Source organism: Homo sapiens, chromosome 3 (assembly GCF_000001405.40).
Source record: "Homo sapiens chromosome 3, GRCh38.p14 Primary Assembly".
Taxonomy (NCBI): domain Eukaryota; kingdom Metazoa; phylum Chordata; class Mammalia; order Primates; family Hominidae; genus Homo; species Homo sapiens.
In genome coordinates this window covers 193920527-194172852 of record NC_000003.12, presented here as the reverse complement: position 1 = coordinate 194172852, position 252326 = coordinate 193920527, and the positions used below count along the sequence as shown (strand labels likewise).

The following is a 252326-nucleotide window of genomic DNA, read 5'->3' as shown; positions in this document are numbered from 1 at the left end:
TCTAGGAACGCTTGACTGGTAAGGGAAAAACACCTTAAGTGAGCACACACACAACTTCAATAAACCCACTGCACATGCCACCCCTGCCAAGTGCTGGCAGACACTGTGCATGTGGACAGCCCACCCCAAGGGAAGAATCAGGGGAGAAGAGATGTAGCCCCCAGAACCATGCCAACGTATAAAACCCCAAGTCAAGGGCCAAGCACTGTGCTTGGAACTTTCAAGTCACTGACGTGACTCTCTTCCAAGTGTACTCTACTTCCTTTCATTCCTGCTTTAAAACTTTTTAATAAATTTTCACTCCTGGTCTAAAACTTGTCATGGTCTCTCCCTCTCCCTTGTGCCCCTTAGATGAATTCTTTCCTCCGGGGAGGCGAGAATCAAGTTTGCTGTAAGCCTGTTGGATTTGCCACTGCTGACAGGGTTGGTACAGTTGTTCAGAAGGGCCCTTTGGCCCTGTTATGGGCTGGATGTTTGTGCCCCTCCCAAATTTGTATGTTGACACTTAATTGCCACTGTGATATGATGGCATTAGGAGGTGGGGTCTTTGGAAGGGATTTGTGCTGTTATAAAAGGCTGAAGAGATCAGAGTTCTCTTTTTCCACTATTTCTTGGGAATTTTTCTGATGGACGGGGCAGACACAGTGAGAAGGTACCATCTATGAACTAGAAAGCAGGCCCTTCCCAGACACTGAATCTGATGGTGCCTTGATCTTGGACTTCCCAGCCTCAAGAATTGTGAGAAATCAGTTTGTGTTATTGACATGTCACCTGCTCTGGGGCATTTGGTTATAGCAGCCCAAATAGACTTAGGCCCTGATGTGCAGGCGTGCTGACCAGTAATCCGAGCAGTCAGTAGGGCTGCTGTGCATAAGAAGATGATTCTTCAAAGCGCTTCCAAAGACTGTCCTCCCTCAGTGTTTGTAGGTGTATATTTGACTCAACTCATAACACTGTTTGGCTTTAGAAGGTGGATAATGGTTCTTCAAACCCAAGAAAATTATCATAAGGGAGAGAAGTGGGGAGTCAACAAAGGGCTCAGTGAGCATGAACTGAGATGTTCATTGTATTGGCCTCCATCTCCCTTTTCCCCTTCCTACCCAACAAAGCTTCAGCTCAAAAACACTCATTCAATGCTTCACAACGAGGACACGTTCTGTGAAATGCGTGCTTAGGCAATTCCATTGTTGTGTGAACGTCACAGAGTGTACTTACACAAACCTAGATGGTACAACTTACCACACTTGTAGGCTATGTGATCTAGCCTATTGCTCCTAGGCTACAAATCTGTATAGTATGTTACCGTATTGAGTACTGTAGGCTGTTGTAACACAGTGGTAAGTATTTGTGTATCTAAACATATTTAAACACAAAAATAGTACAGTAAAAGTGCAGTCTAAAGGATTAAGATGGGCCTGTATAGGGCAGCTCTATCATAATCCTGTGAGACCACTGTCACTTACATGGCACAAGACTGTATCTCCTGGGTCAAACTGCATTGAAATGCATTTTCCTATACCATGCTACGAGGGTGAGGACACATCTGTAGGTAGGTAGGTTTCAGGGTGCTGGGGAACAGGTGAAAAGGCTCAACCTCTCTTTAATAATCTAGAGAGGGGCTTTTGAACTTTCAGACACAGAAGTCTTTTGGAAAAATGAAGTTTAATGTGGAACTCTATAAATATATATATATATAAGTGATATTTAGCTGGCATAACTTTATTTTGTATGTTCAAATTTATAACATTTATTAACATTTCAACAGGAGGTTGTTTGTTTTGACTAACGACATTTTGAAATTGTAGAAGTGGGAGATAGTTGCTATCTTATCAGCCTCTGCATCTGATAAACATCTGCATTTGTTTTGTTGCTTCCTTTCCAGGTTGCAAATAGAAAGTTATCTGAGGGTAGCATTGCAGTCCAGGGCGCTTCTCAAGTATATGGAGAGAATAAACTTTTTGCTCTGAAGTCAGCCCTAAAATGAGTTATAGATTTCTAGGGTATTGGTTTCTCATGTCTTAATAATGCAATATAATTCAATTAGCATGCATATTATTTCTTGTTTCCTTTTAAAAAACATTTCTAACTGTATTATAAAAATATAGGCTTACTGTCATGTTTGTAGAATTTCTGAATCACTTGTGAGGGGTGTCTTTGGCCAGCGGGCATGAAGAACTGTAGGGGTCTAAGGTAGCCCTGCTGGGGGATATGGGTGAGATATGTCCTCTTCCACACAGAGGCAGTGAAAGGGCCCATGGTGCCCCACAGCGGATCATCTGTAAGCCCCATTTTAAAGCCAGCTTCTCAAGGTTCATGGTGCCCCACGGTGGATGACAAGTAAGCCCCATTTTAAAGCCAGCTTCTCAAGGTTCATGGTGCCCCATGGTGGATGACAAGTAAGCCCCATTTTAAAGCCAGCTTGTCAACATTCACTGGGTCTCTCAGTCGCCTCCCTCTGTGGCTTCTTATTTCCTTGCTGGAATCTTTTTTTTTTTTAAATATGCTTGCCTCCCCTCAGCAGGCTCCAGACCGCACCTGGAAGGTCACTGGAGCCAGCCTGTAAGAGGAAGTATCACCCTTCCCTGAGACCACCATGAAGGTGGGAGTGGTGGGCTTCAGAAGACTCCCAGGAGAAGGGGATCCTAGATACAGAAAGAGGGTTCTCCCAGTGTCCTCCCCAAACCCCCATCCCTCCGCCTTGCCAACCCTGGAGTTTCTGGGCTTTATTTTTAGTAATAAAGCCAGTATTTCCTTAATACTGCAGTCTGCCAAGTTGTACATTAGGCACCGTGGGGGCACAGAGACAAATAGGCTCCGGGCAGCCCCCAGCCTTTCACAGTCAACAGAAATTTGAGCTCCTGGGCCCTTTCAGCCAAGAGAGAAGCTGGGTTCACGGTGCTTCTCAAATGTTATTTTCAAAATGGACTTATCTCAAAGCCGATTGAGTACTAATTTATGTTTTCGATCCCAGTAAGATCTGTTGAAATGCACCCCTTCTTCCAGGCCACCCCCACCTCTGCAGTGTGAGGGAGCACGCGTCAGGGTGTCTGCTGATGACGGATGACCCAGCTTGCTCTTTGTATTGCTTGGCCGGCAGATTTTGTTCCCAGATTGTTTTGGAGTGGCCAGAAGCGGTCAGCATGTGGGATCTCCAAAATCTTGGAGACGTCAGGTCACATACTGGTAACATCATTCAACCGAAGACATTTTTAAAAAAACATAATTCTCTGATATTTGTTAGTTGAGGCTGAAGCCTTTACTTCTCAGGCAGTGAGGAATAGAATTCCAGGGAAAGTAATTTCGCATTGGAGAAAAGTAAAGAATAGAGCAATGTCTTCCCTAAGCCCAGCTACGATTTCTCCTTTCCCAAGGGTCTCTAACGGTGGAGGAGGGCTGGGAGCCCTGTTCTCTGTGTCCTTGTCTTGTAAGTGAGAGACTGGGCTATAGCGAGCAATTATCTATCTCTGAACCCACAGAAAGAGAATGGGTCTATGAGCAATTTTCAATATTTCAAAAAGCTTCATGGCAATCCTTCATTTGCCTGGATATGGGTGGCACAGTCTGATGAAGATGCCTCCTTGCTTTGCTTTTGGCTGTGTGGTAACCCTGGGGACTACCTCATGCAAACAAGAAGGTCTGCCTGGCCAAATAGAACTGTGATTCATTGCCTGGGTTTTGACAGCAGACAGATCTGGGGTCAAGCCTGTGCTCATCTGCTTCCTAGCAGAGTGGCTTTGATGGAACTACTTGATCTCTGTGAACTTCGATGCTTTCACCTGTAAAGTAAGGACAAGAATCTGAACCTCAGGGTGCTGTTGGGGTAGGTCTACGGTGAGCCTTCGATAAAAGGTAGCTGCTGTTGGGACTAGTTGTGATTAATGAAAAATGAGAAATGGAATTATTATTTAATAAAAGTAACCTATTGGTGGGCAAAGATCTTTTAAAACTTGTAGCCCAGAAGGGTTCTAGGCAGTGAAGGTTGGGACCCTCTACACCAGGCGACCCTAAATTTTTCCTTTGCAGTGGGGCTGTGGAGAGGACGTACGTGCATGATTGAAGTTTAACAGGGAAACTTTCATTTCATTTCCTTTTGCTGATTATGCATATCCTGTGGTGTCCTAAAACTCAAGCCTAGGACCATAGTTCAGGCCACATGCCCTGTGGTGACCTCCGTCTAAGCCACCTCTGTGTGCCCTAGATTGAAAACTGTTGATTGAAAAGGTCAGAACAATACCTTCTGTCATGATGGCTGCAGATCACATTCAATCGGGACAGCATTCTAGTGATTCAAAAGACACACACACACTCACACTCACACACACACACACACACACACACACACACACACACACACCCCAAACAGGGACATCAGTGACCTGCGGAGAATGGGGGAGATTTGAGGATTTACCTGGGAATGAAGGTTTCAGTCATGCTACCACCCAGTGGTGGGTGGAAGTAACCTGGTCAGTTAAGCCTGCTCCAGGATTTTGTTTGATATTCAATAATTATCTTACTGCTGCTCTTTGTTCTGGAAGCTCTTTCTTGGCAATGTGTTGAGACACATGTTTTTTCTTCTTTAAAAAAAACACACACAATACAGTGAGACTAAAACTGCTCTAAAAATTGTTTATTAAAACAAAAAAAAAATGTGTGTGTTTGTTCTGCTGACAACAGTGCCATGAAATATAAAACTTGGTGCCCAGGATTTCTTCATGCTAATATATTACATAACTTGAAGGCTTCCCTATGTATTGAACCCCTGTAGAAATTTCCGGCTGAACGTCAACCTCTTCCCCTTCCTCCCAACACACAGCTCTACCTCCCACTCACTTTGCAGTGGACTTTCTTTAGAAGGTCTCTTTTAGATTTTTCTTTTTCATCACACAGAGACGCTGCCATGAATGAAGAGTCTTTCTTCTTACAATTGAAGACTTCAGCTTCAAAAAAATGAGATAAATTCATTTTCTCCTCTCTAAGGTACTTGAAATGTAAGAGTTCATTGAAAGGGGAGGGGGAAACTCATTGTTGAAATTCATTAAGTTTTAGTCTTGACTAAAATGAAAGAAATGGAGATTAACAATTCAAAAATGGAGCTTGTTCATTAAAATTAACTACAGTTACACAGCTTGTCATGCAGTTCACGGGGAATCATTTCTCTCCTGCTTAATTATGATGATGAAAACTCAGCTTTTACTAGGATAAAATGATGTCATCCTTATCAGAAAAAAAAATTGTTTCCCAAGTCTGGCTGCAGCAGTATTTTTCTGGGATGTTTAAAAAAAAAAAGCTTCTAAAGTGATTTGTTAAGTAAAGTTGTTCTCCAGAGCTAGCTCTGTATTGATGTATGTTTGAATACGGGGGGGAAATGTCTCACATAATGAATCCAAGCTTAATAAACCAAATACCAAATGCATTTAAATTTATTACAATTAGGACTTTCGGAGTTGTAAACACCTTAACAGACACACAACTTCAAAATCATTCTGATATTACCGAACTTATATTCAAAATGCCCTGTGCTTTCGTCACATGATTTATTAGATGTGGTGATTGGCATGTTCTAGAATTTCCCCCTCCCCAAAGAAAACACATTTTTTCTTACATGGTTATTGCAGCAGTTATGTATTATAGCTACGAGTGTTATGAAGCACAGCATTACGTTTTAAGAAGCTCCTTCCCTTCCCCATGAGAGAAAGGGACTCTACAGGAAGCAGAGGAGTGGGGCAGCGTGGAGCTACAGGCTCTCATCTCTGGGATGGTTCCAGCTGTAATAAGTGAGCCCAAGACTCTAACGTAACAGGAAAACTCCACTGGCTCCAGTGATTAGGAGGGACCCCGCCCACAAGGACGCTGTTGGCCCCTGTTGCCATCTGCCTTTGGACGTGTTAGGAGGTAAAGAAAGGTCCTTTTTATGTTAAAATCTCACTACCTCTGAAACTGCCCTACAGAAATCCCATCATTCCCCTTCTCTCTCTTTTCTTGGCAACACTAAAAGTCCTTTGTAAACATCCTCCCTGAAAAGCCTCTGTAGATCTGTCCGATAAACTTCCAAAGCGGGGGGCGGGCGAGCGGGCGGGTAGTTTAAGCTCCTGCCTGGGAACAGATTGAATGTAGACAGTTTAAAAGATTATTACATTTGGAGAAGTAGCTGAAATCACCAAGCTTGAAAAGGTGTGAAGGAGCAGCAGAAAGGATACAGTCCTGGTCTGGCTATGCAGGGCTTTTTTTATTTTCTTTCCCTAGACCCCTAAAGCTGTGAGGAATCTTGTTGCTAATCAGAAGGAAGAAACCCAGGCTCTTGGTCCTAAATGCACACAATTATGAAAGCAAAGGCAATGAAACATTAAAAGATGTTCCCAAAGTATGTCAGAGCTAACATACACACCACTCCAACCAAACTGAATTAGCCCAACCAGTCAGAAGTGCTTTTTTTTTTTCTTTTTTTTTTTAAAAAAGAATCTGTTGGCAAATGTGTCTCATTTATCAAATCCTTTCATTTCCCCTTCTCCCCAGCCCTCCTTCACAGGTCAAAGGAAATGCACTGGTCTATTGAAAGATATTGATTTCCTCCCACTGTGAGATTCCTAAGGAACCTCATTGAAAGGAGGGATAAAGATCCTGGTGGGTTTCAGGGACAGCTCTCTTACTTCCTCTTCTCCTACCCTGGCTTCTTCCCATTGGAATGCAGCTAGTTTCTTGACTTTTGGTGAATACTAGGAGTTTCCCAGGAGACATTGTCAGAGACTAGATGGAGGTTACTCCAAGGTACAGTGGATTAAATGCTGCACTGGATGGAGGTGGGACCAGAAGACCCCTAGGACTCCTCTAGCTCTAAGGTCCTGTGGACCAGTCTTTCAATTCTACCCCAAAGGGCCACTTACAGTTCAGAAGCAACTGATACAAGCCTCAGGAAATTAGACTTAGATAGATATTGACCCCCTCCTCTCACCCAGATGATCAAATGGCAGGTGTGGACACTTGTAAGGACAGCAGTGCCTTGTAAGTTAGTCGGGCCGGATGTTGAGTGACGATTGTGGGCAATGCTGGGCTAGATGATGTTGAAACAAAACAAACATGCAGACAAAAACCCTTCTCTTTCTCTTTGAGTAGCGTCTCTTTAGCGAGACCATGACTCTGAGCTCCTAGATGACATACTACATCTATTTTTTAATATTAAATTTTATTGAGGTGTGATTGGCATGAAATAAACTGCACATAAAGTATGCAAGTGATAAGTTTGGCCTATGTGTACAACTGTAAAACCCTCACCACAATCAAAACAGTGGATATATCCCTTCCCTCAAAAGTTTCCTCACATCCCTTTAGGATCCTTTCTGCCTCTCTGGCACCCTATCTTCCCTCCCCCAGTCTCTAGGCAACAGCTAATTTGCCTTATGTCATTGTAGATTAGTTTGCATTTTGGAGAATTGTAAAAGAACGGAGTCATAGAGGACATATTCTTCTTTTTCTGGCCTTTTTTACTGAGCATAATTATTTTGAGATCCATCCATGTTGTTGCATTTATCTGTAGTTTATTTCATTGTATTCCTACATAGTAATCCATCGGATGGATAATATCACACTTTGTTTATCCATTCACTTATTGATAGACATTTGCATTGTTCCAGTTTTTGACTGTTACAAATAAAGCTGCCTTGAATATTTTATGTACAAGTCTTTTGTATCGACATATGCTTTCAGTTCTCTTGGGTAAATACCTATGAATGAAACGGCTGGATCACATGTTAGGCATATGTTTAACTTCTTCAGAAATCATTTCTTGAAATAGTTTGTACCATTTTATATTCCAACCGGCGGTATGTGAGAATTCTAGTTACTTCACATCTTTGCCAATGCTTGGCATGGTTAGTCTTTTCAGTTTTAAACAGTCTGGTGTGTGTGTGTGGTGGGTTCGTATCTCATTATGATTTCAATTGCATTTTCCAAATGACCAATGGTATACATCTTTTCATGTGCTTATTTGCCATCATATTATTTTGGGATGAAGGGTCTGTTGAAATCTTTTGTCCATTTTTTAATTGGTTTGCTTTTTTTATTATTGAGTTTGCAAGTTCTTCATATAATCCGGATACAATTCCCTTATCAGATTTGTGATTTGCTAATATTTTCTCCATTTATTTTCTTTTTCTCCAAAGTTTTTTATTCTCAAGGCAGTGTCTTTTGAAGAGAAGGTCTTAATTTTTTTTAAGGGATGGGGTTTGCTATGTTGCCCAGGCTGGAGTGCAGTGGCTATTCACAGGAACAATCTCGCTACTGATCAGCATGAACGTTTTGATCTCTCCATTTCCAATCTGGGCAGATTCACCTCTCCTAGGGCGACCTGGTGGTCCCCCTCTCCCAGAAGTTCACTATATTGATGCTGAACTTAATGCAGACGCCCTTTACAAGGCTGTATTTTAAACCACACCAGTGTTCAGTTCCTTAGCAAGACGATTCAGAGACAAATACCAGCACTATTAATTATACCTTTATTTAGAAGTGCAGTATCTTGAAAGACAAGTGTTTGAGTAACTTGGAAGAAAAGAAGACTGAAAGGAGGAAAGCCACATTTTATGGAAGAGATGAAATTTATTGGTACAATTTAGATAAGTCAGGAGTAGATAGAACCTGAGTAAGCACCTAGAGAGAATATGTAAAGTTTGTTTAGCAAGAATTCCAATTAAGTTGTAAGAAAGGGTGCATAAGGAATAAAATGGAGATAAAGCAAAAGATCTTGAAATAGAGGTTGAAGAGTTTGTGCTTAATTCTCAAGGCACTAGACAGCCATGAGGTTTTTACTTAAGAGGGAGGGGGTTGCTGCAGGAGTTGAAATGATGGCACTAACTAAACTACTGAATGCTCACATGCGTTTACCGACCCAATCTCCTACCTGCTTGCTCTTGGAGTCAGGAGGAGGAAAGGGAGGAGGGAGGAAGAGATGAAGGGAGGGCTAGGACTTGTGGGAGAGGCTGACTGGCAGCAGGGCTTTAATTTCAATGGAATGTTTTCACGGGCATCGCCTTTCCCTTCCTGGTTGGGTGGATGAGCAGAGGTTCCTTGGGAATGTTTTTCTTGGGCACTTTTATAGGGTTTCAGCTAAAAACACAGGATATTGGTATGCATCTTCACGGTTTAGGTTAAATTGCAGTTTGCCCCCAAAACTTCCTTGAGGTTACATTTTATTCAACCCTTTTCGCCGTTCAAATGCCTACCAAACAGAGATTTATAGAAGAGGCTGAAGCTGGGAAGAGCCTCAAGAGACCATCCAAACCATCCTGTCCTCTTACACTCACTGTTCTATGAAGAAGTTAGGGTGAGAGGGGGTAGCTCAATTCCAATAATGTGAATCTGATGACACCACTTACCTCTATACAATCCTTTCATGGAAACCCCAAATCTTTTCATTTTATTTTATTTTTTTGAGATAGGGTCTTTCTCTGTTGCCCAGGCTAGAATGCAGTGGCATGATCATGGCTCACTGCGGCCTTAACCTCCTGGGGTCAAGCAATTCTCCTGCCTCAGCTTCTCCAGTAGCTGGGACTATAGGCGCACACCACTACACTCGGCTAATCTTTGTATTTTTTTGTGGAGATGGGGTTTTACCATGTTGCCCAGGCTGTTCTTGAACACCTGGGCTCAAGTGATCCTCCTGCCTCAGCCTCCGAAAGTGCTGGGATTACAGGCATGAGCCAACTGTGCCCGGCCTCAACCCAATATCTTTACCTAGAGTGATCATATATCCTGGTTTGCCCAGAATAGTCCTGGTTCTTGTTTTTTTCCCCAGGGTTTAATTATTGGTAATAACCCCTTTCACTCCCTAAAGTGAACCAGTTACATAATAAATTTTATGGTCACCTAAGTAATGCTTTCCAACTGATGCACCCCAGTGTGAAGACTGACGTCAGAAGTGGGTTGTCTCTGAGTTGCTGGGAGAGGGCTGTAAGCTCTTCTATGCATATATAGTTTCTCAATCAGCAGAGAGAAAAGTAAAACTATGACAGGTTGAGTATCCTGAATCCAAAAATTTCAAATCTGAAATGCTCCAAAATCTAAAACATTCTGAGCACCAACATAACTCTCAAAGGAAATATCATTGGAACATTTTGGATTTCTGATTTTTGAATTAGGAATAATCAACTGTAAGCATAATGCAGATATTCCAAATTCTGAAAAAATGTGAAATCCACAACACTTCTGGTCCCAAGCATTTAGGATAAAAGATACTCAAGCTGCACATTTTAAGAGTCTAAGAGGAATGCTGGAGGGAAGGATAGCGATTGTTGAAAGTAGGCACGCACCGTCTGCAGACTCAGCACTCCTCACCCAGCCTGCGGCCCCACAACTCACCGCCTAGCCCTTCCCACTATTTTTAGAGGCAAAGTCTTGCTCTGTCACCCAGGCTGGCGTGCAGGGGGACGATCCTAGCTCACTGCAGCCTTGAACTCCTGGGCTCAAATGATCTTCCCGCCTCAGCCTCCTGGATAGCTGGGACTAGTGGGAAGCATGTGCCACTATGCCTGGCTATTTTTATTTGATTATAGAGATGGGGTCTCACTATGCTGCCTCCTTCTTTACGGTCCAGCCACCAGAAGCAGTTCCTGGTCTCCTGACTCTACTGTGTCACTTCAGGGCTTTGGAACATGCTTTCCCTCTGCTGGAAGACATCTGCAGCCACCTCATCTCCCTCTTCCTTCAGTGCTCTGAGGTATTTCCCCTTGACATCCTCCCCAGGTGTCCCCCAAACCCCCAAACCATGGGACAGAGCCGGGATCTCCCCACTCTGAGCTGCTCTGACCTCCCCTTTCTTTTCTGTCCTGGTGCCCATTAATACTCTACATTGGCTGTGTGAGTGTACGTGCAAGTCTCCCTCCTGGACTGTGAGCAACTAGCGGGCAGGGCTGTCCCCCAACCCCGAGCACAGTGACTGGCATAAGGAGAGGATGCCCACACATACTGTCAAGTACACTCATTCGGTGGATATTTATTGAGCATTAGCTTTGCTCCAAGCACCACACAGCAGGGGACACTGCAGTGCACCAATGTCCCTATACCTGGAGAGCTGCAGCTGAACCCATGAATGGGGCAGTGTGAGTGTGTGGACAGGTCAATACATCATGAATGTGTGTCCATATGTATCCGTGTCTGTTCAAGGAGTTTGCTAGAACCTGCGTTCCTCTCAGGAAGACAGAATGCTTCAAAACAAATCAGTTTTTTTCTTTGTAGTTTCTTTGTGAATTAAGCAGCATAAACCTCTGATCTATGTAAAAACAGGGAAAGGGAAGTCTAGGGAGGCTAAAATAACTTTATCAACGTCGCTGAGTTGAGTGGCTAGTCCCCTGAGGGAGAAGCCTTGTGCCTTGGATCCCAGCTCAGCCGGGGGCAGCCGTGGCCCCGGCACAGCCTGATCTTACCGTGCGTGCCTGGGCGCAGCTCCTTCACCTGGGGGCTTGGGGTTCCTCCCTACTGCTTCTCACCACTGAATGTTTGTGAAAGGCAGGGCTGTGTTTGCGCCTGTAGCCAGGCAGGGGCTCTTTCCCAGAAGCTGGTCCAAGGCCACAGAGGCTGAGCAGAAACCCATGTGCTGTTTGTTGTGAGGCAGGCTCTGTTCTCAGGGATTTATTTGTGAAATTCCTGGAGTGGGGAGGAAGACCTACAGCTTGGCAGAAGTAAATGCCAGGTCCTGAGAAGCTTGGCAAATGGAGAAGGAGAGAAAGGAGTATGGGGTGGGGGGTGGAGAGGGAGGTGGAGAGAGAGAGAGAGAGATACTCAGGCTGAGCCCTGGGATCAGGCTTTGAAGACAGAAAAGATTCTAACTTTTTGCCCTCAAAAGACTGTAAATCAGTCTCATTCTCTCCACACCCACTGCTACACACTCACCTTAATTCATCTCTGCCTTTAACCTTTGACCAATTCTCCTCACCCTAGCTCAGAGATAACTTTCTTCTTCTTTTGTTCAGAGGTTGTAACAGCTTTGGGACGCTCTGGGATCCCTGTTCCACTTTGCCTTTCCCTGCCTTCATCACCCCCTTAATTATGGACATGAACAGTCTTCAGGTCAAAGAAAAATGTGGGTAAGATGTGGCCTCCCCAAGGACTGAAGGCAAAGGCCAGCACCCCAGAGGGAGGCATCACTCTCCAGGACAGGCCGGGGATGGCGGGAGCGCCTCACTCCAGCAGAAGTGAGGGCCTGGCTTGCTCTGTCAGTGGCCCGGAGAGCTCGCCTTACCTCCCTGGAGCATGGGTTAGATTCCAGAACTGCCTCTCCCAGTTCATAGCAAGTACAGAGAGCCATAGTGAGGGGCAGGAGGTGCTTGGAGGTGCAGAGAACAGGTTACCTGTCGCTGTCAGGTAAACCTGAATCCTGAAGCCCAGATCACTCAGCTACTGTCTGAGTCTGCCAGGGGCCTCCCTCCAACACACCCCAAACCTTCTCCCCGTCCCAGTGCAGCTTTCTGCTGTGGTTTCAGTCCTCAGCGGGTCAGCCAGTGCCGCCTCCACTTGTCCTGATCACACTGGCCCTTCCACTCCAGAGGTCATTTGCCTCCTCAGAGGGCCCCATGCACCCAAATGTACTTGAGTATAAGGTGGCCAGAGTGGCTGAAGATGTTTTACCTGGACAGGGAAGGGAGGGCACTCCTGTGAGCCAGGCCAGGGGGAGATGTAAGGGGTGAGGAATCACAAATTTAATTTCAAAAGACTGAAGCTGAGACGTGACAGGGCACTCCTGCACAGAAACTCCCCTCCTTCCTCACTCTAGGAAATCTGGAGAAAATCCAGAAAGTGGGTGGCAGCTGCAGAGGGATCCACACATAGTGGAATAGGGCCTTCCTATCTCCAGAGCTGGAGAGCTGTCTCTTTTGTGTTTTGAGACAGGGCCTCGCTCTGTCACCCAGGCTAGAGTGCAGTGGCGCGATCTTGGCTCACTGCAGCCTGGGCTCAAGCAATCTGCCCACCTCAGCCTCCCGAGTAGCTGGGAATACAGGTGCGTGCCACCAGGCCCAGCTAATTGCTCATTTTTTTGTATTTTTGTAGAGATGGAGTTTCCCCATGTTGCCCAGGTTCGTCTAGAACTCCTGGACTCAAGTGATTTGCCTGCTTCGGCCTCCCAAAGTACTGGGATTACAGGTGTGAGCCACTGCACCCGGCCTGGAGAGCTGTCTTTAGGGTGGTAGCTGAATGTCATATTCCTGGACAGACCTGACCGCATGGAATGGCACAGTCTCTGGGACCCCTGCCTGCCTTTTCTTTCTCCCTCTCCACTTAGAAACTTCACCCCAGACTGGGTTCAGGAATAGGGCTTGGTACCCAATATAGGGCCTAGTATACAGTAGGTGCTAAAGGTGTTCACTGAATGAATGATTAAAACATGAACCAGTCAGGGAGGAGACAAAAGAGGTAGGACTCAGGACTGGGCAGAGACTGGGGACACGGGTGGATAAATGGTAGAGGCTTAAAGGGGTTCTGTGTCTTGGGACAGAACATATATGCCTGTGACTCATGAACATAAGCCTCAGCTTCTAACTGCAGTATCTGGCATAAATGGTTCCATAGTTCACAATGTATGCACAGCCTGACCCCCATTCAAGGGGCAGGCATCCAGGGACAGCAGTTCAGAGGACTCTGGTCTCAAGCTGGAGGAACCATATGATCCCACGCTCCCATTTTTAAATGAGGGCGAGTGACATTGCCAAGGTCACAGTGGGTTGGAGCAGGGCCCATCTCCAGGTCAGGTTCTCCTGGCTCCACCTGGTCCCCTCCAGGGGATTTAAAGAGGCAGCTTTTCCTGGATGAAGACTGATTGGTGACTGTGACTCATTAGCACATGAAACCAGTCAGACCTGGCATGGCTCTGCCCACCCTCTTTCAATCACACCCAGCCCTGGAGCCTCTTCTAACCTATCCTCTAGTTCTCCAACTACACTGCCTACTAGCCACCTGGAATCCTCAGCCTTTTAAAGAAGAAGCACTTGTTTTGCTTGAATCACCTCAGAAGGCCCCTATTTTATTTTAATTATTTACACTCAAATTCCGGAGACACTTGTGACAGCCCAGTGTCTCATTCGTCTTTCCACAGACACAACACACAGTAGGTGCTCAGTAAGTTTGGTGTTGGGAGGAGGTAGGAAAAAGATGAACAGAACTCTAGGCAGTCTGGGGAGCCCTGAGCTTTACTGAGCTTTGTTTGTGAGTTTTCTCAGCAAAGCCCCAAACTGGATAGTCTGGCAAGGAGAACTGCCTTTATGTGCCTATTAGCCAAGCAAAAAGTGTTTGCTATTAGATCTTCATTTATATCAAATATGTGCAAAGGACTAAAGTAGACTCCCAAGTGAAATGAAAATTAAGTTGTTAGACAAACTTAGGGAATGGGAACTCCAGCTGGAACAAACTTATGAGACACTTGTCTTTAAATACTAATTTTTAGAGATGCAAGTGCAAACTTCCTTCAATAATAATCTATGACTCAATTTACTTCCATTCTAATTCAGGAGTTAAATCACACATCCATAAACAGTCAAGAGCAGCTTGTAACATCACTGGCATGTGGACATCCCGTGAATTGTTTATTGATGGCTCTTTTGGAGTAGAGTCTACAAAATTACGTCTTCAGTTACTTAAATTTTTCAAATGAGGGGAAAAAGAAAAACACCAACCTTTCAACCATACTTCAAAGATGGCAGCCAAGGTGCTTTTATGTCATAACTAAAGCCAAAGAGGATCTTAAAGATTCCTAGCCTACATTTTCAATATCCCATAGTGTTTCTTATAATTTGAAGTGATGTCAAAGTTTGCTCAAACACAATTAAGTATGCTTTAGCTTCAATTTTATCTTTCTTCCTTCCCTCCCTTCCTCCCTTCCTTCCTTCTTTTTTTCTCACTCTTGTTGCCCAAGCTGGAGTGCAATGGCTCGTTCTCGGCTCATTGCAACATCTGCCTCCCGAGTTCCAGTGATCCTCCTGCCTCCCGAGTAGCTAGGATTACAGGTGCCTGCCACCAGCCTGGCAAATTTTTGTATTTTTAGTAGAAACAGGGTTTTACCATGTTGGCCAGGCTGATCTTGAACTCCTGACCTCAAGCGATTCACCCGCCTCAGCCTCCCAAAGTGCTGGGATTACAGGTGTGAGCCATCGCGCCCAGCCTAGCTTCAATTTTCATACACACACACGCACCTGTGTGATGACTGATTACTGACATTTTTTGCATCACTTTTGCTAGAAGTTTTCTTGTGGGATGAAAACTACTGAGAAATTAAACAAGTAGGCATCTCATATCCAAATGTTGTGGACCACTGGAATTGCCCTTAAAATAAAAAAAAGAATTACAAAATAAAAATGATCAAATAAGACAAATATGAAACACTTTTTTATAGAGAGGAAAATTGTTATTAGTGGAAATAGAAACAGAAACAGGTCCTAAAAGCTTTCAATGTTTGGCTACAATTGTTCCATGGTGTTTAAGGATATTTTGGGAAATAAGATAACATTACTTCATAAGTCACTGGGGGAAGTGTGATGAAGTGGACCAAGCTGAGACCTGGGTTTTAACTGTGTCACATAAAGGGGGCAGGGGAAAGAAGGTTAAAAGCAGGGTGGAACTGTTTGATGGGGTCTTGGGGGCCTCAGTGTTTGAACTTCAGCAGGGAGTGGGAGCCACAGAAGATTTTGAAGAGGAAATGGGAGAAGGTGGGGTCTCCGCTTTGGCAGAACACACCAGTAACCTGGTGGAGAGAGACTGGAGGAGGTAGACAAAAGGCAAAAAGCCCAATTCAGAGGATTTAGCAATAGCTGATGTACAAAATACTGAAGACACGTGAGCTGAGGTAAAGAGGATGAGATAGATGGGGAAGTACTTATATGGAATTCTCTAAGTTCTTGATGAATGATAATGGCAGATAGGTAGGAGATAAAAGAGGAAATGAAAAACAGCTTTAACCTACCTGGGAGGATAATGATCCTTAAACCCTCCAGTGCTGAGCTGGCCTGTATGGTAGCCACTGACCACAGGTCTCTATTGAGCACCTGAAATGTGGCTAGGGCAACTTTCTGAATTGAGATGTGCTGTAATGATACCATCAAAACCTATGTCAAAGACTTGGTACCAAAAAAAAAGAATGTGAAATATCCTGTTGATAATGTTGTATATGGGTTACATGTCAAAATCATACTATCTGGATATATTGGGTGAAATATAATATATAATTAAAATTAATTCTACCTTTTACTCTCTTTTTTAAAAAATTTAGCTACTAGAATATTTAAAATTGCATCCATGGCTTCATGGCTCACATCTTATTTCTTTCTTTTTTTCTTTCTGAGACGGAGTCTCACTCTGTTGCCCAGGCTGGAAAGCACAGGCACAGTCTCGGCTCACTGCAACCTCCGCCACCCAGGTACATCTTATTTCTTTTAGGCAACGCTGCTCCAGGGGCTTCCCATCGTGCTTAGACTCAAGTCCAAATTCCTTGTGATACCTTCAAGGCCCTGTGTGAACTGACCTTGGCAGCCTTCAAGGCCCTGTGTGAACTGACGTTTGCCAGCCTTTCTGGCCTCAACTTGGAACACATTGTCTGGTCGCTGTGTTTCAGGCACATGCCCTTTCAGTCCCTCTGGCACTCTGAGTTCCTGCCTGCCTCAGGGATTTGCCTGTGCCGTGCCCTCTGCCTGTAATATTCTCACCCTAGATCTTTACCTGGTTGGCTTTTTCCACCATTCGCATATCATCCAACTCAGATGTCGTTTGTTCAAGAGGACTACCTTGACCAACTTTCTTTCTTCCTTCCCTTCCCTTCCTTTTTCTTTTTCCTTTCTTTCTTTCTCCTTCCTTCCTTCTTTTCTTCCTTCCTTCCTCTGCTTCCCTACCCCCCTCCCCTCTCCCCTCCCCTCCCGTCCCCTCCCATCCCCTCACCTCCTCGTCCCTCACCTTTTCTGTTCTTTTCTTTCCTTTGGTCTCGCTCTATTACCCAGGCTGGAGTAGAGCTCACTGCAGCCTCAAACTCCTGAGCCCAAGAGGATCGCTGCTACTGTTATATCCAAAATGTTTACGTTTTTAAAAATGAGTCTTTGACAACAGCTTGGAGAACATATTTCCAAGGTGTGGTGGCTCACACCTGTAATCCCAGCACTTTGGGAGGCTGAGGCTGGTGCATCACTTGAGGTCAGGAGTTTAAGACCAGCCTGGTCAACATGGTGAAACCCCTGTCTCTACTAAAAATACAAAAATTAGCCAGGCATGGTGGCGGGCGCCTGTAATCCCACCTACGTGGGAGGCTGAGGCAGGAGAATCACTGGAACCCAGGCGATCCTCCTGTCTCAGCCTCCCTAGTAGCTGGGACTACAGGCATGAACCACCATGATCAGCGTTGACTATTGTTTCTAACCAGCTCTATCTTCTTGTCCCTGCCCTCCACTGCCCCCCAAACTCTATTCCATTGCTTTATTTTATTTTCCTCAGAACACTTTATCTGTATAAAAATTATCCTGTTAACTTTTTGGTTTAATGGTTTATTGTCTATCTCCTCCTGATGACAATTTAAGCTCCAAGAAAGTGAGGACCTGGTCTATCTTACTCTCTTTTGTATCACCAGCCTAGCACAGTGCCTGGCACATAGTAGGTATACAGCAAGTATTTGAAGAATGAACGGATTGAGAAATACAGAAATATTGAGAAGTGAAGGGTTAGAGAAATGTCTTGATTATTAATTGCTGTGTGACAAAGCATTCCAAAACTTAGTGGCTTGAGAACAAAAACCAGCTAGCTCCATGCTCTGCCTGGACCCGGGAAACCTAAACCATATCCTACAGCCTATAGTAACATGACTTTGTGCTGTTTCTCTGTCTTCATTAGTATGACTTGATTTTTCCAGATGTCTCCTGGCCAGGTAAGTGGTTTGATTGTTCATTAAAGAAACTTTCCATCAACCATTCCATGGAAAACATCCACAGACAATTTGTGCCCTAAGATTCTGTGACTCCTTCATCTTGAAATCCTTACTTTGCTGTTTCCACCAATTTTGGAGTGTTGCATAGTGATTCTTGCCCGGTCCTGATCAAGTCCCCATAATGAAGGACTGCCTTAAACCAAGCTCCCAATTATCAGTGCATTCTGACCTTCCTTTCCCCATTGGAAGCACTGCCAAAGCTTTGCCAGGTGGCGTTCTCCCTTACCGCAATAAGCAATGAGATCAGCTTTGTCTCACCGATAGGTTGTGTTGGTGATAGTCGGGAGCCAGCTTTGGTAGGCTTAAAACAACAACATTGTATTATCTTTCATCATGCTGAGGGCTGAGTGGGCTCAGCTGGGCGACTCTTCTGCTCCACATGGCATTGGCTGTGCTGTAGTCATCCTGGGACTCCACCAGCTGCAACACCAAAGATGGCTTCCTCATGTCTGGTGCCTTGGCAGTGATGGCCGGCAGGCTGGGCTCAGCCATGATGCTGGGATCAGCCATGATGCTGGGATGGCCAGGCCTCTCTCTCTCCATGTGGCTGCTCCACATGGTCTATCCAGAAGTGTAGCTGACTTCTTAGATGGTGGCTCAGGGCTCTCCAATGTGCAAAAGCAAAATCTCCCAGGTCTTCCTAAAGCTTATACCTGGAACTGGCCCAGTATGACTTCTGCACCTTCTATTCATTAAAGCAGTCACAGGGCCAGGCCAGAATCGAGGGGAGGAGAAAAACTCCACCTCTTGACTGGGAGTGTGACAACAAATTTGCCTCCCACCTTAATCCACCAGAGAGCTGAGTTCAGAGACTGAAATAGTTGTCAGTCATCAAGTTCAGGGAAGAGAATGGAACCAGAGCTCAGGCAGGGCGGAGAAGGAGGAGAGCCTTTTCCTCAGCCCTCAACTGGAAGCCCTGGGCTGTCTCAAAACCTGAGGCCTGAGCAAAAAAGCCAAACAATAAGTTATGAGCAGCCACAACAAGCCAGGCAGACCCTGGGATGATCCTAGTAGAGAAACCCAGAGTAAAGCGGCGCGAATTGTCTCCGTGTGACAGTCTAGCCATGAGAGACCCAACAACAATACTCAGGACTTAGGAAGAGGGTAATTACGTGCTGGGCTGAACCGCACCGACTAGCAGTATGACTGGCATTCAGAAGAGGAAAGCATGTTCTCCAAGCTGTTGTCAAAGACTCATTTTAAAAAATGTAAACATTTTGGATATAAAAGTAGCATAAGTACTTCACGGAGTTGTTTGGAAAATGAAGAAAAGGGAAAAAAATCACCCATATTCTCTTTCCCTAACACAGCCAGGTATTCCCTCCCAGTCTTATCTGTGAGTGGGTCCTGTGAGGGGACTTGGGAAGCCGCTAAGAAGCCATGGCTTTGTGGGGCTGATCTGTGCTGAGGGTAGGAGAGATGGCTTCCCAGTCCTCTGCAAAGGGATCCAGTTAGAGAGAAACAGTCTGGGTCAGGGCATTTCTTGGGTGTCCTGTTGCTCTTCAGCCCGGACGCCTGGCACTCGGAGGTAGATAAGTGCAGTGTGAATGGTCTCCCAGTAGTTCCTCGGAGGGAGGTCTGGGTGGAGCCCTGGTGAGGCAAGTAGGTACACGGGGATCTGAGGAGGTGCCAGGATGTGGGAAAAGGAGGCAGGGAGGTGAGAAAGAAGAAAAGAAGAGGCAGGGTGCAGTGGCTCACACCTGTAATCCCAGCACTTTGGAAGGCCGAGGCGGGCAGATCATGAGGTCAGGAGTTCGAGACCAGCCTGACCAACATGGTGAAACCCTGTCTCTACTAAAATTACAAAAATTAGCTGGGTGTGGTGGCACGCACCTGTAATCCCAGCTACTCAGGAGGCTGAGGCAGGAGAATTGCTTGAACCCCGGAAGCGGAGGCTGCAGTGAGCTGAGCCCAGAGGCAGAGGTTGCAGTGAGCTGAGATCATGTCACTGCACTCCAGCCTGGTGACAGAGTGAGACTCCATCTCAAAAAAAAAAAAAAAAGAAAAGAAAAGAAAAGAAAAGATTGCATTGCGGTGAGAGTGGCGGCAGCGTGCTCAGTACAGTTGTCTATCTGCCTACTTGGTTAACAGAACTTTATTGAGCCCTTACTGTGCGGCAGGCCTTGTGGCAGGTCCTGAGGTTGCAGTGTGACCCTGAAGGACAGCTCATAGGCCCATGTGATGAGGGGTCTTATTGGGCAATGTTGACTGCAGCACAGCACATAGTGAGGGCACAGCAGAAGGAAATTCACGGAGAGGAGGCTCACGCAAGGTTTCAGAGGCAGCCATCTAATTTGAGACCTGAAAGCTAAGTATTAGCCAAATGGACTGGTGAGGATGGCCTGGGGACATAGGGAGATTTTCTAGGTGGAAGTAACAGAAAATACAAAGCTGAGAGATTTGAAAAAAAGAAAGAAAGGAAGGAAGGAAGGAGGGAGGGAGGGAGGGAAAGAAAGAAAGAAAAGAAAGAAAGAAAGAAGAAAGAAAAAGAAAGAAAGAAAGAAAAGAAAGAAAGAAAGAAAAGAAAGAAAGAAAAGAAAGAAAGAAGAAAGAGAGAGAGAGAAAGAAAGAAAAGAAAGAAAGAAGAAAAGAAAGAAAGAAAGAAAGAAAAAGAAAGAAAGAAAGAAAGAAAGAAAGAAAGAAAGAAAGAAAGAAAGAAAGAATCCCAGATGAGAAGTCTGGAGTCCAGGGTTCTAGTTCTGGCTTGCCCCTTGCTAGTTCTGGGTGGGGTCTGGGGATGACTGCTTTCAGCACTTTTTTCCTCCTATGTGGCTTAGATAATGTGTTCCCTGCTAGACTGTGATGTCCTTGAAGGCCTTTCGAATTTTGTTTATTTCTGTATCCCCTGTGGTTCCCTGCCCACCATGTGCACAAGGCAAGAACTCAGAGGATGTCTATGGAATGAACACGTGGATGCAAAGCCAACCAGGGCCATAACCATTTCTTCATGTGGCAAACAAAGAGATTAAGTTCGCTGTCTCTGAATTCGCTTTCACTTCAAATATTTAAAGTGCTTTGCGGATTGCAGAGAGGTGTTTTTTTTTTTTTTTTTTTGGACAGAGTCTTGCTCTGTCACCCAGGCTGGAGTGCAGTGGCACGATCTCCGCTCACTGCAAGCTCTGCCTCCCAGATTCACACCATTCTCCTGCCTCAGCCTCCCGAGTAACTGGGACTACAGGCTCCTGCCACAACGCCTGGCTGATTTTTTGTATTTTTTTTAGCAGAGACTGGGTTTCACCATGTTAGCCAGGATGGTCTCGATCTCCTGACCTCGTGATCCGCCCGCCTCGGCCTCCCAAAGTGCTGGGATTATGGGTGTGAGCCACCGTGCCCGGCCTGCAGACTGTAGACAGGTTTTTAGTAGTTGTGTGATCATAAAAACAGCAGCAAATGACCTTGCTCCAAGTTGTGGTCCTGAGCACTAGCCATTTATGAACATTGCCCAGGCTGGCCGGAGGTGACATTTTCCACCATCATCAACTAGTTCTTCAAAATCAGGTTGGGCATTTTGTTAGACTCGCTGTGTTTTACTGGCTTTCCTGGCTTCAGGAGTTACCTCCTCAGTAAGCCTTTCCTTCTCTGTCCATTCTCAATTAGACCCCACCCCTGACCCCTTCCACCACAACATCCTATTTTGTTTCTTCACAGTATTTCCCATGAATTTACATTCCCTCCTTTTGTGTGTGTGTGTGTGTGTGTGTGTGTGTGTGTTTTGTTTTTTTTTTTTTTTTGAGACCGGGTCTCACTCTGTTGCCTAGGCTGGAGTGCAGTGGCGCAATCATAGCTCACTGCAGCCTCATTCCTGGGCTCAAGTGACCCTCCTACCTCAGCCTTCTGAGTGGCTGGGACTACAGGTGTGTGCTACTGTGACCAGCTAATTTTTTTTTTTTTAAGAGATAGTGTCTCACTCTGTTGCCCAGGCTGATCTTGAACTCCTAGCCTTAAGCAATCCTCCTGCCTCAGCCTCCCAAAGTGCTGGGATTATAGGCATGAACCACTGCACCTGGCCCATCCTCTCCTTTATTTATTTGTTTTCTTCCCAATGGTGGAATGTGAACTTCTTGAGAGCCAGCGCTTTGCCTGTCTTGTTTGTTGTTGAAACTCTGGCACCTGGAATGGTGCCTGGAACAGAGCAGAAGCTGCATTAATCCCCTGCATGAATGACTAGTCAGCCCCACTGGGAAGTGTTTTGTGGGCCAGTGGCCCACAGCAGCACAGGGCACACTTCTCGTCAGGCACCGCATCCTGGCTGCAGGTGACCTGAAGAAGGTGTAAACCCCTCAGGTAATATGTATTTTGCTGTATCGCAAAACTGGAATGCAAAACACCAGGAGTCACAGATAGGCAGAAAAAGCCAAAAAAATTTTATCTGGAAAGTCAGCAACTGCTTTGTGGGTGGAGAACACTTTGCTTACAGAGATTGTATTGATCTTGTGACAAACAGCCACACTGTGTTTTGGCTTTCCTGGTGTGCCTTCAGTCCCAGCCGGTGATTTGGACTTCGCTTGTTACACCCTTATATGCTTTTAGTTACGGGTTTCTCTGGGTCACATTATGACTCATTCACCTATAACAGACAAGTCTTTTTCAAACCAGGCTCACAATACGATCTTCAAAATTGGATACTTTTCTTCCTCCTGAAAGTTTAGGATTTATTTTCCCATTCTCTGCACAGAATTTTTGATTCTGAAAAATACCTGGCAATTCATTTTTGCTGAGGAGTATTAATCTTTATGTTTAAAAAGAATTTGATTGGCAGGGCGTGGTGGCTCACGCTTGTAATCCTAGCACTGTGGGAGGCCCAGGCAGGCAGACCACCTGAGGTCGGGAGTTGGAGACCAGCCTGACCAACACGGCGAAACCCTGTCTCTACTAAAAATACAAAATTAGCCAGGCATGGTGGTGCATGCCTGTTATCCCAGCTACTCAGGAGGCTGAGGCAGGAGAATCGCTGGAACCCGGGAGGTGGAGGTTGCAGGTGGCCGAGATTGCACCATTGCACTCCGGCCTGGGTGACAAGAGCAAAACTCCGTCTCAAAAAAAAAAAAGAAAAGAAAAAAAAATTTGATTACATTAATTCTGTACCATTTGAGAGACAGGAGAATGTTACCTGCAGCCCCCACTCCTTAAGAGACTTTAGTTATACATGTTTTACACCAGCAAAGCAGGGAAGAGTACAGATTTCCAGCAAATTGGTTCTGGTTACATGTGTAGCAAAAATGCATGAATCACAGAGATCAAAACTAGGTTTATTTCCTCTGGCAGGTGGCAGGAAAGGGATGCTCGTGCAGCCATAGAGACTAGCTTAAGTATGGCGCTCATGGCCAGAAGATGCGCGTTCCAGAGACTCCACCTCTGTCACCTCCTAGCTGTCACCTTGGCCAGTTCACCTGCACTTTGCGAGCCTAAATATCCACATTTGATATAAGGATAACAACACCAGCCGTACTTACCTGTCTGGATTGCTTTCAGGATCAAACGAAATGGTGTTTGTGGAAGCATTTTGTGAACCTCCAAGTATCAACCGTTCTTACTACACTGGTAGTATACAGCTTCCTGAATGATTTCTGTATGCCAGCCACTGTGCCAGGTGCCGGGGGTACAGAAAAATACATCATTTTTGCCTCTAAAACATGCATAGCCTAAGCTGCGGAGACAGATAAACCAACACTACAGTCCAATGTCAGCAGCGCTGTGTTAAATGTCCCAGGGAGGCCGGGCACGGTGGCTCACGCCTGTAATCCCAGCACTTTGGGAGGCCGAGGACGGCAGATCACCTAAGGCCAGGAATTTGAGAATTTGAGACCAGGCTGGCCAGCATGTTGAAATCCTGTCTCTACTCAAAATAATAATAATAATAATAATAATAATAATAATAATAATAATACAAAAATTAGCCAGGCATGGTGGTGCATGTCTGTAATCTCAGCTATTCAGGAGGCTGAGGCAGGAGAGTCTGGGTGACAGAGCAAGACTCCATCTCAAAAAACAAACAAACAAACAAACATGTCCCAGGGAGAGGGCGGGAGGGGTGGGGAAGGGTCAGAGCAGGGGACTGGGCAGGGTGGGCTTCCCAAAGCAGACCCAGCCAAGTCTCGAAGGACTTGTGAAGTAGGAGGTGTCTGGGTAGAGATGCGGGGGAGGGAAACTTCCAGCATAGGCACAAAGACTGCAAAGCGACAGAAACCAGAGAGCGTGGCAGGCTTGGGCACTGAGGCAGCTTTGTGCATGGGTAGAAGGAGGTGGGGGATGAGGCCTGCTTGCAGGGAATGAGGCAGCTGAGTAGGCCGGGAGCAAAGCATGCCAGTTTCTGCAGTCGTGAAGGCAGCAGGAAGCCCTGGGTCATCTTCTAACAGAGACAGGGTTGTTTGGACTGGATCATGGCCAGCGGATTGCAGGGAGGCAGGACCAGAGTTGAGGAGATCAGTCTCGGGAAGATGAAAGTAAAAAGCTTGAAATTTCTGTACCAAGGCAATGAAATGGGGTTGAGATTCATAAGACAGATGCAGGGATGAGATACAGGGTGAGTGTGAACAAGACGCACTGAGCCTAGGAAAATAAGGGTAGGGGCATTCTGTAGGGATGACAGCCGGGCTCATGGAATCGAGTTTGAGACATGCTGACTTCCATGTATGTGGAGATGTCCTGTGCGCAGCTGAGTCCATGGCTTGAGAGCTCAGGAAAGAATTACGGGTTGAAAATGCCAGATTGGGTAGTCTCCTCTGGGCATGTAGATGCTCATCACTACTATGGGTGGCCGAGTGACAAGAGAACAAAGTTACTGGTAGAAGGTAAAAGGAGACAATCCCATAGGGGTACTGAGAAATTACCAGAAAGGTTGGAAGAACTCAGAAGAAAGAGATGCTTCAGGGGGTTAGGAAGGAGGGAATTTCAAGGATGGAGTTTGAACATGGTCAACACTTTACAAATGTTGTAATGCTGACAGAGGAAAGGACAGAAAAATGACCATTTGGTTTGTTCCCTGAGTCGTCCAGGCTAGAGCCTGTCGGCAGAGTGCAGGGCCCCGAGCGAGGCTGGCTGCAAGCGTGGGGAGGAGAGGGTCGTCAGGCAGTGTGGGCCATGAGCAAAATCCAGGCATTCTCTGTGAGATGGGAAGAGAGAGGCCGCAGGGTGGTTCTTAAGGATTGTAAAGAAATAAATGTGCTCATATGCTGAGGGGGAAAAGTCAAAAAAGTAAGGGAGGTTGGAGATTTAGGCATAGCACATGCTTTGTGGGCCACATCCTTGATGAAGAGAACGAGGATAGCATCTGGAGCACAGACCCTGAGAAAGGAGGAAGGGTTGGAGCCGGGGGGAGGCAAGCTTAAGCGGAGAAGTCAGGAGAGGACCAGGAATCGAAAGAGTGAGAGTGCTGGATGGCACCAAGGACAGATTTTATCTCAGGAAGCAGGAGCAATGGCTTGGCAAGGGTATAGGGAAGCAGAGAATGCCCAGCAGAAGCACACTCGCTACCCCATGGTACACATGCTCCCTGGCCACCCGCACTCAGCGTCATCATCCACCCGCCAGGCTCAAAAGAAAAGCAAACCGGGAAATGAGGGGTTCACAGAGGGGCTGCATGTAGAGGGGTGTTTATTTAAAATGGAACAAGTATCCAGAGAGAGCAGGGACATGCTGATGGGCTCCCCTCAGAGGAGAGCAAGTACTGAGCTGAGACCTGGACCCTGCCTAGAGGTTGTATGCCAAGCATGGAAACTGGGCTTTATAAAAATTAAGTTGAATTCAGCCCGTCTTCTGGCTAGAAACTGATGGCTATATATTAAGACAATTGATTGCTTGAAATCAAACTTCTAATTTTAGGAGTTTACACTTCTAAACCAGTACAGATGTGTAAATGTGATGACAGCTTCGGTCTTTGATACAGGAACCGTGCGAATAGTTGAGGCAAGAACAACATTTGACGTTATCCTTTTTGAACTGCTCCTGGCCTTAAACTGTCCCAAAATGTCTCTTCTTTGGATGGAATCTCCTTGTTCTGCACTCAAAATGAAACCTGAAAGAGACTACGAAACACACTCAAGCAACTCCAGAGCTCTTGAGACAATTACGTGATTGTGCTCTGCCTTCAACCTGGGCCTCCCCGGCTGCAAAACAAGGAAACAAAACCAAAAATCACACAAAAAAGTCTTTATTTTCATCATTTTTTTTGAAGGCTTCTTCTCACCTGAACGGTATGAATGGCCAATTCCACAGTTACTTAATAAAGTCATAATCATAATTATTAATAATGTAAGGCCGGGCACGGTGCCTCACATCTATAATCCCAGCAGTTTGGGAGGCTGAGGCGGGCAGATCACCTGAGGTTGAAAGTTCAAGACCAGCCTGACCAACATGGCAGAACTCCATCTCTACTAAAAATACAAAATTAGCCGGGCAGGGTGGCGCATGCCTGTAATCCCAGCTACTCAGGAGGCTGAGGCAGGAGAATTGCTTGAACCCAGGAGGTGGAGGTTACAGTGAGCTGAGATCGCGCCATTGCACGCCAGCCTGGGTAACAAGAGCGAAACTCCATCTCAAGATAATAATAATAATAATGTAGAGTCTTAGGATAAATATCTATCTGATCCTTCAAGATTCTATTTGTATGAATATAATCAAACGGTCTTAATTATGAAACAGAACATGGGAAAGAATAACTTGTGCCTCGAAAGCGTTTGTTCTTTACAAATCTGGGGTGTCAGAAGCCTCATTCAAGTTTTCTATCCCATCCCCACCCCAGATGTGTATTGGGGATTCACTAAAATGAAAAAGTGCACTTTTACACTTACCTGTGAGAATGGGGAAAGAATTAAGTGAAAAACTTACACCAGATGTTTCCTTGTATTATCCCAGGAAACAATTCTGGTGGCTGTTAATGCATCTTAAATGTCACTTATGGCAGTTGCTCTGAAACAGATTTGACACACTGCAGTTTTTTTTTTTTTAAGAGAAAGGGTCTTGCTATGTTGCCCAGGCTAGAGTGCAGTGGCTGTTCACAGGTGCCATCCCACCACTAATCAGCACAGGAGTTTTGACCTGTTCTGCTTCCAATCTGGGCCAGTTTGCCCCTCCTTAGGCAACTTGGTGGTCCCGTGCTCCCAGAAAGTCACTATATTGATGTTGAACTTAGTGTGAACATGTATTGGGCATAGCATCTCATAGCCCAGAACTCCTGGGCTCAAGTCATGCTCCCCCTCGGTCTCTTCAGTGGCTGGGACAAGTGTGTGCCACCTCACCTGGTGACACATTGCATTTGCTCTCTCCTGGTCCTGTTAAGCAATCATATTCTTGTTTTAAATTTTGATGTTTTAGGGACAAATTTTATTTTCATTTATTTATTTATTGAGATGGAGTCTCGCTGTTGCCCAGGCTGGAGTGCAGTGGCGTGATCTCACTGCAACTTCTGCCTCCCGGGTTCAAGCGATTCTCTTGCCTCGGCCTCCCGAGTAGCTGGGCTTACAAGTGCACACCACCATGCCCGGCTAATTTTTTGTATTTTTAGTACAGACGGGGTTTCACCATATTGGCCAAGCTGATCTCCACCTGCTGACCTCGAGTGATCCGCCCACCTCGGCTTCCCAAAGCCCTGGGATTCCAGGTGTGAGCCACTGCGCCTGACCAGAGACAAATTTTATAACCATAAAGCTAGGAGGAAAAGATGATGGTGCAGAAAACATGAAGTATGGGGTAGTGTTTGTCAATTGCAATAGTTTTTCTTTAGGCTGGAGTTTTTTGTAAACTAATTATACATTTCATGTCTCACATTGATGACAAAACTCATAAAGTTAGTTGAACATGAAAACTATCACATTTGTGAAAAACAAAATAAGAAACAAATAGTGTTCCTTAAATAACATGGCTATCATTAAGTTATACTTGGACTTCTAAGAAAAAAATGTATTGATCTCTGCTTGACTAAAGACAAATTAGGATTGGGAACATATCTGAACATAGAAAGAATAGCTGCAGTAAAGGCTTCTTATTAATTTAGATTGCAATTATTTACTTGGGCTGCACTCTGGCCCCTCTGATTATTTTAAGGAAGATTTATAGTACAAATAATATTGCCAGAGCCACATTTAACCTGCTTAATAAGAGAACACATTCTTTAAATGACTTTAATGCATTAGTTTTATGAAAGCTATGAATTCAGACTCACTACAAGTATTTGCAAAGTTACTACTTTTCCTAACAGATATTTAAAACTCAGATTTTCCACTAATTCAGATTGACATTCTTCTTTAGCCAGACTAGTCCAGTTAGCCTATTTAATTCAGTAAATGTACTAGTGGAAAAACTCTAGCTAGTTGGGGAAATATATATATTTTTTTTCTTTATTTTTTCCCCCATAGAGATGTCGGTCTCACTATGTTGCCCAGACTGGTCTTGAACCCCTGGTGCAAGCAATCTTCTGTCTTTGCCTCTGAAAGTGCTGGGATTACAGGTGTGAGCCACTGCACCTGGCCCAGTTGGGGAAGTATATTTCTTAAATAGAGAGAGTCCCGAGAACCAACAGATCACATTCTCTTTTCAGAAAAGAAGTGAGCAAGTGAAAAGGATTGGGGGAAATTTTTTTAGGATGAAGAGAGAAAGTGGTATTTTTAACTCTTGCTGCTCGATATCATAGCAAAGGATAAGGTCTTGGTAGCACATATGTGAGCAAATCCTGGCAGATGCAGTCTGCCTTCGATGTACTTTGCAGTAGCTATGATTCTCACTAACATGGCAGCTCTCCAGGAAACTGATACGTAGGCTATTTTCTGGTGAACTACGATGCCTGTCCTTCAGGTCTCAGTCCCCATATCTTTAACTGCAGATGAAAATACTTGTCTGTCGCCGGGCGCGGTGGCTCACGCCTGTAATCCCAGCACTTTGGGAGGCCAATGTGGGTGGATCATGAGGTCAGGAGATTGAGACCATCCTGGCTAACACGGTGAAACCCTGTCATTACTAAAAATACAAAAAAAAAAAAAAATTAGCCGGGTGCCTGTAGTCCCAGCTCCTCAGGAGGCTGAGGCAGGAGAATGGTGTGAACCCGGAAGGCAGAGCTTGCAGTGAGCCAAGATAGTGCCACTGCACTCCAGCCTGGGCGACAGAGTGAGACTCCGTCTCAAAAAAAAACAAAAAAACAAAAAACTTGTCTGTAACAATCCTGCCAGGGCCTTGGCTGTAAGGTCTGAAATACGCCTGATATACATTGCTAGAGCCACAGAGCATGTGTCAAACTGTAAAGGCACACAGAAGCACACTGAGGACAGGGAATCACAGACTGGAGTTGAAAGCACTTCAGAGGCTTCCTGGCCTAACGTTCTCATTGTGCTGGCACAGAGATCGAAGCCCAGAGACGTAAGGGGACTTGGCCAGCATCTCACAGGTAGCAGTCCAACTGGATCAGGCCTCAGATTTCCTGACTCGCAGTCCAGTTTCTTGACCACATCTAGGTAATTATGCTCATGCAGAAGATGTTAGTATTGTAAAATAATTACCCTTGAAATTAACCATTTGAGAATCACCTTTCTTAGGTGGAATTTGACTAATTATTTACTATGCCAGTAATTTCTATGAATGATCACAAGGATTAATCATATTTGGAGAACCAAAAAAGTTACCTGTTGTGACGTGCAATCTTTTTTTGTACCATCACTGTGCATGACTCTTTCCTTATGGCACTTAACACAGCAATTTGTTGTTGTTCTTGGTTTTTTTTTTTTTTTTTTTTTTTTTTTGAGATGGAGTCTCGCTCTGTCACCCAGGCTGGAGTGCAGTGGCACAATCTTGGCTCACTGCAAGCTCCGCCTCCCAGGTTCACGCCATTCTCCTGCCTTAGCCTCCCCAGCAGCTGGGACTGCAGGCGCATGCCGCCAAGCCCGGCTAATTTTTGTATTTTTAGTAGAAACGGGGTTTCACCATGTTAGCCAAGATGGTCTCGATCTCCTGACCTTGTGATCCACCCGCCTTGGCCTCCCAAAGTGCTGGGATTACAGGCGTGAGCCACCGCGCCCAGCAGTGCTGTTCTTGTGTGGAAGCTGTCTTGTCTACCAGATAGCTTTATAGTTACAGAGACCATGCCTTTCTTCTCCCTTTATTCCCATAGTGCCTGGTTCAATAATTATCAAATGAATGCATGAAATTCAGAAACTAAGGAAGAAGCAGTGGTCCTTTCACCTAGGGCCTGGTGCAATTACAAGCAGATCCTGCCATCGCTGGGCAAAGGCCGGGACTGGCTTTCTTGTCTGGTGAACGTCCCTCACTGTGGTTAAGAATCCGAAGAGCTGACAGCACTATTCTAAATGCTTTAAGTGCATGTACTCATTTCATCTTCTCAACCCTGTGAAGCACTACCCTGACGAGCCCTAAGTTACAAATGAGATACAGAGTTACAAAATTGAGGCAGGGAGTTCAGTAATTTCCCTCGGGCTCAAAACCTAAGCCAAGCCGCCAGGAGCCAGACCACGTGCTTCTAACCCCTGGGCTGTATTGCATTTAAGCCAACCACTGCGGCAGGGCTTATCCCTCTTTTTCTTTTTTTGACCTCTAAGCCAATTTGTATATTTGAAAACTTAGATACCACACCATGGTAAACATACTGACATCTCCCCAGACTGGACGTATATATGTTCATCTCCGCGTTTTCCCTCACCCTTCTGCTTCTAACCCTTCCTGTTGAACTCATCTTTCACCTCTCGGCTTCAAGTGCCAACTCTGAAAAACCTCCCCGGCCTGGTTTCCTCTCATCAGAATTAATCTCTCTGTTCTAGGTGCCCTTTGTTTAAACTTCAGTTTTGGCACTTAGCACATCAAACCTGGGATGAGTCACGAGGGTGTTTGTGGATCTCCCCGGCTACACAGGGAGCTCGGTGCGGCGGAGGCTGGTGGGAATTGGGCCTGCTGAGCACTCAGTAGGCGCTCAGGGTTTTCAGAAATGAGGATTTTTTTTTTAGGCGTCCAGGGTTGCTGTCTGGTGGCAAGGTCTTTTTTGGGACGGCTCTGTGGGCTGGGATGGCCTCACCCCGCCGCTCTGCCCACTCCTGCCCCGGCGTGGCCTGCCGCCTGGCAGGGCTCTGCGGGCCGCGAGGGCCTCTAGTGCCCCGGCCCTGGCCTCGGCCCAGTTTCCCCAGCTACTAAATGCGGCCCGGAGCTACCGGGGGAACTGGAAAAACACTGGCAGGCGGCCCCACCCCCAGGCCCGGCGGGGCCGCGCGGCCGCCTTCCTGCGGCCTAGGCCTGCTGCTTGGGAGGCGCTGGGGCCCGGGGCGGGGGAAGCGGGGGCGGCGGCCTGCCTGTCAGCGGGAGCGGGCGCGGGCTCGTGTGTCAGCGCCGCCCGCCCGCCCGCCCGCCGGGCCTCCCGGCCTCCCGCCGCCGCCGCCGCCGCCGCCCGCTCCCCCCGCGGCCTGGCAGGCTGCCGGCTGCACAGGCGGGGGTTCGCGCCGTTCTCACGACCTCTCAGGTTGCCTGAGCTCATCTGGGAGCTATTCATTTCCTGCCAGAAAGCAGCCGGGCCTGCTAAGCGAACCACCTTGGCCGCAGGGCCGCCAGGGCTGGCCCGGCGTGGCCGCCCTGGCCGGCTCCCGCCCGGGCGGAGGGCCCCGGGCGGCCTCCCTGGAACCCCCGGGCCGCCCCGGCGGGCGCGCGGCGGGGGCAGCCCGTCCGCCCATCTGGTTGCACTTAGGAGCCGGGGAGGAAGCTAGGAGCGGGTTGTTACCGGCCAACGGGTGTGGGAAAAGTTAATTGACTTTAATGACAGGTTTCCCGGGACGGTGGTGACGACGAGGGGGTCCAACGAAACCCCAGGGTCCCCATTCCAGAAACGCGTGGGGTGGGACGGGGCGCGAGGAGGGGCGAGCCTCCGGAGTCGCGCTTCTGCGCTTGGAGAGGGCTCTCGTGTTGACCGAAGAGCACCCCCACCCCCTTCCAGTTCGGCGCCTTTCCCGCTCCGGATGCTGCTGGAGACGGCGGGGGGCCGGGGCCCCGGAAGGGCTCCATTGAGAGGCTAATGCGCGCGGCAGCCGGGGCCCGCGGCCCGCATCCGGACGCAGTTTGGAGTCGTGCCTTATCTCCCCGAGCGATCAGCACTGCTGGGGGCCGGCGAGAGGGGCTGCTGGTGTGCCCGAGGCCGTATAATTAGGCCAGGCCTGAGGGACCCCCAGGGAGGCAACATCATTGAAGTCGTTTTTGAAGTTTCGCCTCTCCCTCAGCTACTTACTCCAGAAACAGCCAAAGTGCAGGAGGGTACAGCGTCTTAGAAATAAGTCCATTCATTTTCCAGACTTGGAAATGACCCAGAGAAGGGAAATGACTTATCCAAGGTGACACAGTGAATTTGGTGGCATAGCTGGGCAGGAACTGGAAAGTGCCCTTTCCGGTTTGGAGCCTAGTGGGGTCTCCACCTTCTCCCCTTACTGTAACAAAGAAAAAATCCTCGTGGAATAGTCTAAACCTAGCTTTCAGGGGGAAAAAAAGTGCTCTTTTCAAATCACCAATTAAAAAAAAGAAAAAAACGTATTTGTGTTTTTCCTTTGATTTAGTCCCCTCCCTAGGAAGATATCTATGTACTTTCGGTGATATTAATACAAATGCACTTTTAAAATTGTTCCCCTTCAACATAGGGACATTGAATTTTCAACTGGTGTTGAGATTTTTTTTTCCTGTGAATTTTAAAGACATCGATGTAAAAGGAATTCCTTGTGTAAAAATAAGACATTGAGGTCTGATTTTTTCTACCAGGACTGTTAAGGGGCTCCTAGTGGACCCAGAGGACAGGCTTACCAAATGAAACACTGGTGCTTGAGTTGGGTGTCTTAATGGACGATTGTTATTTTGTTTGTGTTTCAACAGGAGGGAAAACGTGGAAAAATGATAAGGGTGTGTGTGTGTTTCTTTGGCGGAAGGTGTGTTGGACACCTTTCATGTACACAAAGTAAGGCAGGTAGGAGACAAATTCAAAAAGGTCTCTTTTAAATCTCTCCCTCTGGGGTGGAAGCTGGGTCCGAAGGTATCTTGAGTGGAAAACTGCTGTCTCCCCGATCATTCCTATGATAGAGCCGCTCTCCACACTGGCCTGTGGGAAAGGCCAGAGCAGGGCGGGGGAGAGGTAAAGCTTTTGAAACAAGACAGAAAATCGTTGGCTTTATCTTTGTTAGGAAAGCTTCAAAGATTGATCTCTCCCGCCTCATCCTTCTCCTCCCAGAAGCCGGTCTAAGAAAAGGGGGGTTAGAGGAGGCTGGCGGGAGGGGCCGGGGGGGAGGAGGACTGGCCGGCGGTGGGGGAGGAGGGCGCGCCCGCCAGACCCACAGCGCGGCTGATGTGTCTGGTCTCGCAGGGCTCGTGGTTTTCATTTCCCCAACACCTGGATGCAGTCAAACACCTGGCCAAATCTGACAAAATCTGACAAGCCTTTGTGATGGGATTTGGAAGAAATTCCCTGCAGATCCTGGCACAGTTTAAAGCTGTCCGCTTTGAGTTAGGACTTGTTAAGGAGGGTTATGTGAGCTGAAACCCGAGACAACCCTTTTGCTTCTATCTGGAGCCCACATCTTGCCTGGAAATGGGGCATGACCAAGCGAAGGGGTCGCTTGCTGTTTGTATTAAAAGGGGAAGATGGCCTGTGTGCCTGCCAGCACAGCCCCCACATGCTTTCTCTATTAGAGCCAAGCACAGAAACTTATCAAAAACACATGTCTGGTGTTAATCATCTGGGCTCGGCCTCCACTTGGGAGTCTAACTAACTGTCCCTTGGCAGAAGGAATCTGTTGACCTTTTCAGCTTGCTTTAAGAGGGTGCGGAGAGGAAACTTTTGGGTGCTAGGGAACGTCTTATTTGAACCAAAGGATTGGCTAATTAATGAAGACCCCAAGTCTTGAAGGAGGCGCAGCAGTTGGAAGTGTTTTTGCTTTGGATGCTGGTGAGCTACCCTGAGAGGAGAGCTGCAGGAACCACCCTTAACGTGCAATGGGCAATAGGATTGGATCCATTAGCTTCGTGAATTTAGTCCTGTTCAATCTTCCTCAGGAGGAGCTAGAAGAACAAGGGCTGCAGACTTACCCGACTGCAACTTAAAAACATTTTTTTTGGAAATCCTTTAAGAGACTGACCACAAGTTTATCAGGGAAGCCTTACCAGATGGCTGCTTGTAAAGTAAATGGAATTTAGTCTTTTTAGTTCATGGAGGATTGGTGAAAAGTTTGATGGATTTTTACAAATGTTCTTTTAATAACAAAAGAGTCAATTCCTGAATTACCAATTACATGTAATTCAAATTCCACCAAAAGCCTTTTTACATATTCTGGAAGAATCAGTTCGAAGACATAAAAGCCTTTACTTTTTTCTTTTATTATATTTTCTCAAATAAACTTCCCCAAAGGAAGATATTTTAAGAGCATTTTCAAACATCTTTGGCATCACATAAAAAAGAAATCTCGTGTAAAAAACGAAATGTCATCTGAGCTTTTATAATACAAAGGCGCAATCCAATATGAACATATAAAATATATACAAATATAGTGCATGGTCAGTCACTTAATACAGCTCTCTCTACAAAAAGTAACTTCTTAGAAATTAAAAAAACACAAAGTAACCACTTAATCAAAAAAGTCCTCTTCTCTCCCAGTATTCAAGTTCCTGTTTAGAGTCCGGAGGGAAGAGAGGTGGGTTGGGGAGTTTAGGAGGAGGGGTGGCCTGAGCCCCCTCAGTTCCGCCACGGCCTCCACATGGAGTCCGCCGTAAGCGAGGGGCCGCTGGAAGGTGACACTGCGTTGGGGCCCACGGAGGTGCCGCTGTTGCTGGTGTAGACGGGGATGACAGGGCCGCTGTGCGCGAAGGCCCCGTTGGGAATGAGGAAAGCAAACTGGCCATCGGGAGCCGGTACCACCTGGAAGCCTCCAAACACCTTAGCCGCCTCTCCAGCCTGGCTGCCCAGCTTGCAGGGGGCGCCGCCGGGAGGGGGCGCCGCGCCCCCGGGGATGGGCACGAGTGGCGGCGGCGGCGCGAACGGCGCGTGCTGGGGGCCGCCGGGTCCCGGTGGGGGCGGTGGCGGCGCCTGCAAGGCGGGGTGCGGCTGCCCGGGGTAGGTCATGGCATTGATCTGGGTCATGCAGTTGGCCAGGTGGCCGAGCAGCCGAGTGCGCACCTCGGTATTAACGCCCTCGCACGTGGACAGGAAGCGGGTCACCTCGTTCATGCACTCGCTGAAGCCGGCTCGGTACTTCCCCAGCACACTTGGGTCTGTGCTCAGCGCAGCTGCGGGCCAGAAAGAGACAGACGGGTCACCGAACGGCCCTGGCCCCGTGGCCACTGCCTCCGCCCTGGGAGGTCCCTGTGGCGCGCCTCCCTGACCATGCGCCCGTGAAACTGCCTCCGGCAGGGAGGGTGAGATGGGTTTAGAAAAAACCAGCCACCTCTCCACACTAGCGTTGCTGCCAAAAGCCGAGCCACTCCTTCCCGATTCCCTGTAGCTGCATTTAAACCTATCTCAGCCCCAGATCTGTCACCCCCACCCCCGCGCGCGATGTGACCTTGGACAATGCCTCCCAATCCATCATCCAAGCCTCATTTCCCCTTCTGCAACGGGAAGGAGTGCTAAACCAGTGACCCCCAGGCTCCACGCAGTTCCAAACCGCCACAGTCCTAAGTCCTTTCGCCCCTACCCGGCGCCCGCCACCCTCGCGGCTGCAACCTCTTTCCCTCCCTTTCCGGAACAGTAACAACTTGGAGTTGTGGCTATAAATAAGCCCCAGACCGTGGGAACGCAAGAGTGAGCCAAGGCAGTAAAATGTAGCTGAATGCCTCTCACAACCACGGGCGGAAGTCTGGAAGAAATCACCGCGAGGCGAGCGGGACGCCCGCACAGGGGGACGCGGCGAGCCGCCCTCACCCGTCATCTGCGCCCGCTGCAGGTTCCGGAGGTGCTTCACTGTCATTTCCAGAATGTCCGCCTTCTCCAGCTTGGAATGCCGCGAGCTCTGCATAGAGTAGGCAAGAAAGGAAAGTGAGCCCCGTGTCAGCTGCTTCAGAGTGCTGGGGGTCCCTCCTCCCGGCCACGGAGCGCAAGCATTATCTCTGGACCCCAGCGAATAAGGCCGGGCCCTCCCGCCTGGGAGAACGCAGTACCAGCGAGTGCCAGACCCCGCAGGGCGGGGGGTTTCACTCTTAGTAGCTGAGAAAGTGTTTGTTTTTTAATTAAAAGAGCGAGCAGCATTTCCCCACTTACATCTTTCTTCAGAGCATCCAAAATCAGTGTTTTCAGCTGGCTCAGACTTTCATTTATTCTTGCTCTTCGTCTTTTCTCCATAATAGGCTTTGATGACTGCAAATAAAAAAAAGAGTTCTGTGTTCCCATGGAATCTGCCATCCCGGGGTTTCAAGACAGAAAGAAGCCCCCCAACCCCTACTTAATTTTGAGGGGCTGCAAAGAGATACAGGTACCGCCCTTACCTTTCTGTGCTCAGATGCTGTCTTTGGTTTATCCGGTGTCGTGTTGACACTGGCTGGGGTAGCAGCCACCGGGGACGAGGAATTTTTCTCCATTATATCAGCTGGCATTTTCCTTTTTTTTTTTTTTTTATCTCTAGAGAATTTTATTTTTGGAGTTCTTCACGAAAAAGAATTTTTTGTTTGTGTCTCTTTTACTTGAGACTTTCACAAAACTACTGAGCAAGTGCTGAGGGTTTATTATATTTTGTGGCTACTTGGTGATCAGTAGCGCTGTTCCAGGACCAAGGAGAGAGGTAGACGGGGGATTCCGCTGTTATCAGCACCAGCTCCGGATCCTGTGTGATCCCTAGGCCCTGGCGGCCTCTATATATATCTGGGACTGCACGCGAACGGCTCGTGTGAAACTTCCCAAACTTTCTTTCCCACAGTAACTTTCAGCCAATGGGAGGAGGAGACACGCGGCACCGCTCGTGGACCGCGCCCCCCCATTGGCCGCCAGGCACAAGGTCTGGCGGCCAATGGCGCGCGCCTGAGCCCAGGGCACCGGAGGCTACAACGTCAATCAAAAGGATTTTAACCCTTTGCTACTCTCCCTCTGGGCTTTGGTTTAGAGATTTTTTTTTTCTTTCCGCTTTGGTCTTGATCTTGTCTATTTCTTTTGGAGCCAGGGTCTTTGCTCTTTATGCCCTCTCTCATATGTAACAGAGCTGCTTTGACTGTAGTAAGTTCATTTGAAACATATTTTTTTTAAAGGTATAAACAATAAAGAAAAAAACAGCAGTGGTTAAAAGGGGGCGGGGGGAGGGGGGGACGGGTGTAAGAATGTGAGTTACCGACACATCTAAAGTTCCCGCTCAGACTTTACATTCAGGAGGGTGAAAGTAGATGGTAAAGGAAAAGGGCCAAAAAAATTTTCCTGTTTCCATGCAGAAAAAGGAAAAATTGCCTTCTACCTCACAAATGCAGGTTTTTCGGAGCAAGGTAGTTCTTGAATCCCACCCCCACCCCGTCTTTCAGAAATTCCTCGTTTGGATTTGGGGCCTTAGACCCCGGGCTTCCCCAGGAAACAATCAGAATAATTTCCAACTGGGTGGAAGGAAACGGTATTTCAAATGAAAAAATGAACAAGGGGGGCTCCGAGGGCAATGACTCAGGGACTCGCGCCCTCCTTCACCACCCTTTCCCTTTTCATCCGTAGGCTTTAGGTTCTGCGGCGCGTTGAGGTGGCGGGCAAGGAAGCAGCCTCTCCCTCCTCGCCCCGCGGGCGGCCTCGGCCCCCGGCGCCCGCGGGCCCTTTAAGAGCTACACCAGCCGAGCTGCAGTTTGACATCAGCCGGCCGGCGTGGGCGCGCCTGGAGCCGGAGCACGTGCCAGGATGTTTTATTGCCGCCGCGGCTGCGGCCGGGCCGGGAGGATGTGTGTGTGCGTGCGTGTGTGAGTGAGTGTGTGTGCGCGCGCCCCGGGGGCAGGGAGGCGGGGGGCGGCGACGGGCGGCGGAGAGCGGGGGCCGGTTCCTGGTCCCCGGGAGAAGCCAAGAAGGTAAATAGCAGCTGCTGTGCTCGAGCCTGGGAAAACCCCGCCCCCTGCGCCTGGCCCGGGCTCATTGGCGCGCGCTGCGTGTGGGGGGTGTGTGTGTGTGTGTGTCCGGGGCCCCCTCCTCCGGCCCCGCCGGGCCAGGAATCCGAGGGGGCGGCGGGCTGGGAGCCGAGCCCCGGCGCTTACCCTCTCTCCCCACCCCCGCCTCCCCAGGCCAAGGTCAGCTCTTCCCGGCGGGGAGCGCACACCCGGGGTGGAGAGTGGGGAATTCTTCCAACCCCCGCCTCCCCACCCTCACTTTCGGGCTTGGGGTTTTCACTCGGCCGAAAGCCGCATTCGCAACAGCCCGGGGGCGAGGTGGGGGCCTCCAAGTTTGCTCCTCGCCCCCGCCCTCTCCCCGCGGGGCCCTGGGCGCCCGCCGCGGTCACGGGATGCCTGACCGCACTTAGGAAGCGGCCGGGTCAGCCTCCTGCCTCCGCTCGGCGACTGCGGTTAAAGCGGCTTCGCGCCGCCCGCCCCTTCCCCGGGTCCCGGGCGGCCGGGCCGCTCCCCCTCACTACGCCCGGGAGGCCGCCGGCGGGCGCCCGGGAGGAGGCGGGCGGCGCGGGCGGCTGCGTGCTGCCTGCTGGCCGGGCCGCGCGCCGGGAGGAGTCGCCGCCGCCGCCGCCGGGTGCCACGTGGCGGGCGCCGGGCCGGGAGCGCCAGGGCTCTGGCGGCGGCCTCCCTGGGGGATTTGCCGAGCCGGGCGGGCGGCGCGCACTGCCTGGGCCGGCCGGCCGCCTCCTCCGCCTCCCTCCCGCCTGCCCGGGTCGCCGGCCCCCGTGCCCCCACCCCCCCTCCGCCCTTCCCGCCGCCTGGGAGCTCGGCTCGCGGCTCCGGGCAGCCCGGGAGCCCAGCGTCTTGTTTGATGTGGCCTCCCGCCCCCTCAGCCCTTCCCGCGTCCCGGAGGCCTGGCGCACGGTTCTCAGACACTTCATTCCTTCCGGCCTCCCAGCTCCCCACTGAGATAACGTTGTCAATGATTTCGCCAGATCTCGTCCCGGATGAGATTCAGTGGTTCCTGACTCTGGGTGACCTTGGGCAAGCCCCCCTCTCTCTTTCATTGTGGAACACACGCGCAGTGTCAGACACTGTGTTAAACCCTGGGATTTCCACGGTGAGAGATACAGTGGCGGCCTGCTAGAAGTTGACAGTAAACTGCGGGGGCAGACAGACGCTGATTTTCTGATTGATGACTGGACATTCCTTTATTTTTCCTTTCTTTTCTGAGTTAGGTGGTGGCTTGAGAGATCAGGAGGACAGAAACAAAATATGAAACCATACTTGTATGGATAACAGTATTGCTGGTCTACCTGGGTTTACAGCAGTGAGTAAGACCGTTATTGCTCTCTGGAAGCTAACAGTCTAGAGATACATATAAACGTGTACAGCTGACATCTACGGATGGCCCAGTAAATTCCTCTGGGAAGTCGTAGGTTCAAGAGAGACGTATGTCTGGATAGAGGTAAAATGCTATGGAGTTTCAGGAGAATTAAGTTACTTTTAAGTTGGGGTACCTTGGAAAACTTCCTGGAGGGATTGGCCTGTGTACCTTGAAAAATAGGTAGGATTGGGGCATTGGGAATGTGCTTAGTCGTGGGCTGGAGAGGATGCAGGTACCCATGGTATTAAAGGCCAAGATCCTGGAACTTGAAGACTTTATTCAGGGAACATGGTCTGGAGCCTAGGGAATGTGAGGGACTGGAAGAGGCAGCTTGAGGCCATGTCACAAGCTCCTTAAACATCTTGCTGAAGGACTTTGGACCTTATCTTTAGACAGTGGAGAGCCATGAAACATTCTTGAGCAAAGAAGAGGCATCAGGGTTTCCCTTTAGAAAGATGGCTCTGGCAAAAGTGGGAGAGTGGATTGCAGGGCTTGGAGGCAGAAAGGGCAGTTAGGCAGTTCAAGCCAGTGAAGAAGGTTCCTAGGAGGCAGGTGCAGACTGACTCCCAGAGGCATCTGTCTACATCCAGCTCCTCTGGACATTGACCGCACGCTCTTGGGAACTGAGTTCAACTCAAACCTGCCTACCCTTTAATGCAGTGTTCCCAACCCCCAACCAGGAACTCAGGAACTCAGATTTAATTCCTGAGTCTAACTAAGGAATCATGGCTCTGACCGTATTAACCTAAGCCTCATTTCCACCTTCCAGGATAGTCCTCCAGTCTGCAACCAAACATTTCCCTCATCGAAGGCTTTGGTTTACTCACTGTTGCCCCTAAGGCTACTCTGAGATTTTTTTTAAAAAATGTTTTCTTACACTGCAGAGTGAGCTGTGCCCTGTCATGTTCTGAAGAAATGATGAACAATGCCTCCTTTGTTGACCTGCAACCTGGGCCAAAGGGGAAGGAATTTTCTTTCTTATTTTAAACAGATGGAAAAGTGGTGATGACAGAAAATTGTCTGTTGCTTTTGGAAAACGTAGGGTTTTCCTGTGTGGTGAAAATCCTCTTGGTGAAAGGTGATGAGCCTATGAAGTTACCCTCCTTTCTGCCATGGCCCCAATAAGCTTTGCAAGCTTCTTAAAATGCTTCTACTGAGCGTCTGACTTTTTAAAAACTTCCCAAATACACTGACCCAGATTCTTCTGAGGAACTAAACCCTTCCCGGGGAAGCATGTTAACCCTTTCCAGGTTCCCCCCAAATCTTTCAGAACCAGTGCCTGCTCTGCTAGGCTCTGCCAGGCTCTGCCATGACATTGACTGCTGTCTGCTGGTCGGCCCTCATTAACTACTGGGTTATGCCACTCCCTGCCCATTCTAAGAGACTTTTTCATCTGATTCTGTTCCCCACTCTTATTTGGTGCCCTGAAGGTGCATGGGGAATGGAATATGGTCAAGTTAGGGTCTCACTGAAGGGGCTAAAGCAGCCTCGTGGGTCAAATAGTTAATCAGCAACTCGTTTATTGCCACTTTGGGAGTGCTTGGACTGGTGGAATGGGCAAGTAACTTTCACACACACGTTTTTAGATAGGGGGACAGAGGCTCAAGTAACAAAAAAAATTATGAATTTGTGTCTGGACCAAAAATAAATAAATAATAAATAAAAATAAATTCCAGGAACTCTCTGGCTTTCCACTCTAACCATTCAAGAAGAGTTTCTTGCAGATGGGCTCACAGATGACTTTTCAGTTTCCTTATGCTAGGCAGTGAAAATAGGACCAACGTTGTCCTCTCCCCACCCCTTCTCAAATGGGACAGTAAGCTCCTAAACTCAGGAAGAAGCATCTGCATCTGGAAGAATGCTCTTAGATAGATAGAAACAGCCTTTATTTTTCAGTCATCCTTTTCCCCCGACTCCCAAAGCAAAGAGAAAATGGAGCCCAGTTCATCAGTGGAGGTCACTTCTTTGATCCCCCTGTGACACCAGCATCGTTCTGAATCGTTCTCACCGTGTCATGCCCAATACATACAACCAGGGGCTCCCGCACTTGTCTCCACCCACAGCGTCCCCCCACCCCCGCCCCGGAAGGGCGACTTCTCTGTCTTACCGCATCACCTGTTTGCTTTCAAACCATAAAACAAATAACTGCATCTCTAGTGAAACTCCCCTTTGTCCCCTAGGTATCAGAGTGGTTTGTGGGTTTGGTTTAAAGCTACAGAAAGGAGAGAGCAAGAGAAGAAGAAAAAAGGTATTTTGCCTGAGGACTTGAAGCTTTTTTTTTTCCCTTTTCCTCCGCATGACTGACTTTCTCACACTCAGATTCCCTCCAGCCTGCCAGAGACGTGGTAGCTGCCCTGCCAAGAGCTATCCTGGGAGGGCTATTGAACGAGCTTTGAGTAAGTACACACACGGTGGATTTTCTCCTCCCCTCGGTACCTGCTCTGCACCTGTACAGGGAGCAGTCCCACACATATCACCTGATCACAGCCCTTTCAGGGACCGTGAGAAAAATAAAGCCCAGGATAGAAAAGACATGTTTGTCATCTCTCCAGGGCTGCAGCCAGCTTCCAGCAGTCCCAGTGCCCAGAAACAGCACATTCCAGGCCGGCTGTGCATGCATGTTTGCTGGGGCGCGTGCCAGGTGGGGGTGCTGGGAAGGGGGGGGCAACTAGAGGTCACCTTTGTAATGACCACCTTGCTGCCCCCGTTCTCTGGCATGTGCTGACTGGTAGCTTGAGAACCCTCTACTAGAATCAGTATCATAGTCTTTCTAGATAGCAGTCTGTATGTGCTGATCGCAGAATTCATAACCAGGATTTTTTTTTTTTTACCTATAAAGCCCCTGAAATGGAATTTCAACGTGTGTCTGTATGTGCATATTTAACAGGAGCTTAATAAATATTTTCCAAATGCATAAATGGATGCATCACGTTTTCTTTCTCCTGAGAAGAGGGTCCACAGCTTTCAGCAGAATCGCAAAGCTCTTTGCAATCAAAAAAGGTTAAGGAAAGCTGATCTGGAGTCTCTGCTTACTAGTGGGTACTCTAAGCCCCAGGGAGGGAAGGGACTTGCTCAGCTGCCCACAGCAGCATAAGGCTGGGGGTGTGTGGGGGGTGTAGGGTGGGCAGAAGCCAGCTGGGAGCTGTTTTCACCACACCAACTGCTGTGGTCCTTGGGTAATTTTCGGTTGGGTTTATAGAGTTGTGATCACCAAAGCCTGCATTTAAAATAGACACAATAAAGCTACTTTGAATTGCTACAACTTTTGACTCCTGAATTCTGAGGCACTTGAGCAGCTCTGCATCCAATTTTTGGATGTAGAAAGGGATAGGTGAGAAAGCAAAGTGTCTGCGGGGAAAAGAGGAGTCGGGAGTGCTTGGAGCAAGAGCCCTGGTTGTCATGCAGAGGCATTAGAAACAACTGCAACTGCATTCCATCTTTGATAAAAATGAGTTGCTACTTCTGAACAAAATGCCTGGTTGATTCCTGGCCAAGCTAGGACCTTGCACTGCAAACTGGAGGTGGGGGTGGAAAACAGAAGCTTTCAACATTGGCTAACGGCAGCCTGTAATACTCCCCCCACCCCCCAACACTCGCTTGGAGCCAGTGAAACCAAGGGAATGTGCACTTTTCTAATGGCTCTGAAAGAGGATGGTTGCCAAGAAAGCCTTTCCCAGTAGGGTGGGGGCGGGGCATCCTGGAATGGCTTAAATCACACGTTTGGCCCAGCCACAGCAGCGGCGGTGGGCAGGCTCTAAATGTGCTCCCAGCTAACCTCCTAACCTCTGAGCAGAGCTTCAGTGAGGCGAGCCTGCAAGGCCAGGGATGAAGGAGGGTATCCCTGAGGGATCACAGGGATGCTAACTTGTACCCTTGTGCATGAAAGGGTCAGAGCCATGCTGGGGCTGGGGCATATGGGGGCAGGCCCAGGGACCTCAGGAAGCCTCTGGAATGTGGGGTGAAGCCCATCCCCTTTAAACTCAGGGCATGCATGTGTTTGCCTTGCTGATAAGCTGCCCAAATGGTAACGTCAGACCAAATTTCTCCAAAAATCAAAAACAGAAAAACTGAGCTATCCAGAAAAACCATTTGGTAAAACTTAGGACCTGAAAGTGATTTGGGATGAATCAACATATTTTCTTTTTTCTTTTTTTGAAACAGAGTCTCACTGTGTCATCCAGGCTGGAGTGCAATGGCATAATCTAGGCTCACTGCAGCCTCTGCTTCCCGGGTTCAAGCGATTATCTCATCTCTGCCTCCCAAGTAGCTGGGACTACAGGCATGCACCACCACACCTGGCTAATTTTTGTGATTTTAGTAGAAATGGGATTTCACCATGTTGGCCAGGCTGGTCTCAAACTCCTGACCTGAAGTGATCTGTCCACCTCGGCCTCCCAAAGCGCTGGAATTACAGGCATGAGTCACTGCACCCGGCCTAAGCCACCACACCCGGCCATACAACATATACATATATATATACTTTGATATGGAGTTTCACTCTTGTTGCCCAGGCTGGAGTGCAATGGTGCAGTCTCGGCTCACCGCAACCTCTGCTTCCTGGGTTCAAGCGATTCTCCTGCCTCAGCCTCCTGAGTAGGTGGGATTACAGGCATGCGCCACCATGCCCAGCTAATTTTGTATTTTTAGTAGAGACGGGGTTTCCCATGTTGGTCAGGCTGGTCTCGAACTCCCAACCTCAGGTGACCCACCCCCCTTGGCCTCCCAAAGTGCTGGAATTACAGGCATGAGCCACTGCACCCGGCCACAACATATTTTTCGTTACGATCATCATCATCAGCATTCTTGCATTATCTCACAGATTATAGAAAGATGGAAGCTGGAAGAGAAGGGAGAAGGTACCTAAGAGGTCACCGAGTCAGCCCACTCCTTTCATGGACAGGGAAACTGAACCCAGGAAGAAGCGACTTGCACAGGGTCAAGCAGCCTCCCAGCGGGGGAGTAGCAAAACCAGAACTGCCCGCCAGTCTAGAAACTCTCTTTACTGTATCTCTCTATAGGAGAAAAACATTTTTAAATATTGTCTACAGCAAGTGACCAACATTACCACCAAACATGAATTTTATAGCTAAGACACTGAGCCATCTGCTGGTGAGTGATTTTGGTAGTGTCACAGAGCACAGTCCCAGGTTTGCCGTGCTGTGATTCTCCTTTCTCAGATTTGCTCATCACGCTATATTCTCTGAAAAAGAAGGGATCTTAATTTCTCAGCTCCAGGACATAGGAAGTCTCTTTCAGGATCTGTCCAGGATAGGCAGGCTGCCTCTCAGTCCACCAAACCAAGCCAAACCACATGTCCTCTCTTCTTATAATTGCCAATGTGTTTCCCTGATTTGTGCTCTGAAAGGAAGATTGGAAGAGGGAATAGTTCTAGCTCCAGAACTGATGCTCCGGTGGTGCTACGCTTTTATCTCAGGACCAGAGAAGACATGATGGTAGGAATACAGAGAAGGGGCTGGAGCACTAAGACACTGTGCTGCTGGCCGGCTTCACGCTTAGGAGAGGGAGAAGTGAGAAAAATAATGGATCTTCCAAGTGGTTGAGAGATGATGTTTGCAAATGAAATATATATTTTACTTTTAGATGTCAGGCATAGAGAACAGGAGAAGATGGTCCAGGCAGCTGCCGCAGCTGCAGCTCAAGATGATATGACTGGGTATGGTTGCTCATGCCTGTAATCCCGGCACTTTGGGAGGCTGAGGCCGGTGGATCACTTAAGGCCAGGAGTTTGAGACCATCCTGGCCAACATGGTGAAACCCCATCTCTACCAAAAATACAAAAAATAGCTGGGCATGGTGACACGTGCCTGTAGTCCCAGCTACTCAGAGGCTGAGGCATGAGAATCACTTGAACCCAGGAGGCAGAGGTTGCAGTGAGCCGAGATATTGCACCACTGCACTCCAGCCTGGACAACATAGTGAGACTCTGTCTCAAAAAAAAAAAAAAAAGACTGATGGGCTCTAGCATGACTGGGCCCTTCTGGTCTCTTCTACAGAGTGGGAGGTTCCTAAGGTACCTGTCACCCACATGGTATTACTTGACAGTTGACGAGGCACTTTCGCGTCCACCATAGCATTTGGTCCTCATACACAGCCATTTGTTCTAGATTGTCTAGGCTGGAAGGGCTCTGATGGGCATCCCAGGAAGGGAGAGATTGGATTTATGTGGTCAATGCAGGAGACATTTGGCTGGGCTGTGGGCTGTTGGGGACTCCGGATATGGGATAGACAGGAATTCTGGAAAATAGTACCTCTAGAGAGAAAGGGTGGAGAAAGGAACTTACAGGCCAGGAGAGAACTGACTTTTCTTTCTTAAGGAGAGCCATGGACAAGAATCAGATTTCCAGAAATTGGAACAGAGAGGACAAAAGAGATGTCTGTCAATCTGGTAAAGAATGTCAGTAATCCGGAGGACAGGTGCATCTTTGCGGGAAGAGGAAATGAGGGAAGTTCCTTTTCTTGTGGAGGAAAATCAGAAGGGAGAGACATGAGGGAAAGGAGTCCCACTTAGCAAAAGGATGACTGAGCAGATTCCGGAAATGACACAGAGAAGTAGGATCCCAGGCGTCCCTGCACGGAGGGTCGAGCTGCCTAGTTCAGCATTTAGTGCAGAAAGGCTTTCTGGGAAGATCTCAGAAAAGAAGACCAGGTTTGAGAATGAGGGCCCGTGTGGAATTCTGGAAGCTGCATCGCTTTTTACTAGTTAGTTGTTCGTGCCATGCTGTTTGTATTGCCATAGGTGTAACATACAATCCCGTAGGCTACCATGGTGTGTATGTGCCACATTCTCTTTATCCAGTCTATCGTTGATGGGCCGTGGGTTGGTTCCAAGTCTTTGCTGTTGTGAATAGTGCTGCAATAAACCTACGTGTGCTGAGATCATGTCCTTTGCATGGACATGGATGAAGCTGGAAACCATCATTCTCTGCAAACTAACACAGAAACAGAAAACCGAACACTGAATGTTCTCACTCATAAATGAGAGTTGAACAATGAGAACACATGGATGCAGGGAGGGGAACCACACACACTGGGGCCTGTCAGGGGGTGGGGGGCAAGGGGAGGGAGAGCAATAGGACAAATACCTACTACATGCAAGGCTCAAAACCTAGATAATGGGTTGATAGGTGCAGCAAACCACCATGGCACGTGTCTACCTGTGTAACGAACCTGCATGTTCTGCACATGTATCCCGGAAATTAAAGTAAAAAAAATTTTTTTATATATATGTATGTATGTATATATACACATACATTATATATGTATATATACACACACATTATATATGTATATATACACACACACACTTTTTATATGTGTGTATATATACACATTTTATATATATACACACATATATATACACATTATGTGTGTGTGTGTGTGTGTGTGTGTGTATATATGTATATGTAATCCCATAGGCTGGAAAAGTTGTGGGTTGTTTGGAGATGATGACCAGGACTGCGGACTTAGGGGGACCATACCCTGCTACTCAGTCTAGGGGTGATGGTCCAGGGCAGGAGGTCGGGGGACAGTGGCTCAGAACAAAGGGTGAGGCAGTACACTGAATCCTCAGAGCTTCAGAGAAAGGACCGAGCATGAATCTCCATAGTTCCTTAACTACTGTGGGCAACTGTCTACATGACAGAGCTCATTTTTGGATTCCCTCAGCCTCACTCGGTGTATTGACATTATGTTTAGTAGGGAAAAGGAGTCTGTCCTTTTGCGGACTTGGACTTCCACAGACCAGCTTTGGTTGAAATCTGAGAGGACTCAGGGAGAGCGGGTTCTCTTGCAGCGTGCTGGTGTGTGCCAGGCTCACCTTACCTGATGGGAGGTCTCCTAATAAAGTCCCAGCATGTTGCTGGCTCCTGGAGGAGGTTGCCACGCTGTGCATATATCATACATGTATCCAGCTGTGACCTTTATTTCAATAGGCTCTCACAGTCATGGAAGCACCCCAGTACTCAAGTTCAAGTATTTGATCTCCTTGTTATGGGTGGCTATTCATCTCCTTCCCTGCCCTCAAAGCCCTGGCACCTGGGGCAGACCTAGACTCGGCATCTAGCACCACCTGTCACCTGGATGGAGGGGTAGAATCCCAGCTCATTTTCTTTGTATTGAGTGAACCTGCACTGATGACAGACAGTATAGTCAGTGGCTAAGACCATCCAATTTCTAATTGTCTGTTTAACTTAATTCCACTCGATAAATATTCTTGAGCACCTACTACATGCAAGGCAAAATTACCTACCTATTTTGACAATTACTTCCATCCCTGCCTGCTATTCAAATGCTATTAATCTGTGCAGAGTGTGACACCCCAGGCTTATATTATAAAAATTTCCCAGCTGGGTGCGGTGGCTCACGCCTGTAATCCCAGCACTTTGGGAGGCCTAGGTGGGTGGATCACTTGCGCCCAGGATTTCAAGGCCAGCCCAGGCAACATGGCAAAATCCCATCTCTCCACAAAAAAAATACGAAAATTAGCTGGGCATGATGGTATGTGCCTGTAGTCCCAGCTACTTGAGAAGCTGAGGTGGGAGGATCACTTGAACCTGGGAGGTGAAGGCTGCAGTGAGCCAAGATCGTGCCACTGCACTCCAGCCTAGATGACAGAGCTAGACCCTGTCTCAAAAAAAAAATTCCCCTTCCTTCCCACATCCTTGATCTCTATTGCTTTTCTGATAAAGAAGCTATGAAACACCTCGTGGTATTAGGCGAATACTTTTCACAGAACCGTCACTCTCAAATATTTGGAGAATAAATCCATAAATGAACTCAGACTTAAGAACAGGTTTTATTGGATTCAAGGAACCCTCAGAGGGTGAGCCTATTCTTCTAAATTCTCTCTGGCTGCTGAATCAAAGGGGGTGGGTTTACTTTGACCACTCCTGGTGACCACCTCTGGGTAGCCGGGATACCTCTCCAGACAGCTCTGTTCTGTGCAGTCAGGTGAATTTAGAGGAGTCTGTGGCTGTCTGTGTTTTCCCAGGCCTATCTTTATTGATGGTTATTAAAGACACACCACCACATGGCAATATGCAAGTACAAAGCAATTCCCAGGGTAAGGTACGTGGGAAGAGGCAAGATACTGAGCTCCCAAACAATTCTACTGTAATCGCAGTCTGCCATATCTATGTATAGTTAATAAGTAAGATTTAAGCAGGCAGGTTCCACTGCTGGGAAGCAGATGGAAGGGGAAAAAAGGCCAGTAGGCAGATCACTGGTCCTTCTGGAAGACTGGAAAAGAAAGTGTGGAGGATGCCTGGGACAGGTGAGTCCAGTGAGCAGTCGCCGGGGTAGTGTACAAGCCCAGCCAAAGGTCCTGAGGTAGGGCCGCTGCTCACCTCTTTTCCCACCTCACACCTCTTTTCATACGAGCTCCCTGTGGAAGATTCCGTATAACTAAGAAATAAATAGCAATTGTGCCCAGACACCCTGGGTTAAATAAGTGTAAACACAGCACACAGAAACACCTGTTTTGACAGAGCACCTCAACACACCTGTTGTTTTACAATGCTGAGTGATATCGGTAAAGGGGTCTATAAAGCGGAGGTGAAATGCCCTCCTAGATGTAAATAGTGACTTGCTCTGTGAACTTCAAGTGTTTTACAGCTGAGATTTGACTGGCCTGCTGATTATTTCGGTTAGGAATGCTGAACATATATTTACATAGATATTTGGAGAAACTGGATAGCAGGGTGGTGAAAAGGCCAACTCCGGAGCCAGACTGCCTGAGTTCATGTTCCACTTGCTTGCATTCTAGCTGCGTGACATAACAATTCTGTACCTTGATTTACCTACCTGTTCAATGGGGAGGTATTCATTGTACCTACCTTATAGGATTGTTATAAGGACCAATATATGTAATGTGCTTAGTACAGTGCCTGGCATTTTGTAAATACAATGTAAGTTCTTAGCTACCTTTATTATTACTATATAATAAACATCTCTGATATGTAAGATAGGTACTCTCATTCATCTAATGAAAATTCACAAGGTGCTAATTTTTTCAAAGAAATGGATGGCAACCACTCTGGTAAATTGGTTCATGAGTATATTGACAAACCAAAAGCTTCAGCCAGTTTCTTATGAATCACAGGTTCTAAGGCTGGGAGAGACCTTAAGAAATGATCTGACTTCTTCTTTTTCAGGGAAAAGGGTCCCCACCACCCAAGCACTGTGATTTCGGCTTTGTGTGCAGGCAGATGCAGAGCTTGTTGTGGTCCTGCCTTGAAAAATTGAAATGAGCCTCAGGTTCACAGAAAGACGAGATCTGAATGGAGGCAAAAGCATCAGGCGTCAATATGGGCCTGGCGTGCAGGATGCGCGGGTGGTCCTCCCTCCCTCACGGAGACAGGAGGGCATGGGAAGGGCTGCAGAGGGAGGGGGAAATCAAAAGCATAAACCTGGGCAGATCCTCCCTGGACACCCATCTCACTTGTAGGAGATAAGATTGGTGGGAAAGATGAACACCCAAGACCCTCCCTGCTCCAGTTCTGTGGAGGTGACCATATCATTTAGGGTTCAAACTGGAACACTTTTGAGAGTGGAAGATAATGCTAGTAACACTGATGCTGGGACAACTGGCATAGGCTGGGATACATGACCATCCCGGTTCTGCGGGCCTCCGACTGTATGTGCTAGATTCACGTGTCCATTCAGTCGTGGTGTGAGCAGAGATGCTTCCTGAGGGACAGGGAGAAGAAATATTATTGAAAAATCATTCATGTTTTAGCACCTCCATATCTGTGAGGGGTGATACCATTGATCTACCATCCTTAGAGGGAGGAACCCCCATTTTTGAGGCTAGAGGACCTCCCTTAGTGTGTATAGGGGCAGGGAGAAGGAGAGGGAGGTCCCGTGACGCCTGTGCTTACAGTGTATTTGACATGACTTGGTTTCTTCTTCTTCCGTAGAGCAGATGTGCTCTGGGCTTGCCCACCTGTCAGTTTGCACCCAGGTGTGGCCGCGGCATAGAAATTCTACAATGGACTCTTGCTTCTACCAGCCATGGTTGAGAATGTTCATTTTTTGATGGTGTGTGCTTATGGAAAAAGTAACTACTACAGTTTGAAGTCCAGACCATAGTTTAATGGCTGAAGGAAGTCTCCTGAACGAAGGAGCACTTTCCCACGTGAAATATTTGCCCTTTTAGCCTTGAATTTAACTAAGTTTTTAATGGTTAAAAAAATGCTTTTTTTCTGAATAGGTCAAAATCAAGGTTTGTACTTTGTTAATTTCCTTCAAACAAACAAACAAGAGAAGAAAAATGGCTCCCTTGCCTGAGTGCTCATATATATGCCTATTTAATGATTAATAATACCTTGTAGGTTATTGTTTGATGTGGCCTCTATTGGTTTGAACAGGAGAATACTGATTCACTCTTAAGGCATTTATGAATCACAAGTGTTTACCCTGAGACAATAAACGAAAGGGAGAGATAAAAATAATACCCAAATATGCAGAGTTCTTTGAGTAAAACCTGGAGATAACGTGGGACCTCAGTCTTTGATATCCTGAGTGGGGGCCACTGCTTTCTCTCACAGAATAAAGATTGTGTAGAATGACCAAGACGGGCTTTTGAGTTTTGTAGATTTTTCCTTTCACTTGTTGGTAGGTTTGAGGCAGTTTTTTTACCCTGGTTTCCATGTCACGTACATTGGTTTTCCCTCTCCCTGGTTTTGAGGTAACTCCATGCCGTTCATTTGCAAGGAAGAACCTTTCCAGGTCTGCAAAGAGCGCCCTTCTCTAGAGTTTCACTATTTTCCCCTTATTCCAGAGGAGGCTCCAGAAGTAACCCAGATGAGAAGAGAAAGGCCGGCCTCCGAGGTGCTGGTGGGGCTGGAGAGCAGGAGAGCAGGAGGGATTCAAGAGATTAAGAGAACCGACAAGTCTTGGTGACTGGATTGGACCATGATGGAGAAAGAGGGGTCCAGAGACGACACTGAGTGGGTTGTGGTGGCTCGTGCCTGTGGTCCCAGCACTTTGGGAGGCCACGGCGGGAGGATGGCTTGAGCCCAGGAGTTTGAGAGCAGCCTGGACAACATAGGGAAACTCCATCTCTACAAAAAAAATGAAGAATTAGCAGGGTGTGGTGGTGCCCAGCTGTGGTCCCAGCTGGTGGTGCTCAGCTGTGGTCCCGAGAGGCTGAGGTGGGAGGATCACTTGTTCTTAGGAGGTCAAGGCTGCAGTGAGCTGTGATTGTGCCACTGCACTCCAGCCTGGGCGACAGAGTGAGACCTTTTTTTTTTAAAAAAAAAAAAAAAAAAAGGAAAGGACACCAGGTTTGTTACTTGAGCAACTAACTGGCAGACCCTTCTTCCAAATTCCAAGTTTAATAATGATATCTCCTAGACTGATTTTCCCTCCTCTCTGCTGAGAAGTATAAAGTTCTGTGAAAGAAGATTGACAAATTTGCAGTTACCTCTGATGATTTTTTTTCAAAATGTTTTGCTTTGAGGTAATTTTAGATCTACAGAGAAGTTGCAAAAATAGTAGAGTGAACTCTCTTATACCCTCTAACCCGCTTCCCCTTATGTCAGTCTTACACAACCGTGGAATAGTCATCAAAATTAAGAGAATCATCTTGGTACAATACTATAAATGGCAGACTTGATTTGGATTTTACCATTTTTTCCTAGTCAAGTCTTTTTTTCTGTTGTAGGATTCCATCTGGGATTCCACAGTGCATTTAGAAGTCACGTGTCCTTACTCTCCTGCACTTGCTGACGGTTTAGGGGACTAGTTAGTTATTTTGTAGCCTGCTCCTCCATTTGTGTTTGTTTGGTGTCTTCTCAGGATTGTGTCGAGGAGCTGCATTATTGGAAGGACATCACAGAGAGAATGTGCCCTTTCCAGGCGTCATGTCAGGGGTTCCATGATGCCACTTTATCTCATGGCTGATGTTAACCGTGATCACTTTGTTGAAGTGGTTTCTGCAAGGATGGTTCACTGTAAAGTTACAATTTTCCCTTTGTATTTCCTAAATATTTTTGTAGGGGGTGGAGGAGAGTACTTCAAGACTATGCAAATGGTCTATTTCTGCTTATACTTCTGTCTACTAAATTTAGAATCCATCAAAGGATCTTGCCTGTAGCAACTATTATTGTGGTGATCTAATGGGAATTTTTTCAAATTTCCCTCATTTCTTCAACACTTATTAATGGGAACTCTTCCAGAGGAAGAGTTTGCCTGACATTACATTCTGAGAAAGCAGAAAAAAAAAATCCGTATGCTTTTGGAGCCTACATTTTAGATGAGACAGATAAGCAAAATAAATAAATCGGTTGAATGCTATTTTAAAAGGTAATTGGTACTCTAGAGGGAGATTAAGTGGGGAAAGGGGAAGGGGAGTGCCGGGAGGGTGCAGGTTTAAATTGCATGCTCAGGAAAGGCCTTAGAGAGATGACTTTGACTTTGAGCTTGCTGGGGGAAGCTTTCTAGAGTGAGGGAACAGCAGGTGCAGAGGCTCTGAGGCAGGACCACCTGCTCTAGGAACAGCCAGGAGGCCAGAGTGACTGGGGCAAAGTGAGCAAGGGGAAGAGGAGGGAGATGGAGCTGAGAGTGAGAGTGATGGGGCCCGATGATGCAGGCTGGTGAGAAGGAGGGCATTCTAAGGATCTAGCTGTTGCTCTCGGGGAGGCGGGAGCCATTGCAAAGTTTTGAGCAAAGCAGTTACATGACATGCTCCATTGTTTTATTTATATTTATTTATTCATTCATTTATTTTTGAGATGGAGTCTTGCTCTGTTGCCCAGGTTGGAGTGCAGTGGCACAATCTCGGCTCACTGCAACCTCTGCTTCCCCGGTTCAAGCGATTCTCCTGCCTCAGCCTCCCGAGTAGCTGGGACTACAGGCATGTGCCACCACGCCTGGTTAATTTTTTGTATTTTAGTAGAGACGGGGCTTCATCATGTTAGCCAGGATGGTCTCAATTTCCTGACCTCATAATCTGCCCATCCCAGTCTCCCAAAGTGCTGGGATTACAGGTGTGAGCCACCGTGCCTGGCTGACATGCTTCATCTTTGTAAAGGATCAGTTTGGCTGCTCTGTGTAGGCAAGGATAGAGGTAAACTGTAACCTTAATCCAGGTAGGAAGTGAAGCTGGCTTGGAACAGAATGGTAGGAAAGAGGTAGTTGGATTTTGGACGTATTGTGGGGGTAGAACTAACACAGCAAGTTTGGGCAGCACTCGCTGGCCACATGGATGTAAACCGTGTGACTCCCCCATGGGAGCCTTCTGTAATCTGGATCCACTTTTGTTGTCTCTATGCTGCACCTCATACTTGTCTCTGTCCCAGGACCAACCCTCTACCAAGGCCAAGCCACTACCAACATTTGCTCGTACAGTCTCCCAGCCCTCAGTGTCCTCAGCCAATCAAGATCCTTCCCGCCCTTCCAGGCAACCACCACCCCAACACCCACTAGCCCTCTGAACACCTGCTGTCTAGGTCATGGACAGCAACTAGGCTCTGCTTCACGTGTGCAGCCCCTGGAGGAAGGTACAACCTCAAATGCCGCTGCAGCCTCAGAGGCCCTTAAACACAAGAACCAGCACTGAGTACATCACGGGCTCAGTGGTTGGCTTGTTGGTATACGGCATATGCTAAGAATGAGACACTGTATTATGTTTCCTCTTACTCATGCAAGTACATGTTGCATTGTACTCCACATGGATTCATGTTGTTTTTTTTTTTTTTTTGAGACAGGGTCTCACTCTGTCATCCAGGCTGGAGTGCAGTGGTGCCTTCTTGGCTCACTGCAACCTCCACCTCCCAGATTCAAGTGATTCTCCTGCCTTAGCCTCCTGAGCAGCTGGGACTACAGGTGCGTGCCACCACGCTGGCTAATTTTTGTATTTTTAGTACAGATGGGGTTTCACCATGTTGGCCAGGCTGGTCTTGAACTCCTGACCTCAAGTGATCTGCCCACCTCCACCTCCCAAAGTGCTGGGATTATAGGCGTGAGCTATCGCACCCGTATTTCTTTTTATATAAAAATTATGTCTCCGCCAGGCACGGTGGCTCACGTCTGTAATCCCAGCACTTTGGGAGGCTGAGGTGGGCAGATCACAAGGTCAGAGGTACGAGACCAGCCTGACCAACATGGTGAAACCCCATCTCTACTAAAAATACAAAAATTAGCTGGGCGTGGTGGCGGGCACCTGCAATCCCAGCTACTCAGGAGGCTGAGGCAGGAGAATCATTTGAACCCCAGGAGAAGGTTGCAGTGAGCCGAGATCAGGCCATTGCACTCCAGCCTGGGCGACAGAGTGAGATTCCATCTCAAAAAAAAAAAAAAAAAAAAAAAGATGTCTTTGCCTCTCCCTCCGCCCTTCAAGTAAAAGTGAAATTTCAGATTTCTCCCTGTTGGGCCAGTCTGTATCCCTGAAGGGGCCTGTGTCCCCCAGTCTGAGAAGGGAGATGAGGGATGCAGGAGAGGCAGGCATCATCTGAAGGCTCATTTGCTGCTGATGGATTTGTCTCCTTATCTATTGAATGATTGAACTTCAAAATATGTTTAAAAATGTCAACCCGTACAAAAGGGTAAATCCTGAAAAGTAACTCTTCCATCTGTGGCCCCTGTCCCTCAAACCCTGCAGTGGCCATTCTTGCCTATCCCTTATATACCCATCCATGCTAATGGATTACTGGCTAGTAGTAGATAGGAACTACCCATGGAAGGTAAGCTGCAACGCTGTGAAAACCAGCTCCCAGCACTGCACTTCCCAGGGCTAAAGCAGCCCCCGTTGCAGAATGGCCAGCTACAGCGTGGTCAACCTGCCATTTGATTGTTGTCCTTGGCTCACACCACACAGGGGTGAATTTGCAAGGACTCCACACTTGAGTGCAATTGGAGCATTTAGTGCCACCCTCCTTGGCTCTAGATCTGTGCCCTCACCAGGAGATTTGTCCTCATTGAGACTTCCCAGGTTAGCTCTTGTCTCATCTCTCCCTTAAAGTCAGCCAACCAGAGGGAGGAGCACAGCCAAAAGCTCCATCAGGAAGAAAGGCAGGTGGGAGAGGAGGGTGGAGGAGCCTGCCTCTGAGTCTGTTACAGCAGTGCCGGAGATTACAGGGAGACTTCAGCATGGCGGGGGGACCTTATTCCTCCCCACTCCGCCTCGCACCTGACAGGCCTAGAAGCTCACCTGAGAGGCAGTACTCTTCGTCTACCTTTCCCGTGGGAAATCACCACAGCCAACATAACCCCTGAACTCTGCTGGGCCACTGCCAGCAACTTCCAAGCCTTTCCTCTGCCGATTACAGTGACATGATGTCGTTTTTATTGAGGCAAGATTAGATTTTTTTAAAGGGTTTTCAAAAGTGTCGTTCACATGATCTCTAGTACTTTTCCTGTTGCTTGAAGACCACAGAGCTGCCAATTTCAATTTGCTCCAGCTTTTATCACTGGAAGAAGCTTAAAAGAAGAAAGAAAGGGGGAGAAAGACTGGATGAAAATATTCCTCTTGGCCCTAGCAGTTAGTGCGAGGGTGGTGGGGGACACGCACGTCGCCCACTTCCTTCGTATGACTGCTGTAACAAGATGTCGGGAGCCTGAGCTCCTGGAGTCGCACCTGGCCTCCTGACAGTGCATGAAGATCACTAGACAGAGGGATCATAGCTGGAGAGGGAACACACAACCTTGAGTCATTCACAGGAGCTGGAGAGGGTTAGAGAGGATGCTGGTATCCTGGGAGATGGGTAAAATAAACTCATGGAAAAGTTTTCCTTCCTTCTGATTCCATTTTACTAATTCTCCTTCTTGGAGGCAAGGTTTGCCTTTATGCATTCATTCACTCATTTATTCATTCAATGTATTTATTGAGCACCTATTGTGTGCATTACCCTGCAGGATGAATAAGGCAAAGTCCGTACCATTCACCATTTTATTATTTATTTATTTGTTTATTTTTTTTGAGATGGAGTCTCGATCTGTCACCCAGGCTGGAGTGCAGGGGTGTGATCTCAACTCACTGCAACCTCCGCCTCCCGCGTTCACTCCATTCTCCTGCCTCAGCTTCCTGAGTAGCTAGGACTATGGGCGCCCACCACAATGCCCAGCTAATTTTTTTTATTTTTGGTAGAGATGGGGTTTCACCATGTTGGCCAGGATGGTCTCGATCTCCTGACCTCGTGATCCGCCCGCCTTGGCCTCCCAAAGTGCTGGGATTACAGGCGTGAGCCATCACACCCGGCCCACCATTTTAAAAGATAAACTGGAGAATGCCTATTTGCATGAATCATACTTTTTCAGGTGTCACTTTAGCCCTCGAAATGGGTCTTATGAAGGAAAATCATGAAAAACCTCAGAGCTAATCACATTGCTTTGATATGAAATCAGAGCAGGAGCATCCGAGGGTAGGGGACTCGCTGAGGACGCATCTCCCACTCCATGGGAGTCCTGCAGTAGAAACAATATTTACACATCACGAGCGTTTAGCAGCCACTTCCAGACTCCGAACAGCCTGATAGTCACAGCAGCCTGTGAAGTAGAGAGGGGCAAAATATGCCATCCCCCTGCACTGCACCTGGCACGTTGTAGGTGCCCAATGAGTGTTGAATGAATGCTGCTTCAATTTACAGCTCTGAGACAGGCTCAAGAGTACTTAAGAGATTGGTCCCAAGTTATCTGCTAGTAAGTAGCAGAGGCCAGGCTGGAATGCAGATGTCCTGAATCCACACATCGAGGCCAATCGTGACTCCTAGAGGCACTACTCTCTGGCAATTTCTCCAAACTACTGCCGTTCCATTGATTGGCAGGAGAGTGACTCCGGAGTCAACCGCGTTGAAGGTTGCAATGAGTCTCTGGAGAGTAGTTTTAGTGGACGGAAGTCAGACTGACCTCTGATGCGAACAGAGCATTTCATGACGGCACCCCTGCCTCCTTGGAAGGTCCTCCCAGGGTTTAGTTGGTTGGACTAAAAAACCTGGGCTTCAGGGTTGGTTCTTTGCATATGGATTTCTAAACTGTCCCAGACTGAGTTGGAAATGTCCTTGGGGGCTTGTTTGCTTTTTGAAGTCTATGCACCACCCCCCAACCCCAACTCATTCTGTCTCTGTCAATTACGTGGATCAGGAAAAGACGGGTTCAGAGCAAACTTGTGAAAAAACAACTCCCCATCTGTGTCTTGTGAACCTTGATGTTTCTCCTCCAGAGAGGGATGGAAGGGCCATTGTGGCAGTGGGGTAACTCCCAGGGAGTTCGGGCCTCACCAGAGTTACAGAGCAAGGAAGTGGCAGACTAGAACCAAAATCTGGAAGCCTAATTGTGGTTGCAGTATCCCTGGACTGGAAAAGACCCAGAAAGTCATTGAGTCCCTTCCGCTGACCCTGGGGATGAGAATCACAGCACATACCCGGGACCTAGGGCTGGATGTGAATGATGTTCCTTGCCAGGAAATGCAGTGTGGGGACACACAGGAGGCTGCAGGAACAGAGCCAGTCTGGTTGAAAAGGAAGACCAGAGAGCATGAAACTCCATCTTCTTGTTCGCTTTACCCCAAGAACATGAGCGTGTACAGAAGGCTTTGAACTAGAAATCAGGGAAGGACCCAGCTTCCAGTCCTGCCTCCCATAGACTTATTGTGTGTGTCCCTGGAGAAGGTTTTCACTGCTGCCCCTCTGGGCCTCAGTTTCTCCATAGGTAGTCTAATGGCTTTTAAACCATGCCTCAAGGCCTTTCATCCCCAGAGAATGAGGGATTAGGGCCTGGGGTGATGCTGAGCAGGAGGGGCTCTTGTAAGCCTTCTCAGCCTTCTACCACAACAATTTGGCTCTTACCTGCTCATATATTGCATGTCCTCAATTATTTTTGCTAGTAGTAGTACTATTAGTATTAGTATTATTAGTTCTACTGCTATTAATACAAATAATTGATGAATGAATGGTTTGTTCCCCTCTTTGGAAAGAATCACTGATGTATCAGTAGCTTTGCTGATGTAAAAGGGCCTTCCCAGTGCTGACAGGAACTAGGTGGAGGCCGTGAGCTCTGTGTTTTTCTTTTACGAGTTGGTCTGATTATAACTGTTGGGGGTTGCATCCTGTCCCCTAAAAAGATATTCAGTCTTCACCTCCAGATTCTCAGCATTGACGTTATTTGGAAATAGGGCCATAGCAGATGTAATTAATAAAGATGAGGTCATAATGGAATAGGGTGGGTCCTTAATCCAGTATGAGTGGTGTCATAAAAATAGATGAGACACAGAGACAGAAACACTCAAGGTGAGAACTCCACGTGACGATGGAGGCAGAAGTTGGAGTGATATAGCTGCTGGCCGAAGAATGCCGTGAATTGCTGGCAACCACCAGAGACTAGGAAGAGGCAAGGAAGGAGTTTCCCTTACAGGGTTCGGAGGAAGCATGGTCCTGCTGACTCCTTGATTTTAGACTGCTGGCCTCCAGAACTGTGACACAATACATTAATACATTTTTGGTCTTTTTTTTTTTTTTTTTTTAGACCGAGTCTCGCTCTGTCGCCCAGGCTGGAGTGCAATGCCTCGATCTCAGCTCACTGCAACCTCCGCCTGCCGGCTTCAAGCAATTCTCCTGCCTTAGCCCCCTAAGTGGCTGGGATTACTGGCACCCACCACTACACCCGGCTAATTTTTGTATTTTTAGTAAAGACGAGTTTTCTCTATGCTGGCCAGGTTGTTCTCGAACTCTCGACCTGAGATGATCCACCCACCTCGGCCTCCCAAAGTGCTGGGATTACAGGCCTGAGCCACCGTGCCTGGCCCATTCTTGGTCTTTTAAGCCACCAAATTTACGGTACTTTGTTATGGCAGCCCCCCCGGGAAACTAATAGATCACTCCACCTCCAATATTATGCTTAAAAACAAAATCTAAAGGTTGGGTGCAGTGCCTCACACCTGTAATCCCAGCACTTTGGGAGGCCGAGGTGAGCGGATTGCTTGAGCTCAGGAGTTGGAGATCAGCATGAGCAACACGGCGAAACCCTGTCTCTATGAAAAATACAAAAAATTAGCCAGGTGTACCGGTGCACACTTACAGTCCCGGCTACTTGGGGGGCTGAGGCAGGAGGATCGCTTGAGCCTGGGAGGTCGAGGCTGCAGTGAGCTGAGATGGCACCACTGCACTCCAGCCTGGATGACAAGGTGAGACTCTGTTTCTAAATAAATAAATACGTAAAAAAAAAAAAAAAAAAACCTACAACCCCCGTTTCCTTTAACTTCTATGAAATGTTCAAAGGAAAGTAGGCTTGGCTTGAACTTACATTTTTGAAATGTTAACTACAGTCTTTCATTAAAATATTTCATGTTCTTAAAGCTGTGAAATCTTTGCACATGGGGTCCTATGTGTGGTATATATTGGGTAGTAAAATAAACAAGTTAATAAATAATCTCCCTCCTCAACAAACAGAAAAAAAGTTCCCCCAATTCCCTTCTTTCCCAGTCTTTTGAAAAGTAAATTTGCTGTGAACTGGCTGCTTCATTCATCTGAGTTTGACCACGTGTTCAGTCTGAGGGTGTTTCACTTTCCTCTCTAGGAGCAGGGCATGATTGGATTAAATGGGATGCAGAATCATTTTTCACCTCTGCAGAAATGATCCCACTTGCCCCTGAATATCTTTCTTGCATTTTCTTTCATCTACCCATCTTCCTAGAGACAGGTTTCCAGTTCTGGCTTCTCCTCCGGTGCCCTTAATCAAACCCACAGTTTGGCAGACGAAGCACAGCCCCTCCTTCTCCATCCCCATGGAGATCCAGGAATTTGTAGGAGTCGCCTCATTTCTGGTTATTCAATAACCGGCAGGGCATCGAATGTCAGGGCTAAGAAAACAAACCTGCCTACCTGTTGGACTGAATGACCTCATAGCCTGAGCTGTTCTCATGGTGTTGGCTTGCACTGTCTGTCAGCGACTCTTTCATCACAAGCCCGACTGACATCATACTGTTCTAAACACCTAACCTGATCATTGTCACTGTGCTTACAACACAGCCAAAGACAGCAGTTAAGGCTCTGATTAAGCCTGGGGGCAGTCTTGCATGAGGAAGTAAGGGGTCTTTTTTTTTTTTTTTTTTCCCAGCCTTAAGAATGGAGGATGTGAATGGGGAAGGAATGAAGGGGCTTATTGTGTTTTAATTCCAAATTTGTCCTTAACCTCCCTACCTGGATTTCCAGCCCAAGGCTTCACTCAGTACTCGGTGGAGAAGAGCAAACCATCTGCCCACATCTGACCTGGCTGACCAGGGCTTTCCTGCAGGGGAGGGAAGATTCTAGCACCATTCCACTTGTGGATGTCTCTGATTGGAAAATGATCTTCTCTGAGCTTTAGTGAATAACCTGAGGGCCTCCATTAGATTGTATTTGTGGGCCACTTTTCATCACTGGATTCCCAGGCAATGACTGTGAAAGATTCCCACAAAACAATAGAATGGATGCAAAATAATCCTATTATTTATTTATTTATTCATTTTTCAGACAGAGTTTTGCTCTTGTTGCCCAGGCTGGAGTGCAGTGGTGTGATCTCAGCTCACTGCAACCTCCGCCTTGTGGGTCCAAGCAATTCTCCTGCCTCAGCCTCCCAAGTAGCTGGGATTACAGGCGCCGGCCACCAAGCCTGCCAAATTTTTGTATTTTAAGTAGAGACAGGGTTTCACCATGTTGGCAAGGCTGGTCTTGAACTCCTGACTTCAGGTGATCCACCTGCCTCAGCCTCCCAAAGTGCTGGGATTACAGGCGTGAGCCACCGCGCCAGGCCTGGAAAATGATCTTGAAAGCAAGTCATAGCTTCCTCAAGTTAGAGTTGGAAGGATTAGGGAGATACTAAAAGGGAAGTTAATTATTCTATGTGATATAAATTCATTCATTTGCTCACTCATTCATTCACCTATTCATTCATGAAATCAATATTTTCTGAATGCCTGCCGTAGGCCATGTACTGTGTGATGCACTCAGGAAACAAAGACAAAGTCACAGGTCAGTGACATTCATGTGACTTGTATCCAGGAAGAAGCCTGTCCAGATGGCCGAGAGGGCCATGAGGAAGAAGAAAGCTCAAGGAGTGGCTGGGGAAGCAGGGAGGAGAGTTTTGGCCTAAGACTAGAATATTGATTTTCAAAGCATAGGCCCTCGGCACTGGACATCACAGTGATCGGGGAAGTATCTCAGTCAGCTTTGGCTGCCTTAATAAAATACCTTCACAGCAGGAATTGATCGTCTCCCAATTCTGGAGGCTGAATGCCCAAGAGCAAGGTGCTAGCAGGGTCCGTGTCTGTTTGGTGAGGGCGCTTCCTGGCTTGCAGATAGCTGTCTTCTGGCTGTGTCTTGTTATGGCCTTTCCTGGGTACTTGAGAGTAGAGAGAGCTCTCTGGCATGTCTTCTTATGAGGGCACTAATCCCATCCATCATGGGGCTCCCTTCCTCACGACCTCATCTAAACATAATGACCTCCCAAAGGCCCCATCTTCAAATGCCATCACATTAGGGGTGAGGGCTTCAATATATGAATTTTGGGGTGAAACAATTCAGTCCATAGCAGGGAGTTGGTTAAAAGGCAGATTCCAAACTTCCACCCTAAACCTACTGAATCCGTGTTTCTGGAACAGGTCCTGGAAATCTCCGTGTTGATTGTTAGGTATGCTAATGTTGGAGAATGTCCTCTTTAGGATGATTTAGGCTGTTACATAGAAAAGGATGTTTCCAGGGAGAGCTGGAGCTGGTGAATGCACACATGAACGAGGAACGTTGGCCTTGGGGCGAGGCCCAGCGTTCCGTATATTTGTGAATTTATTTATAACTGAGGCTTTGGCTGACGTAGAGCTGAGCAAAGGATAGGCTCGGATGTAGTTTTGCAAAATGTCAAGATAGAGCCATAATCCTACCACTGCAATTTGTCTCAAGAATTTAAGGACTCTCTCTTTTCCCTTCCCTTCCCTTCCGTACCCTTCCCTCCCCTTCCCTTCCCTCCCCTTCCCTTCCCTTCCGTTCCCTTCCCTTCCCTTCCCTTCCCTTCCCCTTCCCTTCCCTTCCTTCCTTGCTTTCTTGCTTTCTGATTTTACCTGCTTTTTCTAAGGAAGTCAGCTTGTATAAGGAGATTTAAAGACAGGCATGCAATTCTGAGGGATCACTGGGGTGAATTATTTGTTACCTGTTGTTGCTCATTTACCTGATCGGGGAGATTAACATTCTCCTTTGAGGTTTCTTTTCCTTTTAGGAACTGCTGTGGCTCTTGCCAAAGTCTCCAGGTAACCTTCTGCTGGGGAGAGAAAACCTCCACCAGTCTCCAACTATACTTGGCTCTCAATAAGAAAGCAAGAGGGCCAGGCACAGTGGCTCACACCTAGCTCTTTGGGAGGCCGAGGTAGGAGGATTGCTTGAAGCTAGGAGTTTGAGACCAATCTGAGCAACAAAATGAGATCTCTGTCTCTCTCAATAAATAAATAAATAAATAAATAAATAAATAAATAAATAAATATAAATTAACTAGTCGTGGTGGTACACACCTGTAGTTGCAGCTATTCCAGAGGTTGTGATGAGAGGATCACTTAAGTCCAGGATGTCGAGGCTGCAGTGAGCCATAATCCTACCACTGCACTCCAGCCTGGGCTGTTTTGCTCAGTGACTAATTACAGTTGGAGGAAATCAATCCTGAAAATTGGGGTGCCTTTGCCATCCACTTATCGCTTCAACATAAAATTTTTGAGTGCCTTCCATGGCATGGTGTGAGTTGCTGTGGTTAGTTAGGTGAATAAGACAGACACAGCCCCTGTCTTCATGACATTTATAATCTACAGGTGAAAAGAAACAAGTAAACGATGGATTGCAATGAAGCGTGGTGAGAGTTATGTTAATTCTCCTGTGGTTCCTTCTTCATGCCTTCAGAGACTGAACCTAGCTCAGGGCTGGATGGCTCATTGGTACTCAAAATATCCTTGTCCTGCATTCCTTTTTTGTTTGTTTGCAAACATTTGCTGAACCCCTATGAAATGTCATGTTGAATAGATATGTCCTGGGCTCTGCTTATAACCTTAGAGGCAGATTTTTTAAATTGAACAACATGCAAAACCTTGTTGCAGAGAGCTCAGAGTCAAGTGAGGAAGTCAGACAAATAAACAAATGGCATCAGGGCTATGCTAATGACTCAGATAATACAGCAGTGGTCTGTACCAGGCCATAAGGGAATGTGGGAGTGGAGAAAGGGGTACAGGGGGGATGATTTCTGCTGGAGAAAGGAGCAAGGGCCAAGTGGCCCAGCAGGGATCCCTGAAGGTAGAGAGTGCAGGCTGGACTTGAAGCATATTAAGAGGGTTTGAATTCTTTCAGCACTTCCCAGCCAATAGGTTAAATGATAACTAATTCAATCATTCATTGAATTGTTCAGTAGCTATATATTGAGTACCTATGATTTCCTTAGTGAGCCAGCTATACAAATCATTGGATTAACCACTCAACCCAGCAACTAGCTAGCTGGCCCCCCTGACAGGTGACAAGCTATGTAATCAAGCATTTGGGGAGTAAATACAAGAAGTGAAAAAGTCTGTCTATTGCCCCCAGAGAGGCTACCTGTGGACTGCAATGGCCAAAAGTGTCCAGTCGCTTCCAAAGCTTCTCATTTAGAAAAAGGCAGGTTCTGCGTACTTCTCTTAATTTTTTAACAGAATGACAGCTCCGTTGTCTTCCAGGCTGGTATCTAAAGTATGAAGAGATATATATATATCATATATATGATATATAAGATATATGATATATATAATTATAGTTTATTTTATTTTCAATTCTAAATAATGTATGCTTACTGGAAAAAAATAGACAAATACAGATAAGGTGAAAGAAGATAACTACTCTCATTATTTGCCCTTTTTCTAACTTTTCTTTATGATTTTACATGATTATGATCACTGTATGTACAATATATACATTGTATATAACTTATTACATGCTTTTGTCATATAACATTACAGCAACATAAATTCCTCATAAGTTTCATTTCAAATGACCGCATAATTTTTCATCATTTATGTACCATGATTTTCCTAATGTATTTAACAATCTAAACTTTTAACATTTTATTTTTCTTAGGATAAATTTACAGAATTGGAATTTCTAGTTAAGGAGAAGGGCATAATTAAGACTCTCAATAAATATTGTAAAATTACTTTCCAAAGAGTCACAAGAGTTTTTATTCTCATGGTTATGGTCGTGTACAAGGTTAATTTTAAATTGTCTGATATTTCTTTCCTGCCCCGAACATGATTGAGACAATGAATTAAGCCTTTTCCTTATATCTGATTGGGTCAGCAGAAAGCAAGAGGTTTGAATGGTATTAATCCAGATCTCTCACACTGAATAACAAATACCTTGCCCTTAGTTTTTATTACACACTATTACAAAAGCTGGCCATCTTGATGTCTTCTGCTAAGCCATCCTTGAGGACCCCATTCACTATGTTACTCAACATCCCTTCTATCAGGCCATAGTCTTCTTTCTCTTTCATGTTAGCCATATTTCCACTTTTTGTCAGTGATATTTGGCTATCAAGAAGCTCATAGTTCACACTGGTGCTTGCTGGATTGTCTAAAGCCATCTCTCCTTCCCTTTAGGGGTGACTGAGAATAGGCTCAAGACCATTGGCCAAAGGCACTTCAGAGCATCAGCTGGATTGATGGTGTATTAGTCTGTTCTCACACTGCTATGAAGAGATGTCTGAGACTGGGTCATTTATAAAGAAAAGAGGGGCCGGGCATGGTGGCTCATGCCTGTAATCCCAGCACTTTGGGAGGTCAAGTCGGGTCGATCACCTGAGGTCAGGAGTTCGAGACCAGCCTGGCCAACATGGCGAAACCCTGTCTCTACTAAAAATACAAAAATTAGCCGGGCATGGTGGTGGGCACCTGGAATCCCAGCTACTCGGGAGGCTGAGGCAGGAGAATCACTTGAACCTTGGAGGCGGAGGTTGCAGTGAGCTGAGATTTTGCCACTGCACTGCAGCCTGGGCGACAGAGCGAGACTCCGTCTCAAAAAAAAAAAAAAAAAAAAAAAAAAATTAAAAATAGAAATAAAGAAAAGAGGTTTAATTTATTCACAGTTCTGCATGGCTGAGAGACCTCAGGAAACTCAAAATCATGGTGGAAGGCATCTTTCCACAGGGCGGCAGGAGGGAGAATGAGTGCCAGGTGAAGGGGGAAGCCCCTTATAAAATCATAAGCTCTCATGAGGACTCAGTCACTGTCATGAGAACAGCATGGTGGAAACTGCCCCCATGACTCAATTACCTCCCACCAGGTCCTCCCATGACATGTGGGGATTATGGAAACTACAATTCAAGATGAGATTTTGGTGGGGACACAGCCAAACCATATCAGATGGCAAGTAAGCTTCCAAAATGTCAGGGCTCTCTTCTAACCACTGTATTGGGAGAGGGGGTGGGATCTCATACTTCCTCCCTGAGCTAGGCTTTGGGATCGGCATGTTCTGCCATGCAGACTGTGAGTCCACTTTTTCAAGCTACTACAAGGGAAAGATTATGGGCCTGTTTCTAGAAAACCAGTGGAGTAGAAGCAGCAGGAGAATAGTGACCATCCTGTTTGGTAGTGGTGGTGGGTGGCAGAGAGGGGCAATTCCCCGAGCAGGCGGCTTATCACAGAAGTCAAGAGAGGCTGGAAAGCAGGTGTCTGCTCTGCTCTGAGGAGCCCAAAGGAGCAAAAGGCAGTGACTGTCTCCTGGTGCCCCTTACTCCGTGAACACCTACGGGTCACCCATTAGTTATTCCTTCTCCCCAAAGGGAGAGAGAGGGGAAAGGCTCACTCCAACCCTCCTACTTCATATTCTGGGGAGAGCAAGTCTCCCCTGTATAGAAATGTGAAGAAGAGGAAATGAAGATTATCCTCCAAGGATACTTAGCTGCAGTAGCCACTTAACCAGTCCCTTAAAAGGGGACATAATTGTCCTTTTTTTCCCTGCAACAGACTGAATTGTGCCCCTCCCTAAATTCATATGTTGAAACCCGAACCCTGAATGTGACAGTATTTAGAGATGAGGCCTTTGGGAGGTAATTAGGTTTAGATGAATTCCTAAGGGTGGTGCCTTCATGATGGGATTAGCACCTTTATAAGAAGAAAGAAGAGAAATTAGACATCTTGCCCACACACACACTCTCTCTCTCTGCCATGTGAGGCCATAACTAGAAGTCAAGTCGGCTGTCTACAAGCCAGGGAGAAAGCCCTTACCAGAAGCCCACCATGCTGGCACCCTGATCTTGGCCTTCCAGCCTCCAGAACTGTGAGAAAATCCATTTCTGTTGTTTAAGCCACCTAGTCTATGGTGTTTTGGAATGGCAGCTCTAGCAAGCTAATACACCTTAGCAAAAAAAATGACATTTCTGATTTTTCACTTTTTTATCTTGACCTTTGCTATTATAGATGTACTTACTTTTTCATTGTAAGCAACCTGAATGTTTATATCATCTGTAGGTAAATAATCATAAACTTGGAGTTCTAAGGCGGACATGCGTAAGATACAGTGAGCAAATCAAGATGCTTTATGGGCATGACTTTAAAAGCCAGGATCAGTGAGAACTGGAGGGATCAGGTACGGCTTTCTACGGGTGGCAGGGCTGGAGTTGGGTTTGAGTGGGTGTAAGATATGGAGAAGGGCAAGGGAAAGTGAGTCGTGAGATCAAAGACAATGCTGGAGTTGGGAATAATCCATGGCTAGAGATGAACAACTGTCCTTCGGCCCTTTACAGTTTGTAAAGTCCTTTAACATCCATTACATCACAAAATCCTCATGCCGACTCTACAAAGTGAACATAATTATCATCTCCATTTTACCCTTGAGGAACTAGACTCAGAGAGATCCGATGGTGAATCTGAGACTCACACCTGACTTTTTTGGCTACAAATTTTATCGTTACTCCCACTCCCTATTGTATGCTGTCTGAGTTGGGTAAGGAAACCAGTTTGACCAAAGCGGAGGGAAGCAGTTGCTCTGGAGAGAAGTGGAAAACTGCGGTGTTGAGCTGAGGCCAAACCAGACCCACAAGGTCCCTGAGAGCCGGGTGGTGCAGATTTTATGCAGGGGAAACCACTGAAGGCTTTTGAGCAAGGGTGTGACATAATACAAGTAGAGAGATCCACCGTGCTGAGCGCTAGTGTGCAGAGAGGATTGGGAAGTCCAAAGAGGGAAGATGGTAGCAGAGATGCCAGTGACGGAGCTTCTGGAAGGAGTCTGCATATCCAGATTAGATCGTTAGTATCCAGGATATGTTGGCTTCTTTTTTGGGATTCATCACTGTGCCATTGGAATTAGAACTGGAATTGGACATAACTGAAATATTCCATTCCTTTCATTCACCATCTTTATTAATGGGCCAGTATTGCAGAGATTTGGTCCACGTTATTTTCAGCATTTTTGCTACACCTGCATCTCAGGAGGCTTCTCTGGCCCCGCCTATAAACAAAATTATGATTAACACAATGAACTAACATGTCTTAGAGCTGGAGCTAACATCAATTGACTTTTATTATATTTACTAAATATTTACTGAGTACTCACCATGTGCCCAGCACTGTGCAAAGTTCCTCCGTTGGGAAAACAGAAGAGAATCGGCACAGAGCAGCTAGTTAAGCTGCTCATGGGAAGCGGACAGGAGAGGGGGCTGGGACTGAGGACTGTGGGGACAGGACACTGGTAGGAGGTTAGACAGGGACACAAAGCATGCACGAGAAGGAAACCAAGACTAGCTCCTTTTGGATGTCAGAAGGATTAGATGTGGATCCACCAGCAGCAGTTGAGTGTTCCCCTCTGAGGTTTGCTTTGTCTTGTACCAAAGGGTGTCCTGGAGACAGAAGCCCCTGGAGGAATCTGTTCTCAGAGCTCCTTTCTGCTCTGCTGTGGCTGGCCCTCTGCAACTGGCTGCTCCAGAGTAGTCAAGACTGCCTCCTCCTCAGCCCCAACACTCATATGTGCTCCCCTGGGGCTGCAGTGGAGGGTCCCACCCTCCACAGGGGAAGTCTGTGCTGTGAGGTGCAACAGGACACCTGGGTCCCAGTGACAGTGACTCACTGTGTGCCCTTGGGCAGTTTATTTCTTCTCTTTGGTTCCTTCCTCTTTCAGAATTGGAGCAGCTCCTTGTAGCTTTAAAGATTTGATGGTGGTTACTGCAGGCCTGCAATGTGTGCCTGTGTGTGTGTGTGTGTGTGAGTGTGTGTGTGTGTTAGACTTGCTGTTTAATAGGGTGCTAAGACAGCAGGTGGGCCGTCTTTCCCACCCCCCACCCCCACACGTGTGGCTCTCATTACTGTCAGAAGGCGTTAAGTCGGCCCCATGGAGATGAGAACAGACCCCTTAATTAGGCACCGTTCCCAGATCGCAGGAGGGACTGGCCTGGGCCTGGCTGCCCTGGCGTTGCGGGGAGCCCAGGCTGCAGGGCTGGAGGGGGCTGTGGGGGGCGGTTGCGGCCAGGGCATCTGAAGGACTCAGCAGGTTTACACTTCGCTGACCCGATGGATGAATGGGGCCCTGTCCACTCACATGGGAGCCTGGAATCTTCAATTATGGCAATTACATCAACAGGTCGGAAGGGCAGCACTTTCCACTGAAGAGGTTCAGTGCTTAAAAGAAAAATCCTAAAGCTACTATTTTTTATCTTTCTTTTTTTTTTTTTTTAAAGGGATTGGGTTGATAGAAGAAGACCCCCATCTCCAGTCTAATTGAGCCATGGGTAGGGAACAAAAGATGTGGCACGGATTTACGTAAGATCTGGCTGGCACGTGCTCACCCGCTTCTGGACTTTTGGCTTTTCTCTCGCTCAACTTTGTATTATAGTCCCTGCAGGTGCAGGTGTGTCACCCTCATCACCTTGCTGAGGACAGGATGTGGTACCTTCATCTGGGAATCCCCCTGACATGCAGAGCAGTAGATGGCAGTCTAGACAGTACTGAACCGGTATCAGAGGGTGCATTAGATCTTGGAGGAGTCGCTTTGTCTCTCAGGCCCTCAGTTTTCACCTCTGTGAAGTGGATATAAAGCTGTCTATCCATCCTCTTTCCTATGGTTTCAGAGACACCAGTTCCTGCTACGTACTCACTATACTAATTGGATCTTTTCTTCCTCTCGGCCACCCTGTTAGGTAGGTGAGACTGGCAATGTGGCCCCAGCACCAGCAGTATAATGTCACCTGGGGGTATGTTTGAAATGCAGAATCTCAGGCCCCATACCAGAGCTGCTGAATCAGTCTGAATCTTTCCAAGCTCCCCAGGAAATTCGTGTGCACATCGAGAAACACTTTGCTACACTGGAAATTTGCACACATTTAACCTAAGTTGAGTGAATGAGCGTCAGCCTGTCATATGCATGTCATCTGTTAAATGGGGATAGTAACAGTTGTCCTTTTCTATTGGAGGGATGCTTTGAGGATCAAGTAGTTTATAATTATAAAGGTATTTTATCCAGACACTGGCTAATTTATTCAACAAACTTTGCCGAATGGCTACAAGACAGGTTTGGGGTTTGCAAAATATATTCTCTCCTTAGAAATAATTTGAACTATTCTAGAAATCTGATGTTTAAAAGAGCTAAGTATAGTAAAACATGGCAAGTGCTGTCCAATAGCCACGCTTAAATTAGGGGATGATTAGAGAAAAAAACAAGTAACTGTGATTGTGAAGTTCAGGGCTGTGTAGGTTAAGGGAGGCTTCACTGAGGTGGTGGCACTGAGCTTATGTAGGAATGAATGAGGTAGAGAAGGTCCTTCTAGACAGAGAACAACATAAACAAAGGCTCTGAGGTATGGGGTGGAGGGATTGGGGTGGCTACTATTTCCAGGTGGCCTCATAACGTGACTAGTAAGTACAGACCTGAGAGGTCTTTGCTGCCTGCTTCGTTTATTTGGGGCTGATTGCCTGGGTCATTTTAGGTTTCAGTCCTGTGGTTGGAGCCGTCCGTCCAAAAGTCACTGCTGTGCTTACACTGCCAACCACCTAAGACTTTTGTTTGTTTGTTTGTTTTTATTCTTCATGTGCTCTGGTGGGGGAGGTTTACTGCCAGCAGCAATGTCCTACTTCCTAAGATTTTAACATCACTTCGAGTTAAGGAGGGGAAGTTGATTTCCAGGTAGGTCATTTTTTTTTTCAACCAGTTGGGAAGGCGAGTTGGCCCCTATAGGGACTGAGAAAATAAGAGATGGCCAGAGCCCTCGTCCAGCACCATCTGAGATCTGTCACTGCCTGCTCCCCTCTGGCTGCCTGAGCGTGTCCACAGCAGTGGTGGACACAGGCTTGGAGCATGTGGTGCTCAGCCAATGGGCAGACAACAGCAGTGGAGATGCCACTGAGGGCCCAGAGAAAAGGCACTTTGGTACATCTGGGAGAGGCCACTCCCTTCCTGAGCCAGCCAGGAGAGTGGGAGCTGTACCTCTTGAAAGCCATCATGATGTGGAGTCTCTGCCGGGTCACAGTGGGTGAGACCAAAAGTGAGGGTGGGTGGCACCCATAGGAGTACATGCAGAAGCAAAATCACTTCCTGGAATGGCTGTCTGAGCAGGCAGAGGGTGCAAACACAGCCCTGCACCTTAGGGAACCTTTAGTTGGATGTGAGGACTGTGCTCTCCCTTGCTTCTCCAGGCTGCGGAGGCATTGTGCTGCCTTCTTGCAATGCTGTAATGGTGAGGGAAGGGGACCCTGCACCTGGGGGTGTGGGAGGACAGCCTGAGGGTGGATGCTTAGTTCTGAGCTCCCAAACTAAAGCCAAGGACTTTGTCTTGCTTGTATTGGACAGCGCCCTTGGGTGCTGAGTTAATATTTTACCCAGCTTGCAAATAAGGGTTATCTGTTTGTCTCTGTAAAGGACACGGGGGCAAATGGCTTTCTGCACTACTGCTGTTGGTATGAGTGCTCATTCTCTTTGGGCAAAGGAAAGGAAAGAGATGGAGCCTTATCACTGCTCCTTTTTAGTTCATTGATGTAGGTGGCCAACTTTCTGAAAAATGGCCCCAGGGGACTGTGACCCTGGGTGGATCTTTACTCTGAACTTAGGAAGCAGCTTCATGCAGTAGAAATAACCTGAAGTTTGCAGTCAGCTAGGAGTGCATTCAAATTTCTCCACTTCCTAGTTGTGGTACTTAGGGAAGTACCTTCGCCTCTTAAAGCCTCAGTTTCCCCATCGGTACGGCAGGCATGAACTGCTCTCCTGGTTGGGTCGTGAGGTATGAAGGGGAGAGCGCAGTGGTATCTCCTGTGCTTGCTGGTTAGCTCTGAGTCTGGATGTGACACAGCTCTCAGTGGTCTAGAGATTGAGAATCGAAAAGCTTTCGGTTCATGAAAAACCATCTCAACGTCAGAGCTGGGGGCAAGCAGAGAAACCCAGGGTCAACCACTTCATCGGCCAGAAGAGGAAACTACACCTCGCCCTGCAGGTCCCCTGTGGCCACCACACCTGTCCTCAAACCTGCAAAAACACCACAGAATGGGGACTCCGGCACCCCCAGGCTTTCCGGACCTGTCCTCAGCATCCTCCTCCCCACCACCTGACCTGGCGCTTACTCTCCCAGCTCCATTTCGCCTTTGCTTTTGGACTTGGCCCTTGCTAGTTCCCAGCTCTGGCCTCAGGTCCACTCAGCAGTGACTCTGATCACATGCCCGGTGCCTTGCTGCTGGCTACCTCTGATGCACACACCCCGCATTGCAGTGGGGCCAGGACCTTAGTCCTTCAGAAGAAGGCTTTTCTCTCTCCCTTCTTCCCCTGGGTGATGTGTTGGTTTCTCTCCTTCCTCCCTCTCTCTCCTTTTTATTGCTTTTATAGTTATGGGGAGCAGTCTTTAAAGATTGTTGGTGAACACACCATACGCCTGCTTCATCAAGCAGTAGGTATCTGCCAGAAGAAAAAGGATGTCCTTGATGTGAAAAAATAAAAAAAGGGCTGTCAGCCCCTCCTTCGGTGGGCAGAGGGAAGACTCAGGCCAGCTCCTGATAGCAATGACTGAGTCCAGCTCCTCTAGACACTACGGAGTGTCTTGAAGAATTCATCTCCCTATCCCAGCCTTAGTTTCTTTTTTTTGTAAAATGGGGCAATCATGATTCCAATCCAGGCAACTTCATCGAGTTGCTGTTGGGACCACAGCAGGCACTGGATATGAAAACAATACATGGTAAAGCTACAAACCCCTGTGCACTCTACAGGGGTTGCTCATGGCCGTTTTCAGCTCCCTTCTGGGCTGAGGCCTGTCTATTTTCAACTGGATGGGTCTGAGTTGTGTGAAGTAGCTTCCTGTGAAGGCCCCTCAGTTTCCAGGACTGGAGAAGAACAGCAACTAGTTGCCTCTGATTCCCGCTCCCCAGCCCCTTCTCTCTGGACCGTGCCTTGTGGGCGGTGGGTGGTGGGGAGGCTCAAGGGATCCTCCAGCATCACTTTGCTGGGAGTGTGACTCTCCTGATGGCAAACACACCAGAACCGAGAGCCCCAACTCCCGGAATCCTCAGTTACAGGTGGCAGGGAGAGGTGGAGTCCAGGGAGAAGTGTGGGGCTTGCATGGGTGACATTGCATTCCTGGATAAGCAGGGAGAAAAGTCATAAAGGACAGCCATCCCTACTGTTCAGGTGTAACATGGCCACCAGTGGCACATGAATAAGGCATTTACATTCACCTCGAAGGTGCCAGGAGACTTGTCCAGACCTTCCTGAGGGAGCACAGCTCCAGTTTGGACATATTTACTAGTCTATTCATTTGTTCACAGATTTGTTTGACTATTTCTTCAGTCATGGCATATTTATCAAGTACTTACTATGTATCGGAGCCATGCTAAGGGTCCCGCATACATCTTGTCTTGTATTAGAATAGGTTAGGTAATGCTGTGGTAACAAACAACCTCAGAATCTCAGTGGCTGGAGGCAACAGGCATTTGTCTCTCACTGATGTTACATCCTCTGGACAGCTCTTCGGCAGAGGGATGTGCTGATGGCTGCCAATCCGAAGGGTGCTGTACCATCTGACGATGCCACCTTCTCAACACGGGAGCTGTTCTCTTTCCTGGCTGTTGCTGCGGCCAGGGAAGAGAGCACAGGAAATGTGCACCAACTCTGAAACGCTTCTGCCCGGAGGGGACACTCGTGACTTCTGCTCACATGTCATTGGCCAGAGGATGTCACATGGACATACCTAACTTCAAGCGGGACAGAGAAGTGTAATTCTTCCCTGGGATGGGAAAGGAAATATGGGAATGATGTGAACCCCACTAATCTCTATCCCATTGTAATCCCTACAACAAACTTGCCATGTGGTTATTATCCTGATTTGATACACGAAGAAACTGAGGATAAGCAACTCCTCCACACTCACACAGCTGGCAAGAGGGAGAGGTGGGATTTAACCTTGGGAAAGTCTGACTGCCAAGCTTTTGCTATTTCCTTGGTGTCGCCCTTTTCATGTTCACAAAATGGCTGTATCATAAGGCAGAAAAACTGCAGCTTATCAGTCAAAGAAGGATGGATAGCGTGTTGTGTAGTTTTAGAGGAGGAGAGATCACCTCCTGTTAGAGAAATCCGGGAAGACTTCACTGAGGTGGTAGCTCTTGCCTCTGGATCTTGAAGAATAGGACAGATTTGGACATTCAGAGATGCCAGTTCTTTCAATCTGTCAGTTATTCCTTCTGTGTGCAAGGTGGGTGGCTTCTGACGTCTGGAAAACCATTTGTAAAGTCCATTTAGTTCACGCTTTTAGTTTAGTCACACTCTTCCCTCACAAGAGAAGTCCTAGCGTGATGGTGAGAGGGAGGGGAAGTAGTTATGAACCGGGTTTCACCAAAGGAGCTTTCCTGGAAGAGGCCCTGGGGAGAAATCTGATGCAGTGGGTCGAATAAGAACGGGGTTTTCCTGCAGCTGTATTGCAGCCTTCATTCCTTTCTCCCTCCCTTCCTCTCCTCTTTCTTCTCCTTTCCCTTCCATTCCTGCGTCCCTCTCTCCGTCATTTCCTTAGTGCCTGCTGTCTGCCTGGGACAATGCTGAGTGCTGGGGCAGGGGAGGAGGCACACCCAGATTTTGGCTCCCTGGAACTCTCACACAGTTTAACGATGGGAGGGATAAGGTTGCAGGGCCCCAGAGCCCCAGTGTTTGCCTAGAAACTCAAGAAGAAACCTCCAGTGAGAGGCAGAGTGACCCATTGAGGGGTGTGGGTCACTTGAGGAAAAAAAAAAAAAGAAAAGAAGCCAGCCACACAGAGAACAGAGTCCCCACTGCCCTGTGGTCAGTGAGCACTGCTCCCTAGCTTGGGCCGGACAGCTGGCCCCTCTGGGCTCACTCAGGCCGACTGCACCTGGCCTTGCTCACAGCTGTGCTCCTCTGAGCTGGCCCACACCAGCCAGCAACCAGTTCTTGTCAATGCAGCTAGAGCAGACTGTGGCTGCCTCCCTGATTCTCCTCCACCTCTTCTCCCCAACCCAGGGAGAACTTGCAGTCTGGGGACAGAATCTGTACATCAGGGATGGTTTTGACAAACTAAGGAGGGAGAGGAGCTGGAAGACATCCTTGCACCCATGCTGAGGCTTGGCTGTACACGTTTCCCTTCCAGGATTCACAGGCTGCCAGCAAAGGGCTTAAGATTTCAGCTCTGCGGAAACTATGATCAAGTGCCTTTTTGGGGTCCAGGGATGAATGCACCCCTATTTAACTGTGTCTGTGTATCTTCTACCTTTAGATCCATTTTCCTATTCACAGGACCAGAGTATTTCAGCGCTAGGAGTGATCTCACAGGGTTTTTAGGCCAGTGGTTGCTAAACCTGATTGTCCTCCAGGAAGCCTTTAAAAATACACATTCCTAGGCTCTGAGCCCAGAAGTTCTGACTCCGTAGGTCTGGCCCTTGTCCCTTCCAGTTATTGATTCTGCAGGTCCCACGCTCAGAGGGGGTAGTCCCCCGGGGCCAAGGAAGCCGGGGGAGTGTGTCAGTCGCTTTTGCTTGGCGACCACCTTTCCTCGTGTGAATTTATTGTTCTCATTAAGGAGATGGGTCCCAAAACGTGCTGAGAGGACCAACACTTGTTTATTGTGCTCTGTGAGTATTTGTGGGCTCCCTGAATGCAGGTCTGGGTTTCCGTGCTGGCTCGGTTCCATTTCATCAAGGAGAAGGAGCCCTTCCCAGGGGCGGATGAGCATTGTTTTCAAGCCACGGTTGCCCTCCCAAGGCTTCCCTGGAGCCAGGGGAGCTCATCAGCCAGAAAGGTGCTCACCAGAGCTCAAGTCTGCCCTGGCTGCCTGATGGAGAGGAGGGGCTGCAGGGGAACGCTGCTGACCTACACACACACACCACACACACACACACACACACACACCAGGCCTGGCTGAAGAACATGCTGTCTCCTGGAGGAACTGAGAACCTGGGCATTTCTCTGGGAAATCACCTTTCATTTCCAAATTCCAAGAAGTGCTTCCAAAAAAGATAATAGTTTTGCTGTGTGTCCAAGAGTTTGCTTGTGCAGGATCTCATGTGCTCTTTGCAGCTGCCCTGGTAGGTGGAGAGGACAGGGCTTATCCTTTTTGTGCTCTAACTGAGCAAACTGAGCTTGGAAAGGGCATCTGATTCTGAGTATTTAGCACTAAAGGGCTATGCTGTGTGAAATGTACCCTCAAATTCTTCAGAAAAGAATTCTGTATGTGTGTGGAGTGGGAGAGTGCATGCAGGCACACACGATGGATAAAGCAAATGGGGTAAAATGGGAGCAACAGTGAATCATCTGGGTAAAAAATATACAGGTGTTCTTTGTACTATTTTTATTTTTGTAATTTTTTGAAATGTAAAATGTATTTCCAAATAAAACAATGTTAAGGGGGTGTGGTTTATTCAAGGACATGGAGCAGGTTCCTTGTCTGTGGAAGGCCCACTTGTCACTTCTTACCATCTCTAGATTGATATATTTCTTTTTTTTTTTTTGAGATGGAGGTTTGCTCTTGTTGCTCAGGCCGGAGTGCAGTGGCGTGATCTCGGTTCACTGCAACCTCCGCCTCCTGGGCTCAAGTGATTCTTCTGCCTCAGCCTCCTGAGTAGCTGGGATTACAGGCGCATGCCACCACGCCTGGCTAATTTTCATATTTTTAGTAGGGACAGGGTTTCACCATGCTGGCCAGGCTGGCCTCGAACTCCTGACCTCAGGTGATCCACCGGCCTGGGCCTCCCAAAGTGCTGGGATTACAGGTGTGAGCCACTGCACTCGGCCGATTGATACATTTCTTAGTCTCAAACGCCAGTTCCTTTGCTCCACCTTCCCTGGCCTCTTACACTAGATCGTGTGCCCCAATTGCATGTACTTTTCCTTCCACTTATCCCTACGGGTGGGACTGAATTATTTAAAATTTAATGTCAATTTATCCTGCTGGACTATAAGCTCTATGAGGGCAGGACCTCTACCGTCTTGCTCCTGGCTGTATCCCAAGGGCGTAGCACAGTGACTGGAATATAGTAGGTGCTCAGTGAACGTCTTCCGAAGGAGTTAATGAATGGAGTGAATGCATGCCAGTGCACGGGCCGCAGATGCTCACAGGGGGACACACACATGCACACGTGCTCGTGCTCTATTTTCTTAGTGAGATTGCTCTGCCACAGGCAGGCTGGGGATGCCAAAATTTGGAGGACAGCTGGCAGGGTGGCATCATGCCTCTGGAAATGACATTCTGGGAACAACTGACATCCTTTGGGAAGCTAGAATGATGCCCCTTCCCAGCCAGTGCTCCCCTCTCCTCCCCACCTCAGGCCCAGAGGCTCTTCCGGGGGAGAAATGATGCTCTTGCAGCAGGTGGCAAAGGGATCCCAGGGCCAGTGGGCTGTCAGTGGGGGCAGGGATGCTGTGTGGAAACTGCTGCCTTTCCGGAAACAAAAGGGCCCTTTAGAGTCACTTGATATCATGTCTTCCTGTCTGGGCCTCTGCCAAGCCTCCCTCTTCCTACTGTGGAACAGCAGGCACAACAGCGACCTGACCTGTGCCTGCTCCTCCTGGGGCACTGCTGGGGAGCCAGGGCAAGCACCGAGCAGGAACAGAGGTGCCTGGGCAGGCTACACATGCCAAGGTGTGCCCATTAACTGAAGTTCTGATTTTAATTTTTGAGTGATACATCCACATATTCACAATTCAAAAAGTGTAAACTACATGCTATGAAAAGTCTTCCTCCCAACCTGCCCTCCATCCATCCAGTTTCCCCTGCCAATGTTCTCAGTTTCTTAAGAATCCTACAGATAGTCGGTGCATGTACCGCCAAATATGCGTATTTCCTGCAGTGGTAGAATTCCATATACCCTGTTTGTATCTTGCCTTTTTCACTTTATGATATGTCTTGGCGCTCTTTCTATGGGTCCATAAAAGAGTGTCCTTGGTTTTTTGGTGTTTGGCTACATAGTATTCCATGGTGTCAATGTTTCATATGTCTAAGGAACATTTTATGGGAACCTTTTGTTCCTGTACGAAGTGAAGAGTATTGAGGAGTGATAGTTAGAGATGCCAAAAACCCGAGGCCTGCACTATCCAGTACAGTAACACCTGTCTCCATAAGGCTACTGAGCACTTAAAATGTGGCTAACCAGGCTGGGTGTGGTGGCTCACACCTGTATTCCCAGTACTTTGGGAGATAAAAGGGGGTGGATCACCTGAGGCCAGGAGTTAAAGACCAGCCTGGGCAACATGGTGAAACCCTGTCTCTACTAAAAATACAAAAATTAGCTGGGTGTGGTGGCGTGCACCTGTAGTCCCAGCTACTCGGGAGGCTGAGGCAGGAATTGCTTGAACCTAGGAGACGGAGGTTGCAGTGAGCCAATATCACACCATTGCACTCCAGCCTGGGGGACAGAGCAAAACTCTGTCTCAAAAAAAAAAAAAAGGCTAACTGAATGGAGTCATGCCCTAAAGGCAAAATAGGCACTGGGTTTTGAAGATTTAGTTCAAAAATATAAAATATCTTATTAATTAATAATTGTTATATTATTACAAGTTGGAATGATAATATTTGGAATATATTGGTTAAATAAAATATATCATTGAAATGAATTTCACATGTTCCTATTTCATTTGTTTTAAATGTGGCCAGTAGGAAATGCAAAACGCCCATGTGGCTTGCATTTCTGGCCAGCATATTTCTTTTCTGAGACGGAGTCTCACTCTGTCACCCAGGCTGGAGTGCAGTGGCTGCGATTTCAGCTCACTGCAACATTTGCCTCCCCAGTTCAAGCAATTTTCCTGCCTCAGCCTCTCGAGTAGCTGAGATTACAGGCACATGCCATCATGCCTGGCTAATTTTTGTATTTTTAGTAGAGACGGGGTTTCACCATCTTGGCCAGGCTGGTCTTGAACTCCTGACCTTGTGATCCACCTGCCTCAGCCTCCCAAAGTGCTGAGATTACAGGCATGAGCCACTGCGCCCGGCCTGTGGCCAGCATATTTCTATTGGACCATATTTCCCTAGAGACTTGGAGCCCAGGGATGAGCTGACTGTGGGAGGGGTTAAACAGAGCAGGAAGGGAGAAGACAGAAAACCAGGAAGGAGGCGGCAGCGGTGGCCTGGCCATGCTCAGCAGGCCGGCTGTTGGGAGGACTAGGTCCCCGCCTGCCTCACACTGCCACGCAGGGGGATCCCAGGACCAGCCCCCTTCCTTCTCAGCCTCATTTCCTCTTGTGTGCAAGACAATCAATAGGAGTAGAGGCTGTGGCCTTCAGGGCTTCTGCTGTGTCCACGCCTCTGTCCCTACGACATGGTGCACAGAGTCGGTGCTCGCCGGGTGAATGAAGGAAAGTAGAAAAAGAAATGGAAAATTCGAGGTTTTCTTTCCGGGAAAGCATTAGACTCCATCTAAGTACCAGGACTTAGAGGCTCCTAAAGCTCCTAGGCTGCCTCTCACTACGAAGCCAAGCTTCCCAATGCAGGAATGACTTGCCCAAGGTCACTTTGGGTGTGGATGGCAGAACCAGGGCCACCTATAGTTTTTTCACTCCTGTGATCAAAGAACCACCCAGAAAAAAATGCTGTTACAGATTGGCATCCACTCTTGGAAATGCCCACTCGAAGGGCCACATCAACCCTCCTCCCCTCCCACCCCCTTTAAGGGTACATTATGACATTTCTGTGCAGCCCGTCCTGCTCCCATGGGGCAGAAAGCCTGAGGAAGGATGGGCCCAACAGCAACCCAGCAACCCAGGGGTTCAGCATTTTCCAAGGCCCTTGCTCCACCCGAGAGCCCTAGGCAGAGGCCTGGTCATCTCCCTCCGCCTCCAGGCTCAAGGGCCCCTCTTTCACCCCAGGACAAGGACTAGCCGGCAGGCTGGACTCAGTGGTGGGCAGTCTCTAAATCACTCATGCAGAGGTGGGAGAGGCCGCGGCGGTGGGGGGGATTTTCATAGATTATACTGAAAGAATGACAATGGTGAGGGAAAGGGGCCGGTTCCCACAGTGTCCAGTCACTCCTGTGAGGGGCTGCGGGAGCCAGGCCTGGCCGCCTCTTTCTCTCTGGGCAGCAGCACACACAGTTTTTAATAATTAAGTAACTTTAATTGTCCTGGGAAAGCCGAGCTCGCCTTGGGGCACAGTGCACAAACTCATAATTAATGTTACCAAGAGAGGTTAGCAAAGGAGAACTGAGAAATGATTCACTTTTTAAAAAGCGCCTCACTGTTAAGCCTTATTATCTGAAGTTTGGAACCTCATTTATCTGCTTTGAGGAAGAAGAAAAAAAAAAAAAACGACCCAAGACCCAGAAACAAATGCATGTGAAATTAAAACTCCATGCCTTTTAATGCAGTTAAAAAACATCAGAGAGGAAAATGTTGCCATTTATCGATTCCACCCTGGTGACTGAGGGAAGATTTCAGACAGAGGAATATAATTAATAAATAATAATAATACATTAATAAAAACTCAAGCTTTTTACTGCTATCTTGTTGCTTAGAAGTTATTTCATTTTAGGATTCTATAGAGTAACTTTTCCTCTTTAGTTCTTACGAGACATATACCAAACTCTGTGTAATTTTCAATGATTATTCATACGCAGTGACGCTAGGAAAGGGTCTTGCATGCAGGTGTTCAGTAAACATCTGATTAATTAATAAGCACATCAATAAGAGGGAAGAACCTCAAAAAGGAAAGAGTGTCCCAGCATAAACATGCGTGGTCAATATGAAGGCAAGCCCAGTCCGTCCTGGGAGACGTTTGCGATGGTGACAAAGGGAGGGTGGACAGAAAAATGGGGAATAAGGGCCTGGCACAGTGACTGTAATCCCAGCACTTTGGGAGGCCGAGGTGGGCAGATCACCTGAGGTCAGGCGTTCAAGACCAGCCTGGCCAACATGCTGAATGAAACCCTGCCTCTACAAAAAAAAAAAAAAAAAAAAAAAAAAAACCAGAAAAAAAAAAATAGCCAGGCATGGTGGTGCGTGCCGGTAATCCCTGCTACTCAGGAGGCTGAGGCAGGAAAATCACTTGAATCCAGGAGGCGGAGGTTGCAGTGAGCCAAGATCGTGCCATTGCACTCCAGCCTGGGTGACAGAGGAAGACTCTGTCTCAAAAAAAAAAAAAAAAAAAGAAAGAAAAAAAGAAAAATGGGGAATTAAAATATGGTGGTGGTGATATGGCTGGGAGGGGTGGTGGGAGGGAAAAGCCTTGAAACTTAGGAGAGGGTGTCAGAGCAAGAGAGTGAAACAAAGCAAAGAACTTGGGCCGAGTGTGATCCTCATGTATCATTAATAGCCCATAAATAGTATTACCTGATTGATTACCCTAAATTAGTGAGTGTGTTTCCTTAGGACGTCCTAGTGTCCCCACAGCACTGCCCTGTTCTTTCTTCCATTCAGACAGACGACAAATCTTTATATCCTAAATCATGAGAGTCCCAGTTTTTCCAAGCACCATAGTAGATTTTCCTCCATTTAGTCAACTCACATTGAGTGGATGCTGCTACGAGTAGTTCCAGATGCCAGTTGACATGGACATGGATGGAAACAGCTGGAATGCAGGCAGGACACTTTGGCTCTAAACCGAGGTACATAATTCCCTTCTTCTCTCTGAGCCTGTTTCCTGGTCTGTAAGATGGAAACGTGTGCATAGATGTGAACTCCTTGGGAGGTGAAAAATGATATTAGGAGTTCCTGAAGCAACTTTTCTAGGTGACTCATGGGATGGTGGAAGGACTCAGTCCTACCCAGAGGCTCTGTTCTCACCACAGGTCGACCAGATACAGCTCAGATGGCCCCTCCTCCCTGGGGTTGGAGTAGGAGCTGGGGAGCAGTTTGTGCCCTGAAGCCATCTGGAGGGTGGGTGAGCAATCAGGCCCTCTCCTGAGATCTTTGCTGTTCCCTGGGTGTGAGTTAATACCCAAGGAGAGGCTGGTGGGTAAATAATGAGGTGGTGGCTGATTGAGCTCAAGGTGTGATTCCTCTCAGGGGTCTTTATGTGTGAACAGACAACTCACAAAGAATGAAAGCTTTAAGACACGGAGGCATGAAGCATTTTCTTTCTGGGGCTGTCCGTTTGTGACCTCAGGCAAGCTTCGAAGCTGGGCCTCCATTGTCTGACACTAGGGGAAGGGGGAGTAGGGGGTACCAAGGGGCCTCTCCCAGAGCTTTGCCTGCGCAGAGGTTCCTGAGCACCTGGACACTCAGGCATGGAGATGCACTGGGGTGGAGGAGGGGTACAGGGAAACGGGGCTGGCCAGGCTCAGTGGCCACAAGTTAGAGGCACTCATGGAAGCTCGACTCAGGGCACGGGTTGGAAAATGCACTCTGATAATAACTCGCATGGCTAGTGCCAGCCCTTGCACTCCTTTGGAACACTAGGTGTTATGGAGTGTGTGTGTGTCCCTCCTTCACACAGTAGTGCACCATACGTACTGTCTCCATAAGTTGCTTTCTTGCTCTTAAAAACCATTTAAGAGCATTTTGGGAGGCTGAGGCAGGTGGATCACCTGAGGTCAGGAGTTCGAGACCAGCCTGGCCAACATGGCGAAACCCCATCTCTACTAAAAATACAAAAATTAGCTGGGCGTGGTGGAGCACGCCTGTAATCACAGCTACTCGGGAGGCTGAGGCAGAGAATAGCTTGAACCCGGGAAGCGGAGGTTGCAGTGAGCCAAGATCACGCCATTGCACTCCAGCCTGGGTGACAAGAGCAAAACTCCATCTCAAAAGAAAAAAAAAAAAGAAAGAAAACAAACAACAACAACAACAGCAATAAAAAGCGTATCCTGGAGACAGCTCCATATCAGAATGTAAAGTGGTAACAATCTTTTTTAGATGGATGGTTAGCATTTCATTTTATTTGACCACAATTTTCTAAAGTACTTGCTGCTGCTGGACGTCGGGTAGTTTTTACTACGTTGCCATTCACAGTCTAGCCTTTAACATTACCTGCATTACCTATTGATGTAATTTGGTGCAGTGAAAATTGCTGGGGACAAAAAAACTGAGATGAAATTCTATCCTAAATCTGTTTGAATTAGGTTTGACTCTAGGCAAGTGTCACTGCCTTTGTGGGCCTCAGTTTTAGCACCTGTCATATAGGGACATAAGACTCCATCTAGTACCGGGTGTCCCTCCCAGGATGTCTGTCTCTGACCCCTTGAGCCTCCCCGAACCCCAGAAGCAGCGGAGCAGCCCACAGAGGGTCAGCCCCAGCTGGGGCTGTGGGTGAGGTCAGTGGAGCTCGGTGGCTGGGTAAGCCTCTCCGTCGCAGATCTCGGTGATGCAATGTTGCACTCCAGCAAGTTTGGCCTTGCCCTCCCCTGGATCCAGCGTGACTCAGGGCCTGTAGCGTGGCTTCCCCCGCAGCAAATGAGCTGCAAGACACCTTTCTTGGCAATGGGCTTAACGAGGGCTCCCGGAATGTCTGATTACTCATCTGTTTTGCAACGGCAGCAAACTCCCAGTGAGAAGAGGCAGCTAGCGTGGCTTCCTTCCTGAATTAATGACTTAAGCATTATGAATGACTAATCAGTTCAGCCCCGAGCAGAACCGGGTGGTTAAGTTGGGGTTGGGGGTGGCAGTGAGGCAGATGCTGCTGGTGTGGGGTGTGCTTTCACCTCTGCTTGAATGCTTCTGGGCCTTGATGCTCTCCTTTTGGGGGTCAGAATTGGGGCCGGACGTCCCAAGACACTGACCTCCCCCTTCTCCTAAGGCCTGTCTACCTGCCACTCCTCACTGTCAGCTGATGGCAAGCTTCCCTTCCAGTCTTAGCTTGGGTCATGCAGAAGGAAATCTAAATGCTTATAGGGAAATCGCAGAATGAAACCCAGGGTGAGAGGGCCAAATGCATTTTGTATGCTATACTCTGCTGTGTACCTAAGAGGGATTTTTGAAATTAGTCTTATTTTATTTTAATTAATTAATTTATTCATTTTGGGACGGAGTTTCACTCTGTCTCCCAGGCTGGAGTGAAGTGACGCAATCTCGGCTCACTGCAACCTCCGCCTCCCAGGTTGAAGTGATTCTCCTGCCTCAGCCTCCTGAGTAGCTGGGACTGCAGGTGTGCGCCACCATGCCCTAATTTTTGTATTTTTAGTAGAGACGGGGTTTCACCATGTTAGCCAGGCTGGTTTCGATCTCCTGACCTCAGGCAATCCGCCCACCTCAGCTTCCCAAAGTGCTGGGATTACAGGCTTGAGCCACCCTGCCCAGCTGAAATTAGTCTTTTACTGGGAGAAAGGCATAAAGGTGGTGGGTAGCTTTCTTTTTTTGCCACACGTTTGGGATAAGAACTACAGATCAAGAACTTTAAGGAATTTTGCATCTCTTCTCTGGCTGGTTTCTTCGCCCCTCTTATCTCAGACAGCTTATTGCAGACTCTAGGATTAGTGGGGAGCAGGAGGGAATGTGTCCCCTTTAAGGCAAAGTCTCTGGTTTCACTTCCCAAACATCTGCCTCGCTCTTGGGGAGGTCCTCTCTGACTGGCTCTGAGCATATAAAGTTAATTTGTGTGGGGATTCCTGGAGAAAGGCCAACTAGAGTGAATTTTTGATGATTCTGTCTTAAGAGATGATTTCCACAAAGGCCAGGTCTATCCCCATCTCTTAGGTTGGGAAGCTGATGACCTTGTAAGCAACAAGGCCCTTCCGATGAGATGAACTTTGCTACCATTGTTGCAAAGAAAGTTTTCCTGCCTCCCTCCATTTCTTTTCTCAAGGTTCCCCTTTCGGGTCTGCCCCAGCCCGGCCCTCTGCTTTCCAGCAATCAGGCGACAATTCTTTGTGGTGCTTGAGAGCATGTCCAGATGATCACTGTGCAGTGCAAGTCTCACCTGGGCCTCACGCCGCTGGCCTCCCCTGGTCCCTATCCCAGAGGCCCTGACACAAGCTCCTTTGTTCTGGGCACTGGGTCCTGCCAGGCGTTCCCTCCTCTTGGCCCAGGCTCAGGTGGAGAGCTCTCCCCATGTCCCTAGCTCCTCAGAGAAGAGGGTCCTTTCCTGTTGGCTCCTTCCCCATGGCTCCACTTGGAAACTGCTCTCCTGATGGACACGCAGGATGTGCTGCCTCAGCCTGTGCCATTTTGGGCTTGGCCCACAGGAAGTTCTCTGAGCATCCAGGCTGTCCTGGACCACCTGTCTTCACCACCACGCACTGGGCCTTGCCTCTGGGGTTGGTATTGAGATGCTTTCATGGCTCCACCGTGGTCAGTCCACTCACACTCACCGTGGGCTCTCTGAATTTCCTGCGCTTCCCATCGTATCTCCTTTCCAGGACTTTGTGGGCTTACGTGCCCTCTCGAGGTTGAAGGGAATCGCCATTTAATACAGGGCTCTGGCCAACACAAACATTCAGTTGTTGAATGGATGCATGGGTGCATGGCTGTGATCTTGGGCATGCCCACATTGTCTTAAGAACTTTAAAATTGCCTTTTGCTACATCTGCCTGGACCAGCCCCTCCATCCTCAATCGCCTTCCTGGGCACAGGTTCGCTTTCTTTGGAACAATGGGAGCAAAGTTCATCTCATCAGAGGGCCCTTACTGCTTACAAGTTCATCAGCTTCCCAACCTGAGAGACGAGAATAGAGTCGGCCTTTGTGGAAATCATCTTTTAAGACAGAAACTTTAATGATTCAGAACAAGTCGCCCTAGTTGGCTTTTCTCCAGGAATTCTTTCATAAATTTACTTTTAATGCTCAGAGCAGATCAGAGAGGACCTCCCCAAGAGTGAGGCAGACCTTTGGGAAGCAGGCCTTCCCAAATATGAGGTAAAATGTATTTTTTCTCTTCCAAATTCAGAGTCTCTTAGCATCTGGATAAGCCTAAGTCCTAGTGTAAAATGCTCCAAGAGATAAACCCTGTGTTTCTCTCCTCTGCCGAGTGCCTCTCTGGGCCTTGGGCTTTTGCCCCTTTCCCCATTTACTATCCTCCAATCCACAGCCTAGGGGAGCACAGGCTCGGCTCTTAGTGCAGAAATCATGCCTTTTTAAGTAGAGCACCAACATGTCTATTTCTGGAGACTAGAGACAAAGCTAATGCACCGTCCACTTTAAGATCAACAATCTATTTGACTAAAGAGGATATTTTCTTTTCTGTTCTTTACCCTATCACCTTCCTCTGGGTGCTTTTCACACTAAGTGCCTGAAATCACAGGGCATGGGCAGTATTTTTCTCTTTAGAAATCCTTTTCAGGCAACTATGTCAAGAATGTTTTCCTACTTTGGGCTGGATGGGAGGGGGGCAGAAGAAAGAGGATTAATCCCCCAACATGGGTATTTCTCTGAAAACAGACATGCAAATGTTGGGCTTGTCAGACTCTAAAATGTTTTCTTTATTCTTGAGAATTACGGCATCCTGCCTGCTGAGCCTGGGAGGCCTGACAAACTGAGCACCGGCACCACGGTAGCAAAGCAGCAGAGTGTGGGAAAGGGAGGCAGAGGCACGCGGTGGGTAATCGGGACAGTGAGGGACAACCGCCTTCCACATCAAGCCACCCCTCCTTGGCACCGTTAGGTTGTAGCTTCCCTTCCAGGAACTGGAGATGGGGAACAGCGAACTGTCAGATACCAGTTCACAGACATGCTCATGATCACTCTGTAGGTTGGGGACCAGCTGGTATCACTTGGATCCTCGGGCCAGCTGGCTGAAGCTTATTCCTGCCAACTTGAGTATAACAATGGAGCCCTCGAGAGACTGTCTTGCATGGGATAGCCATCTGAGACTTCTGGCCGGGACTCTGTAGGGGTCTCCTCCACCAAGCGACTGGGATGGGTGAGGGGGTTGGATTTAGCAAGTGCTTCCCAAGAGCTGCTAAATAATTGCAAAGTTCCTCCCTGGGTCTTGCTATGGGGGCCTCCTAAGACCCGCTGTCCCTAGGCGATGAGTTCACAGCTTTGTGGGAGAGAGAGACAAGAGAACATGCAGCTAACAACCTGGGCTAACTGCAAAAAGAGAAGCGCAAACATTCTCCTCACCCTCCACCACCCCCGAATATGGTCAAAACATTTATACCAGGTGAGAGCATAGTATAAATATGTTACTGCATCTGCAGTGCTAGAGAAGAGCCATTTAATTTTTTTTTTTTTTTTTTTAGTTTTTGGTTTCTTACCCTTAACCCGAAAGGATGGAAACGGAACAGGAGGTGACCTGCCCTGCATGACTGAGGGTGCTTGCATTAGGCACAGGGTTTCACTGTGGGTGCAAGAGGAACCATGGAAGGGCTGCTCTCTGCCCCATCCCTGGATTATTGTTGTGAGGATCAAGTCGAATAGGGGTTATGCTTAGTTTTGTATGTTATAAATCAATAAGTAACTAAAACATAATATTATTTTCTTGATAATTGCAGGCTTGAGAGCTCAAAAGATGTTTTCAATTTATTGCGTACCTGTGTTCCCAGGCTATCTAAGGACTTCCCACATGTTAGACCCAACTAAAATCCAAGCTTGATGAGAGCAGGGAGTTAGCCTTCTGCCAGGAGTTAGCCTTGTGCCAGTCACATAGTGAGACTTCAATAATTTTTTTTTAATGGTAGAAAAAATGATTTCTAATCCTGACTGCCCCCTAGGGCATTAGCCTTGCTGTACAGATGGGAGTATGGAGGCTCAGAAAGGTTGAGTGACCTGCTCTAGGTCTCACCACTAGCTAGTCGGTGAGTTGGGGTAGGAGCTCAGTCCCTCTGTCTGTGAAGCTCAGGCTCTTCCCATGATGCCCAAGCTGACCTGGAGCTTTACTGAGCTTAGTTGTCCTTGACAGAGCAGGCTGCTGTGCCAGGATCATGTGGGATCCTAGGGACAGTTTCAGGGACAAGCAGGTTCTCCCTTCCTGGCTCCAAGGACAGTGTAAAAAGTCAGCCCTGATTAACCTTGTAAATCATGAGCTCTTCTTTTCAAAGAAAGGCAGGACAGTATCTGTGGCAGGCAGAATAATGGTAACTCAAAGACATCCACATCCTAATCCCTACAACCAATGAATATGTTATGTTATGTTATTGGCAAAAAGGAATTAAGGTTGCAGGAAGAATTAAGTTGGCTAATCAGCTGACCTCGAGATGGGGAAACTATCCTGGATTATTAAGGTGGCCCAGTGTAATCACAAGGGTCCTTATAATAAAAGAGGGAGGCAGAAGAGGCAGAGTGATGTAATGTGAGAAAGACTCAAGTGGTCATTGCTGGCTTTGAAGATAGAGAAAGGGGCCACAAACCAAGAAATGCAGGCAGCTTCTAGACGCTGGAAAAGGCAATAAAACAGATTCTCTCCTGGATCCTCCAGAAAGGAAATACCGCCTGGCCAATACCTTGATTTTAGCGCAGTGAGACCTGTATTGGACTTCTGACCCCAGTACTGTAGAATAATAATATACTAATATTGTTTGAAGCCACTGATTTTCTGGTAATTTCTTAGAGCAGCAATCAGAAACTAATACAGATTTTGGCAAGCAGCAGGCCTCAAGCAGGCTTAGCCTGTGCCCTGGACTCCAGGGAGAGACATGGTAGAAGCAGACACAACACTCCAAAGCTTTCTGGAAAGCTCCTCTTCAGACTGCCTCTTACTCCAGCCAGAATACAGAACCCAGGGGGTCACATGCTTTGAGCAGCTTCACAGATGTGCAGTGGCAGCACCTTAACCTGGGCCCACACCGCATACCTCTCACTTCCTGTCCTGGACCACAGCCTTGTGATACTGACACTTATCACTCTGCATCCTAGAACTGTGCAGGGTTATCCCCCACGGAGCTACCCTTGACCAACAGAGGACAGGAACCTATGGCTAAATGCTTCCCTCTTTCCACTGTCGGGTGGGCAGTTCTCAGATGCGTTCCACACGTTCTTTAGAAGTTCCCAAGGAATTGAGCACTAGTTTCTCCTGTGGAAGCTGCATTAGGAATGCATCTTTTTATTGGTTCTCCCCTCTTTCTGGTTTCACTCTTAAACTGTAACTCACTCCTGCTCCTTGGGGTCACCACCTGAATCAACACCACCTGTATGTGAACCTTTGCCTCCAGCCCTACTTTAGGCGGAAGCTGTGCTTGAATACAACAGCTGCTCTTCTAGTATTTGCCTGAAACTATATCCCCCCCACCGCCCCCCATCCATTCTCACATTGCTGTGGGGAGCTCACAAGGGGTTCTGGTGGCAGTGAGCCCTGGGGCTTGTGAAGAGCTGCACGTCCCTGAACGAGCTTCCGTCCTGAGGTCTTGGCTGAGGGCTCAGAGGAGACTTGCTGGTCTAGTTCAAGATGGTTGGATAAGATCCCAAGGGGTAGTTTTGAGGCTCATGGGAACATCAAGAGTCCTGGTTGCTTAGTCACCCAAGTCCCCCGACTCTGATGTGCCTCTCTCAGAGCACACCCATACTTCTCTCAGAGCAGTGTGCCTATCATTCAGAACAGATGCTTTCTGATGAACTTGATTGCATCATTAGCAGCCAGGCTACAAAATGGGTGATTTGAGAGCTGCTGGGCAGCAGGGAGCCTCCTGGCCCTTGGCTGGGCAGCAGGGAGCCTCCTGGCCCTTGGCTGGGCAGCAGGGAGCCTCCTGGCCCTTGGCTGGGAAGCAGGGAGCCTCCTGGCCCTTGGCTGGGCAGCTGTTCCCAGGACTGGCTGAACATGCCTGTGTGGTGGGCTCTTACCCTGCCCGCTCCCTGGGCCGGCCTCTTGAATCCTGAGGCTTTCTCACCAGCCGTGCCCAGAACAGATGGGAACAGAGCTCTTGGGCATCTCCAGCTGATGTGGATTTCACAGCGGGCGGAAGAGAGTGAGGGGAGCAGACAGCCTAGCCCTTCCCACAGCCACTTGGGAGGCCACACTGGTTGTCCAGCTGTCCACCCTCACTCCTTGTGAAAGGGGTAGGACTGGGGGATCTATTGCAGGTGGCAGGGAAAAGGACTAGAAATACAAAATGTTCCAGTTCTTACAGTTTTTAAACCTGAGCTCCACGGAGCTTGGGGGTGGTGGGGTGGGCGCAGGACGAGGTAGCGGGGACCGTTAGCATTAGCGCTTTGGCCAGAGCAGAGCTTCTTCCCAGCTTCATTGTACAGCAATGCTGCTGTGTAAAAGGCTGGACTCGTCACTATCCCCAGACACCTCCTCTCCTTCCCCCCACTTCCTGCCCGCCGGCCTCTGCTCTTTGCTCTCATCCCAGTCTCCTTACTGCACAGGCACATCCGCCCGATCCCTCTAGGCCTGGCTCAGATGCTCCACTTTCTCCAGGAAGCTGTCCCCTCCTGCTTCCTCCCCTACTAATTTTAGCAGTGACCCATCCCTTTTCTCCGCAGTTTCCAAGGGCTCCATCTGCATTGCTCAAGTGGAACAGATCACTTTATGTCTGGAGTTATAATTACTTCTGTACTTGGTCATTTCTCACACTGTGTTGGTTCCTCCTTAGAGCAGAGACGGACTCTTTCTTGGTCCCATAGTTCCCATGGGAAGTACTTGGTAAAATATCTTTTTTGGTTTTTTAAAAAATCTTTAATGAGTGCATGTGAAAAAGCTGATGTCAAAAGCTGCTGCTTTCAAAGATCCTAGTTTAGTTAGCTCAGGCTGTTGTAACAAAATATCCTAGCTTAAACAGCAAACATTTATTTCTGAAGGTTCTGGAGGCAAGAAAGTCCCAGATCAAGGTGCTAATTTGGTGTTTGAGGAGGGGTCTCTTTCTGGTTTGCAGAAAGCTGCCTTCTCACTGTATCCTCACATAGCAGAGAGATATGGTCTCTTCCTCGTCTTATAGGAACACTCATCCTATCACGGGAGCTCTAGCCTCACGAACTCATTTAAACCTAGCTACCTCCCAAAGGCCCCGCCTGCAAATGCCATCACACTGGGGATTAGGCTTCAACATATGAGGGGGACATAAACATTCAGTCCATAGGAGACCCCATCTTATGATCATAACAACCTCTGAATTAAATGTTGGGGATTTGGTTCAAAACAACCCTCTTTTGAGCACCTGCTCTGTGACTGGCATTCAGCTGGGAATTGCAGGGAGGGAGGTATTCAGTGATAGGTAAAGCCAGTCTCTGTCCCCTGGGAGCTCACAGTCTAGCAAAGCTGCTGTGCACAAGCCTTGTCATCAGTGCTAGGGTGGGGGCTACTCAGGGGCTTGCATGCCAGCGTGCACTGGAGGGGGAGACGCATCCCTGTGGGGGCATGAGCGGCTACGTCGGGGTAGGCTCTGCCACCAACTCTGGGCAGGTGCTAATAGACTTTGAAAATACAGTCCTGGGTGGTCTCCAAGTGACAGTTAAGAGGCCTCTTCCTCCTTTTAGTTGGTTTATCTATTATCTTATTTAGATTTTTCAAGGCTTTATCAAGTCACCAAATACTTTAGGTTTTACACATTTTTTTAGGTGAAGAATTTAGAGCTATGCTGTTTAACACGGTGGCAACCAGACACATGCAGCCGTTTAAATTTGTTTAAATTAATTAGAGTGTAATAAAATGAATTCAATTCTTCAGCGGCAGTAACCATAGCCATATTCCAAGTGCCCTGTAGCCACCTAGCAACCCTAGGGCTGGTAATACTTGCCCTTTTGTCCCTCAAGCCACTGTGAGAACAAATGAACGGGTTTTAAGCTAGCCAGAAGAAAAAGTGGCCAAGAGGCCAAGGTAATAATGATCTTTTTGTACCTAGGGAAAGCCTATCCTTACCCAGGATGGGTCACACTAACTGGTGCCTCTTCCTCATGTAGAGGTTGCAAAGGAAGCCCAGGTTTTTGGGAGCCAGCTTCCTGGGTCCAGCCCGATGCTATAAAACACAGCACCTATCCAATGAGCGAGAGAGAACACCAAGATAAGCTTTGCCTTAGTTATAAACATATATTGTGATAGTAAATTTATATTGTACTTTTCCTCTAGATAAGTGGAATTCCCCTTTCCCATTTACTAGTATCTTTATCCTTCTGATATTCCAAGAGTGAGTGACAGGGGCCTCTTTGCTGTGACAGCCAATGCAACGTACAGGGTGTTCTGCACATGTGCCACGTGCATATAACACCCCTGCTGTACCATGTGGAGAATGTCACTCATCTCAGGGTATTGGAGTGCCACACTGACAGTCACTATATACACCAGCCCCCATGCTGAGGGCCAGGTGGCAGACCCAGGAGGAAGACCTCAGTGTGTGACATCATCCATTCCTTCCCTCAAACTTTATTGGTGTGTACACCCTGTCACTGTCCTAGTAGTAAGCATAGAGAGATGATAGAACTGTGTTCTTGCCCTCCAGGAGTAAAATTTGTTACCAAGGACTCAGGAAAGGGACTGGTTTGCTGAAATAAAACTCTCAGGTTTATGCGAAAGTGATTCACTGAGGCACCCCGTGAGAACAAGCTTCCTTCTCCCTGCTGTATCATTAAAGTCAGATGTTGGCTTAATAAACATTCACCGAGCACCTCTTGTGTGGGGCCCAGGCTTGCTGCTGGCCCTGGGAGGGATGTCGGGATAATCAGTGAGGGCTGTGGGCCAGGGAGTTCCCAGTCCATGGCGGACATGTGGCTTGCATTCATTTGCAAAGCAGACTGCGCTCAACTCTCTGAGTTGAGCCCCACAGACAAGTGCCACAGGGAAAGGATGCAGACTCGCCAAAGAACCATCAGGGTCAGAGCTGGCAAAGTGCCTTTAGAGGTTCCCTCTCTCCAGTGGGTTGGTCCGACCTTCTCTGAGTGGCCTTGGTTGCTGGTATTTCATAGGCATGGGTGGGGAGGCCACTTCTGCTCACCTGGAACTCTATGTTCCTCTGTTTTCTGGGTAGGGTCAGAAGAAAAAACTGTTTCTGATGGTCTCAGTGAATGCCAGCCCTGGAAAAGTCTCCAGAGCGGGTTTAGTCCAATTTCCCTCATTTAGGGAAACTGAGGCCCTTGGAAGGAAGGCGGCCCCCTTTAAAGCCCCATGCAGCCAAGCATTGACTCAGCCTGTCATGTAGACCCCAGGCTTTGCATTCATGTCCTTAAGGTATCCGAAGAAGAACAGAGAGGGCGGGGTGCCCTGCTGCCTACACCACATTCACAGAGATAATCTGTCAAGGGAAGGAAGAAAAAAACTCAACGGCGAACAAGCCGTCTATTCTTGTCTGCGCCATTTTCCCATGTCAGGGGCAGACTGTACTGAAAAATTTAGGTTTCTCCTTTCATGTTTCCTTTCACTGCACTCTGGACAAAATGCCTTTCTTCTCCCGCTTTTCTTTGGCAGGATCCTGACCACCGCTGTAGAAAAAGAATCTTTTAAGAACATATATATCTATCTATCGATATACATTCAGCCCCTGACAGTGACACGGAACTGTAGTGCCTCTTAATTACCCAGGAAGTGACAGGGTCAAGAGGTGTCTGAAAGCTGCCTTGTGGTTCTGGGCATTGATTTCTCACCATTGTCGCCGCTTCGCAGGCTGGAGTGGGAGCCACGGTCGCCTTGTTTTTGTCCACTGTTTGGATTTCTTCCTTTCTTCCTCCCTCACGCTCTCTCTCTCTCTCTTTTTAATTTGAAAAGAAACTTCTGGCGTTTTGGCTATTGATTGGAAATTCATAAAAGCCGGACACATTTTGGGTTGGCTGACCAGTCTTAATTGCTGCTTGGGTACTGGGGGAAGAGGCCCAGTTCTTGCAGAGACGCCCTCCCACGTGCCCCCATTCTCTGGCTACTTTTCTGCTTTCTTCCTACAATCTGTGAATTTCTGAGGGGAGAGTAACAATCTAAAAATTGTTTTAGTGCCCCTGAGTAGTCACTGGCTGCATTTATGATGATAGATAAGTTGTGCCCTTTGTTATTCAGAGTTTTGAGACAGATACTAGGTTTTTTTTTGCTTTTTCTTTTTCTTTTTTTGAGACGGAGTTTTACTCTTGTTGCCCAGGCTGGAGTGCAATGGCACGATCTCGGCTCACTACAACCTCCGCCTCCCAGGTTCAAGTGATTCTCCTGCCTCAGCCTCCCGAGTAGCTGGGATTTCAGGTGCCCACCAGCATGTCTGGCTAATTTTTGTATTTTTGGTAGAGACGGGGTTTCACCATGTTGGCCAGCCTGGTCTCAAACTCCTGACTTCAGGTGATCCACCCGCCTTGGCCTCCCAAAGTGCTGGGATTACAGGTGTGAGCCACTGTGCCTGGGCCGATAATGGTATTTTTTAAAGGAGTAAGCTAAGGTTTTGAACCATGGTCATCAAAAAATTATAATAGACAAACAGAACTGTAGGTATTTCTGGAAACCTTGGATCAAAGAAATTTTAGAAATTTCTGGAAAGTGTTGTTGAGTTGAATTTTGGGATAGAGAAGTCAGAGCCAGGGTGTCAGATAAATTAGTCGTGCACAGAGGTTTCGTGGGCATTTTGTTCTTCCATAAAAACTGTGGAAAGTAGTTATATCAGCAGAGCAGAGAAAGGGTTAATTATCTGTCTGGTCCTAGAGGAGTTTTTCAAGCTGTTGCCACGTCCACTAGGACATTAGAAGTTTTGCTAAGAAGGGAAGTCAGAGCCAACACTACAAAAATCTTCAATTCTTCTTTTCCCAAATCAGAGCAGCGCTAACTGTGGAAATACAATTCTAGAATGTTCCAGAGGCCCTTGGACGGAGTCAGGGGCATAGCAGTTTTCTCTTCATTGTACAAATGAGACCTTGGAAAGCGAAGGTCTCATATGTAATGATGTAAAACAAAGAAAGAATCTATAATGCAGAAATCTTACCTCTCTCCAGAGAAGTCTTGGATTTTCTTCCCAAACTTCCCTGCTTTTCATCAAAGTTTGAAACATATCTGTAATGGATAAGGCAGCTCTTTGACTTTAAGTTTTAAGGTGTCAAGGACCGAACAAGGAATTGAGAGTCAAAACCCAGAGTTTTAATCTCCCTCTACCTCTGACCTTGGGCAAGCCACGTTCCCTCTCCAGACCTTGCTTTCCTCTTCTGAAACATGAGAAGTTGGACTGGTTGACCTTCCACTCAGCTGGGAACCAAAACACAGAAAGAAGAAATATATTGACGCCCACTTTTGAATGCTAGTAAAAACTCATCAGGCTTCACCTTGGGAACAATATTAAAATGTATTTAGCTCTTCGTTATCCATAAACATAGACTGCACATGATTTAGGATCCAGCCTGAATTAAATATTCCCAAGTGCCTGTCTCCTGCATCAGACATAGATTGGGGATGGATAGAAAAGAAACAAAAACCGTTGAATAAACATTGAACAAGTAAATATATTAACACGATGCTGAAACTCCAAGTATGAGTATGTCTTATATAATAGCTCTAGAAAATGTTGCCTGCCTGTTATCTATCTATTCACTCAACAATTCATATACATTTCATACATATGTGGCTGAGTCTATCCATCCATTCATCCCTCCATCCCTCCACCCATTCATCCATCCCTCCATCCCTCCATTCCTCCAACCATTCACCCATCCCTCCCTCCATCCATCTACCCATCAACTCAACAACTTCCCAGACTGTTTATGTACAAGGGAGGGAGACAGGGATGGTGCCACAACAAAGAGGCTTAGAAAAGTGGCATAGGGCTCAGAGGAGACATGGTGAAGGCTTCATGGAGGAGCTGGCCGGCCTTTGAGCTGAGTTCTGAAGGGGGGATACTGTGTGAAGGTTAAGGGGATATAGGGGAGACAACAGGAGCAATGCACAGAGACAAGAAAGTACTGTTTCCAGTTCCCCAGTACTGTTGCCTGGGGAACACCAGAGAGTCAAACAAGAAGTTCAGATCGGGTGTGGTGGCTCATGCCTGTAATTCTGGCACTTTGGAAGGCTGAGGCAGGAGTTTGAGACCAGCCTGGGCAAAATAATACAACCCTGTCTCTACAAAAAAATAAAAATAAAAAATTAGCCAGGTGTGGTGGCATGCTCCTGTAGTCCTAGCTACCCATGAGCTCTGAGGTGGGAGAATCATGTGAGCCCAGGAGGTCCGGGCTACAGTGAGCTATGATGGCACCACTGCACTCCAGCCTGGGCAGCAGTGTGAGACCCTGCCTCAAATAAGAAGACTGAAGGCACATGAACTCTGAGGAGCAAGGCAATTAAGGAGAGTAGCTCGAAATATTTTGGAGGGCCTTGGAAGCAGCAATTTTTCCAGCAGAAAGTGTGAAGGAGAATGAAGTTACGGGGTGGGAGGGGTGGGGAGCAGCTGGAGAATGACTGGCACATGTTGTTACGGGAAAGTGTGTGTGAATAAAATACGGAAAAGCTAAAGGAAACTCTGTGTATTATGTGAAGTTTTATAAGTGCCTCACACTTGGTCTCCAAGAGTTCCACAAGTAATTCTTTATAAAACTTTGAAAAGTCAAGGAGACTTTATGTTCATAAGAGACTAATTAAAGGGTGGGAGGTAGAAGGGTGTGAAAGGAATTTTACTGTTTTTGTGTGAGATAACAGCCTTTCGACCTTCCTGCACCTGGCCCTCTGTGCTATTTTTCTAGAATTGCAGAGATGGAAACGTGAGTAGGTGGAGTCCGCTGCAGTGCCCTGGGCCAGCTGGCCTTCCACCTGGGAAAGCACCGAGCTGACCGAAGAGCAGAGACCCAGGCTGGGATCCTGGCTTTGCTCCTCATTCCGTGCAGGACTTGGGAGAACTGCACCCCCTCTTTAGAATGGCCTGAAAATGCTTATAGTAACGATTAATTACAATAAAATATAAAAAGAGAAAACTAGCCATAAACTTGAAATCCCTCAAACTGGCTGATATTTTCACAGATTCTCATTTTATCCCTAAAATTGACTGCTGAGAATTATTTCCCTTATTTTGCAAATTTAAAAAAAGTGAGGCTCAGAGAGTGAGTAAGTGAAAGTCAACGCACGGGGTAACCTTTGACAAGTTACTAACCAATTTTTGTGCTTGAGTGACTAGCAGAACTCTTGGAATCAGGGGTTCCTGACTGCCCTGGGCTATTAAATCTTTAGCACATGGCTCTCTAAGAGTATTTAGGTAGAAGAGGGATGGAAGGTTGTGGATGAGGGGAGAAGGAGTGGAGGAAAACAGGAGAAACTGAAGATAACTGGGGATGGAGTAACTTTGCAAGTTTCTCAAAAATGGCTTCCTCAACAATGAAGGAGGGGATGGAGGAATGACGAGTGGGCTGTGGGCAGGACCAGGCCAGGCTGACCTCAGTGCCCTCTGCCGGCTCAGCCCATACTCTGTCCTGTGGCTGGAGACCTGGTAACCACAGTGGCCAACAAAGCAAATAATGCTTTGTTGATTTTGCTAAAAGAAAGCAAGAGGAACACAGCTTACTCCCTGAACCCATGTGCTGAGGCAGTTGTTTTGCAGCCCCCAAGCTGATCTGCGATCCTCTGCTTCTAAGCTGTCTTGAATATCGAAGTAAAGGGAAATCCAGGCTTTTTAGGTGTGATGCCTTTTTCTTTTACACGCATAATTTATATACAGTGAAATGCTCCGATTGTAAAGATTCCATTTTGATCAAGGCATATTAGGGTCCAGAACATTTCTATCACCCCAGAAAGTCCTTCCTTCCCAGTCAATGCCCACCATCACCCAGCAACCGTGATCTGGTTTCTATCACTATTGGTTAGTTTCAGCTATTCCAGATTTCATATAAAGGCAAACAGGATGCACTTCTCATGTTTGCCTTCCTTCACACAGCTTGGTATTTTTGAGATTCATCTGAGTTGCTGCATGTCTCAGTAGATCATTCATTCCTGTTGCTAAGTAGTATCCCATTGTGCAAATATAGTGCAAATATATCTGTTCTCTTGTGATGGTCACCTAGGTTGTTTCCAGTTTGGAGCTACAAGTAAAGTTGCTACAAGCATTCTTGCAGGAGACGTTTTGTGGACTTGTGCTTCCATTTATCTTAGGTAAATGCCTATGACTCAGTAGGTTGCTAGGTCGTGGAGTAGATATAGTGGTGTGCTGGAGTGGACCGGGACAAGTGAGCAAGAGCCACTCGTGGTCATCTCTTCCCAATGCTGCCTTCAGTGTCGTCATGTGGGTAGCTTGAAATCGGCCATGGTAGAAGATTTATACCAGGGAAATCAGAAAATGCTACAAATCAGGCTTTGTAGCATTTGTTTTTCTTCTGGAGAGCCCATTAGTTTTTGATTGTATTTTATTTTTTAGTCAGGGTTTCCCTCTGTCACCTGGGCTAGAGTACAGTGGCACAATCACAGCTCATGGCAGCCTCAACTTCCCTGTGGAGAGGTCATTGTTAAAAATTTACCAGTATCCCACTGGGTCAGTATATATTCACCTTTTAAAGAAACTCTCAGTTTTCTAAAGTGGCTGTACCATTTAACATTCTTATTAGTGAGGTACGAGAGTTCCAGTTCTCTCCAACACCTGGCGTTGTCAGTTTTTAATTCTAGCCATTCTAGCAGGTATGTAGGGGTAGCTCATAATTTTAATTTGCATTCTCTGGTGACTGATGATGTTGAGTGCTTTCACACGTGCTTATTGTGGTTATTTGTGTATCTTCTTTTGTAAAGTGTCTTTTCAGTCTTTGGTCCTTAAAAAAACTAGATTGTCTTCTATTGTTGAGTGACAGAAGTTCTTTATATGTTCTATATGTATGTCCTTTGTCAGATATATGTTTTGTGAATATTTTCTCCTGGTTTGTGGTTTATCTGTTTGTTTTCTTGATGGTGTATGTTTTGCAAGCAGACATTTTACATTTTGATAACATAAAATTCTCAATTTTTAATTTATGGTTTATATTTTCTGTGTCCTTTCTAAGTTATCATATTGTGTCTCCTCTACCTGCAGTGGCCTTCCCCATTACCTTCATCTGGAGAACTAGTCATTCTCCAAGGGTGCCATAGTTTCAATGTGTTCCCCAGAAAGCACGTGTTGGAAACTAAATCCCAAAGCCAACAGTGTTGGGAAGTGGGGCCTAATGAGAGGTAATTAGGCCATGAAGGTGGAGTGAATGGATTAATGCTATTATCACTGGAGTAGGTTTGTTGTAAACGGTGAAGTTCAGCCCCCTTTTATCCTCTCTCTCTCTCTCTCTCTCCTCCTCTCTTTGCCCTTCTGCCATGGGATGATGCAGCAAGAGGGCCCTCAGCAGATGTCAGCTCCTGGATCTTGGACTTCCCAGCCTCTAGAACTATGAGCCAATAAATTCCTACTTATTAAATTATCCAAAGCAGGCTGGGTGTAGTGGCTCACTCCTGTAATCCCAGCACTTTGGGAGGCCAAGGTGGGTGCATCACCTGAGGTCAGGAGTTCCAGACCAGCCTGGCCAACATGGTGAAACCCCCTCTCTACTAAAAATACAAATATTAGCTAGGTGTGGTGGTGTGTGCCTGTAATCCCAGCTACTTGGGAGGCTGAGGCAGGAGAATCGCTTGAACCCAGGAAGTGGATATTGCAGTGAGCCAAGATCGCACCATTGCACTCCACTCCAGCCTGGGCAACAGAGTGACTCCATCTCAAAAAAAAAAAATTATCTAAAGCAGGGCATGGTGTTGCATGCCTGTGGTTCCAGGCTCAGGAGTTTGAGGCTGTGGTGAGCTATGACTGTGCTTGTGAATGGCCACTGCACTCCAGCCTGGGCAGCACAATTAGAATCTGTCATTAAAAATAAGTAAATATTTTTTCTGAAAGATTTTATGTATAAATAAATAAATAAAATAGATAAATAGATAGATGCCAAGTCTGGGGTGTTCTGTTATAAGAGCACAACATGAATTAAGATAAAGACTCAACATAAATGTCACCTGTTTAGACAACCCTTCCTCCAGGTGCATTCTCACCTGTATACTGCCACTTAGTTTATACATCTCTTAGCAGCCTACGATCTAATTGTGTCTTTATGAATCTTTCCAATCTGAGTGATTGGGAGCCCCAAGTGGGGCGTATGGGTCTTCTGGATTGTTTTCTCCTTTTTACCTCCTCTGGGTCCTTCTGTTTTCCTAGTCCCCTCTCTCATCTCCATCAGCACGCACGTTAGGTGCCTGGCAATAGTAGGTTCACAGTGAATGCTAATCAACTGAGTTACCTTGAATGTGGCCAGCTGGTCATGAATCTCCAGGGCTGACATCTTTGTCTTTTGATTATGTTGTAATGATTGGAGAACATATTGATTATGGAGTCAGAGGGTGGAGGTAGTTTACTTCACAGACCAAAAGTGAGTTTGAAAAGTTCTACCAGGTTCTACCAAAGTCAGAGCCATTGAGGATCAAGTGAGATTCTCTTAATACTTGGAGAAGGTAAAGGTCGGGCAGGTCTGCATGTGTGCATGTGCTATGAGGAGGTGAGAGGAGAGGGTGTGTATGCGGAATGTAATCTGAATTACATCTAAACTTTGAGACCTGGTTGACAAAGCACTGGTTGGTGGTTAGGCAAACATGGGGTCAAGTACATTTATAGCTCTGTGACCTTAGGCAAGTGATTTCACCTCTTTAAATGTCAGTACTTTTAGCTATAAGCCAGGGCAATAATACCACCCCTCTCATTAGGGTGTTGTGAGAATGAAAGGCAATGTATGTAAGGCAGTTCTGGAAACATCACAGTGTTTCCAGAGCCCTTCCTGCGCCCTGGGGTCTGGGCAGCTTCTTTGTGGGATGATTTGCCGGTTCCTCGGTTTGTGGGATTTGGAGTGAAGGGTCCCTGTTTCAGTGTAGTCTCTACCCTGGGCAGTTAGATGCAGTAAGGGAGCTGGAGGTCCAGAGGAGTCACACAGAGGCCCAAGGGAAGCAGAATACAGGAATGGTGCCATCTCATAGGAACAGATCTCCACCCCAGAATCGGAAGTTCTATTTTTTTTTAAAGCAGTTTTCAAATTGTTTTTGTTTCTGTCAAATGGTTGCCAGAATAGTCTTTGATCAAGGTTTCCACTGCTCATCAGTAAACAGAGAGTTGTGGGAAGGAGTCCCGCCAGAGATTGGCAAACGCCCTCATCACCGACTCAGAGGCAAATGGCTGATCTCTGACCACAGGTGATGCTCACTCACACCAGGCTCTGGGCTGGAGTCGAGGCATAAGCACTGCCTTGACTCCCGCCCGGCCTACCATGTCCAATGGTGGGAGGGGAGATGACGGGGATGTCCCCGCTTCCCCATTCCCCATCTCTTTGGCGGTTCCTATCTGAATCTAGAAGTGCAAAGCCACCCCTAGCAAGCTACTTCTCCTAGTCGCTTTCCTCCTTGTAAACTGGGGGTGCCAACATCCCCCCCTTACTTCAGGGGCCTTTCAAGAATGTACAGAGTGGCTGGGCGCGGTGACTCATGCCTGTAATCCCAGCACTTTGGGAGGCTGAGGTAGGCGAATCACCTGACAGGGTCAGGAGTTCTAGCCCAGCTTGGCCAACATGGCGAAACCCCGTCTCTACTAAAAATACAAAAATTAGCCGGGCGTGGTGGTGGGAGCCTGGCACGAGAATCGCTTGAACCTGGGAGGCAGAGGTTGCAGTGATCACGCCACTGCACTCCAGCCTGGGCGACAGAGAGACTCTGTCTCAAAGAAACACCACCAAAGAATGTACGGAGTGGGAGTCAGGAGCTTTGGAAAGCGTATTGGCCAGTTGTTGCATAGGTGCGTTACGTGAGCGAGCCAAGAAGGGCTCCCTACAGCATGTGTGCGCGCGTCCATTCATTTGTTCGTTCATTCGTTCATTCATTCAGTAATTCATTCATGCATTCGACATTTATTCAGCACCTGGGTGAGACACACACTGAGATTCAATAAACTGCTGATCAAAGTTGTGTCTAGACGTCCAAGGGTTAAGCCGCCGGCGCGGGCCCCTCTGCGTCCCCCTCCGCCCCCGCCGGGCGTGGGGAAGGCGGGAAGGCGGCGCGGCGGGTGCCAAAGTCGGAACCTGCTCGTCGGCAGCTCCCGGCGCTGCCTTGACTCGCAGCCAGGCCTGGCGCGGCCGCCGGCTGTGGAATGTGTGAGCGCCATGTGTCACCGCCCCAGACTGTGGGAAAACGCTGCTCCGCTCACCTCCCAGCAGCTGCCCCGCGCCCGCCCGGGCGGGAGCCGGGAAACAGGAGCCGCCTGCCGCGGAGGCCGCCCGGGGGCACTTCCGAGCGCGCGCCGCCTGCCCGGCCGCCCCCGCGCCCGCCGCGTCTCCCCGCCCACACCCCGCTGCCACCCGGCCCCGGGCGCCACCCGCGGAGCAGGCGGCGGGAGGGACAGCCCGGCACGGCCCCTTTCCTGCCCTTCACACCCCTTCTGCTTCTCAGGGGACGCTGGTCCACAGACCGAGGCCCCGTTGCGCGCGGCCGCCTTCGGAGCGCCGCCCTCCTCCCGAAACCGGCCGGGGCGAGTGGCTGCAAGAAGCTGCGGTTTGGCCCGCGGGAGAGGGGGGCTTCCCCGCTGGGGTTGTCTGACGCGAACGCCTTCCTGGCCCCAGCCAGGCGCCCTGAGGTCAGGCCCAGTGGTGAGAGAGCTCTGAACGGGAGGCCCCACGCTGCCTGCTCCCCCAAATCAGAAACAGCCTCCCCCACCGGGGCGAGGCAAGGGATCTGCACCACCCCACGCGCTCCCGCCTGCACGGTAGCCTAGAGCCTGGTGTGAGCGGGAATCACATGTGCTCACACATCACCCAGGCAAGGTCTTTGAAGCCCAGCCATGCGGGCAGACGTATTCAAGGTCACCCTGCTGGGTGGCGGCAGAGCTCCTGTTGGAATCCACGCTCAGAGGACCTTCTGCCGAGCCCCAGCCCCAAAGGCATGGCGCCCTTTCTCTGCAGCATGGTGCCCCTCGTCGAGTTCCTGCCCCATAGAGAAGTTGGGAATGGGGCAGACGGGGGTGGGGGGAAATCATGGGTCCTGGGACCCCGACAGCTTTGCCTAAACTCAGCCTCATGCTGCGAGACGTCCCAGTCCGTCACCTCAGCCTGATTTTCTGGGGGTGCCCCACCTGACAGGCCTGGTAGTGAAGCCCCCATTGTATCCAGCCCTCTACGAGCACCTGGCATTTGTGTGCCTTGTTCCGGCTTGCCACCTCCTCTGTGGAAGTCTTCCCAGATTTGCCCAATCATTGCTTCCCGGTTCTCCGGCGGCCTTTGACAAACGCCTGTTTATGACGTTTGTGGCCCCCTGTAACTCATGGCCTACCTGTCCTCTCCTCCCTTCCGGAGTTTCCTGAGGGCAGAGACTGTGTTGCCCTCCTTTTTGATTTCCACACAAATGATTATTTGAGAACTCTGCTTATGGCAGCTGCTCTGTTTGTTGGCTGAATGTTATGCAATTTACCACTGGCTAGGAATCTCACCAGATGTGTGACCTTGGGCAAGTTGCTTAATCTAAGCTTCGGTTTTCTCATCTGTAAAATGGAGATCAACTGATACTGCGTCTAAAGTGACTTGTATAGTGGCTGGCACAAAGCAGATGCTGTGTGTGTGTATGAATGATTGCTAAAATACCATAGACTGGTGGCTTAAACAATAGTCATTTATTTTCTCCTGGCTCTGGAGGCTGGGAGATCCAAGATCAAGATGATGGCGAATTAGGTTGTTAGTGAGGGTGCTCTTCCTGGCTTGCAGAAGGCTGTCTGCTCACTGTGTCGTCATGTGACCACAGAGAGAGAGCAAGTCTGTTCTTATGAAGACACCAATCCTATCAGATTAGGGCCCCACCCTTATGATCTCAGTTAACCTTAATTACTTCTATAAAGGCCAGGTCTCCAAATACAGTCACACGGGGAGCTAGGGCTTCAACCTATGGCTTTTGGGGGATACAGTTCAGTCCATAGCAGTGGGGAAAGGATGTGACTCAGTCTAGAGAGACTCAAGGAGGGAATGCTTAGATAGGAGCATGGAGGGCGTGCCTGGTGAAGGGAACAGTATGGCACAGCTTCAGAGGCAAGGGTGAGCCAGCAGCAAGGGGCTGGCTATGGCCGGTACAAAAAGCATGTGCTCGTGGGAAATAGGTAAGAGAAGCTTGGGGGTATGGCCAGAGTATGGAGGACTCTGAATGCTGGGTGTGTTCGAAGGGTTTTGAATGCTGAGTTTTTACTTGATGTGCCTGGAAGTAGTTGCTGAAGGCGGTTTGGGAGTGGAGGAATACATCCTTTAAAAAAAATTTTAAATTTATTTTAATTTTTAATTTTTGGGGGTACATAGTAGGTGGTACATATTTATGGGGTACATAAGGTATTTTGATACAGGCATGCAATGCATAATGACCACATCAGGGTGAATGGAGTATCCGTCACATCAAGCATTTAGCCTTTGTGTTACAAACAATCCAATTATACTCTTTCAGTTATTTTTAAGTGTATGATTCAATTATTTTTACGAGGCTGGGCTTGGTGGCTCAGCCGTGTAATCCCAGCACTTTAGGAGGCCGAGGTGGGCGAATCACCTGAGGTCGGGAGTTCGAGACCAGCTTGACCAACATGGAGAAACCCTGTCTCTACTAAAAATACAGAATTAACCGGGCGTGTTGGCGCATGCCTGTAATCCTAGCCACTCCAGAGGCTGAGGCAGGAGAATTTCTTGAACCCGGGAGGCAGAGGCTGCAGTGAGCCGAGATCAGCCTGGGCAACAAGAGCAAACCTCCGTCTCAAAAAAAAAATAATTATATATATATATATATATATATATATATATATATATATATATTTACTATAGTCACCCTGTTATGCTCACATATACTAGGTATTATTCATTCTTCCTATTTTTCGTACCCATGAACCATCCCCACTCTCCTATCAACCCCCTCATTACCCTTCCCAGCCTCTAATAACCATCCTTCTATTTTCTATCTCCATGAGTTCAATTATTTTAAATTTTAGCTCCCACAAATAAGTGAGAATGTGAAGTTTGTCTTTCTGTGCCTGGCTTATTTCACTTAACATAATGTCCTCCAGTTCCATTCATGTTGTTGGAAATGACGGGATCTCATTCTTTTTCATGGCTGAATAGTATTCGGTTGCATATATGTCCCATATTTTGTTTATCCATTTAGCCATGATGGACTCTTAGGTTGCCTCCAAAGCTTGGCTATTGTAACTAGTGCTGCAGTAAACATGGGTGTGCAGATGTCTCTTTGATAGACTCATTTCCTTTCTTTTGGGTATATACCTAAGAGTGAGATTGCTGAATCATATAATAGCTCTATTTTTAGCTCTTTGAGGAACCTCCAAACTGTTCTCCATAGTGGTTGTACGAATTTACATTCCTACAAACAGTGTACGAAGGTTCCCTGTTCTCCACATCCTCTCCAACATTTGTTATTGCCTGACTTTTGGATAAAAGCCAATTTAACTGGGGTGAGATGATATCTCATTGCAGTCTTGATTTGCTCCTTTGCTGTGCAGAAGCTTTTTAACTTGATGTGATTCCATTTGTCCAGTTTTGCTATGGTTGCCTTGCTTGTGAGGTATTAACTCAAGAAATCTTTGCCCAGTCCAGTGTCCTGGAGAGCTTCCCCAATGTTTCCTTTTGGTAGTTTCACAGTTCGAGGCCTTAGATTTAAGTCTTTATTCCATTTTGATTTGATATTTGTATGTGGTAAGAGACAAGGATCTAGTTTAATTCTTTTGCATATGGATATCCAGTTTTCCCAGCACCATTTATTGAAGAGAATGTCCTTTCCCTAATGTATGTTCTTAGCACCTTTGTCAAAAATGAGTTCACTGTGTATGTATGGATTTGTTTCTGGGTTCTCTGTTCTGTTCCACTGGTCTATGTGTGTCTGTTTTTAGGCCAGTACCATGCTGTTTTGGTTAATATAGCTCTGTAGTATAATTTAAAGTCAGGTAATGTTACTCCTCCAATTTAGTTCTTTTTGCTTAGGATAGCTTTGGCTATTCTGGGTCTTTTGTGGTTCCATATAAATTTTAGAATTGTTCTTTCTATTTCTGTGAAGAATGTCATTGGTATGCTGATAGGGATTGACTTAAATCTGTAGATTGCTTTGGATAGTATGGACATTTTAACAATATGGATTCTTCCCATCAGTGAACACAGAATATCTTTCCATTTTTTGTGTGTCTTCTTCAATTTCTTGCATCAATGTTTTATGGTTTTCATTATAGAGATCTTTAACTACTTTAGTTAATTCTTAGGTATTTTATTTTATTTGTAGCTATTGTAAATGGAATTAGTTTCTTGATTTTTTTTCAGATTATTCCCTGTTGGCATATAGAAATGTTACTGATTTTTGTATGTTGATTTTGTATCCTGCAACTTTACTGAATTTGTTGATCAGTTCTAAAAGTTTGTTGATGGAGTCTTCAGTTTTTCCAAATATAAGATCATATCATCTGCAAACAAGGATGGTTTGACACCATCCCTTCCAATTTGGAAACTCTATATCTCTTCCTCCTGTCTGATTGATCTAGCTAACACTTCCAGGACTATGTTGAATAACAGTAGTGAAAGTGGGCATCCTTGTCATGTTCCCAATCTTAGAGGGAAGGGTCTCAGTTTCTCCCCATTCAGTGTGACACTAGCTATGGGTCTGTTGTGTAGCGTTTTTATTATATTGAAGTATGTTCCTTCTACACCCAGTTTTTTTTTGAGGGTTTTTATCATGAAGAGATGATGAATTTTATCAAATGATTTTTCAGCACCAATTGAAATGATTGTATGGGTTTTGTCCTTCATTCTGGTGATACATGATGTATCACATTAATGGATTTGTGTATGTTGAACCATCCTTGCATCCCAGGGATAAATCCCACTTGGTCATCATGAATGATATTTTTAATTTGTTGTTGAATTTGCTTTTCTAGTATTTTGTTAAGGATTTTTATACCATTATTCATCAGAAATATTGGTCTGCAGTTTTCTTTTTTCAATGTGTTTTTGTCTGGCTTTTGGTATCAGGGTTGTACTGGCCTCATAGACTGAGTCTGGAAGTATTCCCCCTCCTCTATTTTTTGGAATAGTTGGAGCAGGAATGATATTAGTTCTTCTTTAAATGTTTGGTAGAATTCAGCTGTGAATCCATCAGATCCTGGGCTTTTCTTTTCTGGGAGACTTTTTATACAGCTTTGATCTCATTGTTTATTGTTGGTCTGTTCAGGTTTTGGATTTCTTCATGGTTCAGTCTTGGTGGGTTGTATGTGTCTAGGAATTTACCCATTTCTTCTAGATTTTCCAATTTATTGGCATATAGTTGCTCATAGTAGCCACTAATGATCATTTCAATTTCTGAGGTATCAGTTGTAAGTAAATCCTTTACAATGACATAGTAATAGTAAGGCTTTGAAAATGCTTCTCATGGGTGCAAGATATAGGAAATTCAACTCTAGTTTTCAGATGAGGGTACTGAGGTTGGGAAAATCAAGTGACCAGCCCTAAGTCACACAGCAGGTTAGTGGGGACCAGGATCAGATAGAGCAATTTCTGTCTCCACAGTGGACCCCCCAACCCCACCTTCTATTGCCCACCTTGGCCCTTGAGTACTAGGTGGGGAAAGGCGCTCAAGGAAGGTCCACTTGTTGGAGCTGTGGCCAGTGGATTGCAGGGCATGAGAACAGAAGCAAAAGCCACCTGGAGCCTACAGCAACATCCAGATGAGAACCCTGACCCCGCTGGGACAGGATCAGTCCACATGAAACTGTTAGGGAACAGTGGGTAGTGGATATGAATGGAGTCCTGAGGAATGGGGGATTTAGAATAAATGGGCAGGAAGAAATAAGAATGTTTTATATCTGTTCGGGTATTTTGGTTCCATTATCATGGCTGTTTAAGATGCTCCCTGAACCATACATTTATGTTAATGTTTTAAATAGTAATGCATCAAATGTGACCAAAATCTGAAGTACTAAAACAATATGACAGCACAGACAGAATGGCTGGAAGGTATTAAGTGTCTAGGAGCACTGGTTTTGCTGATAAGGCAAACTCTATGGGGCTGACTTATTGGTTAACTAGTCATTGTCTAGATGAAGAAACTGAGGCTTGGAAAGAATAAAAACTGCCTGAAGCCACACAGATGGTAAGTGGCAGAGCTGGTTGACTGCAGCTCCATCTGGCTTCAATATCTGTACACTTCCCACCCCTGACGCTGACACTGGGCCTGTGTGACACTTGGATATCGGGTATCCATGTGGTAACTATATTTTCCAAGCCCCAAATAGGGACACATGGTCTGACAAGTGTGAAGGTACTTATGGGGCAAGAGACTAGAAGGTTTTAAATTAGGCCTGTCCCAGCAAATCCAGGACATCTGGTCATCATAGATATCTAGGGGCTGCCCACACCCCTGGCACGAGGCAGGCTTTTGCCTTTTAATACTCTTTCCCATCTTGAATGCCCAAGGTCTATTTTTTGGTTTAAGCACATGCCACAGACAAGTGAGGGACATTTAAAAAGATCAAACAGCTGGAGAGAGATTGCAAGGGACATTCTTTTTAGGGAAGCCACAGCAGGGGAGAGGGCAGGAGAGGGCAAGGAAGTGGCAGAGGGTCAGAAGAGTAACTCACGGGTTCTAAATCCCAGGAGGTGTAGGGCATTGTGAGCTGAGGTCAGGTTAAGGCTGGGGACTTTTCCTCAGTATCAGGCCCATAGCTACCCACTTCTCCTCTCCCTTCCTCTTTCTCCATCTCTTCTCCTTGTTCTTTTCTCATTGTGAACTCTCACTACTCCCTCCTGACTCCGGCTTAGAGCAGAAGGAGCTGCAGCTGGCCTGAGGCACCTCAAGGAGGGGCGGCTGGTTTCTGTGCAGTGAAGACAACTTCCTGAAGAGCTATGTGACTGTGCTGAACCCGCTTCTGTAAAATGGGTTCACCAATAACAGGTTACTGTAGAATTATAGAGGATAGGGTGTAAAACTGTCCTATAAACGGTGAAGAATTGGACACATGTGGTGCTCAGTTTTGTATTCAGTGGGAGTTGGGGTCAATGTTATGTTGATATTGTTAGAATAACTGCCAGTCTTAGGAGCATTTATCAGTAGAGGCCTAACAGCAATAATGTGAGGTTGTGTGTTTGCTTCATTTGAAATGGTACAGTTGCCTGCTACTTCACAAATACAGGGAGAAGAAAGGAGAAGTGAGGTACAAGGCGGGTACGTGTGCATGTTTCAGTGTGTGTGTGTTTGTGTGTGTGTAGAGAGAGAGAGAGAAATGGAGGTACAATCTGGCATTTGTTAGAAATCGCACAATCATAGAACACTAGGGATGGGCCTTAAAGAATCTATCCTCTTCACTCTATGGACAGGGACACTAAAGCTCAGACAGAAAAAAGCTAATTTTCCAAGGTCAATCACTAGTCAGTTGGGGGCCACACGGGGCATGGTCTCCAGGTCTTCTGGTCCAAGTCCAAGGCTTCCATTGTCAGCCCATGCTCAGCCCTATTGTACAAACCACGATGTGCAAGGAGCAGTGGGGAGTCAGAGGGACAGATGTGACCTTTCGTGTCAGGGTGTCCCAGATTATTTGGGAAGGCCACACCTACAACCGTGACCCAGTCAAAGACGAGCCTGAAACAGTACTGACTGGGATGTAAGATCCAGGGATACACCTCAGGGACCTGTAAGAATGTAGGTGCAGGAGCAGCCATCCAGGCCTGGGTGGTAGGGGAAGACTTGAGGAAATAGCTGAAGGAGTGGACGTGGACAGTTAGAATAATAAAAAACAAGCAATTAAGTAACATTTCCTTCAAGTGATGCTTTTTGCTCCAATTCTTGCCTAGAGGTGGTGGTTTGGGATTTTACCAGCATCTCTCTTTGGAATTCAAATGTACCACCAGTACTTCGCTTTTCCTGAAAAGCCTAAGTTACAAATTGATAGCTTCTAAAACCTCTCTGCAAAGGGTTAAATGTCTGTGTTGGAAAAGAGAAACTCATCAGTTAATATCTACTTCTTAATCAGCCCAAGGTGCTGAAAAAAAGGCCATTCACCAAGTGGTTAGCAAAGCTAATTTGTCATTCTGGCATTTTGACCTACTGTGCTTTTAAGGCATTATTCTTCCACACATTTCAAAACCGTTATTCTTCCACACTGTAGTTTCTGTTGGAGAGAACCAATTACATCTTTCCCTACCATACACAATGGGATGTCCTTGACATTACTTACGGGGTTTTCCTTCTTATCTGGAAACTTGGTTGGAAACCTCTAGAGGAGCAGGGGACCCTCATTTATTCATCTCTACCCGCTCCATAGCACCTCCCATGAATCCTTGCCCAGGGCTGGCTCTGAGGAATCTTTTGTTGGATTTGAAATGATGATCATATCGGGTTAATTTCCAGCATTAACCATAAAAATTGGCTAGAGTTCAAAGCTGGTGGCATGCTCAAGTTACTGCCAAACCTCCTGCTCATTCCCTCCCACCCCCCCAGCCTCAAGTTGTGAGCAACTGAATTTATCAGCTGTGAAACTGGTTGCACTAATACCTCAGATGAATCTTCAATATAAGCTGTATCCCCTGCTGGGGCTTCTTGAGGAAGGTGACTGGATCTCACTCATCTTGGAACCTTTATGCTTAGCCCAGTGACTGCCTGGTACATAGAAAGTGCTCAATAAATGTTTATTGCATTAGACAGTAATTTTCGGCCGGGCGCGGTGGCTCACGCCTGTAATCCCAGCACTTTGGGAGGCCGAGGCGGACGGATCACGAGGTCAGGAGATCGAGACCATCCTGGCTAACATGGTGAAACCCCGTCTCTACTAAAAATCCAAAAAAATTAGCTGGGCGTGGTGGCAGGCGCCTGTAGTCCCAGCTACTCGGGAGGCTGAGGCAGGAGAATGGTGTGAACCCGGGAGGCAGAGCTTGCAGTGAGCCGAGGTAGCGCCACTGCACTCTAGCCTGGGCAACAAAACAAGACTCCGTCTCAAAAAAAAAAAAAAAGACAGTAATTTTCTAATTTCTTAGAAATTAGAAAAAACATTTTCATTAGGTTACCTCTCCCCTCAAACTCAGAGTACATATCATTACAGAAAAGAGAAAGGCCGGGGGTGTAGGGACAGAAAACACTTCCTGCTCTGGAAACTATACCATTAGCTCCTTTGTTCAAGTCGGCATTTCTGATCTGATACCTGTATTTCACACAAGAAATGACAACTTCCCTGATACTTCAAAGTCCTTTCTCATATCTAGGATGATTTTTTTAAATTTAATTTTTTAAAGCACAGACCCATCTTTGATCTATGCAGGGCAATGTATTTGGGTTGACAAGATGGTTTCCCTGTTTCTTCCTTTAGGCACACTTTCATCAGTATGTTCCTGCCTTGGTTTAGTCCTTAGATGATTTTTTTTTTTTTGGCCCAGAGTTTATCATGGACATTTACATTAGCAAGTATTTCTGCATCTTTTTGTGATTTTCATCTTTAGTTTATTAGAATAAGTCTCCCCACCTTCTTTGGATTTAATTTTATTTAAGAACATGATCTGGGGCTGCATATTCATTCATGTGAATATTAACTAATCCAGATGAACTTTACTGGAATGTAAATACTGTGGCTGGAAGGCAAGATCAAAACCATTCCCCAAACAGAAATGTTAATCTTTCTATGGCCAAGGGGAAACACAGCAGTTTAACATGCAAGCAATTTCATGCATTTTTACATTAAGTCATTAAGTAAAATCTTTTGTCTGTTTTGTATGGTTGAGATTATTTATAAGTAACAGGTAAAGGCCAAAGGTCCCCAGCATTGCTTGACCTGTTTGAATATCAGTCCATACCAAAGATGTTTGGAGAAATCACTGTTCCGACCACAGTGTCAACTAACACCAAAGGTAGTGTTTCATTCACCTTAAACATGTCACCAGAGGCTGAGTGAAACTACATGCTTGCTTCCATTTATATACATGGTCATTCGCCACTTAAGGATGGGGATACGTTCTGGGAAATGCATTGTTAGGTGATTTCATCATTGTGTGAACACACCATAGAGGGCACTTACACACACCTGGATGGTATGGCCTACTACACACCTAGGCTATATTGTACAGCCTATTGCTCCCAGGCCACAAACTTGTACAGCATGTCATCCACTGAATGCTGTGGACACTTATAACTCAATGGTAAGTATTTGTGTATCTTAACATATGTAAACATAGAAAAGGTACACTAAAAATATGGTGTTATAATCTTATGGGACTGCCTTCATATATGAAGTTCATCGTTGACTGAAACGTTGTTATGCACCACATGACACTGTGTGTGTGTGTGGGGGGGGTGTGTATGAGTACCTGTATATGCATATGTAAAACCCAAAACTTCAGTGAAGTGTGTATGTGAGGTTTGTGTGTGTGCATGATGTGGCAGTGGGGAGATGGGTCCCTTAGGGTCATGCAAACCAGCAAAGCAGAAGCTTACGTTTAATGAACATTTAAAATATTATAGACATTTACTTACAAAACAAACGCTAGATTTCTTCTGTATATCAAGAAATCAGTAGATCCTTCTATATAGGAAAACTAAATCTTTTTTGATTGATAAGAGTGTTTGGGCTTTCCCTGGGCACTTATGTCATTGGATCACATTTAGATGGAGTGCCTTGGAAAGTTTGACATCTCTCATAGATGCCAACATGAGAGACTAATCGTACATAAAATAGCCTAGAGCCACTGGGGATTCAAATGGCTCCGGCCTGACCTCTTATCCTGACTTTCATACTTCTACCACCTCCAGCTCAGACCAGTCTCTTAGGCTGGGTCTAACACAAGCCAGTTCCAAAGAATGGGCATTATCCCTGGGTTAAATAAATATTTTATGTGATTTATTTCACTTGGCCAATCAATTATTGGATCAGATTGACCTAGAACCTTCTGGTTCTTATAGTACTATTCTGTCTCTGTCCCTTAGGAAAGGATCAGCAACAACACACACGCACACACACACAAACACACACACACACACACACAAACACACATACACTTAACAGCATTTTGAAGCTTTGGTGAGACACCTTAACTTATTTAAGCAAAATACACAATTAAATAGAGTGAAAGCTCACATCTGTTTTGAGATTGACTCTGGTAGCGCTAGTCTTATTGGATTTTATAAAAAGTAATTCCAGTTATGGTAACTACATTTATAAAAGCACAGCTGGGGTGGATGAAACTGGAGTCGTTCACTAGGTTAGATCAATATTCAACCCTGGCTACACATTCACCTGGGGAGCTTTTGAAAAATGCTGAGGCCTGGGCCATACTTCAAGCCAATGAAAGCAGAATCTCTGGCTGCGAGGCCTAAGCATCTGTATTTTTAAAAGCTCCTCCAGGAGATTTTAACGTTGAGAACCACAGAGTTAGATGAATAGAAGCAGGGAGTCAGGAAAGGGGTGATTAATACTATGCCATGCCAGTGATGGACCAAAGAGCTTAAGCTTTTTTTTTTTTTCTTAGATGGAGGTTCGTTCTTGTCACCCAGGCTGTAGTGCAGTGGTGCGATCTTGGCTCACTGCAATCCCTGCCTCCCTGGTTCAAGTGATTCTCCCATGTCAGCCTCCCGAGTAGCTGGGATTACAGGCACCCACCACCATGCCCAGCTAATTTTTGTATTTTTAGTAGAAACGGGGTTTCACCATGTTGGCCAGGCTAGTCTCAAACTCCTGCCCTCAGGTGATCCACCCGCCTTGGCTTCCCAAAGCGCTGGGATTACAGGCGTGAGCCACCACACCCGGCCTGAGCCTAAGCTTTTCATTTCGAATAAGTCTCTGGATGTCAGAGCTGGATATATACCTTAAATATATGTCTCATTTTGGAGAAGGGAAACTGAGGCTCAGAGGCTTAGTAATGCTATATAGTATTATCCTGGCCAGAAACTTGTCTTCCACTGTATGCCTGTCACCTAAAGAGCAAGCTTGGGAATTAAAAGAACAAACTCCTGTCCATGAATCTAACCGTCTATTTATTTAGTAATATTTAAACACTGGAAATGGTTTCTGGTGGTGGAATCAGCACAGCTTTGTAGCTCTCAGATGTAAAGGCTGTGTCCCTTATTAGCTACTGCTTATTTTTTCTGAGCCTGTCTTCTCATCTGGCAAATAAGAATTAAGAATAACTACTCTCCAAGTGTTATCACAAATGAGATGACAGCAGGTAAAACATGTAGTATGTGCTCAGAAAACTAAATGGAATTATAATTATTAACTGCGTTAAAAAAATCTGGGGATTTATGTAGAAATAGCTGCAGAGGGGATAAAAAGAGCTTCTTGGAGCTTCTTTGCATGAAATATCATAACCCTGCAAAGGTTGTTTTTGGTTTCTATTGATTGAAAACACAAATAAACCCCAACTGAAGCACTCTTATGAAGGAATGAATGGATTTCCAATCTGTGTTTTCTTGTTTACTGTGGAAAATATGCGATCCAAGGAAAACACAGGTGGTTAAACTGCTCAGTGCCTCTATTTTTATCATAAGCAGAGGGCTCTAAGCATTCAAACCCAAATATTTTACTTAATAGAAAATGAAGACTTAACTTCTCAAGGTTAACTGGATCCAGGTTTCCTGTGGCCAAATTTAGATTTTCAGCCATCAGTTGAAATTCCAAAACAATAATAAAAAGCTCACAATTAGCATTTTTAAAGAAGCATTTTCTTTTCATTTAGGAACTTTTGCTTTTTTGGCATCCCTTTTGTTTTGCAAAAATAAAATCTTAGTAGGGAGAGGAAAGCCACCTCCCCGGGTTGGATGCTTGCGAGATGAAGATGGGAGCCCACCCCGCAGGGCCCTGGAGAAGGTGGCGCCCCTCCCCCCTGCCCCCGTCCCCCTCCCCACTCCCCTCTTCTCTCCCCGCTGCCCGCCCCGCCACCCGGGCTTGTGCGGACGTGTCTCGGGCGTGACCTTTGAGCAGCTGCGCCACCGGCTCAGCCTCGCGGCGGGGGAAACCCGAGCTCCCAACAAAACGGTTCCATCTTTGGCTAGGCCTTTGGTATTTCAAGGCGCTGCCGGTGGGGAGAGATGCCGCGTGCCTGAGAGGCTCTGGGAGGTCGCCGCAGCTTTCGCTTCCCGGGTTTTACATTTCCGAAGGGGCTGAACGTCTGCAGAGGAACCGGAGCTGATGCTGGGGCTGGGGCTGGGGCCGGGGCGGGAACCTAACGAATGCACCTCTGGGGAGGCTAGAGGGAGCGCGGCTCAGCCTCCTCCCTGGGTGGGTCCTTCAGCGCTCTTTCCTTCTTTTTTTCTTTTCTGCAGATGTTATGTGGTCAACAGGGACTGAGGCTCTTTAAGCCCTTAAATCTCTAAGGGCTAAATCTCCTTCCTGATATTCGCCCCCAAACCGGTAACGGTTTTCACATGATTCAGATACCTCTCTACCTGCCTGAAGGACTGGAGTGCAAAGTTGAACTTGACTCAGATAAATGCATTGATCCTTCCCTGGGGAAAAAAGTTTAGACATCACTAATAGTAGTTAACTTTTGAGTGCTTCCTCTGTGCTAAGCACGGTTCTAATCACTTAAATGTAATAACTCATTTAATCATCACAACAATTCTATGACATAGGAATTCTTATTTCTGCCTAACAGGCACCAAAGAAGGCCCAGAGAGGTTTAACAACTTCCTCAGAATCACACAGCTTCCAAATGGTTGGGTTGGGTTTACATTTAGGCGGTCTTGCTCCAGAGCCAGTGCTCCTAACCTTTGCAAGCCACGAACCTCAAGAAAGTGGAGAAGGAAACGCTGGGAAATCTGGAAGTCAGACATGGCAAGTGAGGACTTTCTTTTTTCTTTTCTTTTCTTTTTTTCTTTTTTTAGAAGGAGTTTTGCTTTAATTGCCGAGGCTGGAGTCGGCTCACTGCAACCTCCGCCTCCCAGGTTCAAGCGACTCTCCTGCCTCAGCCTCCCAAGTAGCTGGGACTATGGGATTACAGGCATGCACCACCACGCCCGGCTAATTTTGTGTGTGTTTTTAGTAGATACGCGGTTTCTCCATGTTGGTCAGGCTGGTCTCGAACTCGCGACCTCAGGTGATCCGCCCACCTCGGCCTCCCAAAGTGCTAGGATACAGGCGTGAGCCATCACACCTGGCCAGGACCTTCTTAAATGCTCTGTTTTGGTCAGAAAGTGCTGGGACCCCGGGGTGGCACACCCAGCACTCACCAGGAACTAAGTACTTGCTGTCCGTTTTGGACACGTGCTGGCAGCTTGTTGACTCTCATGCCGCCATTCTCAAGAGGGGCTCCCTGGCAACCTCATCTATTGCCTGTTGGAAAGGGACAGGGCAGGCAGGGACAGGAGAGGCCGATGGCAGGCAGTTGGCTCCCAGGGTCGGTCTGAAGAGAGAGGAGAGAGGTGTGAGAAAGAGAGGGACCCACGGCATGAGGGTTGAGGCAGGGGCCAGGTCTTGCCTTGGATGCCCCAGGAAGTATGCCAGGCACTTGGGGGAACTCCTGCCCTGAAACAGTGAAGTCTGCATCCAGCAGGCCAGTTTGTTGATGAACAGGTTTGGCTAGACTGTCGAGGAGTCAGAATTTGTCCCTGTCTAGTTTGTTTCTTTGTATGGAGGTGTGGGCACAGAACGAGTCCTTAGAGGATGCTTCTGGGGAGAGAGCAGTGAAGACCAAAGTTCTAGGATGGTTTGAGAGCTCCCTTCTCTGGCACGTGGAAAAGCAAGATGTGTGCCCTCCCCCAAACACGCGCCACACCAGCTTCGCTTCCCACTGGTCTGAACGTCTCTCTTGGCTAATTCTTCCTCTTGGATTCCATTACCTTTGTGCTAACAGCTCCTACAGCGCCATTTTATATCAGCAAAAAGTACCCAGCACAGTTGCCTGAGTCAGGCAGGAAGAGCTTTGTGCCCCTCCCGCCGCCCACTCAGTACCCACCCACACAGCACACAGCAGGGGTACTGAAAGTGCATCTAGGCCGGGCGCGGTGGCTTACGCCTGTAATCCCAGCACTTTGGGAGGCTGAGGTGGGTGGATCACGAGGTCAAGAGATCGAGACCATCCTGGCCAACATGGTGAAACCCCATCTGTACTAAAAATACAAAAATTAGCCGGGCGTGGTGGCACATGCCTGTAGTCCCAGCTACTTGGGAGGCTGAGGCAGGAGAATCACTTGAACCCGAAAGGCAGAGGTTGCGGTGAGCTGAGATTGTGCCACTGCACTCCAACCTGGCGACAGAGTGAGACTCCGTCTCAAAAGCAAACAAACAAACAAAAAACAAAGTGCACCCACAGGGTGTCCTGGGGGTACCCATGCATCATCCTGACTGTCTGAGTATCCCCAGGCCAACCTTAAGAGTACAATATTCCTTCAGGTGGGTAAACTGGTATGGTGAGACCCTTTGTGGGTTCCTGTATGGCTCTGCCACTTACTTGCTATGTGACCTTGGGCAGGTTACTTAACTTTTCTGTGCTTCAGTCTTGTCATCAGCACAATGGTGATAATACTAACACCTACTTCAGAAGGTGTTGTAAGAACTTAAAGTGTTAGTAAGTCTAAAATGCCTGGCCCATGGCAAGTGCTCAATAAATATTAGTTTCTGCTTTTACTATTGTCACAACTATTATTAGTTTGGTGCAAAAGTAATCATGGTTTTTGCCATTGAAAGTAATGCCAAAACGCGATTACTTTTGTACTAACCTAATATTATTATGCAGCTCTAAGCAAGTAACTTTCCCTCTCTGAATCTCATTGTCCTCATGATGAGTGTAAGAGTGTCTGTTTCATAGGACTGTTGTGAGAATTAAACAGTGTTAATTACTATTGTAAAGTTTGCAATAAATAACCATTATTTATGTGTTGCTTTAGCCTAGTTTATCTCCCGGGAGCTGACTTCATTTCTAAACGTATAGGGGTTTCTTAGAGGAGCTTCAGAATACTAATCATCGCTAGTGAGGGCACTTGGACACTTTGCTTCACCTCAGCCAGCACCTCTTTTCCCAGCTGTAAAATGGTATGATAATAAGCACCCCTAGGAATCTCAAGGATGTTACGAGGGAAAAATATGCAATAATATACAAAGCACTTTGAGCTTCTCTGAAGACAGACGCATATAAATGGAAGGTGGTATTATAAGGTGGGGTAATCACTGGTTACCTCCCCCCCTTTTTTATTTAATTAGGAGAAAACCAGTAATTAGGAAGCATGGCCTTGTTAAAGCTGTGGCCTGGGAAATAGTTCTCTTGGCACCTAATCAGAACTGTGACATGGCGCAAATTTTTGCAAAATGTGGGCAGCAGGGGACCTTCCCCAAGGCTCAGACTGTGAGAAATTTGCGTCTAGGGGCCAGATCCTGAGGTGGCTGAGCTGGCTGGGGAGGCTTCTAAGGAGATCTTCACTCAGGTCTGCAAGGGGGCTCTGCCCTGCCTCAGTAGCCCTCATCTCTGGGGGCCCCAAAGTCATTCTCATCTGCAGGTTAGAGCTTGCTGCAGGCCCAGAACCAAGCTTGTCCACCACGTGGCCTTCTTGGACCCACTGGGGCAACTTCAGGGTTCTGAAAAGCACCTCAGATCTAGTCTGGTCTCTGATTCAGTAGCAGAGACAAAGAAATCCCCTGCCTGTTCCCCTTAAAATGGGCCATTGTGGAGTAGGTGCTGGGGCCCTAGCTTGCTCCCCACTGTGCCTTTGTTAGAGCATTAGCCTCCAGCGGAACCCACTGTCTCTCTCCTTGCGAGTCCCAGTTTGCCCATTCTCCCGGATCCTGCTTAAAGGCCGCCTCTGCCAGGAGGCCTTCCCAGGTCTTCCCAGTTACCATCACTCTCTTCCTCCTCTAGACTCTGTGTTTGGTACAGTGTGGTTTTTGTGTTTGTCCTGTCTTCTCTCACATTTGACTCTGAGCCACTGGAAGAAAGGGAAGGAAAGTAAGAGAAATGAAGTATTCCCATTCCCAGGCACCTGGCCAGTTGTTGCAGACAGAATGACCAGCACTGTTGTATTGATTCCCCCTCAATACGTTGAAAAAGCAAACGGGAGGCATCTGGAAAATCTTGAGATAAGCAGCTTCATTTTCAATGATGAGTCTTTTAAAATACACAGAAATGGTATAACAATCATGTATCCACCACTTAGACTACCAATGGTTACTTTTGTCATATTCACTTTAAATGTCTTTTTATTATGTATTTAAAAGAAGTGAAACTTGTAGATACAGCTAGGGCTCCCCGTGTCCACTCACTGAAGTCCCTTCCCTTTTGTCATATTCACTTTAAATGTCTTTTTATTATGTATTTAAAAGAAGTGAAACTTGTAGATATAGCTAGGGCTCCCCGTGTCCACTCACTGAAGTCCCTTCCCTCTCCCTTCTAGGGTCCACCACTTTCCTTGTCATCTGGTAAAGGACCCTGCATCCATGGATGGACAGAGGGGATTGCTAAAGTGCTGAATCGCGTGTGAAATTCTACGTGTGCCTCTTTCTCACACATGCCACATCCATTGCAGAGATGCTCTTGACTCAACCTTCCAGCAGTCTCCACTGCAACCACTCTGGCCAAGGCCACCATTTTCTTTTCTTTTCTTTTTCTCTCTCGCCATGGTTGGAGTGCAGTGGTGCGATCTAGGCTCACTGCAACCTCTGTCTCCAGGGTTGAAGCGATTCTTCTGCCTCAGCCTCCCGAGTAGCTGAGATTACAGGCACGCACCACCATGCCCAGCTAATTTTTGTATTTCTTAGTAGAGATGGGGTTTCACCATGTTGGCCATGCTGGTCTTGAACTCCTGACCTGGTGATCCACACGCCTCGGCCTCCCAAAGTGCTGGGATTACAGGTGTGAGCCACTGCGCCCGGCCCAGGCTACCATTTTTTGACATTTAAATCTTTTGCTCCCCGTAGCAGCCTCAGACAGACATTCTAAAGTCTTAGATCATATTGCCCCTTTGCTCAAAGTCCACTCATGGCTTTAGATTTAACTCAGTAAAATTCCTATGTGATATGTGTCTCCCGACTTCTGCCCCTGTGACCTCATCTCTCACTGAGGCAGCCTTCCTCCCACTTCCCGAGGTCCAGCCATGCTGCTCTTTTTGCTTGTCCTCATTCACGCTGGGCATGACCTCAGGCTGTTCATGCTCTTGTTGCTGTGCTCTTTCCCCAGATAACCACATGGCAAAACCGCTTATATTCTTTGGTTCTTTGCTCACATTCACTTCTCAATGAAGACTCCCTGACACATCCTGTTTAAAAATGTGACATCATTCCCACCTATCTCTCTCTTATCCTGCTCTAATTTTCCTTTTTCCATAGCACTCTTTACCAGGACAGGGTCTCACTCTGTTGCCCAGCCTGGAGTACAGTGGAGTGATCATGGCTCACTGAGGTCTCAACCTCCTGGTCTCAAGTGATCCTCCTACCTCAGCCTCCTGGGTAGCTGGGACTATAGGCACATTCTACCATGCCTGGCTAATTCTTCGTTTTTTTTTTTCTTTGTAGAGATGGGGTTTTGCCATGTTGTCCAGGCTGGTCTCGAACTCCTGGGCTCAAGTGATCTGCCCGCCTTAGCCTCCCAAAGTGCTGGGATTACAGGTGTGCACCACCTTGACTGGCCCATAGTACTTGTTTTCTAGCAAATTATATATTTTACGTATTTATTACATTCAATTTTTATTGCTTGTTTTTCTGTGTTACAATATAAGCTACATGAGAGCAGGAAATTCTGTCTATTTGTCCACTGATGTTTCTGAGTCCCTGCAATAGTGCCTGGCACATAGGTGCTCCATAAGTATTTGCTGAATGATTAAATAAATAAATGGATGAATGCATATGAGCATTTCTCACTGGAGAGGGTCCAGAACTTTCATTAGATTTTCCAAGGTGTCTGTGACACAAAAAAGGGTAGGAACCATTGACATAGTAACCCATCAAAAAGTTTGCTGGAAATTCTTTGCTTGCCAGGAAGTCTGCCTAATGAAGCAGGAGATCCTGAGGGATTTTTCTCCTTTTTTGATTTGTGTCTCTCCAGAGAGCTAATGCTGGCAGCTGTTGGGATGTCCTCTTCCAGGAATGGTGATGAGTTTCCCTGGATCCAGCCCTGGCTTGGCTGAGGTAGGGAACCAGGGAGGCATTGATGGAGGCCATGGGCAGGAGCCCTGGCAGTGGGCCTGTTCCAGAGAAGCTGTAATTTTCCTTGCTCCTTTTGTGGAGTCTGTCTGGGAGCAGAGGCTGAATGTGGCCACAGCCTCCTGAGCTTCCTTGAGGAGCTAGGCAAGATGCCGAGACCAACAGGACCTGCTTCTTGCCTTACAGGCTCCAAGTGTAGGCAAAGAGTAAGATCAGGACTTCTTGTAGGAGCCCTAGCCTGGGTGACCAGACAGTGGCCTGTGATGCAAAGAAAGATAATAGTCAAGTGGAGGGAGCTTGGAAACAAAAAGATACCAAAGGCCATCTGGAGGGGATAGTGGGAGTGAATTGGAGGTGAGTCAGCCAGCTCACAGGGCAGTTAAAAAGACAAGTGGGTAATTGTGGGTGCAGTCGGCAGGTCATACACAGAAAATGAGGAACAAGTGGTTAATTGGGCCCACAAGCCCAGGATCCCGCCTATAATTAGCAAATTGCAGGGCTTTGATATTTGCTTTGGTAACAACTTGTGTAGTAAATTGCAGGGAGGAAAACTGTACCCCCAGCCTGGGAGGTGACTCTGTGTCACCATTCTCTTACAAACACTTGTAGGCAGCACACACATGAATATACTCCCAGCATTGGGGGTGGGACTTGTACCTTTCTGCAGGCTGACAGCCTCCTGTGATGCTTTCTGTTTCCATTTACCCCTTGCTTAAGTTTTTGCCAATCAGGGCTGAAGCTGAGGGCTGGTTTCCTGGTGCATGCTGCCATTGTTCACACACTGATTTTCATGTTCCCTTAAGCTGTAGCCCTTGGGGAGGAGAGACCTTCTGGCCAGAGATGTGACCAGGAGTGGCCATGTGGGAATGGCCATGGGTAATTCCCATGCAAGTTCTATAGGAGGGGGAAGAGACACAAGTGAGTTCTGTTTCAGCATTGTTGAAATTTTGTCTATGAAGATGGTCAGTGCTTGTTCCTGATCAGAGACTGGCCTTTGTAGGTTTCATATCTGTGGCTACCTCTGCAGGCTTCTCAGCTATTGTGACCAAAGTGCAGACCAGAAGCATAGGAAAATGGCACTGGGATTGTCATGGTAAAACCCTATAAATGTCCACACATGCAGAGAGACTGGTGAGCACAGGCAATGAAAAGAGCACTAAATGAGTGTCAGGAGACCTGGGTTTGAATTTGCACTCCCTACTGATGGGTCTTGTCAAGTCACTTAAATACTTGTACATCATCTCTGTCATTTATAGGTCTGTTTCTATTGACTGATTTTTCTCTTGATTATGGGTCACCATTTTTCTGCGTCTTTATATGTCTAGTAATTTTTTATTAGATGGCAGACATTGTAATATTCTATCATTAAGTATTTGGACTTTGTTGTCTTCTTTTTTTAAAGAAAAATCTTGGTTTTGGCTTTGTTTGGGCTTTATTTTGGCAGACAGTTAAGTTACACATGGATCAGTTTGACATCTTTGAATCCTGGCTTTACACTTTGCTATGGAGAGTCTGGAGTAACCTTCACTCCAGGAATAATTCAGCCATTTTCCTCAAGTGTGATTTCTCTGGGTTCTTCACTGAATGTCCCAAGGGATCACCAAGGACTCTCCACGTTGGCTGGTTGATGCACAATTACGGCCTTACCTTTTGAGAGCTTTGGATTGTTCAGCTTCAACTCTCCTGTCGTTTCTCTTCCCTGGTCATGTAGAGTTTTACTTTATACACATATAGTTGAATACTCAGCAAAGACTCAGGAAAATATCTCAGCAGACTTATGGTGTTATTTTTCTGTGTATCTCCCTCCTTTCAAAAATTGTGATCCTCACCTCCTAGCTGCCTCAGGTCCACAGACTGATCTCTGTCTCCTCAACCTAGTGAAGCTACTGGACTGTGCTCTTGGGCTGGAAATTGCCTGCAAGCATAAAGCTAGGGTTATTTCAGGTCTCACCTCATTGATGCATTCTCTCACAGATTACAGTTTGCACTATCTATTTCCCAATGTCTGAGAACAGTAGTAATTCTATCAAGACTGGAAGTTGAAGTCTTCTCAAGTTAATAAAACTTGTTTTCCCAAATGTAGAGGCAGAATATAATAGTATTTTCCTCAAAAGTTAGTCGTGATAACTCAACTATGTAATGGATCTGAAAACACCTATAATGATGCATGAAAGAAGCAATTGAGCATAAAATTAGAATAGGTAATAAATTATAGTATTATTTTTCTTTTCCTTTGACACCAATAGTATAAATGGATTTATCATTTTCACAAAATTGTAGACTTTTAGAGCTGCAAGGGACTTATCTCAGGAAGATAAAATTGGGTTGCTCCAAATACCTCATTTTACAGATGAGTAGACTGAAGCTTAGTGAGGGAAAGCAATTTTCCCAATCCCCCATGGCCTATTAGTAGAAGAATGAGACTGGCACTCAGGTATCTTGGCTCCCAGCCTATGGGGCATCTATTCATTCAGCTCACATTTATTGAGTGTCTACTAAGTTCAGAACATTGAACTAATTGCTATATTGCCTCTCTATAATATCTTAGTTTGCAGAAATGTTAAAAAATCAATTTTGGAACATTATACTAAGTTCAATAAATCAGCATATAATTTTGGACTTCTCTGGAGTGAGTAAGTCTGATTGACATTAATTGGAGCAGCCTCCATTGTCCAATGCAAAAATGCAAAGTGCTTCCAGCATTCAGATCTCATGGGATATTCTATTATAGTGCTTTAGACATATGAACATGTCAGGTAATTACTGTGGTTTTATGGCCCTGTCAGTTATGGTTATAGGGAAGCTAAGGATTTACTCTGCATGCAGCCCTTCCAGCCACTCAATGTAAAAATGGATGATAAAACTTTTAAGAAAAGTGTGCAGTATGTTGCGAGATGTGAACAGAACACCATATAAGATGTCAGGGGGCCTGGATTCTAGACTTGGTTTGTTACTTCCATTTTTTGTGCCTAGGTTTTTCTCACTGTAAGAAGAGGACAATAGCCTATGATCTACAGTGCCCATTCCAACTCAGAGAATCTTTACATCTGGAGATCTATAGCAGGGCTATCCCTAGTGACATGCGTGAAGAAGCTTGGAAATGGTGCTGGGTAGGAGCTGAGTGTGCAGAATGTGGAAAGGCATTCTAAACCAAAGGAAGAACACGAGTAAAGATGATGAAGCAGGGATAAGGCTAAAATGAAATTTGTGATCTGATCCACATACAAGCACAGTGTAGTACAGCTGGAATATAGAGAAGAGCTTGAAGACTTATGAGCAACTATCCCGGTACTCTTGGAGGCTCTGCAACCACAGTTTGAGAAACTCCGCGTTCAAAGTTAAAAACTGTCACCTGAATAGTTAATAACATCAAAGATTGTGAAAGCAAGTATAAATAACACAGAGATTAAAATAATGAGGCAGGATCAGAAAGTGAGTGTTATATTTATCTATTTTTTCCTGTATCACTGAAACAAAAACATAACATTTCAAAATTATTGTGTAGAACTCCTCTCCTCTTCCAGAACAATGCTCAGAGCTTTGCAGACTCTGGTTTGCAAAAACATCATGAAAGGGGATAGTGGTAGATGAGATGAGAAATGTTGATCAGGAGGAGATCACGGAAAGCCTTGAACACCAGGCTTCAGGGCTAGTCACTTATTCTGCAGGCTGTAGAGTTGTAGGGAGTGAGTGATACTTTATGAGCAAAAGGCTTAGTATGCTGAGGTCTGTGTTTCAGGTTTCTTTGGTTACAGTGTGAGGGATGGACTACAGGGGTAGAACAGAGGTCTTGTCAGGAGGCTGGCTCAATAGCCCTGGTGGCAAGGAATGAAGGATGAAAGTCTGAGGACCCTGACACAAGGCGAGTGATAGAGGAAGGCTGAGGATGAAAAATGAATGAGACCTGTTTGTTGACTGCCATGGAGGTCAGGATGAAGCCCATATTACTAGGTTTCTAGGCCACGTGATGGGGTGAGTGGTGATTGTAGAATCACCCCAGAGGCAGAGCAGCAATTCAAAACAGGATTTGAGACAGAGAGAGAGCGACAAATCTGGGCTTTTATTTGATTCATTCTATTTTTTCCATGTTTGAAAGTAAAAAGGATAAATGCATCTATTCCTTGGAGTTTTGTAAGGACTGATGAATTAGCATATATGAAAGCATTATTATTTATATAAGTTTGCAAGTTTGGAGGGAAATAATTAGTTTAATTAGGACCGTATCAAACATTTCAAACTCATTCTGAGTAAAGAGCTTATTAGCCAAGGGGCTCTCTGTAGGGTCAGATTACTTCCAGCCACTGGATTGGGCCATAGTTCAAGGCCAGAAGCTTGTTTCCACAAGCATCAGGACCTTTCTCTCTCTTCTTTTCATTACCAACCCCCTACCCCCACTGCCATCCTTTTCTAGATCTCTTACGTAGTAAATGCAAAAAAAAAAAAAAAAAAGTGCACAAACATTATGTGAAAAGCATATTCAATTGAACCAATGAGTTTATTCAGTTGACTCTTCTGAGGACATACCTGTGCCAGGCCGTGGTACCTAGATGTGTGAGAGACTGTGGCATTCTCCTCTTCTCCATGCTTGGACAGTACCATCAGCATTGAGGCTCACAGAGTTGCCTTGCCTTGGGAGATGCAGGCTTTGGTGAGAGTGCCCCATGGAGCCTGACCTTAGTTGCAGGCCTTCAATGTGATGAGCAAGACCAGGCACTCTTTCTCAGGCTCCTGATCCCCATGTGGTCTGCATATTGCTCAAATCAGCCAAACTCTCCCACATTGGCCTCCTCCCTTTTTCTCAGCTCCAGGAGACCAGCGTCCCCAAGCAAGGGAAACACTTTGCTCAGCTGCTTTCATCATGACAGCCAGTGCTGAGTGCAGAGCTGTCAGGAAGCCAGGCCACGCTGGCAGCTGGCAGTACAGGCCAGAGAGCAGGGTGGTGCTGCAGCAGGTGCCTGGGTGTCCCTGTGAGCTCAGTGGGACAACAAATCTTCTGTAGAATCCAGTGTGGACTTGGTTTGGCTTTCCAACAATTTTAACCCAACCAGATCCCTCCCTTTAGAATTCCTTCCCTTGGACAAAGCAACTGCAACTATAATTTCAGATTCAGAGGAAGCCTGCAAGCTCTGGCTTCCCTTCTTTGCTTCCTTTTTTTTTTTTTTTTTTTTTTGCGATGGAGTTTCACTCTTGTTGCCAAGGCATTGGAGTTCAGTGGTGTAATCTCGGTTCACTTCAACCTCTGCCTCCTGGGTTCAAGTGATTCTCCTGCCTCAGCCTCCAGAGTAGCTGGGATTACAGGTGTCTGCCACTATGCCTGGCTAATTTTTTGTATTTTTAGTAGAGAGGGGGTTTTGCCATTTTGGCCAGGCTAGTCTTGAACTCCTGACCTCAGGTGATCCACCTACCTCAGCCTCCCAAGTGCTGGGATGACAGGTGTGAGCCACCATCCCCGGCCCCTTCCTTACTTCTAACCCAATCTGGATGTTGTACTTTTACATACTTCTACCATTGAGGGTTTGGATCTAAGTCTCTTCCCCTTGAATCTGGTTGGGCTTGTGACTGCTTTGACAAGCAGTACAGCAGAAGTGACTCTATGTGATTTCAAAGCTAGGTCATAAAAAACCATGTGGCTTCCAGCTTGTTCACTGTGTACTTGTTTTTGGAGCACTGACCTGCTGTGTAAGAAGTCCAACTGCCCTGAGGCCACCAGGCTGGAGAGACCATGTATGGATAGGTTCTCTGATCAACAGTTTCTATCAAGCCCAGCCTTCTAGCCATCAAGCCCAGCCTTCTAGCCATGTCCACCAATGTGCCTGACATGTGAGTGAAGCCATCACAGACCCTTCAGACCAGCCCACCTGCCAGCTGAATACTTGTGAGTAACCTTGGTTGATACTATGTGGAACAGAATCTCTCAGCCAAGCCCTGCCTGAATTCCTGACCCACACATTCAGGAGATACAACGGAATGGCCAGGTTCTAATCCACTGAGTTTTGGGGTGGTTTATTATGCAGCAATAGATAACTAGAACACTGGACATAAATGGAAGAAGCTTTGCGGTCAGCTTTTAATAAGTTTAGGCTGATTTCATGTGATTTACCCCATCCATCTGCTCCTGCTCGTGATAATTCCATCTTGTTCAAAACTTGGATCAAGTTATCTCTTCACTGAGCCAAAACTTTACCTGGGTTTACCAACAGCTCCCTGAGCCTTGGCAACACTTTCAAGTTTCCCAACTATGGTTTGGTTGTCAGTAAAATTTCACATCCAGCCACATACTCACACTTAGCCCAACACAATAGCTGCATGCTACCTTAATCCAAATGATTTGCAAAAATTGCCAAAAGTTGGGACTGTGCTTGTAAAAGCTGTTCTCTATGGATCTGGATAAACAATTTACAGATAACACTTTCTCAGCAACTCCACATACCAGAAAGGGTAGCTTCCTATTTCTTGCCTTGCGCTTCAGGCCTACGTGGAGTATAAGATTTCTACTTGGGGCCGGGCACGGTGGCTCACGCCTCTAATCCCAGCACTTTGGGAGGCTGAGGCAGGCAGATCACCTGAGGTCAGGAGTTTGAGTCCAGCCTGACCAACATGGAGAAATCCCATCTCTACTAAAAATGCAAAATTAGCCGGGCATGGTGGTGCAGGCCTGTAATCCCAGTTACTCAGGAGGCTGAGGCAGGAGAAAATTCCCAGTTTCCTGAGTGGGGTGGAGGTGGGAGTCAGGGTGAGCACTGTCCCTGGGATCCAGCAACATGCTTGTGTGTGCAATTCTCTCAGTATGCTACAAGGACAGGTGTGGTGGTACAGAGGGATGTGGGGTCAAGCCTGAGAACAATCACATGCTTGCTATGTGACCTCAGACCACATAGTCTGAGTCTTAGTTTTCTCATTAGTCAAATGGGTACAATATTAATCCATTCACAGGAAATAGGGGGATGTCTTAGTTTGAGTTTTGTCAGAAGCAGCCTCTGAGACAAGGATGTGCAAGTTTACTGGGGAGAAGGTAAACCAGGGAGAGCCCGGGAGAGGTGTGGGCAGTGATAAGGGGAGGGGAGAAAACCGGTAAAGGGGCCATGGTCAGCCAGTCAACACAATGCGCAGCTGCAGCTTCATCCCAAGGGGGAAGCTGTTACACGAGTGTAAAACACACACCTCAAAAAACGATCCTCCCGGGGGTGGGGGGCTGGGGTGTGTACACACCAACTCCTCTCAGTCCCTAAAGGCTGCTCCGCAGAGGATGTGAATTTCCCAGCGAGTGTTAATTTTGTAGCTCATCTGGAAAGCACTAGCACTGGAGAAAGCCCTCGGGCCCAGAGAAGCCAATCTTCCTGTTGGAAGTTCTCTGGAGCACACTGAGAGGCTAAGGCTGGAGGGTCAGCGCGCTCATCACATCTGTTCTAGAAGACTGAGTGAAGTCGGTGTAAAAGGCTGGGCTACAGGGGGCTTCTCCTCTTCCCTGTGTGGACCCCTTCCGCCAACAGTGCCGTGCCTTTGCCTGTCCTTTCTGAATCCCAAGGTCATTTGACACCCGATGTGTCCTGTTTTACACACCTGGAGACCTGGAGAGCTCTTCCCCCAGACACATGTAAATGGTCCAGGGTCAGCTCCGCCCACTTTTTACACTTTGTTGCATCCTCCATCTCCCACAGCATCCAGCTTAGCAAGAGACACATGGTAGATAGAAGCTCAGTGGTCAATGCTAGGCAGATCGCATGGGTCAGAGAAGTTTGGTTTGTAGTGGAAGTGGCTTTGTATAGATGTGGCGGCAGAGTGACATGCGTACAAGTGAGTTGCTATATATAAAGTGCTGTACTAATGTGAGGGACATTACTGATGGACTGTTCCTTGCTTGTTTTGGGCATCCCAGATCATGAGGATAGAATCAGCAATAGTGCTTGAGGATAAAATGACTCTCGAAGGGAAGAAGAAAGAAGAACAGATTCGGTCTAAAACAGTTTTCCAGTCTCCCTTTTCCTTTCCCCAGTTATTGGGAAACAAATGACTCCCCTCTTATCCTCTGCTTGGTTTGTGTGGTACGTGATATTTAGATACTGGCATTGGCCTTGCCGTGTGTAGGTTATGGGGCAATGAACAATAGCTAACCTCGTTTACTGCAGGCACTCTCTAGTGACTTATATGTATTAATTCTCATCATAACGCTGTAAAGTAGATGCTATCGTTTCCATTTTACACATGAGGAAACTGAGGTACAGAGAGACATTAGGCAACTTACCTAAGGCCACACAGCTGTTAAGCAGCAAAGCCAGAATTTAACCAGATTGTCTGCTCCATTGGACATAATGAATGCAAATAACACTCACTTTTTTCTAGTTTAAGTATAGAATATAGTGTCTGGGTCTCCAATTATATTTTCATTTCCAGCACCATTGTTCAGTAAAGCAAATTTTTGATATATGGCCATTTGGACATTGGTGCTAATAAATCTGATATTTCTGTGTACATTCTCTTACATTGCTAAGATGTCCATTGCAATCAGAAGCTCACCGAATGTGCTTAGCTGAGTGGAGAATGATTTCTCGGTGTTGTATTTGCTCTGAAGAGTCTGAATTCTTGGGGAGGCAGAAGCTGGAAGTGAGTGAGTCAGAGCTCAGATGGGAAGTCAGAGGCCTGCAGCTGGGGACTCCCTGAGAGGATGAGATAGTCTGATCACCTAGTGAGGTGACCAATGTTCTAATTGCCTGGGATGGAGGGGTTTCCTGGGAGGCAGGACTTTCATGCTAAAACCAGGGCAATCCTGGGGAAATCAAGAGGTTGGTCACCGTAACTGTATGCCAAAGTATTAAATAAGAATGTTGTTTTAAACTAGAAAACAAGAAGGAAGATCTCCCATAGATTTTCAAGGTGCTGAGAAAACAGCTTCTAGACATATCTCGAAAGCCAAGTTTCTGAGATGTAATCAGAAAGCTGTAGTGGAAGGAAATTTGAACCAGAAGACTGCAGTCCTGTCTATGAACGTTAAACCTGTGTGGCTTAGGAAACGAGTCTAACCTCGTCTGAGCCTCAGTTTGTTCACCTAAAAGATGGAGATGAGAGCTCATTTGTCTCATTCTCAGGGGTTATGGTGGCCATCCAGACATAAAGAAATTAGAACGTTCATTCATCTGCAGATGCTCACACATTCCTACAGGATGACTGAAACCCACAGCAAACAATCCTCATGAAATACAGCTCAGCTCATCCTGAAGAATAAGTGGGAGGTCAGCCTCACGGGAAATTCGATATCTCCACATGCAGCTGTCATGCCACATGGAAACAGTCATGCATAGGGTCCTGTCACCTGGTAGACTGACCCCAGGTCCACTGACCCCTGACAATCATCAACCGCTTCTGAGGGCTCCATGATTGAGATTTGTCCCCAGGAACTCAGGGGAAACTATATATTGATTAAAATGAACTATCAAAATCATTTAGAGAACTCATATTCCTGGAATCTGTGATGGCCTGTGTGTCCCCTCTCTCTGCCTCCCTTTATTGTTGCTACTGTGACCTGGACTCTGATGTCCCCTGAGGTCCACCACCCTCCCTCAGAACACAGTCTCCCTATTTATTACTTTAGTATCATGTACCAGCTCCATTTTCTTGTGCCAACTTCTGCTGTGGTCTGGACTCAAATCTAAATGGGCTGCCTAGGGGGCTGGACCCAGCCTCTTCCATCTGCCTTTGCCAGAATCAGAGCTGTGGACCTTGGGGCCTTGGAGGCTGGGATCGTATATGACTTGGGCTCCAGTGGATACTCTGTACACAAATCTTCTCTTTGGAGTGTTCAGGGATTGGCTGCTAAAGGGCATAAAGAGAGAAGGTTTCTGCGACTTCTGCAGCACAATATGGGGCTTCTAAGTTTGTGGCTCTCACTTTAGTGAGCAAAACAGTCCCCGAAAAAGCTTGTTAAAATGCAGTGTCCTTTGTCCTATGTCCCAGGGTTTCTGATTCAGTCCAGTGCAAGAATCTGGATTTTTAAAGAAACCACTGAGTTGCTTCAGATACACATTTCTGAGAGTCATATTTTCTGAACTTTTAGATAACGAGAATGTGATTTTAAAAAGGAATTCAGTGGCTGGGCGTGGTGGCTCCCGCCTGTAATCCCAGCACTTTGGGAGGCTGAGGCAGGCTGACTACTTGAGGTCAGGAGTTCGAGACCAGCCTAGCCAATGTGGCAAAAGGCTGTCTGTACTAAAATACAAAAATTAGCTGGGCATCATGGTGCATTTCTATAATCTCAGCTGCTTGGGAGGCTGAGGCAGGAGAATCACCTGACCCCAGGAGGCGGAGGTTGCAGTGAGCAGAGATGGCGCCACCGCACTCCAGCCTGGGCAGCACGGTGAAACTCTGTCTCCAAAAAAAAAAAAAAAAAAAAAGTAATTTAGTCTTTGGTGCTTTGCTTCAGGGTATTATTGATGGCTGAGGTGGTCATCGTTTAGAACTGAAACAAGTTCTGGGTGTGTTTTATTTTCTGATTGTTTGGATGTTGGTGAAATGGAAAACCGACTCAAGGTCTTGGACACTTTTGCAAATAGTATCTCTTCTGTCTTTCTGACATTCAGGAAAGAGGGAGGCAGATATTCTTACAGTATACTCATTTTATAGATGGGGTACTTGGCCACCTTCTTTGGCTTAAATAAAACAAGCACCTGCATGTTATTTTACTATTTCAAAGCATTTGTCCGTGCGTTCTGTTACGTGGCCCTCCCAGGAAACTGCCGCAGTTGGTATTGCTGCCTCTGTTTCACAGACAAGGAAGCCTTGGCTCTGAGTAATTCTCGGACCTGCTGGAGGTTAGAGTGAGCAAGAGCTGACGCTGAACCGGCTGTGGTGGCCCCTGATATCAAAGCCTTCAATACTTCTACTGCCTATCTTTTTTTTTTTTTTTTTTTTTGAGGCAGAGTTTCACTCTTGTTGCCCAGGCAACGGCATGATCTTGACTCACCGCAACCTCCGTCTCCCAGGTTCAAACGATTCTCCTGCCTCAGCCTCCCAAGTAGCTGGGATTAAAGGCATGCGCCACCACGCCTAGCTAATCTTTTGTATTTAGTAGAGACAGGGTTCCACCGTGTTGGTCAGGCTGGTCTCGAACTCCTGACCTCAGGTGATCCAGCTGCCTCGTTCTCCCAAAGTGCTTGGATTACAGGGGTGAGCCACTGTGCTTGGCCCCAACTGCCTCCCTAGAGAAGACGGCAGTGCAACTGAAAGTGGAACTAAGAGGCCCAATTGCTGGGAGACAAATGGTGTTTCCAGGGCCACAGACACCTCGGCTCCCACGATTGAAGATCCAGCCACTACATTGGCTCCCCGTCTCCTTGTCCAGTAAGGGAAGAAAAAACAAAAAGGCCAGTGGGTCCTTTAGGGCTTCCTGGATAAAACAAGGACAATCAGCTACTTAATTTAAATGGAGGAAAAAGAAAACAGGAGATGAAAGTGACAAGTAGACTTGGGTGTCTACAGACATGCCCCTCTTGGCTGCTTCTCCACATCCAGGCACAGGCTTTTCTGTGTCTGATGCCTTTGTCTCACACCTTCGGGGGCACCCAGGGAGATGAGGTGGTGAGCTCAGACAGTGGCTGGAATTTATGGGACCAATGGAGCCCCTCTTCCCACCCTCGTGGTAGGAAGGGGAAGCATGATGAATTTCCTCCTGGGTAAACATCTTCGCAGGAAGCATTCATCAAATGTCAACAGGGCCGGCAGAGGAGTCTGGGATCAGCCAGGCGGGGATCGGCTTCCCCCTCCTCTCGCAGGCTGTGGGTTTTCTCCTGCGCATTCACACCTTCTTCTGTCTTGGGTCCCATCTTCTCTCAAGCAGCTGAGGGGAGGGACAGGAGGACATATCCTAAAACAACCCAAATTGTTTTTTGTTTTTGTTTTTGAATTATTGATTCATTTTATTTTTAAAAGTTATAGTATTATGTATGACAATCAAAACAGAAAACAACCTAAACATCTAACAATGGGGAAAGTTAAGTAAATTATAATATATGGTAGGACTCTTATGCAGCCATTAAAATATCTGTATTCAAAGTTGTTAGAACATGACAAATACTTGTGTTATTAAGTGAAAATGGCAAGACAGAAAACTTCATCCACATGGTGAGATCAAGTAGATATTTTAAAATACACAGAAACAGGCCCAGGAAAGAGGGGTTAAAAAATTATTAGTAGGGCGACCAGGTGCGGTGGCTCATGACTGTAATTTCAGCACTTTGGCTGGCCAAGGCGGGCAGATCACCTGAGGCCAGGAGTTCGAGACCATCCTGGCCAACATCGTGAAACCCCATCTCTACAAAAGTATAAAATTAGCCAGGTGGGCGCCTGTAATCCCAGCTACTTGGGAGACTGAGGCAAAAAAATTGCTTGAACCCGGGAGGCGGAGGTTATAGTGAGTCGAGATCATGCCACTGCACTCCAGCCTGGGTGGTAGAGCAAGACTCTGTCTCAAAAAAAAAAAAAAAAAAAAAAAAAAAAAAATATATATATATATATATATATATATATATATATATATATATACACACATACATACATGGGTTCTCTTTCTGTGTAGGATAGAATTATGGATAAGTTTTTCTCTTTATCTTTTATAATTTCTATACTGCCTATATTTGTACAGTAGACATTGTATCTTTCATAAGTTCATTCTCAGAGGGAGGGAGGGATCTTTTACTTTTGTTTCAAGATCCACATCTCTGAAGAATTAATTAAAACAACTTGTTCAGATAGTTACTGCTCTGGGTGAAGAAAAAGCCACTGGTGGCCCAACCAGAAAGGAGAAGTAGTTGGCAGATCCTGGAGGGTTTCCAGTGATGTGTAGGGGTCATTTTGGATCTCTGCTTCTGCATCCCACCAAGGTTTGAATTGTCCCATTAGCTGCCCACTTGGGCTCAGTCCTCCCGCCCTGGGAGCAGGCCCCAGGCCCCGGCTTCAAGGCTCAATAACAGGTCATCTTGCAGGCCTCCATTTCCAAAGCCAAGTTCACTGGCGTAACTGCCACTACACCCCACCCTTTTTTAATAAGCAGGGTTTCTATCAAGCTGGGCACCTGTAACACAGTTGATTGCCCAGATTCTTGCAGGAGAAAGCTGATAAGGAAATGTCTGGAAGAGCCACAAGCTCGCAAAGCCGCTGTTCCTCCTGCACTGGGCACTGCTGGTTGTAGATGCTGTGGCCATCCGCTCTTCTCTCAGGGGACCCGTCACTCATACTTCACTCTCCAGGCTGAGGAAGCCTGAACAAGCAGGACCACTGATTCCAGGGTCTCTTGTGGATTTTCAGACTCCAGCCCCTACAATGCAGAGGAAAGAAGCCCTCCCTCACCATGCCTGCTATTTCCTTACACCTCCAAGAACCAGTCATCCTCTCATTCATGAGACGCAATATGAAGTTGTCCTTAAGCCAGAAGGATTTGAATTTCAACTCTGCCCCAGCACTTAGCAAATGGTCACAGAAGAAGTACTTAATCATGGTTAGTGAAGACAGTTACTTTATTATTATTTCTATGCTTGTCTTTGGAGGAGAGTGGACTTTGGAAGGATGCAGGAAGCTGTCAAGCCTCTGGCCCTTCCATGCCTTGTCCTTTTCACCGGCTGAGGGCTGCTGTCTCCCCAGACTTCTCTGTGGGTCCAAAGCCCACTCACTCAGTTGCTCTGTATTTCAATCTTGCCACCAAAAGGCACTGAGTATCCTTTGTGCTGGCACATAGGATAAGTGGAAGATGGAAAGAGGAATAAGAAAGGCAGCAGCTGGCGGGGTGCGGTGGCTCACGCCTCTAATCCCAGCACTTCGGGAGGCCGAGGCGGGCGGATCACCTGAGGTCAGGAGTTCGTGACCAGCCCGACCAATATGACGAAACCCCTTCTCTACTAAAAATACAAAAAATCAGCCAGGAGTGGTGGTGGGCACCTGTAATCCCAGCTACTCGGGAGATGGAGGCAAGATAATTGCTTGAACCCAGGAGGCGGAGGTTGCAGTGAGCTGAGAACGAGCCACTGCACTCCAGCCTGGGCGACAAGAGTGAAACTCTGTCTCAAAAAAAAAAAAAAAAAAAAAAAGAAAGACAGCAGCCTGTGGCAGCTCATGGGGAGGGAAGGAGGGAATGCAGAAGCAACTGCAGCCAGATGGAACATAGAGTAGAGCAGAAAGCAGCATTCTTCAGGGGAAGGACAGGTCATTTCCAGCTGGGGGCTTGAAGAATGGCTCTGGAAAGGCTTCCTGGAGGAGGCGGTATTTGGGCTGTGCTTTGAAGAAAGGGAAGGACTTCGGTGGGTCGGTAGAGGTGGGAAGGACCTGCCTCAGCTGTGAGCTTATTGCCAAGGCAAAGGATACCACTTGAGCCCAGGAACAGAAGATTCTTGGCCTCCAGGCCATCAGTTAATTGTGCAGACATTTCAAGCTTCCATTGCATTGTCAATAATAGTCATGGGCCATTTTTTGCATACATGATGTTATTTGAATTTCGCAAAAATCGAATGAGTCAGACAGAACACGAATTATTATGCTCATTTTCCAGATGAGCAAATTGTGGCCCAGGGAGGTGAAGGGGTTTGACTTTGTCCACGAAGGTGGCCAGTGGGAGGGAGGGCACTGCACTCAGATCTCTGGGCTCCAAGTCCAAAACACATCATATGGCATAAGATTGATCCTCTTCTGTCTACTCCACCCACAGGCTGTTAAAGGTGGTCTTTGGAACCAGAGGAACTTCAAGCTGGTGCCTTGGCTTCAATTGATGTTCCATTCACAATTGCCAGGACTCTGCAATAGCATATGCAGAGATCCCCTGCTCCCATCTGACGGCTTCTAATCTATCATTTCTAATCACATCTTCTATACAGAGTAACCTTTTATTTTTTAGACAGTCTTGCTCTATCGCCCAGGCTGGAGTGCAGTGGTGTGATCTCGGCTCACTGCAACCTCCGCCTCCTGGATTCAAGTGATTTCCCTGCCTCAGCCTCCTGAATAGTTGGGATTATAGGTGGCTGCCACCACACCCGGCTATTTTGTATTTTTAGTAGAGAAGGGGTTTCACCATATTGGCCAGGCTGGTCTCGAACTCATGACCTCAAGAGATCCACCTGCCTTGGCCTCCCAAAGTGCTGGGATTACAGTTGTGAGCCACTGCGCCCGGCCCACAGCAACCTTTCTAAAGCGTAGATCTGTTGCTCTTGCTTAAAAACCTTCAGTAGCTTCCCTGCCTCTTTTGGGTAGCGTTCCTTACCCAAACCTCTTTATCTGTTCTTCTAGGCCCTCCAGGATCCTTCCTGCCCTTTTGGCCCCCTTGCTTGCCTGTCTTCCCTGTGCTTCCTGTGTGTGGGACACTGAGTATCTTGCAGTTCTCAAAGTGTTCCAGGATGTCTCGTCATAGCTTTGTGCACGCATGGATTCTAGAGCCAGACTACCTGGGTTTAAAATTCATACCCACCACTTAAGTAGCTGTGAGACTGAGAATAAGATCCTTAGCCTCACTGTGTCTCAGCTTTCTTATCTGTAAAATGGGGATAATACTAGGACCCAATTTGTGATGTTGTTGAACAGACTCATTGACTTTATATAACAGATCTAAACTTGGTACATAGTAGGTGCTTAATAAATATTGTTGTGGCTGTTCCCTCTGCAAGACCAACTCTCCCTGATCTGGTGAACTTAGGCAGGTTCTCTCAGGCTCCCTTCTCTGTTTGCAGCCTCCAGGAAGCCCACCCTAACTGCCTGAGGCAGTTACCTCCCTCTCTCTGTCCTGCCTTCACAGAGGCCTGCATGCCTCCCAGGCAGAGAACTTGTCATTTGTGAGAGCTGCGCCCTATCTGAGACCCTGTGATGCGTGCCATGCCTAGCCCGGCCCTGACACATGGTAGATCCTAATATGAAGCTGTGGAGGGAGTGAATGGCCTGCAGCACTGCACGGAGGACCTCTTTGTGGCACGGCCACCAACGCGTGTTGGGTGACTGACCACAGAGACTCCTTTACTCCTTCGTTTCCCAGAAATAAAATGGACAACTGGCCTCCTAGTCTGATGGGGTGTCCCAGACAAGGCAAGACCCTGGAAAGTGGGGCACGGTTTAGCAATGAGTCTTAGCCCAGATTATTAGCCTATTGGCCAGAGCAGGTTCACCCCAGGACCCCTCACTTCAGGCTCTTTCCCAGGCCCAGGACCTCAAGTTGCATTTGCCATGTCATGTTCTTTTTCTTAAAGACAGCCCTCCCAACTGTGCAAACTTCAGGCCCCCTTCAATCCTGATATGCCCCTGGAGTGAATGCCCCCATTCCCTGCCCTCATCAGCTTCCTCATGCTGTTGGTTTCCCAGCCCTTTTCTCTCTTTGCCTTTTGTATCTGCCCCTGGGACTCTGAGTCGGGGAGGAGGACCAGGAGAGGTAGCCCCGGTGCACTCTGTCCTCTCCTGGCTTGCCCACACTCCTGGGATGCCTGAAGAACAGCTGTGAGGAGCTGCCTGGTGTTGCCAAATCTCATGCAGATCACCTCCTGTCACCCACATCCCTGTTCCTCCCACAGGGTCTCTCTGGTCCTTAAATCCTCCCTCTTGGTTTTGGCTCTGAATAAGGCCCCATCTCTCCCCATACACTCTCTACCCCCTCTGTCTCTGTTTGGTCCAGCCTCCTTGAATGAAATTCGTTGGACTTTGGGCTTTCAAGTCTCCTCCTTCCAGGAAGTGGCCTCAGCTTCCATAAACTCTGACTATAGGCAACAGCTCCTGCCAGCCTGCAAGGCAGGCCTGTGGCTCAGAAGGCCAGGCCTGTCCCTTGATCAGGTCACTTGTGTGGGAGGAGGGCAGTGGGGTGGGGTAGGGCGGTGTTAGACACATTCAAACCATTTCCTTAAGGAGGAAATGTAATTTTCATAAATCTGCTATTTGAGGGCTACCTATGTACACCCTTCGGGGTGCAATTCTCAACCCTGGCTGCACTTGTGGAGGTTTATAATATACAGATGCCTTGGTCCTATCCCAGAAATGCTGTTTTAATTGGTGTGGGGTGCAGCCCAGGTAGCAGGCATTTTTGAAGCTCGCCAGGCGATTCTAACGTGCAGCCAAGATTGGGAACTACTGCTTCAGGGAGCACATCCTGTAACTGAAGGCAGATGGAGGGCTTGGAGCAAAGCGGGTTCCAGTGTGAGTGCATGGCAATGCTTGATTCCTTTGCCTCCCTGACTGGACCTGAAGAGACAGAGCTCTGCTGGACTCCAGTGCCTGTCCACTAGAGGGGACGCAGCCCCAAAGCACCTCACGATGGGTCACCACCCTGGCTCAGCTCTCCCCCGCCTGCCACCCAACACCCCTGGGAGGTGAGTTTTAGGGCAGAAACAGCAACTGTTAGGGAGCAGGGCCGTCTTCATTCTGGCACACTCTAGGCCCAAGTCAGAGGTCTTCTTGCCAGGCACCTGAGAACAGGGTTCGGGTTCATGTTCCAGCCAAGCCCCTGGCACTGCTCCCACACCTGCCCCTCCTCTTGCCCGTTCGGCTCAGTGAATTGCACCCCCTTGGCTGTTCTGCTTCCAGAAGTCACTCCCCCTGGACTCTGCCCTACTTCCCTCCAAATCCAGTCAGTCACCATGTCCTGTGCACGCGTCCACTGAACTTGCTGTAAACCCGCCTTCCTCCCCAGTCCCACTGCCCGGGCCCTCTTCGGGCCTCCTTTCTTCTTCTGTAATGCAGTGGCCGCGCCTGCATGCGCTTCTGGGCTGCTCTGCTCTGTGATTTTCTCTCTATGCCAGATCAGTGTTCCTGTCCTACTGAAGTTCCTCCCTACTCTCTCTCTCTCTCTGTGTGTGTATATGTTTCTCCAAGTGATTCAAATCTGAAACTTCCTGGGATTTCCCTTTGCCTAGCACAGTGGTTCTTAAAGTGTCTTGGGAAGGCCGGAAGTATCACGATTACTTGGGAACTTGTTAGAAATGCAAATTCCCAGGTCCCACGCAGACCCACTGAATATGGGACTCTGAGGGTGGGCCCGGCAGCCTGCGTTCAAGCCCTCTAGGTGAGTCTGATGTGTGCGAGAGTTTGGAAGTCACTGGGCTGGACAGTTCATGCCACACTCCCATGTGAATTGAAAGCTTCCCACACGCTGGTCCCAATTTGCCTGTTCTGTCCAATTCCTAACTGTCCCATCTCCCATATCCCTTCCTGGGGGACGCTGCTCACACGGTTCCCTCTCCTGAAAAGCTGTTTGCCACTTCCAAGTATTGAAAGCTTCAAGATCCAGCTCAAGCATCATTTGTTTTGATGGATCCCAAGATTCCTCCTACAAGAACAATTTTCCTTCCTCCAGCCTCCACAGTATTATTTTTTTTTTTTTGCCTCTCCCTCTCTCAGTCTTTCTGTCTCTCTGAAGGGGTTTAGCCTTTAATAAGCAGGGCTTCATTCAACTGTGACTACACATGAGAGTCACTCAAGGAACTTTGAATACTTATACCCAGGCTACACTCCGGAGCAATGAGACCAGAATTTCAGGAAGCCTGGCATTGTATATTTCAGTAGTTCCCTTACATAGGTTTAATGTGCCTCTGAGTTTAAGACCCTCTCTTCTAAAGCGACCAGAGGGAAAATCATGATGGGAAGAGATAGGAATGTAAAGTTAGGAGACACAGGTTCTGCTCAGGGCTCTGTCCCAAATGACCATCTAATTTGGGGCAAATCACTTCTCCCCTCTTTCCCAAACTGCAAAATGGGGCATTGTTTTAGATCAGTGGCTCTCAAAGCCAGCCAATGCCTGGATGTCAATCCTACGGATTCCCATGTAATCTGTCTGGGGAGCAGCCTGGATTCTAACTTGCAGCCAGGGGTGAGAACTACTCTCTCAGATCTCATCTAAGGGCCATGCAATTGTGTACAACGGTTTACTTTGGAGAGCAAGGGTGTCTGTCTCTTCAAATACTTGGACTTCTTTGCCCCAGCATCTATTAATCTTTCCTCTTCCCAAATAAAACCTCAGACCTGGTGTCAGTGATGCTGGGGCATGTGAAGTTTCTTATCTGATAGCATAAGAGCCAGGGATATTGTGAGCCTACCACAGGCAGCCTGGTTGGGTGTGTTTGGCCAAGGTGGCAGGAGGCGGATTAAGGATCAGATGAAAATGCTCACCAGAGGCCTGGCAGGGGGTCACTGGGAGGGCTACTTCTGAGCTCCAAACACCAGCACGGGTGGGGGGATGGGTTTTCCTTCGAGGCTGGGTCAGGCAGGGTCTTATGTAAAGGGCAGATGTAAAAGAGACCTTGTAAAGTAGAAGAAGACGGAGTGCATCCAGGCAAGTTAAGTTCTGAAACTAGGTAAGTCAGTCTGCAGCCCGGGGTTGGCAGGATGACCCAGCAGCGGCGAGGGGCCAGGGACAGGGGCGGAGGAAACAGCTGCTTATTTAAGGGGTGGGGGTGGGGAAGGGAAGTAGAATGCTTACAGAAGCATCCTCTCTGATGAAGGTGTTACTGATCCCTGGAGACACCCAACAGCCATCTACAATAGGCTTCTCTGTTTATCTGCACATGACACCATCCCGTTTCAGAGCCCAGAGCAGAGACCTTCCACCTCAGATCCAGGAGAGTGGAAAAGACGCTCCCCCAAACCATCACCTTCCCTCAAACCCCCAACACCCTCAGCCTCCAGCGCACGATGAACTCTTTTCTTCCTCTGTGCTATGCCCTGCTGCCGCCTGCCCCATAAGGATTTCTTCCCCTAAAGATGGGCTGGTTTCTAAGGCCAACTGCCCCTGGAGGAGGGAGGGGGCTGTGTTTTGCAGTGAGAGGTAGTGTTGGCTTAGAGAGGCCCGAGTTGTTTTGCAGATGGGAAAACAGTCCTGGGGGTGCGGTGTCTGGCCCAGGCCAGCCCAGGGCGCCAGGACAGAGGTCAAGCCGTCTGTCTGGAGCTTGGAGCACTAGACCATGCTTCCTGATGACTTTACAGTCTAAGCCATTGAGGAAGAAAAAGCACATGGAAAAGGAGCTTTGTTTTGACTTCTCGACACTGGCAGGGACCGGTTCTCCCTGCTGGGAAGATGAGAATGTCACAGGGCCATGGGTGTGATGTGTTTCACCCCACACTCCCACCCTGTGAGGTGTCTGGTGAAGCCTGGGAGAAGGTAGTTTTCCAAGAGTAAGTCTCCTGGGTTTGCTCCAGGCAAATAAAGTTTTTGAACTTGAATGTTGGTCAAATAAAGCTTTGTGGTCCCAAGGAAGGAGAGCAGTTTCAAAAGCCACCCACCTGGAAGGCTCGTCACGGCTTTGGAGGCATCAGATCCCCTTTGCAAGGCCATTTTTTTGGTTGCCTTTGAGGTCAATGAATCAGAGCAGTCTGAATTCCATTTGCCCTGGCACAGGCTAGGCGGGGGCAAAAGGTCATGTGAGGAAGAACAGGCACAAACGAGGCGGGACCTGGCGCTGCACCTGAGGTTGGGTTTGTTGTGGCCCCAGCACACCTTGCAAATGGAAAAAGGTAGAGGGGTGTCTTCAGACCCCCAAATTGTAAAGTAGTCAGAGAATCACAACATTGGAAGGGACCTTAGACTAATTTAGTATCTATTCCACTCAGATGACCCAACCTGCTGGCTTTACAGACAAGGAGACCGAGGCCCTGGGATGTGTGGTGATGGGTTCACCGTCCTCCAGGGAGTGGAGACAGGCCTAGGATGAGCTCGACGATGCTTAGCCCCAGGCACTTTCTTTGGGTCCCTGGCTGCTTCCAGTCTTGCAACAGGACTCTGTGCCCTTTGGCTTGCTCTTAATATCCCTGACCTCTGGAGAGCCAGCCCCAGCTCTATGATTTTTGGCAAATCTGTTAACCACGATGTCCCTCCATCCAACCCAGCTGGGAAGCCAGGCAGGACGCACGGCTCCTGGGAAGCCAGCTAATGGCACCCTCTGGCCCTTCTCTGCCAAAAGCCCCACAGCGGGGAAAGAACCGGCTGGGGAGAGTTTGAGACGGCTTGGCAACCCCCTGATAGAGGCTTGGCTGGTGCACACCCCACTCCCCCTACCCAAGAAAGCCCCCAAATAGGAGGACTCTAAAGAAGAAACATCCTAAATGATGAGCCTTCACAAGGAGATTTTCACTGGTTCCTTCCCACACCAATTCATAGGATTGGTTTTCAGGAAAAAAAAAAAAAAAGTAGGAAAAGGATTGTTATGAGGCCAGACCTGGTGATTGCCCCAGGAGAGAATGAACCAAGAAACAATTGCCAATGGCATCAAGTAAGGCTGCCCATAGAAACTTACCGAAGAATCCATAGTTTAACATGTTATTACTTTCTTTATTTCCTCCAGAGAATTTTACAGTGGCACACCCCTAGGGACTATTCTTTCCCTTAATAAAAGAGGGAAAATGTAGATTTGGAGTAGGGAAGCTGTTGTCTTGGGACAAGCAGCCAGGAGGTGTGGGTGGGGTCAAGAGAAACTCTGGCCGGGTACAGTGGCTCACACCTGTAATCCCAGCACTTTGAGAGGCCAAGGCAGGTGGATCACTTGAGGTCAGGAGTTCGAGACCAGCCTGGCCAACATGGCGAAACCCTGTCTCTACTAAAAATACAAAATTAGCTGGGCATGGTGGCAGGTGCCTGTAATCCCGGCTACTCGGGAGGCTGAGGCAGGAGAATCGTTTGAACCAGGGAGGCAGAGGTTGCAGTGAGCCAAGATTGTGCCACTGCATTCCAGCTTGGGTGACAAAGTGAGACTCTGTCTCAAAAAAAAAAAGAGAAACTCCAGGTCCATCCCTCATGTCTGGGGCTCAGCTGTGCCACGTAGGCTGTTTGCACAGGTGAAGATCAAGGCTGCATGTCTGTGTTGCCCAAGCAGCCTCTGATGGCAGTCTGCCAGGTGAAAGCATTGGCCAGACCCTTGGCTTGATACTGGGCTAGTAATGAACCTCTGTGGTTGATGGAGCATATTACCTTTTGATCTCCAGTGGGGAGGTGAGCAGAAGCCACCAGTCCTGAGATGTGGTACAATTCCAAGTCTCTTCAAGAGTCACCTGAAGTGAAGTGCACAAGAAGGAGAGAGCTCTGCCACCCGAGGCTCCCTTTAACATCCTGGAGACACCTCTTTTCAATGGTGGAGCTCAGGCAGCTGGTGGGCAGGCTCAGGCAGAGCACCTGGGACTTATCAGGTGCACTGGGATGAAACTCATGCCCAAGAGAGGCTTGGAAGCTGACTGGACAGAAAAGGTTCAGAAAGAGTGTGGTGAATATGTAGAGGTGATGGGTCACTCTGGCAGGTTGTCAGCCTGAGACAGGTCCCAGCTGTGGAGGGGAAGGGCTGCAGGTACAAGAAGGTGTAGGCAGCTAGGGCTTCCTCTGCCCCACCCAGCAAGTGACCAATGTTATCAGGGTCACAGAGCTCAGAGGTTAAGAATACAGGCTTTGCAGTCAGACAGGAGGTACTGACTCAACCTCTTTCTGGCAGTGTGAACATGGACAAGGTTATTTAACTCCTTTGAGCCTTAGTTTCCTCATTAACTGGGTGGAGATTAAAGTACCTAACTCACAGGTCATGGTGAGAATTCAATACAACAACATATATCACATGTTAATCATAGTGCCTGGCATTCAACATAATATTGTTATTATTACTTTTTTTTCTTTCAGGGATTATTTTCAGACCTCATGAAGCTGCTGGCTTATAGAACAGGAGTCTTTCTGTTGGCAGCCAGGAGAGATACAAGAGGGGGAGGACAGATTCTGCAGCTCCATTTCGTGAGCCATCACCTGTCTTTGTCCCTTTTTTTTTCAGTAGGGTATGTGGGAGCAATAAGGCAAGGAAACCTCAAGGGTGGCCCTTGGTTACACAAAGTCTTATAAATGCTTCCAAAGCACAGAGGCTTCCTCCTTCTCAGGATGCGGGCTGGAGATGAAGTCCCCCATTCCCTGCTCTTGCTCAGGCCATTTTTACCAAGGTTCCCTCTCACACAGGTCCCTCACAGCTGGCCTCATGGTGTGGGAAGGGGCCCAGACAGCTAAAGTCAGATCTGGCCAGGCAAAGCCTTGAGGTCCCAGAAGGCCCTGCCCAGAGCCAGGTGTCCTCACAGTGAGGCCTTGGGCTTACAGACCTGAGTACTTCCCATGGGAGATACCTGGTCCCAGAGGTAACTCTTGATAAGGGCTTATGGATTCTCCCTCTGGCTTTGAGCTGTGTTGCACCCGTAGGTGCTGATTTACGTGAGGATTAGGAAAATGCTACACTTTGAGGTAGCCTTAGGGAGGGGCTAGACATCTTTATCACCTCTGAAGGTGGCTCAAGAATCAGAGTAAGGGTTTGAACAGTATTTCCACAGGTCAAGGGGCAACTCTCTTCCTTCCAATCACCCCCACAGATCTCTGTTTCACCTCAAAATAAATGCTGAACAAAAATTTCAAGAAGAACTGAAGGGAAGGGAGCAAATTATGGATCTTCCTGGGGCAATTGTAGGTCTTGGTCTGAACCTGACTCAATATGAGTCCTTAAAACAAACTGTGGCAGAGACTGCTAGCAGCCAAGGCCATCTTGTTCTCGTCTCCCTTGTCATCCATACAAAATATATTTCCCATACTCCCTTGCAGCTAGGCATGGTCATGTGACTGAGTGGTAGCCAATGGAACATGAGTAGGAATGATGGGCACCACCTCCAGGCCTGGTTCATCAAAACATCTCAGGTTCACTCCTATGTGTTCTTTACTGTCTTAGGCAAATAAGGATAATGCACAGGGTACCCTTGAAAGCCATGTGTTATAATGACAGTGTTCATCCAGCCTTGATTCCTGTAGAGCAGAGTGGAGGAGAGCCCCTGGGCTGGCTCATTCACCAGCTCAAAAATGATACAAGACTAAGAAGTAAACGTCCATAGGATTGTCATGAATTTTGGGGTCTGTTTGCTACAGCAGTGCACTTATACTAACTCATATAGGATCACACCTTTGTTTGAGCTAGAGAGACCACCCCTAGTCCTGTCCTGTATAAGTCTATAGAGTCTCTTCTTTTTTTTTTTTTTTTTTTTTTTTGAGATGGAGTCTCACACTGTTGCCCAGGTTGGAGTGCAGTGGAGTGATCTTGGCCCACTGCAACATCCGCCTCCCAGGTTCAAGTGATTCTCCTGCCTCAGCCTCCCAAGTAGCTGGGATTACAGGCACCTGCCCCCAAGCCTGACTAATTTTTGTATTTTTAGTAGAGATGGGGTTTCACCATGTTGGCCATGCTAGTCTCAAATTCCTGACCTCAAGTGATCCACCCACCTCAGCCTTCCAAAGTGCTGGGATTACAGGCGTGAGCCACTGCACCCAGCTCTATTCTAATTATTTGCAGTAATTACATTCTATTTATAAAGTGGCTATGAGCATTGAATTAGCAAAACTGAGCCATTGCTTCTAGGGGAAATATAGGCTTCAGTTTCTGTGAGCCACTAGTCACAATATTTTTGTGAATGATCAATATACAAACTTGTTTTGTGGGTGTTTCTGCTTAAAGACACCATATTTAAATACACTGTTGGTTCATTAACAATGAACTCATAGCCAACAGCATTATAACTCTACCTGAATGAAACTTATCTAACACACAAATGGTTTGCTCCCTAAGGCACATCACAGCCTTCTTGCACTTAAAACACTAGATAACACATCAGCAATCTGCTTGGGGACCATTTTAAACCATTAAATCACCAAGAAAAGCATAAAAATGCAAAAAACATGGCATTAAATGGACTGCAAAAAGGACATTTGTTTACAGTATGATAGACAAAACAAGAAGGCAGGGCATCACCTTGCTTGACCTCAGTTGGGAATGCATGCATCGTGGGCCTCAAATATTTCACCTGTTTGTGCATGTCCAGGAATTACCTTGAAAGAGCCATTGAGGTAGGAGACGGAACTTGACTCTGGAGGTGGGGCTTGGACACTGGAGCAAATTGAGGACTAGCTAAAACAGGTTGGGGGCAGAAGCATCTCCTCATGAGGTACACCGGCCAGTGTGCCCTGTCAGTTTACCATTTCCATGGCGACACCCAAAAGTTACTGCCCCTTAGCATGGCAACCCAGGATTGGCCACTCTCATTCTAGAATTGTCTACATAAACCGCCCCTTAATTTGCATATAGTTAAAGGTGGGTATAAATATGAGTGCAGAACTGCCTCTGAGCTGATACTCAGGGCACACAGCATATAGAGTATTCTTGTTCCGCAAAAAACAGTACCTCTGCTGCTGCTGTACACTCTGCTGCTTCAGAGTCGCTGTTTAACACTGTGGGTTCACCCTTGAATTCTTCCTGGATGAAGCCAAGAACCCTCCTGGGCTAAGCCTCAATTTTGGGGCTTGCCTGTCCTGCGTCAGCATGAGTACGGACTTTGGGGTTACAAATAGGTGCATTTGCAAATATGGAATCCACGAATGATGAAGATAGACTATCACTGGGTACCACCGGAATTCTCTGACCTGATAACTTCATATGCAAATCCTGGCTGGTAAGGAGGATTGGGAGCAGGTGGATTGCCGGAAGTCTTAGGCTAGTACTAAGAGTACGGGGTGGGGTGTAGATACCTGTGTGTGGCTTCCAGTAGGTCAGTACCTGCTGCCTCTACTAGTACTGCTCATTCAAGAACACCTTTGGCTGAAGATGGCACCAGGGTCTGGCCATCAGGCTGCAATTAATTTAAAAGTGATGGAGACTGGCAGGATCCAGGATAACCAAGCTCTTGGAGGCTGCTTTTTAAGACAGGACCAAATCATGAGATGATTTTTAGTCACATGAATGCACCATGTTCTCTCTTACTTCCAGGCTTTGCACATATTGTTCTCTCTGTGTGGAACTCCATACCCTTTCTCTTATTTTTCTTCCTCCCATCATATTCCCTGCTTTCCACCCATCACATCTTGGTCAGTTCTTCCACATTTAGATTCCGAGTTTGGATTAAGTGGTCCAGCTCTATGCCATTTAGTATCCAATATTTCCTCCAGTTCATGGTATTATGTACTTTTCTCTCTCCCTGACTGAACTGTAAACTCTATATGGGCAGGAAATGTATCTATTATTGTATCCCAAATAAAACTGCCTTAAATAAGGATGATGGGTGCTGACTCTTGGAAATAAATATTTTAGAGAGTAAGTCTTAACATTGTTTCAATTCAGTAGCTTGGGGATGTAACCAATGACCCAGTTTCCTTTGCTCTCTCTGCTCCGCCTTCTGTGTGTCAGCTTTACCCTAAGACAGGCTCCTACTTTGGTTACACGTTGTCTGCTAAGAGTCTCTAGGATACTTGCTTTGCTGTTCCATGTGCTGAGAAAGAAAGAGAGCTGATTGTTCCTCCTCTAACCATCAAACAAAAGTCCTGGGCTTTTGTCTGACTGCATGATCTGAAGTCAAGTGCCTATCTTTGAACTGTAGAAAGAGGAAATGGATTACGCATTAATCTAAATGATTAATTTAAATCCTGGAGCTAGGATGGGATCAATTGTATGAGACTGGCATAGCTGCTCTGAAGGAGGGGAAAGAGGGGATGGGTCTTGGAGAGGGCAACCATAGTATCTTGTAGAGTGAGGGTGGCAGGAGGAAGGACTGGTGGCAAGGAAGTCCCCCTGAGAGAGCAAGTCCTAGACAGAGATCCTAGGCAGGTTATTAGAGAAGGGTCTCAGATTCACATGGACCAAGAGTGGAACCATTTACTTCTTACTGAAGTAGAAGAATTTGCAGCAAGGCAGACACTACTTTTAGGATGGGGGTCGAAGCTGAGCTAGAACACAGCTATCAACGGGACAACAGCAATGTGAGATGAGGCTGCAGAGTTGGGGAGGAGCCAGATGATGCAAAGTTTTGGAGGCCACTTTAAAATTGGGGGGATTAAACATGAGCACTGAAGAAGCTTCAGCTTTTGCACTGAGTGATAAGAATGTTGCTCATCTGTCAAAAACCTTTATTGTTAACAATAACAACACACACACATGCACACACACATGCACACGCACACACACACACATACACACATGCACACACACATACACACATGCACACACATACACACACATGCATACACATACACACATGCATACACACATGCATATACACACATGCACACACACATGCACACGCATGCACACGCATGCATACACGCACACACATGCACACACATACACACATGCATACACACACGCACACATACACACAGCACACACATACACACATGCACACACACACATGCACACACACATACACATGCATACACACACATACACACATACACACACACAAATAGGGCAGCTGCTCAGATGTGTCTACAGACTGATTGCCAGGTCTTTGCTTCTTCAAGAGAAGTGATTGTTTAAGACCAGGCTCTTCAAACTGGGGTACATGGTCCCCTTTTGAAGTGGTGGCCCAGGGAAGTACATTAAACCACAGGCTAAGCTTGGTATATCTTCATGGGATATGTTTACTTAGTGGTAGGTAATTTGAAATATTTGGATAGTAAAACAAAGATACAAAGATACATTATGAAGTTGTAGGATGTAAATTCTGCATGCTTTTTTTTTTTTTTTTTTTTGAGACTGTCTCACTTTGTCGCCCAGGCTGGAGTGCAGTGCAATGCAATCTCGCAGTCTCGGCTCACTGCAACCTCTGCCTCCCAGGTTCAAGCTATTCTTATGTCTCAGCCTCTTGAGTGGCTGGGAGTACAGGCATGCACCACCACACCTGGCTAATTTTTTGTATTTTTAGTAGAGACAGGGTTTCACCATGTTGGTCAGGCTGGTCTCGAACTCCTGACCTCAGGTGATCCACCCACCTTGGCCTCCCAAATTGCCTGGATTACAGGCGTGAGCCGCTGCGCCCGGCCTCTGCATGCATTTTTAAGCTCAACGTTAGGCTTTAGGTAATATTTGAGTTTGGAGGTAGGTGAGAGGGAGGCTGGGGTGAGTGTATAGAATACGCAGGACCCTTTCTGGCACATATCTGGGGGCCTGGTTTCATTTTTCTCTGCCACTTGGGGTACGTTAGGGGAAAACAAAAACCACTGGCTCCCATGGGCAGAGCTGCAGATGACTGAGCTTCAGGGATGGGCACTAACACCACTCTTTTATAAGACACTACAATACCATAGCTCCAGGTTAGGCGGCGAGGTCCCTCCTCCTTTCACCACATAATAAGATCCTCAGGGACTTTGGGGAGGTAATAATGGCCCTTGGATCTATCCAAGACAGAAGCATCTGCATTCGGTGAAAACTGTGCTTCAGCTAGTTCTCTTACAGTGAGGTAGGTGCTAGAGCCTGCCCAGTGTCAAACACATGCCATCTGCACTTCTGGCGATGACCCAAGTGAAGGGTGGGGATGGGGCCTGGGTACCTCCTCCACATCCTGCCTGTCACTAGCTTCTGTGCAGTAAAGGTTATGTTTGTTTGAGGTCATTGCCTTTTCTTTTCTTTCTCTCCCTTTTCTTTTTTATAAATCTCTGTTCTTGGCATCCTTCCCTCCCTTACCCGTACACTTTCTGTTCTCTGCATTTCTTCTGGACAATGGGTGCTAAGCTTTTAATTGTTGTGCTTTTTCTCCGAGTGGCCACTCAAATCAGGAGGGACGTGTCTACTTGGTTATTCAATGAGGTTTTGTCCCTGAGGGCTATAAGGAGGTGAAAGGATTTGGAATTCTTTTTCTTTTTTTTATGAAGAACTTTCTCTGTTCTTCAATGGGTAGTTCTTCAATGATCAAGCCCTGGGGGCGATTAACCTCTTGATATCTGTGAGTGTTTGAAACTTCCCGCATGTGCCTCAGCAATGGCCTCCCCTGGTGTGTGTTTTGAAATTCTGCAGGGTGGCCTCTCTCCTACAAAGTGGGACCTGTTCTATATGGACCTGAGAGAGGAAGGAAATGTCAGACAGGTGGAGTTATGAGAATTACCCAGAGGAAACAGTCAAAATGTCACTCTATAACTAATTCACGTGTAATTGAAATGTAATAATGTACAGTGAGCCATTTTGCATTTATGTACCATCTTTCATCTGACCATGGAAAATATTAATCTTTTCAGGTCCCTGGTCTGGTTTATGCTAACAGTCCTGCCTATGATTTGTTTTGTTTTGTTTTTCCTAGTCCCTAAGGCAAAGAAAGAGTAACTTACTTATTCAAGTTTGTACAATAGCTCCTCAGATTTGAGAGAAGTTGGTGTTGGTGTTATTTTCAGGTCCTTGGAACAGGAGAAAGGGTTGGAAAACAAAGATCACTTTTCTCTGGCCAAATGGAATCACCCAACAAAGTACCTTCCTGATGGGCCAGCTATTTCAGGTGAGCACATCGATTCAGTTCAACAATATGAGGACAAAACAAAAAAACACCAATGTGACCTGTGCTTTTCACGTGTTTCTGGTGAGAGGCGAGGGTGTGGTATGGCCTTTTGCCCCCTGGATCTCTGACTGTCAGCTTAGGAATTTTTCTGGTTAATTTTGTGAATGCTGCTGGACACTTGCAGGACCTATTTCAGGGGTCTAAGGCAGGTCTTTGAAGGTAATGGTGTCAGAGTTTGGGGATAACATGAAAATGCCAGCAACATTCAGGAAGACGGGTCGGGGTGTATTCCATTTGGCGATCTGTGTTCTTCCCAATCCCAATTCAACTTTGTCCATGGAATAAATGAAATGCTTCTGGAAGCTAAATTTCTATCACTTATGGATCTCAGTTGATAAGGCTGATGGAGATCACTTGATCTCTCTATGAATGCCTATTTATTTATAATTTACATCTAATCTATTTCCACAAGAGATGTTAGGGATCTTATAACAAATGTTTTAAGTGAAAACCAAAGATCAAAAACAACGGAAAAAGAGAGGGGAAAATGTACTTCAAGTGGTAACGAATATAGCCACTATGATTGAGTAGGAGCTTTAACCCTAAACCTACAGCAAAAGACTCATATGGAGGGAAGGCAAACCCACCAAGTTACGTCATGCATTTTGTCTGGTAGAAAGAAAGAGATGAGAAAACTTGTCTAGCACTGTATTGATTTCTGAAATAAATTTATATTAAAGACCTAAATACAAAGCACATGGAAAAAAACACAATGTATTTTTCACAGCATTTTTGCAACAGATGTCACCGTGTGTGTGTGTGTGTGTGTGTGTGTAGGATGTGGGTGGGGGGTAATTGTGACATTTCATCAGTCTCAGGAATTCTCTTCTATCCTCCCTCTGCCTTTGAGGATGAGGGGGTTTAGGGTGGGTAGGAGAACCATTGTTCTCCTACATGGTGTTAACCGTGTTAACCTTGGTTAACACCCAGCATCCAGGCAGCAGGTCCTGGTGGACAGTCCCCTGCAGCTCTTCCTTCTGGTCTCACTTGGTCCAAGACAAAATCCTAGAAGAAGTGGAGGCAGCAAAGCTTAGGCCATATGGCAGCTCCTTGGGTAGGGGATATCAAGGAACTGGGACAACCCCACTGAAACTGCACACAATAAGGAGAGAGAAGTCCCCTAAAAGAAATTGGAATGCTGTTACCAAAAGAAGGACTTAGTTCCAGCAGGGTACTCTAACTCCAGCCCAAGATGGTTTTGCTTAAAGAAATTCTGTGATTCAAAAGTAAAGCTGCTTTTCACAGTATTCTATTATCTGAGCTATCCTAGTGATATTTTCATGCTTAACTGACCTGATGATTGTCCAGTAATCAACCTGAGAGCCTGCAGGATATGCACGTTTTGTCATCAGGGAAGGGGCCACTGGGCTGCTTTGTTCCTGGGCCTGCTGTGACAAATGACCACAAACGAGGTGGCTTAAAATAGCAGACCTGCAGCTGGGGGCGGTGGCTCATGTCTGTAATCCCAGCACTTTGGGAGGCTGAGGCGGGCGGATCAAGAGGTCAAGAGATCGAGACCATTTGGCCAACACGGTGAAACCCCATCTCTACTAAAAATACAAAAATTAGCTGGGTGTGGTGGTGCACGCCTGTAGTCGCAGCTACTTGGGAGGTTGAGGCAGGAGAATTGCTTGAACCAAGGAGTCAGAGGTTGCATTGTGCTGAGGTCATGCCACTGCACTCCAGCCTGGTGACACAGCGAAACTCCATCTCAAAAAACAAACAAACAAACAAACAAACAACAACAACAAAAATACACAGCAGACGTGCACTCTTACGGTTCTGGAGGCCAGAAACCCACGTGTCCACAGCCCATACTCCCTCAGAAGGCTCAAGGGAAGAATCCTTCCCTCCCTCTTCCTAGCTGCCCCTGGAAGCCAGCAATCCTTGGCTTGCCCCTGCACCTTTCCAGTTTCTGTCTCCCTTGTCAACACGGCTTCTTCCTTGTGTGTCTGTGACTTCACACAGCACTTCCTTCTCTGTGTGTTTTTCTTCTTTCTTAAGGACATTAGATTCCGGGCCCACTTCAATCCAGTATGACTTCATCTTAAAGTATATTTTAATTACATTTGAAAATACCCTATTTCCAAATAAGTTCACATTGTAAGATTTTGGATCAACATGCTTGTTGAACGATGCTATTCAACTGCATACAGGCAGAGAATGGAGCTTGCTCTTCTAGTGGTTGAGGAAGTCAGGTTTAGATGTATAAAAAAAATAGGTTTGATCTGAAATCCATCAAGAAGGAATGTTTCTTCACTGAAAATTAACAGGGACTTCTTTTGGTCTGACTCAAAAAATTTTAAATGTGCTTGGATTTTAAAATCGGAAAAAAAAGGATATTATAAGATTCTTAGAGGCCGGGTGCGATGGCTCATGCCTGTAATCCCAGCCCTTTGGGAGGCTGAGGCGGGTGGAGCATTTGAGGTCAGGAGTTCAAGACCGGCCTGATCAACATGGTGAAACCCCGTCTCTACTAAAAATACAAAAATTAGCTGGGTGGGGTGGCACACGCCTGGAATCCAGCTACTTGGGAGGCTGAGGCAGGAGAATTGTTTGAACCCAGGAGACGGAGGTTGCAGTGAGCCAAGATCATGCCATTGCATTCCAGCCTGGGTGACAAGGGAAGACTCTGTCTCAAAAACAAACAAACAAACAAACAATTCTTAGACTAGTCCCCAAGTCACCAAGACTTAGTTTTTAGGGAGTCCAACATGGAGTCAGTTTAAGTTGCTTTCTCATGAGAGAAGAAACAATGTTTCTCTTTGGACGAGTTAATGGGTTGGAGCAGGATTGTAACTAGACCTTAAGTGCCCGCATTTGTCTTAGTTGGTGTGCTGTCCCCTTGGCTTCAGGCCTATCTTTTGTTTTTCTTCTGCTCCTTCTCACCTTCCTTTGCTCAAATTTAGAGCTGACCATCCCTTGAGTTACTTTAAGAGAAGAAGGGAAGGGGTCTGGTCTCTGTGATTCAGAAAAAGAACAGAAGTTCAGAAACAAGGTGTGTGTGTCCCTCTCAGCTTTTCCTCTTACTCTAGGCTAAGTCACGGAGATGTGGTTCCCATGGCAACCCCGAGGCATGACCATGGAGATTTCGCTGGGTGTCAACTCAGCTCTTTTTTCCACTCTCATGTAACACAGCAGTCATATGGAGAAATGCAATGTGGCTTTTTATTTTTCTTGATGCAGGTCTGGCCTGTGGGATTAGGGCATGGGGTTTTGAGCAGTGAGGCTGGGATGGTGGACAAGGGCCAGATGGTCAGCATCAGTGAAGGCCATGCTAAAGGTGGGCTTTACCTAGGAGGCCTCTTTTTCTCAAACTGTGGTGTCAGACCACCTACATCCGAATCCCTTGTGGATACGTGTTGAAAATGTCGATTTCTGGGCCCCACCCCAGACCTCCTAAACCGGAATTCAGGGAGTGGCTCATACATTTGCACTTTTTGCAAGCACCCCAGGAAATTCCTGTGGCAACTAACATTTGAGAACTACTACTACAGGCAACGTGAGCGTGGCAGGTGGTAGCAGGGTTGTGTCTTAGCAAGAATGTTTGATATTGGAGGAGGCAAAAAAAGCTAGGAGGCCGTTTAATAACCCAGCATTTTAACAAAACACTGAATATTATGCTTACTCTGTGCCAAGCACTATTTTATTTGCTTTAGAAATATTAACTTATTTAATTCCCATATGTACCCAGGAATAAGTTCTGTTATTATCTCCACCCTCTGGAGGAGGGAATTGAAGCACAGACGCTTGCTAAGATGAAAGGGGTAGTGACCTACTGGAGGAGGGACTTGAGGAAGGGGACACCAAGTGTAACCAGGAGGGTGATGGAACCATGAGCCAGAACCTGACAGCGGAAGGCGTCCTGGTGCTTCTGTACCTGAGTTACCAGTATCTTCCCCTGTCTGTTGTGAGCTTTTTCAAGGTAGGGATGCAGGAATCCATCACTCATAGCTTCCAAAATGCAGCACATGGCAGACTGCACAAGCATCAGACTCAAAACTGGGGGGGGTGGGTCAAGGTCCTAGAATCAGCTCTGTCAGTAATTTGCTGTGTGGTAAGTTCCTATCACTTTCTCCATCAGTAAAGTGAGGCTGTTGGATATGTGATGTTTCTCCCACTGTAAAATGGGCAAAAGGCCACAGGGTTGCACAACTCCAGGATGGGGGTGGATGAGCATCCACCTGGGTCTTCCAAAGATGATGTGAACAGTGGAACTTGGGCTCATACAAGATGGGGTTACGGAAGAGGAGGATGGGCCACAGGGGTACCTGCCAGAGACTGAATGAGTTAATATAGGTGAAGTGTTTAGGCTATGCCTGGGACTTGCACGTGTTGGTTATTCTTGTTGTTAGTATCTCTAGATTTCTTTCAGCTTGAACACCCAGTGTCAGAGATCCCTTGATTCCCTCCTCCCCCGAGACAGGAATGGTGGATCAGAACCTGAAGGATAAAAATAGTCAATAGGGAGACAATTTTCTCTCTTCGGCAGTTTGTTCCTCCTACTCAGTTACCTCTACTCAATCCCTTTGGCCCTGTTTCTAGCATCTTCTTCACTGGAAATTCCTACCTCCAGGTTAAGTGAGGAAAGCACAGGCCTTGGTAGAGGCTGACACGCCCAGCACCGTTTCTGCTGGGCTGGCCCTGCCTCTGTGGATGGTCAAAGTCAAATGTGGACGATACATTTTCCCCATGGAGGCTGCTTTGCCTAATGTTAAACACCATGGCTGGGGTATCTATGCAGTGTTGCAAGAAGCCTGGAGAAATGGAGATGGGTGTTCTCAAGCCACCTCTGTATAATGATTTTATTTTTAAAAATCTAAAGAAAATATCTTCTGCTGTTCCTAAACAATATTAATCAGGCAAAGACACTTTGATCCATTTTTCTGAGCACACTTAAACCTGGAAATGTTGTCTTCTGAGAAATTTCAAGGAAATCAGTTTCTTATTTGGTATTCATTCAACCAATTTTTATTAAGTGTTTATTTACTACACATGGAGATATGTTAACATGTCAATGACCCTGTATACTATTTATATAGACCTGAGGTAAGACTCGTTTTGCAATCCTCTACAACACACTCACTTTGCTGCCTCAGTGAGCCTCGGTTTTCTAGTCTACCTCATAAGGATGTTCTGGGGATCAAACGTTTTATTATACATCATGGAAATCACATGTAAGTGGGAAATGTCAGTACTAGGAATGTGCTGTTAGGACAAAGCCTTAGCTCTGTAGATAATCTTACAATTCTTCCTAGTTAATGACACGTTTAGGTGACTTCTATTACGACCGGCAACAGAAGAGAGCCTGTGTTGTTGCAGTGAGAAAGCTGCCTTGGTCTGTCTTTTAGGCCACTTGCTTTGCTACTAGACTTGCCTTAAAACCCTTTGGGGAGTAGGGACCCCTCCAACTTCCCATACAATTTTCCCAAGTCAATAATCCTCCAAGGCCATTGACTTCCAAAGTTTTTCACCAACTATGAATGCTCCCCCAATCATATAAGAAAATATTCACTTCTGTATCAATGAATATTTTCTTATATGACACCATCATAAGACACCTGCTGGTCTGCAGGGAAGCATCCTTCTTCCCACTCCCTCGTGATGGACTCCTCGAAAGCTGGCATGAAAGGAAAGACCTGTGAGGGGAGATAACCTAATATAACATTTCTCAGTAGACCTATTTGATTCCTGTTGGACGTGGGCTTAAATAATTGGACCAGTCAGTGGAAGAATGGAGGGCTGAGGTAAGAATTCTTTCTTGGGCTATTTGCCAAGTCAGAGCTGAGAGGCATGAGGATGGTCAGTGTCCTTCTTGGGTTGCTCTGCTCCTGAGCCCCGTCCTTGGTTAGCCAATAAGGTCTTAAGTTTTGAAAGGCACCAGTGTGACAGGGCCCGATTCACAAGTCTCTAGGCCACTCTACGAGGTCCATAAAGATCCCCAAAGTCACTGACTGCTCTTGAGGACCTCATGATATCTTTTTCCTTGCAGACCCATCCTACTCATTCAGTAAATCCTCAGACTTCAGACTGGAGCAGAACACAGGTCAATTTCCTGGGCCACTGTAGACCTGGCCACTCCCTACATCTGCACAGCCACGCGTGGCTGCTGAGCACCAGGAATGTGGCCGTTAGCATGAGATATTGGGATGTATTGAGATGTGCCGTAAGCATGAAATAGTCACCAGCGCCTGAAGACATGGTGTGGCAATGGGAACGTAGAATAGCTCATTCACAGTTCTTAAATGCTGATTACATATTGAAATGATGATATTTTGAATATATTGAGTTAAAATATATTTTAAAATTAAGTCTACTTGTTTTTAACGTGGCTATTAGAAAATTAAAAACCACTCAAGTGCCCCATATTTCTATTGGTGAGTTTCAGTCTCGGTTCCAAGCTCACATTGGAAGAGCCTTAGAACCCAGGTGACGAGGTTTGGTCAGAAGAGACAGACTTAGGCTTTCTTACTTCAACGGGACCATTGTTCACTTGCTGTGAGCGCAGGGCCTGTGATGATATCATGGACTTAATCATGCTTCTTATTTGACTTGGTTTAAAAAAACTCTGAAATCCTATGAATTGTTTGGATTTTAGCATCTTATTTTGAAAAGAATTCTTTCTGTTATGGGCTGAACTGTGTCCACTCAAAATTCATGTATGGAAGCCTTAACCCGCAGTGCCCCAAATGTGATTGTATTCAGAGATAAGGCCTTGAAAGCAGTGAATAAGTGAAAAATGAGGCCATTTAAGTGGGCCCTCGTCCAATCTGACTGGTGTTCTTCCTTATTTATTTATTTATTTGAGACACAGTCTCACTCTGTTGCCAGGCTGGAGTGCAGTGGCACGATCTCGGCTCACTGCCACCTCTGCCTCCCAGGTTCAAGCGATTCTCCTGCCTCAGCCTCCCCAGTAGCTGGGACTACAGGTATGTCCTTCCTTATGAGAAGAGGAAATTGGGCACAAAAAGAGATACCACGAATGTCATAGGGGAGAAAGATCATGTGAGGACACAGAAGAAGGCAGCTGGCCATCGCAAGTCAGGAGACCTCAGAGGAAACCAAGCCTGTTGACACCTGAATCTTGGACTTCCAGCCTCCAGGACTGAGAGAAAATTAATTTTTGTTGTTTAAGTCATCCAGTCTGTGGCTTTTTGTTATGGCAATGCTAACAAACTAATACACTAGCCTATTTCATGGTAGAACTGGAGAAAGCCTGGTGACAAGAGAACAATTTCTCCACGGCCAGAAATCTGGCTTCCTGGGTCCATCTGTCGGGACCTGAAAGAGAGCTATGAACTTTTTATCACGTTGCCTCTGCCTCAGATCAGTGTCTGTTTTCCAGTCCCATGTCCATATTGTATGCTCCTCTGTCTCCTCTTCTAGTAACAGTCTTTTTTTTCTCTGACAGATGATGAAGGTTTAAGAAGCAGCATCATCAGCGAACTGTGTTTTGAAGATTTGAGGGAAGGGCTGACCTCAGGATTTTATACTAGGTTTGTGTAAACACACAGGATTCTTTTTCTCTCTGTCCCAAATTTAATCATCGCACTCATTCAAATGAAATATGAAGTCATAAGTATTAAAATATGCATGAGATTTTGAACATGTGTATTGAGAGAAAGCATTTTGTTTTCTAGAAAACTCATTTCTGCTGGACAGTGGGGGTCACCAATACGTTGGAAGGGAGAGTGCTAAGCTAAATGTCCTCTAGGGTCTTTTTCTAGTTATAAGATGACCAAATCTATAATTCCTGGTTCAGAGTTTCACTCACCATCCATGGGAGCTATCTCAGGGATGGAGAAAGAGAATTCAGATCAGGTGAATCCCTGAGTGGTGAGCCTCAGCCACGGCTTCATCTTGACAGACATTTGCCCTCTAGAAACAGACTTAAGGTCAATCCCTTTGCCAAGAAGTCAAGAAACTGCCTTCTCAACGAGGCCAGTAAAATCGGCATAAAAGACCTCCAGAGACATCAAGTCTCCCTAGAGAGACTTTCTAAACTTTCTGAACATGTTGTCTATGTGCTGGCCTGAACCCAGAATGTACTGAAGGGAGAAAAAATACAAAAGACGATGATAGACCCAAGGATTATCTTCCTGGCATTCCCTAGAACAGCTGTCTGGCAAATGTTACACCACGTCTGAGATTATTTTAGAAACTTTGTCTTGAAGAAGAACAAGGAGAGAGAATACCAGACAGATTTGCCCTCATTTTTTGTCACAGAATAAGAATTTCAAGGACATTTTTACTTTCAGTGAGATCATCCTGGCAATGCTCTTTTCATTTTTTGAAACTTAAATCGTGTCACATCTAATAAATTTATAGCTGTGTGTGGTTACAGCAATGAGTTGGTACCAATGGCTATTTAGGTCTTCTCCTCCCTCTTCTTGTTTCTTTTCCTCATCATCATGAGAATTAGACTATTCCAAAGATGTTTGAAACAAGAAAATTTCACCAAGTTTCACTAGAAACCTGTCCTAAATGAAATGCCTATCTAGTGGTAAAATGACAAATGAAATTTGCTTTCCTAAATTTCTTTTTAGGCCTCATTTTCTGCCCACATGTCATATTTTCTGTGTTCAATGAAACAGATCATGCCAGAAATAGAGAAAACAAAATTACAGCAAGACAATGATCACAGTACAGTATCATAAAACTGAGTATAGGCCTGGGGTCTCTATCTGTGGGAATGAATGAGAGCTTGGCTTAGCATGACCCCCTCACCATGTTCTTGTTCATATCAGAATTCCAAGTGAAGGGGCCGCTTGTGAACATGCATCACTAATGTTAATGTAGCCTCTGAACTATGGATGCTTGTCTCACAGCCATCACCGGAAAATGCCACCTTAGTCATTCTATGTTTCTGTGTGTGCATATGTCTGTGTTGTGTGTGTGTGTGTGTGTGTGTGTGTGTGATAGAGTGAAACCCTCTGTGGAATGAGGTTTCCTTTTCAAGAGGTAGCTCTGGCCTGAGGAGCTGAGAAGAGTGTTCCATACTTGTCACGGATGAGGTAGTGTGGGGTTGCAGGGTGAGATGTGATGGGAGAAGGAACTATGGGATAGGGAAAGAATGTATCCAAAGGCCTGAGTTCTAAATTGGATTCGATTTTCTTTTTCCTAGTGAATCAATGTGAAAATGTTGGTTAGAGTCCCAGGCTAGCCCATAGACGCTTGTTGATGCATGATGTAGGGGATATACTATGCATTTTTTTCTATTATTGTTTTCATTTTGTGTATGTGGAAGGCTGTGTGTGTGTATGTGTGTGTGCACGCGCATGCATGCATGCGCATCCATGCTTGGTTACATTAGCTTGTGTATGTATTGGTTACATTATACACTAATTATGGGGAGCTTCTGTGGCTAATTGGGAAATCTAATCATAATTTGTAACATTATTTCCAATCTCTAAATGATACTTTAAAAAAGAACTTTTGGGGACAGACGCGGTGGCTTACATATAATCCAGCACTTTGGGAGGCCGAGGTGGGCAGATCACGAGGTCAGGAGATCGAGACCATCCTGGCTAACACAGTGAAACCCTGTCTCTACTAAAAATACAAAAAATTAGCTAGGTGTGGTGGCACACACCTGTGGTCCCAGTTACTCAGGAGGCTGATGCAGGAGAATCGCTTGAACCCGGGAGGCGGAGGTTGCAGTGAGCTGAGATTGTGCCACTGCACTCCAGCCTGGGCGACAGAGTGAGACTCCGTGTCAAAAAACAAAAAAAGAGAAAAGAAAAAAGAACTTTTGGAACATAGTGAGATTGTGAGTTGGAGACAGCCTGTTCTACTTGGAGAGGATGGAGGGTCATTGCAGCTTCCTGTGGAATGCTGCGGAAACGCTCCAAGCATCCCTAGGACATGGCATTTCTTTGAGAAAGGAGAGTTGAAATACAGATCCAAGTTAGGCACAGCACACAGAGAGAACTTGACGTCTGCAGACTTTACTCGTCTTTCACAAAGGAAATGGGGATGTGCTAACTGCCTGTCTCATCCAATTCACAATTTTCATTTTCTTTCTTGTCTGCCTTTCCCAGTTTATATTAAGTTTAATTATAGGCTCACTAGGTGTTATAGTTTTCCTAAGGTTTGTAAGAAAAACACACTTTCTGATCTCCCCAGGTGCATGAAGACAATGAAGAAGGGAGGGAAGGAGAGAGGGAGTGAGGGAGGGCAAGCCAGCTATTGGTAGACAGAAGAGTCATACACTGTAAAACATTTCATTGGAAATTCATAATTTAGCAGAAAAGCAGTAGACAGCAAGAAGAATATAACAGGAAGGTATATTGCTCTGTGTGGTGGTAAGCTGGTGCTGATTTTGTTTATCTTACATGCTGGGTGATAGCACATTCATTTCTGGTTGTTCTCCCTTTTAAGGAAACCAGCATTGACATTACAGATTTAGATTTTGTAGTTTTTTTTAAACACATTTATTAAAAGGTCCTTATGGATGGAAGCTATTTCAGAACTCTTCAGTGTTTTGTTTTTCAGAAAATTTTTTTCATTGAATGAGTCAGATGTAAAGGTAAAATGAAAGAGCTGCTGTTAACTAAAGGTTGACTGTAAACGACAATGAAGTCTCATAAATTTAAGCTACTGGGGATGTAGGACTGATTTGCACACATTCATTGCAAACAGGGCTTTCTAGAAGCACACCAAGCTGTCTCAACTGACAGCTTGTCCTTGGTTACTACCCTGTCCTTGAGGAAGGCAGCCTATTTCCTGGAAGAAGTGACAAAAATATATTTAATATCCCCCGCTTTCACTCGCGTCTGGGAATTTTCTTTAAGTTGTTTATTTTGAAATAATTACATGCTTACAGGAGAGCTGCAGAAATAGACAAAGAACTTTTTAACCTGAACCTAAACACTTGAGTGTGTAATTCCTACAAACAAGGACATTCTCCTACATAATTATAGTGCAATCATCAAAATAAAGAAATTCACATCAAAACATTTCTGCCATCTAATCCTCAGATGCCATTTAAGTTTTGACAATTATTCAAATAATATTTGTTCTAGCAAAAGGACCCAATCCTGGAACACCTGTTGCATGTAATTGTCATGTCTCTTTAGCTTCCTTCAGTCAGAAGAGTTCCTCGATCTTTCCTTGACTTTCATAACTGACACTTTTGATTGGATGTGCTGATTATTTCGTAGAATGTCTCTCAGTTTGGTTTTGTCGAATGTTTTCTCCTGATTAGATTGAGAGGTGTATTTTTGACAAGATATTTACATCTGATCAGGTGGTGCATGATTTCTACTTGACCCATTATTGGTGATGTTCACTGTAGGTTTTTTTTGGTTTTGCTTTTTTTTTTTTTTTTTTTGAGACTGGGTCCACTCTGTCACCTAGGCTAGAGTGCAGTGCCATGATCTCGGCTCCCTACAGCCTCGACCTCCCAGGCTCAGGTGATCCTCCTACCTCAGCCTCCCAAGTAGCTGGGGCTACAGGTACACGCCACCACACCTAGGTAACTTTTTGTATTTCTGTAGAGATGGGGCTTTGCCATATCACCCAGGCTGGTCTCAAACTCCTGGGCTCAAGTGCCCCACAAGTCTTGGCCTCCCAAAGTGCTGAAATTGCAGGCATGAGCCACCGCGCCCAGCCAATGTTCACTTTGATTATTCAGTTGAGGTGGTATTTGTCAGGACTATTCATTGTAAAATTACTCTTTTTCCCTTTGTCGTTAATAAGAATTTGGCTGGAGGTACTCTGAAAGTATGAAATTTCCCCATTTCTTAGTAAACATTCACCCACTAGTTCTAACATCTACTGATGTTTCTTGGCTGAATATCACTATGATGATTGCTAAATGGTGATTCTAATTCCATTATGTCTACTTTTACCAGTTGTCATTTTACTATAAAGACAGCTTTCTCTTCTTTCTGTGTATTTGTTTGTATCAGTGTGGATTTACAGATTTCTATTTTACTCAAAAGTTACAACTATTATCATTATTACTTATTTTGATAAATAAATTGTCCCAGGTTTGACCAGCAGGCGCCCTTTCAAGCCAGTTTCTATGTCTTTGTAACATGCTCTCACCATTCGTTGAGAGGCTGTGAGTCTTTGGAGTGGTAGTTCTGCCAAGCTCAACGAAAAGAGATCTCAGAGTCTAAAGACCTGGGTTGTGGTCTTCTTGGCTTCTTCCATTCCTAGTTGGGTATCACTGGGGGAGTGGTCCTTCTGTTCTAAGGTTTAAAATGGGGATAATCAGTCGCTACTGCCATCTAAAGTGGTTGCTGTGAAATTCATCCCAAAGGGAGAGATTTTAAGATAGCCAACTTCCCTTCCTAGAATCTTTCCAGAATTATTCTGTGCACTGATATTGCATGATGGCCCAATCAGCTGATGAGGTGCCGCTTGAAACATCTGTCTGCCTGTATTGTTTGTGGCCTGTGAGAGTTATTTGTTTCAATCAAATAAACATATGCTTAGCTTAAACGGCTTTTCCCTCTCATAGGTATTTGATGCAATGCAGACTGGAATCCTCCCCACAAGGATGCCCTGGCCTGAGTGGCACAGAGATCAATGCAGCAGTCATTTCCTGGGCGGGGAAAGCCCATCCACAGTGGCCCTGGAATGATGCTGGTCTTACCTTCTATTCCTAGGAAGGCCCTATCTCAAGTGGCTCTGGTCCATGCAAACAGATGGAAACGGGTGTGGGGAAGCACAGGCCTCCTACTCATGTTAAGAGAGCTGCTCAGAGGCAGGAATCCAGAACCAGGAATGTCCCCAGTGGCTGCCCAAGGTACAAGTGGCAGGCAGCGGGGAGAATGGCATGTGAAGTCATTTGTAACCTGGCCCCAGCTTGGTTTCCAAGTCTCAGAGGAGATTATGGATATGGTAGTGCCTGGCTCAGTGCTTAAAATCCATTCTCCTGCTATTTCCCTCACCTACACTCAGCCCCACAAGCCGAGATGTTTGCTGGACATTTCAGGCACTGCCACCCAGTTCTGTCTACCTTACCTGCTAACACCTGTTGACCATCCTTCATGTGAAGGCTTCCCCAAATACTTCCCAATCAAAACACTAAAAGGCAGACCTGAAATTAATAAAAATGTTAATTAAATCTGTACAACAGAAAGCATAATGCCAGTCTTTTTAATTATGAAATGTAGCATTCATATAAATTTCATTGCTTTTGAAAACAATCTATGGCTAGATTCTCCTGGGTTTGTATGATGATTACTGAAAACTGTAGAAAATCTAAAATCAAGCAAGTTGTTTATAGGCAATTACTTTCAGAAGCAAAAATTATAAAAGAACCATGAGATTTTTAAAGAGAAAAAATTACATTTGATATGAGATAATCATGCATTTTAAGATGTTTAAAATGACATGGAGTGGGGTCCCCAGACCAGGAGAGCTGAGGGCTTATGAAGGACCTAAGGGAGTGAGACCTGTTATGTAATAAGCCCCCATTCTGGGGGCAGCACCACAGAGGCGGGACCCCAGAAGTAGAAGAAGAGCCCTCCTGCACTGGGTGGTGAAGTTGGTATCAGCCCCTAGTTTGTGACCCTGGACAGATTTCTCTGCTCTCCAGCCCTCAGAGTCCTCAATAAAACAAAAACATATGCAAATATACAAAATTCCTTGCTCTCTTGTACCTCTGAAAACTCTCCCTGAAGAAGTTGAACTACCTGCTCTCTCTCTGTCCTGAAGACTCTAAAATTCTATATGTCGTCCCCTGAGCTTTGACTCCAGGAGCTGTTTATTTTGAGACTCACTTTCTGCATAGTCCATAATCACGGATTCAGCCTCTCTCACTGCTGCTGTCTCCCCTGGAGAGGAAGTGGAGCAGTCAGGTTTTGTGAGCTGGCATTCTCCCTCCCTTTGAACGTAATTGCGGCCCTGCCCTGGGGACTGGATAGAGAGAAAGGTAGGCTTTTTCCCCAGTCCATTAGTATACTGGTTTGTAGCTCTTGCCTTTAGGAAGTATATCAAAGAGAGGAAGAAATGAAGAAAAGTTATTTTGCAAAAGTGAAATTATTAGTTTTATATGGTCGCTGTAACAAATTACCACAAATTGAGTGGCTTAAAACAGCAGAATTTATTCTCTCACAGGTCTGGAGACCAGAAGTCTAAAATCAAGGTGTTAGCAAGGCTGCAGGCTCTCTCTCTCTCTCTTTTTTTTTTTTTTTGAGACAGAGTTTCACTCTTGTTGCCCAGGCTGCAGTGCAATGGCACGATCTCGGCTCACTGCAACCTCAGCCTCCCGGGTTCAAGTGATTCTCCTGCCTCAGCCTCCCAAGCAGCTGGGATTACAGGCTTCCACCACCACGCCTGGCTAATTTTTGTATTTTTAGTAGAGACGGGGTTTCTCCATGTTGGTTAGGCTGGTCTCAAACTCCCAACCTCAGGTGATCCGCCTGCCTGTGCCTCCCACAGTGTTGGGATTACAGGCGTGAGCCACGGCGCCCGGCCTGCAGGCTGTCTTCAAAGGCTCTAGGGAAGAAGCCTCCTTGAGTCTGTAAGCTCCTGGTGGTCCTAGGGGTTCTTCGGTTTGTAGCTGCATCACTTCCATCTCCTCTGTCTTCTCTTCATCTCTAGAAGGACACCTGTCCTTGGATCTAGGGCACATCCTGGTAATACAAGATGATTTCATATGGAGAATCTTAATGATACCTGCAAGGTTCTTTTTCCAAATTAAGTCACATTCGTGATTTGGGGGGTTAAGATGTGGACATCTCTTTTCGGGGGCATCATTCAACCTGCTACAGAGGGCATGACTGATGGGCTACTGGCTCTTAGCGGAGCTCTACAGTTCCTTGGGTCGTAGTGGACGAGGAGGTGTATTAGTCAGGGTTCTCTAAAGGGACAGGACTAGTAGGATGGATGTATAGATGAAGGCGAATTGACTCACATAGTCACAAGATGAAGTCCCATGATAGGCCCTCTGCCAGCTGAGGAGCAAGAAAGCCAGTCTGAATCCCAAAACCTCAGAAGTCGGGAAGCCGACAGTGTAGTCTTCAGTCTGTGGCTGAAGGCCAGAGAGAGAGAGAGCCACTGGTGTAAGTTCAAGTGTCCAAAAGCCGAAGAACTTGGAGTCTGATGTTCAAGGGCAGGGAGCACCCAGCACAAGAGAAAGATGAAGGCCAGAAGACTCAGCAAGTCAGCTTCTCCTACCTTCTTCTGCCTGCTTTATTCTAGCCGTGCTGGCAGCTGATGAGATGGTGCCCAGCCACTTTGAGGGTTGGTCTGCCTCCCCCAGTTCACTGACTCAAATGTTAATCTCTTTTGGCAACGCCCTCACAGACACATCCAGGAACAATACTTTGCATCCTTCAACCCAATCAAATTGACACTTAGCACTAACCATGACAGGAGAGTGCTGTTAACAGCGTCAGGAGTGGGGAGGATGGAAAGAGGAGGGTGCACGTAGTTCCTTCAGACGCTGGCTGGTGCTGCAATCCGTCTCTCTTCCTTCCCAAAGGAGGATGGTAGTATATCAGGAAGTTAGGCTTGGCTCTGCGGCAGTGACAAGCAACTCCAAAATCTCACAGGCTTACAATATCAAAAATATTTTCTTGCACTCACCTGATGCCTGAGAGGCTGACTGCAGCGCTGCCCCACGTTCCCTTCACTGAGGGTGCAGTAGGCCTAGAATCCTGCCAGCCTCGTGGATGGGGAGAAGAGCACATGGTAAAACTTGAGCTGGCTCTTAGATCTTCTGCCTGGAAGTGAGAGATGTCATTTCTGCACATTTCACTGGCCAGGGCAAATAGCATGGCCAAGTCTAATGTCAAGAAGAAGGAGAAATATCATCCTCTTTCAGGGAGGGGCAGTCAATATTTATGACCAACAGCGAGGCCTGCTATAGGTACCGTCCGAAGGACCCCTCTGTGTGTTGAGAAGCTGCGTAGCTTCCCTTACCACTTCCCACAGAGGCAAGATTGCTGCTTGCCCACGCTTTCTTGAGACCCTTAACACTCACTTCTTCAAGGACTGTGCCATCTGTGTGTTCCAACCATACCCCATTCTTTATCTTACGCTATCCAGGCCTTCCATCCTTCTCATTCCCTGTCTTCTAGGAAAAAAAAAACGTCAAGTTGTAGTTTTATGCCATTGTCCTGAAGAGCTGCTTATTTGGACTATGCTTTCTAAACATAACCTAAATTGAGTGTTTAAAGCATGGTTATTTTCACAGCAGCTGTAGGAAGAGCACTTTGCTCCTTCCTCTCCTTGCAGAGGCTCTGCAAAATGGTGAAGGAATTGAAGTCTCTGAAGCCTATTAAGGCAGAAGAGGCCTTAGAGAATGGGTAGTTTAGCTTTCATGAACCTGGTCGTCCACAATGGACTGCCAGGATTTTGTAAAGTCCCTAAATTGCAAGTAAAATTAGGTGAGAGTTACATGTCTAGTAAATATGTATTTTCTGGGGCCAGAAACCATATCTTATATCTAATTCTGAAAGGATTTGCAAACCCAGGAAGATGAAAGGACAACAAAGTCTAATCCAATCCCTTTATTTTACTGGTGATATTTGCAGAAATTGCAGTTAGGTTCCTTGCACCAAATGGATGATTCTATTTAATATATTACTGATACATTAAAAGCTTTTAGTTTTTAACTGATATATCAGGAGCTTTTCCCCCAAACTCAACGTTTTGTTTCAGTGGGTTTATTTCTCAAGTACTGCAACCTACTCTGGGAGAAAGTAGGACTCTTTGGAAAGTTGCATTGACTTTTAAAACCACAAGGGTATCATTTGGTGTGTTCCTGCCCCAGCAATTATTACCCTTTGAGAGCCTGCAGAGCTACCTCCAGCCTTCCCTTTGGTCTCCGTGGGGACTCATTACATTTCTAACAGTCAAGTATGAAAACTTACAGTGCTGGCTTACCAGAAGGGTTTGCTTTGGGAATTTCACAGACAGGGCTGCTTCTGTCTTGTAAAGAAATTTACATCCCATGAAGCAGAATAGGGAACGACTGTGGCAGATGATGGTAATAGAACTGCATCAATATTACATGTCTGCCAGGCAGAGAACCAATATGTTTTAACAGCACAGGTCTATGTAGCCTCTTCCTTCTCTTCCACGAAGCTGGCTGGGAGTGAGTGCTATATCCTCTTCACAGTTTAGAAAACAGAGGCTCAACATTTTAATATTCTCCAGAGCAGAGGTTCTTAACAGGACCCTTAGGTGGGGCTTCAGGGGGTCTTTGAACACCTGAAATGACCTGCAAAGACAAGTATATATTTGTATCTCCATAGGAGCGTGGGGGATGTGATTTTCATCAGATTCTACAAAGCTCTGTGACTCTGAAAGTTTCAGGACCACTACACTAGGGCTTCTCTTCTTTGTAAAATAATTGGCAGGTTAGTCCAATTATTTTTACATTCAGGCTTTTTTTTTTTTAATGTGTTTTCTCCTTTTTTTCCCTTAGTTGCTGACCTCCATAACAGCAGACAAAATTGGAAGCAAGAGTGATTTTGGAGGAGTCACACTTAGATGTTTCCCTTACCTATTTCTGTTCTGGAAATTTAAAAATCTTACTTCTCGTGACAGTCCTACATGAAAAATTAAAAATCACAAGGATTCATGGATGGAAAACTGAGACTCAGAGAATGATCACATTCACATCGTAATAAATCAGCAATAGAGTGAGTGATTGTTCCTTGGTAAGAAATCAACTCTAAACTCAGTTGGAAACCTTTGCCAATATTACTTAACACATGACAATCTGGTGTGACTCATTTTTCTTGACATTATGCAAATAAAGGAAACAAGACTGAGTGGCCTTCTGTCCGGAGAGCAGGAAATGAAGGCTGTCTGGGGCCACATGTTTCCTGGGACATGTGGTGTCAGAAATGGGTACTAGAAGAACCAGGCCTTTGTTCATGTCTTTTATTTTTTATTTTTGTTTTTTTTTAGATGGAGTCTCACTCTGTCGCCCAGGCTGAAGTGCAGTGGCACTGTCTCGGCTCATTGCGACCTCCGCCTCACCGGTTCAAGCAATTCTCCTGCCTCAGCCTCCCGAGTAGCTGGGATTATAGGCGCCCGCCACTACACCCAGCTAATTTTTGTATTTTTAGTAGAGACATGGTTTCACCATGTTAGCCAGGCTGGTCTAGAACTCATGACCTCGTGATCCACCCGCCTCCGCCTCCCAAAGTGCTGGGATTACAGGCGTGAGCCACGGTGCCTGGCTGCCATTGTTCATTTCTATTTCATGAGTGATCGGCTCTTGTTGGCCATGGCTGGAGGAGTCAGCTCCCAAAATCCACACTCTCTAGGAGTGCTGAACCATAAATAATCTATCAGGACTCCTAGATTCCACTCTCTAGAGCTGCAACCAGAAGTTCCTTCCTTCCCGGCCCTGCTTCCCACTAAAGGAAACATTTGACTTTTGGGGATGAGATGTTTCAAGCCAGCCAATCCTTCTCACAGGAAGCAGAACCCCAGCCACCATGGAGCTTATCCTTGGGGCGCAGAGAAACACTGACCTAATGCTGTAATCAAGTACTGGATTTTATTTTTAAATCTTTTTACCTCACAAGCTGACTTTATTCTGGCTAGAGGGCTCCTGAACCTCTGTAAACTCCCCAGGAGGTAATTTCCAGTGCTAATCTCGCTAACGAGGTGTCAGTTACAGAAATGGCCCACGCCCTGGTTTCTTCTAAGTGGACATTACAGTGTTTCTTCAGAGGGGCCTGTGCTGGGACACCTCGGAAATGGAAGAATTTATAGCAAGGATGTTATTTCTCACTAAGTGAGCAGAAGAGCTGGAAGATCTCTTTAGAGATCATTAGAAGGATGGGGAAACTGAGGCTCAGAGAAGGGCAGTGGCTGCCCGAGGCCACAGAGCTGAGTGGCAGCAGGGTTGGGTTAGAGACTGGACCTTGTGGCGGAGCTGGCCTGCTTTGGGCTGTTCCACACACCACTGACTTTCTAGATTGTTTCATGTTCATGGAATCATCCTCAAACTCTACTCCCCAAAATTGTACCATAGATTAACTTCGGGCACCCCCCAAGTCAAAACTTCAACAGCTAAGGGACACGGATCATGCGGCCTGCTGAACACGCCATCAAGTGGGGCAAAGTCTTCTTTCTTTGTGATCAGGGTATGCACTCTCCCTTGGCCTCTGAATAAGCTGTACCCAGGGTTCCTCGATGACTCAGCTGCAGCAGGCTATCCACCACACATGTCCGTGGCCACCACGGCGGGAACCGGGCTCACCATCACTTACCACTAGAGATGTCAAACCACCCCCCTCCTAACCCAGGCCCCACTGCGGCCTCCCTGCCCTGCTCCAGCCTCGGTCTGTTGTGCAAGAGCCAGAGGGGACTTACGATCACGGAGCCACACGCCCAGGCCCAACCCAGGCCCAGGAGCTCCACCCTAGGGAAACGCCTAAGTCAGAACAGAGCACTCCTAACCCCCCGGGGCAAGGAGGGGAGGCCAGGCAGCCGGAAGGAAACTCCTGAGCTTTTTACGGAATGCACAAGACAAAAGGTGAGGGTCTCCACGTAGGGAAAGAACGCATTATTATTTACGGCCTTGGTCTGGAGAGGAGAACATGCTGCTCTTTGCAGCCCGGCGTGTGATTCATTTCCCCCGGGAGCTGCAGGGCCGAGGCAGGGCGTGCGCTCCGGCAGCCTCCAGACAGCCGCGCACTCCCGCCCGCTCGTTTATTTATGGTGCTTTATCAGCGGCTGTGCACCGCGGCGATAAAGTTTATGAAAAGAGGCGGCGTCTCCGGCCGGCGGGCTGGGCCCGGCGCTCCTTTCCCACACTGATTAGGATCAGCCAGGGCTTTGGAAGCTGCAGTTAAGGATCTCGGGTGCCCGGAGCCTCGGCTCCCCCTTCCTGCCCCGCCCGCGGGCTGGCCGGCTGCTGGCCCGCGTGGGAGGCGAGGTCAGGGCTGCGGCCGCGGCCCTTCCCCTGGGAGCGGGAGGGAGGAGGGAGGAGGAGGAGAGAAGCCGCCCTGCGGGGGAGGGAGCTCCAAGGCCCCGGGAAGTGGGACAGCCAGAGAAAAATACCGTCCAAATATAAATGGGCAAGTCCCCACGTTAAGAGATGAACGAGAATTTTTTATTTTTTGAGACAGAGTCTCGCTCTGTTGTCCGGGTTGGAGTGCAGTGGTGAGATCTTGGCTCACTGCAACCTCCGCCTCCGGGGTTCAAGGGATTCTCCAGCGTCAGCCTCCCGAGTAGCTGGGATTACAAGCGCCTGCCACCAGGCCTGGCTAATTTTTGTATTTTTAGTAGAGATGGGGTTTCACCATGTTGGTCAGGCTGGTCTCGAACTCCTGACCTCAGGTGATCCACCCAACTCGGCCTCCCAAAGTGCTGAGATTACAGGCGGAACAGGAATTTAATAGGAATTTTTCTCCTCTGAAGGCGGTGCACCGTCTCCTCTCCCCCATTTACTTTCCTACATTCCTTTCTCCTTTCCCGTCATTTCACCTGCATTTACTGTGTCTTTGCATTAAGGCTTGATTCATTTTGTCCCTTTTCATAGCCATGTTTTGTTCAGTCCTTCAGAAGATAGAAATTGAACACCTGACTTGTGGACAGCACCTCTAAACACTGCAGAGAGAGATTCAGAGATGAATAGCCCTGGCCCTTAGGGTTCTTGCGGTCACAAGCACCGTCCAGTAAGAGCAGCCCATGGTTATGAGTAACAAGAGCAGACACTACGGCAGGCACTTGGTTTAGGGACATTGCCTTGTTTCATCCTCACGGTGACTTCAGGAGGACAGTGCCATCGTTACGCCGTTTAACAGATGGTAAAACTGAGGCCCAGAGAGGGGAGTGCCTTGCTTCAGATGACTCAGCAACGCAGTGGCTGAGCAAGGATTTGAACTCAGGCAGAATGGTGGCAGAGCCTGTTTGCCTAACTTCTAAATTTCCCTAACTCTCTAGAACAGAGGGTAGTAGGAGTGCAGCAGACAGGACAACTAACCCTGCCTGGAAAAGTCATGGTGGGCTTCCCGGAGGAGGCGTCCTTAGGCTGGGGCTTGAAGACGAGGTATTTACCAGACAAATAGTGGAGAAGAAGGCTGTCTTAAACAGAAAAAACTTCTTATGTGGTCCTGGGTTCTGAGGGCCCAGCTCTTCTCACCCTCCTTCTCCGAGGAGTGGGGGAACGGAAGTGCAGAGCCTTCGTGTTTTACCCTCCTTCTCCGAGGAGTGGGGAACGGAAGTGCAGAGCCTTTATGTTTTGTGACAGTGGAATCCCCTTCGCGGGCCACCTCCTCGATCTGAAAGGCTCTATCTGCAGCTACTGAATTCCCTTCAGCTCGTAAGTCTTAATAGCAATGTCATCCCCTTCTGAAAACTTTCCTGGACTGCTCCTTATCTTGCTGCCGGTGATTGAAAGCAATCCTTTCCTCTCTCTTCCCTCACACCTGCCTGTTTGCATTAAAGTTCTTGAGTTGGACTCCATCAGTCTTTATTTTTTATTTGTTTAATTTATTTTTTAGAGACAGGGTCTCACAATGTCACCCAGGCTGGAGAGCCGTGGCATGATAATGGCTTACTGCAGCCTCATCCTCCTGGCCTCAAGCAATCCTCCTGCCTCAGCCTGCCAAGTAACTAGGACTACAGGTGTGTGCCACCATGCCTGGCTAATTTTATTTTATTTTTTTGAGACAGAGTCTTGCTCTGTAGCCCAGTCTGGAGTGCAATGGCGTCATCTCGGCTCACTGCAAGCTCCGCCTCCTGGGTTCAAGCGATTCTCCTGTCTCAGCCTCCAGAGTAGCTGGGATTACAGGCGTGTGCCACCATGCCCAGCTAATTTTTGTATTTTTAGTAGAGAGGGGGTTTCACCATGTTGGCCAGGCTGGTCTCGAACTCCTGACCTCAGGTGATCTGCCTTCCTCAGCCTCCCAAACTGTTGGGATTACAGGCGTGAGCCGCTGCACCTGGCCTCTGGCTAATTTAAAAAAATTTTTTGGCCAGACACGGTGGCTTCCATCTTTAATACCGGCACTTCAGGAGGCCAAGGCAGGAGATTTGCTTGAGCCCAGTAGTTTGAGACCAGTCTGGGCAACATAAGAAGACCCCCATCTCTACAAAAAAAAAAATAAATAAAAAAAAAAAAAATAAGCCAGGCATGGTGGCGCTCGTCTGTGGTCCCAGCTAATACGGAGGTTAAGGTGCAAGGATTGCATGAGCCTGGGAGGTCAAGGCTGCAGTGAACTCTGATCACATTCCAGCCTGTGACTGTACTCCAGCCTGAGTGACAGAGCAAGACCCTGTCTCAAAATAAATAAATACATACATACATAAATAAATAAGTTTAATTTAAAAATAAATTTATTTCTGTAGAGATGGGTCTCACTCTTTTGCCCAGGCTGGTCTTGAACTCCTGGCCTCAAGTGATTCTCCCAAGTTGACCCCCCAAAGTGCTGGAATTATAGGCATAAGCCACTGCACCCAGCCCATTAGTGTTTATTACTAGACTGTGAGTTCCTGGAGAGCACTGGTATACTCATTTGCTTCTTACTTGCTTCTGCCCAGGCTGGTTTAGTATCCTACTCATAGAAGGTTCTTAGTAACCGCATTTGGTGAATAAATGGAGGAGAGTGGGAAGGCTGTGATCGAATAGGTATCTCTTGTCTCCTCTTTACCCCTTGATAAATTTCACAATCAAGCAAGCTAAAAATGGAGATGTGTGTCTCCACCAGACAAGGTCTGGACCACTCTCTGCCAAGACAGCACGAAGAGCAGGACACTGCCAGCAACCAGGTGGGTTGAGACAGAGTAACCCAAGCTGCTAGCCCGTCAAATCTCTCCAGACTGGGAACAGGATTAGTCCTGGGGCTTGGGTCTAGCATTGAGTCAACAAGCGGAAGTCATGTTGCCCTAGTTATTGGGGAGAGGGCTGTGAGGGCCAGGAACCAGGCAGGTCACTGCATAGTCCATCTTGAATTCAGTGAGGCATTCCATAGGGCCAATGACACAGGAGACATTTGACACCATAGGGTATAATATCAACTCTAGGCAGCCGTCAGGGCCAGTGCCCAGGGGATCAGGGCTGTGTCTTTTTCTTTGTTATTTTTTGTTTGTTTGTTTAGAGCTAGTTTTTAAAAAGTTTAATTGAAAAAGTAATACATGCACATGATCTAAAAATTAAAATGATTCAAAAACGTATACAGTGAACGTTCTGCCTCCCACCATCAACTTCTCAACTCATCTCCTTCCGCAGGTGCAGCCGTCATTAAAAGTTTCTTTTCCCAGAGATGCTACATGCATGCATATGCAATATTTCTATTTTTTCTTATGATGACTTAATGAGGCTGTTGTGAACTGAATACAGTTGCAGGTGTTGATGACATTGTTACAGTTGTTGGCACTCTGGAAAAGGGATATAAGGCCCATTGAACTTGAGAACTAGAAGACTACTCTTGCACATTCTGAATGACATTCAGTAATTAAAAGTGTGGAGTAATAAAATTTGGATATCTCAAATATTACCTGGAAAAAGGCTAGTCTGACTCAAGGGTGGTGGAAAAATGATCTAAGGATGCACGGTTAGTCACAAATGATATAGGAAATGTTAGGCCATTGTAGTAAGTGCCAGTACACTGTCAAGATGGATGGTAAGGAGCATAACTGATAGAGATCTGGAAATTATTTGTTGGGTCGATTCTTGTTAAAGTATTCGTAAATGTCCGACTTGTTGGTTACTGTGTGTACACTGGTAGAGACAAATAAGGTAACTTCTAGTTGAACAGAGGACCAAAATGCACTCATATAATGGCGAAATAAAGGGTGCGTTTAATAAACCAGTTGATGGAACGAGCATCATTCAATCTAGGGAAGAAAAGGCTAAGAGATGACTCACTTATTGAAGTACATGGTAAAGTAACTTGAGTTTCCCCAGGCCTCACCACCTGAGTAGGGATGATCTTCTGAGGGGCACTGTACCCGGAGCCTGCCCGCAGCAAAGGACTCCCAGCTGTCTGGACTGCCTCTGGGTTGTCCTGGGAGTTCCCAGGGGCCTGCTCCTGCCGGGCACCCTCTGGCACCCTGGAGTGAAAGCTCTGGGGAATCTGGGGGGAAAAAAAAGATTATTCAACCCTCTTCCCTCTGTGTGAGCTTTCAGTCCCAAAGCTCTACCATCTGTGCTCTGATTTCCTGAAAGACCTCAGCAAGATGGTCTTTCCCAATTTCCCTTTTGGTCCTGCTGCTCTTCACAGAACTCGGATATGTCTGGCCGAGGGACGCTCAGAATGAACTGCTCTTCCCCTCCAAAGAGCAGGACTGTTTGACTGGGGTAGGGCCTGGCGGGTCTCCTTCCCTACAGAGCGAGTCCCTCCCCACCCCCGGAGGCTTCTTGGCCTTGGTTCACACTGGGACCTAGGTTCCCTCTAATCGTAACTAGCGAGTATTCAGTTGTTTTGAAAAAATATTCTAATCGATTGTTCTATAAGGAAGGTCAACCAAGAGGCCATGGATATAAACAATAACAGGGAAGATTTAGTGAGTGGAAAGGAGGGACGATGTTAAGGAAAGTTACTCCTGTGCCCTGAGGGAAAGTGCACGGTCTTTCTTGAATAGTTTAGAAATAGGTCCTGGAGCTTTTCAAGCTCAGCCCTTGGTATTCTGAGGTGGACTGAGGCGTTCCACCTTGAAAATCAAATAGTAGTGGTCTTTTCCCTAACTCAGGTAATATAATTTTTCCATGTAAATTTTTTCCATGCATGTTCTTCCATTTTAAACCTTTAGCACCTGCAGGCAACAAAACTAATGAAGAAGTAGTAAACAGATATGAATGGGAAAGCTTGAAAACCACCAATCATGCTGAGTTTGTGGCTTTTTTTTTTTTAAAGAACATGTGTGCTTGTGGTTTTATACTGTCTGCTCATAATGCAGCCATATTTTCTGCTATTAAAATTGTTCTTAGTTCATGGGATGGAATGAAGCAGACCATTATTCCAGGGTGTTCCCGGAAGAGCCTCAGGTTTCAGGAAGCACACTTCGACTTTTAGTTCTCCACCACCTGAGTACACTTGAGTGCTGCTGTTGTAGACTCTGGAGTATTCGTTTCCTTTCCTTTCCCTCCTCCCTCTGCTGTTCATATCATGGCCCAGATTGACTCCCAACCTCTGCCAGGCTAAAGATAACCTCTCCAACTGGGCGATTACCCACAGGCTAAATATATTCTCAGGGGTGAGTTGGGGCTACCCTGACAGTGACTCCAGGCAAGCATTTAACCACTCATGGCATTAAGTCATCTTAGGAGATGGAAGGAGCTTGGGAGGGGGGAGGGATTACCACAGAAGGATGGGGAGGGGTAGGAATGAAAGAGGCAGAGAGCGATGGATAGGAAGCTGGCAAAGGCGCTTCCGATAAAGGAGGACACGCTGTGCCACATGGTGACTCCAGCAGAAGCTCAGTCAGTCTGCGGATTTGGCTGCTCCTAGCAAAGACTCCTTTTCTGTCCGTTACAATGTTACTTTAATAGAACTCCCAGAGGGAAAAGCCCAGTGCTAATCAGGGCTCAAGAAGTCAGTGGACTTGATGTACAGAATGGGGTGTTTAATTTTATGATGTGGCTATGGGTTACATGAGAGACTAATAAAAGAACTCCATAAAATGTGGCTTGCAGGAACGGGGCTGCAGCCTCTGCCAGAAGGTCAGCCTGCTCAGAAGTGGTTGGAGAGCCAGGCTGATTTCTAGCTGGTGTGGCCACTCTGGCTCTTCAACTGTTGAAAGCCTTCTGAACCGGTTGGTAACTGGCTGCTGCTCTTAGCTTCTCAAGCACAGCCCTGCTGCACTGGCTGCCCGGCCCCCACCCTGGAACCTCCCCACAATCCAGTAAGCAGATGCAGAGGACCTGCAGATCCTGCTCTGTGTCATGTCTCTGGTGTCACAACATTTCTGAGTGGCTAGTGCTTCTGTATCTCTGGTTAATACTTTAAATATCACCTGTCCTACAATATGTCTTCCTTGGGATTTGTTCCTTCAAATACCTGTGGAGCAGACCAGGACACAGTTCCGTAAAACTCTCCTTAACTGATCCCAGGCCAGTCCAGGGTGCTCCAAGGAGGCTTTCTTGGGTCAGGGAGGCCTGCTGCTCTCATGGTCGCCACAAGGACCCACTCAACCTTTCCCTTGAGTCATAGTTGGCTGCCTCAAAGGAGAGTTTTAATAGGCACAGGAATGACATCAGGGTTGAAGAATATTTTTGGAAGGAAGAGGCAAATTTGCGTAAGATTTCTGAACCAGGAATTGCATCTGTCATAGAGTTTGAATTAGAGGGATGCTCAGAGCACATCTGGTCTCTCTTCATAGCCAGCACGGAACTCCTCCGTATCGCCTCTGACAGGAGATAGCCAGCCCCTTCTAGGCCATGCCCACTGATAGGGAATTCAGCTCTTTGAAAGGAAGCCTCTTGTGTGAACCAGCAGGAGCTGAAATCTTCCTAAACAAATCCTTTTGTGAATCCTTTTGTTGAGCTGAAATCTTCCTATACAACTCAAATTTTGACGCCTCACCTAGATGGAATTGCAAATCCAAAGACGGCCCAAGAGTAAGCAATGACAGCTACTAATGTGTCTGATTTTATCAAGTGAACCGAGAGGCTGTGAGATCATTCATTCAGCCAGTTTCCCGAGTGGCTGCTAAGTGCTGGTGCCTGGTGCTGGAGACTCAGCAGGCACCTGGAAATGGTTCTTCTCTGAGAGACTGTCCAGCCTCTTTAAGCCAGCACTAGACAACTGGGGACACCTGGGAAATCAGAGGGGTCTAACCTTTGCTTCTGGAGCCAGTTCCAGGCTGGGGTCCATCCTTGGGCGGGGGCCGTCCTGGGTGACTCTGGGCAGGAAGCTTCTGTCTGTGCTCCTCCTTTTCTCTACCGGTTACTAACAGCCTGGTGAGCCTGCTGAGAGCGTGGGGCTCTCAAGGTGGGCTCTCATTGACAGACACTGAGACGAAGAGGTGGAGTTGCCATCTCCCTCCTCACACCCTCTGAAAATACCTGTAAGAGTCAAATGACATTTTGTAATGCATTTTGCTGAATTAACAATTGAACAGGCTCTTTTGTCTTTCATAAACAAGAAATATTACACAATTTAGATAAGAAAAAGGCGGACAATAAAAGTATTTATAACTTCATCATCTACAGGTAACAATTTGGTGTTCGTCCATGCCAACATTTTTCTGAGTATATGTGATATATCCGTGTATGTGGGAGATACACACACACACACACACACACGTGCTTTGTAATCTGCCCTTTTCACCCAGTTGTTTTCCCAATGAACACAATTTTAAAGTGAATCTAATTGTTCAAGGATCTGTCATTAATGCACATAACTTTGAATGACTCATCCAAAGAAATCAGATGTGGAGAACAAAGAGTTAAACCATCTCAGAAGTTAAGGAGGCATTCGCCAGGGTGTCTTGGATTTGAGATGTGGAGAACAAAGAGTTAAACCATCTCAGAAGTTAAGGAGGCATTTGCCAGGGACAGTAGATCCAGGGTGTCCTGGATGTCTATGAAAGGGCTGGGGGCGAGATAGAGATTTTCATTACATGGTGCCCTGTCGGCCCTCTACTCAAATCTTGGCCCGGTGAAGAGAGCTGGGGAGGGGATTTCTCCTCTGTAAATCAGTGGGTGGAAAGCTTGGGGATGAGGCTGTAATTGTGGCAGGCCCTGCGCTTGGTTCCTTTAGACTCGTGGACCCATGGAAAGGGCTACCTTGGCATTCATGAATGGGCTTTCCTGGTCTCAGATTGCTGAAGAGAAGCTGAACGTGGGGACGTGGTGGGACTGAGAGGCCTCCTTCCTTCCCGTGCCTTAATTGGGACTGACCCCTTATATCCAGCTACACTAATGGCCCACAGGGGCCATCCCTCCCACCACTCACAGGACTGTGATCACTGAAAGAACCCCCAGAAGCTGGCCTTGAACTTCAAAGAACAGATACAAAAAAACAACTCTGCATCTACAGGGCCTCAGTGGGCAGTGAGAGGGAGAGGAAGCATCCGCCGAACAGCCCTTCATGGAAATCACACTGCTGGAATAGACAGCCAGGGCAGAAGTGCAAGAAGGACATTCAACCACAGTATCCCAAACAAACAAACAAACAAAAACAAAGAAACACAGACTTCCTGGAGCTTTGACTAAAATACTCATTGGATACATTAAAGCAGGCTGAGAAGGCCAAGTGCAAGAATATCCCAAATATAGAACAAAAACACAGAGGTGGAAATCTTAAGGGCAAAAGAGGAGACTAGGAGGCTAGATCCAGGAGACCTAATAGGAGTTGCAAGAGAAAGAGAAAAATGAACACACGAAAGAGAGAATCATTAAATAAATGATAGAAGGTAATTTCTTTGAGTGAAAAAGACTTGGGTCTGAGGTTTAAAAAGAACTCGTGGGGTTCCTGAAAGTCACATACCTAAACCCATCCAAATTAAATTCTTGAATAGCAGGTAAAAAGAGAACCTTTTGCACCCTTTAATACAAAGAGAAAAACATTAATTACCAAGAAACAGAAAAGAGACAGTGTCACACTTCTCACCTATAATAACGGGAAGCTGGAAATAGGGGAATGAGGTCTATAAAATACTTGAGCCAGCTAAAATACCTTTTGCTGGCCAGGGGAAAAAGAAAAGTTACACCCTCCCGAGTAGGTGGGATTACAGGCACGCGCCACAGTGCCTGTCTAATTTTTATATTTTTTTTTTGGTAGAGACGGGGGTCTTGCCATGTTTCCCAGGCTGATCTTGAACTCCTGGACTCAAGCAATCCACCTGCCTAGGCCTCCCAAAGTGCTGGGATTACAGGCATGAGCCATCGCGCCCGGCCTAATTTTTAAAAATCGTATCACTGAGTGGACAAGACAGGGGTGTTGCTGAAAATGTCAGACTCAAATTTGGATAGCAGCAAGAAGAATTTCTTTGAGGGGGGAAGTAGTTGATGAGGGAAGTGTGATTTTGACACTGGTGCCAGTTAAAGATGACCCAAATATGGAACAAATGGAACCAAGTATTTCTTCAACTTCTGATGTCAAACTGGAGAAGCCTAAGAAATATAATCAAGGTCATCACTTCAAACACATGAACAATTTACAGCTCCACAAAAAGCTGGTGCAAAATACCAGCCCTTCCCTTGCCGACCACTTTGCCTCCCATTAATAAGGTGTGTCGGGACACTTAGCGGGACTGGTGTCAACAACTTGGTTTGAGTGCTAATGGCAAGAAAATAGAAGTTTATCTGAGGCTCCGTAGGCGTGCTTTCCCTGAACAACAGCAAGATACGCCTGAAACATCACATAAGACCAGATTACAGCGATGCTCGAGAAAACACAAGGCAGTGACCGAGAGAGCAAGAGGCTTCAGAAAAGTTATGAGATGAATGAAAGAACAGAGAGACTAATATAGTTGAAGTGATAACTTCAGTGCAGGCATCCATGTTGGCATCATGGGCAAGAATTGGTGCAAGAGCTGTTCAGCCAAAGGCTGTAAATTCATGTTCCATTCCTGTTTCTGTTGAGGCCTTTTGGATGCAAACCTCTGATGTCAGGTGGTGTGTGGTCCATGGCAGACGTCTCTCAGCAGACACAAAGAGCTGGGTACACCTGCAGTTTCATGCAGATCAGGCCTGGGTGCCTACCACTCACAGGAGGATGATTTCTCTCTTCTTGTTACCTGCCTGCATTTTCCCATCCCCAGGCATAGAAGATAACATATTATGCCCCAACTGTGCTAAGAGGAATAAGAAGATGATGAGAAGATTAATGACAATGGAGAAGCAGCAGCAACCTCTTTGAATACAATGTACTAGAGAAGGAGGGATGTACTTTCAGACCATGTAACCTATTATGAAGGAAAGGAAGAGGAGACAATTTGAATGAATCTTCATGATATGCAACACAAAATCGTAGTGACTAGGACTCCACAGTGAAGATGGTTGACCAGTGACACAGCCCCATCTGAAGAGCACCTTTCTGTAAGTCTGAAAACTCATTAAAATAAAGTCACTGAAAAGAGAAAAGTATATTATCCAGGTATCCCATCTGAGAAAAATACTCCAGAAAGAACCTTAAGCAAATCAAAAATGAACTGAAATAGGTAACTCAAGATGGGAGATGAAGAGAGAAGTTGGTTGTGGACAAATGGGTCTCTCCTCTCTGTCTCTCTCTCTCTCTGTCTCTCTCCTCTCTCCTCTCCCCTTTCTCCTCTCTCCTCTCTCCTCTCTTTTCTCTCTGTCTCTCTCTGTCTCTCTCCTCTCTCCTCTCCCCTTTCCCCTCTCTCCTCTCTCCTCTCTCTTCTCTTTTCTCTCTCTCTGTCTCTCTCCCTCTCTCTCCCTCTCTCACTCCCTCTCTCTCTAATGCAATTGCAACAGAAGTCCCAGCTGAACCCGGAGGAGCTTTGGAGCTGAAGTTGTTCTGCATTAAGATGAGTCTGGCCTTTTCACTTTTTATCTTGGCCTTGAGGAGTAGTTGCAAGGAGGTTGCCCTAGGGAGGGAAGCAGACCTGGGGTGCGGCAGTTCCCTTCAGCTTAGGGCAATTCCTGGAGAGAGACTCAGCTGTGAGCTGTCTGCAGCTAACATTTGGCAGCTGAAGGGGAAAATACCATGTATGACATGGTGCCTTTTATGTGAAATTATGTATGTATGTATGTACATATGTATATATGTACATATCTGCTGTGGTGTGGTAGGAAATGTTTAACAGTCAGCCCTGGAGGGAGGGGGCGGGTGGCGGGGGAAAGCCCTGATTTGTAGCTTTTGCTGATTTTTGTGGTGTAAATACTTTTATCATGGCTGATGTCAAACTACCAATGTGATGTCACTGAACGTGGAGCCCGAACACGATGCACACAGTTGCCTCTCATGAGCACACAAGCTGGCTTCAACACACCACTGTATAAGCCTGAGGATATTTAGGGGGAACGTGGGGAAGGGGAGAGGCTTGTGGAACAACAGTCCTGGCATTTGGGCATCCTGTTCAGTAGGAGAGCATGGAGTTTTTTCTCTGTTTTCTCTCCATATGGCTAATTTTCTTTACTGGGGTCAAATTTCTAATCCTCGTCTCTACCGTCCCCTGCCCCTTTCCCCCCTCCACCCCTAAGTTGGTATTCTTCGCAGGCAGTGTTTCAGAAGTCAATTCGAATACTTGTTCATATTGAAGTCCTTGTGGCTATGAAAACAGGAAGAAGCTTCTTGGTAGGTGCTTACGAGGATCCATGTGATAGTGAATGTCAGGGCATGGCAAACTTTATGTAAGGGGCCAACCAGTAAATATTTTTGGCTTTGTGGGACATATGGTCTCTGTTGCAACTGCTAATCTTTTGCAGGACATAGTTTGCTGACTCCTGTTTTAGACGATACCATTGTATCATAAGCCTCTACGTAAGTGTTAATTACGGTTATTTCAAAGGACCCAGAGAAAGAAATCTTTTAACTCTAGAAATTCAGACCAACCACTCAGAGGAGGGATATAGGCTGTGGGGAAGGTTTTTTGATTCAGCTGGCTTTGTGACAGTAGCTGTATGCAGGATTTTTTTAACTTTTATCCAGGATTAAATAAGATGAGAGAAAGAGAACCCCTGGATTAAACAACAACAACAACAAAACCCCTCCAAACCTTAAAAAACCAAAAACCGAATTCTCTGATAAATCCCTTTATGTATTAGGATCTCGTTAATTCAGAATTTAGAAAAATATATTAATACCTGGGAAGGAGGCAGGCACTCACCATAACATTATCTGTAAAGAAAGACATAGTGGGTTGATTAACACAGTAAATCAGGTCAGGCGGGCAGAAGCCTTCATACAGCTAAGAAACTAAACTCTTCGTCATCTTTCTAGCAAGTGAAATATTTGAATGTTAATGTGAAATCCACAAGTTTTTTATTCATAAAAATAGATCATGGTTGGGTACATGGTGTGTGCCTGTAGTCCCAGCTATTTGGGAGCCTGAGGCCAGAGGATCACTTGAGCCTAGGAGTTGGAGGCTGCAGTGTGCTAGGATCATGCCTGTGGATAGCCACTGCACTTCACCCTGGGCGACACCATGAGACTCTGTCTCTTTTTTAAAACAATGGATCATGTAGAACCTTTTTTGTCAATACTTGATGAGTTCCTCCAGGATGTTGGTATAGATACTAAAGCTAGTTACCCAAATATATTTGGGTCAAGTCTCTTCTCCTAGCTTCAGCTTTTCCATCTTTAAATGAGTATTTTAGATTTCTTAGCCAGTGCTGTGGTTTGAATGTGCTCCCTAAATTTCATGTGTTGGAAACATAATCCCCAAATTCTTATGTTGACTAGAAGTAGGGCCTTTGGGCCGGGCTTGGTGGCTCAAGCCTCTAATTCCAGCACTTTGGGAGGCCGAGGCAGGTGGATCACGAGGTTGGGAGATCGAGACCAACCTGGCTAACATGGTGAAACCCTGTCTCTGCTAAAAATACAAAAAATTAGCCAGGCGTGGTAGCAGATGCCTGTAGTCCCAGCTACTCGGGAGGCTGAGGCAGGAGAAGGGTGTGAACCCGGGAGGTGGAGCTTGCAGTGAGCCGAGATTGCACCACTGCACTCCAGTCTGGGCGACAGAGCCAGACTCCATCTCAAAAAAAAAAAAAAAGAAAAAAAGAAAAGAAATAGGGCCTTTGGGAGGTTGTTAGGGTTAGATAAAGTTGTCAGAGTGGGGCCCCCATGATGTGGCTGGTGGCTTTATAAGAAGAAGAAGAGAGGCCTGAGCTGACACAGATAGTCTTTGCCACTCTCCATGTGATGCCTTCTACATAGCACGAAGGCCCTACCAGAGGCCAGCACCATGCTTTTGGACTTCCCAGCCTCCAGAATTGTAAGAAATAAATTTCTTTTATTTATAAGCGACCCAGTCTCAGGTATTCAATGATAGCAACAGAAAATAAATGAATACAACCTTATGAATTTTTGTAAAATTCTCTAAAAATATTAAGCCCACTTACTAGAATATGCCCTGTCTTCTGACCACTTCTTGCCTTGTTGTTGCACAGGGTTGACTATATAAGAGGCCAATTCCATTTTGGCTTCCAATTGTCTTAGGATATATATGTGTCTGTGTGTGTGTATATTTATATTTTGGCAATAAGAGAGTTGTTTTCTAATAGAAAGTTCTTGCTTCATCATTATCTACAAGGTTTGCTTATAAAAATCCTTGCAGATTACATGAAAACCTCCACTAATCACTGAGTATCATATTTTTTTTGTAGCTTTCAATAAATACTTGTTGATTTTCCCCTAGAGATCCAGAAGCTCAGAGTAGACTTTGGTGTCCAGACAAACCCACTCAGGTTATGTTGCAGTTCTCTGTCAATAACTCTTAATCTTTTCTGTCTCACAGATTTCTATGGAAATTTGGTGGAAGTAAAGGGGAATTGACTAAGGACCATTAATATATGTATGGAGTGAATTCTGATCACTCCTTTTGAAAATCCTTAACTACCACGTTTTTATATTTTACTTGTGTTATTATCTGACACCCCAAAATGCTGAAGTACACAGTGACCTCAAAACAAGAGAGATGTGCACAGGATTGGACGGGTTCATTTGTTTATTTTAATGTAAAAAGGAGGAGATAGGCAACATTTTTTGAGAAGAGTAGTTTTCCAGGATGGTATCACAGCTTAATCTTGCATTAGGGGAAAAGCACTAGACTAAACTGAAGCTTTGGTTTTTATCACTAGACAGTTGTGAGTTTAAACTTCCCTTTCACTCCAGTCAGCCTCCATTTTCTTACTGTAAACTGAGAAGACTACATGGGATGGTAGGAGATTAAGCAAGAGGCTGTATCTGGAAGTGCTGGCTACATGTAAAGTGTGGCATCCATGAGGGGGATTCAGTAAGACTAGCTCCTCAGAATCCACCACAGTCAGCACTCAGATGAAATCATGACCAAGGGATGGACATGCAGAGGCCATTTTTCTTGCCTTGAACAGCAAATGCTACTTGCTGTGTGGCCCAACAGTCCTGTGCCTCCATTTGTTTCTTGCTGCTGCAGCAAAAAGATAAACATTTAGGGAGGCTCTAACATGGCTTGAAATGAGCACATAGACACTACCATGCCAATGAAGTCACAGTAAGTATCTCTGGTCTGCCCATGAGAAATACCTATGTCTACCATAGATCCTCTCCTCCCCTCTCCTCCACACATGCACACAGTTAGCCTCTCCTTTAAGCTCCAATGAAAGTACCAGCCACTCTATGGACCCTTCCCTGAACTGTGTTCTTTTCTCTCCTCCAGGACATAGGATTCTTGTCCGTCATATTGTAGTAGCATTTACTGCTTATTTTGTTCATCTGTTACTGAAATTGGTTTATTGTGTACCTACTATGTTCAAGGCTCTGTGCAGATCATAATTATATATAGCCTTGGAGTTATATATTACCTGGAGAGGGACTCAGCTGTGAGCTGCCAGCAGCCAACATTCAGCAGCTGAACGGGGAAGTTACGGTAGGTCAGGTCGGCCCCGCCAGCAGCCTCCACAACAGACTCCGACAACTCCCTTAAGATGAGTATTAGCATCGTTTATCTCTGTATGTGTTACACCCCTTGAGGTCTGGGATTGCTTATGGTACGCGCATTCTTCACATTGTCCAGCATGCAGAGTGGACTGCTAAGTGTCCAGCCGTAAGTCACCCTACCACCTGCTAGAATGCTGGGATAACATGGTAGTGAGTAGAGCACATAATGATAAAAGCTATATATGCCCAATTTCAAAAGTTTGGAAATACAGACAAGTACAAATTTACCTATAATTTCACCCTCCAGAGATGACATCTGCTGATTTTTTAGTATATTTCATTTTAACCTTCTTTTATCTATGCCTTTATTTACCTAATTTGGAATAGTCTGCTTGCAACGTTTTATACCCCATTTTCCCATACCGTTACAAATTTTGAAAACTTAATTTAAATGTCTATATAATATTCTATCATATTGATGAACCATCCTTTATTTGCCAATTTCCTTATTAGACATTTAGGTTGTGGTCAATTTTTTCACTATTATAAACATTACTGTAATGAGGATTTTTTATAGTTATGTCTACATGTCACCATGCTTATGTATCTGATTATTTTTCTTTGATGTATTGGAAGAATTTAAATTACTATCCAAAGGGTATAAAATGTCTAAAATTATTGCCAAATTGCTGTCAGAAAGGTTTATCCTTTCTAGTCTTGTCAGCAGAGAATGCTGGATTTGTCATACCTACACTAACATTAATTGTATTTTTCAATATTTACAAATTCAACTAGAGTGTATGGAGCTCTGGTTTTACTTTTACAGATGTCTTTGATCATTAGTGAACTTAAACATTTTAATATATTTACTGGCAACTTTTTATTCCTTTTTCTCTGAATTATCTGTTTACGTTTTTAACCATTTAAAAATGGAAGTGTTGGTATTTTTTCTATTGTGGGCTCCAGAGGCACTGCTAAAGGTTTTAAAAACCATTCTAAGTCACCTGCATGCCTTTTGATGCCACACCATCCATGGCCACCTTAGAAGAAAGATTAGTCCCAGAGGTAAAAGGCAGTTTCTTCAACTACAGCCTTGGTTATGTTGGGTTATTGTGCCATTTGTTCCTTTGATAAAGAGTGCACAAGGAAATGTGAGTGCCGTTTTTTTTTTTCTTTCTTTTTTTTCCTGCAGCACGCTTGCTTTCCATTAAGCGGATCCTTTGTGCTGAAACAGATTTGCAGTCCTGCCAAACCAGACGATGCTGCTGGCAGGAAGATGCACATGGTCTGATGTTAATGCAAGAGTGAGAAAACCTCTGTGGCACAGTCATGGGAGGTCAGCCCAAATGTAGAGTTTCCTTCCTTCCTTCCTTCCTCCCTCCCTCCCTCCCTCCCTCCCTTTTTTTACTTTCTGTAATTCTAAAGTGGCAGGAACGACTTGACTCTTTAGACCATATATTTTTTTCAGAAATACATTTCTGAAAATATATTCTCTGTTTTGTATGTTTTCTCTGTTTTGTCTCTGTTTTGTATGTTTTTCCTGGGTACTACAGATTTCTAAAAACATTGAAAGAGTAAAGCCTTTTTTGGAAGTCCATTCATAAGATGTCCAAGAAGAATTCATCACAGAAACTTCAACCTATTTTTTTTAAAAAGTAGACTCCAACAACTCCCTTCAGATGGGTATTATCTTGATTTTACAGATGAAGCTTAGAAGAGTTAAGCAATTTGCTCAGGGTCAATAGCCAGCAAAGCAACAGCATCAAAACTTAGATCCAGTTTTGCTGATGCCAAAATGCATGCTCCATTCTATACCATTCAACTAACCTAGCTGTAGCCCCTAATTATGTGAGATCAGAAAGCTCTAGTTACAGTCTTTCATTTTTATTTATTATTTATTTATTTATTTATTTATTTATTTGCACTCTGTCGGTCAAGCTAGAGTGCAAAGCGCGATCTCTGCTCACTGCAACCTCCACCTCCTGGGTTCAAGCTATTCTCCCTGCCTCAGCCTCCTGAGTAGCTGGGATTACGGGCACCACCACCACGCCTGGCTAATGTTTGTATTTTTAGTAGAGACAGGGTTTCACTATGTTGACTAGGCTGGTCTCGGACTCCTGATCTCAGGTGATCTGCCTGCCTTGGCCTTCCAAAGTGCAGGGATTACAGGTGTGAGCCACTGCCCCCGGCCTCTAGTTACAGTCTTTAACTGTGTGTGATTGGAAAGTCCATAGTGGATCCATGAGGCAGGCCCTGCAGGGAACAGGACATCACTGTGGAACATTTGCCGCAGTATTAGACCATAAGGCTCGGAGAGTCCTCAAATTGCTGCATGAAAGAGAATTCTTAATGGAGGACAGGGCAACCATATTCCTGGAAAAATGGCAAAGGAGAAATTGGACACATTGGAGTAAAAAAATACAAAGAAGATGGTTAATGACTTCCTCAAAGACTTTAGGAACTCCCCCTGTGGTGGGTCAGTTTCAGAGTCATTGCAAAAGGCTGTGGAGTTTCTAGGGCTACAGAGGGCGAAGAGTGGGTCCCGGCAAGATGGAAGTGAACTGCGAGAGGCTCTACTACAGTATAGAAATAGGATCTCAAGGCTGGGCGTGGTGGCTCACGCGTGTAATCCCAGCACTTTGGGAGGCTGAGGCGGGTGGATCACGAGGTCAGGAGATCGAGACCATCCTATCCTGGCTAACACGGTGAAACCCTGTCTCTACTAAAAAATGCAAAAAAATTAGCCGGGGGTGGTGTTGGGCGTCTGTAGTCCCAGCTACTCTGGAGGCTGAGGCAGGAGAATGGCGTGGAGGCAGGAGAATGGCGTGAAGCCAGGAGGTGGGGCTTGCAATGAGCCGAGATCGCGCCACTGCACTCCAGCCTGGGCGACAGAGCCAGACTCCGTCTCAAAAATAAAAATAAAAAAGAAATAGGATCTCAAGAACCAAGAGGATGAGCCTCACGCATGGAGGGGCTTGAACAGGAGAAAGACATGCCAGTGGATTGCCAGGGAATGGGCATGCCTTGGTTTCAGATGCCAACCCCTCTCAGGTGCATGGTGAATTGTCCCTGTTAACTGAGTGCCCTATTGTAACTGCAAACAGTGCTCTCAGGAACATGGGCTTGGCTGAGGGGACAGAGTGCTTTCTGGTTTGGTGGAATCTATTCTTTTAAGTCAGTGGCTTTCTTACTTTTTTGGATCATGACTCACAGTGAGGAGTATCTTTTCTATTACAAACCAGTGACCCAAACACATATAGATAGTCCCCAACTCACAGTGGTTCCATATGTGATGTTTCAACTTTAAAATGGCGCGAAAGTGATATGCATTCAGTATGGTCCTTAGGTTACGTCTGGATGAACCCATCGTAAGTTGAGGAGCATCTGTATAAGACTGAAGGAGAATTTCGTGGTACGATATTTACCCTTTTACTATGCAAGATGTACTCAAAGATTTCCTCTCCTCTTCCATTCATTTAAGCCAAATTGCTGGCCCTCTTGCTAAATTGATTTCTCAATCCATTAATGGGTCATGGCTTACTGAGTGAAAAATCCCTGTTTCGAGTTGCACCATGTATGTACAAGTGGAAGTAGTCACTTGGGCCCCTTGGAGACACAATCAACAGCATAGAAGTTGCATATAGAATATTTTTTCTTCTTAGGGAGAAGAGACTAAAAAGTAGACACGTTAATTCTAGTTAACCTCTGCCCCTTTAGCCTTCAAATAACTTCCCCTGCAGTGGATTTCGTATTGTCCAAAATGTGGTTCTGTAAGGCCAGGATTGGAAGCCCGTTTCGAATATGTGCAGAATTTCTTGAATACCGCTCTATGCTCAGTCTTGCCGAGATAGGGTGTCATCCCTCACGAGCTTCCCAGGACCCCTTGGCTGTGCACACAAAGAGAACCAGGCTTTTCTTGTTTGGGCCTTTGCTCCTTCCTATTTGATTGAATTTGAAGAGGAACTGTTTGCCTTCGGCCACACATCCTGAATCATAATCAGGATGCTGCTGGCACAGAAAACCTGCTCCCACCCTTGCCTGAAATAACTGAACAGGGAAGTAGAGTTCCTCCCCTCTCCAACCTTAAAGAGAGAGGCTCATAATTTATTGTGTGCTGGCAATACATCAAAAGTCAATTCAGTCACTTACAGTAAAATTAAGGAGGGCAGAACAATGAATACAGAGTGGGGTTAAAACACCTGATTAAAAGGAACAAATTGTTCAGTTGACACCTATTCTGGTGTCATATTTGTTAGCCAGAGTCCAGTGGCCTTTGGAGGTGCTTCCCTGGCTGTGGGATATGAAAAAGGCATAAAGCCACTCTCAGCTGTTTCAGTTTTTCAATTCAGCACACACGCTTTGCTCCAACAGTGTATCAGGGACCCCGTGACTAGGGGATATTAGTTCTCTAGGACTGTGCTGCTGCCACAAATTACTATAAACTTGGTGACTTAAAACAACAAAAATGTATTTGCTTTCAGTTCTGGAGACCAGAAATCTGAACTCAAGGTGTTGGCAGGGCCACATTCCCTCTGAAGGCTCTGGAGGAGAAGCCTTCTGTTGGTTCCAGCTTCTGGCAGCCCCAGGCATCCCTTGGCTTATGACTGCGTCACCTCAATAGCTGCCTCCTTCTTCACAGGGTGTTTTCCTTCTCTTTGAATGTCTCTTTGTGTGTCTCTTAGCAGATATTTAGCACTGGATTTAGAGCCCACCTGGATAATGAAGGCTGATCTTACCTGGAGATCCTTAACCTTATTATCATGTGCTCCTAAGAATAAAGATCTTTGTCATAATAACAAGCAAATTACACCCAAGAATATTAACAGTAATTCGATAGAATCTATTACCAAGACTCGTTTTACTCTAACAAACAATCACAGAGAAGGGTGATGCTATGATTGATGTTACGGTGTCTACAATTTTCAAATGTTTTAGCAGAAATATAAATAGAGAAGCCTATGATCACAAAAGTGTGAAGAATTGTTAAGTCTAGGTGGAAGTTATATGGATGTTCATTGTTCTATTCTTTTGACTCTCTTTAATGCTTGAAATTACTCATAATTAAAAACTTGGGGGAGGGTGGGGAAAGAAAATTCTTGAAGCAAACTTTCTTGACCTATCTCTCATAGGCTCTACAGGGGGTGGGGTGGAGGGGTTTCAGGGACCAGGAAGCTTCCAAATTTATATTTGAGCTTTTGTGGTGCCCACATGCAAGCGTGTGTGTGTGTGTGTGTGTGTGTGTGTGTGTGTGTTTCGTTTTCTGGGGGAAAAGTTGATTGTAGCATTGTTCAGTACAGTGAATAAGAGCATGGAATTCAGACAAACCTTGTTTAGGGTCTTGAGTTTGCCTCTTACTAGCATTATGACATTGACAAACTTGTTGAATGCCTTGAACCGATTTTCTCATCTGTGAAGTGGGGATAGTAACAGTTCCCATTTCATTGGGATATTGAAAGGAATAAGTAAAAATATACCTTTAATAATAGCTAGCATTTTTCAAGGGCTTTCTGCATTTAGAGCACTGTTTAAAGCGCTTTTAGATGTGACTATCTTATTGAATTCTTGTAACTCTGTGAGCTAGGCCCTAGTATCACCATTTTGCATATACGAGAACTGAGGCACAGAGAAGTTGAGTAACTTGCCCAAGGTCATACCGCTATTAAATACAAGAACTGGGATTTGAACTGAGCAAGCCAAATCCTCTCCCTAGTATCTTTACATCCCACTTTGCACAGTGTCTTGCCCGTGGTGAGCCCGTCGGTGAATGTTTGTGTGACGGCATGTAGGAAATCCCTGGTAAACACTGAATGACATCAGGAATTTCTTTGCAGGTTGTTAGTTAGAAGGGTGCTAAATGTGTTCCTGTTGTGGATGACAAAATGTGCTTGTTTAGAAAAGAGGCATATTTTATGAGGCTGATGTCCAGTCCTTTGAAATAATAGCTTTAAAGCTCAAGTTTGAATAAGCTAGTGGAAAAAGGGTTAGTCTAGTGAAGACTTCTGCTCCCGTTCCAATCAGCTGCTGAGGTTGGGCTGCAGCCAGACTGATGACTCTTCTTCCATATGCAAGAGGGTGAAGCACTAGGGTGTTACCAGGAATTGAGACCTGGACGGGCTGCAGGACTGGGCACCCAGCCGAGTCACACCCAAGCGGTGGGCGCTTGCCAGCTTCGGGCCTAGGCTGTTGCCCCTGAGAGACTGGGCAGGGCCGGCAGCTCTTTGCTTGCTGATTCTCTCATCTCCCAGAGCAACAGCCTGGTGCAGACTGTGGTCATCCGTGGGAATGTTCCTCCTGCATCGGCGGGACCTGCATTGCCCCAGTGTGTGGCCACGTGCTCCTCTGGGCTCATACAGATGTCTGTACTCAGAGGACGCCACTGTGCCATCGTGAGTTCAGGGCTGAAGTGCAGGACAGGGGCTGCTTGCTTTGAGTCTCAACTTTTGGGGCCCTTCACTGGGCTCTTGCTGAATGCATAAAGTATTTAAGGTGGGTGCATTTTAAGGCTGTTAGTGTGTCAATACTGATAGAAAGAGATTAGAGACTTTGGTTCTAAAATAAACTCTTTCTCTGATTTGTTATACAAATTTGTGGAATTCATGTTTTCTCCTCTCCAGGCCTCAACTTCCTCATCTGGAAAATTAACATTACTCCAGTCCTATCCATATCACTGGATTATGCCGAGAACCAAATGAGATGATCAGTGTAAAAATGGTCAGTAAACTTCAAGACACTACACAGAAGCAAGCAGCCATTTTTTTCATGCAGCTGGGTCTTAACAGCCCTGGCTCCTTCCAGCTGCTCCCCTGTGGGGAGACTCTGTCCATGGCCAGCCTTGAAGGGCTGGGATTGGATTTGCTTCAAAGAGGTGGCTGGATTCCTGACCTGAGGTGCCCTCAGGGGTCTCTAAGAGGAAGGAGGAGCCCAGGAGCAGGTGTTGGAGGCTCAGGGATTCAGCCCCTTTGACCAGGCTGAGAGCCTCCCTCCGTTTCCAGCCTGGGTGGGTTGGGATCTCATTTTGTTAGGTGGGAACTAAATGTTTCCTGACTCAGCGCCTGTCAGTGTTCCGTGCTATGCTTTGTGAACTCTCTTTCTTTGGCCGTGCTTACTAGGGGTGAGGGGCACCCTTGGGAGGTGAACAGTACAACTGTATACAGAACTGAAGATGGGGTAGAGGCCCTGATAAGGCTCCGTCTCAGCACAGGAAGGACCAAAGTGGAGAGGAAGGAAGGAGGGAAGGGTGACACTGGCCGAGTGGCAGCCACAAGGGACTTTGATATCCTCACCATGGATTTTTGTCAGGAACAAAACAAACTTTTCAGACGAATTTTTTGGTGGGGGGCAGATAAGGGGTAGCTAAGGAGTTGCTTTCCATGTGACTAAACATTGTAGCAAGGGTCTAGCACTCTTTTGTGTGTGTGTGTGTGTGTGTGTGTGTGCATGGAGACACAGCTGCTGTTGCACCAGAACAGTCTTCTGATAGCTACAGAGTGGTGGAGGGAGGGAGGCCTGGCCCAGGAGTTCCCCACTCTGTTCCAACCTGAGCATGTCCCCAGGACACTGGCCAGGAGAGTGGCGGACTGGAACTCATGTCACAGAAAGTAAAGGGACTGAGGGATGTTTAGCTTGGGACATTAGACTTCAGGTACCCGAGGGAGTCTCGAGGGAAAGGTACACTTCCCACCCCCAACTCTTCCTGCTCTTCTGCTATTCTCCAGGGAAGAGTTTGGCTCAATATGGGAGAGAGCTTTCTTATACGTCAACACACCTGAGAGTGCTGAGGCAGAAACTGGCTAGGAAGGAGCCCGTGAGGAGGGGATTCCGGGACAGACGGGGGTTGGCCTGGATGATCTCCCTCCAGGTCCAGAGGCTGCCATGTCAAAGGAAGATTCTGCAGGGTTACGGTGAATTCCTACCTGATGTTCCCACAGCTGCACCGCCAGAGCATCCTCCACCATGGAAATACCCTTTAGGACTGTTGTGCTGGATCTTTCCCCACCGCGATAAGCCTTCGAGGTGCTGTAAGGACCTCCCGCCCTCTTGTTTTGCTGGGAGGGGAGGATAGCCCACATCTGTCATTCTGGTTTCTGACTGGCCCTTTTTTTCATGTTTCCTATTCCTTCCTTATCCTCAACTTGTTGCTCTTGGCACAAGAGTTTGTGTGGATTTGTTCATAACAATTACCCTCCGCCTTGAGACGCATGTGGAATGTTTTAGGGATATTTTTGTAAATCTTGGGCCATATTTTTTATGGCTGGAAATTAACCAGGGAACTGCAAACATACAGGGTTGCTTATTCAGCTTTACATCCTGAAGACAAGCTGCCTCCCTGCCTCCTACTTTCGTACCCTAGCTCTTTGGACCATATGTACTTCCTTGGACTGGGTCCTTCCTTCCTGACATGGATATCATGGTTACTTGCAGCCCTGAGTAAGTAACCAAGACTATTGCTAAGTCTTCTGGTCCTCTTCTGACTTCCTAGACGCAGTCATTCTCCTTGATTTTCTTTTTCTTACTTCAGTCCTTGCCTCTTCCCGTTCCACGTATTTACTCCTTCTTAGAAATCCCTACTCTTGGAGCTGAAGGTAACTGCCCATCCCAGTGTTTACACCTTCTCCATGACAGACTCATGTGGATTATGGATATTGAGGGGAGTGGGCTTTAGGTCCCTTTAAAGTGTCTTAGTTCTTTTAATTTCCCAAGTTCTTTTGGGAAATGAGTTGACAGGATGATACATTCCAACAAGCATTGTTTTTCTCAAACATGATTGTAAAGCCCTGGTCCATTTCCACATTTTACTCATTTTGATCATTCTTTTTTTTTTTTTCCCTTTAGATGGAGTTTTGCTCTTGTTTCCCAGGCTGGAGTGCAGTGGCACGATCTTGGCTCACTGCAACCTCTGCCTCCCGGGTTCAAGCAACTCTCCTGCCTCAGCCTCCTGAGTAACTGGGATTACAGGTGCCTGCCATCACGCCCAGCTGATTTTTGTATTTTTAGTAGAGTTGGGGTTTCACCATGTTGGCCAGGCTGGTCTCAAACTCCTGACCTCAGGTGATCCGCCCGCCTCGGCCTCCCAAAGTGCTGGGATTACAGTCGTGAGCCACCACGCCCAGCCTGATCATTCTTTTCAGACTCCAACATAAAGTCATTTTTCTGGTTCCTCTTATTTCAAATTTAAAATGCTAATGCCTGAGGAAAACTGTTTGAATCTTGCATGCGATCCTACAAGGTTCTGTGTGTTAGTCCACGCCTCCACGTTAACTGAGCAGTGACTACCCGAAAGGCACTGGGGTGGACATCGAGGACAAAGCAGTCAATCTGACAGCTTCTTGCACTCAGGTGCTCAGAGTCAAGGAAGGTGACGCCGGCCCACCGAGGCTTGGATTCGGCTTATGTGGAGGAGGGGCAGGGGTGGTGGTGAAGTCTTCTTAGCTAAGACCGTGAAATCTCAGGTGGGTCTTAAAGTACACGATTTAGACTTTGTTAGGGAGACAAGGCTATTATGGGCAAAGGAACACTGTTGGGAAAAGCAAGGGATTATAAGAATAATGCTGTGTTTAGAGATCAAAGAGCAGCTGGGGGTAAGTGAATGTAGTAGAGGGGGTAGGAGCAGAGAGAGGAGGAGCGATTGGGAAGTCGCCTCTGTCATAAGGAGCCTTGGGCATCATGTGCAGAAGTGTGGACCTTGTTGATGAAAATCAGTGATCTCTGCAAACCCCTCACTTCACCATGACCTTTCTGTAGGGCTTCCCTGCCCACTGATGGATTCATCATCTCATTGTGCGATGCTCTGAAAGACCTGCATAAGTTTGTGTTTTGGAAAAATCCTTCAGGCTGCAACTTGGAGAACAAACAGAAACAGCAATAGGCCAGTCACAAGGAAATGCACTCAGACAATTTTGCAATAATCCGGTTGAGAACTGTGTCTATGAAACCAGCTGCATCTGTCTCATAGAGTGCATGTCGGTACTGCCCTGCCACAGCCTGTGACGTGGAGCTTCACCTGGAGCCCAGACAACCTCTGCCTTGACTCCTGGTCTTTGTGGTCACTCATCACCACCCTTATCAGAACTCATGTTGTTTAGAGAGGCCTTGACTGCAATTTTATCGCCCAGATGGTCTGGAGCATTCCCTTCGGTACACACATGCCAGAGAAATGGCAGGATATATGAAGTATGGCCTCAGGTCACCGGTGGATGAAATGCTTAGAGGGAAACAGGTTCTCTGTGTCTCAGCTGAGTTCGGGTCAGGCTTACCATTTCTGGATGTCAAATGCGGTCCTTATTGCCATCCTTGTGTGATGGGATGGATCAGTGGGGCTAGGGAGGCCTGCCTGTGTTAATGTGAACACAAAGGCTTCCTGTTCATGGCGTGGGATGGCTTCGGACATGTTTCTGCAGGTTTTTTGGCTGTACCTTGGTAGGTTCCTATATTACCTCACCCAGCCGAACATCTGCTGGTGCCATCCTGAGGGGTGCTAGAAGCTCCCGTGTACTCTGCAGGCTTCTACCTCCGAGAGACCAAGACCTGCCTCTGGACTTTGCCTCCAAAGGTTTAAAGCAGTTTTTGCCTGCATGTCCTAGACGTTCAGTAGAAAAAGATCTCCTCGTGCTCCAGCACCTTTGGGGAAACCAGAGGCTCCACAATGCTCAGCAGTTTAATTTACTGCAGGTCTTCTCAACATCTTTAATTCACAATATATATTGTGAATCTGCAAGAAGGGGTAAGAGGGTGAATAGTCCATTTCCCACACCCATTTGACCACGGAACTTCCTCCACTTCTGGCCTTGGTAGAGGCTCCTCCCCTGGGGAAGAGGAAGCACAGCTAAGGGCCCAGCCTCGCCTGGAGGAGATGCTGAAGGGCAGCCAAGCTTGGTCTCCTAGACTTTAGGGGTAGGCGGGTGGTTCGGGATAAGGATCAGCAATGTCTGGATTTGCCTAGGGCAGTCCGAGCTCACACAGGTTGCCCCAGTATAATTATAATAAACTCCCTCTTTTTTCTCTCCAAAGGGTCCTGGTTTGGGGCATCAATTCTATGATCCTGGCCATAGTCACCGCAGACCTAGGGTCCCGCCACTTGGCATTTTGAAGCCCAAAGAGCAGCTCATTGTTAGACTCTGCCCCTGCCCATAACATAGTCTGATGTCATCCTTTAACTCACCACTTGCTCCCTGACAACCTCTGATATTTGTCACTGGGTCCCAGATTCTTTCCCCTTTATTCAGCCACCATATTCAGCCTGGCAAAATGCCTCACCTTTTCAAAAATAATTCTGCAAGGGGTTGGCAGGAAATCGGTGCCCCTAAGACCCACAAACCTTTTGCGGTAGGTGTCTCTTCACAATGCCTCAAGTCACAGCTTTTCTGGGCCTCCTCAGTGTGTGAACTTTTGGAGGCCTGTTGCCGAATTGTTTGCCTGCATCATTCTTTCTCCTTGTTCTCTTGTCTCTTTTTATTCCTGCTACCGAAACAGCCACCTTCCTGCTGTCAGATGCTCCGAAGGAATTTGTGTTGGAAAATATCAGGAAACCATCCTGATTTAGGGGATGAGAGAAATAAAAGAGGAAAAAGGCCAGCTGGGTGTGGTGGCTCACACCTGTAATCCCAGAACTTTGGGAGGCTGAGGCAGGTGGATCACCTGAGGTCAGGAGTTTGAGACCAGCCTGACCAACATGGTGAAACCCTGTCTCTACTAAAAATACAAAAATTAACTGGGCATGGTGGTGGGCACCTGTAATCCCAGCTACTCGGGAGGCTGAGGCAGGAGAATTGCTTGAACCCGGGAGGCAGAGGTTGCAGTGAGCCAAGATCAGCCATTGCACTCCAGCCTAGGCAACAAGAGTTAAACTCCGTCTCAAAAAAAAAAAAAAAAAAGAAAAGAAAAGAAAAGAAAAGGGCCAAGCAGGCAAGAAACCAATAGATGGTAAATTAGGGAGATCACAGAATCCACTGAGAAAAATAAGAGAATTACAAATTTAAAAAAAATTTCAAAGGGGTAAGTAATAGCCTATTGAATTTGACTTCAACTATTGTTCACTTTTTTAAAAGTACTTCTGTTGGTAAATTAACTTTCAAAATGTCCGTGGTTGGCTTTCCAAAATTCTTCAGTTGGAAACTCAAAGTAGAAAGAAGATTCATTGAAGAAATGCTTTTCTTTTTATTTGACACGAGTAAATGGTGAGAATTATCTTCAATATTTGCAAAAGCCTCAAAAAATCACCAGTGAAAAACACAAAAGGAAACTAGTATCAAGTATTTAGGATCTCTTTTTTATTATAGACTGTTTTGGATGTAAATCCTACACACCCAAGTCTTACCTGGTTTTAAATGTCCCCGGCAATAGAGTTGCCACATTTTCTTCACGGATATTTTGTTTAATGTTCTTAAGTATGTCCAGGACAGACTCCTAACTCCCTCTTTCTCTCCAAACAAACAAAAAAGAAACTATTTTGTCTTTTAAATTTAATCTACTAAAAAATTACTCAAGCTCTAAATCTTAAAAAGTAACTGTCCCTTTTAAGAACCATTTTGTACTTTTTTCCACCCCTCCTCAGCTGTATAGCTTTGCTTTGCCTTCTTTAGAGGATGTGGAAGAAGTATTTTTTCCTCTTGATTCTTTTGAAAGTATGGGTTTGTTTGGCTTTAATACTGTCATTTAGGCGTTTCTTATATGTATGTGTTTATGGTAGTTTCAAATTGTCCTTCAAACTATAATTTTCAGCTCATTCACCTGTTGTAGAGTCTTCACGATGATTTTTCTCTGACCAAACTAAATAAGAATCAGACCAGAACCCAAGCTCAACAAATCCAAGACAACTGAGCACATTGGCTAGTTTCATTATCTATGCGTCCCTCTGGTTCTCAGAAGATAACTGACTAAAGTTTCTTTCCTACTGTTTCTTTTTTTAAAAAAATATACCTATGCACATCAACGAATATCAGTATTTCAAGTTTTGTTTCAAAAGATGCTTCAACTCCATTATGTAAATCATGACTTAAAAATGTAAAAGAAATATTTGTACATAGACATTCAAATCAAACCCTGATTCCACAAGCTCCTCCTTATTTTGTTGACTTTATTTTTAAGAGGGAAGGCCATTTAATTAAAAAAATTCTCCTTTACTTTCCTTGTTTCCCTGCTCCCTTCCCCCACCCCTCCGATTGTCTCCTAGGACCAGGAAGTTTATATGTAAACAGAAGCCGTAATCAGACCCCTGACCTCCTCCGGGCTTTCAACCCAATGTTTCCACAGAGGGATTAACCCCAAATACCAACTTGCTCTCAGAGGCAAAATTGTTCCCCAGGCGGGTATCTCCAAAGGTTTTTCTTCTCTCTAGGCTTTCTCATTCACCCTGCAAATAAGTCTCCTCAAAGGGAGGCTTAAAGGCAGCCGCTGGAAAGCAAATTGCCGGGCAGGCTGGAGCCAGAACGAGGCTGAGAATTCTCTGGACCCTCAAGGCCCTTACTCCATCCTCCCCGAGTTGGCCGAGTGGTTGTGTTGCCTTCCAGATGCATGGGTGCTATGGGAAAGAGCCAGGTTGCTGGGTGTGTGTGTGTGTGTGTATGCACGCACGTGCACACCTGCTTTTGGGTTTACACACTGGGAGTCTCATGGACGGCTGGGCCTCATCTGGGCTGCCTGGGCATCTCAGGGATGCTGGCAGGGAGGGGCTTTGGGAGTGGATAGGTATTCGTGTTCCCCTCTCAGGGGAGACAGGAGCAATAGCACTGGCCTGTTGTACAAAACCACAGCTGTGCGCCTACAAGGCAAATGTTTGCAAGTCTTTCTGTTTTATTCTTCGCTGCAGGTCTTGTAATGTCCACTCAGGAGGGAATGCTTTGAACCGGGCATCAAGCTCTGGGCCGGATTCCAAGTCAGTCTAAAAACAGTCTGAGCTCCCCGCTCCCCCGACGCCCGGACAACCCCGGTCCCCTACTTGCTGGGCAGAATGGATAAAAAAGTGGGTTCTCCCTTCTGCCTGCCCCTCCCTCCTGTCGGGTCCTCACACTGCCTGAACAGCCCTGTGCTAAGCCAAGGCACGGACCAGACCAGGAGATTTTCTTATGGCAGAACATCTTCTCCCCATCTGGACCCCAGTGCTTTCTCACCAGAGAGACAAAGTATTCATATTTTAAAGGCTCCACGTAGCATGTCCAGAAATTTCCCATGTTCTTCAGCAGGGTAGGGGTGGGGAAAGGGCCCAATGAGGCTACGGACTTAATAGCTCCTAACAGCTGTGGAAAGTTTGATGCAGCAGGAGCACCCAGACAGAAAATTAAAAAACTAATAAAGTCCTCAGTGTGGGGGCGCTGGCATCAGGACAGCTTTACTTCTCCAGACACCTAATAAAGAGACATTCCGGGACACTAACTCATAAGGGAAATCCGCAGGGGTCACCGAGAACAGTGGAGAGCAAACCATGGAAACACAGCAGTCACTCACATCACTGCAGGGAAGTTTCGTTTGCTTCTCCTCTTTTTTCCCCCTTTTCTTCAGTTTAGAAAAATGGCAGGGTGCTCAGGACCCAAAGAAATACCACAAAAAGGGGTGATTCCAGAAGTCCTGGATGTAGAAACCTCACGTTCATGGGCAGAATAAGCGTGAGGCTGATGTTTGACACTTCCGGTGATGGTGGCTGCAGAGGGCATTGAGATGGGAAGGTGGTTTGGCTTCAGGAGGTAGCAGAAAAAGGGGGTTTTGAGAATTGAGGTTTATCCACCTGGATTTTGTGAAGTACCATCCTTACAGTGGGTTTTCTTTTGTGGATTCTCCCACTGGGGATACTTGGTCATTTTGGATCTGAGTTTCTTGTGGTCTGCTAGGTGATGGGTTGCTGGTTGAGACTTTTGGTTTTGAGGGGCATTTATGTTATTTTGACTTGGTTCTCAAGTTTGGCTGTCTATTTGAAGAAAAAATAAATGGTGACTTTGGGCATTCAGCCAAACCATTCATAGTCAGTTGTGGAGAGACTCCGTTGAGTTGGTGGTGCTTGTCTTCTCACACAGATAATGTACGGGTGTAAAAGATGGAAGGAACGAAGCAGCCAGTTAAGAAAAGAGAATAAAAAGTGGGGAATAAGACAGATAAAGCATCTGCAGTGTTGAGTTCAGTTCAAGTTTTTGAGAGAAGCTCAGGTTATTTATCACTTTCTGCCCATTATTCCAGCTAATTTGTAGTCTGGAGACCAGCAGTCAAACCTGTTCCTTGACATTACCTGTCCACAGCAGTGTTTGCAACTGAGTAATGTCACACTTGCTCTAGAAGAATATAGTTTCATATTGTGCAAATTAGTGAAACGGCTTTTGCATATTGATCTTAAGAGAATCCTTGTATAGATTCTCTGAGGTCTCGTGGTGTGAGGGCAAGAGAACGGGAGACAGGAGATCTGGGCCCAATCCCAGCCAGCACTGCCACTAACGGGACTGGGTTGCTTGAACAAGTCACTTGCCCTGCACGACTCAGTTTCTTGTTCTGTAGGATGAAGGGAGTGAGACATAACTTCTAAGGCCTCTGGCTGCTTCCACACACTGTGAGTCCCTGAGGTTGGAAGGTTGGTCTCTGCACTGGAGTTCCTGGCTCTCCTGTGTTAGAAAGAGTGTTTTCTCCTGGCTTTCCATTCAGTTGCGGCTTGGCAGAGGCAAAGCTGCAGTCTTTGGGTGTGTTGCAGGAGAGGTCTGTGGTTTTGTGAGCAAAATGAAATATGGGCTTTTGAACTTCTCAAGTTCAGCAACCCTTTTCTGGCCTTTACTGTTTCTCTCTGGGTTTCTTTCTGTCTCTCTGTTTTCATTAAAAAAGTTTTTTTTTTCCTCCATGAGAATAGTCCCATATTTTAAAAAAGAGCAATGTTTCTGTGGGGTGGGAATAGGCTACCTTCTAGTAGGGAACACTCCCTGAGGGAGGCCTGGGAGGTTGTGGCTCAATCTGAAAGGATCTCGACCAGTGCTTCGTAAAATTTGCAGCGCATGAGAATCACTTGAGCATCTTGTTAAATGTGGATTCTGGCTGAGTAGGTTTGGGTGGGACATGAGTTCTGCATTTCCAGCGAGCCCCCACGTGATGCTCGCTCATGGACCACACTTTTATTACCAAGGCTAGATGATCCCAAGTCAGGCCTCCCCTGAGCTCCTGTAGAGTGGAGAACTCACAGGATGGGGACACTGTAACCAGGTTCTTCAGCCTGGGGCTCTTCAGGCCTCTAGGTTCAGCCTCAGCCTAGAATGAACCTGCAGTCAGCTCTTAACATAGGGAATCTTATCCCCTGGAAGGCTGGGCTGTCATAAACTGGCTGGGAATCAGACTCTATGGAGGTTCTTACTTTTGCTGTCTGACCCTCGAATGGTTTTCTTTTTTCTTTTTTTCCTTTCTTTTTCTTCCCCTGGCTTTGGGAGAAGAAAAATTGGACTGTGGGGTAAAGAAGAACAATGCCTCAATTAGCTAGAAAGCTACAGTATTGAATTAAATGAGCCCCATGCTATGGCTCATTAACAACATCCTATTACTTAGCAAGTCTATAACTAGTGTTTCAGCTAAAGAAAGAAATGTAAATCATTTAATACACCTTTCCTAATTGAGCTGTGCACCAGGGGCACCCTCCTAATGGTATTATGGCACCAATTACCTCATCAGAAGAGAAGAGCTGCTTTTATGACAGGTTTTGGAAATTAAAATGGCAGAGAGATGTCTTTTAGGAGGAGTAATTCTGGGCTGGGCTGTGCTGAGCAACGAGCAGGGGCTGAAAGGGCACGTGGGGCCCGGGTGCTAAAGGCGGGACGGTGACCCCTGTCTGGTCTGACCCCCATCTTGGGGATGAGATCTGAACTTAGTCTTTTCATACTGTCTGGTCAAGAATGTGAGCCACAGTGGCTCTTGTACTTCAGTGTGTATAAAATCCACTGGGGAAGCTTGTTAGAAATTTAGATTCCAGGGCCCCACCCTGAGATTCTGACCCAGGAAGTCTGGGCTGGGCTCCAGCCAAACCATACTTGTAATAAGACCTCTGGGAAACTCCCTTGCAGAAAGCTGAAAGACACTGTTTCGAGAAACATAGCAGAGAAGGTCCCAATGATTTCCACCAAAACCCAACTACGTGTCTGCAGGTTCCTCTATTACTAGGGGTTTTACCCGTCCCAAAGACCGGATTGAATGAGACTTATTTTGGTTTGCTTCTTCAGACACAGCACAGCTACCTTCCTCCTTTTCTCTCTGCTTAGCCTGCTTTGGTTGGTACATGGGGTAGAGCAGTGGGGCAAACGGGGATGACTGTTTGCTTGGGTGTTCACTCTCTGTGTGATGTCGGGCAGGGCATTGTACGCTTGGGGCTGCAGTTTCCGCACCTCAAAATGTGCATGGTCAGGTAAAGGGTATGAACACGTTATTGATCAAGACACTTTGTCTTTTTTGCGACTCAGTTTTCCTTATCTATAAGATGAGAATGTTGCGCTTTATGAATTTGGCGAGTGTAAATAGGAACTGAGATTCTCTTTCTGGCAGCTTTTCATGGTTTCCTTTCTGTGGCAAGGAAAGGAAGAACTTCAACCTCCAGATTTTGTGTAAATATTGAATCTATAGCAATGGTTTTGTGGAGTGTTCCAGTTTCCTAGGCTGATGATTAATGTGGTTTTCTCTGTGAGTGTTGAGCCTTCTCAAAAGGCTTTTCCTGCTATTCCTGTGAAATGCACAAAGGCAAAGTGTTAGTCCTGCTTTTTTCTCTATTGCCATGTGGAAGGGGGAGCAGATGCATTCTGCATTCCTCACAGGGCAGAAGACATGTCAGCTGACAGACGTGGGGAGGCAAAACTGGCCTTAATCTGATATGAATTTCCTGACAATTACAATGACCTCCCTGATCCCAGACCTTTGCTGGCTTTATATTGCCTATCACATCACACACAGACTTCCCTGTTTGGCCTGCCGTGTCCCCATCATTTGGCTTGAGCAGGCTTTGTTAATCCTATATCCTCGAAGTAACTTGAATTGTGGGGCTTTAACTCACTTTTATTTATTTATTTATTTATTTATTTATTTATTTATTTATTTATTTTTATTATACTTTAAGTTCTAGGGTACATGTGCACAACGTGCAGGTGTGTTACATATGTATACATGTGCCATGTTGGTGTGCTGCACCCATTAACTCGTCATTTACATTAGGTATATCTCCTAATGCTATCCCTCCCCCCCTCCCCCCTTAACTCACTTTTTTGATGCTCGCTCTCCAATCCACATTTCCAACTAGGTCCTATTCTACATGTTCAACAGCCCGCAGAGCTCCCCCAGTGGACTATGTTGTCATTACTACAAACCTAAAACGTCCTCAGGCACATCCATCAACTCTCCCTTACCCTTGTTGCTCTTCCCATTGATCTCTAGTTCCAGTTGCAGAAGCATGGTCTAGGGTTAGGAAATGAAACATAGCTTGGAAGATCCCAAACCTCCTCATTTTATTAAACACTCTATAGCTAGAATCTATTGCTTTGAAATAGCTCAGAGTTTAATAGTCAGAAGAAATCTTTTCCAGTTCTTACAGCCCATACCGTTTCTTCTTCCAAATCAACAATGAAACGTCTCTAGGTTTTATAGCTTTTGGGTCTGGTTAAATCTCATGTGTAGGAGAGAATGGTCTGTTGGCAGCACACGTGCAAATGGGGTGTGTAGACAGCATAAGCCGAGTGTAAATCCATGGTAGGTGCATGCCAAAGAAGGTCACATATGTCCGTTTTCATTAAGAAAAAGTGCAGCCTCTTGTGTGAGCAAAGGTATTGTCCTGATCAACTTGCACTGATTGAAACATGCCTGGGGTGCTTCTTAACTTATTATTATATTATCGTATGTGTATTACCTTTCCGAGCTGTCAAAGATGGTGACTTTAAAGTCGGCCATTACTAAGTCATTTCTATCCATTTCTTTCTGAATTTCCACGAATTCTTGCTTTATTTGTTTTTATTCTACATTATGTGGCAATTAAAGCATCATGACAGTTATTTACATGCTATTCACTTTTTCAATATTTATCTAAATGTCATGTAAGTTTTCCGTTTTAAATTCTACTTTGATACAAAATATTGTGACCCTGTTTTCTTTACAAATTGAGTCTTTGTGCATGTGATGTATTTGCTAGCTTATCCTTTCTTATTCTAATGCTTTTCTTTATTTGAGGTATATATCTTGGGATGATAGCATATTGATAAGTTTAGTTTTTCAAATATGGGAGCTAAAGCCACTTACATTTGTTATCACAGTTACCATTTTTGTTTTAACTTTAGTCCAGTTGCTTATGCTTTCTGGATTTTAAAAATATTTTCTTGCTCTCTGCTTAAAATTGTTTGTGTTATGTTGTTTGTATTTTCTATTTTTCCACTAGTGATATGGAAGGTATAGGTCCTATTTTAAAATTCTATTGGGATTGCCCTGAAAATTTTAAAAATACACGAATCTATATTTTCCCAATTTTTGATTTTTAAAAATGCTACCTATTGATTGTTTCTTATGCAAGGTGAAGAAATAACCTTTTATTTTCCCCTCCTTCCTAAGTTCACTCAGTTTCTTATTTTATGTATTTAATTTTGGACTTTAGACTCAGGGGTTATCTTTATTTCCAACGTACTGTTTTATAAACATTTTCAAACATACAGAAAAGTTGAAAGAATTCTACAGTAAACACCCACGTGTCTACCATCGCCATTTTCCTATACTTGCTGTATCATGTTCTGTCCATCTATCAACCCGTGTTTAAAACAAATGCATTTCAAAGTAAATTGAAAATATCAATTGCTGTAGTTTGATGTTTGATTCTTCCAAATCGCATGTTGAAATTTGATCCTCAATATTGGAGGTAGGGCCTAGTGGGAGGTGAGGTGGGGCCTAGTGGGAGGTGAGGTGGGCCTAGTGGGAGGCCTTCAGGTTGTTGGGGTGGATCCCTAAGGAATAGATGAATGCTGTCCCTGGTATGGGAAGGAATGAGTGAGTTCCTGCTCTATTAGTTCCTTAGAGAGCTGGTTGTTAAATAGAGCCTGGCAGCTCCCCTCCTCCTCTCTCTTGCTCCATCCTTCACCATGTGGTCTCTGAACACGCTGGCTTCCCTTTGCTTTCACTATGAATGGAAGCAGCCTGAGGCTTTCACCAGATGCCCAGTCCCTCATCCAGCTGAACTCTGAGCTAAATAAACCTTTTTTCTTTATAAACTACTCAGTCTCAGCTATTCATTTATAGCAATGTAAAACAGACAAAGACATCAATATACTTCTTGAATACTTCTGCATAAATATCATTAACTAGAGTTTAATAATTGCTTGCAGTATTTTTCTTTGAGGCAAAATTTACAAACAATGAAATACACAAATTTTAAGTGTGCATTCATTGAATTTTGACAAAGGTGTGCCAGTTATTATTTTAAAAATTATTTTCTCTTTCAAGAATTACTGTTTTGTATTTAAAATGTCTTTTACAACCATACTTTAGAGGATGTTTAATTGATTTTTAGCAACCACTATGACAGCTGGGCATGCTAGCTCATGCCTGTAATCTCAGCACTTTGGGAGGCCAAGGCAAGAGAATCACTTGAACCCAGGAGTTCAAGACCAGCATGGGCAATGTAGTGAGACCCCCATCTCTACATTTTTTTTTTTTAACTGAGCATGGTGGCATGTGCCTGTGGTCCCAGGTACTCAGGAGGCTGAGGTGGGAGGATCCCTTGAGCCCAGGACACAGAGGCTGCAGTGAGCCAAGATTGCACCACTGCACTCCAGCCTGAGCAACAGAGTGAGACCCTGTCTCCAAAAAAATAAATAAATAAAATAAAATAAAAATAAAGTAACAACCATGAGTTCCATTTCATTAGAACTTCTCCATTTTTCGTTTTGAATAATTTCTAGTTGGCTGGAGTATGATTTAAGTAGTTTTTTCAAAAGTAATGTCAGTGATATGGCTTAGGAATCTGAATAATTGAAAATTTTTGTAAGAAAATGTAAAGAAATATAAGAAATTTTTTTCAGACATGAATGACAACTTAAATGAGTTTAGAATTCTTGACTAGCAGGCAATTTTTTGCACTCAAAACTATAAACATTTCTCCATTTTCATCTGATGTTTAATGTTATAGAGCTATCTGATGCTAGTCTATATTTCTATCTTTGTAGGTAAGCTAACTTGTTTCCTGTCTAGGTAATTGTAAAATGCTCTTATTGTTCTTGAACTTGAGTTCATCTGCTAGTTGAAGTCTTTAAGGTAATTTTGCCAGGTACTTCGTGAGATCTTTTGATGTGTAAATGTACATTTTTATTCAATTATGGCAGACGTTGGTAGTGGTTCCTCCAAATCCATAGTTTTCTTCTTAGAAACATAATTCCTGATATGCCTATGGACACATAGCTGCATGGAATAAAAAATATTTCGCCTTCCTTATGGTTTAGTTTCACAGCTGTCACGGATAGCTGACCCTGGTCTTAATGAAAACATCAGCTCAGGAAAGTTTTCTTCTTTTATATTTTATTTTGTTTGTTTTATTTATTCTGCTCTTCCCCGCGCCCCAGGAACATCTCTTCTTTGTGATTTCTATATTATCTCTTCTTCAAACGCAACAACTTTTCTCTCATTTTTTATATCACTTTGCCTTTTTCCTCCTTATTCCATGGCAGTTTTTCAGGTTTCTCTCCTGCATTGACAATTTTGTCTTGTCTCAGTGCCTGTTCTACTCTTTCTCGCTTTGAGTGAAAATTGTAATTTACTATTTCTGTTTTAGTTTCCTTAACTTTTGTGATTTTGTGATTTTTCGCCTCTGCTGAGCCAGTGCCCTGCTCATTGCTGCTTTTATCTCTCATTTTTCATCATTTGATTTATCTTTTATTGGAATTTTTATGGAACCTAAATCTGAGTTTCCTAAATTTTGTAATTCATGTTTGCTTTTTAGAAAGATACTTTCTTTTTCTTTTTCTTTTTTTTTCCTTTTCTTTCTTTTTTTTTTTAGATGGAGTCTCACTCTGCTCCCCAGGCTGGAGTGCAGTGGTGCCATCTTGGCTTGCTGCAACCTCCGCCTCCTGGGTTCAAGCGATTCTCCTGTCTCAGCCTTCCAAGTAGCTGGGATTATAGGTGTGTGCCACCATGGCTGGCTAATATTTGTACTTTTGGTAGAGATGGTATTTCACCATGTTGGCCAGGCTGGTCTCAAACTTCTGACCTCAACTGATCCTCCCACCTCAGCCTCCCAAAGTGCTGAGATTACAGGCATAAGCCACCGCGCCCAGCCAGATACTGTGTTTTTCTGTATTTTGAGCCTAGTTTTTCTGTCTTATATAATCCCCATGTTGGTTCTCTTTTACTTATAAGAAACGAGAAAAAAGTATGTCTAGTTCTGCTGTTTGTTCATAAACAATGCGAGTACATTTTTTTTGATGGAAGTAAATTTATGTGACTGCTTAAGACGTGCAACAGATGGAGGGGAGTAGAGAAGAAGCTGGGATCAAGGGCAGACAATAGGGGACAGAGGCAGAAGGAGGGAGCTGGAATTACCACAGGCTTAGGGAGAGGACTGGGGCTCCTTGTCTGCACCCTTCTCTACCAGTGATGCAGCTGCTGGGTCCTGTGCTGACTTTCTGCATTTCATTTTCTTTCTGCCTGACTTAACACTAGGATGAAGCTGTGTTTTCTTCTATCTCCTTCCTTGAGTTGTTGTCCACAAGGTGAAGTTGGCTCCCTTGTATAATATCCGTGTAATGGAGCCATTGTGCTTATGCCGGGGTCTCCTACTGCTACTGCTTTCAAATGCTCCTCATCTACAGCTGAAGCAAGTCCTGGTCTTCTTACCTAACCTGCACACGACACTCCCTCAGCCCTCCAAAACTGAAGTGGGGCAGTCATGTTTGGTGGGGATCTCAAGGTCCTTCTGCCCTTTACTTCCTATAACCACTGCTGTTTTTGAGGAAGAAGAGCTGCAAGACTGTCCACAGTGTCTCCCGTCCTCTGGTCCCATCTAAGCCATATTGAAAAGGATGGTGCCAATTTCTACCATGTGGAAGGTGCACTTGCCTTGTTCCCAACATTGCTGTAGTACTTTTTCTCCCCTTTCACCAAAGCTTTTCCTTTTTTATGCTTCTCTGGGTTGTTTCAGAGGGGCTGTTGGTGTAGAGGAAGTTAAACACTTAAATGCAATGCCTTGTTACCCAGAGGTCTATAAAACACATCCTTTAAGGCTTTTTATATTGTGAGAGCATATATTTTATGCTATAAATTTATTAAAAACCATCTGAGTCTTTGCAGCAGCACAGGACTTGGAGTCAGAAGACATGAGCTTCAGCCCTCACTCAGCCTCCCATTTACTCATCTTTAAAATGAGAATAGTACCTTGCATGGAATGAGATCAAGAATATGAAAGCATATCTACATCCTTAAAAGGTAAAAACACATAAGACATGGCAGCCATCCTTTCTTTCTCTTTTTGCCTCTCAGGCTGAGCCCTGTGGTATGGAAAGTAATTGATAAATCCTTACTGTTAGTTATTGAAAATGAAAGTCCAGGAAATACTGAAGAATAACTAAGGAGAGAAAAGGAGTGAAAGAGTAATTGAACACATTATTACTATCTTCTTTGATATTTATGTTTATAAGCTTTCTTTGAACCTGTGGTGTTGTCTGCCTAGAAAGTCCCAGATTTTATTAACCATTTTCATATTTTCTCTCCAATCCTTCCTTCTAACCCTGTCATTCCCCTAACACTCAAAATTTATTGTAGAAAGGTGTTCTTTTAAAGACCTTTATAAAGAAATATCATTATCTATGGTTCAATGTCACTTTTAAAGTTGTCCCTTGATACTTTTTGGAGGCTACTGGATATATTTAATTTCCAAACACTCTTGAAAGTCATCCAACAAGTTCAAGCAGGGAGAGAATGGTCAGGGTACAGGGTGTGTGAGGAGATTATGCTGTGAGTTGGCCGGTATCATTTATTATGGGTAATTCAACAGGTGCCTCAATAATTCCTACTGGGAGGTTTTCCGTTCAGCTTCCCCAAATGGCTCCATTTCAACATCCAACAGTGACACTGTATTCTCAGAATTAGATTAGCTAAGCACAGGGCAATGCAAAATCCACTGGAATGATCCAAAAGAAAGGCTTGCTCCTTCATCAACAGTGTTAGCATGAAATATGCTTCTGTTTATTTAAAATGGTAGAATTCATCAGCTACTTGAAAACTCCTGTTCTTTGAAGTGGAGGTGTACATTTCATGTTATATAGTTCAGTCCTGTCTATGTAATTACATACGTAATTTTGAGCACTTACTCAATGTGAAACCCTATGCTGGCTGCTGTGGAGGTTAGAGAGATGAGTAAGACCTAGCCTTGGCTTTGCGAATTTACACATTTGTTGGGAGATGGCAGCCTATGTATCATCCCATCATAGGACAGATGTAGAAATTAGAAATGCAAGCAAAATGCCATTGGGTTAGAAAGGAAAACTTGAAGGTGCTTCTTGGTAGAGGAAGACTTCAAGCTAAGCAATCTTGCCTTTATTTATTACATAGACAATTGTTGAGTGGCAAATTGGTTCACGCGCTATACTATAAATAGTCAGGGAGAGCCAATTTTAGTTGTGTAATTATTTATAGAAGAATAAAGTTCAACAGGCAGAATAGACCAAGGAGGGCATTCCAGGGAGGAGGGACTGAGTGCAGACCTTCTGGTGACACGACGTGTGTGTGGGAGTGAGTGTGGGCTATGGGCTACGGTGAAGGTAATGATGGGATATAGATCTGAGCAAAACTGCAAAGGGCTCTAATGCTCAGTAAAAAAAAAAATACATTTTATTCTAAATTGCATTTTTATAAATTGAGCAAATCTAAGTTTACTGGGATTGTTCCCTATTAGGTATAACAGTTGGAGTTGCACTGGCTTGGAATCAGACCAAACTTAGAATTTGAGCTGTGTCATTTACCAGACCCAGTCACTTAACTTCTGATTCTCAGCTTTCTCGTCTGGGAAAATGTGGTTTATGAGGATTAGTTTCAAGGAGATAGGGGAAGGCACCAAGGACATTGCCCACCCTTTGGTAGGCATTCAACAAAGGTCAATTTCTCTTTTTCTCTCCCTTCCGCATCCTCCCCTCTCTTTCTCGTAAGAGGGCTTTGATGAAGCATATGCTCCGTAATGTCACTGAGTCATCTGGCATGATTGCTAAGCATTTTCTTAGACTTTTCTTAGACTTGCTCAGGTTCTGAAACCTGAGCAAGTATCAGAAGCACCTGGATGCTTATCAAAACACAGTTTGTGTGCCCCCAACCCTAGAGTTTCTGATTCAGTGGGTCTGGGTGTTGGGGGGCGGGGCAGGGGGCAAGAATTTGCATTTTTAAGAAGTTCCCAGATGCTGCTCGTATGGGAACCACATTTTGAGAGCGTCTAGTTTTTCTTATTTTGCCCTGGGGCAGACCCTGTCGGATGCTTCCCTAACAACCATCCCCTTTTCCCTGCTAACAGAGTCCTGAGTTGTTTTGGCAGTACAGAGAGATGCTTTGATTTCAGGGCTAGGCTTTTTTTTCTATCTCAGTGCCAGAAGATGAATGATAATGGGTCTAAATTGTCGTAGTCATCTCAGTTCTCTTGGCCATTGATTGATCTCAGGGTGGGCAGTCAAGTTAGTTCAGTGTCCTAACTTAGAGACATGAGCTTCAGCTACACTCCTTAATTTATGAAGAACTTCACATTCCAATTAAACAGAAATTATAGAGCAACACTAGAAATCTTCCAGAAAATGCAATTCATCCCAGGCTCCTTTATAAAAGCAATCCTAGCCTCTGACTTTGATCATCTTTTTTCACCTACCCTTTCATCATACTTGGACCCTCCCAGCTCTGCTACCTTCCACTGTCCAGATCAGTGCAAATTTGTTGGAAAGACCAGTTTTCAATCACACAAACATGTATGTCCATTGCCCTGTTGACTGTGACATTTGGCCACCGTCTTCTGAACCCCTAAGGAAGACTGAAATCCTATCATTAACTAACTTTTGGATCAGAGCTGGGTATTTATGATGGAACTTAAATTAGTTACCATCACTAACAATATTTTCTTTAGCATTTGAAGAAGTATTATTTCAGTTAAATGACCATAGTAGTTCACCCATTTGTTCATTCATTCATTAGGCAAATTTTTATTGGATATTCTATGTGCTACAGTGCTACAACATCATCCCTCTCTATGTATGCAGTTACTTATTCATAGTTTATAAAGCACTTTCAAAGCATGAGGGGCTAGGGACTAAGTTATAATGGAGAGGAAAATCAGTGCATGCAATAAAATATGCTTCTCTCATTGTACCTGTAGGTATTTGCTAATAGAGTTGTGTGTAGAGGTACACACATGTTTTTATTTGCTTTTTATAACTGTTATGTTACCGTAGTTATGAGCATATGAACATACATGTTATTGCTTGCATCGTGTTTCTGTACTCTGGTTGTGGATCTTGATTCCCTCCCCCCATTTTATCATTTTTTAATGTTACTATCAGTAGCAAGGTAAGAAATTAATTCGATATGCTGTTTTCTATTAAGAAAGAAGGAATTGATAAGTCCCTGTCTGCTCAACATTTACTTTTATTTCTGCTGTCTGCCACCTGGCTTCTGATTGTCATTCATTAATTACTTCGTAATTAATTCCACCTACATTTCCTGAGCAGAGTCCACCTAAATTTGGCACATTGGAGAAAGTAGAGACTAATAAGCTCAGGACTCTGTCATAAGGGGCTCACCATACAGTAAAATACATAAGACATGCAAAAATCACTGAAATGTAACACAGCAGTCAAAGGATACGTGTAATAGGAAGAGAGTAGGTAGGAGAGCAGAGGAGAGAGAGAGGACTTCTGACAGGAAAATCAAAGAGGCCTCCATGCTCTATGTGGAAGGACCTGTGCACTGGACTGTCAGAGATCCTGCAGGATTTGGGAACTTTGACTGAATTGGAGATTCTGGGCTAAATTATAGAGAAAGAGCTGTCTTCACTCTGTGCCTGAGAGGCCAACAAACCCCATCCGATGAGATTTGGATAACACTGATCAACCAGGCCAAATCCTGTTACACGAATGCAAAAGGACTGTCCCAAATACTGGGATCTGTCTGGAATAGCTCTTACTATGTATCATCTCATCATAGGACAGATTGAGCACCAAACAGCTCATCTGCAGAAGCTTGTTAATTTTTTGTGTAGAGGTTTGGGTGAGATGGTTTGCACATTTGCTGGAAGGAGGCTGACCTGTATACTTTCTTAGGAATGGGGAAAAGCTGAGTTGGCTGGCGCTTGGAAAGTGTCTGTACATTCTTGGCTTGGGAAGTGTTTGGGATGCATTTATATAATGCGGTTCCTTTTCCTGTAGCACAAAGAAATGACAGTAGGAGGAGGAGGGCTGATCACACAGCAAAATAGTGCCCCATACTTCAAACCAGCCCCTTTGAGTTATCCAAGTGTACCACGTCCTCCCCTACCCCAAGTTACAAGCAGCTGAATTGAATTAAAAAAACAGTCCCTCCGTTGCTGCTGTGACCTGGCCTGCCAAATTCTCAGCTGGCGTGAGTTTTTATAGCTCCGTTATAAACCCCTGAAAAGTGAGGCATATAATGGAAACATTGACATAACCTGAACGCCTAGGAGCGGCTTGTGCCACTCTAATTATCCTTATGTCTTACTGGCCCGTTTCTCTCCTTCCCCTGGCAGGACCTGCTGCCGCGGTTAGGCCTGACTGTCCCAGGGGCTGGGGGTTCGAAGCTGGCGTTTGCTGGGGAATAATGAGATAGTGTCTGCTGGTGGGAAGCCCCCTGCTCCATACATACTAGCTCCTCCCCTTTGCCTTTCTTCCCTTGTTCTCCTCCTGCACCACCTCCCCCTACCGCCTCCCCCGCAAAAAAAGGCAGAACAGTTCAGTTGGTTGTAAAAATTAATGAGTTCAGATACAGACTTGCCTTATTCCGGTCCAGCTGCGTAACCAGGGTGATTCCAACCAGCATTCTAGACGCTGACATCAGCTCCACACCCCGGCACAATGCTGCTCTGTTTGATCTCAGAAACAGATCGGGCTCCTGGGCTTTATACATCCTGCTTCCTCCCTACGTAAACTCATTTTATTACCCACCGGGAGAATGCATCTCAACTGCGCTCTCCCTGGGCAGCCAATGCCAGAGGATCAGGCCCTACAGCTGACTCTTCTTCTACCAGCTGGACACTTTGATCCAGTTTTCCTGGTCCTCTTTGAGGTTTCTCCCCAACCAGGCGTTGACAACTGGTGGAAGACGATGGTGATAATGATTTCACCACTTTTCATTTTCAGTGCTCTTCTACGTTCCTGTCTGACCTGTGGTCCACAACCTCCCTGCCAGGTGGAGGTGATAGACCCATTTTATAGATGAAGAAAATCTGGTAGAGCTGGTGAGTGGCAGAATTAGGAATGGATCACAGGGTTCTAGACTCATAATCCAGTGCTCATTCCAGGGACTCAGGGGGTTGACCTCTTGGTGCAGGCACCAAGCAAGGTAGATTTAGTTTGTGTTGTGACCTGAGCAAGAAGAAGGCTCTATGGACCCACTTTCTGGGAGGCAAAAGGAGAGAGGAAGTGGCAAGTCTATGTCAGGCCCTTCAAAGTACATCATGGTGTCCTTCATCTGTCACAGTTCCTGCCCCTTCTACACCCTTTCTACAGAGTGCTGCTTGCTCTGCAGCTGGTCCAAGAAGCTTCACCTCCCAGGAGCACCAGACAGATGATCTCCTGTTTACAGTGGTTCCAGGAGCACCAACCCCAAGGATGAGTTATAAGCAGGTCTCTAAAGAGATTTTAGGAGAAGCTGCTAAAATGGTGGCAAAGCTCTTTAGAAACATAGAAGTATGAACCTTTTTATGGGGAGAACTTATAAGAGTTTGGAGAGGTCTTCCAGGGTAAGTGTTATAGCATGTATCTACTGAACAGGGAAGAGGAGATTAGGGGGTCTGTGTTAGTTTCCTGGGGCTGCCATAACAAAATACCACAGACTGGCTTCAACAGCAGACATTTATTCTGTCTCGGTTCTGAAGGCTGGAAGTCTGAAATCAAGGTGTCAGCAGGACCGCGCTTCCTCTGAGGTTGAGCAGAATCCTTCCTTGCCTCTTCCTAGCTTCTGGAGGTGGCCGTCAGTCCCTGGCCTTCCTTGGTTTGCAGCCGCATCACTCCGATCTCTGTCTCTGTCCTTACCTGGCATTCTCCCTGTGTGTCTGTGTCTTCTTATGCCCTTTTTCTTTTTTCTTTTCTTTTCTTTTTGTTTTGTTTTGACAGAGTCTCGCTTTGTCGCCCAGGCTGGAGCGCAGTGGCATGATCTTTGCTCACTGCAACCTCTGCCTCCCCGGTTCAAGCAATTCTCATGCCTCAGCCTCCTGAGTAGCTGGGATTACAGGCACCCGCCACCACCCCTGGCTAATTTTTGTATTTTTAGTAGAGATGGGGTTTCACCACATTGGCCAGGCTGGTCTTGAACTCCTGACATCAGCTGATCCACCCGCCTTGGCCTCCCCCAAAGTGCTGGGATTACAGGCATGAGCCACTGTGCTCGGCCCACCTTCCTCTTTTTATAAGAACATCACTCAGTGGATTAGGGTCCATCCTAAATTGAAATGAAGCTGTCCAAGATTGGTGGGGGCGAGGCAGATGTTATTCAATGACTGATGTCCTTATAAGAAGGGATCCTTAACTTGATTAAGTTAACTTGATTATATTACCAGGATTCTATTTCCAAGTAAGGTCACATTCATAGGTACTGGGGATGTCTTTTTGGAGGACACAATTCAGTCAGTAACAGGGTCTTGTGTTTCTTTCATAGTTGTCTAACTGCTTGTCTCTATTCAGAAAAGTAGAGAGTTGAATTGGTTCCCAAATAGCCATTGACAATGGTGTTAAGAATCCCTTATACTTGTTCAGAGTTTTACTGACGTGTTTTCACACATGTCTTTATTCAGTCCACACAACCTCCCTGGAAATGGCAAGGAGTTATAATTTCCATTTTACAGATGAAAAATGAAAAAGAGGAGAAGGGGATGCCATTTGCTCAAGGCTGCTGGAACGCTAGGCTGGCTCTGGGACTATCACGAAAAGTTTCTAACCCCCCGCCACGGCTCTTCTCACAACACAAGAATGAGCTCAGAGAGGTTAATGAACCTGCCAAAGACCCCAGCTGAGAGACTGAGTTGGTTTGCAGATTCCAAAGCCCACATTCATTCCATTTTATCTCATCTTTAGTGGACTTTGAACATGCCTCAGCCTTCACCTTGACCCTTGGTGAAGGTGCTGAGAACCAAGACCCAGTGCAGCGGTGTCTCTGGAACCTCCTGGAGCTCAGCAGCCGACTCCCAAACCTGGAGGTCCTCACTCTGCACCCTGTGCTCTGCCCTCTGGCTGATCCTCAGCATTCCCAGGCAGCCTGGCTCCCTGTAAAGTTGTTTAAACTTCTGTTTATCATCATCTTCCATCATTTCTAATTGTTTTCCTGTGTCCCTTTCTTTTGTAGAGGATATAAACTCAGCATTTTAGCTTTTGAAATAGATTTGCTGTGCAGTTTCATGGCTCTTTAGTGGCTTAAAATGTATTGTTCTGTGAGTCTTTCTGTGCCCGTCACAGCATTCACTGTGGGAAGCAGCAGGACGCCAGCGATGCTGATGTTTATTTGATTTTAGGGGACTTTAAGGCATTCCTGGGACCATACGGATTCTAAATATTCTGCCTCATTGTCTTCAGAAGCTACTAAAATATCCTAGAAATGATCATGTTTCAGCATGTAAGCTACATATTTCACGTTACCTCTTGTATCCATCCATACATAGCCTCTATCAAGAGCCTGGCATAAGCCAATGTAATGGTTCTGAAATGGTAACCACATGGTTCTTCAATCACTAAAACCCTTTCCACTCTGAGATTGGACATTCATTGCTATTTTCTGCCAGGGCTTTGATTTACAAGACTGTCTATGAGTTCTGTGTTTAATATACAGAACTGGCTGCCCTCAATGCATGAGACTTCCTGGTATTTTTTTCATGTGATTAGATGGATTACATTTGTTTCATATTTATTGTTTAGATATACAAGTAATCCTCACTTTGCACAGTGTCATGTCTGCATATTGAAACCCTATACTCACTTTGTGCAATCCTTTGGTAAGTGCAAAGTGAGAACACAGGTCTGATATGTACAAGTTTCAGTGAACATGGTACTATGCATCATGAAGACTATCTGAAGTTGCTTTCAAATAAAATTTGGATAAGGACTGTAACTACAGTAGTTCTCATTCTTAAGGAAATGGTAATTGCCAGCCGGGTGTGGTGGCTCACACCTGTAATCCCAGCACTTTGGGAGGCCGAGGCAGGTGGATCACCTGAGGTCAGGAGTTTGAGACCAGCCTGGCTCACATGGTGAAACCCCGTCTCTACTAAAAATACAAAAATTAGCTGGGCGTGGTGGTGGGCACCTGTAATCTCAGCTACTTGGGAGGCTGAGGCAAGAGAATCACTTGAACCCAGGAGGCGGAGGTTGCAGTGAGCTGAAATCATGCCATTGCACTCCAGCCTGGGTAACAAGAGCAGGACTCCGTCAAAATAATAATAATGATAATAATAATAATAATAATAATAATAATAATAATAATTGCCCACTGGGTGCTCTTCTCATCTGTGTACTGAAATACTGCTCACACAGCCCCCAGCCTCAAGCCATATAGTAGGAGAGGCCACATGAAGCAAGAAAATGACCGAAGACAAAGACTGCTGAAAGTTATAAGAGGTGAAGTGCTGCCAGGGCTCAGAGGCAACGTGGTCATTTTTTATTGGGAGAAAAAGAATCAGAGAAGGCTTATGGAGAAGTTAGCATTTGCACTGAGCTTTAAGAGAAGAGTGGATTTTAGAAATATAGAAGAGGGAAATGGGAGGTGGGCATTCCAGGCTGAGCCAACAACATGAACAAAAGCCCAGGAGCGAGTGACAGTACCACATGGTGGAGGAGCAGCAACTCACAAGGAGCACTGGGTGACTCTGGCTGCAGAGACCTGGTAACAGTGTGAAAATTCATTTGATGACATAACTAAACCTATGAAACCTTAAAACTAAGTTGAAACCAGCTCCCAATTTGAGCATCCTCAAGATGGTGGACTAGAGGTGCTCAGCACTTGTTTCCTTCACAAAGAAGGACCAAACCAACAAATAGAGAAGTACCCTCGAATAGAGTGTCTAAGGGAGAGCATTGAAATTTAACAAGGTAGTGACAATGACCCTCTAAGGCATGGAAACTCAGGATGGCAACATAGAGAGGGAAGTGAAGCAGCCAGTCAGGATTAGCTCAGAGCCAGGAAGAACTGCCCATTGCAGGGAAAAGGTAAGTGGGAGACCCCCAGAAGTCCACATTCCCACCACAGATACCTGCAATCCTGGCTACAAGAGAGCCCCTCAGCCCTCACAGGCCCTGAGCCCAGTATAGGCAGCTACCTGGAGTCCACATGACTGCATTATTCTGGAAAGGAAATTCACACCAGGGCCCCACTGACATCCCACCACATCCACCCAGAGGACTGCAGTGTCACAAAGACAGCTGGATTCAGCAATGCAGCTGCGACCCTGAACCCGAGCCCGTACAATGTCCTACATCCTGGGAAACAGGTAGTTCAGCACAGCAAGGAGGCTGCCCCCAGGATAGAGGGAGCCAGTGGGCACACTCTCCAGAGCCTGAGAGCCAACCGCCGCGGCGCCTGCCATTGCCAGCTGCCAGTGACCCTGCCCCCTCCAGCAGTAGAACCACCACAAACCTGTGCAAGCTTCCCAGGGGTTGGCCCACCTGGGGCTTGCAAATGCCATGGCCAGCAACCTCAACCACTTCAGTAGCAGAGCCATTGTGCACCCACAGGCACTCCCCAGGGGCCCAGGAACTGGGCTGCCCAGTGTTCTTATCCTTGTCAAAGCCATGCCACAGCCTCTACAAACAACTGTAGCGTAGGCCACTGAGGCACTCAAAGTCACCACTGATGTTGATTACAGCCAAAAAAATACAAAGGCTACATTACTGCACCCACTCAGAACCAAAGCCAAAGCATCCTATTCAACTGACACTATAGAAACATCTACAAGAAAAGACAATTCATGATCTGAATGAGAAACTCAACAAAGAGATTGATAGTATAAAAAATAACCAAATAGAAACCTTGGAAATGAAAAATTCAATGAATTAAATAAAACATACAATTAAGAGCTTCAACAATAGACTAGACCAAGCAGGAGAAAAAAATTTTGAACTTAAATACAAGTCTTTTGAAATAACCCAGACAAAATAAATAAATAAATAAATAAATAAATAAGAAAGAATGAAGAAAGTTTACATGACATATGGGACACTATTAGGCAAATTTGCATTTTGAGAGTTTAAGAATGAGAAGACATGGGAAAAGGCATAGAAAATACATTTAATGAAAGAATAGATGAAAATTTCTCAAGACTTGGGAGAGATACAGACATCTAGATACAGGAAGCTCAAAGATCCCCAAATAGATTCAACCCAAAATGTCTTTGAGGCACATTATAGTCAAACTAACAAAAATCAAAGACAGAGAATTCTAAAAACAACAAAACTGTCAAGTAACATAGAAGGGAATCTCCATCAGACTAACTTCAGATTTCTCAGCAGAAACTTGAGAGGCCAGGAGAGAATAAAATGATATATTCAAAGTGCTAGAAGAAAAAGTTTGCTATCTAAGAGTACTATATCCAGCAAAACTATCCTTCAGGAATGAAGGAGAAGTAAAGTCTTTCCCAGACAAACAAAGACTGAGGAAATTTATCATCACTTGACTGGTCCTACAAGAAATGCTTAAGGGGACCCTATTACACCTGGAGCCAAAAGAATGACATCTTCCTTCATGAAAATATAAAACTTCCTGTGGAGCAGATACACAAGTGAGAAAGAGAAAGGAATCAAATGTTATCACTACAGAAAACCACCAAAACACAAAGATAAACAATAAAAGAGTAATAAAGGAACAGAAGACATCCAAAACAACCAGAAAATAATCAACAAAATGACAGGAGTATGTCTTCACTTTTCAATAACAACTTTGAATGTAAATGGTTTAAACCTGAATTAAAAGATGTAGACTGGCTGAATCAATTTAAAAAATAATAATAAGATCCAACTACATTTTGCCTATAGCAAACTCATTCACCTGTAAAGACATACAGAGACTGAAAGTGAAGGCATGGGAAAAAATATTCCATACCTATAGAAACCAAAAGTGTGTAGAAGTAGCCATACTTACATCAGACAAAATAGACTTTAGTCAAAAAACATCAAAAGAGACAAAGAAGATAATTACATAATTAAAAAGGGATCAATTCATCAAGAAGTTATAACAACTGTACACCTATATGCACCCAACATTGGGGCACCCTCAAATATAAAGCAAATATTATTAGAGCTAAAGAGACTCTAGACTCCAATTCAATAATACCTGGGGTCTTCAATATCCCACTTTCAGCATCAGACAGATCATTTAGACAAGAAATCTTTGTTTCAACAAAGAAACATTGAACTTGGTCCACAAAATAAGTCTCAAGGTTTTTTAAAATAAAAATCACATCAAGCATCTTTTCAGGCCACAATGGAATAAACCAGAAATCAATAACAAAAGGAACATTAGAAACCATAAAAACACATGGAAATTAAACAACATGCTCCTGAATGGCCAATAGGTCAATAAAGAAATAAAGAAGGAAATTTAAAATTTGTTGATACAAATGAAAATAGAAACACAACTTACCAAAACCTATAGGATAAAGCAAAAGCAATACTAAGAAGGAAATTAATAGCAATAAATGCCTACGTTAAAAAAGTAGAAAGATTTCAAATAAACAACCTAGTGATTGATGTGTCTCAAGAAACTAGAAAAGCAAGAAAAAACAAAACCCAAAACTAGTAGAAGGAAAAATACAAAAAAGATCAGAGAAGAAGAAAATAAAATAGAGACCAAAAAAAAAAAAAAATCAACGCAATGAAAAGTTGGTTTTTTTGGTCAATAAAATCGACCAACTATTAGCAAGACAAACTAAGAAAATGAGAGAACGGACACAATTAAATAAAATGAGAAATAAAAAAGGAGACATTACAATTGACAAAGGGCCATTAGAGACTATTATGAAAACTATGGACCAACATATTGGAAAACTTACAGGAAATTGATCAAATCCTGGACACATCTAACCTATAAAGATTGAACCAGGAAGAAACAGAAAACCTGAACAGACCAATAACAAGTAATGAGATTGAATCAGTAATAAAAAGTCTCCCAACAAAGAAAAGCCCAGGACCAGATGGCTTCACTGCTGAATTCTACCAAGCTTTTGAAGAACTAACACTAATTCTTCTCAAGCTATTTCAAGAAAAATGAAGAAGAGGGAATTCTTTCTAACTCATTCTGTGAAGCCAGAATTACCCTGATACCAAACTCAGACAAGGACACAACAGAAAAAGCCACAGGCCAACATCTCTGATGAACACAGGTGCAAAAATCCTTAACAAAATGCTAGCAAACTGAATCCAACAATGCATCAAAAAGATAATATACCATGATTAAGTGGGGTTTACTCTAGGGATGCAAGGACGGTGCAACATATGCAAATCAGTCAATGTGATACATCACATCAACAGAATGAAGGACAAAAAAAGTATGATCATCTCAATAGATATTGGAATATATATTGGTATAAATACACAAAGTAATATTATTCTGACATAATAAAGAATAAAATCCTGTAATTCATGGCAACATGGATGAGCCTGGAGGTTATGATGTTAAGTGAAATGAGTCAGGCACAGAAATACTGAAGGTACTAACTCATGTGTAGGAGCTAAAAAACTTGAGCTCATAAAAGTAGAGAGTAGAATTGTGGTTATTAGAGGCTAGGAAGGGTGGCAGGGAAGGGAAGACAGGAAAGGTTGATTAACAGATACAAAATTACAGCTAGATAGGAGGAATAAGTCATAGTGTTCTATAGCATTGTAGCGTGACTATAGTTAACAATAATTTATTATACATTTTCAGATAGCTAGAAGAGAGGATTTTGAATATTCCCAACACAAAGAAATGATAAATGTTTGAGGTAATGCATATGCTAATTACCCTGATTTGATAATTACACATTGTATACATATATCAAAATATCACGCTACACTCTATAAATGTGTCAACCATTATGTGATTACTCTATAATCATGATATGTCAACTAAAAACAAAAGGAAAAAAAAGATGAACAACTAACAAAAAAGCATAGCAGTGAGAAATTCTGAACCCCTGAGCTGGGAAGTTCTGAATAATGACCTGTGGGTGATACTGACCAAAGGGGGAACCTCAGCTTCTAAAGCCCATACTCCAAAGGCAGTTGATAATAATCAGTCAAGTATTAGGGATCCCAGGTGCTGTCACCCTCAGGCCTTGTTTGATTCCCAGAACAAACCTGTGAAGAACAGAACCTGGAAGCATGTCACCATTTTATAGATGAAGAAGCAGAAGCTCAAAAGACAGGGACTTGTCCAAGCCTGTACAACCAGCAAGTGACTCAGCAACGGAAAGAATGCAGGTTTCCTAGTTGGCCACACTGAGAATTTGGTGCTTTGACAACTATACTTCATCTATTGTAAATTTTCCAGCTTCACACAATTTCTTTTATTTACAAAAGTACTAATTATTATAGCTAATCTCTCCCTAAGGAATCACCCACTGAGGGAAAAACAAGAACACCAATGTAGGCACATCTAATGGCCTTATATTTTGTTGCTCACTTATTTCCTGTATACTTAGTTTTATTTGAAACTTAATGTTGATTGGATTTGAGAAGACTGTTCCCCACAGGATATTTTCAATTGTTAGAAAAAAATAAAATAAAGAACACCACCACTGAACAGTTTCTCCCATGGTGCCAAGCTGTCTTCCATTTTGGATTTGCTTTCCGTGTAGCCAGTAATCACCCCAGGACTGCCGACCTGGGCTCCTCCAGGCACAAGAGCTGAAGGGTGCCCTAAAGAATATTGCCTCCACATCTGTACTCTTCCATCCTCTCATCTTACCACGAGCATCACAAAGAAGCCTCTCAATCACCCACTTTCTGACAGATCAGCATGGGTTTAATCCCAATCAGAGTATCCCAGGGCCAGCAAGATGGGGCTGTCAGGAGGCCCACCCTGGCTAGTCTGAAGCCTTTGACTGAGTAAACACAGTCTGAAAGGGAACTGGGGAGCTTGAAAGTAAAGCTGTAAATGATCCCTTCTGTGATTCTTGGCCAATTATTCCTCTGGGGTGGACCAAAGTGGGGGAAACCAGAAGAGAAGGTCCCTCTTTGCTTTAAACAAAATATCATTACACTTCTAGCATCTTCCTTGTTTGGGGCATTTTCCAAGTGAAAGTTCATTAGGGAGACACGAAAGCACGTTCCACTAATATCCATCAAAGAGGGGTTCAGTTTCAAAGCGCAGAAGAAATACAATAGCGTTGAAGCAAACTACATGAAAAAGATCTTATGCGCCTGAGAAGCGAAAGAGAAGCAGGGACTGGTGACTTGGATTTTCTTTTTTAAGCTAATCTTTATTTGGGACAAAATATGTAAGTCCAAGGAAAACGAGTGTCTCCTGGGCACTCTCTTATTTACATGGGGCGTCTTGAACTAAACATTTTGAAATGTTTATAAATGTTTGGGTTTCCTCTTCCATATTTTCTCTGGTTGGCACCAAAGCTGCAGGGCTTGGCATGTCCTCACGCTCGGGTCTTCCCCTCTGTGGCGACAGTTACTGATGAGCATTAATCTGGAGGACACACAGAGACAAGATGAAGTGCAGACTGGAGCCCGGGGATTAGGTCCTTTGGCGAATAAAATGTAAACAGGGGATGTCTGAGAGGTGAGGAGTGGAGGGGCTCATTAAAGGCCTGGACTTGGGATCAGGGTGGCTCTTTGTGTCCGTCCTCAAGCCAGCGAATGGGCTCAGATGCTGGTGAGCACTAGTCAGGCCCCTGGCTCAGCTGTTGGTCTGAACAGTGCCAGAAGGTCCTTTCCTTAGGCTGTCCAAGGGTGTTGGGTAGGTCCCGGGATGACACGCTGCTCGTTCAGGCCAGGGAAGGGGATGCTTGCCCTCACATCGAGCTTTTTGCTGAGGAAACCCTTGCTAATCTCTCATTCAGAAATGCTCCTTTGGGGAGTGGTTCCCTTCCATTTCAGAAGGACCTATCTCCCTTGACTGCCCCTGGGAAAGAGTAGATGTTTTCAATGCTTCCATCGTGTGCACTGTGAACTTCTCCAAAATAGTTCTTTCAAAGTAAGGTTTTGGGTGAACATAAATGAGAAACTCTAACTCCCCAGGGGAAAATTTACCATAAGAACTCAGGCTTCGGCCTCAGGTAATATTGAATCTGGGTTTCCAGCAGTGAGATTGAGAATGTGAGGCATGCCAGCAAGACAGACCCGTCCTGATTCTGCTGCGAGGCCCGGCTGGAGGCCCACCCAGTCTGTCTGAAGTTCCCAGGTTCGTTCTGGGGAGTCCTCTGAGAAGGGTTTCTCAACCTCGACACTACTGGTCTTCTCATCAGTTGCAGGGACACGAGGAAGCAAGTTATATAGTTTGTTTATAATAGAGTAGTTACTATAGGTTTGGAATCAAAGATATGAGGTCACACCCCAGCTTCCATTGCTCAATTTTCTCACCTGTTAAATGCGGATAATATCACTCACCTGAGAGAGTAGTTATGAAGAATAAATGTGGTAATGTGTGCAAGTGGCTATTTATCAAATGCCTGGCACATAGTACATGCTAACTAAATGGTACGTTTACTACTTCCTAATGTGGACTTTTCAGAGAAGCGTGTGGATGGGGGCATTAATATTTAGGGAGCACTCTCTTTATAGTACACCTCCTATGATTGCTTACATGGAAAGCAGGGAGAATAGACCCTTTGCTCCTCAGGTGTGGGCCAGCTGTCAACTTAAGGCGATGCTGGTACCTGGCACCAGAGGCTGAGTGTGGAAAAAATGAATGCTACCTGTTCCCTTTTCTTAGCTGTAATGCAAAAAGGCTAAAATGTTCTATTCTTTAGTGATCTCTTCATTGATTCTTAATTGAGGTAGTTACTGTGACATGCTTTGGCAGCTGAGATTATAGCTTGAAGTTTATGAAGAGAAAAGACTTTTATCTTCACTTATGGCTGAGTCTTGGATCTTACCAAGTTGCCTATCCAGGTTTGGTGGTCAGCAGCCAAGCTGCTCCCCATGCTTCTTCCCCTAACTACCAACATTCCTTCACAACCCTCAGCATTCAGAACTCAAGCTCTCAAAGCCTGGGCGAGAAATCCTGAATTATCCTGTTGGTCAACTTAGGTAAAGTGAGAATAGTTAGAAAACGTAAATGAGTGAAACAGAAGGAAAAGACAGTGAAATAACCATTCATTGATTAATTCCACAACCATTTGGTACCATACATACTGCATGCCAGCTACTGGTCATGGTGCTAAAGTTACAAAGATGAACAAAACTCAGCCTCTGACCTCAAAAATATAGTGGCTGCTTTTTGTTCTGGGTGCTGGTTGAAATTTGAAAACATTTGGCTGGTTGTATACTTAAGATTTGGGTGGTTTTTGATGTATGATATTCTTCATACATTGTGTGTTTAGTGGCAGACACAGACACCAGAACAGGTGATTCTAAGTGCTAGTTACAGATACACCCAGGGCATTGTAGGAGAATAGGGGTCCAGGTGGGAGAAGCATGTTGGGTCCTGGAAGAGATGCTAGCATAAGCAAGGTTATGGAGGAGAAAAGACACCAGGGCAGGAAACTAGGAAGAGCCCCGTGTTGCTTGGCACATAAACTGTGAGGCAGGAAATGATGAGCATGGAGGGTTGAAGAAGGACTGGGGGTTTTATGTCTATGGAGGGTAGACTCTATCAGGTGGACAATGGGGAGCTCTGGGCAGGTGTCAGCCAAAGGGAGGAAGTGGTGAGATGTGCATCTTAGACACAGTTGGCAGAGGTTGGCTCAAGGCCAGGGGCACTTTTAATCCCATTGCCATTTTCCAGATGAGAGATGGGTGACAGCTTGAACGAAGATACAAAATTTCATGCATAATATGCATGTACACACACACATACTCACACACATCTCCAACGGCTGCAATAAAAGAAGATTTTCATATACCATACGATTCTACAGAAAATCCCATTTGAGTCTGGCAGACATAAAGGTATAATTGTCTAAGAGGAACTCATTTATCTCTTAAAACTTTTAATATCTCAAGATTCGGAGTGTGAGTTCAATGTCTCCTATGTCAGATATAAGCAGCACACATGAGGGCTGGGTGCGGTGGCTCATGCCTGTAATCTCGGCACTTTGGAAGGCCGAGGCAGGTAGATCACAAGGTCAGGAGATGGAGACCATCCTGGCCAACATGGTACAAAAGTACAAAGGTACTAAAAGTACAAAAAAATTAGCTGGGTGTGGTGGCATATGCCTGTAGTCCCAGCTACTTAGGACGCTGAGGCAGGAGAATCGCTTGAACCTGGGAGGCGGAGGCTTCAGTGAGCCGAGATCGCGCCACTGCCCTCCAGCCTGGCAACAGAGCCAGACTCCGTCTCAAAAAAAAAAAAAAAAAAAAAAACCACATATCTTGTATCTTTTGTATTTTTAGGGGGGAAGAAATTTGGGAGGAAGTCATTTTTTATTCTCTCAGTGGTTTATTTGCTGCTTGTCTCATCTTTGAAATATTTTCTGTTATCTACTTTACTGGCGAGACTCTAGTCCAGGGAGTGAACACTCTGGCTTAGCTCATCTTTTCCACCTTTAGCTATTCACTTCTTTTCTCATATGTTCCAGAAGAAACTCCCAAGTAGCAAAATTGATGAAGAGACTTTATCGCCTCTGCATAACCCCAGATTGCCTGACGTGTTTTCTCATGTCTTGTTCTTTTTTTCCTCGCTCTTGTCCTCCAGGTTTGAGTGCAATGGCTTGATCTCGGCTCACTGCAACCTCCGCCTCCCAGGTTCAAATGATTCTCCTGCCTCTGCCTCCCAAGTAGCTGGGGTTAAGGTGCCTGCCACCACACCCGGCTAATTTTTGTATTTTTTAGTAGAGATGGGGTTTCACCATGTTGGCCAGGCTGGTCTCGAATTCCTGACCTCAGGTGATCCGCCCGCCTCAGCCTCCCAAAGTGCTGGGATTACAGGCATGAGCCACTGCGCCTGGCCACATCCTGTTTCTTTAAAACAGAAGGCTGAAAGGTCTAGCCATCTATCCAAGAACAATGGCCAGCCCCTCTGTAGGCAGGCTCTGAGAGAGACGTCGATGATGCCAGACTCTCAATGGGGAGGGTAAGTTTGTGAGTGTGGACAGCGGTCTCATCGGCTGCAGGGAATTTTGAAAGAGGGATGGGGGACTGCAATGACTCACTATATTCTTCAAAGCCTTGCCTGTACACCAGGTGTAGGAGAGAAGAGGAGGTGGTGACAAGTACATGTGGTCATCTATCCAAACTCTCATGTTTCAAAGGAACATTAATTTCATTGTCCCCAGAGAGGAGAAGTAAATAATGAGGTATTGTCTAAGTCAGGTTGTTTCCTGCTGGAAGCTAGAATTCTGCAAAGTGTTGGACTTCGATCTAGACTTGGCTTTAGGTCTGTATGAGCCACTTGTGGGGAGCGTGGCTTTTGGCAAGTTACTTTACCTCTTGAAAACCCATTTCCTCTTTGTAAAAATGGGATAATAGAGCATGTCTTTTTGCCTTTAAAGGTTATGCAACATGCACTCATATGTTAATTGCTGCACTGTTCACATAGCAAAGACAGGGAATCAACCTAGGTGCCCACCACTGGTAGATTGGATCAAGAAAATGTGGTACATATACACCATAGAATACTACACATCCATAAAAAGAGTGAAACCATGTCCTTGCAGCAACATGGATGCAGCTGGAGGCTGTTATCCTAAGTAAATTAATGCAGGAACAGATAATCAAATATTGCATATTGTTTCTTAGGCGTAGGAGCTAAACACTGGGTACTCGTGGACATCAAGACGGTAATAGAAACTGAGGACTACTGGAGGGGGAGAGGGGGACAAGGGTTGGAAAACGAACTATTGGGTACTATGCTCAGTACCTGGGTAACAGGGTTAATTGTGTCCCCAAACCTCACCATCTTGCAATATACCCAGGTAATAAACCTGCACACGTACCCTCTGAATATAAAATAAAAGTTGAAATTATAGAAAAAATAAAAAAATAAAAAAGACTGTGAGATATTGGGAATGGAAATATTTTGGACATTGAAGAGTGCATTTTGAAAATAATGCTCTAATGTGAGAATTTTCTCCCGAGCGTTAACGAACTCACCACAGAGGCAACCTTGGTTATAGTGAAGGGGTCTGAGGAACAAGGAGAAAGTACACAAGATGCTCCCTCAAGGAGGCAAGAGTATACAACAACGTCTTGATTGATTATCCATTTTAGAGAGATCTATGGTAAATGCTCACGGGCTTTGTCTGGCCCCTCCGCATACCTCTCTCTTTGCAGAGTTTTGGAAACTCATTTCCACCCTCGCCAAGGCAAAAACACACTGGAAAGTGAAGCTGAGATTCAGTCATATTAGAAGGGGGCACTGGCCTCAGTACCCCCACCTGGGTTTGGGTCTCAGCTCTGCCCTTCTCTCCCTGCAGGCACCCGGGTAGGAATCTTCCCTCTCCGGGCCTCCGTTTCCCATCCGTATGTTGGTTAGAATATTATTAAGGTCCTTTTCAGCACTTGAAATGGATTCTGTGCTGTCCCAAGGCATCCAGTCAATCCCAGCTTCTAGTTGCTGCAGTGACTGGGTCACTGGTGCAGCATCTCCGGTCCACTCACAGCAGCAGTCAGGAACTTATGTTGCTGTGCTGATTTTCTGGTCCTCGTCCTGTTTCCTCACAGTGGCATGACGGATCGGACATGCCATGCGACTGCATGGTGGCTCAGCTTTCCTGGCATGCAAGAACGTGCAGGGTGCATACAGATGCCATGTTTTCTAACCATCGCAACTTTGAGGAGGCAGCAGGAGATGAGGCTTAGGAGGGAAGTGATTGCTCTACACAGCAACCCACGGTGGTGGGAAGAGGGGTCAATTGTAAAGTTGTAGGCCACCGGCTGAGACCTGCTGAGTGATGAGCATTACTCAGAGAGTGGGTCCAGTTCCCATTTTAGACCCAAAGTAAACTCTCCAGGCTCTGTTGTAGTTGGCTAATGGCAATCCCCAAACCACAGGCTCCAGAGATATGAGCCAGTGTTCCAGGAGAAGCCACCCGCAGGAGAGGGGAGGATGAAGGGAGAGAGCCTGGCTCAGAGTCCTGTGCTTTGGGGACTGATTGCTTCAGATGGAGGCATAGTGCCTCCTTTAGTTCAGGGTTCAGTGCTAAGATCTCAAGCAAAATCCAATCCACGTTCACAGATGCGCATATGGGAAGGGTGTTGAACTCGTTCTCCCCAAAGTCAACATCAAGAGAACCGAGGGACTGGTGGAGTCACTTGGAAGTTCTTCATTCTTTTTTTCTCAAGCTCAGAAAGACCAGCATACCACTTAGAGGCTTGGTTTGGACAGCTCTCCAAACCCCTGGTCAGATTGCTCTCTTGCAGCTAAAACACAGGGTTAGCTGAATTTTCTTCCAGACTTCATTGCAAACGATTATCTTGGCATATTATCTGTAACATTTCCTTTGGAGAGTTCCTCCATGTTAGAAAACAAAAAGTTTGCCATACCCTGTGAATGACTGAATTAAGAAGTAAAACCTCAAATCAGTCAAGATGCATGAAGATTTGAGTGACTTGTGAGCATGAATTACATGACAAAGACCTCATGAGGATGCCACGGCTAGGAAAGACGAGACCGTAGGATAATGTCGATCTGGATGCCTTTGCGACTTGTGAAATCTGAGAGCCCCACCTTGACGAGTCACCTGTGCAATCCCTTGCCCTAAGGTACGATCATACTTGAATCCTCAGTCTTCAGACTTTGTAGTCCTTGAACACACATGCACAGAAAATACACATTTGTATGCAATATTGCACCCTCCCCCATAACTCACTGCAATTAGGAGTTGAATTCCCCAGTTTGCTGGACTAAACTTCGAGACCCAGCAACAGGGGCTCTTGAGAAGGAAAAAAGGAATTCCACACTGGTGAGGTTAGGGCTGCAGCCTTTGAAGCGAGATGGCTTCGTGGAGGCTGCCTGCTTTAGAAACGGCTGGGTCCTGACGCTCTCAGGGGGGAGCTGGGAGAAGCGGCGTGGAGAAAACCACTCAGAAGCCCGGAAGACTGGAGCGGGCGCTCGCGCGGGGCTGGGATTTGTGTAGTGCTGTGGGTTTTACCTTCTGAGCACCCCATCTGCCCTCTCACAGGCACAGCAAGGGCCCTATAGTTGCTCTATTCTCCACCCATCTCTGAAAACTTTCCTTCTCTGATGCTACTTCAAAGCCCCCTGGGAAAGCCAAGTTGCCAATTAAGCCTCTTTGAGGCAGGTTCTCATTCCTTCCCCACTAATTGAAATGTTACTCCTTTTACTAAACCCATAAACCACCCAAACACAACGGTCTTCCTCATTTGCATTGTAACAATGTCCCTAATGTGCTTCCAAGAGCTTTACGTAAAGGCGAACCTTTTCTCCTCTCCCTGTATGAACGGTCAAAAGCAATTCCGAGGCAAAGGCCTTCATTTCCATCCCCATACAGCTGCTCATTAGCTCAGGTGGAATAAATTCCTTTTATTCTGGATTCATTTCCCAGGATGATAATGTCTTTTTTGTCTCAGACCAGTGTTCCCAAACTAGGCCTTAATTGCTGATAGTAATTGAGTTAATACATATTTACAGCAGGGTAAGGTTAAAGCAGTTCTCCTGTAGTTTTACTGGAGACATTTGATTTAACCTGCAATAAAATCATTAACAAGTTGTTCAGTGTTCATTCCGTCTGTCCTTTATCTTGTCTGCTCCTTGGGAAAGCTGGGTGAAGGCAGATGGCTTTGGCGCAGGCTCAGCTCTCAGGCTGCAGAGACGAGAGTGCCCAAGTCTCACCTCCTCACCTCCGGGTCCTCCTGTATTCAGAGAGAAGGACCTCTCCCACTGAAAGCAGATAGCCCGGGGCAAGGCTATGCAGCTCCCCAGGCGTCCAGCCAAGGAGCGCAGGCGGGAGGATGAAAGCCCATCAAAGCCACAGGGCTGGGCCAGGCTCTTGAATCAGCTCCCATCAGTAGCTCCGGCCCAAAGTGGCCCACAGGCGAGGCACCGAGCCGAGGTGTCAGGCAACGTGGTAGTCCTGGCCACTGGTGCATGCCTAGAGAAATGGGCTGAAAACAGGGTAGGAGGAGGGACCAAGGGCCGAGGGCAAAGCCAGGGAAAGCCAGGGAAAGCCAGGGGGTTTCCAAATTACACCCTGGGGGGCCTGATGGTTTGCTTGTGAAAAAGCCTTCTTGAACCTTCTCTCTCACCTTCTCATAGACAGGGAGAAATGTGGAGGCCTCCTTATCCAGGGGTTCCAGGCCTCTGTATCTACTGGAGTGAAATTGGCTTTACCCAAAAAGTGAGGCTGGCTTGAGTGCACTGCAGGCTGACGGCTGCTCCCTTCCTCCCTCACTTGCCTCGCCTGGGCCTCCGGCTGCTTTTCTATTCAGAAGGAGCCCAGCCTGAAATAAATGGTCCTGACTGGCAGAGATAGCTGGCAGTTCCCTAGAATCCCCACTGTCACGGGCTTCCTGGGTCCACAACTAGATTATACTTTCTAGTCCCCTTTCCAGTTAGATGTGGCTGCGTGACAGACTTCCAGCTAATGGTGTTTGGGCCAAGGGAACAGTGACACAGGCCATCTCCATGCTCTGCTCTCACTGGTGGCCTGGGGAGAGCAAAGATGACCCTGGGGCAAACGTTGAAAGCAGCAGAGCTGCGGTCAGCTCAAAAATGTCAATCATGAAAGAACTGCTGTCTCACCCTTCCCTGTGAGTGAGCATGCCATAAATGTCACTGTACACTTAGGGGACTTTTTTTTTTTTTTTTTTTTTAGATGGAGTCTCCCTCTGTGGCCCAGGCTGAAGTGCAGTGGCACGATCTCGGCTCACTGCAACCTCCGTCTCCCAGGTTCAAGCGATTATCCTGCCTCAGCCTCCTGAGTAGCTGGGATTACAGGCTCGCGTCACCATGCCTGGCTAATTTTTGTATTTTCAGTAGAGACGGGATTTCTCCATGTTGGCCAGGCTAATCTCGAACTCCTGACCTCAGGCTCTCCGCCCGCCTCATCCTCCCAAAGTGCTGGGATTACAGGCGTGAGCCACCGCACCCGGCCGAGGACTATTTTTTGTAGCGGGGAATCTACTAAACAGTCTGAAGTACACAGCACCATGAACCGGCATGGCTTTTGCCTAGAATGCTCGTCCACCAAGACTTTACCTGTGCACCCCTGAAGACCCGCTGAAATTCCAGCCCAGCTCTGAAGGCTTCCCATGACCAGAGGACACACCAATCCAGCCTTACACTGTGATTATTCCTGGTCTCCTACCACAGCCGCCTTTGCCTACCTCTAGGCAGATTGAGCCAAGCAGGAATCAGGCCTGACCACCTGAGTAAGATTTAGAAACTGAGCTTTAAGCTAAAAGCCTCAAAACCAAAGGTGGTTCCTCAGAGACTATGATTTTCTAATTCGTCGTTTTTGAAATCAGGCTCAAGAACCCGGGATGAGGAGGAAAAACACGAAGCTGATTTCTGGAGCAATTTGGCATGTTGGAGAGAGATGGCCCGTTCTTCTTACAGACGAAGAGACTGAGGCCCAAAAGCAGGGAGAGGCGAAATCAGCGCCCAGGCCTCCTGCCTCTCAGCCTGGGGCCCCTTCACTGCCTTCTTTAAACCTGACGACAAAAGCAAGGCAGGTGGAATGCGCTGGTATCAAGGCTCCCTTCACATCTCCTGGTACATCCTTTTCCTTTCACCACAACGTGCTTGTCTTCAGTGCACCCTGCTTCAGTGTTCTCAAATGGTATTCCCAATCGCCTTCCATCTCTATGTGCATTTCATGGCAAAGTTCCTGGTGCTGACACTTCCCACGTGAGCCTACTGGGAAGTGCCAACATTGTTCAAGGAACATGAACACGCGATAGAGAGGATCAGGACAGGCAGGAAACATAGCAACAGCGAACCTCTATTTCTTTGTAGCACCCTTCTCTTCGTGGGAAGAGAAGAGCTTGGGGAGGGATTCCATCTCCTATTACGGAGAAATAAACTGAGGCTCAGAGAGGTTGGGTGATTTGCACAAGTCTGGCGTGTGCATTTCTTCTTTTTGTTTTTTTAGATGGAGTCTCACTCTGTCGCCCAGGCTGGAGTGCTGTGGCTCAATCTCGGCTCACTGCAACCTCTGCCTTCCGGGTTCGAGCAATTCTCCTGCCTCAGGCTCCTGAGTAGCTGGGATTACAGGCATGCGCCACTAGGCCCAGCTAATTTTTGTATTTTTAGTAGAGAGGGGGTTTCACCATGTTGGTCAGGCTGGTCTCGAACTTGTGACCTCAGGTGATCCTCCTGCCTCGACCTCCTACAGTGTTGGGATTACAGGTGTGAGCCACCGCGCCTGGCCCATTTCTTCTGATTCCCATTCCAGTGTTCTTCCCATGGAGGAGTCTGCTATCAGAAGGAGAAGTTTCTCTTTTCTATGTCATAAAAGAAAGCGACACCAGGCTACAGTTTGAAGCTATATTTTATCCTTTAAAATTCAATCAACCATATTTTCACTAATTATCTCCCAAAGCAGAGGCCTATTTTCCAGTGTTAATTTCTTAGAGTCTAGAGGCGTGCTGATCAGAACTTGAAATCTGACCTAACCTGTGGGTTGACCTAGCTTTCCACAATGCAGCGCCTCCGTCAGCGTTTTTCCTCATAGTTGGAGCTGGTTCAAAACCCACGTTTTCTGCTTTCACATCCTTCCTTGCAGCAAGCTGCAGGGGAATCAGGAGCCTGGATGCTTGGCTCAGGAGGGGTCCGTAAGGCCATATAGTCCAATTCTTATTTTACTACTGGGGGGCCATAAGCCCACAGCAAGCCTGTGGCAGGGCATGGGGGTCCCAACTCTCCAGCAGAAAGTGCTTTATGGGAGAATGTGGGAGATGGAATCCCAGATTGGTTAATTTTCCATAAAGGAAAAGAGGAATAAACATTTTCTTTAAATCCCATAACCTAGAACAAGGAGGAGGAAGCTACCCACATCCACCATTTTCCTTTGGGAAATATGTTGCATGCCACCCTGTCTACACATTTAGAAAATTGTCACTTTTTCAGATGTCGATGCCTGTTTTCCCCTCGCATGGCTGCCTGCATCCTTCGGACTCACCTCTTCTGTTTTGTCAGCAGTTCTTTTTCTGTTAGTGAGTGTGTATTTGGGGGAGCGGTGGGAAGGGTGTGCATGGGTCGTGGGTGGGGTGACAGTCACTCAGACACTGGAGAGAGAGGAGAGAAAGGAGAGGTTGACAGGGTTGGCACTGGAAGTGCCTACCAACAGCTGTTCTTCAGCATTTATTGCATGCTTTGTGTCATGAAGGAATCTTGCTTCATATATACATACTGTATAATTCACTAGGTTCTTTTTCCATCTTTTTTATTCTTAAAAAAAATCTTTGGAAAGCAGAGACCTGGAGAGCAAGAGCTAACATATTGGGAATACTACAATATTCTACATGATATGCTTCTCATTTTCACATAGAAATGAGAAAACTCTTTCAATCCCTGACAATGGCACGGGACAATCATATCTTGATTGTCATGGTGAGGAGGTCTACGCTCAGAGGAGGACCTTGTCTAAGATCACACAGCTAGTAAGTGGCAGAGGCAGGATTCGAACTCAGATCTGTCTGAGTCAAAGTCAAATTTCTTTCCACAACATTAAACTGCCTCCTAAGTACATAGAACTGTTAGCAAAGAAGAGCAATTGTCCCCAGTTTATAGCTTGAGAAAATGGAGTCTGCAAGTCTCAGAGAAGAATAAAGTCCTATAGTTTCTAATCAACAAAACTGTGACTAAAATTCCAACCTGTGTTAAGTGAAATGGTAGGTACGGGAGAACTCCAAGGTATGGCCCCACCCTCAAGAGACCAGCCATCCATTGAGACCTGTGACTGCTACTGGTGTCTCAACAGGGAATGGTTCCGAATGAGTGCGTTGGTGAGGCACAGGTTGGGTGGTATAAATAATGAAGGCTGAAGAGTCTGAGGTGGTGATCAGTGCTGAGTCCAGACTGCTGCCCTGTCTGCATATCTGCTAAAATGGTCTTTGCTGGAGGCCATGGATCCTCTTACATTATTTATCAGAATCTCTTATCATCTGGAAATAAGAAAACCCAAATCAATTGTTGACAAACATTTTGCAGTAATTGCATCTCCTTACTAAGGGCTGGACTATCTCTCTTTGAAGAATGAAGCTGGAGAGTGTAATTGCTGGTCAGTTCTTCTCCTCACAATGACCTGAGTAAAGACTCTGAGGCCAGGGAGAGTGGGAGCCTCTCCCCTCAATGTTACCTCCAAAAGGAACAGGGGATAAATACCCTTGTAAGACAGTTGGCCTCATTTTGTGGATGTGAATTCAATGGCTCACAGCTCCATTCTACTCATCCTGGCTCCGGCTTAAGTTTTAAAAACTAATTCTCTCTGCATTAATCTGAAAAGATCCTTCAAACAAAAGCTCAACATCTGAGTCTATTTACCGAGTGTGCAGCTGTGTCAATTGGCCAAGACAAAGCGAAGGCTTCCTGGTCAGCCCACAATGGGCGGCAGGTAGTCTTGCAAACAGAGAAACACAAGGCAGGGGCCTTTCACGAGTCAGCAAACCTCCTTCCAACAAGGAAGAGCTGGAGCAGAGGGGTCAGGAGGATGGAGTGCCGCCCCACCCCCACTCTCACCAGCACACAAGTGGGACTGAAAGGTAGGATCTGTAAGCCCATCAATTAGGGCTATTAAAAAGGTAATTAGCCCTCTTCTATGGAAACCAAGGACAGAGATGTGAAAAGGGGGACATTCATTTCCATGTGGTTACATTTTAATGTGACCAGTGCACTTTAGTCATGAAACGAGGTGCTATTGTTGAGAATATCACTTGGTTGGTCTTAATGGGAAGGTGCTACTAAGTCAGTTAAGGAGCTATCTTACATTTAGAATAGTAGCTATTTTTAATTCTTGAAAAAAATATTTTTCTGCTATCAAACTCTAGATTCAAATCAAATGGCCAGGTTTGGGAAGCAAGGGAGGAGTTGAGAGTCATTTCTTTTCTAGTTTCCTTACCCAAAAGAATTGTGGCAGGAAATGAAATTTTAAAATGTCAACAAGGAATAATTTGTCTTGGATTCTGAGAAGTGTGAAATTTAAAATTAATGTTTCTGTTTCCTCTCTTTTTAGACGTGTGTGGGTATTTCGGTAATAAAGCCCAAGAAAGACAGAAAATGAATAGAGGAAAGATCTTTGTTATAATGAGATTTGAAGACAGTTATTCAAACGGACCTAAAGCATATGATGCTCTGTGCAACACTGGCCCCGTTCACAATGAATGCACTTACACGTATTTACATTGCCTCTTTCTGTGTGTGTGTGTGTGCGTGCATGCACGGTGGTAGCAGTGGTGGTTGTGTATGCACACCTGCAAGTAAAGGATAATTTAATTTTATTTCTCTACCATCTCATGCTCTCCTTCCCCATCACTACTCCCGCTACTTTTTTGAGGTAAAATTGTGCATACAATGAGATGCAAAGATCTTAAGAGTACAGTTGGGTGTATCACATCCCATTAATCCACATAGTAATGAAGAGATACAATATTCCCATCACATCAGAAGTCTGCTGCCTCCATCCAGTCAATACTACCCTCCCCAGGCAATCACTGTTTTGATTTTTATTACTATGGATTCGTTTTGTCTGTTCTTTAATTTCATATACATGGTATCAAACGGTATGAATAGTTTTGTATCTGGCACTTTTCACTCAAAATATTACTTTTTGAGATTCATCCATGATGTTGATTGAGTGTATTAGTAGTTCATTCTCTTTTATTTGTAAGTAACATTTCATTGTATGACTATACCACAGGGTATCCATTCTTGTGTTGATGGACATCTGGGTTGTTTCCAGTTTCGGACTATTATGAATAGAGCTGCTATAAACATTCTTGGATAAGACTTTTTGTGGGCATATGTTTTTATTTCTCTTCGGTCATTATCTAGGAGTGAAAATGCTGGCTCATAGATTAGATGTATCTTTAACTTTGTAAGAAACTAAGAAACTGCTAAACAGTTTTTTAAAGCGGTTCTACCACCTTACACTTCTAACAGCAATGTAATGAGTTTCAGTTGTTCTGCCTCCTTACAGACTTGATGTTGTGAGTCTTTTTAAATGTAGCTGTTCTGATGCGTATTTAGTAGTCATCTCATTGTGGTTTTAACTTGCATTTCTCTGATGACTATTGATGTTGAACTCTTTTCTTGTATGCTTTTACCATTCCCATATCTTCTTTCATGAAACTTCATTGAAGTCTTTTGTCCATTTTTATTAGTTTATATTATTATTAATTTGCAAATATTCTTTACCTTTTCTGGATAAACTATCTTCTAATACACAGGTATTGCAAATATTTTCTCTTGGCCTATGGCTTTCATTTTCATTTTCCTAAGGGGTCTTTCTGATGAGCAAAAGTTTATTATTTTGATGAAGTCTAAGTTTTCACATTTTTATTTTATAGTTAGTGTTTTCTGTGTCTCATCTTTGGGATACAGAAAAAATCTGTAATCTTTGCTCTACTCCAAGGTTGTAAAGACATTCTTCTGTGTTTTCTTTTAGCAGCTCTTTAATTTTAAATTTTGTGATTGAACTGATAATTCATCTCAATTAATTTTATATGTATGGTATGAGGCAAAGATTGAGGCTTATGTTTCTCCCAACATTTATCCAGTACTTCTAGAACCATTTGATAGACTTTCCTTTTCCCCGTTAACTGCTCTGATGCCTGCATCATAGATCAGCTGATTGTATCTGTGTGGTTCTATTTCTGAGCTTTCTATTCTATTTTTTTTCTTTTTGGTCTGTCTTCATGCCAATATCACATTGCTATGATTTTTGTATATTTTTTAATGTCTTGAAATCAGATATTGGGGCCCCTTGAATCTTGCTCTTTTTTTGAAGATTCTTTTGGCCATGTTAGATATCCTTTGCATTGTTATATAAATTTTAGAATCAACTTCTCAATTTCTACAAAAAGCTTGTTAAGATTTTGATTGGTTGTGTTGAGTCTGTGAATTAGTTTAGTAAGAGGGAAATTTAATGCCTTAACAATATTGAACCTTTCAATGAATGAATATGCTATTTCTTTCTATTTATTTGTTTTCCCTTATTTTTCTCAGCAAGATTGTATAATTTTTACTGGCGAGGTCTTGCACATCTTTTGTCTAACTTACTTCTGAATATTTTATGTATTTTGATGCCATTGCAAATGACATTTTGAAATTTTACTTTCTAATTGTTTGTGGTTAGTATGTCATAATAGAATTGACATGTGTGTATTTAACCTTGTAGCTTGTTCTGTTGCTAAATTCCCTACCTAGTTCTAACAGTGGCTTTATGTATCTCTTAGTATTTAATGTATGTATATATATTCACATGATCTGCAGATAAAGAAACTTTTACTTCTTTCTGTCCAATCTTTACCCTTTTTATTCCACCTTATTGAACTAGCAAGGGGTGCCAGTACAGTTGCTAAACAGGCAGTTAAATTACTGATGATTTACCTCAGCATTGTGGAAGGTGTGTTAAGGTTTCTTTTAGCATGGGTCTATTTCTTATCCTATGGCACAGTCCTTTTTCCTAAGGCATGGAATTTGCGGTGTGAGGTGCTCACCTAAGTGTCTCCCCTCTGCTTGGCTGGCATTCCAAAGTCTCCCAACCCTCAGGACCTCTGGTGTTTCTATTCAGGTTTCATCCCCATTATATCTGTTCTCTAATAGGCCTAGTGGAGTTTTACCCTGTGCATGTAGAGTCCTGTTCTCAGCCAAGAACCCTGGAGGACTGCCTGATACAAACTTCCGGCAACCTTCTTGCACAGATACTTCTCCTCGGGTACCTTGCCCTGCAGATTCCACCACTCCCGCACTCCCAAGCTCCAATCTCTGCCTCCTCCACTAAACATGCTCACCGTCCTCTGCTTGTGCGCCCCCTCCTTGCACGGTGACCTGGTAACTGTCCACGGATGGAAAGCCAGATGGCATGCAGGGCTCACTTCATGGGCTTCCCTTCTTTCGAGGATCACACCTCTGCTGTCCATTATTCTATGCCTGAAAATAATTGCTTCAGATATTTTGTCCTGTTTAATCATTGCTTGTGGTGGAAGGCACATCCAATACCAGTTTACTCCATCATGGCCAAAAGTAGATTTTTACCCATAGGTACTTTTGTTAAACCGGCCATCCATACCAAGAACACATCTGTGCCATCTCTTTCATTTCTCATGTGCTTACAGAGGGCAGGAATCATATCTTGAATTTAGAAAAATCACTGGGCAATTCTTATAACACTTGTCTTCCAACTTCCTCAACAAACAAACAAAAACAAATGAACAAACAAACAAACAAACAAACAACAAACCGTATTTTCTAAAAACTCAAGCCAGTCCACTAGTTGTCCTTACTAGACCAGCATTTCCTATCTGTGTTCTGAGGAATGCTAGCTCCACAAGAGGATAAATGGCAGTCTGGGTCTACAGAGTTTCCTGATCAGATATTTTGGAAAATGTTATGTCTGATTTTTTCCTGCAGGAAAATCACACGCACATTAACATATGAAAAAGGCTGATATGTTCTGTTGAAAAATTTCATCCACTTAACGTTGCCCAAACTTAATCAGTGCAACTAAGTCTTGAGAGAATATTCTCTAATATTGGAAAGGTGTGCTCTTTCACATCATAAATTATCTGACTTATTTATTTTCCCCAAAGTTTTGAAAAAATACTATTCAGAGGGCAAAAAGAGAGTTTTGATGTTTGGCAAGTCAGTCAAAATTACAGATGCTGATATGATATTTAAGCTGATCATTTCTGATTGGTAGGGCCAACAATTGAACAGATGAGTTAAATACCTCAGAATCTATGTGTCTAGTTTCCACATCCCAATTGTGCAAACAAAATGTGATGGGAAAATGGACTTTTTCTTTTAAAGCTCTGATCAGCATATTTATGTTTTAAAGGCCTAGAAATCTGGAAATATAATGCTAGCCCATAAAATCTTACCTTCAAAAGTATTTCATATATACTCTATTTTTAAGATAATAACCCACCTCTATAAATTTTATTAATCATTTATGAACCCCCTAAAATACTTTTGGAAACATTTTCCAGCTCAAACACCTTTTTAAAACACCTTTTTAAATGACATCATGTCTCTTGGTGTATATTGTTCTATAATGGAGATCAGGAAAGCTTCCCCACCCCTCCAGAAAGTGACTGCTGAGAAGTTTGTCATCATCCTCCCTAAATGTAAGCACCTGGAAAATCTGAGTGCTATGAAACCCCAAAACATAGCTCTGAGGCAGACAGCTAGATTTAAAAACCTCTCCCTTGGAGAATCGCCTCAGGAATAGCAGAAGCATAGTCCACAATCCTGGGGAACTTCAGGGATCCCTGAAGGCTGAGCCACAGTGAGAGGCTTTGAGCTGTACTCTAGAACGTCTCCCAGGAGGAAAGACTCTCCATGAGTTTCTCTACTGAGCACGCTGTCTGCTTCCCTTCACCTCCCTGCTGCTGTCGGCTAGCTCCACATTCTGACCTACAGGCAGAGGCAAAGTGGATGCACACTTATTCATTCATCCAATCCATTCAGCTATTCATTAGTTAATTCAAAACTGAATTATTAAGTGCCACTTAGGAACCAGGCACTATACCAGAGTTGCTAGGATGCAGTGGTGGACAAAACTCAATCCCTGCCCTCATGGAGTTTACAGTCTAGGGAGCAAGGAGAATGACCAGCCAACCAAGGCACATGGTAAGAAGTGCTACAGGGAGGAATGAGTCACATTAAGAGGTTGGAGAGTGGCTGGAGAGTTACATAGGATGATCAGAAGGGTTTTCTCTGAGGAGGTGACATTTGTGCAGTAGTATGAATGAGAGGCTGAGTCAAAGAAACATTGAGGGGAAGAGCTTTCCCAGCAGAGGGAACAGTAAGTAAAAAAACCCTGAGGCTGGAGTTTTTGGTTGAATCCAATGGCTCCTAAGCACTAACTAGTTGCATTTGACTCACCAAAGAAGCTTAAAAACAAATACTATTCCTGGTATCCACAGTCTCAGAGCCCAATTCAGTAAACTAGAAGTGGGGCCTGAGAACCTAGATTTTTAAAAAGCCTTCCCAGAATATTCTGATGCTTAGCTCAGTTTAGGAAACTCTAATCTAGTCCAACGACCTCATATCACAGAGGAAGAAATTGAGGTCCAGAGAGAGGAGGACGTGATTTAGCTTCTGGTCACAGAGTTACATAATCATAGAGCCAGGCCTAGAAACCATATTCCCACATTCCCAGTCCTCCCTGCTCTCCTATCCCCTCCTCTCCCCTCTTCTCCTCCTGCAACAGAAGAGGCCACTAGAAATGTTTTTCTTCTAATAATATTTGTTGTTGTCATTATTAATATAAATAATAACTACCATTCATTGAAGATTTATCCCAGGCACAGTTCTAAGCACTCTTCGTATATTAACTTATTAAATCCTCACAATAACCTTATAAGAGTGGCATGCTTATGATTCTCACTTTGCAGTTGAGGAAGCTGGTGGAGAGGTTGAGCAACTTGCACCAGTCACACAGCTGGCAAACGATGGAGCCAGGCCACCTTCCTGCAGAGTTTATGAGGCTGGACTCCCCTTTGGGGCTGCCTCGTGCAGACCAGGGCAAGATTATTACTGCTGTTATTGATTCTCATCAACAGGAGCTTCAGTTTCTCATCCTGTGCACATTGACAGGGACACCGGCCATATCATGATGCAGACAGCTGGGAGTGCACCTCAAGGCCATGGTACAAGTTCAGGCAGTGGATTCTGTCCCTTTGGAGAGCAACTGTGGTCTGAACATTACTTATTTATCTTTTAGAAACTTCAGGTGATTGAAGTTTCCTTTTGGTGATTTTTTGAAGTCAGGCTCTGCTGAGAATGCAGAGGGAGAAGCTGGTGTGCTTGCTGCATGTTTATAGCCAAGCTTGGCACATCATCTGAGTCATAGCTGCATCCAAGTAACACATCACTAGTATGTCTTCCCTGTGGCCAGGATGACTATGTCATTGATCTCACTGTGCGAGACCCTGAGAGCAAGGTTGAAAGATAAAACAGGATGATCCCTGTCCTCTAGGAGCTCACGAATAATTATAACTCCTGGCAGAAAGTAGCAGTGTTCCATTAGAGTGCTGGAGGTTAGAGGGCCATGGTGGTGAAGAACAGCTTGTGCCTCCTGAGAACAGGAAGAATTTTGTTGGATCTGGACCTTGATTTGACAGGTAGTGACAAAGGAAGAGATCTGCAGGACGAAGGAACAACCTCAGCAAAACCACAGTCGTGTGACATGGCATGGCAGTTTTGGGGAAGGGAGATTAAAAAAATATAGTTTTTTTTGTTGTTGTTTTGTTTTTTGTTTTTTGAGATGGAGCCTCACTGTGCCACCCAGGCTGGAGTGCATTGGTGCAATCTCGGCTCACTGCAACCTCCGTCTCCTGGGTTCAAGTGATTCTTCCACCTCAGCCTCCCAAGTAGCTGGGATTATAGGCATCTGCCACCATGTCTGGCTAGTTTTTGTATTTTTAGTAGAGACGAGGTTTCACCATGTCAGTCAGGCTGGTCTCCAACTCCTGACCTTAGGTGATCCACCTGCCTTGGCCTCCCAAAGTGCTGGGATTACAGGTGTGAGCCACCACTCCTGGCCATATATAGATGTTATTATGTGTACAGCTAGTATATTTCTATAAGCTAAGGGTTTAAGGTGAGACAGAGTCCATATATAGTTTTACTAGCTTGTCAGTGTGTATTATCCTCCAAATGATCATACCAATAGTATAGAGCATACTCTGTTGGGATCCCTGTCAAATAGAGGGAGAGAGTACATGGTTTACTAATTACTTTATTCTCAAAATACCATGGTGCTATTTTATTTTTATTATTCTTCATAAATTTTTTAATTGTTTTTTAAATTTTTTGTAGAGATAGGGTCTTGCTATGTTGCCCAGGCTTGTCATGAACTCCTGGCCTCAAGCAATCCTCCCACCTCAGCCTCCCAAAGTGCTGGGATTACAGGCATGAGCCACCATGACTGGCCATTTTTAAAAATTATTCTGTATAGGTTAATAACAGATTGTATGATGGGGTTACAGAAGGAGGGCATTTATTAAGGAGGGTGAGAGGCTGAATTAAAGTGACCTCTTCAATCTGTTCCAGCATCATTGATGTGCTATGTGTATACCTATTACTAGCAATAGGTCAGAATTTAAGTATTCATGTGTCTGTGCTACATTGCTAAGTCTTCTGTGATGCTCTGGTATCTAGATGAGGTACTGTTGTGGATCCCTCCTAGGCCTTAATTGTCTATTTCACACCACTGCCTTTAGAAAGGATGAAAGAGGCAAAGAGCCTGAAACTTCAAAATCAGCTGTGAAGACAGGACAGGACACCACTAAGACACAGGGGTGCACTGGAGCTGGTTTACAACCAGCTCAAGAGAGACAATTGTTAAAATTTTAGAAGTTTTGTGGGTCAGTTGTTAAATACAGCCATTATTAAAATTAAATTTTATGGATTTATAATTAAATAAATTATATCCTCAAAAAGGAAACAAAGGCATGCATGTAGTCCCCATTAACTCGGTAGAGGCTGAGGCGGGAGGATCATTTGCACCTAGGAGTTCGGGCAATATAGCAAGACCCCATCTCTCAAAGTAGGTGAGTAAATTAATTAATTAAAAAATGAAAAGGAAACGAATACTCAAAACTCATTGCTTCCAGATTATTTTACTATATTCTACCATTACACATACTCTTGAGGTTATTAGCAGCTATGGTAGCTACATGGCAGACGGAGACACTGCAGAATGGTGTCCATCTCTTCTCAGCTGCATTCAGTGATGTCGTGTTGGTCATGTGACATCAGTTGTGGTGTGAGTATTTACACTACGGAAATGGACAAGTGCTAGAAACCTGAGGGTGATTCATTGTTTTGCTGGTATCTTGACTTAAGAACATGATGGAAAAATATTAATAATGCAGATTAAATTTAACAGTATGTTTTGTCCATGCCATTACATGGTGAATAGCACAAAAAGTTGAGGAAGTATTCTTCTAGTACTCAAAAACTATTACCCAATTCTGCAAAGAAGCTGCATATCATTGATGAAAGAGTAAACTTCCTACATACCTTTATTGTTTCACTTCTGTCTTACGTATTCACTTAAATGAAAATATCAACCAACATTCATGCCAGAGCTCCAGCTGTTTGTCAGCTGCTCACATAGATTGGCTACATATTCAAAGTTTCAGCAGCAATCAATGAAAGCCTTTTGTGAGTCTCACTTGGCTGTATAAAATTTACCGTAAATGGTATTACGATGGGTAATTTTATGTGTCAAAGTGACTGGGTGTAGTGATACCCAGATAGCTGGCAAATCATTTTTTCTGGGTGTGTCTGTGAGGGTGCTTCTGGAAGAGATGAACATGTAAATTCTTAGATGGAGTAAAAACGATTCACTTTCACCAGTGTGGTAGACATCACCCAATCCACTGAGAGCCCTCCTCAAGAAAACAAAAAGAAAGAAGAGGAGCAAATTCTCCTTCTCTTCTTGAGCTGAAACATCACCTTCTCCCGCCCTTAGACATCAGAGCTCCTGGCTTTCAGGACTTCAAATGCCAGGACTTACACTAGCACCCTCGCACCCCCCATTTCTACTCCCTACATCCCAGCCCTGCTCTCAAGACTTGGAGTTACACCCTGATTCTAAGCCCTTCAGACTCAGACTGAACGACGCCACTGGCTTTCTTGGTTCTGCAGCTTGCAGACAGCATATCTTGGGACTTCTCAGCCTCCGTAACTGAGTGTGAGGCAATTCCTACAGTAAATCCCATCTTATATATCAAAATCTCCCTATTGCTTCTCTGGAGAACCCTAATACAAGTATTGTGTGTTATTATTTTTAAATTGTGTTGTACATGTTCTTTATATTAGTAAAGTTTACAATAAACTTATGTCTATCTGTCTATGTACCTATCTGTATTTTTCCCCAGATATCCAATTGTTAAGTCTTTGACACTATACCAGTGCTGAGACATTTCTTCCTTGTAAGTTGACAGGAAGGAAAAATAATTCTCTTGAATAACACAAATCAAACAATCTCTGGAGAGCAGAACTGACTTGGTTTGGGTGCAGAGCGTTTCCTGGGAGCTCATGAAAAGCAGGTCACTAACTACACAGTTGAATGAGTCATAGTTTTCTCCTTTCTAAAACACAATGCGCTTTATTCAAGAAGCTCAAGATTTTAGCAATAGCAGCTCCTCCCAGCAGCCTCTCAGGATGAGAGTATTAGATGCTTCACTCCCACCTCTTCTTAGTGACTAGCTCCGGGAGCCAAAAGTCTGGGGTTACTATCTCCTAAATTCTTCCTCCCTCATTTTAACCAGCCACAGCAGCCCTCTTCCTGTTCTTCAGGCATGCTGGGGATGCTCCTGCCTCTGAGCTTTGCATCTGCTGTCCTCTCTGCCTGGAACAGTCTTCCCCAGATACTAACATGACTCATGCTTTTTATTCAAATGTCACCTTCCTGACCACCTGTATTAGTCAGGGGTCTCTAGAGGGACAGAACTAACAGGACATATATACATAAAGGGGAGTTTATTAGGTATTAAGTTACATGATCACAGGGTCCCACAATAGGCTGTCTGCAAGCTGAGGAGCAAGGAGAGATAGTCCAAGTCCCAAAACTGAAGAACTTGGAGTCCGATGTTCGAAGACAGGAAGCAACCAGCATGGAAGAAAGTAGGCTGGGAGGCCAGGCCCGTCTCTCCTTTTCATGTTTTCCTGCCTGCTTTGTATTTGCTAGAAGCTGATTAGATTTTGCCCACCAGATTAAGGGTAGATCTGCCTTCTCCAGTCCACTGACTCAAAAGTTAATCTCTTTTGGCAACATCCTCACAGACACGCCCAGGAACAATACTTTGTATGCTTCAATCCAATCAAGTTGACACTCAGCATTAACCATCACAAGTCCACCCCTGGTCAACTTGAACTCATACACATCTCATGAGATCACACATAATCTTCAAATAAAGAAAATAATAAGGTCATAATTATACCTAACATAATACGACTATCATTGGTACAATGATAAATGCACCAATCCCCAACCCAAATACTATTACATAAAGTTAACAATACTTAAATGCTGATATGAAGTCAATAAATCTTATGTCACATGATAAAGGAAAAGGAAATAAAATAAAGATATTTTCTTAGTACAAGCATATACCTGGACAAACATATTTTTAGCAAAAGAAGGGAAGAGGAAATACTCATGACAATTACAGTCCCTGTTTCTGCAGCTGGTCACGTGGTCATAGCTGGTATCAATGACCACCTTCTTCTACTACCCATTCTGTATTCCCTTTGCCTTCAGCAAGCACCTCAGCAGGTTGTGGTTTTTTCCCTGGTGGAGCGACCCAAACCTTCATTCCTGAGAGGTCTGGGCCATGTGTAGTCCTGCCTGGATTAGGCTGTTGTAGTTTCCTATTGACCTTAATCACAGAGGATGGTAATATCAAGAGATGCCCTAATGGTTCTCCTGTATTCCATGCATACTCTTCCTTACCTCCGTTATGGAGTAGTAGGCTGATTTCAACTTGATAATCTGGGTCAATCATCTCAGCCAACACTGTAATTCCCTTCTTAGCCTGTTGACCTAAAGGTAGGAGGAGCCCAAAGTGTCCAGGTGGCAATCTTAACTTCCAGTTTAATGAAATCGTTGTTGTATCTCCTGGTGGCAGCTTTCCTCCCTCTGGAACTAGGACCTCTAGGCCAGCAAAATGTAATGTCGTGGGAACAGGAAGCAGAAATTTTGCTAGTGGATCACTAGGGGTGATGGTGAGTGGTGCCACTTCTACTTCTGCACCTTGATTCTTGGACCCATGAATCCTGGCCATGGGAGAAACAGTACCATATATATATAGGACGCTGATTCAGAGCATACAGGGCCTTCTGGAGAACTTTGTCTCAGCCCTGCAAAGTATTGTCATCTAGTTGGCATTGTAATTGAGACTTCAAAAGGCCATTCCACCATTCTATCAATCCAGTTGCTTCAGGATGATGGGGAACATGGTAAGACCAGTGAATTCCATGAGCATGAGCCCACTGCCACACTTCTTTAGCCACAAAGTGAGTGCCTTGGTCAGAGGCAATGTTGTGTGGAATACCATGACAGTGGCTAAGGCATTCTGTGAGCCCACGGATGCTAGTCTTGGCAGAGGCATTGCATGCAGAATAGGCAAACGCATATCCACAGTAAATGTCTATTCCAGTGAGGGCAAACCTCTGCCCTTTCCATGATGGAAGAAGTCCAATATAATCAACCTGCCACCAGGTAGCTGGCTGATCACCCTCAGGAATAGTGTCATATCGAGGGCTCACTGTTGGTCTCTACTGGTGGCCACTCAGCAGTGGCCGTAGCCAGGTCAGCTTTGGTGACTGGAAGTCCATGTTGCTGACCCCATGTGTAACCTCCATCCCTGCCACCATGGCCACTTTGTTCATGGGCCCATTGGGCGATGACGGGGTGGCTGGGGAAAGAGGCTGAGTGGTGTCCACAGAACGGGTCATCCTATCCACTTGATTATTAAAATCCTCCTCTGCTGAGGTCACCCACTGGTGAGCACTCACATGGGATGCAAATATCTTCACGGTTTTGACCACTCAGAAGGTCCATCCACATGTCTTTTCCCCAAATTTCTTCGTCACCAATTTTCCAATCATGCTTCTTCCAAGTCCCTGACCATCCAGTCAAACCATTGGCTACAGCCCATGAATCAGTATATAATCTCACATCTGGCCACTTCTCCTGCCATGCAAAGTGCACAACCAGGTGCACTGCTCGAACTTCTGCCCACTGGGAAGATCTCCCTTCACCTCTATCCTTCAGGGATGTCCTAGAAAGGGGCTGTAGTGCTGCAGCTGTCCACTTTCGGATAGTGCCTGCATATCATGCAGAACCATCTGTGAACCAGGCCCTAGTCTTCTCTTCCTCTGTCAACTGATTACAGGGAACTCCCCATGAGGCCATCAGTGCAGGCTGGGGAAGAGAAAGCAGGGTGGCAGGGGTGGAGACCATGGGCATTTGAGCCACTTCCTCATGTAACTTACTTGTGCCTTCAGGACCTGCTCGAGCCCGATCACATATATACCACTTCCATTGGCTGATGGAATGCTGCTGTGCATGACCCATTTTATGGCTAGATGGGTCAGAAAGCACCCAGTTCATGATGGGCAGTTCAGGTCACATGGTGACTTGATGACCCACAGTCAAACGTTCAGTTTCCACCAAAGCCCAGTAACAGGCCAAGAGCTGTCTCTTGAAAGGGGAGTAGTTTTCTGTAGAGGATGGCCTTGCTCCAAAATCCTAGAGGCCTCCACTGGGATTCACCTATGGGGGCCTGCCAAAGGCTCCAAACAGCATCCCTATCTGCCACTGATGCCTCAAGTACCATTGGACTTGCTGGGTCATATGGCCCAAGTGGCAGAGCATCTTGCAAAGCAGCCTGGACCTGCTGCAGCGCCTTCTACTATTCTGGACCCTACTTAAAACTGGTGGCCTTCGGGTCACTCAATAAATGGGCTGAAGTAACACACCCAAATGAGGAATGTGTTGCCTCCAGAATCCACATGGGCTCAATAGGCATTGTGCCTCTTTCTTGGTTGTAGGAGGGGCCAAATGCAGCAACTTATCCTTTGCCTTAGAAGGAATATCTTGACAGGCTCCACACCACTGGACCCCTAGAAATTTTACTGAGGTTGAAGTTCCCTGAATTTTAGTTGGATTTATTTCCCATCCTCTGGCATGTAAATGTCTCACTAGTAACTCCAGCGTGTTTGCTATTTTTTCTCACTGGATCCAATCAGTATAATGTCATCAGTGAAATGGACCAGTGTGATATCTTGTGAAAGCGAAAAGAAATCAAGGTCTCTCTGAATAAGATTATGACACAAAGCTTGAGAATTGATATACCCCTAAGGTAGGACAGCAAAGGTATATTGCTGGCCTTGCCAGCTGGAGGCAAATTGCTTCTGGTGGGCCTTACGGACAGGAATGGAGAAAAAGGCATTTGCCAAGTCAATGGCTGCATAGCAGGTACAAGGAGATGTGTTAATTTGCTCAAGCAATGAAACCACATCTGGTGCAGCAGCTGCAACTGGAGTCACCACTTGGTTAAGCTTACAATAATCCACTGTCATTCTCCAAGATCCATCTGTGTTCTGCACAAGCCAAATGGGAGAGCTGAACAGGTATGTGGTGGGAATCACCACCTCTGCGTCTTTCAAATCCTTGATGGTGGCACTAATCTCCACAATCCCTCCATGGATGTGATACTGTTTTTGATTTACTATTTTTCTAGGTAGAGGTAGCTCTAATGGCTTCCATTTGGCATTTCCCACCATAATAGCCCTCACCCTACCAGTCAGGGAGCCAATGCAGGGATTCTGCCAGCTGCTAGGTATGTCTATGCAAATTATACATTCTGGCACTGGGGAAATGATCACAGGATGAGTCTGGGGACCCACTGGACCCAACGTAAGTCAGACCTGAGCTAAAACTCCATTAATTACCTGACTTCCATACGCCACTACTTTAACCGGAGGACCACAGTGATGTTTTGGGTCTCCTGGAATCAGCATTGGCTCAGAACCAGTGTCCAGTAGTCCCTGAAATGTCTGATCATTTTCCTTTCCCCAGTGCATAGTTACCCTGGTAAAAGGCCAGAGGTGTCCTTAGGGAAGGATGGGAGAAAGATTCACTGCATAAATTGTTGGTAATGTAGTGGGGTCCTTCCTCAAGGAGACCCGGCCTCCCCTTCATTCACGGGGTTCTGGGTCTGTAAACTGGCACAAGTCTGGAAACTGATTGAGGGGCTGTGATTCTCTGTTTTTATAATTCAAATTAGTCTTTTGTCTATTCAACCTAGAAGTTTTCTGCTTGTATAAAGCAAGTAGGAATGCAGTAGGCTTCCTATCAATTTCACTTATAGGAACACTGTGATTAATTAGCCAATGCCAGAGCTCTACATGAGTTAGACTATTCTGATTGCCATTTGCCTCTGCTGTCAATTACAGTAGCTATGCCTACCTTACCTTTGATGGTTGAGTGCTGCCACTTGGCCCCTGCCACCTTGGGATCTGATTATTCCCATTGTATTTAAATTTTGTAGTTGAGTGACTGTGGTTCTCACCATCAGATCTGACATAGAGAGAAGAGAAATTACAGTGCTCTTCAAAGATGCAGGTGCTGCCCTCACAAATCTATTTCACAAGGCATTGGTCAAGGGTATATCTTCTGTACCCTCCCAGCTGGGATGAGTAGGTCTAAAGTGACTAATCTACTCCACCATCCCAATCTCCCTAAGCCTTTGGATCCCTTCCTCTACATTAAACCAAGGGAGATCAGGCATTTCCAGCTCGCTCACAGTGGGCCATCTTTTAATCCACATTTCACCTATCCAAGCAAATAAACTATTAGAACCTTTTTTAACTCCCTGAGGTGCAACATTAAATGCAGAGTCCCTACTTAGTGGGCCCAAATCAATAAATTCAGCCTGATCCAACTCTATGTTCCTTCCACCATTATCCCACACCCTTAATATCCATTCCCATGCCTGTTCTCCAGATTTCTGCCTATATAAATTACAGAACTCAAACAGTTCTTTTCAAGTGTAGCATACCTCCTCGTGGGTCACATTCTCAACCTCATCTCCTCACCTCTAGAGACCCACTGGGACTTTAGTCCAGTTATAGGTCTAGAAGCAAACAGAGGTGTTGGGGGTGGCTCCTGAGGAGAATCAACATTATCCTGCCTGGAAACTGCCTCAGGGGAGGCCATCGCTGTTGCCTCAGGCAGCACAGGGTTTATTTCCTCAGATAAAGATGGAAAGGCTGATGGCAGCATGGGTCGGGAAGGGGATGTTGCCACTACTGGAGATGGGGAAGCTGTTTCTTCTGGCAGAAAAGTTTCATCAGAGTTTACAAACTCAGTGTCTCCAGCTTCATCAGGGTCCTCTCACACATCCCCATTCCAAGTTTCAGGGTCCCAATATTTTCCAATCAATGCCCTCACTCTAACAGTAAACACCTGGTGAGGCTGAGTATGCATCTTTCCTTGCAGATCAGCCCCTCGCATGGTAAGAGCTTGTGTCTGCTTTTCCACAGTTTCAGCTCTTTCTCTACAGGAGATAAGACTCTCATTCAGGGCAATCTTAGCAGATTTGAGGCTCTATTTCTGCCTCTAAAGCCAGGAGATAGAATCCCTGAGTTCACCATTTTCTTTCATAATTTTGTCCACTGAACTTAGGAGCAACCAACCAGCTTCATTATGTTCCTTGGTTGTCCACATACGGTTAGTACATATTTATTTATTATCTAACTTGTCTACTACTATGTAAGTTCTGAAGGGCACAGGTTTCTGTGTCCTTTTTTCACCTCACACAGCATTTGGCACAGAGTAGGTGCTCAGTAGATTTTGTTGAAAGACTAAGTGAATGAGCTTGGCTCACAGTTTTCTTTTTTTGTCTCAGAGAGTCTGTGTCATCTTCCATTTTTACTCCATAGCCATGGGCCAGAATCAAAATGAATTGTGTGGCTGGCCTAGTGCAAATGACCTCCTATGTAAGAGGAAGAAGTGCGCTACCATGCTGGTTTGTTGACGCCATCACTCCAGAGACGGTGCCCTGCTTTGCAGGGGGCTTATCCCAGGTAAAATCCTGCTGGGCCTGAGGCTTTGGTGCTGGCGTATCATCCAGTTATGCCCTTTTGCCGTTGGGTGTCTGTTGACAAACTAGTCTTATCTGCCATCTATAACTGCCTGTCCTTGTTTAACTTTCTGGAAGACGATGTTTCATGGCCTTGCTTTTGAATTCTGCCTTTTGAATTAAAGGGGATGAAGGGGCAGGAACAACAAAGGCTGTTTAGAATTTAGTCTTCTCAATTGTTTGACCCAGTAAATAGACAAATAAAAAAGGGGGAGGAGGAGAAAAGAAAAAAAAAAAAGGAGACTAGGCTGAGCTCTGCAGTTGTAGGTCCCCTACGGGTTCAGCTGATATGAGTCCAATTTCAGTGGGGGCCTGTGCACCTGTGAGGAGTTAATGAGAAAAATTCAGAAGCAGCTTCTCTCACAAGGGCTCCGATTAGGACCCCACAGAGGCAGAACCACCCCCATCTCCTGGCAAGTTCTAATGATGGGATTTACCTCAGCGGTTGTATTTGAAGACACTCCACCGCTTTCTTAGGAGTAGGAGGCATTCTAGGTGGCCTTCCTGCTCAGCTTCCTTTGGGCTTTTAGATTTTGAAACTGTTCCTGAATGTAATACCACAAAAGCTGAATAAAAATATTGGCAGAGCGGGGGTGTATTTCCAGTGGGCCCCATTCAGGAGGAAGTCAGCATGAATCTACTGGAGAATTGGAGGATGTTCTTTATCATGAAGTTCAATCCCTCACTTCTCACATGGGAAGACTGGGATCCACCGAGGGCCTCTGAAGGGACACTCAACTCAGATCATCTAGGAAAATATGGCATTGGGCAGGATGACACCACTTGTCTAAGTGGCAGTGTGGTGTGGTTATGTTGTTGTGCGATTCTGAGTGGGCTCTGCATCCTGATTCTGGCTCTGCTTCTTACTGATTGTGTGAGTTTGGGCAAACCTGCCAGGGCTTCCTGTCCTCCCTGTTTCCTTATCTGTAAGATGGAAACAAGGGTTGCATCTGCTGGTCAGGGTTACTGCCAAGGTTTAAATGCGTGAATACACTCAGTGTACTTAGAGAACATTCTGGGCCAAGGCAGCCTTAAGCGAGCATTAGATTTTATGATTATCAGGGTCTGCTCTTCCAGCCCCTTTCCATAGCCCCACTCCTAAAAACTGTCCTGTGAGGTCAGGATCAGACTCAGCCTGCAGAGGTGGGTGAATGGCTGATCTGATACCAATCACTTTAGTGCCACAGAGTCACCTGGAGCTACATGCCCGGTGCTCTGGTAGGCACTACCTGGGCCAATATATATGTGCCAATATCAGAAAGAAGCCTGTTCTTAAAGAGCCATTGGAAAGAGCTCCAGGTTAGGAGTTAAAGAACATGACTTCTAAAGGCGGGCCTCTCTCATGCCAGCCACATAACCCTGGTAAGTTGCTTCACCTTCACCAATCTGAGTCCTTCTCTGTCAGATGGAGAGGATGATCTCTACTCTGCCTTCCTCGGGATTCCAACAAGAATCAAGTGATTTATATACATGTACAGGGTGTTAGATTTCAGTGAAATGCTTCTACTAAGGTGATGTAATAGTGGGAATGAAGTGGCGATTCACCCGAAGGACCCTCGATCGCATTCACCCCAATGTGGACTGGATGTTCACGGTGCTGAGAGCAGGCAATAGAGGGATCCTGGAGACCTGCTGTATACCCGAATGGTGTAGCCAGAAGTCAGGAGAACCTGGGCTTGAATCCCAGCTCTGCCACCTTCTAGCAGTGTGATCTTGCATAGGTTACTTAACATGATTGATAAAATCAGAATCCTGGTAACCTCATAGGATGGTTGTAAGGAGTACATGAAATCATACACATGAAGTGCTCACAACTGGGCCTGGTATATAGTGTTCCCTATAAGTATTAGCTGTGGGCCGGGTGCGGTGGCTCACGCCTGTAATCCCAGCACTTTGGGAGGCCGAGGCGGGCGGATCACGAGGTCAGGAGATCGAGACCACGGTGAAACCCCGTCTCTACTAAAAATACAAAAAATTAGCCGGGCGCGGTGGCGGGCGCCTGTAGTCCCAGCTACTCGGGAGGCT

General features: G+C 45.9%; 2 protein-coding genes, 4 long non-coding RNA genes and 2 pseudogenes across 22 annotated transcripts, besides 28 other annotated features; 5 read left to right on the top strand and 3 right to left on the bottom strand.

The window, feature by feature from the left end:
- The first annotated feature begins 10567 nt into the window (after nucleotides 1–10567).
- Nucleotides 10568–13058, top strand: LOC107986172 (uncharacterized). Its single transcript, XR_001741081.2, has 3 exons — nucleotides 10568–10705; nucleotides 11958–12071; nucleotides 13033–13058. It is a non-coding gene; the product is annotated as an uncharacterized LOC107986172 (long non-coding RNA).
- Nucleotides 10938–11869: an enhancer, noted in NCBI's record as "H3K4me1 hESC enhancer chr3:193878773-193879704 (GRCh37/hg19 assembly coordinates)". NCBI's record gives its function as "activates a minimal SCP1, AML or CMV promoter by ChIP-STARR-seq in naive H9 embryonic stem cells {active_cell/tissue: H9 hESC(naive)}" and the evidence as "EXISTENCE:reporter gene assay evidence [ECO:0000049][PMID:30033119]".
- RN7SL215P (RNA, 7SL, cytoplasmic 215, pseudogene) lies at nucleotides 26882–27179 on the bottom strand (annotated as a pseudogene).
- Nucleotides 30969–31388: a silencer, noted in NCBI's record as "silent region_15017". NCBI's record gives its function as "represses an Ori minimal core promoter by ATAC-STARR-seq in GM12878 lymphoblastoid cells {active_cell/tissue: GM12878}" and the evidence as "EXISTENCE:reporter gene assay evidence [ECO:0000049][PMID:35858748]".
- Nucleotides 30969–32175: a biological region, named in NCBI's record as "NANOG-H3K27ac-H3K4me1 hESC enhancer GRCh37_chr3:193858467-193859461".
- Nucleotides 31181–32175: an enhancer, noted in NCBI's record as "NANOG-H3K27ac-H3K4me1 hESC enhancer chr3:193858467-193859461 (GRCh37/hg19 assembly coordinates)". NCBI's record gives its function as "activates a minimal SCP1, AML or CMV promoter by ChIP-STARR-seq in primed H9 embryonic stem cells {active_cell/tissue: H9 hESC(primed)}" and the evidence as "EXISTENCE:reporter gene assay evidence [ECO:0000049][PMID:30033119]".
- Nucleotides 31479–31548: a silencer, noted in NCBI's record as "silent region_15016". NCBI's record gives its function as "represses an Ori minimal core promoter by ATAC-STARR-seq in GM12878 lymphoblastoid cells {active_cell/tissue: GM12878}" and the evidence as "EXISTENCE:reporter gene assay evidence [ECO:0000049][PMID:35858748]".
- On the bottom strand, nucleotides 34121–36705 carry HES1 (hes family bHLH transcription factor 1). Its single transcript, NM_005524.4, has 4 exons — nucleotides 36365–36705; nucleotides 36141–36236; nucleotides 35805–35892; nucleotides 34121–35170 (listed from the first exon to the last, which is right to left on the bottom strand). The coding sequence occupies exons 1-4, from the start codon at nucleotides 36470–36472 to the stop codon at nucleotides 34620–34622; spliced, it is 843 nt and encodes a 280-aa protein (NP_005515.1). The 5' UTR covers nucleotides 36473–36705; the 3' UTR covers nucleotides 34121–34619.
- Nucleotides 34592–34781: an enhancer, noted in NCBI's record as "active region_21016". NCBI's record gives its function as "activates an Ori minimal core promoter by ATAC-STARR-seq in GM12878 lymphoblastoid cells {active_cell/tissue: GM12878}" and the evidence as "EXISTENCE:reporter gene assay evidence [ECO:0000049][PMID:35858748]".
- Nucleotides 34812–35011: a silencer, noted in NCBI's record as "silent region_15015". NCBI's record gives its function as "represses an Ori minimal core promoter by ATAC-STARR-seq in GM12878 lymphoblastoid cells {active_cell/tissue: GM12878}" and the evidence as "EXISTENCE:reporter gene assay evidence [ECO:0000049][PMID:35858748]".
- Nucleotides 35548–36747: an enhancer, noted in NCBI's record as "BRD4-independent group 4 enhancer chr3:193853895-193855094 (GRCh37/hg19 assembly coordinates)". NCBI's record gives its function as "activates an origin of replication core promoter dependent on BRD2, P300/CBP, MED14 and CDK7 cofactors, and independent of BRD4, by STARR-seq in HCT116 cells {active_cell/tissue: HCT116}" and the evidence as "EXISTENCE:reporter gene assay evidence [ECO:0000049][PMID:35650434]".
- Nucleotides 36579–36738: an enhancer, noted in NCBI's record as "active region_21015". NCBI's record gives its function as "activates an Ori minimal core promoter by ATAC-STARR-seq in GM12878 lymphoblastoid cells {active_cell/tissue: GM12878}" and the evidence as "EXISTENCE:reporter gene assay evidence [ECO:0000049][PMID:35858748]".
- Nucleotides 37738–38277: a silencer, noted in NCBI's record as "silent region_15014". NCBI's record gives its function as "represses an Ori minimal core promoter by ATAC-STARR-seq in GM12878 lymphoblastoid cells {active_cell/tissue: GM12878}" and the evidence as "EXISTENCE:reporter gene assay evidence [ECO:0000049][PMID:35858748]".
- Nucleotides 38348–38627: a silencer, noted in NCBI's record as "silent region_15013". NCBI's record gives its function as "represses an Ori minimal core promoter by ATAC-STARR-seq in GM12878 lymphoblastoid cells {active_cell/tissue: GM12878}" and the evidence as "EXISTENCE:reporter gene assay evidence [ECO:0000049][PMID:35858748]".
- LOC102724877 (uncharacterized) lies at nucleotides 49379–102854 on the bottom strand. 13 transcript variants are annotated; one of them, XR_002959664.2, is made up of 8 exons: nucleotides 102578–102764; nucleotides 94559–94641; nucleotides 94385–94452; nucleotides 81207–81346; nucleotides 63872–63998; nucleotides 62812–63096; nucleotides 62475–62561; nucleotides 61957–62024 (listed from the first exon to the last, which is right to left on the bottom strand). XR_002959664.2 is itself a non-coding variant. In XM_011513352.4 (6 exons), the coding sequence occupies exons 1-6, from the start codon at nucleotides 102645–102647 to the stop codon at nucleotides 49869–49871; spliced, it is 708 nt and encodes a 235-aa protein (XP_011511654.1). In that variant the 5' UTR covers nucleotides 102648–102764; the 3' UTR covers nucleotides 49849–49868. The 13 variants fall into 13 exon arrangements, 4 of the variants coding, with proteins under 4 accessions (XP_011511654.1, XP_011511655.1, XP_011511658.1 ...); XR_001741079.3 differs by lacking the exon at nucleotides 61957–62024 and adding an exon at nucleotides 91363–91475 and having other exon boundaries at nucleotides 62356–62561; nucleotides 102527–102764; XR_002959663.2 differs by lacking the exon at nucleotides 61957–62024 and having other exon boundaries at nucleotides 62356–62561.
- Nucleotides 68645–68734: an enhancer, noted in NCBI's record as "active region_21014". NCBI's record gives its function as "activates an Ori minimal core promoter by ATAC-STARR-seq in GM12878 lymphoblastoid cells {active_cell/tissue: GM12878}" and the evidence as "EXISTENCE:reporter gene assay evidence [ECO:0000049][PMID:35858748]".
- Nucleotides 71627–71916: an enhancer, noted in NCBI's record as "active region_21013". NCBI's record gives its function as "activates an Ori minimal core promoter by ATAC-STARR-seq in GM12878 lymphoblastoid cells {active_cell/tissue: GM12878}" and the evidence as "EXISTENCE:reporter gene assay evidence [ECO:0000049][PMID:35858748]".
- Nucleotides 85759–86053: a silencer, noted in NCBI's record as "tiled region #14852; HepG2 Repressive non-DNase unmatched - State 23:Low". NCBI's record gives its function as "represses a minimal TATA promoter and a strong SV40 promoter by Sharpr-MPRA in HepG2 cells {active_cell/tissue: HepG2}" and the evidence as "EXISTENCE:reporter gene assay evidence [ECO:0000049][PMID:27701403]".
- Nucleotides 88204–88253: an enhancer, noted in NCBI's record as "active region_21012". NCBI's record gives its function as "activates an Ori minimal core promoter by ATAC-STARR-seq in GM12878 lymphoblastoid cells {active_cell/tissue: GM12878}" and the evidence as "EXISTENCE:reporter gene assay evidence [ECO:0000049][PMID:35858748]".
- Nucleotides 101686–101865: a silencer, noted in NCBI's record as "silent region_15012". NCBI's record gives its function as "represses an Ori minimal core promoter by ATAC-STARR-seq in GM12878 lymphoblastoid cells {active_cell/tissue: GM12878}" and the evidence as "EXISTENCE:reporter gene assay evidence [ECO:0000049][PMID:35858748]".
- Nucleotides 101883–167397, top strand: LINC02028 (long intergenic non-protein coding RNA 2028). Of its 3 annotated transcripts, none has more exons than NR_136180.1 (4): nucleotides 101883–102031; nucleotides 120411–120493; nucleotides 157218–157302; nucleotides 162276–162890. It is a non-coding gene; the product is annotated as a long intergenic non-protein coding RNA 2028 (long non-coding RNA). The 3 variants fall into 3 exon arrangements; NR_136181.1 differs by lacking the exons at nucleotides 101883–102031; nucleotides 120411–120493; nucleotides 157218–157302; nucleotides 162276–162890 and adding exons at nucleotides 103324–103537; nucleotides 115038–115216; nucleotides 117268–119088; nucleotides 123482–123940; NR_136179.1 differs by lacking the exons at nucleotides 120411–120493; nucleotides 162276–162890 and adding an exon at nucleotides 167199–167397.
- Nucleotides 109791–110291: an enhancer, noted in NCBI's record as "H3K4me1 hESC enhancer chr3:193780351-193780851 (GRCh37/hg19 assembly coordinates)". NCBI's record gives its function as "activates a minimal SCP1, AML or CMV promoter by ChIP-STARR-seq in naive H9 embryonic stem cells {active_cell/tissue: H9 hESC(naive)}" and the evidence as "EXISTENCE:reporter gene assay evidence [ECO:0000049][PMID:30033119]".
- Nucleotides 114280–114329: an enhancer, noted in NCBI's record as "active region_21011". NCBI's record gives its function as "activates an Ori minimal core promoter by ATAC-STARR-seq in GM12878 lymphoblastoid cells {active_cell/tissue: GM12878}" and the evidence as "EXISTENCE:reporter gene assay evidence [ECO:0000049][PMID:35858748]".
- Nucleotides 114965–115910: an enhancer, noted in NCBI's record as "H3K4me1 hESC enhancer chr3:193774732-193775677 (GRCh37/hg19 assembly coordinates)". NCBI's record gives its function as "activates a minimal SCP1, AML or CMV promoter by ChIP-STARR-seq in naive H9 embryonic stem cells {active_cell/tissue: H9 hESC(naive)}" and the evidence as "EXISTENCE:reporter gene assay evidence [ECO:0000049][PMID:30033119]".
- Nucleotides 140098–140675: an enhancer, noted in NCBI's record as "H3K4me1 hESC enhancer chr3:193749967-193750544 (GRCh37/hg19 assembly coordinates)". NCBI's record gives its function as "activates a minimal SCP1, AML or CMV promoter by ChIP-STARR-seq in naive H9 embryonic stem cells {active_cell/tissue: H9 hESC(naive)}" and the evidence as "EXISTENCE:reporter gene assay evidence [ECO:0000049][PMID:30033119]".
- Nucleotides 168620–169135: an enhancer, noted in NCBI's record as "H3K4me1 hESC enhancer chr3:193721507-193722022 (GRCh37/hg19 assembly coordinates)". NCBI's record gives its function as "activates a minimal SCP1, AML or CMV promoter by ChIP-STARR-seq in naive H9 embryonic stem cells {active_cell/tissue: H9 hESC(naive)}" and the evidence as "EXISTENCE:reporter gene assay evidence [ECO:0000049][PMID:30033119]".
- On the top strand, nucleotides 169194–215481 carry LINC02026 (long intergenic non-protein coding RNA 2026). The gene is made up of 3 exons (NR_033944.1): nucleotides 169194–169268; nucleotides 212892–213124; nucleotides 214175–215481. It is a non-coding gene; the product is annotated as a long intergenic non-protein coding RNA 2026 (long non-coding RNA).
- Nucleotides 169499–169668: a silencer, noted in NCBI's record as "silent region_15011". NCBI's record gives its function as "represses an Ori minimal core promoter by ATAC-STARR-seq in GM12878 lymphoblastoid cells {active_cell/tissue: GM12878}" and the evidence as "EXISTENCE:reporter gene assay evidence [ECO:0000049][PMID:35858748]".
- Nucleotides 175085–176012: an enhancer, noted in NCBI's record as "NANOG-H3K4me1 hESC enhancer chr3:193714630-193715557 (GRCh37/hg19 assembly coordinates)". NCBI's record gives its function as "activates a minimal SCP1, AML or CMV promoter by ChIP-STARR-seq in naive H9 embryonic stem cells {active_cell/tissue: H9 hESC(naive)}" and the evidence as "EXISTENCE:reporter gene assay evidence [ECO:0000049][PMID:30033119]".
- On the top strand, nucleotides 178615–179760 carry DPPA2P3 (developmental pluripotency associated 2 pseudogene 3; annotated as a pseudogene). Its single transcript, NR_027764.1, has one exon. The product of NR_027764.1 is annotated as a developmental pluripotency associated 2 pseudogene 3 (transcript).
- Nucleotides 188119–188413: a silencer, noted in NCBI's record as "tiled region #6900; K562 Repressive non-DNase unmatched - State 23:Low". NCBI's record gives its function as "represses a minimal TATA promoter and a strong SV40 promoter by Sharpr-MPRA in K562 cells {active_cell/tissue: K562}" and the evidence as "EXISTENCE:reporter gene assay evidence [ECO:0000049][PMID:27701403]".
- Nucleotides 210472–213124: an enhancer, noted in NCBI's record as "VISTA enhancer hs1453". NCBI's record gives its function as "enhancer in: neural tube[3/5] | forebrain[4/5] | limb[4/5]" and the evidence as "EXISTENCE:transgenic organism evidence [ECO:0001131][PMID:17130149]".
- Nucleotides 228164–229825: an enhancer, noted in NCBI's record as "VISTA enhancer hs1344". NCBI's record gives its function as "enhancer in: forebrain[8/8]" and the evidence as "EXISTENCE:transgenic organism evidence [ECO:0001131][PMID:17130149]".
- Nucleotides 228693–229343: an enhancer, noted in NCBI's record as "NANOG-H3K27ac-H3K4me1 hESC enhancer chr3:193661299-193661949 (GRCh37/hg19 assembly coordinates)". NCBI's record gives its function as "activates a minimal SCP1, AML or CMV promoter by ChIP-STARR-seq in naive H9 embryonic stem cells {active_cell/tissue: H9 hESC(naive)}" and the evidence as "EXISTENCE:reporter gene assay evidence [ECO:0000049][PMID:30033119]".
- Nucleotides 229999–230293: an enhancer, noted in NCBI's record as "tiled region #4772; K562 Activating DNase matched - State 5:Enh, and HepG2 Activating non-DNase unmatched - State 8:EnhW". NCBI's record gives its function as "activates a minimal TATA promoter and a strong SV40 promoter by Sharpr-MPRA in K562 cells, with weaker activity in HepG2 cells {active_cell/tissue: K562 | HepG2}" and the evidence as "EXISTENCE:reporter gene assay evidence [ECO:0000049][PMID:27701403]".
- Nucleotides 230288–243500, top strand: LOC105374287 (uncharacterized). Of its 2 annotated transcripts, XR_007096292.1 has the most exons (3): nucleotides 230288–231253; nucleotides 232889–234176; nucleotides 234647–235419. It is a non-coding gene; the product is annotated as an uncharacterized LOC105374287 (long non-coding RNA). The 2 variants fall into 2 exon arrangements; XR_007096293.1 differs by having other exon boundaries at nucleotides 230288–231186; nucleotides 232889–243500.
- Nucleotides 243501–252326: the final 8826 nt, after the last annotated feature.

Coding starts and splice junctions, on each gene's coding strand:
- HES1 (NM_005524.4), bottom strand. CDS start 36,472: ATGCCAGCTGATATAATGGAGAAAAATTCCTCGTCCCCGGTGGCTGCT. Junction 36,237..36,364: donor CAGCATCTGAGCACAGAAAG/GTAAGGGCGGTA, acceptor TTTTATTTGCAG/TCATCAAAGCCTATTATGGA. Junction 35,171..35,804: donor GCAGCGGGCGCAGATGACGG/GTGAGGGCGGCT, acceptor TCTGGCCCGCAG/CTGCGCTGAGCACAGACCCA.
- LOC102724877 (XM_011513352.4), bottom strand. CDS start 102,647: ATGATTGGGCAAATCTGGGAAGACTTCCACAGAGGAGGTGGCAAGCCG. Junction 94,453..94,551: donor TGGCTTGCCCAAGGTCAGAG/GTAGAGGGAGAT, acceptor TATCCATTACAG/ATATGTTTCAAACTTTGATG. Junction 63,999..81,206: donor CGTAGCAGCATCCACTCAAT/GTGAGTTGACTA, acceptor TTCATACTTTAG/ATACCAGCCTGGAAGACAAC.